The sequence below is a fragment of the Pagrus major genome, chromosome 11 (assembly GCF_040436345.1).
Source record: "Pagrus major chromosome 11, Pma_NU_1.0".
Lineage (NCBI taxonomy): Eukaryota > Metazoa > Chordata > Actinopteri > Spariformes > Sparidae > Pagrus > Pagrus major.
The window spans coordinates 18,344,032-18,632,389 of record NC_133225.1 but is presented as its reverse complement, the minus strand read 5'-3'; the positions used below and the strand labels follow the sequence as shown (position 1 = coordinate 18,632,389).

The following is a 288,358-nucleotide window of genomic DNA, read 5'->3' as shown; positions in this document are numbered from 1 at the left end:
CCGGTGAAGTCGGGCTTCGTGGATGTTGCCCAAGTTTCCGACTTTGAAAAGGTCATTAGGTCATTTTAGTAGCATAAGGTCACACATACTAGATATCAACAGTGGGGGATATTTGCATCCCATTTACTTCTATTCTAGGCAAAGGGACAAATATTTGTATCTGCTGGCAAAGCAAATTCTAATCTTAGTGAAATTTGACCTGTGAAGTTACAACCACAACCAATAGCAAAGACGTGTGATGGTCTGCAGACTGATGAACAGAGCTCCATGTGCCTCATATCATGCACTGCCCACGTTCAGCGACGGCGGCCGATTTTCGTTCATCTGCATTCATGACATGAGACATGAGACTTACTAAAATCTCTACAATAACATCACTAGACTAATCGCAGCGCTGCCTCACTTTCATGATCATTCTTTGCTTCTAAATTTAGAGAAAGGCAAATGATTAAACAGTCCTGATCCAGCACATTTCTTTCTTATTATCACAGAGGGACACTTCTGCGCACCGAAAAACAAGAATACAATTTAAAGCAGCACGCATTTGGAGTGCCACAGCAGCAAGTTTTCATCTGACAAATTTCAAAGTGCCTTTTAAAACCGTATCCCACTCATGGGCTGAGTTACTTTAAATATCGATTTGTGTCCTTATGTCTAGAGCCTTTGAACACACACACGCAATTTCCCAGTGAGTTTTATGCCTATAAATCATATTAACACACCAATATGCCACAATATGTCATGACACAGGAGTGCTTTCCCCATAGAAAATATACATCCACAGTCTGTTGAGCTTAACAGCGATGAATAATGGAACGATAAAGCTGTTAATGGGCCCACTTGAATTTATCAGATGCAGACAGCGCCCTTACTCAGCAATAAAATGACTACACGGTGTGCAGAGCCCAAACACTGAGCCAGGTGAAATAAAACCTTGAAATTAGTCACAGCTGTCATCTACAAGGTAATGGGAAGGGCTTCTACTTTTTATTTATTGGGAGTATTTTTAAAGAGCTCTTCAGGCACATTCAGACTTAAAAACTGAGACACAGTTTAGTACTGTGTGCTATTGGACATGAAATCTTGAAAGTTGGTTGGTCGAGAACTAAGTAGGCTCTGATACGTGTCGAACAAGATTGGACTTGCTACAGCTTCATTCTTATTTTTAGCAGAAAAATAAAGGCCAAGGAACGAGAAAAACATCACTAATTGGAACGTAACTGAATATTAGAGGAGCATAATTATGTTATTACTTGAAAGTTTATTTAGTGAAAGAAAGAAAGTAAAAAGTATGTTGCTTCACTTTATCTAATGTAACTTGTTTTAGCAGTAAATTACTAAAATTTTAGATTTCCTGACTAATTAAGGCATAACAGACATATTCATGATAATTTCATGAAAGCATGAATATGCATGAATTCAATGACTAAGTAATTTGTGAGTAACTTTAGAAACAAGATTATTTATCGAAATTTTCCAAATCTATGATTTAAAATCAACATGCACAGAACCTGCAGTGTGCAAAGGTTATAAGTGATATTTTGCAAAACTTTGGAAACTTGCTGGGCTCTGTCTGATGTGAAGAACTGTAGACCTAAAGTTAGGTCAATTTTCAATACATCATCCTTGGAGTGATTGAATAGTTTGTATATCTTATCCCTCATAAAAGTACAAATGATCTTTTGCTGTGTTTTGGGGAAATGACAATGCGATCATTTAAAGGAGACCTATTCCTTCAGTATTTTATATATGTTCTTGTGCATGTAAAAGATCTTGAAAGTTAAAAAGGTCAAAGTCCACACCAACAGAAGCTCCTCTCTCCCACAGAAAACTGCTCCTGAAACTCCTCGTCAGTAGTCCTGCCTTTTAATTCTGAGAATTTTTGACATCACACTACAGAAAATCACCATGTTACACATTTGCATGATTTACTGCGTGCCTCAGGGCTAGTTTGTCATGTAAGAATTGATTGAGCCCAGCTGCTCTGTTGTTGTTAGCCGCACTGGTTCAGGCATGTGTGGGTTAAGTTTAAAAATAAGTAGGTTAAATCTACTGATATGATACTTAACATGTCATTTTAAAAAAAAAATACATAAAGCATTATAAATGTTTCGTGTCTTGTGTGTAATATGTAACATAAATGAAATGCAGTATGTATTGGTATATATGATTTGCACTACAAAACAGAGATAACCAGAAGCCTCAGTCTCATGCATCACACCTCTGAACAATATCTACGTATGTAATAATTAATCTATTCAGTGTTTAGCACTACATTGTTCCATTTATTGGTCCAAAGTAAACACATTGCACAAGGTCAACAAACAATAGAAGCCTACACATGCTGTGGAATAGCAGCGGCAGCATCTGACAACATCCACAGGGTTTGAAATGAATTCACATCATTCTCAGTTTAATGTCTTTTTTTCAATCATTTTATTATGTCAGACAATTTCAATCCATAAAACAAGACTCAGCAGGATGTAAAATAATGTTTAAAACTGCACACTGAGCATACAAAATGTATGTAATGTCTTTTCTTTAAGAATGCTTCTGATTCCTCTTTAGTTTTGAAGATGTGTTACACATAAAAGAAACAAAATAAAAGCTCATCATAATCATTCTTCTTTTTAATTCTTTATTTTGATTGCCTCTGTTTACAGTTCACCGTGGAGTCTGACAATAAAACCCCCATTCCTTTTTCAAAATATACTGCCTGGCTCAGCCTAACCAGAGTTCATTCAGGAGGCGCGACAATCACAAATCACTGTGCTGTCAACTTGCATCAGTCATTAATTTATTAGTACGATGTATAAATATTTAATAAGAAAACATGCGTCAGCAGCCACAAAAGCCCAACACGAATTTAAAAAATAGGTTCATATCCTTTAATAGAATCACAACATAACACCAATACATACGCCAACAACACTGCGACAAAATGAATCAAAAGTGCATTGCATGTTGAACTGATGGAAGTCAAATAGAGGACAAAGACATAAAGTACCAAAAGGACACTTTGATGGGTAGGTAGATATTTTTCTTTTCACCCTATCTCACTTCATTTTTTCAAAAGCCTATCTATGACAGATATTTCAACAGGAAAAAATACAAAAGGTTGCAACACTTACACCATTCCTCAGCTGAGCACACAGTGAAAGGAGTAAGAGCACTGACAAAGAAACAGTAGCTGTGTGAAAGATAGCCCTCATTTGAGAGTCGTGTCTCAGAGCTGCACAGAGTTGTTGTTTAACATTCAGAAGCGGAGGCATAATGTGAAAAAAGATAAGAAGACGGACATCTGATAGACATCCAGTATCTATTTACATTCTTTTTTACATTCTTTTCTTCATTTCGGCAAACCTGCTCCCATGCACCGTATGCACATGTGACACCGACATGTGCTCTTTGAACATACTTCAGAGACACCTGGTGTACCTGCCAGGTTGATTATACTTGATGTTTGATTTATTTTGCCTTCAATGGATTTAATTTTTAAAAATGCGTATGATGACAGTTCACATCACTGACGCTTGACAAGGAAACGTTTCTTGGCAGCTATGACTGGCAGCACAAGATCAGCATGTATCTTATCAGTGAGCTGCTCACATGTTAACTAGCTGGGCCGGTCTGTGATTTCACCAAACATCTTCTCCAGTTCTTTCTAGAAGGCACACCTGCTCACTGACAAAACTGTTGACTTTCTCTACTCCTTTCATTTTTTACCCCAGCAAACGAGATTATTTTTTCAGTTGTGTTTGTTTGTTTGTGAGCAGGATGATGGAAAAAGGTTGTAGCGTGGGGCCACGGAAGAACCCATTAAATGTTGGAGAGGTTCCGAATCCCGGGGCGGATACACACATTAGTTTTCACTTTCATTTACATTGCAAGATAAAGCATTTGGCCTTAATACACAATCATGGGCTCCAGTAATCCTCTGGTAGCCTACGTATGTTGTTCAAACTACAGAAAACAGTTATTACGGAGCACTTGTGGACAGCGGTTTCATGGGGCTCATTTGATTACTTCAGCTAGACACAAACATATTTTGATATGTCTAATAATCTTGGAAATATATCCAGACATATATAATGGTTGAGCTTAGAGATTTGCATATCATAGAATAGTGAACTGTTGGCCTTGGCAGAGGTCTGCACTGTCAGAGTGTCCTTCTGGCTCTATGAGTGACCTTATCCAACACCAGAAGTTTACAGCAATGCTTTTCTGTTTTTCTGCCTCCAAGATAGCAAAATTGTACCAGACACGTTCATCCAGTCCACATACCGCATCGAATGATGGCACCTGGGCGGCCCACTCCTGTTTGCCAGGTCTGCCCAAGTCTGGGTCAGATCCAGCCCACCAGAATATAAATGAACTGTGGCTCAGATTTGTGGCCCATTGTGGTTTACTTGGTTCACTCTTTGCTGACATCTGGCCATCTGTGTCATCATTCCACGCGGTATGTGGGCCGGAAAAATGTGTATGGTGTGGGCCAGATCTGGGCCACAACAATTTTGCTATCTGGGCTTGGTTTAGGTTGATATTGGGCCATTTTGGTGATAAAGATGTTATAAAGACAAAAATGCCTATTCTGGTGCTCGAAGGGGTCATAAAATAATCAACTGAAAGCACTGGACTGTAAGATTTCTAAGGACAGCACTGTGGAAGAAAAACTTAAAAATGCTAAATATCAAAATGATCAAACATTGCACTGAAACAATCTTTCTTGTCTTGAGATCTCAAGACATCAAGTGACTCCTCAGCTCACGAGGCAATCAGTAAATCACTTCCATACATTAGTGACTTGAGTGAGAAAGATGGAGCCAGCTGGCATAACCGGATTCTCCGGACCTCATAAAGCCTGTTTCAAATCATTATGTAATTGTACACTCCCTCCGTCGCTGGAGCAGTGCTCTCATTTGTTAGTGCCTGCTGAAATAGATGACTCCTTAGACAGATGGACATCATTCAAAGACTTGAGCAAACCCAACAATTGAAGCTTGAGTGTCATTTCTAAAAGAGGCTAATAAGTAATTTTGAAATGAACTTGGAATGTTTGCACCAGAAAAGCCAATTAGACTCTGACACACCTCTTAATAAAGCCAAACAAACTACTAAACAAACTATCATTGTCATTACACCATGTGAAGTATTTTCATAGCTCCCCTGGTTGTAATGAACATTCATAATTCATGAGGGTATACTGCGATTCACAGCAAGCACTTCCTGTAAACACTATGTAGGCTTTATGGGTCCATGAAGGACAGTTGAAATGTCTGGTGTTGTCGGTTTACAGAGAATTAATTATTATTCTGCTGTTTCCTTTTCCACTGTGGGGGTTGGGGGGATGTAGGACCTTGGAAAATCCACAACCAGGAATAGCACCAAGGGCATATTCTGATGTCTAATTATTTTGTTCTCCAAAGAACAGGTTGCTTCAGAGTCTCCTGGACAGGGAACTGAGATAATTACCTGACGCAGAATCAAGTGGAAGCTGAATTGAATCAATCGTAAATCCCACTGCAACATGAGAATAAATGTAATCATTGCTGTAAATGCACAGATTTAAACCCCAGATGTTACTTTTTAAGTGTATATTAACTCTTGCACAAGGTGAACATATGCTCGGAATGAAAGCTCATAATGCAGAGCCACAAGCTCAATTACCCTCATGTCAGCGTGATAGCTCTTGACGAAAATGATTACTTGTTGAGGAATATATTAGTGTTTTCACAAGCAAGGTACAGTATGGAAACCTCACTGTACGATGAGCTCCAGAATAATCACGTTTAATTATGTTCGTTTCCTTCTAAGGCAGACTGGCTTCACAGTCATGTTGCATGGAAACAGAAAATAATCATCTGTCACATGGGTTCCTATCACTGAGCTCCTCACATTTGAAAGGCAAAGGCATGACCAGGCAAAGCAGAGTGAATCTAATCTTGTTGGCTGATGTGCTGAGAAGGCAGAGTTGTGATGTCGAGGTGAGAAATTGTCCCACAAATTGAAGGTTACCATGACAGCAAACGTGTCCGTCTTCGAGATATGACTTTGACAGGCCTCCTCAAATACATTTACAGCATGTAAACAGTGAGATGGTGCAACACGTGACAACGTACGCAACACCAAACCACCTCAATCACCTGAGACCTCTGAGAAATTGCACCATACATTTACATTTACTTCTGTTTAGAGGTAGCATGAGCGCTTCAAGGATACGTTTTGGACAATAAAAACAAAAATGATGGAGGGACATGTTCAACATGGCCAAGGCAGTCACCACAAAAATGAATGCATGGATTCATGTGGCTAAAAAACATGTTCAAAACACCCTGTAGACATTTTTAAGGCCAGCTAACAACGTTGAAAGCGTGTGAAGTCACAGCACACAAGCAGCTCTAAATGTGGAAATAAAACTTTTTAATATTTTGGATTTTATCTTGGATTTCTTTGTGTTTTGTTTCATATCTGTAAGTCCAAACTCTTTGAAATTCATCTGTGAAGATGTATGAGACTGTGGGGATGGTTATTAATAGGACTGTCACAATATACCAATATAGATAATAATTGTGATATTTTAAAATTAAATATCAATTTTCATTGTGCTAATAATACATATGATAAAATCGTGTAAATAATATATTACCTCTACATTGCGGTATTGCACTTTAACTCTGGTTGCCACCTGCCATGAAACAAAATATTTTTGATGAAGTGCAGTCGTTTGTTTTGTAATTTTCTGAATGCTGTTTGTGTTATTATAATTTCTTTTTCTATTCCTGTGTTTTACTTAAATACTGTTTTTATTTGTAAATTCCTGTGTTTTATGTTGTCTTCTTGTAAAGCACTTTGGTCAGCGTTAGTTGCTTTTAAATGTGCTCTAAAATTAAACTTGACTTGACTTATTTGCAATAAACAATATTAAAAATGAATTTGACTGAGCTTTTTATCGCTTATTAGATATGGTGATAATATCGTTATCGTGAATTCTTTAGCCCTGGGTATTACTAACTAATGCAATGTATGAATCGCAATGCGTAAATAAAAGGTTAAAAAAAAGTATTTTCTGGTGTCTGTTTTGGACAGTTTGGACATGACTTTCTTCACTCCATTATATTTCTGCTCATCAGCCTCGTATCCAAAGAGCACCCCTCTCTATTTACGTTCATGGAATTTCCTTTTCTTTTTCTCTCCAAAAAGACTTGGCTGGTGAATCACAGTACACCTGTCTTTACACATTGTGCACTTACAGAACAATAATAGCTTTAATCCAGTGAAACAGGCAGGCATTTCTCAATGATGACTACAGCCCTGTAACTACAGTATCTGACCACCTTGTCATTCGTTATCGCTGTTGAATGCCACAAATCTATTCCTTTTCCAAAGTTATTCTGCAAAGAAAATTGCTGAGAAAATAATTACGCATGTAAGTTTACCAGTGCATTCATATTCAGGAGGAAAGGCGTCAGCAAAGTAACTTCACATTTCTTAGTCCTGGCTGCTGGCCGAGGAACACGACATACAGTATTTTATAAAATTTACATAAACTGATACACTAATAAATAATCTTGCAATCAACAATTGGCTCCAGTTAAGGATTTGCATTTCACTTCTGAATGACAATCAATCCTTAAACAAATATTTTAAATTTCTAGTAAGATATGGAAAAGCTATTCACAATTATTTATAAGCTGTTTACAGTTTCTTTTTTAATTTCCAAACATTCACAGAAACGATTTGTCCTTTAGTTGGATTATGGCTTCAAGTTGTTGAAAGCAATGACTCAGTTCGGCATGAGATGCGGCACTTCCATATGAGTCAGTTGAGAGTCACCCATATTCAACTCTTGGGCCTGGGAGATGTTATTAAAAGTGAAAACAAGCAATGAGAGAGTTCCTGGCAGCCAAATACAAGAGAGTGTGACCAGGTCATGCATCCACATGCTGGTTATGTGACTTTCAATGTGGTCTCAGCAAAACAATCGCACCCAGAGCAGACTTGGCTGGTTCTTATTATCAGTGCAACTGAGGCTACTCTTGTCTCCTACTGCAGAATTTCCTTTTGTGGACAACATGGATACAACTCTCCTTGTTTTTCCACAATAAATCCAAGACAATAGTGTATCCATTCAATCAGTCCTGGCTTCAAAGTCACAAGACAGAATTCCCTATCAAAGCCTAGTCACTTTGTGGTTTATGGATGTTGTTGTCATCATGGTTCTGCTTGTTAAGAGCATCCAGCGCAGTTTGGGTCTCCTTCCGATCATCTATGGAGCAGTTGGACACTGCGTTAGCCACGATGCAGAACTTGCGCAGGAGGATCTCCCTGAAGAGCAGGTACACCCACGGGTCCAGGATCTGGTTGAGGGAGGCCAAGCGGATTGCCGTCAGGAAAAAGTTACAGTCAAAATGGCCATCTCGGCCTGTGGTCGGACTGGAGATGACTCTTGTTGAATTGCAATCATGGGAGGAAACCTGGGTGGAGATCATCATCACCATCAGAACCTGAGGAGGGGGGAAGGCACAGGCTGTTTGTACCAACAGAGGCATGTCAAGGGTCTGTGCCGTATTATGAAACAAGGCCTATAGAATATTAACCCTTTCATGCATGGCCTCCAATAAAGTGGACAGATATGCGGAAGCCATTTTTTATCAATTTAAGTACCATCCCAGCTAGCCACCAATGTAGTTTGACATTGATATTTGGTTGAATGTTGGTTGTGAAGTGGGGTAACGTCTAATGCCAATGTCAAGTTGATGTAGAATACTGAAGTTGATGTTGATATTTTGTTGGTTTTATGTTATGGTGTAAAGTAATCAAAATTCTGTCTTCCAGACGTCTCATGTCAACGTAATGTTAACATGGAATAGTGACATTCTGTCCAACATCTTTCTGATGTTACATTGACATCTGGTGCCAGCTGGAATGACCCAACCACCAAGTGGTGAACTCTCAATTTTCTGAAGTGACTAAAAAAATATCTGTCCACTTCAGTAAACGTTATGCGCCAATTTTCTAGGATCAACTTTAAATAGTCTTCAGGTTTGATCTGGATACAGGCCAATTTCATCTAGAAATAGGCCCAATAGGCAGAATATACCCTTTGCATATAACATCCACTGTAGTGGACAGGTGCATTTTCAGTAGAGCATTACTGATACTCGACTTTTGAGGTATATCACTAATATATTTGCAATTTGCAATGATCCCTCAAATGTGGTTATCAAACACAAAGATATCTAGCAGAGGCAGAATATTTTACAGTTTAACAAAAACTTTAGCGTCTGAAATGACACCACTGACCTGAAACAATAAACTTACCTGTGAGTTAAATAATTATGAATTATCCCAAGCAGCTGATATATCGGTCAGGTTCTAATATTTAATCACAGAAAATAAGTCTTTTCTAACATCTCGTTTAGCTGAAAAATATAGTTTTTACCTGTGTTTTTCAGAAAATAGAAGGATTTAATAGTTATTCCTGAATCACTTTTCATACCATTGATGCATGATGCATCAACTACAGTGGACAGTATGTTACTTTAGAATACAAAAAAAAGTTATTGGCATGAACTATTTGATAAAATAATTCAGGCATGAAATGGTTAAATATTACATTAATTAAAACAACTTCAGGGTTCTATGTTATATTAAATGTGCACGTCTTGGCTGAAAGAGAATAGAGTTGGATTTTGTGGGTAGTCTCCTTTACATTTAATATTTTATGAGACTGACAGACAATCCTGAGCAGCTACAGCATCAAACCACTGGGAGAAAAACATCATGTTCACACTCTAGTATACTCACTCTCTGGCCTCAGTGCTGTGGCTTCTATTAATATCCCTGGTGGGACTATTAAATATGTGACTGACAACGCATGACCTCATAGCACACTGAGCAGACCCCCGAACAGGACCTGGCTAAGTAGATTGCTCCTTAATGGAAAATGGCAGCAGCATTTCAAAGAAATCATACAGGACAGCATTTATGTGCCTTGCAAATATATATGTGTGTGTGTGTGTGTGTGTGTGTGTGTGTGTGAGAGAGAGAAAGAGAGAGAGAGAGAGAGAGAGAGAGAGAGAGAGGGAGACTGATTGAATGAGTGATTGGGAAAACCAAGTGCCTGCTCTTGCTTCCATTTGCTGTCCTGCCAACAGGAGATGAAGCAGAGATACACAGACGTGTTTGTGACAGGCATCTGACAGTAAAACCATTGTGTACTATGACTCTGGACACGTTATCATATCAGTATAAGGGCTTTTACTGTACGACACTCTGACAGAAAATGATTTTGCATCATATCCTCACTTTCATCCAGGGAATATTGGCTGTATACTGATAGAAATAAAGGCTGCAGTCGCGTGTAAAAAAAAACCCAACATACCAGCAGAGGAGACCAGCATATAAGCAGGACGCACATAATCCCTAACAGCTGAATGACGGTCTCCGTGGTGAGACGTTCCCACTGTTTTGAAGACTGAGACGTGCCAGACTTTGTTTTACAGCGGATAATTAAGCCCCGGATCGTCACTACATTGCAGGAAAGTGTTACAAGCAGAGAGAAAATCCCAAGTCCAGCGAAAGTGATGGCGAAGAACATATTGCCTGGGACTTTTGGTTTTCTTTCCCCTGTGCTGATGAAGCACCAGGTCCCGGGCCACTGCTGTGTGTATTTCCCGACCCCCGCGATGGGCAGCAGCGCAAAGAGCAACACAAGACACCATATGACAGCCAGAGTCTGCTTTGTCACACTTGTCTTCATGTGATTGGAGTACCAGTGCGGGTTTGTTATCGCCATAGCCCTTTCGATTGCCATGGCACTGGCGAAGAAGAGGGCGCACAAGCCAAAAGTTGTCATGCACACCCCGAAGAAAGCGCACAGATTGCCAGATGAGTCGATACGATCCCACGTCTTATCAGCTAGGTAGACTGATATCACTATTGGACTCGTCAAAAGCTGTCCAAACAGGTCAGTTAGCGCCAGCGATCCAATGCAAAGCAAAAATGACTTTTTCCTTTTATTTTCCTTCTTTCTGTACGAGATATACACCAGAATAAGAGCCAATGTGTTGCCCACCATGCCAGTGATCATCATGGTTATGGGAAAACCAACTGATACAGATCCACAACTGGAATTACTGGTCACATTGCATTCGCGCAATGACTTGGAGTGGTTGGCGTCCGGCATCTCTCCAGAAGTTTTTTGCGATAGTAGATGGTCACAAGCGTCCATAGTCATCCTTTCGGAAAGGTAAAGTCAACATGCAGTAGAAAACCCATGTGTGCGTGTCCTGCCTGCACTCGCGCTCCAATTTGCTCCAAATGAAAGCAGTGCGTAAAAGCGCGTCGGGTCTTTTACGCGCTGGAGGCGGGACTACCCGGAGGAAGCAAACAGCTGAGGCTGCATATAGTTTTACATACACTCACTAAATCATAAACCTGCTTTTGAAACCTTGTCTTTTATGTGGTGATCTTATTTCATTAACTTTAAATGTACAAGTACAGGGTACTGTACTAGATTGCAGGCGCACCTGCTTCTGACCCACAGGAGTCGAGATGCTTAAGATTATCCTCACATCTTGATGAATCGAGCACGAAGCTGGACTCATGAGATGAGATAGGGGAATAAATAAACCTGCTCGGCGTCTCTTGGAGGGAGAAACACTCAATCATTGTCCTTGAGCTCGTGTTAGCAGAGATAAGAGTATATTTTACTGATAGGATTAAAATTAGGATGTATTATGTTGCCTCCGATTGGTGATCATTATGGGAAAATGCACATTTAAGGGATTTAAGTCAGTTAATAAGAGACGTGATGATCTTCTATAAAGTCATTTTGTGCCAGTGCATTCAGTAAAATCTAGCAATTAGGCTCATTTAATAAAAGTTAGCCATATCAGATACATATTATTTAACATACAGCACGTTTCCTTCCTGCAGTTTCACCATCAGCATGCTGCCTTTAATCTCTACATAACCTTGAAGTAAAACCATTAATCTGACTCAGTTTGAATGCAGTCCCAGATATCATGTATGAGAACCTGGACGTAACATGTGTTAGTGGCAACACTATACTTTTTGGCCTTAATTTGACTCTATAGTAAGGATATCCATGTATGCAGCCTCCCTTGCCTTACTCTCAGCATACACTGCGCAGCAACAAGTGCCACCTGTTGACCAGAATGAGAACAACAGCACAAACGTACAGAACATGGGCCCACTGTTGAATATTCATTTACTTCTTTATATTTAGCTAAGTGTTCTTGAATTAGCTCGAAATTAGCTAGACTAGACTACATCCTAGTGTCCGCCAGAAAGCTAAGCTAACAGCGGTAATAGTAGTTTCTCTGGTGTTGCAAACTAGTGTCTACGTGAGAAATAAAGAAAATAACTCTTAATATGAGGCAAAATCAACATAAAACATATACCTACTCTTCAGGAAAGACGATGAAACATCTCATTGAATTGGAAAGTAGTTAAAACCAACATTTACCGAAGTTAGCAGCTAACTGGCCCCGTCACTGGAAACCTACACTAGTAACGTGTCACGTTGCCTAGTAACGACGTCAGGTAAGCTACAACGTTAGCGCTGTTAGCTGTGAAAAAATGGTAGTTCAAAACAGCACAATTATAACAACTGTACTGTGTATCAAACGTAAAAATATATATATTACTATATATTATATTGGTCATTTAGCCGTTAGCTAAATCGTTAATATTGACAATATCACCCAACTTACTTGCTAGCTTGAATTTAAACTTTCAACGGATTGCTGTGAAAATGCTCTCTGCTTACCATGCTCACTTTGAATCACTACATTTGAGATGTCCTGACCATTAGTCCTAAAACTTGGATTAATCACCTGTCTGTCTCATTTAGCAAACATTAAAACTGCTCAACTTCCCAGCCTTACCTTGGTCAAATCACACTGGTGATGGAATGTAACCAAGTTCATTTACACAAGTACTGTCCTCTAATTTCGAGGTGCTTGTAATTTAATGGAGTATTTACATTTTCTGATACTTTATACTTCCACTCTACTAGATTTTGGAAGCAAACAAAGCCTAATGCCTTTGATCCATGAGTTATCTGCTAACTTTAGTTAGGCTACTAGTTACTTTGCAGATTGCATGATGCATGAGAGCTGACGCATCACAATAAATTAATTTATCAGCATTCAGATTACACACACACACAGAAGAGAAAAAAAACAGCTGATAATCAGAAAAATCCTGAATATTGGACCCAATAATTCTCCTGGCCAATAATTGGCCAACCCATAGTATAGTGTATACATCCATGAAAATACATGTATTATTTACTTTTACTTGTACTTTTGATACTTAAGTACATTTAATATCACATGCATAGTTTTACTCTAGTGCTGTCTGTATAGGCAACTTCCCAAAATATTTCACCACAGTATCCTACTCAAGTATGACTCTTGGGTACTTTTCATAAATCAAACACACAACAAAGCACCAAAAAGCAATGTCGACAGGATTTTATTTACACGTGTACATTTGAAATCTTTTACCAATAGAAAGACTGTATTGCGACATTTTACCATAAATCAGGACATACTGTATGATGTTTAATCTTGGTGCACTAATCTGGAGCATTGCTTGAATTCATTAGTTGCCCAGGTGACAAATGAAGTGGAATAACTTTTCAGTGTAAAGAAAAGAAAACACTTGAACCTAAACCAAAGAATGCTGAACTTACTCCCATTTACTTAAAACAAGCAATATCAAAAAGTAAAATACTTACCTTGGAAACCCAAAGAAAAAAATATTTATCAAGAAAATAAGACAAACGGGCCAAAATTCATTGCTACATCTCTGGTATCTTAAATTCACATATTGTTTCAAAAATGCATTATGTATCTATTTAGAAACGAATAAAACAAACAAACAAAAATCTCAGATGTTTCCTAGGGCCATAAAAAAAAAGTAATCAAAAATGTTTACTTAAATTTCTCCACAGATGAGTAGAATAAAATGTTACTGCCACGATGATATTCAGCAGATTGGGTTTAAAATGGGATACAGCTTCTTCACAGTATATCTGATTTTCTAACAGGACCAAACATTTATGTTTATTGTTGGTTTTAAAAAGGGAGCATGTGATGAGAACGGCAGAGAGAAGTCATGTTGTCACTGTCTTTTCTGAGGGAAATAAGACTTTTCTATGAAAATGAACAGCATACTGAAAGGATGTGGTTGTTTTCCTTGCAACACAACATGCACTTTGTACTAAGGTTCTTTTTCTTGTTTTAAAGGCTGTAATAAAGTTATTTCTTTTTTGAACTGGAGCCAGAATGGGAGGATCCAGAGGACTGGCCGCGGCACCTGAAATCACACAAACACCACGGGAAGAGGAACAAGGTCAGCCGGCACAGCTATTAACATTCAGTTAAGCATTTTTAGAAAAATTACAAGGGCACAACATACCGTTTATATATTTATAAAAACACAATATAACAAGGCAAACTGTGAACATATTTCTGTAAAACTGAATTCCCAAAAGCGAGGCGACAGATGGCTAATAATAAGCAGTGCCATTGTGGTATTCCACAGAAACCCAAACCTTTCGGACGAACGTGATCTAGAACGCCTCCTCTTTCTCCCTCCAGATGAGGACCTGGAGCGACTGCGCTTCTGTGTCCTCTCAGGTGAGGAGGAGGGTGAGCGGGACCTCTTCCGGGGAGAGGAGCCCTTTCCAGACCTGGAGCTGGATCTTTTGGAGGGATAAACCAAGCACTGAGGTCAGTAAGGTCAAGACAGAGTCTCAGCAGGGTGGGTATTTATCAAGCTTCTCTGATTAAGACCAGTTAACTATTGATCAATGGGTTACCCAAAACTCTGTGAGGCTTACTGAATAAAGTGTCCTTGAAATGGTTTAAGAGCTAGGAAATGTTTAGCTTCTTTTGAACATTTGGAAAATAACCGAGTGGGCAAAGCCAGCACCACTCCTTAGAAACGCTTGATGAACACCCTAGATGTTTATTCAGACTTTTGAGGCTTGGTCACACTAAAACTCAATTCGGGCACTCAAACTGTGTACTTCTTATACTCTTGTGATTAAAACTTGAAATGACACTACAATCAAGCGACCTTCATAGTTTACGAGTGTGGACTGGGGACTTTGTGAAAACTTAAGCTAGAGAGTAGGACTGTTCTGGAGCTTTCAGCCCCACACATACACTCTCTAAGGGAGAGAGTGCATGTCACCTCATTCACCTGGAATGGGACCTCGAGCGAGATCCAGATCTGGAACTGGATGAGCTTCTAGAGCGGGACCTGAAAGACAAAAAAACAGAACCTTTCCAATATTTTCTGAATGGGTAAAAATAGCTATATGGATCAAATAGAAAGACATCTAAATCTCAAGAAAACTATCTTTTTCTTGTTGCACAGCACAAGTGATAAGCAAATATTCAGACTAACCAAATAAGTGTATCGGGGTTTGGAGAAATAACCTCCCAAAATAGAAAGACAACTTAAATTAACCCGTATTATAAAGCTCCCATCTGAATGGAGCAGATAACAAGTGCAAAAGAAGAGCAGGAGTGCATTTCAAGTCTACAATATCAACAATGCATTGCTTCCATTGGAAGTCACAGGCATTTCAAAACAAAAACATGAAATATATCATAAATTAAGATCATTCAGTCTGCACATGGAGTTTCTAACACCACAGAAGGGGGGGGAGTTGAGAAAAGAGAAAACAACAAATCAGCATTACAGGATATGTAATTGATCAGTAAATCAGAAGGAAGATTGAGCTGATACTGACATTTTGCCCGGAGTTACCCTTGACCTGTACCCTTTTACCTGGACCTCGACCGAGAACTGGAGCTGGAGGAGCGTGAGGACGAGCGGGAACGGGAAGAGCCTGAGCGGCTGCCCTTTTTCTTAGCTGGCTTGTCGTCATCATCATCATCACTGGCGTCCAGGTCGTACTTTGACAGGTCTCCGTCTTCATCGTCGTCATCATCATCCTGGAGAGAAATGTTTTTATAAAAATATATATATGGTATATACTGTTTTTGCTAGTATTATAGTACGATTTGTTCTTTTGAATTTTCAGCTACAGCCACAAATCTTACATCCAACTTGTATTTGGAAAGGTCACCCTCTTCATCTTCCTCATCCTCCTCGTCATCTTCAGCTTCAGCTTTTGCTACTTCTTTCTTACTTTCGCCATCTTTTGAGGAAGATGTGCTGTTGGTCTTCCCACGGTACTTTTTCTTTTTCCTTCCAAACTGTGACAATAAACAGAGAACATATTTGTTAACCTCTCACACTGCAAAAGGACACAGGAACATTCTTCCTTGTGTGAGTACATGGATGTGAAATGTATGTCAGCTAAAATGTTTCAATTATAAAACATTACACCCACTTCATCATATTCGCCATCAGATTCCTCCCGTTCAATGTATTCCACATTCTCCCTTTCATTGAAACCTCCACCATAACCTGAAATGCACAAAGAGAAAAAAAAAAACATTTGTTATAACTGGTTTTCAAAACCAAAAAAAAAAGCCTCGCAAACTTCATATTTGTTGGAATACCTGTTCTCTCTTCAAGCTTGGCATATTTCGGTGTGTTACACATGTTGCACTCTGATCTCCTAGCCCAATTCACATTGCCACATCTGTATGAAAAGAAAAAGGGAAAACACAAATATGTAAAGAGAAAGAAGAGGGGGACGAAAATGTTTCTGTCTCTTTGCTCCAGTATCAGATTAATCAGATATTTTGATAGTGACTTATAATTTAGAATAAACACAAACGTTTTGCATTGCCAATCGTTTGCACTAAAGAGGCCTCTACTCTTCTCAGCCAGAGTTTTCCCGATCTCTGTTCCTCCCGCTTTCATCATCTTTGCCTCTGTGGTTTTCTCTGTGGAAACAAAACAATCACTTTTAGTATGGCAGCTTTTTGAAATAATGTCTTAAGCTTTGTATGTGCACTCATTTAGAAAAAGACGGACTCACCCCTGCCACATCTGTTACAACTAGTTCTTCTAGCAAAGTTCACGTTTCCACACCTGCAAAAGCATAAGAAACATTTATTATAGATACAGATAATGCTTGAAGGCATTACTTATTCATTCAAGCAAAAGCTAAGAGTACTACGAGCAAGGGGAGTAATGTAGGTTTATTTATTTTTCATGTGCCACTCCATTAGCTTGTAGTCTTTCGCTGGCAAGGGCCTGTGCACTGACAACTGCAGCTGGCTCGTCCGTCACTTCAGACGTTTTTAACGCAGTTCAGTTGCAACACGATCCTGCTCGCTACCCAAGTTAGACTCTACACACATGACAACTTGGCTACTACAACATTGTAAACACCACCCATAATAGTAAGTGCGGACTCTCACCCCAACTCACTGAAGCTAGCTAGAGCTAGCTTGCTATTTTATGCCTTAGCTCACGGTGACGACTGGCACGTAATTCATAAATGCATCTCAACACTTAAATGCGTAATTGATGTGATGTGTTGATTCTGCTTACAGTACAGGCAACGGGGTGGAAATCAGGTAAAAGTTTGCTAGTTTACTCAGCTAGTCAACGTTAGCGGTAACCACATCCTAGAAGGCCTAGCTAACTGTTAGCACGATTAGCATATTCAGCAAACATCTGGTGCAACATTAACGCCAATAAGCGTGGTTAGAGAAACAAATGGGAATCTTTTCAAAGTGTGAGGAGCACTTACTTTTTATCCGGACAAATCCAGTCCCCGTCGCTGACTCGAAAACTCTTCCCCGACATTTTTCTGTCTGTTAACACTGACTAGCTCCCTGGCAGGGTGTGCTCAGTGTGTTCATGCAGCTAGCTCGGCGCCTCCTCCTCCTCCCTCCAGTGCTGCCTTCAGGTGCTTTCTTGCCAGCTCTCTCAACTCAGCGTTCCCTGCTTGTGCTTTGGAAACACTCAATTTGACACATGTAAACAGTGAAAACGATGAGTTTTCGGACACTAAAACTTCTTTGTGTAGCAGTATAAGAATATCTGTAGAATATTAATATTCCCATACGTTATTTACCAAACTACTGACACTATAATGTGCCTTTTGACACAGGAAGCTTGATATTTCATAAAACACGTGAATGCAACAATGACAAAGGACAAACCAGTTCATCTTCAGAGACTTTGTAACATTAAAATAAAGTATTATAATCTGAAATAACAGTGGCATATAAATGTAATGCGGGAGATTTACAGTGCTTTGATGGTTTTCAACTTAGTCAATAGAAAATAACATTAATACGACACATGTGATGCAAATATCACAGTAAACATGCATATTCTCAGGAATACTAGGATAATTTACAGTACAATATGGCTATAACACTGCTACTGAATACTGTGCACACTTTACAGTTCTTTAGGGTATAGTTTATCGTATTTTACAATCTTCATCACATACTGGAAAAGCAGATTTCTTTTCTTTTTTTAGTAAAAAGAGGAAATGAGGCTTCAAAGGCAGACATGGCTATTATTGGGTTTGAAAACTGAAAGTCAGCATTCACTTTAAATGCCTGTTCCTTTAAAAGAAATGATAGAAAAGAAAAGACTGAGGCAGTAGAGGTTCAGGTGACTAATTTGGCTGATTCCACATCATCACTTCATTAAAAGTTCAGAATCCAAATCCAGGAGTTTGAAATCCTGTTATGGTCAGCTCTGTTTTCTTGCAAAGCCTTTACTACCCACTAGATGGCAGTTAATGCCAACATTTACCGCTGCACATGTTCACAGACCCCTCTGCTATGTTTGCGTCTAAGCGGTCTGCTCACATGTTGCCAAAGACTGTGCTTGTTCGTCTCATCTGTTCATCAGCGCTGTGTAAGGTTCTGGTGTAGAGGGCAAGAGTGTCTGTGTTTACTCATACTTATCTCAATTCCACGTATAATTATACACCATAGTAGTCTTTTGAATAATATGATTGCATTTGGATTGTAATTATACAGAAAATGCTCATTATATGATCATTACTGTGTAGTAATATTTATTGATTAATCAATTGTACTGGAGATACACCATGGAGCTTTTAGAAATATTGTTCCATAGGTGATTTATGTCGTTGCCTTGTAAGTGAACCATTGTGGCTGGTTGTTGCATAAGCCAAACTTGCCCATAAAAATGGCCAAACTGTTTTAGAATAAAGATGTTTCTTTCTTACCATCTTTGATATTAAGTGGCAGGTGACAGAAAAATGATATGCTCTGTGATACTTAATTATAATAATCTTTATAGACATCAAAGCCCTGTGACACTTGATTCAATTGACATTGTTATGCCTAAATTAAGTGTTGGCGAAGTATCATCTCTTTGGAAGTGAGTGTCAGTGGCATTTATATTAGTAGAGGAAGCACTGAGCTCTAACAGAATTTCATAAAATGTGGAACATGGAGAAGGTCCTCTTTTGGTTATTCAGTGGTCAGGGCTGAAATAAAATGAGCAGACTTCAGTTTATGCAGAGTTGGAAATAAATCTGTCTGCTCTTCTGGTTGAGAATCCAGCTGAGGACTTTATATTCACGGTTTTGAGTTTGACACATGAACCACTGACAGTTGTACTCTGCACTCCAAAACCCATATAAGCATATTTCATTTACAAACCAGTACACATTAAAAACTGTTCATCTGAACTTTATAACCCTGACCTCTTTAGTCACAAATAACAAAATTATTAGATAACTTTGTTTGCAATAGAACTGTCAGTCAAATTTGACCTAACACACCAGGGTCACTCCACTGAGTCTGACACAAAATGTCTCAAAATTGCCTGTAATAGGAATAAGAGAACATTTCACAGCTCTAAACATGAGGATAGTTAAGACGCAGGAAGTAGCTCGCCATGTGTTGTTTACATATAAATACTATAAAAGAGGAGGAAGCTTTAAGTTGCAGTTATTTCTAATGTGATAACAACTGCTACAATTTAAGCACACAGTAGAGCTCAGGCTTCTCTACAATCGTCCTTGTCCACCCAATCTGCTGTCGGTCAAAGTCAAAGACCCCTGGAGGTCGCTGTCGCAGCTGGTCCATGACCCCGTGGCCACACCAGTAGCCATTTCAGTGTTTCAACTGGAGTCTATTACTGTCTTTTCTTTGCCCTCTGTTCTTTTTTGCCTATTTTTGACACGGGTGAAATGACATTGTTGAGGCATGTACCTTATGTCGCAAACGAGATGGGCTTATATAATTGAGTACACTTGAGATTAACTGAACAAGATTTTTTAATCAAACAATGTTTTAATCATCATGTATCTGTTAAGGAGACATCTACTTGATTTATGAGCCCCACACAAGGTTTATTATATAGGGGCCCAGCAAAAATAAGGTGTCAGAGGCGAGAGCAGCTTATTTTATGATCCATCCTCTTTCTGTTAAAGGAAATGACTGTTGGACCTTCTTCAGTATAATTCATAATATCGTACGCAGGGGCCAGAGTTTTGATATTGCATGAAAACAACACTGTCTACCCACACAGACTGTTATTTGTTCTCTGTTCTGTTCTGAGTATTCTTTACTTCATCGAAGTCATTTTTCATAAAGGAAGCCTCTTTTCTTCCCGCTGATAGCGCAGGAGCCATCTCTGCTCACAGACGTACTTTCTGCTAGCTTTCAGCGTCGCTCGTAAAAGAATGAGGCGAGATATGAAGCAAATGAAGCCATGAATAACTAATAAGCAGACGCTGCCAATGCTGCGGTGTGTTTGTTTGTGGCACAGACTTGCATGAAAGATTCAGAGAGAAGTCAGGCAATTAAACAGCAGTAAGGTAAACACTGTCCAATTACATTAATGTGGCTTTATTGACGGTAATGCTTTCTAAACTTTGCCATGTCCTCTTCAGGCTAATGTACAGTCGTCTGATTATGTCCTGAGTCAATAACACTACTAAGAGAGATTTTTCATGGGTGTCAATGAGGCTTTGGCTAGGCTGACACCGTTTTATAGCCCACTGGCTGGTTACGGCTCAAGGTTCATGCACAGCAGAGTCTCTGACAGGGAAAGGCAGCCATGTATGTAGGTTTGGAAAACCTGCTGCAAGCCACCAGGGCTTTCCAATACTGACAGATGGCGGGGAGCTGTTCCCGAGAAAAGGGTGAGGGCGAAGAGTTGGAGGCTGGTGAATGTTGGCGCTCTCCATCCACCCCTCTTATGTCAATATCATGATTCAGCATTAATCAGGGAGGTGACATGCATTTCCCACGTGCCAAACAGAAGTCAACTGTGGGGCTGATTGTTAACTGGATGTAATTTGACACTCTGCCCTTATGAGACACGACTGTATGTGTATTTGTTTCTGCACATTTGTCAGAGGACAGTCTAACACGGCCAAAGAGGTGGCCCTGTGTTCACACTTTAACTGTGGTACGTGAACTGAAAGGGGCCAACGAACCCCAACAGAATTATATAACGCAGACTACTGCACAGTGAAAAAGCTCGTGCTGGGAGATGTGCCGCTGCATTGTGCCGTATCTCCTGTCCTCTCATCCGGTCCTTATCACTAAAGCACATTCATTTTGGGAGCCAGAGAGCATGCACTGCAGTCTCTTCTTGTAAAAGCAATCTACAAAGCATGATATGATGTGTAAAATTTGAAGGTAATAAATCTACTGTTTAGCAGTAATAAAATGCAAGATGGAGCGAGTTCCACTGGATCATCAGTTTTGATTGTGTTGCACTTTATGTCAAGCATTTATCGACTGGTGCTGATAGTTTGAAGCCATTTAGATTGATATACTTTTTAGAAACTAATTCCATCTTCATCTAATCTAACTATAAAGCAAGAATTTTCCGTCTGTATATTAGTTGCATATTTCAAGAATCATTGATCTGATCTGCTTCACAGTTGGCAGGTTTGTTGCTGAGGACCCAGGGAAGTGCAGTGTCAAATTTAGTACAATTTGGACATGCAACATGTTTTGAATAAACAGTGAACACTGCTCTGTGCAGCAGCGGTGGCATGGCTTCAGCCTCATGGCTCTATGGACTGAAGCCTGGCTCGCATGTGATCTCTCCCATGTGATCTCATGGGTAAGCAGACATAAACAAAATGAAGATTAGCATGCTGCAAAAACTTGCTGTAGTTGCCGTGAGAAAAAAAACAAAGGAGAAGGTTAAACGAGTCTGGACGAGCGGAGAGATGCAGTAAACATGAGTTTTCTATTCTTCAGAGAGAACTGGAGGTGAGATTTTAAGTTTCTGTCAACAGTGGTATGCTAGCTAACATTAGCCTAAAGGGCTAAAATGTTCACTGTTGGCAGCACCCTCAGATCGAAAAATACGGATGTAATCATCCAGATTTTAAATCATAAATGTCAAACATGTTTGATATTATAGAGGTGGCTCCGATGAGTCTGTGAGCAGTTCAGGAGGTTTAAAACTGGATCTGCAAACCCCTCACATTACCAGATAATATGTATAGTAAACAGGGACTGCACTAGTTTTTATAATCTTTTCAGTTGAGAGAGTTGAGGGAGCTATTCAAAATTCATGTTCCTTTGACAGGAACATGAACAGCATGTTTTGGAACAGAGACAACCATAACACTTTGAGCTTGCAGGTGATCCCGAACATTCCTCACTGACAATATCAATGTGTCAAGTTGAGCAGGTCTTGACAGGCCGGAGAATTGGAGGAGTGATGTTGGCACAAACTTGAAGACCAGACATTGTACTTCAAATGGAATCAGAGAATCCAAGAGATAAAGTGTTTACAGGGCGGGAGGTGATCTAAGTTGATGATTCCCGTGTGTCTGCACAAAATACAATATATAAAACCTCAGCTTCCATTAAGGCAAGGCCAGCGGGACGTTCTCCAACGCCATTCCTCAAATGCTTTTGTCAGGTTTGTTGTGCAGACTCTTGTTTAATTGCTGCACATCACTTTTGGGCACCTTGTGAAGAGAGAAGAAATCAATGTCTCTCCTGCTCCAACCTCAGGATGAAGTCAGTATCTATCACTCTGCACCCCTTTGTGTCTTTGTGTGACTAAAACATGAATTGGGAAATCTAAAAAATATTTCAACAGCTGGTTCAAACGTGAAATATTTTTTAATCCTTTTATTAAAGCTTAATTGAGTGTAATTAGAGATATTCTAACATGTATTTGTGCCAGAGCTGTTTATATTCATTTGATAATAACGCTTCTGACTGAAGCTTTTAATCAATCATGGAAACCAAACCATGAGACCGTCTTCACAATTTTATATTTGACGTTTTTTGGTCCACAAACTGTGCCCTGTTCTGTTGGATGTTGTGTATTCTTGCGGCGGAGGAGAGAAAATGAAATGAGATAGGTAGAGTGAGGGGAAATTGACAGATGGACAGAGAAAAGGGAAGAGGAGATGGGTTCACAGTAAACAATACTCAGACTGTAATTAAGTGACCTGACTTCAATTAGAAGCATTATGTGTGGAAAATTGTTTTTGTGGTTTGACTCACTCAACCGTTGCATTTGATCCCGCAATTCTTCTCCCGTTATCTTTAACCCCCCCTCAATTCATTGCTCTTTATTCACTTCAAGTTTCCCCGTCACAACCTCACTGCTGGGCTGACAGTTACTGAGGAGGTAATCTGATTGCCACATAACAATGGCTAATGCGGGAAAATGGGAAGCAGCTTCGACGCAGCCTTGGCCTATGCGTCATCTGGCTCTGCTGTTGGCAGTGACATAGTCCTGGCAGTGGGGTGATTAATGTGATAGGTGGAATTTGTCTCGTTATGTTGACACCGGCTAATAAATGCCTTGTAAACAGCCAGTCACAGCTGTTAATGCATCATCATAATCCAGGATTAGGAGGTGCCAGGCATGGCCAATAAATGCAATTAGGCACTGACAAAATTAATTCGCCCATACTCTGACTTTCCTGCACCCTGTCCATTCTGAGGGAAACTGGAGTGTGTCGTGTGATTCTTCGCAGGGTCGCAGGGGGATAAGCGCGCAGAAAATCTCCTCCATTAAATAAAGAATATCTAACTCAATTTGTGTGCACGACAATGCATAATTTGTGGAATATCAACTCCAAGTTAGATTGAAATGAAAACAAATATCCCTGCTTTGCTCCTCTAATCTATTTGGAATTATGGAATTACCAACGAGGGAGTTGGCTTGGAAGGGAACAATCAAAGGGATAAAAGCGAGTGAATGTAAGTGTGAAAATGTTATCAAGATGAAACTCATCATGCAAATGTTGCGTTTTATTCTTTACACCCTGATATGTGCCAAAGGAAAGACAAGACAGGTGACTTTTAAATGTGAATGGTCGTTAGAGAGGTCACAAAGACCGCCATTAACTTCCTGTCACTCATCTCCGTCACGCCTCATTGATGAAAGTTGTGATGCATTTCTTCCTGTTTTTACTCACCTTGCTTATTTATGCCCCTGGGACTTTCTTTGGTCTGATGTTTATCTAAATATTTAAAAAGACCTCCCCCCTTCTCCACATCCCACCCGCCCTCCTGCACCCAGTCAGCCCGTCCTATTACCAGAGTGATGGTCAATTGAGATGATCAATTTGCATAATGGAGCATTAAATTGGGCCCATCACACCCACCTCTCAGCAGCCTGCTCCCATGGAGGGCTCACGGTGAGAGTGGCAATTGCTCTTGAAGGGGTGACATGTATCCTCCATGCTGGAGTATCTTTTCACCGTGCAGGCTGACGCATTTGGCTGGTGAATATAGCACCAGTCAATGAATTATGTAGGCTGATATTCATGAGTAATCTGTTGCCGGATTGAAAAGTTCATGCTATAGAAATACCTGTGTAAAAGGATGAGGAAAAGTAGAATCAAAGATTGAGTTTTTTAGCCCACTTTTACCTTCTTGTCATACCTGCTTTGCTAGAAAAGGAGAAAAAACAAAACACAAGAGATCTCATGAATTATTCCCCTCAGAGCAAAACAACTAAACACTTCTCTTTTTAAAGAAAGAAGCAATTTCTCCAATGTGTCAAAAATCCCTCCATCCTCTGCATGTGCTCATCCATTCCCATTAGCCTAACGATGTGCTTAATTGCAATGTCCATCCTCGTAGTGTCCACTGGTCATTTCCTGGACGCAGAGCAGATCATTTTGATTAACACCCACCAAAGAAATCTAAGACTGTTATCTTAGGCAGATTAGTTGAGCATTTTAGAAGCATGTCAACGCCTAAGGACCTGTGACAAATCGCATCCAAGGAGCTGCTTGGATCTGAGGCCGGCGGACTGTGATGGATGTGTGTGTGTGAGTGACAGGGAGGGATGAGATAGAGCCGTCATGGCCTTCTTCTCCACCATGTTGCCTTTGTTTGAGGGGGTTCCTCTGGGGATGGTGCTGTCCAGTGAACAATATGGCAGAAGCTCCTTGGTGTGCAGGTTTTTGTTAACTGGCCATTTGTTGGTGCCCATTTGGCATGGTGAGATCTGGTAGCTGGCAGCGAAAGCAGATTTCATGAAATTGAGTCCACTACTAAGATGTTTATACTGCTTCATGCACATTTCAGAACAGTTGTACATCAATTTCATGTTAAAAAAAAGTCTTAAAAATACATTTTTACTACAATAACATAAGAGGACACTTTGCGTACAGTGAATGGTAGCTGGAAAACTTTAATTCCCATGAGTGAGGGCTACCTTTTCCTGCCACAGGCAGCCCGCTGGGTTGCTGGCAGCCGATCAGCTGCGGCCTGACAGGTGATTGACATTAAAGAACTAAGGGATCCAAAGGTTTTTGTGAGGCAGTAGTTTGATACGTTCTTATGAAGGTTTTGTCAGATATTTTTGTGACATTCCGAGTAAGAAAGTCTGTTGGGTCTGTCTTGTCTCTGTGAGTCTATGTTGATCCTCACACAGCCTGGTTGCGGGGGGGGGGGGGGGGGGGGGGGGGGGGGGGGGGGGATTAATTGCTAAGGCTCTGCATGCATGAATGCGATCTAATTTACCTCCATCAGTTGATACACAATTGTAAAGGTCCCTAAGCAGGCGGTAGTGAAATACATCTGAAGGTCTCGTTCCTGTTCAGTGTCTGGTCTGGTTAGAACAAGTGCGACCTGGCGCCTCAACTCAAGACTGTCACTGAGGCCAGAGCAAAAACATCCTGCTATCTGACTGGAATCCAGCTCTTTCTTCATTCCATTTTAAATGTCACGCTCGAAAGACAACATGGCTGAGTATTTGCTCGTCTACGCTCCAGATCCATACCATTAGCATAAATGGAGAATCAATTATTTCAGCCCCGATGGAGCTGATTATGCAGAGACAATAAAAGGCAGAAGGAAGGAGTCATAATTACAAGATGACCTATGTCTCTTTTCCACCATCACCAGTGTACCAGCACCATGTTGGTATTTCAAGGGTGAGCTGGTAATTACCTGATAAGAACTGCTGGAAAGTGGGAAAGCAGATCGGTCCCCTTTTTGCACGTCTCTTTGAACACAGCACACTTGCATTGCAACAAACTCTGTCAGTGCAGCCGTGCCCCTGCTACCTGCTCACACACCCATCTCTCCACACACAAACATTATACACATCCACAGGAAAAAATGTTGACTCTTCAATTTACATTAGACGTCAGATTTAAGCGGTGTGTCAGACTCTTAGTGCTGCTGCCCATTTGATGATAATATCCAGTGTAGTGCTCTGCAGGGCTGAGGAATACAACTCAAATGGATCTATCTCCTGAAGCAGAGGTGCTGTGATGTGCCAGCCACTCAGAAGCTCAGCCCACAACCTGCTAGTGCACAGAAGTGGGGCTTTCCACTGCCATGTCATGCCTGTCAGAATGAGAGAGGGGGGTAACAGAGAGGCAGATAGAGCGAGCAAGGGTGTTTGAAAGAGAAGAGGGGGGAGGTTTGTGAGGACCAGCTACAAGAATTATCTCTGGTGTAGCTGCCGAATAAAAAAAAAAATAAAAAAAACCCAGCTCATAAAAATCATCTCTGCTGGATGCCGGGGGAAATGTCACAGAGGTAATATTTAAGAGCCACAAATGACTATATGAGAATTGTGCCCACATCTTTTATACCGATTAGGACCAGAAGCACCCTCTGAGCCATTAACCCTTCTACCAAAATCATCCCATCCCCCTTGCTTTCTAACATACCACCAAGCATTTTAAAGAATCATAGTTTTTGCTTCGTCTTTAAGAGCACCACAGCCTGCTGGAGTCATGGTGGGAAAAACACGGGGTAGCCCACAGAATTACAGCCGAGTGATATTAGCAGATGCGTTTTGCAAGATGTTATGAATTATTTACATCGCTGGATATTCAGCATCCTCTTCTGAGGACGACTTTAAAGGCTCTCCTCTTCCCACCCTCGTAATAATGTTGACTATATTAGCTCGAGCAAGCAGCGTGCATGTACGTATCAATCAGAGCAGGAGCCAGTGTGAGATCAGACACCACTTCGTCATCTCTACTCCGCCGTCCCACAGCTTGCTTTGAAGGGCCTGGCTGCAAAGAATAATGAGGATGCAAGGTCATTTGGGATGACTTGGGTACCAGCCCACACACACACACACACACACACACACACACACACACACAGAAACACCTCTGATATCACCACAGAGGAGCTTGAGAAATAGTTAGAGGAAAAGTCTGAAGAAGTCAAATGGACAAGTGTAAAATAAGATAGAAAGTTTGATATTATATATAGAGATAGAGTCAAATACACTGTGTTGTGTTATTATTGGTATTTGACAGTCACAATTGCAGGCCAAATGCTTGATATTTATAATAACATGGAATTGTGACTGCTTAGCAACTGCCTATCATTTTTACTGAAAGGGTGGATCCAAAATCATGAATAGGGTTGCTGAGGATTCCTGTGGGCATTTTGATGTTTACAGCCGAATAAGAGACATACTGTAAGTCGGTGATACAGTATTCTGTTCTTTTATAATTCAACTGGCTCAAAACGAAGATGGCATGCTTGTTTTTTGACGGACATGACACTAAATGTGACCTAATGGTGTACCATCCAGTTTTTGTGAAACTGCATTTTCTTCTCACATATCTCCAACCCCCCAAATTCCTTTCAAATCATGCCACATTGCTGCCACCTTTCGAGACAGCTGGGCACAATTGTGTCTGGCAGATGTCAAGGCATCCTGGCAAGGCAACACAAATCTGGGACAGTTGGACTCAGGCAACAAACAGACGTGACAATCTCCTAAATCCATGCCACCACAAGAGGACACTGTTGATGTATCAGCCCAGAGGCTTGTTTATTAATATTGATGTCCCCACCTTTTTTTTTTTTTTTATAATTTCAAACTACTTGAGTTTAGCATAACACGTTTTAGATGAAAAGGTAAGTGGGAATATGTTTTCATCATCATCGGTAAATTGGGTTATTAAATAGTTGAGAGGCCTCTTATTTCATACTCTATCTGAGAGCGGGTGTGTGCGCTGAATATAGTGAGGGGCTATATGGCTAGCTATTTCACTCTCTAATAACCTCTGTTGAAATGAGAGTTTTGGGGATTGAGATAACAGCCGATTATCACTCTGTGTTATTGTGATAAGCATGCACGGAAAACTACACAGAGACACAGGGCATAGCCAATTATGAATATGAAAACCTATTCATTGAGTCAAGCCCTATTCTTTTCAGACTGTAACGGCCTGACACAATAGACATCCTCTGCTGATTCCCAAATGACTTCCTGTCATGTTGATACAGATACAGGTTTAGTTGAGGTCCATGGGTGTGGTGAATCATAAATATTGATGCCTAATCACTGAGAAAACACCATTAGGCTACAGTGCATTATTCTCTCATTCCTATAAACATCCCAGTCATATTCATACTCATTCATGCTGCATGAGCATCCACAAGGGTTTATAATTATCAATGAGGACACCTAGTCAATGGGAAGAAAAAGATAGACAGACATTTCTCAGGTAAAGCTCCCTTATACACACTGACACCTTGTCTCCCTGTATTCCAGTCAAGCAGATACAGATGTCAGGTATCATGTATTTCATAGGTGTCTTTATAAGCATGTGATGACTTAAAATAACGAGTAATGGCTGCTGTATTTCCATAAATATCCTATCAAAATGAGGTTTGGTAGTTGATAGTGTGAGTAATCAGTGCAGACACTTAAAATAAAGTGTCATCTCCCTGCAGTCCAATTAATTAACAGTTATGTTAATGCAGACTCAGGTTTATTGGATATTGGTGGGCACTTGAATTATTAGTATGGACAATTAAAATCAATACTCATATTGATACAGAAACAGCATTGTGTGGGTGTTTTTGAGTCTGAGGTATAATTATAAATCATATATCCCACCTACATACATTATATACTATATGTATGTCTATATACAGCCTAGAGCATGTACTGTTCTGATAATTAACAGGGTAACACTTTATAATAAGGTACACAAAAATGTGAGTAGTTACTAAGGAGCGAGTAAGGAATGACTATACAGTGGATTATGATGAGTTACTGGAGAACAGACTGGGAGTTAATATATTAATAAATCATTAGGAAACGATCAGTTTATAAATATCTGTGAATCAACATATTGACCAGTTGTTCATGAGTTGTTCCTGATTAACTATGAACCAGCCACTGAGTGGCACAAACTACTGATGACTAATTAATTACTAATTTACTAATCGTAAGTTACTGTTTTTGTGAACATTTAAGTAATGTGAAACATAATACTGACTAGTTACCAAATAGACTCGTTAAATGCTAATTATTTAATCATTAGTTACTCTTGTTGTGCACCCTCAAATAAAGTATAACATAATTCTGAGTAGTTACCAAGAAGACGCATTAATTGCTAATAACTCAATCATTAGTTACTCTTTTTATGCATCTTTAATAAAGTGAAACATAATACTGGGTAGTTATCTAATAGACTAATTAAATGCTACTTACTGAATCAATAGTTGCTCTTTTTGGGTACCTTCAATATTGTGAAACATGATACTATGTAGTTACCTAATAGACTGATCAAATACTTATTACTTAGTCATTAGTTACTCTTTCTGTGCACCATCAAGTAAAATGAAACAATACGGAGTAGTTACCTAATAGACTGATTAAATACTACTTACTGAATCAATAATTACTCTCTGTGTGCCTTCAAGTGAAGTGGTACATAATACTGAGTAATTACCAAGTAGACTGATTAACTGCTAATTACTTTATCATTAAATGCTCTTTTTTGTGTACCTTCAAGTAAAGTGAAACATCATATGGAGGCACTAACTTTAGGTGCCAAGCGAATCAGCTATCCTGGGGCTCCTGCTGTCTAACTTCATTCTGCGAGCTTTCCACCTACAGTATACATGGAGTCAGTCAGTTTGCATAAAATCAAGCTGTCTTAGCCTGTACACTGGACCGGACCAGGAAAACAGGAAACCGGCCCAGCCCTTGTATGTAGAATTGGGACTAAGCTATCAATAACTGTAACAATGGGTTCTTGAAATTGGTTTTCATTTGTAGTAGAACATTAAACTGACAAACCAGAAACTATTTACATTCCCATCAACATTAAAACTGACATCCAGTAACTCTGATTGTCTCACTAACCTGAGATAAAATAACAAAGCAAATTAATCACTAAGTCATTCACTTTGTTAAAAACTATATTCATCTCAAAGCATACACAGTGTAGCAAAAGGAGTCAAAGGAGTCTGATGGCCTTGAAGAGAGCATAGCTGGATATAACTGCTTCAGTTCCCTTTTGGAAAGGGCTGTCTGAGGGCAAGATAAACTGGTAAAGATGTGCTAAATACAGCATACACTTAAACTGATAAAGACTTTTTTAGATAGATTTTTTGTAGGTGGCTAAAATGCGTTTTGCTGCCCCAGTCCATAGCAGTACATTTCTTAACATCCGTGCCGGTACACCTGTCTGCTTCTCCAAACTGGGAGTGTCCCATCTACTTGGTCTACGTCTGCTTTCCCAGTATGCTGACCACTCAAAGCATTTTTACAACACATGCCGCATTCACATATTCACACACAGATTCATACACTGATGACTCAGCATCAGCAGCAATTTGGGGTTCAGTATCTTGCCCAAGGACACTTTGACGTGCAGACTGGAGGAGCCAGGGATCGAACCACCGACCTTTAAATTGGTGGACGACCAGCTCTACCTCCTGAAACTCAGGACCAGATGTAGGAGAATTTACTCCACTCAAAAAGAATAGTTAATCCTTTAGTTTACCAGAAGAAATGTAAAATCATTACATTTGGAGGCAGAGGGGTTTGATTGGATATGTGGGGTATGAAAAATTGTAATTTAGCTAGTTACTAAAGCTGTCAGTCAAATGTAGTGGAGTTATAAAATACAATATTTGTCCCTGAGACATGGTGGAGTAGAGGTGTTAAGTGCATAAGATAACAGTAATAATAAAGCACCTTACGTTTGTACTTCAGCACTGGGATTCACCAGATCCTCCTTTGAGGTAAAATAGTGGAATGTGTTACACTTTTGCTCTTTAACCTTTGTATAATACTCTGTATGCCTCCAATCCAGTTTCTACTAGCGCTTCAGGCTCCTTTTCTCTTCATCACAGAGCAGTTTCCCATGAATGCATGCTGACCCCGCAAACCTCCTCAGTATGCAGGAGGTGTCTGTGTGTGTGTGTGTGTGTGTGTGTGTGTGTGTGTAGGAGTATTTGTGTGTGCAGAGCAGTCAGGGTGGCACAGAATGTGTTACATATCTATTTGGGTGTTGGTGTGTTAAAGACTTTGTGAAGGCTGATTCATGATAGTGAGAGTTTTCAGCTGAAGCTGCTGATTATTTTTTGCTCGTGTTGTGAACATCTGAATTAGCTGTTTCACTGTTTATTTTCCTTTATTAGTCCATTTGCAAGAAAAATTGAAATTAACACAGTGTCACTTGGAGTGGTAGCAAACAGAATGAAGCACTGATGTTCTTTGTTCTGTGTCAAGTACAACTCATGTCCCTGGTTAGGCTTTCCCTCGAGACTATAACAATTAAAGATAAAAATTTGTCAGTGCTTCCTCCAGACTTCTATTCCCAGAGGCAGCGTTGACACTAGGACAGAAGAGCTTTGTGCCAAATTAGCCTCTTGTTCACTCATTCACTGTGCCACTGGTTCCCAATCTTTGGGTTGGGAGTCCTTTAAGGGGTCAAGATAAATCTGAGGGGTCACAAGATACTAAAGCAATGTAAGGGGGGAATCAAAGAATACTGAATACTTTAACCTCTTAAGGCCGCTAAAAGCCTTTCAAATGGAACAGTGTGAAGAGGATATTTACTTTTTGGCTGAACTTCTTACAACTTATATCCACACTAATGAGATCGCCTGTGATGTGGTGTCAGATTGGGTGCCCCAGCATAAAAGGCTGGGAACCACTGCCCTAACAAGCACTCTCAAAACAAATGTTGGCAATGTAGGGTATGTTGAAACTTAACATTTCTTTTGGTTCAATTTTGTGTTTTATGTTGTGACAACACTGCTAACGATCTAATCAGGTTTAGGCAAAAAACCACTTGGTTAGGGTTGGGAAAAATTTATGTTTTGCCTTAAAATAACTGTTTTGGTTGCCACAAACACAGCTGAAGGTGTCCTGATGTTTTGTTAAAAATATCCAGTGGTTTCATGCTTACAAAAGTTGAACATCTTCTCGAACAGTAGTCTCTGGCTTGGCAGCCTTCTTAGAGAAATATCCGTTTTTGTCGCCACAAACATGTTTGGAAATTGTTCCAAGGTCGCTTTAAAAATATACAGTGGTGTCACGCATGCAAATATTAAAACTAGCGATGCACGATATTTATCAGGCTGATAGATTATCGACCCGATAATGGGAATTTTATTTTATTTGTTATTAATCGGATAATGAAATTATAGCCGATAAATAGTCTGATAAAAACAGTGCACGGTTGTAACGCTCATGAAGCCATACTGCTGCGACTGTGTAGAGCCGCTAAGTGTTTAGAGCTCATGGCATCGCCGGTGTGGAGGTTTTTCAGCGTTTTTAGAGTCCCTGATTCCCAGGACTGGGAGCCCGATGGTGTACTGGAGAAGCAACAAATCCCATTTCCCGACCCTGGCCCAACTTGCACGTAAATACCTGTCAGCCCCTTGCACTAGTGTCAACAGTGAACGTTTGTTTTCTGCTTCTGCTCATGTGGTTGATGAGTAAAGAAACACAATCAGATGCGAGAAGGCAGAGATGCTTTTTTTTATCAAGGAAACTCTCTCCCTAATGTCCTTAAAGTAGCATAGTTTGTTAAGTTTCTGAGCTGAGATAGGAAATGTATTTGGTTTGTTGATTTGTGAAAATGTGAATGCAAATTGCCTTTTGTCAATGTTGTATCTGCAGACTAAGCAGCCAGGTTTGCCTTTCAGTTCTATAACAGCCTTTATTTTGTATTGAGGGATGTACTTTATTTTTGTTTCAATTACTTGTGTTTAATATCAACATGTCTGATTTGAGATATTGTCAGTGCATTTAATTTATTTTGAATTTGAATGCAGAACATTTGATAAGCTTTGTTATATGAAAGCCAAAGTGCAGAAAAACCTTCCTCACTCAAAATAAATGAAGATTTGAAGTCAGAACCTTTGAGTAAGAACTGTTCTTTGTTTCTGTTGTGTTATCAATAGTGACGTCAGAACTATGACATATTAAATCATTCATCTTTGCTCACTACATCTTAGCCTTTTTACCCTCAGGGGTGCATCAACTACAGGTTATGAACTTATCTTTAAAATACAAAAATGTGAAATTATTATCAGTTATCAGTTATTATTGGTTATCGGCCACGCCTGAAAAAAATCCATATCATGCATCCCTAATTGAAACGCTGTGGTTGCTCATCAAACATATCCATTGGTCACACGTCACAGTCTTGAACTGCAGTCATCGGTAGGCCAGCTTCTACGCCTGTAACTCCACCACCATCCCCTCCACCTTCATATATGACAATTGGATCATAAATATGTAATGGGAACGTGATGTGACGCGTTTTGTAGAAATGGCAATATGGTAAATAAATAAACATACAAATGTGAACATATAAGTGGTTTGCAGAAACATTAACAATGATTTATCCTGGTGACTGGGCTGTATATTCAACAGCTTCATCTACAAAGAGCTAAATAGATATCTGAACACTGTAAATCCCCATTTTTTTTATAATATTTTCTTTTCATTCAGATTTTCTCTGGTCCCATGTGAGCACACTTATTTCTGCCAAAGTTCAAACTGTTTTGATATTATCAGGTGAGAGATTTTTGTGTTTGCGTTTGTGGTCCTCTTACTGGTTTGAAGTGAGCAGCTTCTACTGGCAAAAGGTACTGTCATGCACCAATTTATATTTAGCAGTTAACAGTTATTTGGCTGTTTTAATATTGCCACTGTCTATCAAATCTGATGAAACCACACCCACTCAGAGTTTTTAAAGTAAATACTGGCCGACATATGAACTTCTTTTGTCATACTTTTTTTGAGTTTTTACAGGTTTCATTGTAGGTTTTGCAGACTACAATGACTGAAGCTGATGAGTAAACTTAATAACATCCTCACCACAATCAGCTACTTCCTGATTTTTATTCAGGCCAGTAAGTTCTCTTTATAATGTTTAGGTTGTATATAATCCTGCATTGTATATCCTGTGTGTGAAATGTCCTCATACATAAACAACTGAATAGGTCAATTGCCAACCAAAACATCAAAGATCTGAAAACGACATGTATGACTGTTGGAGAGTACCAGCAACAGGGTACTGGACCATTGTCATACCGGCAACAAAACTCCTTGGTTTGGTTTTTGGAAAGACCATGGTTTGGGTTAAAATAAGTTTGTCCTGGGTGGAGGTTTGGCTGTGTCTTACCAAAGCCCCCAGGAGGAGCGCCAGGCTTTGAAGACAGTTTTCGTAGTGGTCAAACTGTGTAATTACAACATCATTTGACGCACTGGGGCCCAGAAAGACTTTTTCCCATAAGCTAACATGAAAGAAGGGTCTACATTTTTTTGAGTGTCACAACCCCAGTGAAATGACTCGTTTTCGGCCATTTTGTCCAATAACATTTCGAATGTCACCATTTATACTCCATCACCTGACTTCTTCCTTTGCTCCCATCATAATTACTGTGGCCACTAGAGGTCGCCACTAAACAATAAACGTAAACATGGGTCTCAATAAGCTGCCTGCACAAACAACCAGTGCTTGCCTGTGTGTGTGCATGTGCATGTGACTGTGTGAGATATGAGTGTTAGTATAGAGTGTGTGTGTTTCTCCCTGGCTTATCATTTTGTGTGTGTGAGTACTTATACTTATTTGCATGTTCGTGTGTATGTGTGTGCAGCGCAGAGCTACTGACTTGGCTGTCAGCTTGGCCCAGACCCAGGAAGCCACATCCAAACATTCACAGCTGTTGCAACCGTCCTTTGTGGCAATCCTGACACACTTTTATTCTGAAATACACACTCACAGTTAATTCAGATTTAATTTTGGGCTAACTCAATATCATGTCGGCTATAAGAGGGAAGAGCAGGAAACGCTGAACGTCAGAGAGCGTTGGTTCCTCACATTAGTTCATTTCCACACGTCTCGTTACGATGCCTTTGATGAGTTCATCACGTCGGGGTTGGCTAATGAGTTTGAAAGGCGAGTGTCTGCTTTGCTCAGGGCTTGCTGACAGCAATAAGAGCCTGTGAGCCCTCTGTGGTGATGCCTTAGATGTGGAGTGGCCTTGTCAGGGGTTGACAGCTCTGCACGATAGAAAAGCCAAGCTGAATACACTCTTTGTTATGAGCTAATCAATGTGAGACTGATCAATAATTTAGTTTCAATCATTTTCAGCTGGTCTGATGGTCTGTTTTTCTTCTCGTTTTTCCAGTGACTTTGTCTGGGCACAACATCTATATTTATGTAACTGTTTCTTTATGTCTGCCACCTGCTCTTTGTATCTGTATTCTTTTCTTGCTTTTGTTTCTCTTCTCATCATATTTTTCTGCTTATCGTTGTTTCCATGACGGGACGCTCCTACATGCAAAATGCCCTACACATAATCAAATATTATCAATAAAACTTGTCATGTATCATAATAACCATTCTGACTACAGTCTGGAGATGGCTGATCCTCATTGCTAATCATTGCTAAAGTGTTAAGGGCATCAGTCTTGAAAGGGAGGTCGGTCTTAGTCTAGAGAAGGGGGATGTTACTTTGACACATTTCAATCTGGGGCACTTGATTGCAGTAAACCAAGCAATCCCCATGGAAATAATCTCGGATTATCCTTTTGCAATGCTTATCTCCCACATCTCTGAAATGGATTTCCCCAAGACATCAACAAGCACATGGGCTGCATAGACTGCAGTGCCTGTCATCTGTGATGCCATTTTTGTCCATATGTGAGAGTGAGATCTCAGAGGATTGATTAATGCCAATACGGCCCCTGATGGCTTCCCCTGTCTTTCATGACCAGAGGCAATGGGCAGTGGCCCAGCGCCAGTCTCCATGGCATATCATTATGTCCATGTTGGAGACCTCCAAGGGTTGTCTGCCAAAGGGCACACACTGTGGGTAGTGGTGTATCTTAATCACAAAACCTTAACACAAGTCTAACTTCTGCCAGCTTCCCTCAGACGACGGACCGTGCCAGACATTGCCAGACTGTCCCTCTGTTGCTAGGCAGGACTCAAGGAGTGCAACACTTCACTCTTATGTTTTGTTGACATGGGCCTGATGTCCTCATTGTTTGGGGTCACACAGACCACACTGCTGTAAAAATCAACCAGATTATTTCCTTAGTTTTTTCTTTTTCATCTGATCTCATTAAAACCCAGCAGGTTTTAAGTATGTAAATCAACCATTCAATTTGCCACAACAAATATGGGCTATGCATGACTATTGTTCGCAAAAAAGTAATTCACAAACAAATACTGTCCTTTATAGTGACATTATTTATGTTTGGGTCCCCAGAGAGGTCTAACTCTTAAACCTCTCTCATAGGAGAACTGTGTAACCTTCAGTAACAAATAATCTAAATAACAATCCAATTGCCAGAATAGATGTGAGCAATGTACGTTTCTGCAAACCTTAACATGTTGAACCTTAACATTTCTTTATATTGCAACTTTACATTTCTTTGTGTTCACCCTTTAATGTTATGTTGTGACAACACTGTGCTTGTGGTCTGATTAGGTTAAGGCTGGAAATGTCCTGACATCTTGTTAAAAATGCCCAGTGGTTTCACTCTTACAAATATTGAAATGCCATCTTGAACAGCAGGCTCTGGCTTGGCAGGCTTCCTCGGAAAATCACATTTTGGTTTGAACTCCCTGGTTTTGTCACCACAAATGTGGCTGGAAATGTCCCAAACATCTTTTTTTAAGCTATCCAGTGTTTTCATGCTTAAAAGTGATGAAATGTCATATATAACAATGGTCTCTGGCTCGGCAGCGTTCTTAGGAGACAATCATATTTTGGCTTGAAATTCCTGGTTTTAATCACCACAAACATGGCTGGAAATGTCCCGAATGTCTTTTGAAAAATATCCAGTGGCTTACAAATGTTGAACATCGTCTTCAACAGTGAGCTCACTTAAAATTCCTGCTTTTGTTGCCACAAACCCATATATACCCATATAACCCACATATGTGTACTTTTTTGATGCCTCTTCATTCGGATGTTTTCTTTTTTTATTGCTATTTAACTTGTATGGCCTGCGCTCTTCCAGGTCACCATGGTGGAGAGGAGGTCATGTGGCTTGGGCACCACTTGGCGATGCTTCGGCCTACTCAGTCATCCTCCTGGATCCACACACTTATATTATAATTTGTATTCTGTCAATGCAATTTGTAAATTGTGATTTTGTTGTTCTGTTCTGTACATGCGACATCTATTGCATGTCTGTCCGTCCTGGGAGAGGGATCCCTCTTCTGTGGCTCTCCCTGAGGTTTCTTCCATCTTTTTTTTCCCCTGTTAAAAAGTTTTTTTTTCTCAATATGGCAAGTTTTTCCTCACTTGAATCGAGGGTTTAAGGACAGAGGATGTTGTTCACTGTACAGCCACCACCATCCCCTCCTGACATGCTCATATGCATATAATGTGAACATGATATGAAACGTATTGTAAAAATGTTATGTTAAATATGATACATAAAATATGCACAAATGTGAACGTATCCATGGATTGCAAAAGGTAGGTATGACAGATACGAAGAATATAAAAATCCATTATATTTAACCAGCAGCAGCCACTGAAAGCCCAGACAAAAGAAATTCACACTTTCTTGTAGTGGACTACTGAAACATGTCATCTATTGAAGGAGGGGCAGAGTCTCCAGAACCCCAAACAGAACATCAAAGGTAATGGACTGAAACTTGTAATTGTACCTGCATAATACAGCATGTTTCTGTCTACATTAACAGTCTGTATCAGTGGAGAATTACAGTGGACAATAACACAGAATTAAGGTTGAGAAGAGAGTGATGAATGCACATAAAGAGTGTGCAAATTTGCTAGAGCATAGTGCAGTGGGGTGTTAAGTGTGAAGCTGCCACCGCTTGAGGGATCCTGTACCTCACACAGATGATGATTTACATGATAAAAAAAAAAAACGCTATCACTCTGAACTGTGTGAAAATCACATTCAATATAGACTGGTTACACTCCAGAGGGAATCGAAGAGTTTAAAAAAGCCCTGGAAATGTTAACAATTTTCTACTTGCCAGCTCTTAAGAGAGGGGAACAAAACCATTGCTTGCCAACCAAAATGATGGGAGAATCAGGCAGAGCTATCGAGCTATCAATAAAGGAAATTGTCTCTTTAAATATCAAACAGGAAGTCTCAACCTTTCTAGGTGGCAGACGGTATGACCGCGCCGCCCCTTGAATGACAAGTCACAGTCGAGTCACCAGTGGGACCAGATGGATCCGGTCCAGAGGGGGCCCTGATGAACTCTGGCAGTGTCTCCATCCCTTACAGTGTTACATCGTCCTGGCAGTCGCATGGGGTTTGTCCAACATGCGTCATTGGTTCTGTGTGGAGTAAAGGCGTGTCAAAATGGATTCAAGCCCACCTGAATTCTCTACTGTACTAAATGTCTGACCTGGATTGGATCTGTCAGAGTGATTGGTGTTGTCTGCTACCTCTCACAAACCTGTTTTGCGATGGGCCTTTTACAATCACGCTGAGATTATCAGGCCTCTCTGCCCGACACAGACGAGTTCTGGAGCCCAGCCCAGGTAGTGGATGATGTAGGCTAGCCACAGGCCATCGATGAGCAGCTCTTGCTTCCAGCTCCCTCCTTCCATGCTTTCCATTTTTTCCCTCCCTCCCTCTCTCCTGCGCACTCCTCCCTTCAAGTCTCCTAGGCATGCTGCACCTGTCCCTGCACCAAAAATACCCGGGGATGCCAGCAACCCTGCAATCTGTCACCTCCAGGGCCTCACTGACATTTTTAATCAGAAAGTGATAGGATCACTGTTATAGACGATATTTACCCCCTTAGCAAACACACTCCCCATACTCAAGGCTTACCTGGGAGTGTGATTTGTGGGGATCATTGTTGTGAGAGTGGTACACACTGGTTCTGGAGAGAGCTAACACAAACAGGAGCTGTGTTTCAAACTGAAGGCTTTTTGTCTCTGCATGGTCGGCGGGTTAGACGTAGCTTTGTGGTTAGCCAGACAGAATCACATCAAAGGGTACATGTGATGGAGTCCAATTATTGGAGTGTCAGGATTAAAAGCCAATATGTAAAACACACTTTGCACTTTCCCACCCTTTCATGCTTTCTTAGTCTCACACCAAGAGGGATAATGATTTCTCCACAGCAAAGAGAGGCTGTTGAGGGATAATGCTGTGAAAGCAATGCAACAAACAGAATATTAGTTCATTTAATAAAGATAGCAGATTTCATGCTTAATCAGGCTCCAACATTGTTCATGCGAGTACCACAGAGTGGTTATGAAGTCTGATGAGAAATCATTTGTTCACATCTAACATACCAGATCTACCTGTGCCAAAAAGTTTGTTACATCCCACTGGCAGTTTTTAAAACTGTGTGCTGAAGGCAAATTTCTCTGGCCCTCAGTATAAAACATCCAACATAAAACATCTCAGAACAACATAAAACATCTCATCATGGGAGGCTGCAGCCTCGGGAAAAATAACAAAGAATCTCAGGAGCAAGGTATTCTAAATAAATCCCAAATGGAAAATGCATTTTTTAATACCTCCGTTATGGTAATGGATAATTAATGCAGGAATGAACAGAAGAAAATGTCCTATATAGCCATTGTCAAGACCCTGCTGAGGAGAAGACTTACACACAGGCAGATGTTACCCTCAGGCGACTTATCCACAATAGGATTTCTCTCTCCTCCCTCATCGTGCCATGGACAATGGGAGGCAAAATTATAAAATCATCTCTGGATCTGTGAGAAGAACAGTGTGCACATTCATTAGTGCAGCTGTGGGCTGTTGAGGCAGACAGGTGAACAGGGCAAGTAATCAAATAAGAAGTTCAAAAATCCAGCAACCCCACCAGAGAGATAAGCTGCGCTCCTCAGTCGAACTTAGCTGCTGTATAATTAAGGGTTATGGAGTGTCTCTCATCTCACTATTTTCTATTGCTCTTTGTCAGAGGCAGCCTACATATTCTGCTGTGGCTGTGTCCCATTTCCTAGATAAAAAATGCCTGGCTAAGGGAATGGCTGCCATCCCCTCTATGGTTGAATAATGGTGTGATGCCCTTGCTGCGCAGCCCCTTGGGGATTATGTTTCAACAGTAACCTGCCAGAGTAAAGGTTGTGGCAGTAATTAAAACCAAATATTTAAGAGTTGGCCAGCAGTCGGACGCTGAATTTTCAGATCAATGTGGGCCAAGCCCGAGGACCCTGTTGCCTGCCCCGGGCTCCATGTGCCCCACAGAGAAAGTCAAACAGACAGTCCGCTCAACTGCTGGCTAACTCACTCAGCTGTAAGGCCGAATGCCTGCTGAGACCCCTTGTTACAGAGCTATATTCTTTCTCTCAATGTTTACAAAGGAGAAGAATGAGATGCATTGCTGACAGCTTTGAGTACTGGGCATGTTCACCACACTGACTTAAAAACATTATTAAGAGAGCATTCTGCTTCAAACGGGTTCTTCTCAACGGCAGGAGAATTTCCTTGAGTATTTGTTGATACACTGGCTAACAGTACTTTTCATGTTGCACCAAGCCTGAGGCTAAACACACACCAGAACTTTTAGCACTGACCCCCATCAAACTCAGACATTGGAAAACATTTCACACACCAATTTGTGATATGGATGCATGTTTGATGCAGCAGTATGTGTGTTCTACCCACACTCCTGACTCATTCACCCCCCGACAAAACTCAGTGGGATCCAAGTCTAAATCTGTAGTTCCATACATTGCTGTGTTTACACATGTTTACCTTAAGCACATGGCAAACAGTGGAGAGGAAGACATTTATTAGATATGTTTATTTGTTCACATTTTTGGGAACTCAGTGTTGCAACCTACACATCCTGCTGTGAAGGTGTAAGATACACTTAAGCATAGATATGCCTTCTCAGTCTTGTAATATTGTTAACCAAAACAGACTGATAGATCAAAGTACCCATCAAGCTAACATGAAAAAACACCTAATTGTCTTGTTGACCCAATCACCACAATAAATGTTGCCAATGTATGTTTCTCAAAACGATGGTTATGTTGCAACTTTAGGTTAGAAATGTCCAATCATGTTAAAGATATCCAGTGGTTTCATGCTTACAAATGATGAAATGCCATCTAGAACAGTGGTCTCTGGCTCTGCAGGGTTCTTTGGAAAACATCACGTTTTGGCTTGAAATTCCTGATTTTAATCACCACAAACATGATTGGAATTGGATTGGTGGTTGTGTATTGGCTCAAAATCCCTGGTAATGTCCCAACATCTTGTTAAAAATTTCCAGGGATTTCACGCTTGCAAATGTTCAAATGCCATCTTGAACAGCGGTTTCTGGCTCGGCAGCCTTCTTTGAAAAATATCATGTTTTGGTAGAAGATTTCTGGTTTTGTTGCCACAAACAAGGCTGGAAATGTCCAGTGACATCTTGTGAATAACATCTAGTGGTTTCACAAATGTTTAAACGCTGTTCTGAACAGTGGCCACTAGCCTAGCTGCTCTTTCACCTTGCTGTAATGCCACCACCACCACATGTTCACCTCCCAATGTGAATGTGATATGACATGTATTGTAGAAATGTAAATATGGTACATATGACACGTACAAATTTAAACATATGTGTGTTTTGCAGAAATGTAATATTATTCTGATGACTCAGCTGGTCTTGTGTAGTGATTCATTTTTAGGAGTCTCTCCCCCTTGGTTTATGTCGCCTCCCGCCCCTTCACTGTTGACTGTGTAATAAAAGCAAAAACGGAAAAATTTATTTTTAAAAACATCATCCCATGAAACTTCAGTAGCTTTAGGGACACGCTAATCCAAGTCTTGCAGTCCCTTTTGAATTGAACTGGCCTTTTGATTCACTCACCTTATAGTCAAAAATAATTCAGAATACCAAAATCACAGGACGGCTGCCAACTCAACTCCCTGGCAGTCTTCTCCTGGAGGCAGTTAGTGGGCTGGCAGATAACATCCTTTGAGGATCATCACATCCTCTCTACTGTTTCTTCACGACACTTCCCTTAGGCCAAAAGACTTAAGACTGCAACAATTGAAAAAATATTTTTCTATGTTCTTCAGTCATGTGTACCTTCTGCATTCACATATCTCAACATAGAAAAGGGAAGAATAGTGTAATTTACAGCAAACCAGCGTTAACACACACATTTTCAGTATGTTTGCCATGCTAACTTTCTCTTATTTGTTAACTGGCTATAAGCTGTGGTTGTCAGTGTCAGTGAAAGAAATGCTGACAATGTCTTGACAAGATTCAAGACAAAAAAAAACTGTATTCCCATCTTTACATGCATGTCTGCAGTTTGAATGTGGAGTCAACATGGCATGTGCTGTTAGAAGACCAACACTGTTGGTCAGAATATCATAAAAACTGTCATTTTAAAGCTGATCAGAAAGTTTGGCATAGGGGTGGACTTATGGGAAAAAATGTAATGAATTACAACTCCTTTGTTGTGGATAGGCGTTTGAGCCCTGTGTTCAAAGTCTTTCCACCAAGGGAAATCCACACACACAAGCACACAGGCAGAAGTTCAAACACAATGGCCGATGCATACAATCAGTTTATAATTAATGTAAACGGCTGTAGCTACAAGTATAGCTTTATGATTTTTCAAAGCCAGTGTTTTGGGTTCAATGCTTGTTAACAGGCTAGTTACAATAACTGTTCAGTAATTCTTTTGAGCATAATTACAGTGACTCTTCAGTGAAACATAGATGCGTATTACTGTAATTGTTGACAGTTTTGTCATGATTAGAGCTCGGAGCCTGGATGCTTTTCCTTTGGACAAAGACAGTTTTTGCTTGAATATTGCATTTGCAGCTGTCTTAGTGAGTCTACCAGAGATGCATCTGCTCCATCTTCATTCATCTACTTAGCAGGAGAGAGCCTGGCTAAGAGAATTGGGTTCTTTAAAATGTATTTGTAAATCCAGTCAAGGTCAGCTGTTTCCCACCTCCACTGTGCTCAGTCTGGGCAAAGCACTGCTTTCCCCTGAGTCATCTTAGTGTTTGCCAAAACTGTTTTGAGGGCAACTAAAGGGCTCTCTCTTTGGCTTCCTCCCACACCACAGCTTTTGCTCCTCTGACCATAGAAGCTGCAGCTCTTAGGACAGTGTGACACTCATCCCATTTATAAACTTACCTAACCCTTTTTTATAAATGCATACAAGGACAGGCAAGCTGCAGCCAAACAGGGTTCATTAAATCCTTAGCCAGAGAAGCCCATTCAGCTAATGTTGAATGGGACACACTGGACATTTCTTTTAAAGCCATTTCTATAGTCAACCAGCACTGAGGACCATAAGTGGACAAAAGGCCTAAAGCATTGACTGTAAAAAAAATGGACCAGCTTCCAAGGCCAATGTGACTCCACTGGTTTCAAAAGAAGTCCCATTTTATGAAAACTTATGAGAAAGTGACCCTTCTTCTCACTGGATTTATTACCTCAGTAAACGGTTTCCTAGTTAGTTTATTGTCTCATTCGCTAATGTCAGATCTTCTGCAACACAGCATGATGTTCGACACCTCTAGTGGCTGTACTAAACATTGTTTAGTTACTTCACGTAAGTTCACTTACGTAACGTAGTAACGTGCGTAATTAAAATTAGGTAAGTAATAAAGTTATTTTGAGCCAAATCACAATGTTTTCCTACACCTAACCAAGTAGTTTTCTTGCCTAAACCTAACAAAACCGTGAGCAGATTGTACATTGAAGGCTGGTGCACCTGTCACTGAGAGTCATGTTGTTTAGGAAACAGTTGATATATGTCGTTTTGGGAGTCACTGGCAATTGACCTACTCAGTCGTCTAGGTATGAAGATGTATTGAATAACATTTAGAAAGGTTTTCATTTCAGAAATGCATAGTAAATGCAAATCAATGTAAAGTATGTGCCTGTCCAGAAAACCATTCTGCTTGTTTATTCATCCATCCATTATCTGAAACCACTTATCCCATTCAGGGTCACGGGGGGGCTGGAGCCGATCCCAGCTGACATTGGGCGATGGCTGGGTACACCCTGGATAAGTCGCCAGTTCATCACAGGGCTGATTGTTTATTCAACAAATGGACATTTCCTGTTTGAGCTTCTTTTGTTTTACTATACTGTTTTTTGTCTTTGCCATTACACAGTACCACGCTCCCATGAGTCACAACTGCACACAGAGGCACTGAGGAGTGTTTGGTTGCTCTGTGCAGTGTACATGTCCGTTAGCAGTGATCAACTGTTTACATGCTGAAACAGATGCATCATTGCGTGGAGCCAGACTGACCTGATTTAATTTGATCAAATGGGAACAGTGGTGTACATCGATTCTTCGATGGGGCACTGCCTAAAACAAAAACGGGGCATCTTTCCACAGGTCTCAGGATAGGGCTAATTTATTTTTGCCCTAAGGTCATTTAACAGCAGCAATAAAGTTAGCACAGAAATCAGCACGGCGCCTGGACTGACCAGAGGCGAACTGTTCACAGAGACATTTAAATTGACTGAGGGCAAAAATAAGGCAGACAATTGTCCCATTAAGGCAAACACACATATCAATATGTATAATACATGCTTTTATTATAAAACAGCATTACCTGCAGCAGCTTTAACGTCAGGACCCAAGCATGTTTTCAAGGAATTGTGTACTGTATGGGCCTAATTTTGTTGTATGACATTATTAAGATAACATCTGGGTCATAAATATGGGCCAATTAATAGGTTTGATTTGAGATCTCTAAAAGCAGACCCAGATCTGAAATAACAGGATGTATGGCTATTCCACAGGGGCTACACCGAGTAGAAATAAAATAACCACTGTGGTTTGAGATGCATCAGGCTGCACTTGAGTCTTGGAAGAGCATCTTAAATGACAGAATAAGTACTCATTCATACAGCATTGACAGCTTGATAAATAAGTAACAGGAGGTCCAATATTATTTTCCAGTCACTGGAAAAATTGGCGCTCCTGTTTGTAAGGGGTACAACTCAAAAACAACTCATAATAGTATAATTGTACAATGAATGAAGCTGATGATGCTGTTTATCAAAAAGTAAACATGATTGAATTCATAATCAAAATGTCTTTTATCATTCAGTGTTTGCACCTGCGAAAGAATTTATCATATAAAAACTGCACAAATGTGCCAATCATAGGACTTCAACAACCTGTGAAATCAGCAACAATCACTTGTGCAGGTCCCAACACCTGATGTGTAAAAGCCCGTCCATGTTAGAATGAGGCATAATATAATTAGTGAGCCGACAAGAAACAAAATCTCTGCCTAAGTTAATTTTTTTGAAGGATAAAGTCGTTAGCACCTCTGTGTCTTATTAGCTACCACTGCTGCTGTTTACTTCTTTGACGGTGCTGAAACTTCAGAAGAATGCTTTGGGCAACATCCAATTTCACACTAGTACTGCTACACATCCTGCCTATTGCATGCAATTTAAAGCCTGGAATTAGTGCTAAAGCTTTTGATTACAATATTGATTGGCCATTGGCCAGTAGCATGTCAATATTTCTGCTGGATGTGATTCGAAGTAGTGTCGTACTGTTGTTTGATCACCTGCTCTCGAAGGGGGTTTGTGGCTTAATTTTACTTTATTGTATCATTTTAATTTATGTAATTTCACTGTGAGTTACCACTTGTTTGTTTTGATACATTACCACAAATTACATATTTTTTGACAGCTTAGGGTTGCTGATACTTCATTGCATACATTAATATTTATATTTTAGGGATTAACTCTATGTGCTCATCTTTACAGGACAATAATAGAAAATATTTACTTCTTTTATTACAAATGTAGCCAATGTGATAGCATAGTAACAGTACCCAGCTAGTCTATGAGATATATTTGTATTCATGTCATATTTGTATATCATATATAACAAGAACATTAATTATCTGTATCATATTCTTTCGGCTCTGTGTATTTATGTTGCAAAAGTGAATCCAGTTTCCCAGCAGAATATATGCTGCAACATTACTGCATGTAAATTAAGTGCAAGTTTTATTTGCTAATTGCTAACTGTGTTTATGCTGATTATTTCCTCTCTCACTGAACTGATAACAGCTATCTTCTATTAGAAAAATAATAAGGGTTGTGAGTTATGGGGTGGGAGGGGGCAAAGAAAAGGGAGATAGACTACCAACTGTCTTGTGAATGCAAAGCCTGCTACAAACGACACATAGATATAAGTCTGGGGAGAGTTTATTGGCAGCTTATGTCACGCATGGACGGTAATATAATAACGGCATAATTTGAAAAATGTCCAGAACAGGCACACAGAGTGAACACAGCAGGATAATAGCTTACATTTAAACGAGAAAGGCCTGAAATTGCAACCTTTCAGACTTAAAAGCTTTATATAACATCGCATGATAATTACAACACTAATGTACCACATGATGTTTTTCATTTTCCATAAAGTGAGAGACAATCTGTGACTTGATTTGAATGTATTTATTTTTATTTAGTTTGCTAAAAGTGATAGTTTCCCCTCAATCTATTATATCAACTGCCCATCGTCTGCATCCTCTCTCAGTTGTTAAGTGTTTGTAGTTTCCTTCTTCAAAGAGCACAGCAGACTTCGGTCATCTCCATTTCAAGATGTATTCTAATGGTGACAGTTGTGCATGGTGAAAAACTATGGAACTTCATGGTGGTCTAAATTATCAATGTTTTCAATTTGATTCCCGCTGGGGACATTTGTTGCATGTCACACTCCCTCTCTCTCTCTCTCTCTCTCTCTCTCTCTCTCTCTCTCTCTCTCTCTTACTTACTGTTTCCTGTCTGCTCTGACCTATCTCTTAAAGTAAAATGTCATAGAATAGTCTGAAAATAGTAACTATAATGTAATCACTGCAGAAACTCCTCATATGACTCATGCGGTGCAGTCCAATTCACTGCTGTTCATACATATTCTCACTTTCAAAATGCTTCGAATAAATATGTCTAAATACAGTAAAACTTGTCAAATAGGTTGTTTCCCTTTTCCATCAGTCTGCACATAAATACATTACATATGACTAAGGGCAGGTGCCAAGTCTTGCTGGAGAAGGAAATCAGCATCTCCATACTGTATGGAGATAGTAATTTCCTTTTCCAGCAAGACTTGGCATCTGCCCACTGTGCCAAAACTATTAGCAACTGGTTTGCTGACCATAGTACCATATATACAGGTCGATATTTCTGTATTATAAATTCTTTTTTTGATTGGTCTTGTTTATTCTAACAATTTGAGATACTGTATTTTTGATTTTCATGAGCTGTAAGCCATAATCATCAAAATGAAAACAAAAATTGGCTTGAAATATTTCACTGTATGTGTAATGAATCTAGATTATATGAAGTTTCACTTTTTGAATTAAGTTATGGGAAAAAAAACTTTTCCATGATATTCTAATTTTTTGATATGCACCTGTATTGTGGGTTTTGGAGGACTGATCCCCTGAACTGAATCCAGGTTATCATTTCACAAAAATAAAAAAAATGTTTGTATACATTTTGTGTTGCCGGTGTTGGCAAAACACATCCAATGTCTTCATTTATTCAGAAGAATACCAAAACATTTCTCAAGGTAACTTTGTAAATACATATCTGATTCATATCAGAACCGATTAATCTGAAATAGATCAACTCTAAAACATTAATTCGCCAGTTTTTGGGTCCACCTAACTCAAACTACTAGTCTTGCAATCAATCTTAAATAAATCTGTCTTGGAGAGATTCAAATGTATTGTCATTTGGACCTTGTATAGATTGTGCTTTGTGCTTTTACTGTTTTACATTTTCTGACGTGCTTCTATTTAGTCTACCCCATTTATTTCAGTAAGGGGAGTCTAACTATCCCAACAGCACAACAATACAGTTCAACATCGCAAAAAGCAGCCTCCAAAAGGATTGTAAAGTTCAAGTACAGCTGCTGTGTGTTGCACAACAAAACTTTACAAACATAAACTGTGCAACATTTCCTCTTTTTTAGAAAAGCAGTTTATTTTTGAGAGACATTAACTTTGGACTGGCTTTCAGACCATCCAGCTCAAGGAGTATCTTTTGAAAGACTTCAAAAGTGTTTTTCAGGTCTTTTGGGTAGCTGAGGTTGAGAGCGTAGATAGGCCCCATTAGCAAGGCACATGCTCTGGGCACATTCAGGTCTTCCAGGATCCTTGCTCTGGCTCGATCAGATTTTGTGGCACCACTGGTAACGACAATCTTCATCACTTCATTGGTAGTATCTCCACCACCATCCTGGCATAAGGAGGTCAGAAAGAATGGCAGAATTTTAAATCATCATACATAAAAATGGCATGTATATATGTATATATGTATATATATATATATATATATATATATATATATATATATATATATATATATATATATATATATATATATATATAGTTTACGCTGCATATATTTAAAAATATTTTTGGTGCTTTACATTGCAGTCTTGTCTGCAGTGTAAGACAGAGCATGGCTGTCACAGCTGCACTTGTGCCTAGGAGTACAGTCATTGTGTGGTTGAGAGAATGTATTGCCAAAGTAAATGGGCTGTCTGACGGAAATGTAAAGCACCAAATATAGTATACACTTAAATAGATATATTTATTTTAGGTGGGCCTCCTTTTAGGTGGCTAAAACATGTCTTGCTGCCGGTACCATTTACAGCATTACAGTGCTCTGTTTCCCTGTCGTTGCTACTCACTGCTTCTACATGCAGGGAGAGCTGACGATCATCTACTGCAGGAAATACACTGACTAGGGATAAGGACCTCATACAACCCCACATCAAAAAGTTAAAAGTTTCCGTTTTACTTACCAACTGATCTTTGAAGAGATCCTCCTCTTTTTCACCATCAAGCCACAGATAGTCACCTCTCTCCTTCAATCCACAGTATCATCCTGTAAATAACAAGCAAAATCAACTGAACCTCCATGAAGATGTGCATTTAGTAATAACATCTCTAGAAAAAAAGAGTGATGGATGAGGATTTTTATGATACCTGGCTTGTACCAATTACTGATCTCAGGTCAAATTGTGTAGTCCAAAAAACATTTCTCGAGCTTCATAACAAAACAGTTTCAGCTTTCTGGGAGATGGGGACTTGTTTTAGAAAATAAAAAAAAAACAATTGAAAAAACACATAAAAATGGCTCCACACAGTTTGTGTGGCATATTCCAAGTCTCTGGAAGCCCCAAGGTCCCACATTTATTTGAAAAGATGTTATTCAAACCCATTATTAAGCCGAAATCTTCACTGTAGCTGCGAGCTAAAAGTGTTTGTGTGCACCCGTCTGAAGTGGGTGCACAAGATAAAGGGTTTAAATAACGTCTTTTAAAAATTAATTTGGGATCTCCGGGCTTCAAGAGACTTGGATTACACTGGACAAACTGTATGTAGCCAATGTTTTAAAATAAGTCCCCATTTGAGAATGAATGCGATGCTCCAGAAATGTTTTGTGCACTACAAAACTTCTTGAACCTGTCACCTGACTCTCCATCAGCATGAGGCTCAGAAGACAGTGACTGAATTTTCACTTTCTGGTGAACTTTAACTCCATGTAGACATCATCACCACAACAATCTGTATTGCTGGGGGTACTGTGACAGAGTTTTCTCTGCAGCCTGTTGTTAACGTACATTACAAAACACTGCTGTACACAGTGCTATCACTGCATAAAGGTGAAGGTTAGATTACATGTGGTTTCAGTGGACCATTGTGAGGGCTGAGAGTTCAGGACTCTGACCAGGTGAGTGGAAAACAGTCAGGAAGGTCTGTACATTGACACAAACTCTGTGGAAGTTCAGACAATCTAGCAGAATGCGTCAAAGTGCATTGACTTTGTGCCCACATGAACTTTGCAGCAGTATTTCTAGAACAAAATCCATTAAAACCAATACATTTTGTGTGTAAATGATACAGAATGAAAAGTCTTTGAGTGCTGCGGTCTTGATTTTCTCTTCCCCACACAATAGGTGTGTGAGGTGAATGGTCAGACAGAGGCAAGTTCATGTTAACACACCAATAAAAACCTATTTGTTGCAAACTGTCTCGAGGCTGTAGTCGACCAGTTTCAAGTACCCCGGCCCTCTTGTAATCATCTTACCCGCAGAAATAAACAGAAATCAAAATGCTTCTCTATACAGCACATTTGATTGTCTTGGCAAGACTCGCAATTACTGTCACCTCGGGGGAGCACTATAGATGCTCTCACACTGTTTTCTGCAGCCTGGTCACTACATGCCCAGTCTGGAGGAGTCAGGGAACAAGGGCAAATCAGCACCTCAACTGATGACTTAACAGGAGGGGGGTATCATGGCCTGATGAGAGCCGCTCTCTGGAAGAACCATTCATTGACTGGGCCATCATGGAGACATTGTGTCCGCCAATACTTCCGCCACATCATTCCATGCTAGCAGGAAAACATTCTGAATCCTTTTCTTGTTATTTTCCCTTTTTGTCGTGCACTTTTGTGTGTTTCTGTTCTGCAACAAATTTGACGGCTGGTAGATTGCAGACTTAAAAAGGAAGGGGCAGAACTGTGAGGCCTCACAGATTTTGAATAGAAAGCACGCCAGGAGTGTGCTGTGATTCATCCTTGGCTTTGTGCTAGAGCTCAGCAGATTGGTGTTCGATTGATCTTTTTGGTCTCGTAATATGCATGGCTACTGGGACAAGAGGTGGACCACGGGAACAATCTGCTGAAAGGCCTTGCTTTATGTGTGTAGAGGTCTTTAGGAACAGTATGAGGGCATGGTTCTCATGGTTACGCTTTACTCCAGCCATGATAAGATCCCCATATCTTCCCAGTTTTATCTCCATACATGCACCATTTCCTGTTGGGTTAAATGAGTCGGGCAAGGCAGAAAGAGGTTACTGCTAGGGTGAGAATTATGATTTCCCTGGAGCTACCAAAATTGCACCTTTTTTATGCCACTGGGTGTTTTTTGGTACCATAATGGGCATCTGGTCACTGGGTGTTTTTGTCCAAGTAAAATATATTTTTGGCTTCTACTGGAGGAACTAGAAATACTAGAATGAAGCATTAGTAACATGATGGTTGAGACACATGTGCAGTGATGGAGTCAACTTCATAGTTTTCCAACAGCTGCCCGGCTCATTAGCATTAGCCGTGTACATAACTCCTCAGTTGAAATGGGTACATTAGATTCTTGTGATTCGATTCATACAAACAATTTCAAGACACAACCACATCAGGCAGGTACAAACAACAAACAAACATATAGGCGAACAAGCAAGCATTTACAAAGTGTTGGCAACTCATTGATGAAGGGTCTGGGTGTTTCAGTCGTGTATCAAACTCCAACAAAAACTGTCTTCTCTTAGTCCAAAACACAGTATTCCATTGTGATGAAAATAGCTACATACTTCAATCCAGAATGCTTTTATATGATTTTATCTGTCAAAATCTCCTCTCATTTCAATCAAAATGATGCCCTCCCTGGAGCCTGCAAAAGCCAACGAGTGATGTGAAGACAGCGTTCCTGCTCTCTGTTCTCTCCCCTATCTCCTGAGCTACTTACACGCCAGCCAATGGATGATTGACACACGTAGCGAATGAGGTTTCAAATCAGACATAATATAGTCTGTACTGGTTAGGCCTAAACTTAAAAAATATGCAAGTTTATGCAGTTTTATGCCTTTTGCTCTCCATTTGGCTGTTTTTCCACCCAAGCACTTGTTTTGCCTATTTTATATGCACAAAGTAAGTATAAATAAGAAAATAAAGAACTATAATGAGTTTATGCTTCTGTTCCTCTCAGGCTGGAGTATTTTGAGGTCACAAAATGGCATTTTGCCCAGCACCTGGTTATTTCCTCAGAAACACCTGTGTGTTCATTTTCAGTGATGTTGTTATCAGATTTGAACTTTGACCATCTTAAGGCTTTATGATGTGGACCCATTGTGTTTTCTAGCTAATGGGGCAGCGGGGACATCACAGCAAGCAATAAAGACAACACTGTCGTATCCACTTCATAAAGTTGATATGGGATGTATGAACAAGCGGTTGCCTAGTTACACTACCAGCAATTATGGAGCAACATTTTCATTCATTTGGAGTTAAGTGTTTGGCTCCTTGATGGATATATCTCCAATATTCACTCTCGGCTTAGCTCTGATTTGTCTTCACCAACTCTTGGAGGAAATATCTGACTCTTTGGCTGCTAAATCCTCATCAGCTAATCACTAACTCTGAATGTCTGTTGTTTGGTGCTAAGCAGGTAGTGTACAGTGGGGCTGAGAGCTGCGACAATGAAAAAAACAGTGAAGTTGCGGGCTGTAAAACCAAAACAATACTAAACAGTTCAGAGATCTACAGAGTTGGATGATATTTCTTTGTGGGTTCATCTCTACAAGTGACCACTTTCACATTATACGCAGCAATTTTCATTTGTTCTAAATATAAAATATTGATTTGAGCAGATTTGAGTAAAAGTGCATTCAAAAACTGGCAATAGACAACGTTTGTGCTTTAACTTATCATTCTGAAGTAAATACTGCTTGCACAGTGCAATGGCTGTAGAGAAATGACACGACCGGTGTATAGACTGGTTCCCTATAAACCTCACTTTCACTGCACTAGGCAAAGAAGGAGAAGAGGGAGAGGTAAAACAAGAGTGAACAGCCAGGAATTCACTCAGTGGAGAGCACAGGTGTTGCGTCTATTCCCTCGTTGATATGTGGTCATTCTCTGTACTAGATCAGTAAGTAACAAAATCTGCTTTTTATTTATTAATACTACCAGGTGTTTTGCTGTGCCTTTTCATAGCACTGAGATCACGGTTTCAAGGCCAAATTGGAATTTTTACTGTTGTTTTTTTTGCTTTGGACTGTAGCCATGAGGCTGTGTTTGTGACAATGGCACCAACAGTAACACCACAGGGAAATATAAAAGTTGACTATTTCCGCTTAAAGCAGAAGAATTATGAGCAAAATGTTCTGAAATGTTGCCAAAAGTAAAAGTTCTCACTATGCAGCATAGCTCCTCTCAACATTGTTATATCATTAAATATACTCTATTATTGAATTGTAATCATTGATTAATTAATGAGCAGCATTTTAATCTGGTAGCACGTTGAGGTAAAGTTTATTTTGACTATGTTTTATACTTTTGAGTATAAAATCTTATTTTACATATGAATAATTTATTTTGTATGTCAAATCTGAATCAGCAAAGTACCTATCAAAAGACAAATACTCAAGTACAAATAACAAGGGCTGAGCAGTTACACAACTACCTGTATCTGTACTGCATGTATCTGTTCAACCAAATAAATGATCTGTGTCCGTATTTGACAAGGGCTCTTGATCACAAGAGTAAGAGAACCATTTAAGTTTCCTTCATCGCAAGTAGGGATATTGACACATTTTATTCAAAAGATTCTGGTACTCGTAAAAAGGTCATCATCAGAGTACTTGCTTAACCCTACAAATTATTAAAAATGGTTTCAGTTTTTAGTTTCATGAGGAGAAAAAACAGGTCACCAAGCAGTAAGGCATCAGGCATATAAAGATAAAAAAGGACAAAATAAAAATGTGAATGAGATAAATAGAATCTATCTATCTAGATATATTAAATAAAATAAAATGAAAATGATTTGCGTGTTAAAGGTACAGTGACAAGTGTAGACAGAAGTGTTGCACATTGGGTATGTATCAATCCAGGTACAATAGCCGCAGTCATGCATTAGTCACTGTACTTAATTTAAGTAGATCACTTGAGTAAAAATAAGTTACTTTCTATCACTACTTAATACAGTAAATGATATCTTATATGTCAGTAAATTTAGGATTCCTGAATCAGACCACTGACATTACATAAAGTAATCTCCATGGAGTTGGACCAAAGCTGAATCTGACCATTATGTGTGACAGTGACAGGAGACAATAGGGGTCCTATGCTCTCGCCCTCGCTGCCTCCCTGCCACCGACTCTGCAGATAGAAGGGGGGCGAGTGAGTCCTGTTGCTAGGATACGGAGCATGGATCTTAAATGGGAGCGAGAAGAAAACAGTGAGGCGAACGATTCTCCCCACAAACAAAACCTGGCTTTTCAGGCATTGCAAATATTTCACTGATCAATGACACCATCCACTTTTAAAAATGTGTGTCGCTTGTGGCGAACCGTGGCATTATCGGGTTCATCTTAGCCAAGAGGAGCAAATGACCCATAGAAATTGAGGAATTAATTTATAATTCAAAAGGCATCAGTGATATTGACACATAAGACCCATCAGAAGCACAATCATTAATTCTCCATTTTGTATTCTTTCATTGAATGCATTAAAAAAGCATTAAAGCTTTGTCTCGGTGCATCAGGCAACACCCATTGTGCTGCAACCAGGTGGTTGAAGTTCACGGCACTTTGTTAAAGTGACTTTTTCTTCCCATCAATCAACAGCACTACTGACCCTAAAACCCCACGCCGTAATTGCCTTCAGGATTAAAATGGATTGGAGCCTCTGCTGAAATCCTGCATGCATTTTCCATTAGGAAGTTTGCAGATGCAGGCTGAAAGCAGGGACGCAAGGAAAATCTTTTTTGCTCTTTTTTTTTTTTTATCTTTATGAATATTCAAAATACTTGTCAGGGAGTATAAATAAAGCAGTACATGCTCCTATAAACCGTTTTCCATGCAGAGTATATCGTTCTTAGGTAAAAATATAAATGGATGTCAAAACCCTCTGCGATTTTTCACATGTGTTTAATACTATAATTGGCCTCTTTTAAGAGATATGATCGTTGCAGGCTTTGTGTTGTCTAGAGCGAGCAATGCTGTAGATGTAATTATATCAAACATTAGATTACATAACATTAGATTACAGCTTGGTCCCTATTATGAATACAGAGAAGGTCAAATGACTCACTAGACTGCCTGTAATATGATTACAGTCGAGTCAATGGAGGATAAGAATCCATGAAAGAAAAATTATGTTATCAAATCCATGTCACAGAAGCAGTGAGTTGTTGTTACGTGTGCTGGGAAAGCCAATTTAAGAGATGCACTGTAAAAACAAGCAGAATCAAAACACAGCACATTTGCATATTTATGATACAAAGAACCCGGAGAATATTGTTCACTCTGTAATTGGGCCTGAGATTTCTCGGCCATAAATAGAACACGCAAATTACATGCAGCAGCTAAACATGTTCCACCCTTACATTAATGAATGTTTACTCCCCTCCCACCACCAAGTGCGTTGTTTATTTGTTTCCCCTCTCTCTCACACTGAGCGTGAAGCAAGTCCTCGCCGGGCGCTGGGGAGGCAGTACAACCTGCTCCCATTTGGAGACAATGATGTGCTGAGCTGTGTTCTCCTCCGCTGAACACTGCTGTTAACCTTGTGTGTGTGTGTTCATTACAGACAGGCTTTAGCATATGCCCTAAATCTATAGTTTATATGGACTAAGCATCTGTCCTGTCCATCTATTACTCCCCTCTGTCCTTTCATTCTGACTATTACCATCTCTTTGACTCGTCCTTTAGGTCTGCCCCCTCTTTTCTTGACATCTCCATCAGCAATGCAGGATCGATGGATGTATGGGACCTCGAAGGCAACGCGTTCCTACGGAGACAACAGCAAAGTGCATTCAAAAACTGCTTGTTAGTCAAATGTTCCACTCTGCTGCCCTTTCTAGCTGATTCAGTCTTGTTTTCGTGTCTCCCTCTCTGTCTTTCTCCTCTGTATTGCATTAATTTCAGCATGCCGAATCAATGTTTCTTTATCTCGGAGAGAGAGAGAGGGGAAAAAAATCCCTCTAATACATCAGATAACTGTGTGGCAGAAAGCCTCCACAAAGGGCTATCTTGATTTCAATGCTCTCAGTGGAGATGCAACTGATATTGACTCATATTTGTTATTGAAATCAAATGATCACTTACCATGGCATGAGGCTTTCAAATACGCTGCCCTTCATGGGAAAGCATTTCTCTTTCTCTCGCAGAGAAGAGCAGATGTTTTGATGTGGGTGTTGTGTCCAGCCAATCCTTACTGGGCCGTAGAAGTCATATCTGTAAAAGCTGCTTGATGAATAACGCTTATGTAAAGTCTGCCAGGCTTTAAAAACAGCCTGATTTAGTGACCTGAGCATGCATCAGTCTCCCTGCTCCCTGTATTATTCCCCAGTTTGACAGGAAACACAGAAAACATTTTCTGCATGTAATCACATACCTTGGTCTGATAGCACTGGAGTGTTATGGTGTGATTTTGCTGTTGTTTGTGCATAGTGGATGGTTGCGGTAAGGTGAAAGGAACAAGCTGAAAGAAGCAATTTGATCCCACTGTCAGTTAGCTTCATGCATATTGCTCCTGTGGGAAAAAAATGAAACAATTTGTTTTTGTGTTATTGAGCGGCGGCTGTAATGCCTTCATTTCTCTGCTGGTTTGACACTGAAATTTGTGTGTGGCAGCTCAACAGTGGATTGCTGATCCAAGTTGTTTTCATCCATAAAGCAGCGTGGATGACATTTTGAACCCAAAAGGGTTTCTTAATCAGCATTGTTTTGTACCTATGTTGACCCTAACCCAGAGGGGTCATGACCCCACATAAGGTTGATTGATATGCAGGTAGGGCCCTGGGAGATTTTTTAGAATGATAATTGGTATTTGATTGATGTGTTTTTAGCTCTCGGGATGGAAGCGTAGACATTCATGGTCCCCAGAGAATGACATTTAATAATTTTGGATTTTGACCAGATACTGAATGAATGACATTAACTACATCAGAATCAGCTCCATCTTGTGATAAGTGCTCATTAGTGTCATGATACAGGTGATAAATGATTTGTTTTAGATCTGGGGGGTTTACTTACCAGCTACAACATATCTGAAAGCCTTGGATTTTCACACAAGGAAGGTTTCAATCTGCAACTTCACTGCTTGATGCCACAAAGTGGAAGGTTTTAGACTTGCCAAGTCAATCTCCAGACTTAAACCCTATTGAGCATGCATTTTACCTGCTAAAGGGGAGACTGAAGGGAGAAACCCCCCTGACACAAACATCAGCTGAAAGAGGCTGCAGTGAAAGCCTGGAAAAGCATCACAAAAGAAGAATGCAAATGCAAACTAAATATTATTCACTCTAATCTATTTTAAGTCTACCTGTTCCTATACTTTTGCACACCTAAAAATGTGGTGTTCCGCTACAAATGATGCTATCTTCTAAGTTTGGTAACAGATCTAGATGAAAATACCTGGAAATGAAAGCTGAAATGCTGATATCTTGTCTCATATTCATCTTTTGATATCAAACCCAAATGTTTTCAGTCAAAATAAAGGGAGGGGACTGTAGATGCAGAGAAACTATTTATTGAGACAATGATGGAGAGTGTATAAAGAACTGCTTCCTAGAAGTATTTTTGTTTCTGTCTGCTTCTGTTTGCTAACCTAAATGAACTGATGCCAGCATCGAGATCCACTCTGTTGACACAAGAGGACTGAGTCAGGTATATCCAATCAGTCAGTGTGCAACCTGCGTGGAATTAGTGGACTGACGTCAGGGAGATAGTCAAGCTCACCTGGGTTTCATGTAAGGCCTACAGCCAAGTAAGCACCCCTCACCTAAACGTCCCCTTTCAAGCTTGCAGGAGAAACATGGCGGTGCAACATGGCAGACTCTGTTGAAGAGGATTCTTGTATTCAGGTGATGAAAACAATCATGAACAATCTTCTTTATTTAATTAATTTAATTTAATTTAATTTAATTTAACAATCTTCTGCAAAAACAGCGTATATTACGTAAGACCCGCCTTCTTTCCAATTAATGAATGGCAACTTGTGACTGGGGCATTAGCAAATGTAAGCATCCTAACACACTAAACTAAGATGGTGAACATGGTAAATATACGCCTGCTAAACATTGGCATGTTAGCATTGTAATTATGAGCATGTTAGCATGCTAAAATGAGCATTTACGGCCTCAGTTAAGTATTTCTTTATTGATTTAAAGATATGATATGTAAGACTTCTGCATTTGACATTTAGACATCTGTCTAAAAATGAATAGATCTCTGTTATATATCTTATTAAATTATGTACTTACATTATCCCAAATGTTTCTAACAATGCTCAAACGCAGAGAAACCCACATTTTAACTCACGTCAGATATATTTCAATCAGCATTTGTGGTTGTTTAATTGCATGTTATCTACCAGGGAAGCGAGTCTGATCATTTGTGTTTATTCAGCCCAAACAGCCAGATTACTTTACTTTACAGTCGTAAAATAGAAAGCGATGACACGCACCGAGGATGTGAGTGTCTGTGTGACTGAAATCGAGGTCAATCACTAAACTCTCCCGAGACTCTGGTTCTCTCTCTACTTTCCCCCTCTCCTCTCTGTAATGTTACGTTGGCAAAGTAAAGTGCATTTCCCCTCCAGCTCCAGTCAGCAGTCAACATTACAGTCGCCTGACAATGGTGATCGCTGCTGCAGTCAGGTTGATAAACAGGAGTGAAGATAAATCCACATTATAACCCTGAAAGTTTAAAAGTACCCTCACAGCACTCCTCCCACGGTAAACAGCTCCAATCAGGGCAGAACCAGATGTGACTCCGAATGTTTATTCCTCCAGAAGGTCTTCCTCCGCACCAGACTCTCTCCTCCAGCTGGCCGGCTCGGAGCAGCTGCAGAAACTATGCCCAGAAACTCTGCAAACATCTTCTTTTGTTATGACAGAGAGACTCCCAGCCAGAGAAATGACATATTGTGCTTTTAAATAGTAGTTATTTTATTAAAGCATATGTGGTGCTCATGTATTTTTAGATTCCCTCACAAATCAAAACATATCGTAGGAAAATAGAAAGAGTAAGAGAAACACAAACAAAAATCTTGAGACTGAAAGTTCACTGTTGACCTTAGTTGCCCGTTGTGTAGGAAATGTAATTGTTAATTTTTTTTCTGAACAATTCAAGGACTTTCCATCCATGTTGGATTAAGGGCTTACAAAAGTTCATTCTTGACCTTGGAAACAGAGGTGGGCAAAACAATCTCACCAGGGGTCTACAATTTCATGACAACTGGGCAAACTCCAAAAGAAGCTGGAGAACAGCTTTTAAATGTTGTGAGATTGTTTTGTCAGGAACAAATGTCTTGTTTTGCTGTCAACACTGTACCACCACTTAGCGAGTGTGGAATAAGGTTTTGAAAATAGTATATGTCAGAGTTCTTAGTATACAGCTCTTCATGGTTGGGAGTGAATGTGTCCCTATCAAGCGCCTGTAAATGCCAAAGAATGTCCCCGCAGTGACTCAAAGTAATGGGCTTCCCTCTCACATTCTGTGCAAAAGGAAATGAAAACAATGGCTGTGCTCTCACCAGTCAATATATCACACAATGACACGTAGGCCTACTGTATAGGACAGTGCACCTATTAGCGTGTTCCTAATGCGTCTAATCTATCACGGTGGACATTCCTCTACAGCTGAAGACAAAACATCACCTCAGTTAGCCATATTTCTCTTTGTCTTCCAGATTCTCTTCTAGTCATATTTGATGACAGTGTAGGTAATGTGGCAGGTGCCAATTCCTGCTTTCCTCGAAAACAGAGAGGGAAGCAGCGAGGCAGGCCACAGTGATTTAATTGGAATAATGTATGAAATGAGTCAGAGTCGCAGGCAGGGAGTGTTAACTCTCAGCTGTGCCAGCTTTGACAGAGATCAATGCACCTAACCTCAATTCAAGAAAACATTCTTTAATGGATCCCCCCGGGATCTGCGCAGAGCCTCTTCCCTTCTCCTCACTTATTTATTTATTTTAATCTTTTTTTTTTCTCCCCCCTTTTCGACTGTGGCACACACTTTTTAATTATCCGCCTGAGGATTACCAGGCCAGTGGGAGAGGATGATTCTTTATCCTGTCACACCAAACAATACTGTTTCTACCACGTTTCTCTCATTCAGGATGCACACTCTCCTGTCTTTTTTTTCTATATAAGGGGTTGTACACTCATGAGTGTTTTACCTGACAGCATGTTAAGGATACACTTTGATCCTCTGCTGCCTTTACCTTGATGTTAGTGATATAATAGCCTTTTATGGTTGGATTCTGAAGCAGTTCAGTATGTTCTTGTTTGCATAGCATGTCTGCGTTTAGAGCATGGTGATGCCTAATCATTACTATCAATTTCTTCTTTTACTGTCCATTTTCCTTGCTAAAAATCACCCACTAGTGCGAAACTGAATCAAACACAGAAAAAATGGACACGCAGGCCATTATACACCATGTTATTGAGTTATCACTCCTGCCTTTTGCTTCCTACAACCGCAGCAGCTCTCCTTGGAGAAAGAAAATGCTATTATATCAGGTCTGCTGCTGGTTTTGTGCTTTTCTCACACGCTGGACTTGCAGCTTTTCCTCCTCCACATTGTTGGGTGCAAGGGAAGGCATGTAGAAAAAGGAACATCAGAAAACCACATGAGTTGACTGACAAAATATTTGCAGATGTGACACAATCTGATCGCTCAGAGAGAAACAAATATGATATAGGGACTGTCTTATAGTTTACATCTCTACTTTTTTTCCTCTTGGGAGTTATTAATTATTCATCGGAGTGATTTACTTCCAGTCAGGGAAAGGATCCCAAACAATGCTTGGATTTGACTCCACCACACAGTCACATTGTGTCACTGCTTGTTTTTTCTTCTCTCAGGTGTCTTTGACCATCAACACATTTTAATTGAAAAGCCACAAGCAACCGTCCATTTGAGGAGCCGGTGTGTCTCTTTTATGCCTTCTTTCATTACCAGATACATCACAATGCTTTAAGGAGAGGAAAACAATTATAACAGTTTTGACATTTAGAACAATTAGATGACTGTGGCTGTCAGAGACCGAATGAAACTGTAAGACAGTCTCATATATTATGTTGTTGAGTTTGATCCACACAATTTGAAACATTAGATTGGAGTATTTTTCATAATTTTGTTTATTTCAGTTGTGGGATGTGTTTCCTTCCTCATAAAAAAAAACATTCCAACCAAATGTTTTGGAATATTTTAAAACGTGTGTCGTTCACATCCAAGTTCGCTCCCTACTGCCTTCTTTTCTGCCTTTTGCAGTGTCATAGCTACATTTCATCAGGCACTCAGAGAAGTTCACTTTGTGTCATACTCTGCAAGTAGACCTAGATCTAATAAAGGCTTTATCACAATGTCTGTCAGAGTGTTCTGAGGCATGTCATATGGCGCAATGAACGCCTGGTGATTCGTAGTGCTGCGGTGTAAATAGAAAGAAAAACAGATGCAAGCAAGCAGTTACATGCCATTTTTGATGACAGTGCTGGCATTTATGAGTGTGATGCTGGCCTCAGCCAGGGCGAAAAGGGCAACATAAAATGCTGATTGTCTAAAGTGAGTTTGCAAGTGTTTTCTGAGTCATTTCATGTCAAATTGTGATTGGTTGTTTTGTAAACATGGGTCGTAGGCTGACGCGAGAATGGTTTCTTTCCACAGGCCATTGCTATAATGAAGAGACAAGAAAAGGAGAGAATATATGTGAGAGAAGAGCTCTCCCAAATCTCTTTCTCAATCCTAATGTCTTCTCTAACTCAACTGTCAGAATAAATGTTGCCAAATGTGTTCCTGCAAAACCACAGATACGTTCAACGTTTCTTTATTTTGCAACTTGATGTTTGTTTAGGTTCAAAATTTCTCTTTTGTTACAACACTGTGCTTATGTGCTGGTTAAGTTTAGGCACAAAACCACCTGGTTAGGGTTAGAAAAACATCATGGTTTAGCTTAAAAACACCTGTTTTGGTCGTCACAGAAACAACTGGAAAAGTCCTGAGGTCTCCTTAAAAAACACCCCATTTTGGACATGGTCTGACTTCCTGTGAAAATCGCTGGCGTCATTCATCACAGAAACATCTGAAAATCTCCCCACAGACTCATGTTGCGGTAACCTGTTTGGCAGCCTTGTGGCTTGTAATAACTAATTAGCATATAAATGTATCTGCGTTTGCAGAAACAATAACTGCTAACATTCAATCCTGTTGACTGGGCTGTTCGTCTGCGATCTTTAAAAACTGTGGGTAAGTGGAAAAAAATCGGGGCTACAATCCTGTAGTGAGATTTCTGCATTAGAGGCAGTTGGCTTGTCCTGTCAGACGACTCAGTGGTTGCTTGCTGAAGTGACAGTGTGTCCAGTCTCTCCTGAAGTACATGTGTTTGTGACAGTGAAGGTGTTGCTTTCACACATGTTTGTGGAGCAGCATGTCCAGGCAGGAAGGCAAAGATCGGACAGACTGCAGCCGAACGCTGTGCATGATTGCATCAAACGAGACATTAAATGAACGAGTTCCATCATGTTTCACACCTTATGTGTAAATTATCTGCTTGGTAACTGTAAAATCCCTGTCTTTTATTGTGGTAAACAGCATCACATTTGTTTTATTGTTGCCATGTGTTAAATGAATAAATGTATAAATAAATGTGACGTGATGGTTTCAATGTATTCATGCTCCACTGTACAGCTAGTGTACATCCTGACAGGAGGGCTGTGAGTACCAGATGTAACAAAGCCTTTCCTCGCTGCTCCTGTATGCATGGATCTCTTCCTGTCACTCCAGCAGCACATCATCCAATGGCCACAACATGCCACACTGAGATGTGCTGATCAAAAGCCCAAGCTGTCACCATAACCTGACAATGTCGTCCCTGTTTCCTCCTCCCCACAGTGCCTGGTAAAAAAGAAACAAACCTCCCCAATCACTCCTTCCTGCTGCTTTCCTCCAATAATAATAGTGATAATAATAATAACTCAAAATGTCATCTTTTCTACTCTTATAGTCTGACTCAACCCTAATGCATATAACTGAGAGGAGAAGGGACGCCACCACAGCAGTCTCCTTACATTATCTCAGCTCAGCATAACTTAATTTGAACTACAATACCCATAATTCTATTCAGGTAACGTCTCATTGCTTGAGTCAGATTCACCCTCGGTGGAACAAAGCAAAAATGACTGCTTTGTCCTCGAAAATTGAGGAGCTGAACTTCTCTCACATCTGCTGCTACACGTGGCTGATTCTATTGTTGCTCAATTGTGATTTTCTGAATACCTTGATTACACCAATCTTGCCAGCAGAGGTATCTCCCCTCTGCGTATCCATATGGGACTTTTATTATAGTGCGGCTGCACTTTCAGCTCAGCGTCTCTTTCTTCTTTAAACATTTTAAATCATACAGTAGGGATGGTAAGAGAAGAATGGAGGTGACACAATCCAGTGCAGAAAGTGTACAATTATTTGAACAATTTGAATCATTAGAGGAGAAATGATATTAAATCTCTACAAAATGTGTTTTTCATTGTAGCACTGCCAAGTATCATCATGAATTATGTCTGATGCCAATGTTCAGTGCCAACATAAGAAGTAGTGTGTCCTTCCTGTTGGGGACTAGAGTTTACATCCTGCCACAGACCTGCAATCATAAAGCTTGCTTCAACCTGTACCTTGAAATGTTTTCGTTTCCTTTCTTTAACAAAAGCATAGCTGCCATGCACAGATATTGTGAAACATTTTTTAAATACATTGACCGTTAACATTGCAGCTGAATGTAATTTTACCTAATTGTCCAATATTATAATACTTGTCTGGTAGCAAGACCAAACGTATTGAAATAAACATCCACTCCAGACATGTTTTATAATTTAAACACATAAAATGTCTGATATAGTGTTTTTTTCCACAAAAAAGTTCAATAACCTTGTTAAAAAGCTTATTGCATCCATTTTGAATGGAGAATACTTTGCTCTTTTCCTGCGAAGCTCCAGAAATGTCTTGTGGACCACGAAACTTCGAGTTCGAGTTGAGTAGATAATAACTGAATTTCTTTTTTGGTGAACTTTTAAATCCTTTAAACAAAGGGCCAGTAATGCTGTAAGATTACACAAATCTATAGTGAAAGAAGTCCATTTAGATAAGTGCTTTATACTGCAGCTTGTGCTCATTTATAGGGCAGGTACAATGGACTGACAGACATGTAAAGCTCAAACCCTGTAATAGATTTGAGTTATGCTGTTGCTAATGGTAAAGCATGACAGCCATCTGTTCCGGTCTTTGCCGTGTGCTCCATTAACAACCTTGCATACTATATAATGTCTCCAACGCCACACGCACCTCACTCTAAGACATAACCAGGTTTCCATGCATTCAGAGGGACTAACTGGGTACATTGTTAGTAATAAAGCAGATGCAGTGTCTTTGTTTTGAGAAGACACACTGTGAACAAACTCTGTGCTCCATGTATCATTTCAGTCATTTCAATGCTTGACACATACACGACAAATGCACCGTAATATATTCATGCAAAGAGTAGAAAGATGGACAGAAGTGTGTGAGCACTGATACATTTCTATTTCTGTCAGACATCTATTGTAGTGTTGCCTCATTCATTAGGCTGCATTGTTTGGGCTTTCCACTTTTATATCAGCATCCACAGCGTAAAACCATTATGTATAACTCATTCTGATTATTTACTGTCTCAAAACCACACACTGAACAAAGAGGCAGAGGCTTAAGAGGCACCGTGGGCCAAGCAGATCTTTTGTTGCTGTTCCTTCTCCTCTAATTGAAAAGCAATGAGAAGCATGAGTAATATATACTCAGGACACCTTGGTACCTCCTGGAATAAATTCACTATACACGTTTAGATGTAGTTTGTATTCTGTATGTGAAGACAGTGAGGGGTTGTGAATATTTTGATAGCGGCACAGAAGCTAAGTAAGAAGGACGATGCTCCTACAAGAGTCAAGCTAAATTAAGATTGAGCACAGTGCTCGCTCTGTTTATTGTAGTGTGAGCAAGGTGAACTCATGTGGGAGGTCTTATCCCATGATGTGCCAAACAAGAGCTTGGGTATAAAAGCGTAAAAATAAAACAAACACGGAGATCTGTGTGACCGTGCAGCTCTTTGAAACTCTGCCAGTCAGTGTGACGTATTCGGCTTGTTAGCAGCGGCACGAAAACATCTGGGGAACTTGTCCAGACAGTTGTGCAGGATGATGGGGGCAAAATGCCAGCCCGTCTCATCCATCTGTATGTGCACACTGTTATTGTTTTCAATCACACCTACAAACATTATCCATTGTCCTCTTTACACTGACCGGAGCTGAACCAATTATTATGAGCAACTATGAATTATGCTGTCAGTCAGCAGCTTTCTGCCAGGTTGTGCAGGTCAGCCCATGCTCGGGTTAAAATACAGTAGAGTAGAGCGAATGAAAGAGTGGTGAAGTGCGATTAACTGCTTATTATGTCAAGGCGCATCGGAGGAGCCGAGGTGGGGCCAAGAGGTCGTCATTTATTTTACACATCCGCCCTGAAATCATTAACAAGGCCCCTGACTCCACAGGCTGCGAAATAACAAACAAGAAAAAAAAATAACCAAAGCATAAAATGTGGAGAGCAACAACAAGCTCAGTGGAAACTGTCCGTTTAATTATTCAGCTATCAGAGGATTCATTATGACTCTATAAAACTGTGTTTCTGCTCTGGTTCTGGTTCCACGTGTAAATTTTCCATTTACAGGGAAACTTGTTATTCTCTTAGAAGTTTCCTATAAATGTTCCTATCAGAGTGAAATGGCCTGTAAACAGGTAGTGTAAGTGGTCGTCATGATACAAGCTGATCCAAGAGCTGATAAAGAGAGGGTTATTATTTCTTCCTTGACTTTAGCACAACACAGCGCCTTCCTTTATGACACTATGGAAGATTTGCTGCCCCACAATTCTTTGCTTTATTCGTCAATTGGGATATTTTTTAAAACCAGGAAATGTGGATGTGCCAGATTTTTTTAATAGCCTATTTAAAGTCCCCTTTTCACTATAAATTTTCTATTTCAAGGTGGACAGAGACATCAGCAAAACTTAGATTTTTTTTCTTTTTATTCTGCTGATTTTTCAAAAAAGTCTATTTAATTTAATACAGGCAAGTAAAAATCAATTTGTTTTAAAGAGCACCTTTAAAAACTGATTTACAAAGTGCTGTGCATACATACTTCATATCAATCAATGAAAGAGTCACAAGGAAAAGTATTACAGTGGCAGTTACAAATAAATATAGATGTGAAACAATAGAAAGTATAAAACAGGGAGACAAAAACAAATAAAACCTGAATAAAACTGATCTCTTTCTCAGGCAGGACTTCATCATCCAAAGTTTGGAGGCTCTAACAGCGAAAGCATGATCACCTTTAGTTTTCGACCGTGACAAAGGGACAGAAAGCAGAGTTTTGTCTCATAATCTCAGGCAGCACATTTGGACATAAATATTTTTCAAAACGAAATATTTGTTCAGATGTGTAAGTATAAGTAAATATGTCACCGGGTCTGAGTGAATTAAGTTGGCAGAAAGCATAAATGAAAGATTTTATTTCCCCCTATAAAAATTACAATTTCAGAATGAGGCTTAACGGGTAAATTCAGGATATCATTTTTTTATTTATAAAAAAAAGTTTTAACGTCTTTTGGATGCACTCCGATGACGTATATGTCGACTTATTTCTACATCACATCTACAAGGATATGTGTCTGAGACAAAATGGACATACACTGAAAATAAATATTTTGTCATACATCAGATCCTGCGTGTTGAGCCACTCACTCACCCACAGCTTGTGGGTCTGATGTGGCTTCCCATTGAGCTGTTAGATCCTGTAATCATCAGTTATACAGTCAGTTATCTTTAAACCAGTGGTAATGACATACTAATTCATTATTAACCACTGTGTAGTTAACAATAAACTATTTATCATCTAACTATTTCTAAAGAGTTGTAAATTATCAAGGTTATGCTATATTGTAATTTTTTCATATTTTGTATTTATAATATACTCAGAGATACAGCACAGTTCAGGCAACACAAGGGCTTTTTATTAAAAGCATTTTGCTCACGACCATCAGCGCTCGAAGCTTAAAATAGAGATTCTCATCTGAGGGACATAGATCTTCTCAAAGAAGACTTGAGGTTGTAGGTGAATAGTTTCCACTTGACACTCTTGTTCAGCGTGTTTAAGAATTGTTAGAATTGACAGGCAAGGACTTTCCATACAAATGCACGAGTCAATGAGGGCTTGGAATGAAAGGAATATCAACTGTTGCATGCTGGCCTTACTGCTGCCAAAACACCTCACAATTTCACTGTAACACCGGATAATAAGAGACCTATTTTCATGACATTGCACTGTTTAAACTGTGTACTGCTCGATGAAGCTAAATTCTCCAATTTAGAGATTCGGTCCTGTGTACTGGTGCAAATAAGGGACGAGCTTTGTGGGTCATGAAAATAGGAACAGTAGTCCAAAGGAGATCTCAGGGGACGGCTGGTGCAGGTGGTTGAAGATGGAGGCTACCAGCCAGGGGAGTTTTGGTGCAGGTGGGGAGAGGATACATAAAAATAAAACTTTTGTTTTATTGGTTCACATTTGTAGGTTTTTCTTATATTTATTTATTTATAAGAAAACATTTTTAAAAATTAATATACTCAGAAACATAAATACACAACTATATGCAGTCAGTGATTTGTTAAATTTAATTCAAGTTAGCCTTTATTGATCATTCTCTGCATTTAATCCATCCTAAGTATGTATGAGGATCATTGGGAAGCAGCTATGCTGCGCCCGGGGATCAAAACCACTTCTCAGCCAGGAGAATTAACCTAACATGCATGTTTTTGATTGCGGGGAATGGCCCAATGGGAGCACCAGCCCCAGCCCCCACACTATCAACTACACTTACATACATGTACTCCTCCCAAAGGATGCATTCATCATACTACAGGCAGCAGTGTGTCTCTGCGATCCTCTCACTCTTACTACACATTGCAACATAGAGAGTACACAGGCTTTAATACAGGATAGAATTGAGAATTTCCTGTATGGTGTGTACTGTAGTTTAGAGAATATCTAAGACCTAAGGTCTGCTTCTTCCAGACAACGTTGGAGGTCAGAATTTCCTAGTTGACACCTCTAACTTCCAATTTCAAAGCTTTCCAGGTGAACAAAAGTCTTGTCTGAGCGTTACAAAATGTCTCAGTTGAACCTTCAGCAGTGCAGCCTTCTTGATATTAAATGAAACTAAGGAGGGAAACAACACATGAGGATACAGACGCCTTTATACATTTTATTATACAGCACTTTTATACTTGGAAACATGTCTAAAACATTTCAGTCAATAGCCTTTTACCAATACTGTAATCTACAAAGTGACCCTGTCCCCTTCCCATGAGTGCTGCCATTGTTGTGCGGCGTTATTTTCTTGTAGGCGGTTGGAAATTTTCTAGTTTCAAGTTGTCTGTTATGCAGCAAAAGGCTGCTGATATTTCAGATCCATAGTCGGGGCTGTAGATTCAACCTCGCACAAACTTTAAGGAGTCAAGTAAAAGATCATTGAGTCAAGGACACTAGACCAGCATTTCTCAAACTTTTAACACTGCACCACCTCAGAAAATACTGGCTACTCAGTACAAAACACAGACCTGTAGGCCGACTTCATTCAGCCGCTAACACTCAGGGTTGCTCAAAATATTCTCCTCTTGCTCTTCACTTCTTTTCCTGATAGTTGCCGTCTGGAGTCATGTTTTTAGTGTTCTTGAACCTTTCATTTTATCTCCACATAATATCTTGCCAACACAGTTTGAGTTTAGCTTGTGCCTAATGCTGGCGTGACGTGCATAAATGTGATGACAGTAGACTACAGTAAAAACCTGAGACCACTAGTAAAAATACTTTTTTCATAACAAATGATAGTATCAGCTTAACAGTTTGAGATTGAATTTTAGAATATCTTAGTGTTTGCTTTGGCCCCCATTCGCTTTAAAGACTGCATGCGCTCGAGTTGGCATGAACTCACAAGTTTGTGCAAAACCTGATGTCTGTTGTTCCCTCAGCATGATTTGACAAACATCCATGCTGTCATACAAGCAAAAGGGGGAAATACCAAACCCTAAGATATTCTGAAATTCATGTCAGAAATCCAAAGCTCAATCAGTTTGTTTTTTTTAAAGATTCAACTTGATACTCAAATCTTTCAGCTGATTATTTGTAATAAAAGAAAAACAAATGCAAAATAGAAGAATGTGGACTTGTGGTCGCAGACTTTTTGACCCCACAGAAGATATTACAGGAAAGACAAAACTTATTTTAAATTTAAATCTTATCTTATTTTGAAATTCTGCAGTATTTTGATAATATTATATATTTTTAAATTAACGTATTACATTTTCAAAAACGGGATTCTGGGATTCTCCACATACCACCAGGGGTACATGTACTACAGTTTGAGAATAGTGGCTCTGGACGTATTTAGACATAATGTATTTAACAAAACAACCCCTCTGCACCTGCACTGTCTGCTATTAGAGGATGGAGATAAGGGTTTATAGTTTGTAAATAATGAATAGTACAATCATTACTGTTTGTAATTAAAGTAGAGAAAAGTCCCTCCTCCTTCTCTGAGCATTGAGAATACAGCATATACAGTAACCAAACTCAACCCAACCTTTATTATCTTTATAAGTGTTTACATGTGATCCTCTGTTTATATAATGAGAAGCTCGCTCTGAATGAGAAGCTCGCTCTGATCGGTTTGCTCCAGCTGGCAGGACGTAACGCAGATACAAGCTGTTTCCTTGCAACAGAATCCAATGAGCCCTTTCTCGTAATTATAAGGTATTAATTATGTTTTTATTTACATTACACTTTACAAGCCAAATGGGCAACATCGTATTCATCACCTGACAAAGTAGTGTCTTCATAGTCTTCCTAAATTATACTGTAACCTTAATTTCCCACTGTCCTTGCCCCATGTGTGCACCTAGTCAAGACTGACAAAGTCGTTTTAATTTGATCACCCGAAGCAGAACCGCTTTCACTCCCAGACTTTGGCATTTTGCACTTTTCCCACGTGTGTCTCCTCGGGGAGCATTTGTCAAGACAGCCAATTTATCAGATAATAAAATAATGATAATGGTAATTAGATTAATTCTCCTGATCGTGACCCGTGCACTTTGAATGCCGATTACCATGTAAACACAATCTCTGTGTGTGATTTTCTGGGCTGATAGCGGAGCGCTCCACACACGTGTATCCCAAGGTCTAATGAAATAGTAACTTTGGCTGCTCATGCATAGTCGAGTTTTACTTCTCCTTTTCATGCTACTGCACCACTAACAACAACTCTCCTGCCTGCTACGAAACATTAGCCATCAATTATGTTGTAATTAAGAAATATCTCAGCTCTGGCACCTACGACCACATTACAAATTCTCCACAGCCGACTGATTTCAGAGTATTGAAAAGCAAATGCAAATAGGTTTTTCAATTTGGAAAAAGGGATGTGGGCTAATTGAGTTGACCTTAAAATTTATTTAAAAATTAACACCGGAATGTGAAGCGGTGACTGTTTTTGTAAAGAGTAACATTTGCTAAACACACAGCTATACTTCACCACAGCACTGACTTCTGCACAAACAATTCATGGCAAATGCAGCACTCGAGTAGAGTACAACTGACATAATATTTGTTGCTCTGTCAGTTTTTGTTTATGTCTTACAGCGCTGCCCTAATATTGGAAAATATCAACCTGAACAATTTCGGTATGCAAATGCACATTTGTACAACACAGATCTCAAGTGGTGCACGTGTTATAAAAGTTGACAGCAGGTTCACGAATTCACGGCCAGCTCGAGGAGTTGGTTTATCACTGCAGGCCGCAGCGGCGTCACACCCTCTCGATGCCAGAGAGAGCTCTTCATCTTCACACACACACACACACACACACACACACACACACACACACACACACACACACACACACACACACACGGCCTCACACTGAGTCGTACACCGGTCTAACCGCATTAGCTCAGCTGTTTATGCATTTAACGCCAGCTACGGCTATACGTGCAGCAAGCCATGAATCACCGAAAGGACATTTGGGTGGTATAAATCATTTATATTGTTAAGCTTTCAAGAGGACACAGTCATTTATCCTCAGTTCAAGGAGACACAGGCAGCTTAAGACACTTGCCAATGACGTGTTTGGAGAGAGCTCATAACAGGCTGTCAGGAAGAGATGAGATGTACAACATGTACCAAGACTGTGCTAAAACCAACATCCTTTTGCTTATCTGTGCCGTACACACAGATGTAATGGATGGAGATTGTGCCAGCACTGTGCCCCGCAGCTGCCATTGTAAATTATCACCTGTCATATCTGTGACATTTCAGCATAGACACTTGATGTGGCGATGCTGGAGATAAGAACTTTAGAGGGGGAGGGGAGCATGCTAGCATCTTCCATTTGAGGCATTTCTTGCTGTTATCGGTCCATCTTAAGAAGATAGATCAAAAGCATGCAAACAGTGGCAGAGATCAGCGTTAGATAGATAGGTTGATCTGTAATTCGCCATGCCTAATCTGCAGCGGGCGAGATGCATCGGTTGAAAACAGCTTGCGGTGTTGTGAGTGCTGTTAACAGTACACACGGCGGTGCAGCTACCCATATGTCCAGCTGGAAAGTTAAAGCAGGCGTACATCCATGCAGGCCTCACATGAGAATTACACAAAGTAATTTAATGATGCTTTATCTTTAAACATATGCCAGTGTCAAGAGAAAATAGCCTCAATTCAGACTGCCAGTAATGAGAAACACCTGTAATTACTTGGAAATGTCAAGTTCTGTGACAAAGAGAATGGAGAATTACAGCTGGTACAAAAGCTCATGACTGGAGGTAAACTGCACAGTGAGTCATTTCCTGTTGCTGGTTGCTTTACTCTAATCGCCTTGTTTTTCTGTTGAAGTTCCTCCTGAGGGAGAGCCAGCCGAGTTCTGAGATGGAAGCGACAGAGGGGGGAGGACACAGTATCCCCTCGTGGGATTGTTCTTCGTCTGTAAGGGTAGTCGGAAACCTTTCAGCCCACCAGCTCGACGCGTTTCCATCGGATCAAATGCTGCCCACAAAATGTCAGTTAGCATTCTGAGGAAAGCTTTCTGTTTCAACAAAGAGGAACACAACAGGGATCATGTGGGGGTCTGTGTGTTTGAAGAACACTGAGCTTCATAATGAAAGGGGATTTTAAGGCAAGGCGCATTTGACAACTGTCCATGTTGTCCTCAAACTTTAGGTCCTTATTTGCCTGTGCAACAAGATCTCAGACTAAAAGGAAAAATTAGAATGCTTGTCGGTGGCTTTGAAAAATGATTGCTCTGCCACCTTTAATGCAGAGGTCTGATTAAGATTGGGGAACCAATTTTTCCACTGTTGGTACAAGTGAGTTGTTAACTGGGAACTGTGTGGACAGTAAATATAAGGCTAAAGCCAGCAGCCAGTTAGCTTGGCTTGGCAAAAAGACTGGAAATTAGAGGAAACAACTTGCCAAGCTCTGTCAAAACTCTGCACCTGTGCACTGAAAAGTTCACCCAAAAGTGAAAATGCAATTATTATTTCCTCACCCTCATGCTGAAGTCAACAAAACATTTTTGGATCTTCACAGCAAATATGTGTTTGCAGGATTCACCTTAATAACTGAGGTAGATGGGGGACCCAAACTCCCAAACTGATTTGAAAAGATGTTATTAACACCCTCCACTCACAGTTGAGCTTGTGCATCCCCTTCAGACACTTTTAGCTTAGAGGCTACAGTGAAGATTTCAGCTTAAAAAAGGGTGTAAATAGCATCTTTTCAAATCAATTTGGGACCTCGGGGCTTCAGGAGACCTGGATTATGTCTGAAAAGCTTTGTGGAGCCATTTTATGTTTGTTTTTCTCAGTCCCCATCTACTTCAGTTGTTTAGGAGAATGCTGCAAAGGTTTTCCTGTTGAGCTCCAGGAACGTTTTGCGGACGATGAAACTTCACCTGTCTTTCCATCGACATCGAGGTGAGTAGACAATGACTGCAATTTCATTTTTGGGTGAACTTCTCCACTAGGACAAAATGATTATCTCCTTATTCGACACTATCACGATACTGGGTTTTTGTTTGCTTTTTGGACAAGAGCCAATGGGAAAAAGTTGAGTCATTCACTCCTAAAGACTTTATATCATGAAACATATTCTGAAAAACAATGTACACCATGTTATTCAGCTGTGGCGGGCTCAGTATTTTGAGGGGCATGGGCCATGTTTAGCCATGTGCTGGGTAACAGCAGTAACTACTTTCCACCTCGTTTAATGATCAGAGACTAAAATTAAGCAATTGAATCAATTCCAATCAATTAAAAATTCCTAAAAAAAAAAAAAAGGATCATATCAGATCCAAGAGAATCACCTTTTTCCTCACCCTGAATCAACACTTGTTTCATGCTTGTTAAATCTGCTCAAAAACTGTTGTGTAAAAACAAAAACCTAACTATTACGAGCTGTTATGTGCCAGACTACATCTTGGCAGGGAGCAGTTACTTCCTGGAGTCTCAGCTGGCTGCCTGGCAATCTCATCTCATGAGATCTAACATGTTAATAAATGAGTTAATTGGTGAGCTTTAGAGGTGCTGGTGGACGTATTTATGTTAAACTCTGTTAATCAGCAGCTGGTTGAAGCTTCATATTTTCTGAACAGACGTGGGAGCAGCATCTATTACTTCATTTAACTCTCTGCAAGAAAGCAAATAAGTGCATTTACCAGAAAGTCTGAAAATAAACTCTGAATAAAACTTGCTTCAGTTTGGGAAAAGCCTTGCTGCTCTTGTTAAAAGAAACCAGTGTTGACTGTCGCTACCAGACGGTGCATTGACTTTGATAGTTGCATACTGTGTTGAGCCAACCATCCACCCCGACATCCTTAGGATGTTCTGCAGCAATTTAACAACATCAAGCTGCCTCCACCTTTTCTGCCTCGAGCCGACCAAATCTCATCGTCAGGAAAGTGTTAACATAGGTCTATTTTAAGAGTCTTACTAAATTAGCTATGCTGTGGCTCTAATTTGCTTTAAAACTGCATTTTAAACTGCATAATGATGTAATTTACGTTTATTTGACATGCCGAGTTGGAGTTATATTTTTAAGAAAACTAGATCCTGGTTTCCAATCAGTCAGATCAAATAACATGTGGCCCACTTCAGAAATCCTTTTGTAACTTTTGTCAGACAGATTTGCTGAATGTTTTCTGTTCACATCACAAGGATAGCTTTTATGTTGAGGGAGCCATTTGGGCTGTATCTGATAAAAGCAGGTAATGGATTTTCTCAGAAAGTGCTTGTCCTTCTGCTGCGTCACCAAATGAGCACTAAGGTTTGAAGGGCAGTCTGCCCACAGATTGTCTACTTTATAATACCATTAAGAAAACTATTATTAATAATAATAATACAAATAAAAAAATGTTTATATTGCTTTGTTGTAAGAAATCGTTTATTTTTCTATGTAAGGCAGCACACGAACCACTCATACTTCCCAGCATCGACACTCAGGAAGAGAGCATTCACTCCCCAGCTCATTACATTCAGTTCTATGACTGAGCCTTGACCCTTCTTTTGTCTGTTTGAAGAGCGTTCATTCGATGTGTGTGAAATGACAACTGTGTGTTGCAAGGATAGATCACTAAAAGTACCATACGAATGAAATCCCAAGTCAGTTGTTCATCAGAATGTTTCTGAAGCAGCATAATGTGTGTCTTAAATAAACAACCCAATGGCCAGAATAAATGTTAGCAATGTATGTTTCTGCAAAACCTGAGATAGTTCACTAAAAAAGGATCCAAATACAAGATACCAGGCAGGTTGAAAAACAAAAGGCAGTGAACAGGCAACAACAGGAATCCAAGAGTGCAAAAATAAATAAATAAATAAACAAACCAGTACAGAACAACGGATGAACAGATGTGAAATGCAGACGAACCATCCCAGAATGAGGGAAAACACTGACTTAAATACACACAGACTGAACTAAACAAGCAAACCATGACAAAACCACAGATAAGTTCTTTCCACTTGGTTAGGGTATTGTAATGGCATAGTTTGACTTAAAATACCTGTGTTGGTCTCCACAAACACAGTTGTAAATGTCCCAGGGTCTTCTTAAAAACATCTGCCCTTTGTCTCCACAAACAGGACTGGAAATGTCCCGAGGTGTCCTTAAAAACATCTGCTTTTGTCACTGATTTGGCAGCCTCGTTGCCTGTAACTCCACCACCACCTCCTCCACCTCCTGATATGAAAATCAGGTCACAAACAACGTAATAGGAACATGATTTGAGACGCTCGTATGTATGTGACTGTACTCACCCTGCTAACATTTGATCCTGTAGAATGAGCTGCAAATAAACCAGCTTCTGTAAAACTGAGCACTGAATACTCACTGTGTGCCTTTATATGTCTCCAGGATTTTTTCCCTTTCTTTGTTTTGCTGTTTTGAGCTATTATTCCTCCTTTAATAGCATGCCATTCATTTGGGTGCAGTTTTCTTCTTTAGAGAGGTGACTAGTTAACAAAGAGAGGAAAAAAGCCATTAAAACGGATGGCTTTCTAATCATCAGGAAGCCACAGAGGCACAAGTTGTTCTCTGAAACCATCTTAATCATCCAGCAAACACAATTATCGCCATCATTTCCCTGCGAACCGAGCTCGGTCCGCGTTGTTTGACATCTGAAGTCACGTTTTTTGGGGTGGGGGGGAGGGGGTTTTCACCAACTTTCATGAATCTATTTAAAGTAGGACACGGAGAGAGATAAATCTAAACAAAAATATTTCACGATGTGGAGCAGCTTAGTTTGATCAATGATAGGCTTGTCTCGTGTGTTTACTTGCATTTGTCTGTCTGAAATACAGTCCTGTGGCTGTTTTGTTTTTGCCACTTTGCTGTTATGAAAGCAGAAGAAAAAAAAAAATCATGTCAGAGAGACTTGTGTTATCTCAGCAGGACATCGTGCAGCAAGCTCCCTCTCTGTCGTATTTGTTCCCAGACCAATATGCTCAGTAGATTCCACTTAGTTCGTCAAATCTGGAAGATGCAGTGTGTCTCTGAACCAAGAGTGAGAGTGCTGCTTTATTATTCTTAATTTTTCGGTGTTTCAGAGACATTATACATCAATGTCAAACCAGAAATCTGCAGCAGCATAAAGCTGGAAGCTGCTGCTAAATTAATGCCTCCGTTTTCTTAACATACTCTATAAATGTTGGTGCCATGAAGATGCGCAACACTTAACATCAGTATATATTCAACACTTTGGAGATTATGAAGCTCTAGCAGCGCCTCTACAGTTTACATCGTATTATATGTGTGCATGCAGTGACAGGATTCATCCAATTACTTCCTCTCATGGGCTGCCAGTTCATGGAGATGTGTGGCAGCGTCGACAGTTCTGAAGCTATTCAGCGAAGTCCAACCGCTGCATGTTGAAGACCAAAACAAGACTTGATTAGTGATGCCTCTGCGGGGATGCTGCTCCGTACAGCTGTACAGTTGTACTGACAGCGAGGTATCAGCGAGATTCAAGCTGTCGAGAAAAAACAAGAAACTTAAGAGAGGGACAAGCGAAGCGGCTCAGCTGCACTCTGATGCAGGCAGCGGTCCTGCAGCTCCCCTGACAGCTATATTAGTGCCAATGACAGGCTGTGTGACTCTGTGGCACAGGTGCACCCGGGCTGCAGGACAGAATAACTGCTGGACCAGCGAGAAGTGGTGATTATTCAACAATGGAGCCCTTTCACAGGTGAATTATAATGAGAAAATACATCTGATTCAGATTAAGACTTGACTCCACTTAAACATTAAGGTTTGATCTCCATCATATAATAGGTTTATCACTATAGGGAATCTTTTTGACGCAACATGTGTTTATCCTGTGCATGCACACAAGGAATCACTGTGATGTCGCGATAACAACAACAGTCACTTCAGGCTGATAACTGACTGATTTATGAAACTGTTTATTTCTGTTGACATTTCAGTCGTAACTGTAAGAGATATTTAAACACCGTGGTCAGACCTCTCTGACGTTTCTGCTTTGCTGATTTTATGTACTGTGTTGCTTTGCTAGCGTCTTTGATATCTACGTGACAGCACATCTCACACTAACTGCTAGTTTGGGCTAAACTCAAGCTGTTAGTTTCTTTAGTCTGTGATCCAACAGGTAAATTAGGACTCCTACTGAGATATGACAGCATCAAACATGAGTTGGATGTAAACACATCATAAAAAGAACAATTCTATTTTATGTATGCTAATACAGTATGTAATGCAGGGGTTTTCTAAAATAAAATGTAAATGTAAAAAATAATGTAATCGTTTGACTCTTCTAGATGTTCCAAATTTTACTGGACCGAATGGCTCAACTTATGATAGTCAAACAAGTCATTTTGCGGGGTTGTTGGGCTGCAGTGCATCACGTGATGATGTAATGACAAGGTTTGGCCACTGTGAAAACTGGCTTCAAAGCCTGGTGCTCTTCCTGGGGGCTTGGTGCTGGAGCCGGTGCCCCTGTAACTGAACAACAGTACGTAGCAAATATAACAAACTCTTCTCCATCTCGTACATTTTGCTTTTTACTTCCATCCTCCATCTTAATTTCAGGCGTCAGCAGAATCACGTGACTGCAAACAACCCATTCCACTGAAGGACTGGAGTATTAAACAGCACTTACTGTTACCATGATAACCAAGGGGGTTGCAAAATCACACAAGAGTTAGATTTTAATAAATATTATTATCACATTTGAAACATGGCAGATTGAAGAGGACTGAAAACTCAATGATTGTAATTTCAGGGGATTATACACTTATGAAAACTGTAACAATTATTCATCATATTTATGATTATCGTCCTCAATTTCTGCCAAGTTGTCCCGCTTAAATCCTGCACACTGCAGCTTTAATCAACCTTGTGGTGGATTATTTGGTTTCCAGTGTTTGAGCTCAACCCTCAATAAAGAATCAGAAACTTCCCACTCCTCTATCAAATGTTCATTTAAGGTTATGATGAACATTTGAAAGTGACATTAACGCTTTTGCCATCTAGATATCACCTGTAAATGTGTTTAATTAAGCTCTAAATGTCACCAACCAAGGAAACGGTATAAAAAGCCAGGATCAAACACAGAGTGTGCCTGGAAACTGAACCATATATTTAACTGAGAGAGGAATCATGTTGATATGATATGTGCAATCTGCATGCATGATTTATGTTTATGATTCATTGTAAGAAATGTCACTGTTGATTTTTTTATAGAAATAAAATGGTGTCAGATCATGTTGGATGTAGAGGAGCACAGGAGAGCACAAAAGGAACAATTTTGTCTCAAAGTCAGTGGAAATGCTGAGAAGTCTCACAAGTTATATTGCACTGTCGGTTTGTAATTACTGTAGGAATTTACATTGCTTTTTATTAATTTATACCTACCGCCATGCTGCTCAGGCACAACTGACAAGAGACAAGGAAAAAAATGAAAACATTTCTATGAATAACACAATTTATTCCATAAATGATAGGCTGTGAAATACGGTGCATACCACTTCAGGACCATCAAAAGGAAGCTTCAGGGAGAAACTGCATGAGGAGGCATTATCAGACTTGTCAGCAAGGCCTGTCTAAAATAAATACCATTTGCATCTTTCTTCTGTTTATCATCTGTTGCATTATGCCTGCTGTCCTCTCTCGTTGCTGATTAAATTTCCATTAGCCATGCTTACTAGTTGTGCAGGGAGCTCCTGAAAAATGCTCTTTGAATGTGATTGCTCTGAGAGAGTCGAGGTTGGGTAATGACATGGTGGCATGATTATTTTTTTTTAGGGGGGGTATATGCACCATGTGACAGCGTGTCTTTTTCCAGTGCGTTTCTGGCTTCTGTTTCGGAGGCTGGCAGGAGGAGAATGGAAATGCAAAAGGAGACGGAGCGAGATTGAAGGGGTGGAATAGAAGGAAGATGGACATTTCAATCGAGAGGAAAAACATCTTTCTGCTTACGCTATTCTTATATTAAGATGAGAACCACTGCTTGAGGGTGTTTGGGAAAAAATAATCTCTGGGGAAGTGTGTAAGAGGTAACACCAATCCCTGCATCTGCATTTAAACATGAACATTTAATGTACCCCAAAAAATCCCAGTCTGACATGTTTTAATTAAAAATCCACAAGGTTTTTCTATAAATACTTTTAACACTGATTCAATTCAGCTGAATTTGTCTATTTATTTATATATTTTAAAACATTTAATCAGCAGGATATTTACAAAGCCTCAGATGTGCAGTATAAAAACATAAAAGTAACCATCTTCAACAAAGGTTTGTGGACGGATGAACTTCCTCTAACTAGCTGCAGCTCTCCTCGGTTCCCTTAATGGTTAGCTGGATTGATTAGTGTGGGGAAGATGGGCGGCCGTGCGGCCTGCTGCCTCATTACTCTCAGTTTGCAGGTGTTCTCGATGCTTCGGTGCCCCTGCTGCCTTGGCACAGAGAAGACAGAGGACAGAGACCAGACCCACCTCGTTCATCTTGCGCGCTGTGATGGAGGTCATGCAGGAAAGCACTCTTGCTCAGAATAAGTCGCCGGGAGTGACAGATGGAGTTACAGGACGGGAGGGGAATCAGCTCAGCCTCAAAGTGTTTCATTTGTTTTTCATCTCAGGGAGGCGGCTGCAGGCACACTTTTGATGACAGCACCCGCCAGACTTTGCTTTATGGTTATGTAAGGCTCCCTGACGCTGTGTGTTTGGATTTTACTACATCTTGATGAAACTGTGAATGTGTGCGCTGATTGCGTGTTTATTTGTGGAGTTAGAGCAGCAGCAATGTGTCCATGGCATGTTTACGCTGCGAGAGCATGGCGACAGGAAGGCTGTGATAGCCACATAATGAACATAAAAATAACGCACTCTCGTCATTTTATCAAGATGTATTGAAATGTGGACGAATGCCAAATATTACCGTGTACACTCATGTGCTGGAGTCTAGAAATAGACGTCTAGGAGGTGACAAAGAGCAGGTGGATGGAGACTGAATGGCTATTTGTGCCAGCCCTCTTTCCAAGAAATTATGTTCATATACTACTAATTTGTTTTGGCAATTATGCTATGATGGGAAATGTAATTGCTGCCTCAATTATGTTCACCGGGAAAGTTTTATAAAAAGCACTACATGTATGAACTGCACACAGAGTGCAGGACTCTGACACTGCCAACAGGCTGAGACAACAGCACTCCTGAAAACTATGTTGTGAACTAAGATAGCGGCGTTTCCCCCGGCAGCATATGTAGATCTTAAGATATTCATACAAATTGTATGTACATATACACAGCCATGTTGGTGTTGTTTCTGGAACATCATAGTTAATGTTGTTGAAACTGACCTGTTGTTTTTGTAATGTCATAGTTTAGAAAAAAACAGAAATATACCCAAAGGGTATATTTTAACACAAACTATGTTTTCCCAAAGCTTGCCAAACTGGACAGAAAACTGAAAAGAAACAGACATTTTTAAGGGATCGTAGTGAAAAAACAACAAGTGAACTGTATAATATGTTCTAAACATGATTCAAACCCCTCAGTCTCCTGACTGAATTAAGTACCTAACCCACTCATCCACGACAGCTCGCTCCAGATGTCCATCTATTACAGAAAAGGTCAGTTTTCGATCGTAAGCTTGCCGTCATGTTTCTCTTTATATACAGCATCCTTGTTTGGGTCTTTCTTTCCATTGTTTTGTTGTTCAGAGTATTCAATTTCTTCACATTTGAAGCAACTTCATGTAACTTTTTTTCCCCTTACAATAACAGCTTCAGAATCATGTTGATGGTACAGCGTGTTGTAACAGGGTGAATAGTATCTCTGTCTCAGCCACTCCGCCCCCATCACTTGTTTCTGCACTATGTAACTTCAGTGAGAGGGTAGGGTCACAGCCAAATCTCACAAAATGCTAATTTCTACATAAAATCGCTTTAATAATAAAGTTGTGAGCCGGTAATCTTTGTTACCACAAGGAACATTACATGGTGCACCCCCTAGTATATGTTTAAAACGGTTTCTTTCTCAGCATGTATGGCGATGCATGTATGTCTTGCTTTTTTGGAGCCTGAGTATTTGGAGGAGAGGGAGGAGTTGGGGAGGATATCCTGAGGACACACCATGGTGGTGACTTGTCAATCAAAAGGTAGCCAAACCCCAAAAAAGATAGGGTTGTCCAGTAATCGGAAGGTCGCTGGTTTGATTCCATGGCCGCCCCGGCAAGTCCATTTAAACCCTCAGCATACCCTGCTTTATCTTCTATTTCGCTTTACAATAACAATAATTTACAACATTATGTCGTGCTGTGTCGAAGAAGACTTGAAACTAGTGATTGAGACCATAAACGCGTTAGGAAACTGCTTAGTGAAGTACTGAGTCAAGTGAGAATTATGTCATTTTCTCATAAGCTTACATACAACTGAAACCAGTGGATTCGCCCCATGCTGGCCAGTACGCAGCATGCAGGCACGTTTAAGGCACTTTTGCCTCGGCTACAGTCAGTGATGATTTCATTGTACCACAAGACAGAGGTGGGGTGAGGTTGGTAGCTTATCGTAGAGAAGAGTTTGTATTGAGGTTATTAACGTTTTGGGACTTTGTGGATACGTTCATTAGAAATGTTTCTTCATTATTTGATAAAAAACTAATCCAGGAAAATGTATTAGCGTTGTAAATTAGCAGTATATACATGTAATTTCTAGGGAACAGGGTTGTTAAATGACGTATTTGTATTAAATAGAGAGACATTTTAAATACATTCAATGAATTCAAAGCAACAGATTAACAACAGAGATAACGTCAGCCGAGTGGCCATCCGGCTCGTCACAGTCGTCCTAATTGCCGCGTTAGAGCGGGGACACGCCTGAGACACAGGTCTCATTATTCTGACTTTTCATTTCACAAATACTCGGCAAGTTCTTTCTTCCCGACTTCAACTGCCGTCACTTATTGTTCTGTTTCTGAGCAGGGTAGTTCTGGATCATAAACTCCATCTCCTCACATTTGCATATTCTCTTCAGAGCCACAACGTCTGCACTCTCCTCAGTTGTCTCCTCAGGTGAGAGAGTAGGCCATCACATAAAAAAAGAAATGTTTCAGGCTGTGCCGACTGCGAGGACGCTACAATTAGGCGACGTGACCGCACCTGTTGTTTAAGTCTCTTGAATTTATGCGGCTCATTGTTGTGAGGTGCATTATCTCGACATCTCTGTGGGCTTTAATTATTGAAACACTTAAAAGAGTGTTGTAGAGTTCATCAGTGCTCTGTAGCACTCGACACAGGGCTGCCAAGAAAGAAACGAGGAAGTGGGCGGGGGGCAATTAGAGAGTGGAGCAGCTTCCACTCAACTCTCGTCCCAGAGGAATTCTGTCCTCACATTGTGGTTCCAGTCAATAATTCAGCCTCTGGATTTAACCATTTGTCACCGTATCAAACTTCCCGTTGCTGCTGTGACTGACTCGAGGAGAAGCTAGAAAAAAGGGCTGTCAGGGTGAAACGGTGCATCCAGGTCGGCTCATGACTGAAGAAACCACAGAATGTCAGAGGTGGAATCAGTTAGTCAAGGTGATACAACACGTTTCCTGATCTAAAGCCTCTGTACGCACATTATTTATCAGTACCTCCCATGACCCTCGCATATGACTGTTACATCAATGATTCATATCATCATCATATGTAACCCGTAGGTTCTGATCTGAAAATGCTGTGTTTAAAGACCTAATTCACTCGTTGGCCGTCGCAACTAGCTGTAATTAGTCCCCAGATGACTAATTTGCTGTAACAAGTAACGCGTCGTGTTACATTTGCAATTCAAGTAATCTGTTATTTAGTTGCATTTTCAAAGAAGTAATCCGTTACAGTAAGAAATTCGTCCCTTTTGTAGAAAATCCATGATGCATTCGCACAATTTCGGTTTCCCTCCGACTTCTTGGCAGGCAGTACGCAGCCACCTTCAGATGTATTGTGTCGGTGTGCAGGTGATGGCAGCTTCTGGTTCATCAGTCGCATGCTGAAACATGATTGTTTTCGCAGAGGCAGGTGCTAAAACTGTGTCTCGGTTCAGTTCGCTACCTGTCACATACCCTCGGTTTCTGTTTACTATCTTCAAAATAATGCAACCTTTTTCATTGCAGTTGAATTGCAAAAAAAACAAATAAATAAGAAAATGACACGTTGTATGAAAGTGTTAGGCCGTGTGCGCTCCTGCTCCTACTCAGTCTTGTGTTTTGTAGTCAAACAGAAGATTAGTAAAGAGCTTTGAAGAGGATATTGCGCCTGTCATCCCTGTTATTATCATCCTGCACAGTCACAGATTACTGGCCATAGAATATCTTATTCACTGTCGGTCACTGAGTCAGCACATTTAAAGGAAGACAAACAACATCTGGACAAAATATTCAGCAACATGCATGAAAGAATCGCAGAGTTTTCACTTGTGGTAACGGAGAAGTACCCTCACAAGTTCTCAGGAGATAACATATCATCATGAGTTACTTTTTAAAGGGAGTATTCTTGTAATGTAACTTTAAAAAGTAACGCCAGCCAACACTGCTGATGATGTCATAATTCACACAGTAAATGTGAAGTTTTTATCAGGTTGTTTTGGACACAAGGACAGTCTCTTTCTCTGTTTCTTTGTTTGTTTTTCGTCTCTGTAAGTTTATTCTTCCTTTTCCTCTTTGTTAAAATGTCTTGTATATCTGTTTCAGGCTTTGTCTCTACTTTCCTCATATCGCTGTCCTGCTGCAGAGGAAAGAAGTCCATACATGTTTTTTGATCGCTATCAACCTTCAGAGACTTCAAGATACGACTCTGCGTGAAAAGAATTTCCATTAAATGCAAATTTAAAAACCAATAAATCAAAGTGTTTTCATACATCAGGAGCTGTTTTGCTGCTGCACATGGGCCACACAAAGGAAATCACAAAGTATCTGCTCATTAAACAGACAACTTGGATATTTTTAGTCTGTAACATGAATAAATTATCCTATTCCAGAGCGGCTGGAGAGTGAGTACGTTCAGTCAAACCGCTTCCTCTTGAACACATATGAAAGCGTGACAGTGTTGTTGAGAGCGGTTGTAAAGGTCACATCAGTTCAACACAAACACAGTCTACAATTCCATCATCGACTGCCATTTATTAGTATCAAACCACTGCTACAAAATTACATCAAACATGATGAAAATGGGACTTGCATACGTGCTATACACAATGTAAGCTTTAAAGTAATTAAAGTACATGAATTTTCTTATTCCTGGACAAATATCAATATATATTTATATATATTATATATAGATATATCAATGCCACTTAAAGCCATATATATCATTCCAGTGATCTAGAGCCTATAAATGTACAACTATATCCCTGGTGGCTGACGGAGTAAACATTTCCCTTCCAGACTTCTCATCACATTATTTTTCAGCATGATGATTTGAAACAAAGAAAGAAAGAAACAAAAAAAAAAAACATAGCGAAAAATAAAAATTAGGATGTTCCCGTCAACCTTAAAATGTCCGCTCCCATTTTTTTGTAGAAAGAACAAAAATGGCATATTCAGATTACAGAAACAGAAGAAATGCTGCACCTCATACCTTGAACTCTACTGGAGGCCACTCCATTTAAACAAACACAACACTGAAGACACATTATGATGAACTGCTGCTACAAGGAACTGATTTATTGTGTCATTCAGTGTGCATAAAACAACGTGTAATCTGCCTTTTGAGGCGTGGAGACAAATACAATAGGATTACATTTACTGTCAGTCAAATGATGACATTTTCTCTCTGGCAAACCTCCGCTCACTCCTTCACGAAAAACTGACAACTGCCCCGGAGCTTCACGTGAAAACACTTTGCGGGGTGTGATTCAGTCATTCGGCGTCATGGAGAGACCTGGCTTAGATAGCTCGCTTTAAAACCCGGGCATTATCTCAGGCTCTGCATCATTGCCTGGCAACTTATTTTCCAGTTCAGTGGAAATAATGAGGGACAGGTTGACAAATTCTTGATGCAACCTCTTTTTAAAATAGCACGTCCCTGCCTACATTGGCAGCTGCCATACTATCAGAGGGATTTCAAAGAAAACGGAGAGAGTCAGAAATTACTCACTGTTTTGTACCAATTGAAATGTTTGTGAAAAAAAGTAAGAGGCCTATTTCAAAAACTTGATGTTTTTTTTTTCTTTTTCCATTTACAACTGAATGAAACTTGCCCAGAGATTGGTTATAGAGAAAGATTTTTTTTTCTCCTTCTGCCTGCTTTTGACAGGACGGGTTGCTTTTTTTCCTGCTGTGCAACAAACATATCTACCATACTGAATGCTAGCACTCAAGAAACAGAGGCTTTTTTCGATACTGGCAAATCAGTATGCTGCTCAGGAAAGTGGGATGGCGACTGCAGGAGCTAGGCAGCGGCGCCAGTGTGTAGCATGACACAATCTCCCAGTTAAAACTGACAAAGGCACAGGAAGGGTTTCATTAACCACAGGGTCAGGAGGAATCCCTGTCTCACAACTCCTCCACTCTCCTCTCCTGTTCGTGACGGCCACAGACGCCTTTGTGAAGAGCCGAACAAACAATGTGACACCGCAAATCCATAACCTAAAGTATACGCTGCCATATGGTACTGAGTGGTCAAATCACAATAATCTGTGAAGCATTATGTGTTGAAAACATACGCTGACAGGTTGAATAGTCTTAGTTATTAGTTTGTCTTTTAAGACTTTAAATGCCACTACAATATGTTGCCTCACCTCCCAACATCAGCTTTTGTTGGCAACACATTATCAGGATGTTTCCTTCAGTGACATCCATCCACATCATCTGCAAAATATTCCTTGTTTGTTTGTTTGTTTGTCTTTTTAACTGCAGCAGGAACATTTTTAGACAAGGTCAGGTACAGTTTGTCAATCACAGACAAGATTAATAAACAGGCCTGTCAAACACGTCCCTGCCAATACTAAAGAAGTGAAAACAAACAAGTGAGGCTAATTCAGCCAGAATTAAATGTTGGCATTTTTTACATCTCTGCAAACGACGGACACCTTCAAATTTTTCAATTTTATGTATCATATCAACATTTCTACAATGTCACGTTCATATTAGTTGTATATGAGCTGACATGGCGACATGACTGCTCGGTGAGACGGCTGCGCAGCAAGAAACCACTGTTTGAGGAGCCGCTTCAACATTTCGTACAAGCTGGAAATTTGTACTGGACATTTTTAACGAGACATCAGGACATTCTCCAGCCGCGTTTGTGGATACTGAATGGCAATATACAGAAATGTAAAGTTTCAACATATCCATGGTTTGCAGAAACGTACATTACAAACATTTATCATGGCAGTCAGGTTGGGATTATTCATCCATCCAGTTTGACTTGATAAAGATCATTTGAACCCTGCTTCCGTTTCCTTGGATGATAAATACACACTATTACATTGAACTTTCACTACGCATTGATCAGTGTTGTTATAATAATGATGACATTTAACTATGGTTTTATCTGCTATTCTACTTGGGGGTTATATTGTCAGAATAATTTAATGATGTGTCATGACACCACTTGTCTTCAATTAGATATTTATATGATATCTGCGACCTATGTGGAGCGCTTCAGTTTCCTATGTTGAGATATCGATTGGTTGGTTGATGCTATAAATAGCCAATGAAGAGAATATTATAGAGTGAGCAATAATTTCATACATTTTTATGTTTTTAACAGCTAAATTACTTCAGCTTGTTGTGGCAATAATGCTCTAAATGAGGGTTATGATTGATAAAATACTTTAAAGGCACATGTAGTACAATACTTGTCCCCCTCTGAGAGTTTAAACAGCTGTTGTTTCATGATGCAACAAATCCAATCTTTGTAATAAACGTCTTCAAACAGGACAGTATGATTCTGATACGTGAAGGGGTGAGAAGAGGAGGACGAGGATGCTTTGGAATGGGGAACTTAAAAATTCTGGGTGGGGATTGTGGGACCGTAATGATACGCGCCGGCATGAATATTTAAAATCCTCTTATCTTAAATTTAAAAGTGGAGGGATTTTTTTCCCTGCGCTGTCAGCTGGGAGCGCGAGGTGAGGCAGTGATCTCTGCAGGTGGGTGGCGTGGCCTCTTTTCAGCCTGCACATCGACACGACTTTTTCAACTGAACTTTTAAGAGGTGGGTCACACGACAACTGTGGATGTTTTAGCCGAGAGTGTATATTCAGGTCATAGTATACTCAAAAGCCTTGTGCTGACGGGGAAAAGAGAGAAGTAATATTGATAGACCCCAGATGCATTATGGGACAGGCTGAGCGAGCGTGAGTGATTAATGTTTGTAAATATCTCCAGATCATATACACTGAGCGACACACTCCAGTCAATAATGATGATGCAGTGCAAACTGTGGGCAATCCTATGTACTGTGGCATCTGGCCATCTGGGCTCAGGAGGATTTATACTGAGTTTGAGGGCAGAGGGGAGGGGATCAAATATGCATGATACTGCAAAATTAAGATGACTCAATAAATCAAGCTACACTGAACAAAAAGAGAATACTCACAGAATTGTCTGAGCCAGGGTTGTAGAGTACAGGGTTCAAAAGGGCCTGTTGTCACTTATAGGGGGCAATACACAAAACTGTAAAAGCCTTACACCGTGTAAATGCTCAAGCATAATGTTAAGATTATGTGAGAATTGATATAAGAGATAATCTCAGACGTATAGCTTTGTTTCCTTTGAACAAAACAGGGTGATCATGTTCACTCCTTTATTTCCCTTTGTTATCACTTCTACAGAGAGCAAATGTCAGTAGAGTGGCTGAGGACAGCTACTTCATGACTGCAGGTACCAGAAAAACAGGCACTCTTTGGATCCAAGGACATGTCATGAGAACAAAAAAGAAGAGAGAGGTTAGACCTGTACTTTCCTTTTTGATCAATGAGTCATAACCAGAAAATACCGAGGCACACTGCTGTGCAAAAATTAAAACACCTTTGAATGCTTGGTACTTTCTGGTTGAACCTCTCTCTCTTCTTTTTGGGCCACCTAAAATCCCTTTTCATGATGCTAATCACAACATAGAAGTGGATGTGTATTTATTGGTGACCACCCAGTCTACTTCTGATAACAGTGACAAAGATCTGGTAAGTCACGTATTAAAAGCTGAAGATACCAGATATCATCTAAACTGATCCAGTTGTGAAGTTAGCTAACGTTAGCTATTGAAACGTGAGTTTTAGCTAACGTAACTTCACCGACTCAGTGATATTTTCACTCATTTTCAAAGATCCCGATTTAGGTCAAAATATCAAATCAAAATATTAATGTGTGATGTACTGACGATTATTCATTATATGCTGGTTTTAGCTGTCGGTCAGCACTTGACTGCTGTCTCTAACGTACCATCATTTAGCTGAGCAGACAGGCATGTTTATTTTTGTAGTTTAGTTAACAAGACGACAGAATAAATGCTAATTTGCCGTTGTCATGATGGCGCTTTCAAACTGTCCCGGTGCTACTGACAACCCCTTTGAGTGCCCATTAACTCAGATATGGGTTTATATTGAACATGAAGACTTTTATTGCAAATAATAGTGATTTGATAAAAGGGACTTGTTAATACCATTATTCAAGAATAATGAACATCCAGTACATTTCATATGGAATACTAGCATGGTCTTAACTGCTTAGACAAGCAACCAACAGAACTCCAGACTGTCACCAATGTGCCACAAAAATCATCATGACTCTGAAAAGCAGTTGTTTTAGTTTATCAGCAAAGTTGATTCAAATAAATCACAAACAAACATAGCCTGGTGGTCTGTAGGAGGTATGTATTTTTAGACCAGATTTAAGAACCAAACGTTTGGAATAAAAGAAACTGGTTCCATTCATAAAAAGTGTGAATATCTGTAAAATGGCCACCTCAAAAACACAGGTTAACTTTGACATGCAGCACAACCATACTCTCTGCACATCGTCAAACACGCGAGTGTGTGAAAACTATGACTACACACTGGCTCTAAAGATCAAAAGGTATCCTATTTTCTCCAAATATACACACATTGATTCTGTTCTATAATACTGTTATATTGGTTCACACCCTCTCTTTTTCAAAAAGTAGGTAATTTGATTGCAAACGTTCATTTTAATGTACTCGTCTGACAAAAAATCAACAACAGTTATGGCATCTAAATGAACCCGACAACATTATAAACTATGCCATACTGTGCCTCATTCAAATAAATGTCACATATCCAGTTTTACATGTTTCAAATCTATTTTTTTTTATACATTGTTTTCATAAAGGAAGAGAATAAATATACTTCTGACCCATTTTCATTATACCTTAACATTTAAACAAGATCATATGGTGCAGTATTTTCATAATTTGTAAAACAAGCTGATAACAATTTCAGTACAAACAATAAAAGAAAAATAAATGTTCAGCAGACCTTAAAACAAATCATCACAAAACGTAAAAGTAATAACAGTGTTTGTGCTTTAAGTCTTTTAACTGCGATGGCTATTTCTCTATAGGTTTGCAGTTACAAGTTCATGTGAAAATACTGTGTGAATTCGGGTACTGTCAGTCCCTCGATGGCGGGACAAAATATAACATCCATCCAAATCCAAAAAAGAGTTTCAAACATGATAACCTGTACGACAAATACTGCATTTTTATCCGATGCAACTGGCTTACTTGAAAATACCTGTGAGAGCCGTACAGTAGGTTGATAATTGTTTGTTTTTATACTGAATATAATGCCTAATTTGAAAGATAAGTCAGCTATATGTTCATGAACATTCAATAATCAGTAATGTCTAACAAATGAGCTATTTCTTATTGTCTGGAAGTGTCTTTTTAAAGGAGGTTCATTTAATGTTTATGGTACTATTAAGGCATTACAGTACAGTATCTCTGTTTACACCATGGGTTGGTGAAAATGCCAAACATGTAAAAAATTAAACCTTTACAATAACGTTGTTTTTGAGCCTTGATATTGTTGATTTCAGAGAACGAAAAAGCCACATTGTTTTATTAAACAACCTCTTGATTTAATTTATTCTCAACTCTGCTGGACGTTCACAATAAAATGGACTCATCTTGGAGGAGCTGCTAGCACCTTAGGCCATGTTTGTAGTGATGAGCCTGTTCATAAGTTTTAATTTGTGTTCTGTTGTTCATAATTAACATGAGAAGGTCTCAGATCGGAGCCAAAGCAGGTTTCATTGCTGTTCTTTTCTCACAAAATCTTAAGTTACATGGCATTTGGCTCTCTTTGACTTCCTTTATCTGTTAACTGGCACAATGAAGTAGATATATTTACTGTTAAAAGACTGTAATATACTTAAGTATTGAATTGTCTGTAAGGGAAAACAGGCCAAAACAATGCAGAATGCTGCTTTCCCAGAATCCATTATCCAAGAATCATGCCAACAGTTGAAGCCAAAAACTTCAAGCCATCTACAGTGTGCAGCTGTGGGTTTTCTTATGATCAGTACTGTAGGTACACAACACAATCAAAGACAAACCCTTTGCTCAGACGCCCACTGGAAGTGGCATGTTTTTAAGAACTGCATCTTTAAGAGAAAAGCTTAAAACAGTTGATCTTGGGCTCTGCTTTTTCTTCTCAACTGCAACGGTTCGTTGCAACATTCACGTATGTGGACTCACTGAAAGAAAAGCATGGAGTATATACTGTAGTATTTATATTTTCAAGAAAAATGTAAACAAAGGGCAGCGATGTTCCTCCCTCAATACTGTACAAAGTCATGGACTGTGTTAATGTTCTTGGTCGAATGAGAAAAGCTGGTCCCACTTGAAACAAAAGCCTACACTATATTAAAATATAAAGATACGATACAGTATACTTTGCTACTTTGACGGCTGCCTGATCAAATCTGTGAGGCAGGCATAGTAACTGAAGGACCCATTTCAGAATACAACAAAGCACACCTTCAACACTGTTCATCCATCTATTGAGTAATCATGACAATACAGGTCCTGAAAAAGCCCTGCCTTTTATGTTCTTTTGTTTTTTTTTCTGTTTTTTCTGTATTTTTTAAGCACACTCCATAATCTGAATTTGTATTATTAGGAATCTAAATGTCTTTCCTTTGTTCAACAACCCATAATACATTCATTACAACATTGGTATGGTAATTCTGTGTACTGAGAGACTTGGCACAATTGCGTCTTTTTAGCCATGTACAAAAACTGATGAAAATGTCAATTTTGCGCCATCGCCTCCCAGAGAAAGAGGCATGAAAGTATAACTCATTTGGGAAGTTTGGGAGCTTTTTGATATGAGTGGAGGTGGAGTGGGGGGGGGGGGGGGGGGGGGGGGGGGGCTGAGCACTGATTCACAAGGTCAATCAATGAGAAAAGAAGATAGGAAATAATAATAATTAAAAAAAACATCATAGTATTTACATGACATAAAATTTCACCAAAAAGCAAAGAGAAAAAAAAAAAAAGTTCCCCACACAAAGTAACGCTGATTATTTCCCCCTAACGGCTTTTCAACAAACTGTACCAGATGTGATTCCAGCCATCAGCAATGTCAAAAAGGATTCATAAATGCTCTCCACAGTCATTGTGTCTGGGCTGGCCTCTGCTAGTACACGCTGATGAAGGAGGAGAGAGCCAGGACCAGGTATCGGCAGGCCAGCGGGACGTACGCGCTTCCTGTGCTCCCATAGGGTGCAGTGTTGGGCGCTGTGGGCAAGGAAACAAGAGAAGCTCTGATTAGTTGTGATTGCACTTTCACTCAGCAACACCCAGCATTTGAAAACCCACAGTCAGCTTAGTATGGTGCTTCCAAATGAGACCCCAAAAACTGCAATTACTGTAGCACAGCCACTATTTTAGGTTGTCTTCTCTATTTGTAAGAGAATCTCATACTTCACGACCCTGCTGCTGCTCCGTATTCTGAACAGTGTGGAAGAAGTTCACTGATCCTGTACTGTGGAAGAACCAACACCACAATGTAAAAGTACTTTTTATCAGAAAAATATACTTTAAGTATCAAAATTAAAACACATATTATTATATATTACATTATTATAATGTTAATACTAATTGGTACTACACTCGTCGCTGGTTGACGTGGATATAGTTTCAACTCTTATGTACAGTCAAGTGATTTACTCCACTGGTTCCCAACCTGGGTATCAGCACAGGATAATAGGAGAGGTCATTAGATGATTAATCAGGTCAAATCATTATTTATGACCTGACTCAGGAAGTGGAGGGGATGGTGGTGGAGTAAAGATAGGCAATATGGCTGCTGAGCCAGTGATCACAGGTCAAAAGATTGCATTTCAACATTTGTAAGCGTGACACCACAGGATAATTTAAGGCAAACTTTGGGACAATATCCAGCTGTGTTCGTGACGACAAAATCAGGTGCTTTTACTGAGCCCCTGGGACATCTCCTGCCATGTTTGTAGCAACCAAAACAGGAATTTTAAGCTAAACCTGATTTTTTCCGAACCCTAACCAAGTGGTTTTTGTGCCTTAACCTAACAAGAGCATAAGCGCAGCGTTGTCACAACATAAAATTGAAAATTGGAAGGAAAGTAAAGTTTCAACACATCAGTGGCTTGCAGAAAGTATACTTCATATCATATAAACAATCATATAAACACAAAAGTTTGTAGTGAGGTAAGAGAAGAGGGGAATAAACTAAAATCTAAAATGCTACTCATATTTGTATTCATTTATTGGAATATTCTCTAACTTTTAGTTTGTTTTGTGAAATATATGACAGTTTTACCTTTTGGCTCATCAAACAGTTATTTGATAAAAACCCTCAGGGAAGTTTAGACGGAAAGTCACTCTTTAGTTGAATTTTCTACTTTTATCTTCACATTTTGTGCAACTTTACTTTTTAAAAAAGATGTCTAGGAAATTGTTAAAAAGCTGTGAAGTTCTCAGCTGCTCCAACAGCCGAGGCATGCGTAAACTTCGGGAAAAAAACTGGTTGCGAAATAGTCAACTGCCCCTGTCAGAGACCATACACTTTACATACATTTCGGTGTGATGCAGAGGACCAAGATGATCAAGAATATTATAATTATTGTTGATGAATGATTTTATTGGAATTTTGACCCCCTATGAGTGACCAGTAGTCAGCATTTTGTTGCTCATTGCCAGGCGATTAATGAAATCATCTTGAGCACCTAAAAATAATTTTTTTTTACTAATGTAACTGGTCTGTAATGATTAAATGCAGATCTAGACTGATGATGCAAGCTAGCTGGTACGGTAATGTTAGTATACTACACAGTACTTTATCACTTGAAATGTGTTGGATGGTCAAATTCATTCACTATTACTCGATTATCTGTCAAGTACCAAAGTACCTTCATCAGTAACTGGGGGCCACTGGCTCACATCTTCAGTCCAACTAGCCACACTGCTATTGCTGCCAGCAGCAGACACTGAGTCACTACGACTTGCCACCGCAGTAACGGCGCCGCCACTAGATGGCGCAACACACAAATGAGTCGCAAGATTACTATAAAATACACTGGAATAGAAATACTAAACTAGAGTCTCATCCAAACTGTAGTGCTTGATTAAATGTACTCCATTACTCGCCACCACCATTCTAAAATATTCTAAAATAGTTTTCATTTTCTTGCTGTGTGACAAAACATTTATTCTCTCTTTCCCATATTTCATATTAGTGTTTAAAAAAAGCCATCAGTGGAGAAGAAGAGAGTAGATGAGGTCTTTTCTTCACTTTCCTATCGAAGGCGCCTTTGTTTTGTGCTGTTTGTGTTCCTCTGACCAGCGGACAGCCACAGTAATATGAACAGGTCTCTCTGGAGAGCTGCGTCAGGCAGGCAGAGAGGGAGAGGGCAGCCTTTCATTTGGAGGGGCTACTGTGCCTCAATGCAGACACACTCTTTTAGCTTGTAGCTCAATAAAGCACACCTCACAGGCTGCAAAACATGCTCTCCCTCAGCACCCACACATACACACATATAGACTGTATGTACAGGTCACATGCACCTGCACACATGCACACAATCACACGCACAGACGCACACGCACAGACGCACACACACACACACACACACACACACACACACACAGAACACAGCGAGGCAGTGCAAACAGCCTCTGCTCTACCAGGGGAAATCATGTGGTGCACAGCCCATATCAGCAGGGTGCCTCTATTTACACGGCCATGTAATTAGTTCACAATGTAACTCCTATGATGTGGACCTCACGTTGCACAAACACATCGAGCAAAGTACATAACCACACACACACACGCAATCGTGAACAAGTAAAGACCATTTCTTCACGTGTTTCTGAGGTTAGGAACGTCTCAAAAAGGATCGTTAAAGAGGAGGATTGTTATCCCACCGTGCTGTTTTTATTGTGGGATGTGTAATTATTCAATAATACCCGTGCTGGTTGTCATTAGAGTGGCATATGGCTGTTGGTGTGTGTTCAAATAAATACAATGGCGCAGAGATTGATCTTTTTTACCAACATAATAGCTCGTTGGTGACAATTTTAACAGGAGATGCCAGGGAGAGTAAAAAAAAAAAAAAAAACCCATCCCATCATCACCTGACACAGTGCTTTTTTCACCTGATATTTTCAAGCATTATTTGTCGGCACTGAAGTTGTTTACCTATTAGAGTGAAAACTATAGCTCCGCTGACGGACGAAAAAAGGGGAAAAAAAGGAAATAGAGGAGCACAAATGGCTGCAAATTTGGATGATGTGTGTGTTAGATGCATGGCTGGCCTGTGTGAACTGTAGCCCTCTTCTTCTTTCTCCTCGTCTCTGCCTTTCTATCTTTGTCTCCCCCTTTTCTCCCTCATTCTCTCTCTTTGTATCCCTCCCTCCTCTCTCTCTTCTCCTATCCAAAGTACAGGATAATGACACAGTTTTCCTGGGCTGTGAGAGCGAGCCGAGAAATGGTAACCATAGCAACAACAGCTCCTGTCCTGCTCAGCCGGCCCACTGTTGCCGGAGCCTGAGTGCGCTGCATTGTGCTAGCCACGCTAGCAAAATCATGTATGTGTGTGTGTACGTGTGTGTGTGTGTGGCTGTGGGTGGGGAATAGGCAGATGTCACTATTTCCAGTCTTTAGATTCTCATCTGATCAGTGTCAGCGTAGTTTGTGGCTCAGAATGCTGCAGTAATCACATTAATATCTTGTACACAACTGCTTTTCATGCAGCAGTTCAGGGAGCTCACAAGGTAATTACTAGATCTGTGCTATGACTAATGTTGACTGGGCTGGAGAGCGTAACAATAAAGCCCTCAGTGCTTCAGGAAGGGGAGTGTTAAGTGAGGTTGGGGGATAGTCAGTATTACTGGGTTCCTGCCTCCTCAGAGTATTTGATTTTGGGCTTGTTTAATGTCTCCCTGTGTCACTGCGAAAAGCAGGGGCCTCTATTGTTTTGACTGTGTGGGTTGTAACTTGCCATTTTAATTAACTCCCCAACCAGGAACTGCCTGCAACACCATTACTCTGCTTATTAACATGAAGGAGAAAAAGACAGACAGACAGAAAGCGAGCGCAAAAGAAAGACAGATACGGGGGAGAAGAAGGGGGAATCAAAGGAAGAGCTGGGGAAAAAAGACAGTGATTGAAAGGGGTGCGAGAGCGAGGCTGCAGCAGCAGTGGACAGGAGGGAGAGGAAGAGGAAGAGGAGGGGGGGCTCTGACTGAGCTATACCTCTTTGGGGTTTGAATTTAATTGCCATGTACATCAGCGCCGAGCTACAATGAAGTACCAGAATCCCAGACAATATATCATAGAGAAACCAACAGTGTCAAGATGCGCAAACGCTGGGAAGACAAGCAGCGCTCTAAAGGGAGAGGAGCAGAGGAGATAAGTGGAGATGAAAGCGATATGCTTCAATTACTGTTTTGCAACCGAATTGAAATGGAAAACTAGAGCCTCCCCAGCTCAAGCCAGAGTCATATGAAAATAACAATCCCTGGTTCTCTCTGATTCTGGACTGGAGCCATCAGCTTTAAATAGTGTGCTGGGAGTGCGAGCCGCTCTCTCTCTCTCGTCCTTCGTTCCCTCCCCCATCCCTCTCAAATCTCCATCGACAGCAGTTTTGTCACCCACATATCATATGCACAACAAATGCTAAGGCCCTGAACCTCAGTCACTGTTGACACAGATAATGAATCATACTGAAATATGCAACAGTGACACTCGATGCTGGGTTTGTGTTGAGTACTATCTTGAGTGTTATGTGCTGCACTGTAATTCACTGGGACATCATCATTCATTAAGTAATAGCGTGAGCTCCTTTCCCTTCCTCTTCTCAGCCTTTTAAGTGTCGCATGCTGGGCTTTTTTTGTCAGGTTTGTACGAAGTCATTCAGAAATCCTCATCCGTGTCTGCTCGCCTTACGTTTCACACATGTTCCGTGACGCACATGTGAAAATGCAGGACGGCAAGAAGAATAGAAGAAAATCTCCTGTGTTTTTGTGTTGAATTGAGTCTCCGATTCATTCGTTTGTCGTTTAGCGGAAGAAAAATCCCTTGAGTTGGTCGTATTCTCCAAGCTGGCTGTCATGAGCGGCGCGCAGACGGCAGCCAGCCAGGCAGCATCCCAATCCCCCTGAGGACATGGCTTCAGAGATGGGCTCCTCTGAGCAGGGGGTTGGGGGAGGGGTTCAGTGTCCTTGACCATCAATCAGTGGCCTCTGGTCCTCCCTCCGCCGCTCCCCTGAGAGAGCCCACATGAGACACTCTTGAGCCAGAACTGATCCTGTACACACCGCACTGGAAATCAGGCTAAATCCCTCTACATGCAAGGTTCACAGCAACCACCAAGGGTGTCTTTAACTTAGTACAGCCCGCACTAAAAGCTGTTTTTTTCCAGGGGCACTGCGCTGGTGTTCGGTAAAGACTGAATGGAATATCATGCAACGCTCATGAAATCTGATGAGGGGATGCCGCGCCTTCAAAGAATGTGCTGCGCTTCATTCGTCTTTTAAGTGACTTACACACCGAGGGTGTGCAAACACTTGATAGAAGGCGATGAAGACATCCCCATGCTTTACCTCACTTCAATCCACTGACAGTGAAATACGCTCGGCCCCTCCATCATTCATCTTGTATCCTCTTGCCTGTAGCAGCCTGCCATATTGAGTCGGCGCACAATTGACTCTCCGACCCATCAGCTCATTCATCCATTTCTCTCTCCATTCCTCCTGGTCTTGTACAAGCAAAACGCTCATCATGACCACATATGATGTTCAAAACTCATCACCTTCGTCTCCCGCTATGATCATCACACACTTCTGCTCCATGGAGCCCTCGTTCACATGGACCTTCGAGCTCATTAGCCCCACCAATCGTTTGCATTAGTGCTAGTAATGAAAAGCCTCCATTAATAAGATGGCCTTCGGAGATCATTTACCCTCCTCCGCCTCCCAGTGCTGCCATATCCTCACCCCACCCCTCCCTCCTGCCCTCACACGCTCCACATCCTGGTACCTGCCGGTTATCAACACCCAGCAGAATGCTTTTTGGGGCCGGAGCCCAGGCTCTAATAGCTCTTCTCAGCATCAGTATCTAACTGGAGAGTGAATGAGAGCGAGAGACGGGTCACCTGATAGCTTACTGAGTGAGCTGGGGGCTCTCGATTGCAGGCAGGCTTTGGCCTTCAGCTTGACTTAATCAACGCCTCTGCGGGGTATCTGGACACATAAGAGAGCCCTCAGCACAGTGTGAGGTGGAGGAAGGAATCCCAACAGAGAAGACATTTCTGGCATTCTCCACACAGATACTGTTCCTTTTCATTATTGATCGACGTCTCACTTTCTCTCTCCTCCTCCTCCTTCTTAAACAGAGAGCGTTTGTGTGTTTCTTTTATTTGAATTGAATAGAGAAGTTATGAGTCTGGCATTCGAGAGAATCCAAAATTCAGAGTGACCTGCACGTATGTTTATTGGACCTATCAATTCAAGGACATGCTTTATGCAGGAAATCAATGGGCTTGCAAATGATGTACTTTATATGCACGCCTCATGGATAAATCTCCATTTTTAAAATGATTTATGAATTTTGCCTTCTAGGTTTTTTCCCCCAGTTTTCTAAATTTAGAGGTTAAATCCACATCAGCACGTTCTGGGAATAAACAACAACAAAAAAAAATGCAGTACAGTGTGGATTGATACTTTAAGCAAGGGTTTTTAATCACAGCATTTCCAAAAGCATAATTACTCCATGACTTTGGCTGCTCCAGCTAAATCTGTTTAATGTTCGAGGCTTAATAAAATGCACAGGGATGCAAACAAATGTGTCAGCATGTAGCAAGTTCATGCAGCCCCACTTCTCCCCCCTTCCTCTCTCTGTCTCTATAATAATCTCCCTCTCATATTTGGGTCTCTCACTCTGTCTCTAATAATTCCCAGTGCCCCCCCTTCTGTCTCTCGCTCACTTTTTAATGCTTATCAGGGTTTTATTTCTGCTGCAGGCCCAAGGATTTCGCTGAGTCAGCTGCTGCTCGGCTACTGCGCCCCTTTGATGACAGCGACAATCTGGCCAGTTATGAGGAATGTTGACGACAAACCGACGCTACTTGCATCTCCATGAGCAGCTCCATCAATACAGCCCAGATAACATCTGATCTCCAACCAGGAGGCAACCCTCTCTTCCTACCCTCTCCGCTCTGCCCATCCCTTTTCGCCTGTAGCCTCCTGAAATAGCAATTCCCTGCTGTTATGTATGTAGGATTATGATAAGACAGCTCTCTTTTATCAGTTTCCATTATGGTGCTGATAACACAGCAGGCCTGAATGTGGAGGGTTAAGTGCATTTTCTTCTTGATGGATATAAGATAACTTTATCACTGCAGACTGCCTGGTTATCACAGTTCACCTGGGGCTAGTCGAACCTGACTGGAATTTGCTCGCGCTGAGCATCTCTGCGCAAGCACATGAGCTGCAGCCAGAATTCTGCTCAGATGGTCATACAGTATGCAGAGTGATCCATATTTTTTCTTCATATTTACCCACCCTGAGCTGTTAATTGATTTCTCTCAGATCAATGAGGTGGTTTACAGAAATTGTTGGACCAAAAAGGGCCAAATCAATTGCCAAGTGATTAGCATGTGCAGTGGATTATTTCTAGCTCAGGCGCTGCATAAGACTTGAGGCTGCGCGGAGGACAGGCGAAACTCGATGGAGGCACACGCCATATGTTTACGTTAATTATTGCTAGTTCAAAGTCTGCTTTAGATAGTGTACGCCCATAGGCTGTGGGAGCGTCACACATGAAATATTCCTTTATTACGCCATGACAGAACCTGAGGCAGTGAATGCACTCCAGTCTCTACTCCCCACCTTGTAGCTGACTGCCTGCGGGAGGTTCAGATAAAAGCTATAGTGTCCTGAAGTGAGCCCCATTGATTCAGAGGGGTATTTTATACAGCAGTTTGAGACAGTACAGGCATTGCCTCTCATACACACACAATACCAAACTCAGTCTGCTCTCTTTGTGTGAATACCTTCCTTTCTAATTCACACACTGAGGGATCTGTTAAGTAGTTAACAGCTGAAGGTCTCAGAAGTGGATACAAACATTTGCACACTTCCAGCATCTCCTGCCACAATGTGCGCCGCAACAATAAAATTATGAAACAAAACAAAACACAAAATGACGGGATAGTGCTTCATAAATGACCCTCTTGACACACATAGCTGTGGGAGAGAGCAGTCTGGAATGAGAATGAATCCCTTTTTATACTGAAACTCGAAAACTAATTGTGCTGCCGTTAATTAATTCTTAATAGGCTCCGTCTGCTGTCCTGGAGATGTGCTGCACCAAAGAGGCTAAAAACTAAGTCACTGATGTCAGATGCAGTTAATCATGAAAGTGTATTTAAGGCAGAATTAAGAGTGAATTTAATGTGCACCACATAGATGCTCTTTGTATGACATTATTGTGGGAAGGATGCAGCTTACTGAAGTTCTGATTTACATCATAACACAGCAAACAACACAGACAATGGTGAAAGATTAAGCTTTTTTCTATGAAATATTTAGATCCTTTATCAAAGCCACAACATAAAAAGTCTAGGGCTGCACCTAACGCTTTTTATTAATCCATTAATCTATCTATTATTTTTTCAATTAATCTAACTATTATTTTTGCTACGCATACTTAGCTAATATTTCTAAAGCTCTGAAAGTGAAGCCGGTGCGTCAGTTATTATGATACTTTGTTATTTACACTACTCCTGCCAAGCACCCTAAGTATCACCAATAATCATTTCCCCAGTGACCTTCACAGGAAACTCAAAGATATATAATTGCATCAGTATCAGTGTTTCATTAACGTGTAAGCAGTATTTATTGTTGTAAATTGTCAAGGCGGAACTGATTTTAACTATTAAATCTATAGAACTTTATTTTATCCTATAACATTCAGGGGTGGGATAAAATATCGATAAGGCAATGTATCATGTTGTTTTCTCTTGCAATATGATTACCAATTCAGTGGTGCCAAATATCAATATTTTTACCAGAACATGTCGGTGCTCTAAACACATTCCAATGATAATTCGTCTCACCACAGTCACTATGTCATAACTCCTAACTTGATTCACACAGATTGTAAAGAATTCAGTGAGCTGTAGTTGCAACCTACTTTTGAACATTTCAACTCCATAACTGTTCTGCTTTCTGGCAGATCAGCCTTTTGGCACTTGTGTGTGTTAGAGAGGCACTGAGCTAAGACTCTGCGCACTTTGTCATATATTGTTTCATTTCTGTTCATGTCAAATTCTGTGAAACCGACATCACAATGCAGTGAATAAATACATAATTCCTGCACTTTGCATTTTTACGGGTCTTTTGTAATCTTCAGTAGACAAGTATCATGATGTATTGTTAGATGATGATTGTCTTCTAATGTATCCATAATTGCAGAATTACTGTAATATGATACTATCTGTATCGTGAATCATATCGTAACGTGAGTTACTCTGTGACTCCCACCCCTAATAACAATGTGTTCTGTTTTATGAGATGATTGTTTGTTTATACTGTATCTAAGTTTATCTCTATAAGTTAAGTTCAAGTACCTCATAATTGTACTTTATTAACTTACTTCCACCACATAGACAGCACTCTTCTAAGTGTGACTGGCCTTAGCTGCGTAGGTCTGGCTGCTTTTTTGGAAGCGTCAAAAATCAACACAGTTTAAGCGTATACAAGTCAAGGTGATTTGATGCACTACAAAATGCTGCCAAGTTAAAACAATGGGTGCATTTGAAAGTTAAGTGTGACGCACGTCCAATTTGAGTGCCTTCCAGGCTTTAGACTAGTATTTGGAAGTGCTGAGTTGTGCGCACTCTGTTCAATGACAATAACTTTTGTGGTTGTATGAATAAAAGGCAGACAATATCACCTCACACTGAAATGTGTCAGATTGTAAAAAAAAAAGCCCTTAACACTTATCTGCTCCTCCACATACCCCCTCCCCCCTACTCCACATCCACTTCAGCCTTTCCTCTATAGGCTTATCCTTTGTGCTTCACTGACACTATCGATATGCAACTTCCATTGCAGCATAAATACCAGAACTGATGATGGTGACAACATGCTCTTTCCTTTTTGATGTGGTACTGTACGTGGTGACTGCAACTCCAAAGTATGTGAGCACCACTCTCTCTGCCTTTGTGTTCCCTTTTTCACATGAGGTCAAACATTATTGACTGGAATCACTGAGGGGAATAAGTCTGCGTTTACCGACAAATTGGACTGGTGGATTGACCCCTGGTTCAACTCAGCTGGGTACCAAGAACAGCAAATATCAATACATGTGGTAAAACACACATACACACACACACGACTCTCTTTGAAGCTGAAAAGAGAGCAGATGGATTCACATTTACATACAGTATTCATCATCAAGTCGACTCGCTGCTCTTGTGACAGTGAATGTGAGCACAGGAAATGTCAGTTCAATTATATTGCATTCGTACCATTAAAGGCAATTATGGAAGAATGTAAAGGGTCACAAAGTAGCCATATAAAAGGGGCTAATGCCATCTGTCTAGAAAATAATGATCAAAGTTCCACCAGCAATTTCAAAAAATGCTGTTTTATTGGTTAATAAGACTCAGAATCCTATTACTGAGCTCCTCTATCAATGTTAATGTGTCCTATATTATGTGTGAGGACAAAAAGTGAACCAAGATCAATTGAAACTACACTTTCTCATCAACACTACTTGTTAAAACAGTTTCTCCAAGTAAGGACGACATCCCATTCCAGCAACGTACACAGCATACTAAAATGAAACATTTCTAAATGAACTAAAAATATGAACTCAAGACGATCACAGTCTTTGAAAAACTTTTCTAGACTCAAACTGCAGAAGTACCAAACCCACAGTGAGAGTTCGAAAGGTAAGGTAACAAGTAACAATTTCAACATGCCCTCCTTGTGTGACTCATGACAACTGTCTTATTTCAGACACTGTTTGTCACTAATTTTCACGTTGAAAGCACAATTAGTTAATCAAGAGCCTACAACGCATACTGTGCCCAAATGTATTCAGATGTCAATCCTCCATAGTATAAAATATCCAGAAAAAAACATGAAGGCTAGCAATATTCTACATACTGAATCAAAGTGCCGTTGAGCTAACAACAAAGGTCACCTCCTGGTAGGCATCTGGTGGTTGATTTGTTTCTGTTGTTATTTTCAGCCGTAACTGTAAGATTTAAACATATATAGTTAATCACGGTGGCCCGACCTATCTGACATTTCTGGTGAGCTTATTTTTAATACTGTGTTACTTTACTAGCATCTTTGATAAACCAAATTTACTTCTTTTCTCTTCATAGAGACCAGATACTGCAGATAAGACTGAAGTTTCTTGGGTAGGGAAAAAGTAACTTGACTTGGGACTTTACTTGGCTTAATTAAGGACTCAAAAAAATGACTTACTTTAGACTTGGACTAATTGACTTTTGTCAAATGTCTGATTAAAACAGAGAATATAATGAGCTTATTGTTTAAACAGAAACTTAACACCTCTTACAAGTTTTATTCATCAAAAATGTAATTCTTTCTTTTCTAGGGGGACTTAGATGATTAAATATTTTATTGGGTTGTTTATTAATCCTCTTTTGACTATATCAAGGTTTGGACTGATTTGGAACAAAGAAGGGGGTTGCTAGTCATCTCAAAACACATATTGATCACTCAAATATCAACAGACAACGCAAATTCGACTCTATTAAAATGTAATTTAGTGGCAGACACACAAAGGCAATGGAAATTAATAATAATGGAAGAAGGGAATATCCCTCCGATTCTGATCTCTGCTAGGATAGCTAACTGTTCTGGTGAAAGGCACAGAAGCCCCTTTCCAGTAATTATTTTTGCTGTTTCATGTTGGGGTACAGATCCGTGGCTGGCAGTCCACCGGGAGCCACCCACCATCACTAAGATCTCCCTGTGCAAGACGGCATTAGGAATAACAAATGTAAAGCAAAATGGTCTAATCCGCTCGTCTCTTTTAAAATGTGCTCAGACAAAAGCGCCTGGGATTCTTCGGTGCTAATTAACAATGTCAATGGTGACAGGACTCTGGCTGGCGAGTAGCTCAGCCCATTGATTGTTTCAAACACATTACAGTAATTCAGCAGGAAGGGGGGACTTAGATAAAAAAAGAAAGGAAGGAGGGCGTTTATCACTTCAGAGGACGATACAGCCTTGGTGTATTGAATCCCGAGATTATTTTGCCAAAGGCATCTCTGAGCGTGTTCACTGACCTTTCTTCATCATTTGTGAATGTAAAGAGGGTGGATCCTTGTCAAAAGCCTTAAATAACTCATCAGCTGCAAGGCCAAGGGAATACTAAAGGGTTAATGGTTTCTGTTTGGGGCCTTCCAGGCTTTAACCTGGAGCACTTGCATTTCAATTGCATGCGAAGAAGGGAGCGGGGAACTGAGATAGCATAAAAGTATGCACGAGCATGTGCATTTAGAAGTGTATCATTAATTGTCTGCAGCCCCCCCAGCCATCCACCACTAATGCACACATCCATGCACACACACCACCATTACCACCAAATGGGAACTTTCTCAGCAGCGGTTGTATAGTATGTGTGTGCTGCACTTTTTATTAGCCTCTTGGGGAGTGTATCACACACGGTGACACACCACACCTTGCACCCAGAGCCTTCAGTATTAACTGAAGGCCGGCAGTGCTGAAGACGCCAAACAGCTCGGAAATCGAGCCGATAGAACTAACCTTATTTAACGGCCAGACATCTAAGCCATTTCCCCAAAGAGAATGCCATTTCTGAATGTCATGACCTTTTCTAACCGCGTTTAAAAACCTCCAAGGTCTTCAAGGTGTGGTTTGTCAATAAAAAAAGATTTTGAAGAATTGTGAGGAGCAGTAAACAGGAAGGAAGGCGTTGCATATGCTCAGCTTTTAATGGCTGGTTTTTTGTAGATACTGTCATCTGTTGTTGGGCTGATTGAGAGGTTTTTCCTGCGGCTTGTGACAGTGATTGAAGCGGTGTGTGTGTGTGTGTGTGTGTTAGAGTGTGTGAGCTAGATGAACTTTAGTGCTCACAGTTTTAATAGAATAAATACAAGGGAAATGAAAAGATAGAAAATGCTTTAGGGGTGTCAGTGTGCTTTACTCTGTGTGTTTGTGCATAGGAAAGAGTGTGTAACATTTAGTGGGTGATGGGCAGCATGGACAGATTTAACGGTAGGGGGAACTTGTCGTGAAGAGCAGCTCTCTCTGTTCAGGCATCTCAGAGATAATTGTCTGCCAGAGTAAAACAACACTGTGCAGCAGCACTGCTGCACCGAGCACGGAGTTCATCCTAAGAGGGCGGAGGGGGCGACACTGAAGACATCAAACTCGACAAAAGAAGTAAGGAAGGAATTAAAGAAAAGACGAGGGGGGAGGCGTCTGGGGTGTGATTTGAGAAGACAGTGGACCAAAATCTTTTGCTGTGTCATAAGTACAGCGAGAATGGATCCAAATGATCGATATCACAATGTTTTTGAAGGTGAAACAAGTGCAGGAAGTCAACAGGATTCATTTAGAAATCCCTCTCTGCGGACTCAGATAGGAAAGTGTAGAAAACCCTACTTAAGAATAGCACAAGTGAGCTCTCGTATCACATTTCCTCCAGCATGTTCGCGCATACAAAGTGGAAAGCCAATGCAGTTCTAGTTGTGCTGTTTGTGTCCGGGCTGTTGTGATTAAGAGGAGATCGAATTCTGTTTCAGGCAAAGCTGGCTTAAATGCAAATAGGTAGCCAATACAGTCACATCTCCGATGACTGACAGGCATTTTCATGCAAGTGTTGTAAGTGGGAGTTAAAGTTCAATTGATGGAGCGAGCCGACAACACAGCAACTGAACTCCAAACAAACCTGTAAACGCCCACAGGTACATCTCTTAGTTTTCTGCTTTTTATAGGGAAACCTGCTGCGAGCCAGTGCATGTCATCAAGCTGACTGAACTCTGTTTGACACATTCTCTCATCGGATGTGTTTATATGCACATAGTAACCGATCCCAATTGCATTTGGGATGGCTAACACGTCATGGCTGCAATCCACTTCACTTGAAACTCATTGGACACAGAAAACTGCAATGGAACATTTAAACCGGAAACCCAAGTCGGAAACTCAGGCAAACTCCATCCATCCATCACCTGATGTCCCATCAACATGGCAGCGCACACAGAGAACAACTTTATGCTGCTGGCTCTGGTTCATGCTTTTGAGCATGCTCAGCACTCATTTACACAATTTTGAGGTGATGTACTTTATTTGATTGAACAGAGACGAGTAAGACGGTAAACTTAATTTATATTTATTAATTTATACTGTTTCTCTTTGCCAATGGTGCCATGGGAATTGATACATGTTTTCCTGAGCAGATTCACTGAGACCAATTTGAATGGAAGTCAGCACCAACTGAGAGCTATTTTTTGAAATTATTTTCTGTATGTTAATTATGTGTTTTCTATAACTGTGATATCTTAACATTATTTGGAGGAAGGCTTCCATTAAGCCCACCTGGTTTTCTGCCTCTTCTTGCACTGTATATTATTTATTATCCTTCTTATCTTGAGTGTGTTGGTTTTTTTTATCCAAATAGTGCAAAAAATAAATATTAAAAGTAAAACTACCGTCTTCCGACTTGCAATTGTTTGCAAGCATTGCAGCAAAGTATGCAAACACCTTGCCTTTCATTATGTTTGTACACCGGCCTCCACTTACAGATACAGTGATAAACACTTCTATCTGCTTACAACTACATTATAGAGTGTTATAAACAATTTAAAAATGTTTATATTCTGCTTAAAAATGCTTAATAGCGTGTCTTAAAGTAAACTATTTTCATTGTGTGGTTTGATGGAGAGAAATATTCATCACACATCAATATGGATAAAAAATGCATTACAAAGTAGATTTATATTGTATTATTTATTGTGATTAATTTTATCATGATATAAAAAAAACAGATGTGAATGTTGGATTTTGGATAATCTATTGATTTAAATACTTAGAAAATATAGCTACCTCATCATATTGATGCAAAATCTTTTTTCCAGTATTTCCAGTATCACCAAAATTGCACACAAAAGTCAAATACAACTACAGATATGAAGACGAATATGAAGTATGAATGGTGTGGCAGAATGAAGGTTATCATATCACTGTCCTTTGAAACAGCTCATTCAGCTAACAGTCATGGATCAAAGATTAGGTTGTTGCTGTTTGTGCTTTTACCTTCTGTATAAACATAAATTGGTGAAATATAGTTCATTTACTGTATGTTTTTATATCCTGTGAATTCATAGTACAACTGAAGTGTCACTAATCTGGTTGTGGGTTTAAAGAGGGAAGAAAATGAGCACCAGACTTTAACAATAACACAGCAGCTTAAAAATACATCTCCATATCATTATGTCTGTATGTTTGGATTCATACAAGTAAAACAAATCCCAGAATAATAATTTCTGTGCAATTTTGGGCAGCAAGGGTTTAGCAGAGTTTGCTTTTGGAGGCAGTGGGCACAGTATTTTTACCCCTCAGGCGTCTTCCATCAACAGTGTCAGTCAAGGTTTGTTTAGAACTGGGAAACTAATAACTGTGTAATTCCCAGCACTTATCATGGAGTGACATATAGGCACCCCGTCCCTCTAGGATTCATATACATGGGAAGAAGACATGTCAATGCTGGGCAGAATTTCTGTGGTTCAAGCATTATCAGGATAGTTGGCGACAAAGACTGAACCCCTCTGGCACAATCACATGAAAGACCAGTAATCTGCTGGCAGCCAGCTGTCATATATGAATATATACGAGACCCCACAACAAGCTGCCCAGACCTGACACTCCAAGTAACAAGTAAAGCTTGCAGGAAATGGCTGACACAGAATATTCACTGACAGCATTTTGTAATAAAAATAAACTATAGTAATGGAAACAATGACCTGAGACTTTTCAATTCTTGTCAAAAAATACAAAATAAACTTTAATCTGCAAAATGGACAAATGAACAAATAAACTAACTTCTTGAAAAGAAAAAATAACAGAATTATCGACTAAATTCAGAAATGATTCCATTGAAAAATTACACAATATAGTGGAAAAAACAAAGGTGATAAACCACCAATGCAGACCAGCAAGTTAATGGGGTCAACCATCATAATCGAGATATTTGCTGAGGGAATGTCATTGCAGTAATGTTATTCAAAGTTTTCTTTGCTCATTGTAGGCTAAATAAATATATAGTGTAGTGCATGCAGTGGAGCACTCAGGTAACAGCACTAACTAGCACCTTTCACACAGTCTGTTCAAGGCTGGAATGTAGTGCCGTTATTTCGCCTCGCTGTTCTGTTTAAAAGCTACGAAGACATAATAGGGGGTCATTTTTTTCCACCTCTTAGCCGGCAGCGGAGGTAGGAACAGCGCTGAATCAACAACAAAGAAGCGATCAACAGCGATGCCCGAACAACTAAGCAAGGTCCGAAGAATGCATTTACTGTATTTCCATGTCCAATGGCAACCAATCTCCTCGGAAGAGAGGACGAGGTCAAGCGCCATCTAACAGGGATGGTAAAGGACTGTTATTGCCATGTTATGCTATTGTTTAGAAAGTGCTCTCTGACACATACTGTACATAAAACATTATGTTGTGTACTGTGTCCATTTCAAGTAATCAGAACACACATGTAACCATGGTAACTGTACCAAAAAACACAGCGACAGCTTCTTAAAAGACACAAAAATTAAAATGCACAATTTAAATGAACCTGAAATTTAACTGACAGAAACTAAAACAATTGTTAGGTTTCAGGTTAAACTGACGCTAAAACTAACAAAAATCTGTTTGTTTTTTTTAGAAACTGAATTAGAATCCAGAAATGAACGCTGTTGTGAGGCTTTGTTAAATATGGCAGGACTAAGCACCTTGATCCCGCAGGTCTGCAGTGAATATGCAGCGTCCAGCTGATGTCTTAATGAAAGCTTCTGCCTCAGCTCCTCATCCCCTCATGAGCTGAATACAAAACCTGCGAGCGATGCAGAGAAAAGCCTCCTAACAACTGAGCGGGGCCGGAAAAGTGCATTTACTGTATTTCCAAGGGCACTGACAACATGTCCAAAGCCTTCCCTCCATTACTGCTAAAAGTGTTCTCTCGTTTACCTCAAAATTATACCCATTTAACTCTGCCGAAGAGTGCTCTCACCAGAGATGAGAGAGAGGGAAGACCTAAAGCACTGCACAGTGTGAACCCACTGCAATCTACAAGTTGGCCAAAAAGCCATCTTTTCTGATTTACCGCGGCCTCTACTGTAAGTGTGTGGCTTTCTTCAATCATCCTCCTTAATGCACTAACCATTAGAGTCTGTCCAGAAAGAGAATATACCCTGGTGTCTCAATTATAGTCCAAGCCTGAATCTCTACAACAGTCTTTTTGTGGCCATAAAAGGAAATGACTATCCATTTTCTGCTCCAGCTCTCACACAGCAACTGCAGAGTCCTGTCTGTTGTTGGGAGCACCAAAACTCATCTTTCCAGCTCAATCGTCTTATTAATCACCCTGACGGCTGTGGCGAGAGGCCCAATTAAAGCTGGAAAAAGATTTGAATTGACAAAAAACCCTTTCCTTGTCCCTTTAACAGTGACTTCCCTTTTGCAGTCTTTTCTTCAAACTTTCAATTCAAAAGCAAGAATGCAGGTTGTGAGAAACAGTTGTAAATACAACATCAAAAATGGGGAAGGATGTCGCAGACCTGAAAGAGCTACAATGCATAAAGTGCTTTGATCTTCTGGGTACAGTGGAAGATGTGTGAGATTCGGTGATCTGCAAACTCTGAAAAGTTGAGCCGGAAAAAAAAAATATAAGTGACAGCGACAGGGATAAAAGCACCGCCTGCAACAAGAGCTCAAATGAGAGGTGGGAATAAACACATAAAAGAGAGAAGATTTTCTGGCACAATTTAAAAACTGAAAAGGCTCCGACTTGTCTTAGTTTTAATACCAACCACCAATATTGTTCTCACAAATACTGAGAAATATCCATGGAAGATGAACCGAGTAAAATAGTGAAGTCTGTGAAATAGTTTTCTTGTTCTTCTGAAGACAGTTATTACGGTTTCGGTGTGCTGTATTTCTTCTGTGTGTGCGTGGGACTGACAGCACGACCAGGTTTGCATTTAATGGCCGACACTCCTGAGGAGATGCGAAGTGGGAGAGATAATAAGAGGTAGAGAGGAGAGCGGTACATGTGGGAGCGAGGGAATGATAGAGCTGGAAACAGAGAGGCGGAGAGACTTGGTGAGAGAGATGTGGGGTAAGTAGAATAATCTGCTGATGGAGGGGGGGAGGGGGCAGCACGGCCATTTACATCAGAGGCTGACAAAAACAGGTGAAAACAGCCCTGAAAATGAGCCTTCGCAGGGGGCAGAGAGGAACAGTGAAGGCTAAGGCTGATGAAATATAGATAATAATCTCTTTATATAGTTAGGCTTGGAGGGAAGAGTGGTAAGTGGACCTTTGCGGGAGTCCAAAATGTGTTCTGAATGCTCTATGAGAATCAGAGTAATGTCCAAAGAGACTGTATGAGTACTTAAGGAAAAGTCCTCGGCAGAGCATCATCCCAATACTTACAAGTGTTTAACATTGGCACATATGACATGATTAAAGTACTTGACCTCAGGCTGTAATATACAAAGCTATTACCTGAAAGGAATATTGGACAGAACTGCAAATTGCCAAAATACATTAAATTGCAACAGTTTTATCGTCCAGTGTCAACATTCTTTAAATCCTTACTATCCCCAGCTTCCAAATTGATTAAAAAAAGACAATATTTACACCCTCAATGGGTGGTAAAGCTTATGCAACAACTTCACCCAGCTACAGTGAAGACTTAGCTTGAAAAAGGATGTAAATAATGTCTTTTCAATCAATTTATTTGACTTAATGACTACGTGGATTTGTGGTTGTAATCCATAGTGTTGACTTAAGTACTAAAAATACCTGCCTCATATCACCAACTTATTTTTATCTAACTAAAAGTAAATTACTTAATGGTGAAACCTTCTGAGTTGATTTGATTGTATGTTTTTTCTTATTCTATCAATCTGTTAAATCTAGATTAATTATGATTAATTATGAGAGGCAAATCATTCTGGTCGCAACTGTTAACACATTTACAGATCTTGTCTTTGTTTTCAATTTTACTCCATATTCATTAAAACATGGACTTGGGGCACTACTTCCTAAATTTATGAGCGGAGTCTGATTGTAAATTTTTCTAACCCTCAGAGACGATAGTATGCTGCGTATGCCAACTACGATCCTTTGCATGAAAGTCCGAAATGCTGCTGGACTCCACCACCCTCCATTCCCTCATGATCAGCATAGCTAAGGGACACTACTTCCTTCATTGGCACTGAATATTGCTATTAGATATAAATTGTGAGGTGTAATTCTAACAGATGCTGGTCTATCCATCCATCTATCATCCTTTGTTTTGTGTATAGCAACAATTGCACAATTAATATTAATTTCTGTTTCCTTGCCTTTTAAAAAAGTTCCCTTCTTTGAAGCATATCTTAAGTGTTTCATAATTAATTAACTGAAGCAAATAAGTAGAAAGAGACATCACTTTAGTTGAGAGCACTGTTCCCAGCACAGTAAAACAAAATCAATTTCAGTATCTCCCACTTTGAACTAATCAGTATTAGCACTCAGAACATGTTTTATGGCACTATAATAAAAAGCCAAGGCAACCACAGCAAAACAGACCTAACCCATAATGACTAATATCACACAATCAACAGAGTACCAATCAGCCAAAAAACAAAAGTATCATTTCCCTTTATTTATACTCATTAAAAGGAATTACAGGGAGAAAACAGAAGATCATAAGGCAATCATTCTGCGTGCTTTTATAATATCAGAGGTAATGGCTTCTACTTTGAGAAAACATATGATGTTACAGTATAATTCAAATGGTATCATAAGGCATGGGAACAAAAATTAGATAATTGTTGGCATTTCAAGTGCTCGATGTATCCTATAATGTAATGCATTAAGAGGAGTTTTGTACATGTAGTCACTGGAGGGATTGTTACTTTCCATGAGATATACAATATGTATTTGAGCAAAGGTGGAAATTACATTTTCTTCCTGAAACAACAGGTTTTCGACTGGGGGAGCTCACATGCCTCCAGTTCCATAAGACAAAACCCCATCGTCTATTTACGTTGTCCAGGGGATCTAGGGGTCAAGTATGATAGATGACATGCCATCTGCTTATCAGGCCCTTGCAGAGATGATTGGGGAAGTTTGAGCTTGGTAAAAATGAAGGTCAGCATATCACCTCAAGACAAACTGTACTAGACAGGAGTCGCGGTGGCGATGTGGTGGCGAGAGGAGGGTGTAGAGGGGGCTTGCACGGCTCTTGATCTTGCCACCACATAACTGATAAGGCTGGTAGAAAATGCACTACCATAAAGGATTATCTGTGGGTAGCTCAGTGTGTCACCAGGCATGCTGGGTAAAGAGAGGCAGGGCTGTTTACTGTCGAGGTTCCTCGAGCAGCCCAGTCCTCGAGGATATACAGTAGCAGACGTAAGCTTATCAGTGGGAGATGTTCTGTCCTCTTGAATATTTCATAAGTGCAGTGTATTTATATTGCCATTAGCTGGGGGTGACTCACTAACCTGTAGTTGGTAGTGACAAATTGTGACTTTATTGTAATTGCCCCTTGACGCAAGTCAACTTCAGCACTTCTGGCTCGTGCTTCTGACGACAGAGTGTGAAGGAACAGAACAAGTTGTCATTGTTAACACTGAGGTCTTTTTTTTAGCTGTTAGAAGCTTCTAACAGTTTACTGTGCTCCGTCATCCTGGATGTTTCACCTAAAGATGAAGACTTTATCCATAATGGGAGAGCTGCAGCAAAAACACACGAACGCCTTTGTACAGTATGTTTTAAATTTACGGCCGTGGTTGATTTATAGATTTTTGAGGGCTGCAGGAAGAAAAAGGTGGTGGAGTCTGAGCTGTGTGTGAAGTTAGAGCCAAAAGATGGAAGAAAAAACCCTTCTGGTAACCTGCTTTTATTTGACTTTCCGAGACTGTCAGACTGCTTATCTGCTGAGCTGGAATTGTCTGAAAGACAAGGAATGGGATGTGAACCAAGAATGGTTTGAAAAAGACTGAGGAACAGATTGTGTTATGTAATTGTTCATGTATACTGATTTGTGTTATTGATTGTCCCCGGGGTGAAACAGAGGACAGCCAGGTCTATTCAGCTCACTCAATGACATCCAAGGAATCCAATATCAATCTCTAAGTATCAGCGTTCTCTTGCACAATGTCAGAAATAATCCTGATGGAAATTAAGGACATGCTGTGGCAGCAAAAACGCATTACTGTGTCTCAAAGCCAAAGATACTTTTAATATTCTATCAGTTTTTCCTTCCATGACTTTTGTGAATATTTTACTCTTTCCTGGACACACTAATTAATTCAGGATGAGACAGTATTTAGGGTATCAATAATAATCAGTATTCCAGTAGTCCACATGGACCTGTAGCATATGTTGGAGCATATGTTTCAATGCAACAACTTAGTATGCACTGCTGTAAGGCCCCGGAGCAGAAAAACTCTGCCTGTTAATAATTAGTATTTTCAGTAAAAAATAGAATTACTGCTGTGTGGTTGTATGCCTCCATGCACCAGTCATGTTGCAGTTTACATCCATGTCTTTCCAGACTCGTTTAATAATTTAATACATCCTATGTAGTGAAGACTTTAAACGAATTCAATCAAAGTAAGTAAGTGCTGGAAGTGGAAAATGGAAATGGAAGCTATCTTAATATTGACATGCATGGTTCCAATTAATAATTTCCAGTGAGAAACATGCTGCCTTCACTGAGAGATTATTTTTTACAGATGATCTCAGAACAGAATCATGTTGATGGTACAGTGTCTTGTAATAGGGCGAATGGTGTCTCTGTCTCAGCTACTCCGCCCCCCTATCACTTGTTTCTGCACTATGTAGCTTCAGTGAGAGGGTAGGATCACAGCGTTACATACATGTTTACTTCAAGATACAAGTTTTCAAGACATTACATTGTTATGATGTAATGAGTTCTGTTTGTAGTTAGCACCTACATTACATCTGACAAATTGTTACAGACCTGGGATTCATATTTACTACAGTGGCGTTGCACTCAGAAACTGTGGGGGGCGCCAAATCGCACAAAATGCCAATGAGAATTCCAAATTCCTTGTATGTGTTAGCTATGAAGCTACAATGTTCAACCCAGCAGCACAGCGGATCTAAACAATCAGCACAGCTTCGTGGTGGGCAAGATTATTGTCACCAATTCAGTATCCGACAAAATGTCAAATATGGTCACAATCTCCCCTTCTGTTCCTGAGTTTTTATGGAGAACAATATGATGTCATAGTGAAGTTCACCTTTGACCTTTAGGATATAAAATGCAATTACATCATTATGTGGTGAGGACACAGCTGCTGTACATTGAGTGGACATTCTACCAACTGAGCTACTGGGCCACTCATTTGCCAAATGTGAAGAAATCCCCTCAAGGTGTTCCTGAGACATAATATTCATAAGAATTTAATGTACGGACATATGTCTGTACGGACTACCCCCCAAAAATAATGCCACGGAGGCCTAAAAACTGTGATATATACATGCTTTTCTGTTTTTAGAACAATGAGCTCTGGGATCAACATGTAAAATAATTTGCAGTGAATTAGTGAATATGGGTTGCAGTTTCTCAGTTTCACAGGCTGTGATGTTGTGGCTTTCATGTTGAAATACGACTGGAAATAGAACTTCTGTTTGATGTGACACCATATTGACAGACAAAGTAAAGATGCCGTTTCAAACAAAAAAGAAATACAGTGAATCTCAAAGTCACTTTGCCTTCATTACAAGCCAACAGCTGATAGCAACCGATATTCAGGCTCAGCAGAGAGGTTGTTCCTCATCTACAATGGAGTGCCTCAGTTAAAGTCGTCAAACATCTGAAAACTTTTAATTCAGAATGTTACTTCAAACTGTTACTCTTTTATCACAACTAATTCCCGCTGAGGCCAAACATGAAAAAATAAAACTATGATAAAAAGTCCAAAAGTTATTAAATTTTAATGGATGCAGCTAAAGATGCATTATGTATTAGGGCTAAAGTTAGAATGTGTTGCAACTGTGTTTTGAAAATCAGTCAGCTGCAGATTTAATCACCAAAGTAACGCATTACATGGTTTCAAAGACAGACTAAATGTGCTTATGAGCTTTTTCTAGTAATAGTTAGTCTAATATTTACAAAGTGATGGCCAAGAGAGAATATTAATTGAGAACTTAAGAGAAAAAATGAAAAGTTGTTTATTTATTGAGAAGGCCTCGCGCTGTGTAATATCAACAAAATGTGCCTCAGGGTCCAACTTGTACCAACATCAGATGAAGTGAAGAATTGAAAGAGGAAAAGCAGACACTAACCTTGTTTAAAGTCATCTTCCAAAGAAGACATTACCCCAATTTCAGGCATAAATTAGCCAGCTATCCTTTGATTAAAGAAGCTTTACATGCCCACTAAAATAATTTGATTAACACAGCTCCCTGGGCCTTGGGGAGCTGAGTGAGTGACTTTTGAATTTTGGAGGACATCGAAAGAATACTTAATAAGGTAGATTATCTCTTTGATGTTGTTCTCTGGACCCTGCATAAAGGAAGATATACGACCCAACGTGGCTCTAAATCAATCAGAAAAACGTCTTCATTAAGCAGTGAAGACTTCCATTCCAAAACATCTTTATACAGAAACTGATTAGGCTATTTTCTTTACTAAAAATGCATGCAAGAAAAATGCAAGGCATCATTCTGGAGTAAAAGTTAACAATTCTTAAAGGTTGCTCCATCATGGATCTTCTTATGACCTACTCAATGGTATTAACAAGAGACATAAACCTTCATGGACTCATTAATCTCTTTTCCCTATCTGCTGGCCCTTCATGCTGAGTCAAATAAATGCTTCACATACCAGGCCTCCAAAATGACAGCATCACTGCTACCTCCTCCGTAATTAGCTCTGATTATACCAGATATAGGGGGGAAATATAAAAAAAAAATAAAAATGATGCTCTATGAAAAATGAGGGCTAAGAGCAGGATTAATAGATGAGTGATCATCTTCACTGAGCTACACTCAGGCTGCCTGAATTTTTGTTTATTTGCGAGTTAACATGACACATGGGAATCGGGGAGTCACACACATTATGTATAATGCATTAAATGCTCCTTGAACCAGGAGAACTGAACACAGTGCCTTGAAAAAAGACAACAAATGGGGCTCAGAACAGTGTTAAGAACATTGTTTTTCTACTGTCAAGTGATTTGCGCGAATAAACAGAAGTAAAAGCCTGTGGGAGCATATGCTATTATCACAGATCTACATTTCATTGGGATGACAGGGTGGCACCGAGCCAGCTGCTTTGGCATAACGGAGCAGAGCTTTATGTTTAGGTAAATACATACAAATCCATATGCTGAAGAGAAAATGAGCTTAAGACCTTCATTGTCAACAAAATGCGGTATATAACTTGGTGCTGAAGATAAAAAAAAATCTGTCAAGTGGCAATGACAGATGTTTCTATTTCTGTCTGTGAATGCCTGACATGTATGAACATATCGACATAACACATATGAGATAAGATGAGCGGTATTATTATTGGCCCGCCTGATGAAAAGACAACTGGATCGTTTCTGTTTACTTCAGAGTCGCAAATAACAGCAACACAGGACAAAACATGAGTTAACCTTCCTCTTCCTGGGTGACCACGTACCCAGTGGTGAAGCAAGGTTTATAGGGAACCAATGTAAACTCCTATGGTTTCATTATTCTATATCCATTCATAATGACACGTTGGAGCAGACAACTTGTCTATTGCCAGTTTAAGGACAAGATAAGATTTTACTGACCACCTGGGGAGAAACTCAAGTGTCAGAGGTCAAAAAAACGACTCTAGGCATGAAAAAAACTATATGTTTGCATGTAATCCCCATGCTTGCGTGAGTCGACTGCAGGTGCTCCAGTTTCCCCCACCATCAAAAACATCTACATATATTTAATTCTCCTGCTGGAGTTGGTCCCTGGGTACCACACAGTGGCTGCCCACTACTCCTCAGGAGGCAGAAAACAAGTTTCGCTGATGTGTATCATTTGTTACAGTAAAGAATCTTCTCTTTCTAAATCAAAATTTGTGAACTATACTTTTCAGTATCCTACACCAGTTGAATGTTTGATGGTAATGATGCAAAAACAAGTGCCTCACGAGCTGTGTGAGAGTGACTTAGTGCTGAAACTGTAACATCTTTATGATGTATAACAGATATAGGCTTAATCTACTAGGCAGAAAAATAAAATATATTAGAACATTATATTACATTATAAAGTATAAAAAGTGTAGAAAAATGAATAAAATATATATAACCGTAAAGAATAAATGTATTAATTCCTGTTTTAAAGAAACACCTCAGCATTTTTGGATGTATGCATCTTCCCTTTCTTGCTCACAGTTAGATGAGAAGATCGATGCTATTCTCATGACTGCACAGTTAATATGAAGCTACAGCCAGGAGATGGCTAGCTTAACTTAGCATTAACCAGGAGTGAAGTCTGGCTGTGCCTAAAGTAATAAAATCCACCTACCAGAACCATAATCTGTAAATTTTACACTTTTCTTTTTAAAAAAAGGATTTAAAAATGTTGACATGTGGGTAGATGGATTTCTTTTACTTTCGGAAAGAGCCAGGTTAGCCATTTCCCACTGTATTGAGTCTTTCTGCTAAACTAAGCTAATTAGCTGTAGTTTCATATCAACCAGTCCTCATCAGGAAAACCATATAGGTCCACTGTAAAAGCTTCTTATCACAACCCATATTGACATTTGTTATCAGGCGGTGACCTCTGGTGGTCGTAGTTTATTTTTATGGCAACAAAGGAGGAAGTGAGGTGAAGTAGCATAAAGAGCAAAAAAGTCCACACAGAGAGGAGGTCTGGGTGCACGCTTCGGATAAACAAGCACAGAACTTTCATCCAGGTGACCGGACATTTGTGTCCAGTGGGAAACCACATGTCATGTGGTGATGTATTTTAACTTCCTCATGTAATGTAGTAATTTTAGCCTCAACCGCCGTATTTTCCTAAACCTAAGCAAGTTGTTTTCTTGCCTTAACCTAACCAAACTATAAGCAAATGACGAAGGTCTGCAGAGGTCATGTTGTTTTTGGAACAGTGAGTGGCAGTCAGAGGCATTCGACCTATTCAGTTGTTTAGATGTGATGATGTGTTGTTTCATATTTAAATAAGAGAATGACAGTGGTATGGATCTTCTCATCTAACGCATTTCCTAAAATGTCAAACTATTCCTTGAATACCTTTAGTCCTAACAATAATAAAGATATGAAACTAACAGGTAGAGCAATGGAAGGACCATTGTTCAGCAAAGGTAGAAAAAGTCAATTTTTAACAGTCTGGATGTTGGAACAGTTAGAGATGAGAGCAGTGAGTGTGACAGGTCTGGCTGAGTGGGAATAAGTTGGATGTGGGGGTGTGGGGGTCACAGCTGGCTTAGGCTGTGGTCACAGTTGCTGTTGTACCGTCTGATGGCTGTGGGCACAAGTGAACGCCTGAAGCGTACCGTCTCGCTCTTTGGTGGGACGAGCTGGTGGCTGAACGTGCTGTCCATCTGCCACAGTTCATCATCGAGCGGGAGGGAGGGGTAATTCAGGACAGTATTCATCCTGTTCATCATCCTCCTCTCTGCCATTGCCTCCAGACTGTGCAGTTCCTGCCTCACCACAGAGCTGGACTTCCTCACCAAATCTATTGGCATTGCCAGTCTTGATGCCGCCTCCCCAACACATCACAGCCAAGAACAGTGCACCGGCCACTGCTGACTCTCTGCAGCCTGTTGCACACTGAAGGATCTCAGTTTCCTCACAGGAACTGTCTGCTTATGTCTGACCAGTCCAGGGTTTTGATGATTTGGAGTCCACCATCTCTGCTTCTTCTTCTCCTTGGATGATAACAGCTGGCTTACTGATTCTATGGGTGACAACTATAGAGCTTCAAGTGGTTATCGACAGCTCAAGATAAACCTCTTACTGCACTGTCAGTACTGCAGAGCAGTCGAGTTGAAACTGGGTGTTCTATGAGTAAGATTTGTGAGGGTTGACTCTGTTATGTAGCTATGACAGTGGCAGTTTTGTGACCTTTTTGCAATGCGGCTTTCACATACAACATTAATGTTTTGATTATCCAAGAAATTCATTATGTATTCATAGATATAGATTGTTGTGTTCTACTTTCAGTTCTAGTACAGCTTAATAGTTAACAACCTTTCTGATAAATTAGATTTATCTTTTATAATCAGAACATTAGATTAGAATATTATAACTTGCAAATCAACTTCCAAATATGTGCACTTTCTACCGCTGCTGTTTTACACATTTTTTAAATTAAGTTTGCCTTTTTAACCTTTCAAGCAGCCACTGGTTTCAGTATTTGAGTATGTTACTTGCTGTGTCTTTACCTGCATAAATATGTAATCTATCAAGCTTTTATTATTAGTAATAAAGATGGAAGTTTGGACCTTGTGAAAACTATCCTTGAGACCCAGCGATGTCCACAGTTAACAAAGGCTGAGTTCAAACAATTTAATACCTGGCATTCAAACAGGATCTTTTGAACCTACACATTAACATTTTGGCCCATCTGAAGCGATTCTTATTAGAGTTACACAGGCACAGCAAGGTTGGATGTAAAAGCACAATGACTGATGTTGCCTATTAACGTTGTTTTCTCTGCTAATTTGAATTTTTTTTGTTATTTGCCCTTGATGAATGAGCTGAAACACGCACTGCAGAGTGCTGAGGGGCTGAAAGATTTTTCCACTTCATATCTCCTGATTTGCGTACCTTCCAGACTTCTTGTTTTGGGAGTGCATCTTCCCAAACTCATTCACAGGGGAAATAAAAGCAGATAATAACCTGTTAAAATTAATTACTGAACTTAACTAAACATGGGTTGGGACAAAGAGAAATTGCAGGGATCTAAAATAATTCCCTTTGCCAAGCCACTTAGCGAGGGCACCATCAAAAAATTAACTTCAAATACAACTTCGAACAAAACAAGAACAGTGGGTCGCTGAGTGAGTTTATCTCCACGATTGAAACCACTGGTGTTCCTTTGGACCATGAAATTGTGATTTGTTCTGCAAGCGTTACATCAAATGAGAGTTCAGGGCCATGCCAGGACCGCTCGTTGCTGCTGAGCTTATTTTAACTTGTTATCTGACAGAATCTCCATGGATAATTATATCTGGCTCAGATAGACAGGTAGAGCACGTACTAATCCAGGGGTGTGTCTCCATGAAGAGGAAAACGATGGGGTCTATCCACAGAGCTGGATGAAAAGTTCCAAAAACACTTAGCAGATTCAGCATGCAATATGAATCCCTATGTGTGATTACATGTGTGATGTGAGTGCAGGTGCATTTGAGCATCTTTGAATATTTCAGTGTGTTTTCATTTCAGCTCCTATTGTGCTATAGTGTGTCCTATAGTGTCCGTGCCAGTGAAAGGTTTTTAGTGTGAGTGCATTTCTGCATGTTTTCTGTGCGCGTGAACAGTATTAAGCAAAAATAATGTAACCAGCATGAGAGATTACATTCTGTGACTTGCTTAAAACCATTAGAGAGGGAGAAAAGACGACCAGGCAGAGGGGATTATTCTGGGCTGGAATGTGGAAGCGGGAGAATACAGTGAAGAGGGGGGTAGGGGGAACAAGGGCAACATTGACAGTGTAGCACCAACAACAGCTCTAGCAGCAGATCAGGTTAAAGAGGGTGGCAGAGCGCCAGCTGATTGTTCTAGAAAGGGGGAAAACAGAGAGAGAAAGCAGAGAGAGGGATAGAGGAAGATTAAGACACAGAAAAAGAGAGGGAGACGGAGAGGAAGTGATAAAAGTACAAAGACAGCAGAGATTCCATCTTGCAAACAACAAACCACGGGCCTTTGCCACCAACAGCTTCCTGCCTTTGATGTGTGCTGCATTTAGGTAGCACTAAGGAGCAAGAGAGAGGTGGTGTTTGTGGTGAAAAAGCCAGAAAGAAGAGGAAGAAGAAGCCATCAGCATTATGAAAAGCATCAGACCCAGAGGCCTATGGAAGAGCCACTTTGATGACACTACTGTTTGCTCCACATGGGGGTGGTGGTGGCAGGGTTGTAATGAAAGGAAGAGAGGGCAGGCGTAATGACACAGGCTGCAGGAACTATATGTAGCCAGGCTGTAGAAGCCAACCCAAAATAATCCAAGAATAAAAAAAATAAGGAATGCAAATTAAAAAAATAAAGGACATACAATGAAGCTGTACACCCAGCAGGCATTCCAGCCAGCCAATTGAAATAAATCAAGATGGAGGAGAGGATTTCGGCTCAGGTTAGTATGAGGCAGCGGACCTCTTTGCTGGTTTGGTGTACAGCATGGTGACATATACTGACCTGGGCTTGAGACAGCACTAGTGGTGGTGGGTTCAATAATTGCTACAGGGGAGGAGAGGGGGGGAGAGGGAGGGGGAGGGAAAGAGGACATTCATGTATTATTAACAGAATGGAGACGTAAAATAAAAAAGAAAAAATGCATGCAAGGAAAAAAGGACAGGGAATGGAGACAAATCCTCTCCATGCATTAAAGGCTGGTGTCTCTGTGGCAAGATGCAACCTCCACATGCTTCATAAACAACACGCTTCATCCCCCCCAGGTGCCTCGGATTTGCACGGGTTACTGCTAAGACCAAAGAATGGGGGAACCTGGGAGCTGGGGCTGCTCCAAAGAGGGGGCTTTTGTGATTGGGTGACAAACTCTCATCACACTCTGGTTTGCTAAACAACTGGCTGTTTCTCCATTACGTGTCCTCCTTTAAGGCCGTATGAACTGATCGAAGAATGAGCAAAAAAAAAGGGAGCTTTTAGTCTGCCTTTGATCCCTCTGAGGAGGGAACTCCGAGTCCCAATCTGATTACCTTATGAACTCATTTCAGGCTGAGCCACTGGTGACATTTGGGAGATGGAATAATGTGACATCCAGAAATGTTCAGTCCAGCGTGTCAAACTACTCGAGCTGAGTGAGCCCACAGATGGACGGCAGCAAACACATCCTCTTTTACTTTGAAAGTGTGTGTTTAAAATGTCACATCAACAAGATCTTTAGTCACATGTTTCCGCAGATTTTGTTATAGATGGAACTGAACAGACTGATGAGACATGCACTGATTTTTCGAACACATATTATAGCCAAAACATAACACATTTACAGTGGGTGTTGATAAGGTTATTGATACCAGGGACTCAATGATCACTTTGCCAATTTCTTCTATTTCTGACTTCCAAAGCGAACAGCTAAACCCACACTCTGCTATGCAGCGTGAATTATCAAATGCTACTTTGGTATAAAGATATCTCTGTAATGTAAACATTACTACCCATTTGATCTCAAGTTGGCGACAAATAAATAATAAATAAATAAATAACATGACTTCCATTGGTAAACAAGCACTTAATTCGAGATAAGCTGTGACCAGCTTTGTGCAGTGACTCACTCGGGGAGAAGAATCTGGGGTGTGTGTGGCAGAGCAGAGCTGTTCTCAAAGTGATGCAGTGTTTGGACTCGTAGGGTGTTTCCACCGGTGCATTTTTGGCACACGAACTTACACTTGCAACTAAAAAAAACACACAAAACTATTTATACCCCTCACAAAGGTATAAACCACCTTCTTCCACAAGGCTTCACGGCGGAGGAGGAGCTTATCTGTCACAAGGGAAACCATGGCAGCCATGATTATACCTCACACACACTCACAAAAAACCAAAAAAAAATCCTTTATGCTGTTGCAGCGAGCTGCTGAATCTAGGCCATACTACAGTGGAGACGCTCACTTATGCTCAAACTCAAAATGCCCATTTCAATCAAGGGGCCAAAGGGTGCACTGACAACTCTCTCAATCTGTGGTCTCTGTGTTGCTTCAAATGCTACTGTCATGTCAACAACAATAAAACCCTTTCATTTGATTTCATCATTCTTTTTGATAGGGAAATGGCATCGGAATCAGTATTCATACATGGAGCGATACGCTTTTCCCCTCGGTATATTGGTTGGGAAATGGTCGAATTCATCTTTTCTTCCACAAATGTTTTCACTTTAAGTGCTCCTGAGGGAGCCGATATGTGAAGACAGTTTCTTTTTAGTTCTTTCTTCAAACAGGCGGGTGCTATCTGATTAATACTTGAGCTTGAATTCACCAGTGAATCATTTCATGAGCTCTCAGACACTCGTCCATTACTGTGGAACATATCTTTTGACATGCAATCTTTCCCCCATAGCTCCACACTGACTCAGGCTCTTTCCCCTCATTCAGCAGAGCAGCACGTCATTTCACGCACTGTATATGGCAGTCAACCTCTTGCACAGCCTGCTCACTTGCAAGATAAAACACATTAGTTTTCACAGCCATTTCATTTCATGGATTGCTATTCTCTTTGTTCTCTGTGGATGGGATAATGCAGGAGATTTATAGGACATGATTTGTAGGTGCCAGTGTTCATGTGGGGCCACGCTCAGAGTTTAGCTCATCACAAGCATAATGAGGAGTTAATATTACAGCTGCACCCAATATTAGTACTCTGGACTCAGAGAGCTCCGATATGTAGACCTGTTGGAGCCATTCTTAAAGATCCAATATTGTGCAAAATCTGAAGCAGGTCTGTAAGTTATAAAACAGACCCTTCAGACAGGAAGTGAATAGAGGTGCTGCAGCAATGGACAGTATAAGAAAAAAAGATGTGTTTTTTTAATATTAAAGATGTTAATATTCTAATAGACACCTAAAATAAGTATGATCCTGAAAATAGGCATTATAAGGGACCTTGAACATGAGGTCTGTTTGGAGTTACATGCAGAGACGAGGCAGTGAGCTAATAAAACCAAAAGATCAAAAATGCAGCGAAGAGGCAAAATGTATTCAAAATGTGTTCTATTTGTGCCAAAACCCACGTTTTCAAATCGACTTTTCAAAGATAAAAAAAGCTCAGCATGTTGTGAATTACATTGAAACAATCTTAGCAAAGCACCCACAGATAGAATATGGACATTTCTGTGCTATAGTGCAGTAGAAATCTTACTTAAAGAATGGAGGTACAACTGTCATGTGTCCAATTTATCTTCACTGCTCCATTTGAGTGCATTATCAAGTTATTGTTCATGCAGGTGTCCATTCTTTCTGTGAACTATTTAGCTATTCTTAAACATTTTCCTCACTGATCCCTCCAGGATCGCAGAATAGTCAGTGATAAAAAGTTCATCTGTGAGCCAGCTAATTAGTTATTCATCATATGTCATTTTTAATGCTGCCCAGAGAGTGTGTCATCCTGTGGGCATCCGCTGGGCTCAGTCATCCAGGGATGAACATTCCTAGCAGTGCATCTGGCCTCCTACAGGAGTCGGCGAGGGTGGGTGGGGTGTGGGTGGGAAGACAGTCCATTGCCCGCTGGGCTGCAGGATGAACACTGCCACAGCACCAAACATTTCCTCATCGCAGTGCGACTGGAAAATGTTAATGGGTTTTCTGATTGCCTAAATATGGAAATGCAGGCATTCAAATGATAGGTAAATGGCGCAACACTGTAAGGGTGCTTTTGGGAAGAAATAAAGGACACTACAACCTCAACTGTTCAATTTATTCAGCATATAGTGATATGTGAGTATTTGAAAACTGAAAACAGCTGAATATTGCCAGGATCCACCTGGTTTTACAACCAGTATAGAAAAATAAGGGGTGGTAATTTGAAAATGATGAAAACAACTTGCTAAAACCTGACGCATAGCCTTCCAGTGCCCACATGGCTTCAATGTTATTTCCCTGCATTTCAAGCTGTTACCACACACCCACATTTCAGGTTTCACCTTTAGCTCCCATTTTCCTGCATCTCTGCTCTATGACTCAGGTACAATCACACGGCGTGGGAACAAACAATACCATCAACAACAATGGCAGATGAGGAGACATGTCGAAATGACACCTACACATGCAGTGATTGATAAGCGTGACAAACGAACACGACGTTCATTAACCAACTAGCCAGCAGTGTCTCTCTCGCCTGAGGGAGGCTGAGCAGTGACGGAGAGAGAGAGTGAGAGTGAGAGAGAGCGAAAGTAACTCTTTTTCTCCCCCATCAGTCTCTTCCGATTACTGCTCAGGGAGGGGGGGAGGAGGGGAGAGGAGAACGGAGGAAATGAAGGCAGAGGTATAGGCGGAGAAAATCTCCTCCAGGGCTAAGCCGAGGTGGGCTGGGGGATAAGAGCTTGACCAATTAAGCTGGAGGACTCCTCAGAAAATTGGAGTGAACAGCCTCAGTCTTTTCATCGAAGTTCACTTCCATCTAGCACATGAAATGGGAAGTTGAAATAGGGATTGCCAGTTTGGTGATTGTTATACCTCAGCTAAAATCATAAGGTGTGGGTGAGTGTGTGTGTGGTGTACAAACAGTATGTTCGTAGTACGTGTACGTGCAAGGAGAGTCAGAAACACAACCAAAAAAATGGCAATTGGCAATGTTTTGTTCTTTTTCTGTATTCTGTTGTTCTGCAGATTAAAGCTGAACTGTTAGTGTACAGTATCTCTTTGGTCTGACAGCAGACTACAGGAACATACAGTATGACTTGCTGATGGCTCAGCAGTAGCCCCAGTTTGTGCCTCATGTGTCACCATTACATTCAAGTCACAGAGGTGAGCATTCAGTTTAATCAAAAACAAATGGCCAGTAATCTTTGAAAAACCCCAAAGGCTACCCTCCAAAGGATAAGCAGGTTCATGTTCATGGATGGATGGTGTTCATGGATGGATGGTGCTACAAATTCAGCAAGGAGGTATTCCTTTTCTGACTATCATCTTTGTTGGGATTTACAAAAAATATGGTAAAAATTCTGTGCAGTTGTTGGAATATGTTTTCATCCGGATGGTTTGAAGCTACTTTTGAGATACCCCCAGAACAGTGGTAACCGCTTTAAACATCCTTGAGAGGATCCAATTGGACTCAGCTGAACACTACTACTTTTTGAATGATAAGAGTTTTTTAAAAATCATTAACCATTCATTAGACGAACAATTAACAGAGAATGTAACAGACGTATTTCTGATTCTCTGTGATTGTGTCGTCTTCTGTCTTTAAAAGATTATCAAGCATTATCACTACATTTTTTTCACAGTGTGTTAAATCTAAGCCTTTTACAACACCCATCTGTCTTTCGCCCTCTCCGTTTCTTTAATTCAAACTTCCACTTCCTCTACTATTATTTTGCACCAGACTCCATATAAAAATGATCATGTTTTTCAGGATAACTTTGTTGTGTCAGTTAAGAGAAGGTTTCATCTGTTGCTGGTTTGCACAGATGCTCATGTTTAACCGTAGTCAGTGTAGTCACTTTAATAAGCAAATCCAACTGAAATGCAGCTACTGTTGAGCCTGCTGGAGTCTTTCCCACATAAGCATTTGCAAAGCCAGCACTAATGGTACATAAACTTGTGGACATATGCCATATGCACATCACTGTATTGTACACAATGACACACACGCTGACTGTAACATCTGGCCACAAATATTTAACTACTGGACTGAATTTATAGCAACGATTGGAATATGTACTGTGAATCAACAAAGCAATCAGCATCTTTCAAAGTATAAGAATAAATGCATCGATCCAGCTTCACACTCACTGCGCGTTTTGACCCAGTCTTACCGCTTTGATTTCATCATTTATCTATTGTTACAAACCGACAAAAATAAACTATTATGCTATAATTTTCCCTGAAAGCTGATGCCTCATTAATTGCAATTACCTTTCTGCCGTTACAGTGACGCTATTGAGAGAAAACCTGTCCTGTGTTTAAATCTAACTGACTGAAAATAAATCACAGCACAAACTGTGTACACCTGCGCAAGCTCTGGTTCAGTTGTAATGAATTATAAACAAATATATTCCTCCGACAAACATGTATAGAAGCACAGAAAGCCTCCAAAGTTATTGTGAGTGTTTCTATGCCATCATTCAAACCTATTATCCAATTCAATTCATTACACCTTTGTTACTTAACAATCGTTTAGAAGTACAGACAGTTGTGACAAGTGGTTTTTCACTTTATTATTTGTTCGTTCGCTGATGACACTGTATAGTGTTACTCAAAAAACAATGAGGTATAAAAAGCTTTGTGCATACACAAACACACACACGCATGCATACACAGAGACACAGGGTGCTCCAACAAGTAGTGACAAAGAGGTTGTATATGCTTTCTTTGTGCTCCAAAGAATCCAAATTCTGCTTTAAACACACAGCTTAAAGTGGTACTTAGCTGAACGAGATCACAATCCCTGACTAATGGTTTAACAGCACAAAAAACCCACAACTGAATCCAAACCACCACAGCAGCATACATACAGTGAGGACACGGCCATCCAACTAATTTCATGAAAGCGGAAATTAGTCTGAACCTACCATATCGACATGAGCACAAAGCCAGCATGCAAATTTCAGTTTTTTATCCTTGATTTATTGAAACACGAACCAAACTATAGTTGTGTTCCAGCGGCTCGTTTGGATGGAAGGCAAATGTGTTTATTTTCTCTAAGAGAAAGCTTTCCAGAGTCACAGTTCACCTCATCAAAGATAATGGTGAGCTTTTCCTGGGCTGATTCAAACTGACTCTGTTAGGTTAAGAAACAAAAAGATACAACAAAAAGCACAAAAAGGGTTTACACTGCTGAAGGATAAGGACCTTTCAACTTCAGAATCTTCACACTAATAAAAACAGGGCTCTGAATTCTCACTACTACAGTTTATATTTCATCTTTTTCCCCCTGTGGCTGTATTTTAAGAAGGCTCTTTGAACTAGGATGACCCTTACTTGACCTTATAAATTCACGTGCTGCTACTAAACCTCTTAGTTGATGGAAACAACCAAAGAACTAGTGTACATACATTTCTTCACAACAAACCACCCACATGGTGTTGCCACTTAAAATTCATCTCATTGTACAATGCTCTATCAAATATGCATGCCCCTTTCCCCTCTTCCCATCTTGCTCATCAATAGCTATCGACTGGTTCTAAAATAGCAATCCAAAGTCACCCATGGTGAAATCTAACCTCTGGGTTTTGTTATTTGCGTCAACGTACCGGTGAGAGTGCGCTGTGGCGATTGCTTGCCATTTCTCATTAAGAGCGACAGCAGAATTGGCCTCTCTTCCATTAGCGGAGATCATGAGAGAGAAAGGGAGGGGGGAAGAGATGTATGTGTGAGAGAAAGAGAGTGATTGAGAGGAGGGATGAGAGACAAGGGGGGTGGGAGTGGGGGGGGGGGCAAAAGAGTGAGAGAGTAAGAGAGTCAGATAAGAGAATCAGAGAGACAAAGCCACGATAGAAAGACAGACAATGAGATATAGCGCGGGAATGGAAGAGAGAGGAGTTGGGGGGTGGCAGCACAGGAAGCTGCCTCCTCTGACTATTCTGAGGGTTTCTTTGCCAGTCTGCCTTTGAGGCCTCGCTAGTGTCACATTAAGATCATCCATTTGAGGATCTGAGACGAGCCTTTGATGTTCTTTGTGCATACACAAACAGGAGAGTGGAGTGCTCCTTTGACAATTCCCAACTCTACAGAAACATCTTTTTGTATTCTGAGTCTCTGGCCTGCTAGGGACAATGTTATCATCAGAGGGTGCAGCGCAAACTGGTGAATAATTTAATTCACCTGTTCATATTTCATCACGGAATACATTAAATGGAATTTTTTCCACCCATACTTGCTCTAAAAACATTGAGGGAAATATGTTTCCTCGTTGTCATTGCTTTTTTTTGCAGCTCAGCAGGTACAGCAGGTGGACAAAATAACTGAAAAGCCTAACAGTGTAGGAATATCAAACACCTACCATTTACTGGAGTATAGAGCTTGAGAAAGTCGAGTGCTCTTGAACAAGTTTGTGAGTATATATGGATGGATATTGTAACATTCTCCAAGAAGGAAAGGTGTCTTGTTCTTTCAGGAATGAACGTAGTGGAAAGCAACTTCCTATAGACATTCAAAGACATGGGGCTGCTGTGGACTACAGACTCATAAAAACACTTGAGGATTTGTTTAAAATGAGTAAGGAGGATTTATTTTCTTGACATATACAAACATTATGATATAAGCCTGTTCGTGCACTACAATCCAAAAAGACTAGAAGTATTTGTTGTCTGTTAATGGCTAGTTGGCTGTTGAGCACTACAATGGGAAAAAGCCTCAAGGCACTTTCATCTGTTTTTTTTTTTTTAATTTCTGTGTTTTGAGCATCCCTGACATAACAGGCCAACAATACTTTAATGATAAATATAAAAACTTAGCCATTTAAAATACTAATTATCCCTATAATAGACGGATGACTTGCCCTGGATACTGTATACCCTGCCTCTTATGCCATTTTTCCACTAGCACTTTTGGCTGCGCCCCGTTTTTACTGCGCTGAGTTGAGCTGCGCCGCGCCGCGCCCGTGATGGACCTGCTCCAGAGTACGGCCAAGCCGTGGCCGCAGTGATGCGCATTATTGGTTTTAGACACACTTTCAAGCAGGTAGCCCAGCCCAGCTGCCGCGCCGAGTCAAACTGAGTAGAGCCAGGCCAGCAGATGTAATGGAAAAACGGCATTACTGGGCTAGGCTCCAGTCAGTGGACTTCATAACAATAAGATGGCTGCCCATCTAACTCTAGCTCCTTTAGCAGTGGGAACATTTGGCTTTTTAAACTCAAACCCATATGATCATCATTAAAAGATGATTTAATTAGACCACACAACATTTCCCAGTGCTCATAGGTCAATGTTCTGAGCTCCTCGTTCAAATGCATATGCCTTTGTCTGATGGCTTTCTTACCAAGCACATCCCATTATTACTCTCTTTGTAAAGCTCATAATGTACCAGTTGTACTTGAGCTTTGTCACACAGGTGTCAATCCAGTTTTACATTTTTCTACCCATTTTTCTCCACAATGGCCAATTCCCATTGTTCTGCTGTCGTTATGACTGCTTACGCTACTGGTAAAGAGTAGGCAGCCATATGCCTTCTTAAACACAAATGGAGTCCACCGGCTCTCATCAGGAGACTATAATGTGGCCAGAGGTCCACACCATTAGGGCTTTTCCGTACACATGTACTGATCAGCTTGACTTGGTTTGACTCGGCACATCAACCCAGCATGGCAGGGATTTGCATTTCCGTTACAAGAGGGCTACTAACTGATGTAGAATCTGTATATCTTGAATAGTGGTCAAAGGAGCGGCTGTAAATACTCTTCCTCCCTGCAGCATTATTGAAGAATTGCAGCTAACAAAGCTCTGCTAGTTTGTTGATAAGAACGTTTCATTTGCTATAAATTCTTTACAAAAAAAGTTCCCTGTTCTTGAATTATTGCAAAGCTTTTATAATGAAGCTGTAAAATCAGGAAATGTTTTTTCACCAGCAGTAACTTGATGAATGCTTAAACAGCTGCAAGCTAACACCATGAAACAGTTAAGTACAGCAGATATCAGAGAGTACAAGCAGGGACGCAGGCGAGAAACTAAAAAGAATCAGATAAAAGCAACAAAATCACTGAGAGCTGAACACACAAAGACTCCTAAAAACGTTTTTCTCTCTGGTCTCCTGCACAAAAATGAGTTGAGTCTTGCAGCACGCACTTGTTTGAGGGGCTTGACCACGGTCACGAGAAGTCACCGTGGCGCACTTTGAGGAGGGGCCCGCGTGCTTTGGCCTAACTAAGCATGCTTAAACTGGTGATGGAAACCCAAATCAGTACGCCATGCTTTCACTTGGCGTGGCCAGAAGTGCCAATGGAAGAGCCCCATATGCCTCCAAGATCGCACCCCTTCTGTGCAAACACCCTGAACAACATGAAGTTGCTAGCGCAGAGACAAGGGAATGATCCCTCACTGGCTTTGCAAGGACACTTGTGTTTGTTGGAACAGGAGGTCCTGCTACCCAGTGATTGAACCTGGGTTACTCTGCCTCTGCCTGTTGTATGGAAACATTTTCTGTCTTAGTTTTGTTGTTTTTAGCAAATATTCAAATGTGTTGTTCAGTACCTTAATTTATGCTGAATGCTTCACGAACCATATCAAATAATTCTGCTGTCTCTCACTGACGCACCAGCAGTTTGGCCTCTGATTATTCGGCCTGTTTGGATCTCTGTTAGATGCCTCATGGCGCTTTGAACACCATGAAAAAGGCTGACTCTCAGACCTCTTTAAAAATCTGAGTCACAGCGCTACTTGGCATTCAACTTAGCACGACTGACCTGTGTAGCTGCCTTTGTAATTGTGATGCTGTTACCACCTCCAAGCTAAATTTCTTTTTCAGGTGGTGTTTTTTGTCCAGTGCGCATGCATATGTAGACTTCACACACCCACACACACACAGACTTTGCAACCATAATAGACAATCGACATTCACAAAACTGATGACTAGGAAATAAGAAACCACCTCTACTGGCAATATGTGGGCACCCAGTTGCAGCACCGGGCTTAACTTTAGCTTTTGTTCTCCAAGAAAAACACTTCTGAGGGCACAAACCCCCAATGACATCCACAACACTCAGCCCTCTGACTCTTCACCACTCCAGTTAGCCACAAGCAGGTAGAATGACAACTTACGAATGAGAGGCACACTGGCATTAGCCGTCCCTAGCTTGTTGGAGGCGACACATGTGTAGTTCCCGTAACGATCCTCTGTCATGTTGGTCACTGTGAGGACTGATCTGGAGCTGAGGCTCTTGATGTCGACGCCTTGACCCTTGATAATCCTGAAATCAGAACACAATCACAACAAATTAAGCTTTTATTTCTCAACCAAACACACACACAAAGAGTCGGGGGTTGGAGTAGCATGAGTCAAGGATGGTACAAATGTTTGTCATACTTTAGTGGATCTTCAGATTGCACAGTACTTCATCACCCTCTTGAACAGATCTATTTATCCCTTGGTCTGTCGTGGCTGCCTTGGAGAGACACTTTGAAGGACTGAGAGGGGAGAGAAATGACCCAGAGGTGAACCAGCTGGGTGCCACTTGACATGTTGTTCATCGTTTTGTTGCAGGTGCAGGGGGATTACAATAAATCCTATTCCAGTTGTGCCTGGCATCTGTGCAGTGAAATTGACAAATGTGTAATTGTTTACTTTGGTGGTCGTGATGATCTTTAACAGCCTGTAGAGATTAAAATTCCCTCTGTTACGGCATATGCTGTGCATCCTGATGGTAAGATTATCGTAGATATTACAGCTGAGTTTGTTTTCATCAGTGTGGCTTCGTATTTGGCATTATAAACCATATGAACCTCCAGAGAGGAAACATGTTTCTTTTTTGGCCTTGCTGCGCCCCCCCATGCTCTCTAGTAGCTTGGCTCAAGTTGCTCTGAGAGGCACTCTGAGTTGAAACACTATGTGTGACCTTATGTCCAGCAAATATCTGCAAATCTGTTGTTCCATCTCCCACGGAGACATTCTCAAATGTTAGCTGAACATTCACTGATAATCTCAGCGGGTGCCTCGCCTCTTCACTAGTTCAACATCAAACTAGTCAATGCTCCCCTCTGTCTGAGCGAAAGAACCCCCTCCATCCCTGCATGGACACACATAAACACTCACACACTTCCATTCAAGAATAAAAGCAGTGACACATCAAGAGAATGATTTGCTTGTCAAAACTGTCACACTACTTCTGATAGAGACAAACTGGCAGCGGCACTACACTGATGGTATGGCTGCATCAACACTGAGCCAAAATAAGAAGTGGCCTTCATTTCCCCAAATACCGTTAATGGCCAATGGAGTAGTCACAACCAGTGTTAATGTCATACAGATGCTACACATGTTCTGTTTGTAAGTCTGTAATGTCCTTTTCATAATGAAGAGTAAATGGAGAAATCACCATTTAGCCATGTAAGAAGTCAGAGAAAGAACAAGTCCTTGAATTAAGTAAAGACTAGAATCATGCCAACTTGCCTCCTTAGCAATTTGAATAAATTGAATCCACCCCATAATTACAATTAGCACAGTGTGAGCTGATGATTGAAATTGTGCTCACCAGGAGTGGGTAATGGGGGTAATTTGGTTTTTAAATTCAAGAACTGACACTTGAATCTAGACTGATTGATGTATGTGCTGCTGATGATTTAAGCCAGTTGCCAGCAAACATTTTATTAGGATGCAAGGTGAGGACGGAGAGGCACAAGTGACTCTTGCTGGAGCGTTTATGTGGGATCTTTCCACATGCTGGACGAATAGGAGAACAAATGACTTATATTCTCTCTGGGAAAAAGCAAGCAAACAAAAACCACACCCTTCCTATCACACATTGAAGCTTACTTGTCCACAAACAAGTAACACCTAGTAATTGTCTAGTATAAGCATGGAAGACTTTAGTAAAGAGTCAAACCTTAAACAGACTATATATTACACTATCCAGCAAACCTCAGTACAAACATAAATTATAAACAATAATTAGCATTTTTTCAAGCCTCCAGCACAGGTTTGGTGGATCGTTAGCATCAGGACTATTTAGATTCTGCAGTAAAATGTTTCAACTTCTTGACACTTATTAGTCCGAAGTAAAATAGTTGGCGCAAACAACAAAGGGTCATCCAGTCGTGGGGCCATTTCCATCAAAACTATAGTTAATCCACTGGGACTTAACTTCCTCAGGTGGTGGGAGTTGATGTTTGCATTGGTTCTCGAAGACAACTACAGAGAAATTGGGGTGCTTTGTTTGTACCTTCCACACATCTGTGTTAATGAAGTCGACGTGAGCGAGGAAAACAGTAATTACTTGATGTAACTAGTGTTAGTTTTGAAAGCTATTTTAGATTATGTCTTAGTCTTCAGTCTTTCATTTTTATCCTTCACAGTTTCTTAGTTGAAGAAAACTCAAAATGTTTTGGTCAAATTTTAGTCAACAAAAAGTCACAATGTTATCTTTTTATATTTTGACAACAATTGTGTGTGGGGGAGGGAAATTATTTCTGTAATGTCAGATAGTCCACCACAATTATTGTAGTCGTGTCTTATCTCATAAATGAAAAAAAAAAAATTTCGTCATAGTTTTTATTATCAAAGATCTTTTTTTAGCTTGTCATTGTCTCCTCTTCATCATGAAAAAAGGTAGATGAGAAACATTTTTCTTCAAGGTTTTCATTAACAATATTAACACTGAATGTAACTCCAGTTATATGTGTACATGTTTAGCCCTCTAAATGCATGTTATCACACCAACGGTACAGCACATTATTTTTAATATGCTTTAACAGTTATCACAGTAATGACTGTATTTCAAAATCCATGAATGGATTTATGAATGGATTATGTAGCACCCCTAGCTCAGGATACAGCCAGAACAAGCTTCTCATCTATTTTATATGGTTACCAGTTTAATGAGTGATGAGTCTCGCCCCATCTAATATATTGGTCTGGAATAAGTGCCGCACAAAAAAGTCATAGCGCTTCAACTTTTTTTCTCGGGGGTTAGGGTTATCTCAAGCACTTCATTTCACCTATACATCCAACTGCATCCATTCAATTTCATGTTGGTGGGGTAACCGCTAATTATCTACTGGATGTAGTTGCTGGAGATGTTATGGTTTTATTTTGCTAATAAACAGTACACAGTTATCAAGAAACAAAGGCACACAATACAGGTAAGACTGTATGTTTGTAAAGCAGTTAAAGCTATAGTTGGTAATGTTGGAGAGCTAGCAAGATTTGAAAGTGGCACCTCCTCTAAGCTCCACCCCCTCCTCCCCCTCCCGTCAGTGCTCCGTAACGCTGGAAGTGCTACTTTTGGCTGCATTTTCTCTGCCATTGTTCTCTCCTGCTAACTCGGTATGGAGTGTGCTGAATATTTCCGGCAACGGTGACACGTGATGAGTGCACGCAGGGAGGAGGGAGGGACAGAGGGGGGCTGGGCAGGACGAGACATGAAGGCATCTGATTGGTTCTTTCCACTCGGCCCGAGAGGCAGGGATTGGTCAGAGTTTTTACAGGCCTGCAGCTGCCACAGAGGTCTGATTTTTTTCGTTCCTTTTTCTGAACACATTATGTATTGACTACTCTCAGGATGGAAGGACCATTTCACCCAGTATAACAAAAAGTGTTTCTGAACAGGATTACCAACTATAGCTTTAAAGGGGAATTGCCGTTTTTTACAACCTGGACCTTATTTCTAGCATAAAATACGATCATTTACTCACCCAGATAACTTTGGTGTCATTTGGAGTCGTTCGGACGAAATTAGATCCAGTGGAGCGCCGCGTATATCCATATAATGCGAGTGATCGGGGCACCAAAGCGCAGCCTCTATATAACGCATTATCTGCCGTGAAACTAGTTCATTTCACCAATATTTTGTTATGATACGCTAGTGCTATTCCCCTCTGAGTCCGGGGTTGTCTGTTATCAACATCCGGGGTCTGTAGGTTGACCTACTTACCTCTGACCTGGATGATGTCATCTCTGAAAGCCGCGTGCACCCGCGACAGCCGGCTTGTTTACCTGTAGTTTGCTACTGCTAGTTTTTTGCAACATGGCTGAATATTTTTCTGATTCTGAGGTGGTGGACGATGACTTTGTTTATGATGGACGTCCTTACCGTTTTGAGCCAGAGTACACGGATGAGGAGCTCGTTGAAAGGAGGATGCGGAGGCAGAGAGGAACAGCTGGCCAAAGAACAACAAACAGCTACGGCTAGGCTAAACGGCTAGGTCAACCTACAGACCCCGGATGTTGATAACAGGCAACCCCGGACTTAAAGGGGAATAGCACTAGCGTATCATAACAAAATATTGGTGAAATGAACTAGTTGCACGGCAGATAATGCGTTATATAGAGGCTGCGCTTCGGTGCCCCAATCACTCGCATTATATGGATATACGCGGCGCTCCACTGGATCTAATTTCATCCAAACGACTCCAAATGACACCAAAGTTATCTGGGTGAGTAAATGATCGTATTTTATGCTAGAAATAAGGTCCAGGTTGTAAAAAACGGCAATTCCCCTTTAAGATAAGTTGCGTGCAGCCACACGACTATCTGTTAAATTAATGATTTGCAAACATGTTTTCAGTATGTGGTTAAAAAAACAACAAATGTCAGTAAGCAACTATGTAAGTAAGAGTAACAGTATGAGACAATATATGAGCCATGACGTTATTGTGCAACTGAATACGCAGCACAGCTGCATGCAGCTGACAGCTTGGTAATGCTGCCAATACGCTTTATGAGAGACAGCGTAAACAATCGAACTGGGCTCACCTTTTCTCGCCCTTGAACCACTCGAATGTCGGAGAAGGTACAGCAGCTGCCTCGCACCTTAGCAGAGCTGTGCGTCCTGGAACGACTCCGTGGCTTTTCATCTCGTGGATACTTGGAGCAACTGGAGAAAACAAGGAGATGAGAAATGTTGGCACCTCACACACAACAGTCTAAAGAAACATCTGTGTTATCACCAGCTCAAGGACTAAAGTAAATCACTTAAGTGATAATAAAACACGGAGCACTGGTGAGGGAGGGTTGTTGAACTAAATCACAACCTCCGACATCCTGGTCATCGCACACATTACATAGTGTAAACTCAACACTCAGAGCCTGCAGAGGCGGAGCTGGGGAGGGGAGAGGGCATCCATCCCCAATGTTAGGAAAATGAAATGAATTGCACTGCATGGTGATAAATGGCTTAATGGAAGTTCAAAGACTCAGTGGCACAGGCAGGTTCTGTGAATGCAAAATGAGGCTCCTTTCATGTGCTGAAATGTGGTGTAAATCTCTTTGCTAGTGTCATGAAGGCAGCCTTGCATATGGACTGTTTCTAAAGCAGCCCAGTCCTTTTGTACTTCAAATATTTACTGTGCTTATAAGGGAACTGAAATTAATGAATTGAAGTTATAAAGACTTCCGACAATGGCATTTTGTTGAATACAGTATGTCTTTGGACAAAACAGGCACTGAAAAACGTTTCACTTGTTATATTCATAATTATTGGCCATTATCAGAGTAATGCTGAATACATAAACTCTGGAGGGTAAACAAATAAAATGACCCGCTTTAAGAGACTGGGAAGAAGTAGCACGGTTCCTCACAGAACTGGATCCAGACAGAGGTTCATAGCCACTGATATTACGATGACTGATTTTCTGCTTCTCCATTAATCAACTGTGGCAAGGAAACAGGAGAAGCAATCATAATAAGGCGCAGGGCTCAATCTGACATCGTGTATTGTGTAAACTTGGCTTGACTCCCCCAAAGCCTGACAAATAATAAAACTGTTCTAAACACACAATCAGATGCACAGCCATCTGACATACCATACAAGCAAAATTACTTTGTGCCAATCACACAGATTCTGATTAAAAGTATATGATACATGGAAGAAGCCCACACTCTGAGGGTCAGTCCTGCAGCTAGCAGTAAATTGCCCAGCCATGTCTGAGAGTGAAATGTGGACTATTTATATCCCTGACAATGAGCCTTTAAGAGCGAGCTGTCAGTCAAAGCTGCAGCCTGTATCCAGTGAGAGGGCTTGGCCAAGCGCCTCCAAACCTTTACCTCCAATTGCATTTGGAGATGTTCCTAACAAATGACCTCAGTGTGGACTGACGCAGCTTTGGACAACATAACCCTGAGGTGCTAACTTGGACCAGACTCCCCAAAGTGCAAACAGTAACAAGTTAATCAAATGAACACATCTATTCCTACGAAATAAGAAAGTTGTGTAGCAACATGCTTCATTACAGCACATATATGCATGTTTGTGAGACAGAAATATTTCCTTTGTCTGGGCTTTAATTTAATGAAGAGAATGCAGACGTTCTCTCTGCCAACCCGTGAGAGGCCGCATAGATAGATGAGGTGGGATGCAACCTGCACAAGGTGAAAAAGATACATGTGAGCATTTGTACGTGTGGTGTATGATCATGTAGGCGAGGCGCACTGAGGTGACACTGCGCTCTGTGATGATGGATGCCCATCCACCAACCTTCTTCTGCATCCTAATGAGCACAGTCCTATGACTGGTGTACGTAGATTTTCCGTCGTTGCATATGTATGCCAATTATACTGTTATTTTCTGTCTTCCGTATCTGAGCTGAATAATCCGAAGGACTTGAGACAGTGAATCAAGCGATGCGTTATGCTAGGGTTTTACCTGTTCATATATCACTGTGTGAAATGTTGGATGCCATGCTGGGAGGTATTAGTAGACCTTGACTGGTTGTGTATTTGTGTGCATGTTTTGAGTTTTTGTGTACACTAACTCAGAATATCAAAACTTTTCTGACTCAACCTTGCTTCAGAAACTTCACAAATCTGCACGAACTTCAAAGATTGCTTCAGATCTTTATCTATTTTAATCATAACCAGAATTAATGCTAACCAAACCATAAAGACAGCCTGTAAAATAGTTACAGGCTGTATCAGCATCTTTGCAGACAGGCAACAGCAACCTGCAGCAAAGTACAAGAGGGTGACTAAAGGTTGTGATATAGTAACATGGGAGTGTTTTGCATTTGACGTTGAGCACAAGAGAAGAGCTCCACAATACTTAAAGAAAGGGAACAAGGAGAAAAAAAACTGTAAGAGTGCTCCACAGCACAGAAATATAAGCCAATAACAAGTATGACAAAATCAATGCAGTATGCCGACTGACAGAGGCTTAGTGAATCCTCGTAATCCTCCATTGGTGTCATTGTGTGGGGCCATTGATTATCTGAAGCCTCTGAATGTGCCGGGGTGACCTGGCTGTCGTGCTACAGAGATGCTAGGACAGTGGACATGGTGGTCCAGGCAGATGTGTCAATACTTGAAACCTCACACATAGAGCCACTGTCTTTCATGGCAACACACAGAACACAAAACCACTGCCAAATAGCCTGTCTAAATGTGCTGCTTTCATGTAGCTGTTGTGTTTTCTTCTTGGAAGAGGGAGCATTTTGATGTGTTCCCTTTTATTTATTACCAAGTGAATCAGCTATTTGCCAAAAAGAACAGTGCACTTTCTTCATCAGACTAAAAGGATTTCCTATTTATGGTTAATTTGGATTACTGCTCTCTCTATTAGAAGTCGGTTAAAAATCCTGGCAAGCAAAATTAAAACAACATAGGAATCAAGAAAGAATTCTTTATATACATATATACATATATATATATATATAGTTTGTCATCTTGCTGATCAACATACAGTATAAGCACTACAGGCCATCCCTCCCAGTGGGGTAACTATGAATATAAATCCAGATTTCTCCTCAAATGAGCCGGCGTAGGATGGATCATCTATCATGATGGATCATCTCTTATAAAAATAAAAGAGACTATAGTCTGGTTATCAGACGAGCAGAATTCAAAAGTATTTTGGGCCCAAGTAATTGTCTCTCTCACCACTCAAATTGCTCAACCGCTGCAAAATTTTGTAAAAGAGAAAAATATCCCCCATAATTTCGTAGGTGGTCCAAAATGCCCTGATTTTATATGCATATCGATAATATCAAGTCTTTCCAATTTAGATCCTGGCACTGAGATCTGTTAAGACAGATCACACCCATAAAATCCGGTCCAATCCAATAATTCCAATTTCAACTTGCTGGCATGTCCTATATCATCATATACTGTGCAATACACCATCAGGATTTGGAGAGTAATGCAAAGTAGTGCACTAAAAATCATGAAGGCCCAATAATCCAGGTAATTTAGTGTCTAGAGAATGCTGTGGAGGTGTTGTAAATCATGCCTGGAGTCACGGTGACTCCACCAGATGGGGGTGAGGGGTTGGGTCCAGGAATAGCACAGGCACGGCAGAAAAATGGGCACTGTAAGGCCCTGCCAGGTGACAAATGGCCAGTCGTGGGTTGATCACAAACCGCCTTCCATTACAGTACATCTGCATTATGAAGAGCTTGTCATCAAAACAAAGATGACGTCTCCAATGGTACATCTGTGCAAAGTGCATGAATACAAGCATGTTAATGATGAATTAAATGTTTGACCTCCTCTCCATCTAATATTAATGGACATGGTTTGTTTAGAAATCATTGCACCTTAATGTACAGGGCTTCACTGAGTCGCGTTCCTTGAGCGATCCTCATGTGACTATTAATGATTAATTGGTGTGCTTCAAGACTGAATATGATTTATTTAGCTGCAAACTATTGTTTGCCAAGAGAACCCATAGAACGCAGGCTTTTTAATTAAAAGATCAATTAATAACCCTACCTCTTCAGCCAGATTTGAAAATGAGTTTTCATTGCAATTAAGAAATGGACTCATCAGTGCATGACTTATCAGCTTACACACAGAGACACTGTTCCCCACTGCCATCTGTGGGCTTCATTGTTCCGTTTTTTGTCGGTCAGGAATGGTTCTGCTGCCAAGATTTATTAATTAATTAAGATTTCTATTCAGAACAGCTAGGGAACATTGTGTTCCTTCTTTTAATACAATGCAAGGCATATAAATAACCAGCTTAGTGTGCAGGAGTGTGTGGCTCGACAGCAGCAGGGATTCAATCCATTGTCTGAGTTTTACACTAAATGGTTTAAGGTGCACGAATCCGGATCTATCTTAAACTAAATTCACGTATGAGATCCTGGTTAGGCTCTGGTGAAGACCACACCATAACCATGACACAGGGAAGTATCAAGTGAGCAGAAACAAGGTCCACGCAAGTACGCGAACACAGGCGCTTCAAGCTACGCAAGAGTGATTTCATACGTCGCTGCATTCCAGAGTGTGTCACCTAAAAATAGTAACACAATGCAAACACAAGCTGCAGTCTAAGCGTTGCAGCCTGTAGATTCTATAGCATGAAACAAGAAGAGAGCAGTACATGGTCCTCCACACGCCATGTTTGTTTACTACTGTGGCCCTGGGAACGCTCCTTAGCTCTTTATTGTCCCATTGAAGACAGAATTTTTGCTGTTGTCACGATACTGGGATTTCTCACTTTGATACAATACCTTGAAAAAAATCAATATGTGATACCATGTTTGATACCATGGGGGTAAAATTGACACAACATTAAGGGCATTACATTTTAGCTTTTATTAAAAGATAAATATAACAAGGCGTGTGTACTGTGTTTTAAGACATCTAAGTTGATTTACTTCTGGAGGAGGTGGGACTAGGTGGACACAGCAGTGCAGTGTTAGTACTGAAACAGTGTTAGAAACTGAACCAAATGTTCATAATGGATATGTATAGATATTTCAATACAACTTTGGATTCCTCCACCTGTTTGTAAGAGCGCTGAGCTGATGATTACTGGGGATGTATGTTTGTGCCAGCTGGGCCAGGCGATGTCATATGCATCCGTGTAATTACATGGTTGATGTTTCTGCCTTAAGTTGCCATTAGCTGTATAAACAAACAAAAAATCCACTTTTAACAGTTGGAGAGTTTGATGTAAGCCTGCGATGTTCAAGACATTTGTCAACATTATATGTTATTTTGGCCAGTCACAAAAAAAATCTATACCAAGCTAAAGGATGAAGTCTCTGTGTGTCTCAGTCTGTTTCGAAGTGGTACCAGCCAGAACGTTTATTCTGCAGAAGTTCAAGATTCTGCTCACTTATTCATGCCCCACATGCAGCAAGGAATCCAAATAGCAATCAAGACGAGAGCTTTGGAGAGATGTAGAGAGATGGATTTACATCCAAACAGCTCGAGGGTACTGGCTTTAACTCTACTTAGGATTGGATCAGAATCCAATTCTAGGAAGCCTTCTCTTTTGAATTGTAAGTCACAGTATTTCAATGGATACTGCAAACTGTCGACAAATGCTCAACTGAGACTCTGTGCCTAATGTTAAAATACTCCCAATAATAGATTTCATTGAAGTGTGGAATGAACATCCATTGTGCCTTTGATCCACAAGAGCACTGAGGCAGATCTGGACACACACACACACATACACACACGCACATGCAGACACAGTATGTGAAACATGAATTTTATCAAATGTAAATGTTGTGCACAGCTATGCAAATGTTGTAGAGTATAATGATTCTTTTTAAAAATGCTAACACAGTACAAACATCCTCCCACTCAACTAATAGTTGTTTACTTTCTTGTCGCTACTTGACATTGCAATGTTGGATGGTCATGAAGGTGTGTCTCCTGACCACAAATGAACAAGTTCTGCCTCTTATTTATTAGAGATGGTCATGACTCCCACAAACAATTCTGTTAGGGCAGTGAGAGGAGCATGTTGTGGGTGTATCGAGCAAGGCAGGGCTTGAATCCCAAACAGGCCCAGATGACGGCAGCTTTAGAGGGAGAGGCAGAGTCAGAGCAACAAAAAGACAACGTAAAGAATTGGAAGTATTCACAGTGTGCCCCTGCATTTCAATTATGCCCAGAAATCTGTCAATAGCATGGCTGTAATTGCTTACAGCAGTTCTAATATGCATGCTCATAATTAATTAAAAATGATCACAGTTTTGTTGGCCAATTACTGTAAGCAGGAGAGAAAGTGAGGTGCTCTTCTTTTTATAAACACGGCCATGGTAAATATGTGAGCAGAATTCACAGCTGCAGGGTACTGGAGGAGGAAGGAGGCGTATAAATGGCTGGCAAACTTGGAAGCACACAGGGCACAGCTTTACTCTGCAAAGCAAGAGAAACCTCGCCATGAAGGAAAATAAGTGATGTTGAAGAGGAAGAGATGCCTGTATTAGTTTAAACCTGAGCCCTACATCAAAATAGGAAGGAACAAGATCATGCAGACCCTTCAAGCAAACAGCATGGATAAAAAAAAAAAATGAAACCGAAGTTGGATCTAGTGTGTCAATGCTACCAAATTAAACTTCCAAATGTGTACCAAAGACTATGCTATTGTAATGCTTTAAAGAGAGATGCTAGGAGCAGAAGATTCTGCTGTAACTTCCACAGAAATGGCTGTTACATAACCAGTGGCTTCATATAAAAAAGAGAGAAGAGGACAGATATCTCAAAAAAGCAAGGGTCTTCCTTCTCCACATCAAAAATTCACACATCTGTGGTGCTACCATGGCATCAACTGATCCGTCGTCTTTACACATTTCATGCAAATTGACATGTGGCAGTTTTGTGATTACAACATGGATGGAGGAAGATGATCAGAACATCTGGCGTGGCTACAAACGGCTCTAGTCGAGGCGTCTGAAACAGTGACAAGCAGATAAAATGTAGCACAAGACAGTCGCTTGTCTGTGTACTTTCCTCGTTTGATAAAGTTTGTGCAAACTGTCAAATCCCATCTTGCAACATGATGGTGCTCAAACTCTGAAGTGTCACTCATTCAATAAGGTGTGAGAGGAGACAGCTTTCTCTGGAGGGGAAGAGCTTTCTACACTACAGAGGAAGGTCAGAAACCTTTGATTCCTCCGCTTGAAAAGGTACTGGTTTTTATTATTGTTTTATCTGTACGTCGTTACTAATTGTTCTACAACACGGTGGCTTCATTAATTAATCAAACGCTGGCTTTTTATCTCAGGCGGAGGTTTTCCACGGTTGTTTCCTTCTCATTCATCCCTCCGACTCAGCCAGCTCAATGTGATATTTATGCCTTTGAGTCACACTGTGCAGCGAGAATTTCAGCCAATAACAGCGCCCACCTGCAGTGAAGATGAATATGTAAATTTGAAAAGTGGGTCAGAGATCAAATTTCATCAGGTAAAAATCACTGAGGAAATATCCTTTTGCCGAGTGGGGCTTTTCAGCCAATCTGATTCCAACATGACCTTCCGGATGACTGCCATCATTCTGTTTTTTAACTCATAAGAGTCCTCGATTGTTCATCACCGGAAGTATTAAGACAGGAGACACAGGCAGGCCAGTGATCTAAATTAATACTATCTGATCAAGATGTTTTTTTGAGCCTGAGAGAAATGCAAACAGAAATACAAGAAATAGCAGCAAAACGACAGCTCCTCAACCCTTCTGCCTCTAACTCATCATATCATAGAAAGCCAAATGGCAGGCTTAGTGTTACGGAAGACCTGGTGTTATTATGCTAGAGCTTAATTTTGTTTTCATTACTTTGCTTTGCTTATTTTAATTAGTGGCCTTAATCTGCAATTAGCCCTGGGGTCAACTATACTCTTAGCTTTAAAAAAAAAAAAAAAAGAATTGTTTTGAAAGCAGAGAGAAATTGTTTGGACATGTATTTAATTAGACTTTTAACCCATGAAATGTCAGTGTCACTCGCTCCCTTGCTGTCTTATTAAAATGATAAAAAAGAAACAGTGCAGTCATGACTGATGTTTATGCCTTTATTTAATTTAACCGCAACTAACGAGAAGGATACTCTGAGAGGATCACTGCTTGACACTGATGGGGTCAATGCACACCTGCATACACTGCATACACTGAATATTTGTATGAAGAAAGAGAAAAGTCCTTTTTTCTGTCATCATACAGCACTGTGTGGTAAAATCGTTTCAGTGGCACATCTCACGTTGTTGACTGACAGAATAAAAGTGACACCTGCAGAATCTCCCAGGAGAACATTTACAAAGTTGAGTGACTGGTTTTGTCAGCCAAGTAAAACAGCTGTACAAACGTGCACATACAGTGTGCTACTTTAAAAAAAAGTTCATTTCTTGCTTCTTGCTATGTAATTATCCTCTCTTGTTTGAGCTTCAGTGTCAGCTAACGACTTTATCTCGATTCAGAATTTGGCAGACTGAGCGCTCGTCAATACCTTGTGCTCCTGGGCGCTTGATGTGTGACAATGGAGCATGAATGATGCAGCACACTGGGATATGGTCTAAATGTTTCTCCCTTTCCTTCACAGAGGGAGAATTGCACCAGGAGGTGGACAGGAGGCAGTGAAGAGTGGCCATGCCTGCTGTGGCCATATCAGCCGCTCCAAAGGACAACTCTAATGCATTTCTTCTGCCCCCTTATCTTTGTTAATAAGCACATCTAACACAAGTCTCCATGTAGGGAGAAGAGACAACTGTCGTGAAAAATACATGCATAAAAAACATTTACAAAATATCTGAAGAGCTGAAAACACTGACTATTTAAAGCTACATGACACAGGGTACTGAAGCTGAGTTCTTTTAAACAGCTACCTCTTGCTGCCATTTAAAGATGTCGACAACTAAAGTGGCTTTGTGCCGCTTTAATGTCAGCGACATGTTTTGTTTATGCAGGTCTCATAGTTGCGCAGCACTTCGAATGCTAACCAGCGGCAATAAAACACAGGACCTTTCATGTATGAGGTGCTTGTGAGGCCAGAAAAGTCTGACTCTGTGGAGCTACATGTTGGCCATACTTCAAACAGGGTGTCAGACATTATGAAATATTTATGAATTAGGTGGGAGGGAGCTCTGAGATTTACACTTTGTGGGGACAGAGGCTGCCCCATCAGCCCGGCTCAACTAATTACTGCAGACAAATTTTGAATGAAGACTTCTTAAAGAGACATGGCAAAAGTGCCACAGAACTGCTTTAAGAGACATTTCATGTCCACTGGAGCCTGCTTTCAACACTGTCTGATAAAGCAAGTGCAGCATCTTTAATCATAATGATCTCAGACAGATGCCACTTTATGGGTTGTGATTTTTCTCCTACCCCTCAGATTCATGAAGTCTTTGAAAACTTATTGTCATGGTTAGGGCTGTCACGATATCAGAATTTCACTACACAACTATCACGGGCAAAGAAATCCAGGATAATGATACGGCTGCGATGTATGTAGATATCTGGAAGAAAAATCAAATCTGCCTTTAACTTTGTTTACTTTGTGTTTTGTCTCTTTCATTGGCAAATAATTCACGCTCAAAGGGGGGAGGTGGAGAGCAGAGAAGAACAGAAACAGAAAAAGAACAGTTGCACTCAATTACTTGTGAAAGTGAAACCAGATGAACACATAAACAAAAGATCCACAAGGCTCAACATCTTCGCTGGATTATTATTATTATTTGTATTATTAACATGATATCAATATTTCATTTTTTAATATGACAGTTATTGTGAATATCCCAAATATCACAACACTGCCAGTCATGGTCCTAGGTTTTAGTTTAGTCAATTAGCCTTTTTGTGCACACCTGTGTTTTATTAGCCCCTCTGTAAACATTATTATTATTAAAAGTGTTAAGTGTTTTTCCTTTACTCTTTGTTGTTTAATCTGTTTTCATCCTTCGTCTCACTGTTTCTGTGTCTGTTCCCTGGTCCTCCTGTGTTCTAGATTTGTTCCCCATGGCTTTATGGTTTGTCCTTTATAGTTTTTGTATTACTGTTTAGTTTCCTGGGTTTTCCTTGTTGCATTATAAAAGCTTGCTTTTTGTTGCTCACCTCTCCTGCTCCTGTGTCTGCGTTTGGGCCTTTTTTGATTTACTGTGACACTTTGGATTATCTTAAAATATATTGTCAGTAGGGATGGGTGATCTGGCAAAAGAATGTCACAATCACGATCCACAAACTAAATTGCGATCTATTTTTGAGATTCTAAAATGTCAGTCTCAAAATAGCATATTAATGTTTCCACCTGCACCATAAAACACAATACTGCATTAAAGATAGTTCTTTTTTGGCACAAGCTCCTCATCAGCTATGCTACCAGCTATCACTCAAGTTCAGTTATTTATAATACAAAGAGTCACGTGAAGTAACTCATCCAATCAGCATAGCCATCTAGTTGGCTACATCACTCTATTGGTTTGTTCAAGTGGTGCAGATCTGTCAGTGAAAGAGGTTTTGTGAGGCTTGGAAACAGAAGAGGACATTAGATGCTGCAATCACTATGATTTGCCTGAAAAATATCAAAGATCGATCTAAAAAGATTTTCAATGGACATCAACTCTTATAGTCTCATGTCAGTGTATTCACTCAGGATCCTGCTGCTGCTTCTGATAAAAGTATCCAACAGCTGTCTACAGTTCATATACATTAATCCATTGTATTTGATGTGTTGCAATTAGGCCGGGTGCGATACAGATCCTCAATTTTTCAGTCCAAACTGCAGAAGTAATGTGTAAGAATTTATAGCCTATAGAGTAACCTCCATTGTATAAGAGAGACATTTCTGTGCAAAGCAATTTCATCTGTACCTAAAGGATTATGCAAATGTATACAATTAAACAGAAATCACATATAGTTTCCACAAACCAATTTATAAAGCATTTAATTTTATTAAAGGAATGTACAAAAGATATCTGGACAATTCTCCTCTGTGCTACAGGTCAATAAGAACGAATGACTAACTGGTCAATGACGGGAACAGCTCTGTAGCTCTGTCAGCTTCAGATAACTCTGAAAAGCAAAAACTGCTTTAACACTTGACGAACTACAGCACACTCCCACCCAGAGTGTCGCTCCGCTGCTCGAGCTGTGGTGACTTTGTCCGAGCAAAGCAAAGTCCTCCTAATCAGTTCACTCTGTTTGGACACTAAACCCTTATACCCCTGCTGTGTCGCTTTAAAATTCACCGTCTGACTATGACATGCCTTATCAATCATTGTGAATATCTCCTTTGTTCTGTAACATAAAGACAGTGCCGGTTGTCAAAGCACTTTTCAGTCTTGAAGCCATGTCTCAGTAGAGTTATAAATAACTGGCCTCCAAAACTCTACTCAGACCCAGCTCATTAGAGCCAGGCATTACACAGAAATAATGGCCATAAGACTTTGTTTTATAACGAGGCCAGAATGAAAGCTGTCTTAACACAGGGAGGAAATAAAGTACAAGCCTTATTGGATTCAAAGTTTTGTAAGGGGAAAAAAGGAATAAATAAAGAAATGGTCATATCTGCGTTTGAAACAAAATAACTCTATTTCCTAAAACTTCAATTAGAAAACTTGCCTGATTAGCTTTCAGGATATGACTCAGTAAATGGGCCATGAGGAGCCTTTCTTCCTGCGCTCTTCCTCCTCCCTCCCCCGCCCCCTGTCTCTGTGGCCGACTGCCTGATAAGCTTTGCCAAAAGTGAGATTTAGCACAGGGCATCTACGCGAAACCTCCATGAATAACACTGAAGTAAAGGAGCACTTTTAAAAAGAGAGGGAATGGCAATAATTGTCAAGCACCCATTCCTGCTCTTGCCTACGAGTGGTGATTTCCATGTGACCATGACAGCCAAAGCCCAGTATCATTCATTAATGCCCTGACTCCTCATTACTGTCTCCTCACACTTTTGAAAGACTCATTACCTGCATAATGGAATAGTGCTTAGAACAGTCAGACCTTTCCTTAGTGTGAATTAATCACCTACATGCACAGACAAAAAGGGAATTCTCACATTAAATATTAAACTTCAAGCTCTAGCTTTCTACTTTCTCAAACTTCAGGAAGGTGTACTTTCTTGAGGTGCACCGTCAGGGACATGACACTTGCATCATTGAAGTCTGCCCCCGTGTCTTTCATGTGTCTGCGAGGCCAGTGTGGGAAAAAAAAGGAAAGTGAAGGAAGCAGAAAGAGATATACTTACAGTTGACTGTGACTTTTACGGTTTTGGTGTCAGGAGAGGCGATGTCATTTAAAGCGCTGCATTCGTAGTCTCCAGCCTGGTCCCTTGTGATGCCGGTGATGTTAAGATATTCGCCACTGTCATACTTCCTGGCTGGAAATAGAAAAAAATGGAGGCCAAGTACTTACACAGTGTCTACAAAGAATACAAACACAGCACACAAAAACACACACACACACACACCTTCTGTATATACAGCTCGAGACTTTCCATAGCCTATGGTTAGCATGTGGAAAAACCCTCATTTGTACCAAATAGCTTTCAGGTTTACGTCTGAGTAGAAGATACTATGCGATTAGGTTTTTCTACTGAACCCCTGATTACCTTCTGTGAATCCTAAAATAGCAGTGGATTAGCAGCGTATTGATCCATTTGTATTGATATGGTGGCAGGAAATGAAATAATGGTGTATTCCCAGTCACCCACTCATCATTTACTCAACTCCACACTATGCAGTTAGAGATACTTCCTGGAAGACAGACAAATTCGATGGCTCAATGCACATGTCAGTGCTTTATAGTTAACTAAGGGAGCCAAAGGCAGTAGCAGCAAAGAACCGTGACTGACATATTAGCAGGCCTAAAAAGCCAGAGGGAGCACAAATCCACACAAACATGTCCACTCCAATCAACATAAGAAACATTAAAATACTGTATATTAACATTGTTAGAGGTGATACATGATAGGCTCTTTGTAAATGTGTTGCTAGTAAGAGCTGAAAGTGTGATAACCGGGATGAAGCAATAATGAGATACAGTATGGTGTCAAGTATAATTTAGTGAGAATAATCAGGACGAAACACGCAATCTTATCCAGAACAGAAGAACAAATCTAGTTTGTGCCAGCGGTCTCAGCATAGATGTGTCACTCATTATATTATCTAACAACAGACCTGCAATGAACAGTCGATGAATTAAATTGTTTTTATCGTATTAATCAATTAATTGGTGTAGTCATTTCTCCAGTAAAAACATAGACATTGCTCACAGCTTATGCATTGTCAGGATTTTCAGCCATTTTTGGTCATCTGAGACAGTAAACTGAACATCTTTGTATTTTAGGAGTTTGATTGTATGAAATTATTATTCCCATTCCCATTATGATAGTAGGGCTGCACAATACGACATTTTGACAGATATTAGGATTGCGACTGATCATTATAGCATCACAATTTTCCTTTTCAGTGACAAAACTATTAAAATCATGATGATGTGACATTTGTTGGGGTCTGTACCAAACGAGCATGTTTTCTTAAATAAAATAAGGAATTGTCTTGATGTTATTTGCTGCTTGAATGAAGTCTTTTTTCTTTTATGTGAAATTGTATGTTTTTTGTTTTAAGGTTCCACTTTGTAAGAAAGGTCATTTTTTTCTGAGCTTGTCAAATACTGACGCTATGTCGGGTTGGTCGCCATCCCCTTTCTTTCAAAGTAGATCTTTAAGTGTGTTTGTTCTTGTGTGATTTTTTTCATGCAGCTGTATTGGCCAGATATGTTGAACCTTAATGGGAATAGGTTAACTAAATGAAAAACAGACTTATAGACCAGGGCAACACAGCAGCCCTGATTTTTCATACATTTTACCTTTATGAAACAATTGCTACTTCTACAAACTTCTACTTTGGATATTGCAATTTTGATAATATTTTGATTATATGTGCAGCTTATTATACTGATATGAATACATCACTTTAGGGACTTTGGAAAATTATAACAAGCTTTTTTCTTTTTTACTATTTTACTGACATTTTATAGGCAAAGCCATTCATCAATAATTGCTATTGAAAGTAATTGTTTGTTGCAGCTCTATTTCACATATTACACTACAAAATAAAATGATTCAGCCACGAGTGTCATTTGATCATCTGTTTGGTTAAAGTCCAAGTCTAGTTAATGACAGTCAATAAGCCAGCTGCAGATGATCACAAATATTAGGCATCTGTATTCATCATTGACATGCTATCAAACCTAATGTATTTCTTCTTAGTTGAGACAGATAGATAGATGGATAGATATGAAATTGGGAATACTAACAATGAAACCAATTTGACTGGGAGTGCTTGTGTAATAAAAGGTTATGGGATCCCAGCAGGCAATACTGTATGTGTATTAGAGAGACTGTAGCAGATTTTCCCCTGACCAGAATTAATTTCCAGCCCAGTTGTGCTCAGTGTGAAATCTATTTATATACATCTTTTCAGGGTGGTAACGGTGGTTTGGGATAGAAGAAGTGTGGATGTGTTTGGAAGGAATGGGTATCAAACAGAGTGCACAATCGAGCAAAACTGAGCTCAAGAAGACCACAGAGACCTGACACTGACTCAGCATTATCTCATGAAAGAGGGGAAAGAATCAAGACAATTCATGCTTTAGGAGAGCTGCCATTCAGTGCTGCCACTCTTCCCTGCCAAGTGAGCTGAATACTTATATAATAATGTCACTTTCTTATTCTGCAACCCTGGTGGCTTTTTAGCTGCTAAAACTTGAAACTGAAGGCATTGTCGATAATGAGCTTTCCCATTTCTTGTCACACTGTTGTGGTGGCAACAATGGAGTCTTGGCAAAGATATCGGTGGCTACACAAACAACAGCAAAGGGAAGAAAAATGTTTGAAAAACTGATCCATAAACAAGCACCGGATGTGTCTGAAAAACAGAACCGTTAATATGCCAAGAGAGCACAGGGACGGAGACATAACACAAAGAGCTCTATTTTTGTGGTGGTGCACGGCTCATGGCTGGGCTTTGCACCAGTGAAGAGGCATTTCTTCTTTTGTTGGGTGCACACAGTTTTTTAATCCCACTGATGTGGAAGGGGATGTGCAGAGTGTGTCAGTATGGCGATCAAATGGTGCAGTGCAAGTTTGATGTCAAAAGAAAGAGACCTGTGCAGACAAGGTTAATGTTCTCGCATTCTCTATTAACATTAGTGAAGTGGACATACACAGAAATACAGAAGCTTCGTGTAAACAACATGCTGGGAAATTTGACTCTGGTCAGAGCACTGGTGAGATACAAGCAGGCTACTCTCGAAATCAACAACAGAGTTGGGGATCTCCACAAGGGAACAGGCATCAGCTATCAAGTACAAGTAGGGGAAAGTTTTTCAGTATTAAATTTAATGCATGATGAATGATTACATGAAATCTAACTTAAACAGACTGGCTGATGTGTGCATATTCTTGCCATAGCTTCAGTGCAAGTCATTTCCTGTTCAGTAGCCCTGCTGAGACCTACAGCCTGAGTAATACACCCAGAATTAAAGTTACAACAGATGCAGAAGAACTGGATTTTATATGTTTCACTGAATGAGTAGGTCTTCCAATATGCTAGTATACAGCCACAGCCGGCACTGCTATTCCTGATTGAAGACAGAACACAAAGACAAAAACTGCCCAAAAAACCCCCCAAAAACATTCAAACGAGATTTTTAAAGATGAATGAACAGAGAAATGTGTGTTTATCATAGTGGCCAGCTGTCTTTTCTTGCAACAATACTGCTGAGAATAACAACGCTATCAGAAAATAATGTAATCTCACTGTCATCTGCGTTTGTGAGAAGGAAATCTCTTTTGGTTAAGTAATACTGTGGAAACGTGTGTTTAAAATAAGGAGAGTTTTATTTACAATGTGTTATTTAACTTTTGATTAGACTGTATGTCAACACCAAGCTCTCACCACATTATAACCTCTTATATAAGGCTTTCAGAATAGCACAGAGCGAGATACAGCTTTGGTCTACTCCCCATATGGTATGCAGAATTAATGGAATTCATACTGCCATTTAAATTGGCCTCACATTTACATCTCTACAGGAGACATCTGAAAATTTCTTGAACTTTATGGTAAAAGAAAGTGGGCATTTGGGTCATGACTGATGCCAGCCATGTTGCACATACTGAACACTCAAAGTTATGGTCATGTGTATCTGACTGATGTGTCACATCTTTACATGGACATGTCTCGACCACAACATCCCAGGATCAAGTTGTTGCACTTGATGCAAGCAGACTCCACAGGATTAGGAGAGGTGGATTCTGTGTTTGCATCAATGACGCTTGGAGCTTACATATAGTCAAAGTGAACGGACTGTTTTCCAGATGACAAACTTTTAATGTGAAGAGCCGATCCTATTATCATCGCCATATTGTTGCTGCTTACATTTACAAATTCAAACTAGAATTACCACATCGCAGTTGTATGCCTCTGCGCACCAGTCAAGTTGCTGTCACTGAGCTATGGCGTTGAATAAAGGCCAGAACATTTTTTGCAGAATAATACAATGTCACAATGAAGTTTACCTTTGACCTTTTGCAAAAAAAATGTCATCACTTCATTATTTTATCCTTTTGGACATTTATGTTGAATGTTGCCATAATTATCATGAATTGTTGAAACCTGACCTTTGACCACCAGAATCTAATCAGTTCAACCGTGAATCCAAGTGAATATGTGTGCTGCATTTTAAGAAAGTCCCCGAGGCGTTTCTGAGATATGCTCATCAAGACAATGGGATGCCACAAGGTAAGAGTGGCCTTGACCTTTGACCTTTGACTGCCAAAATCTAAACTGTTCATCCTGGAGTCCAAGTAGAAATGTGTGCCAAGTTTGAAGAAATGCCCTCAAGGTGTTCTTGAGATATTGCATCCACAAGAATGGGACGGACCACCGGAAAACAGAAGGCCTCCATTGTGTCTAGCTCGTTTACTGCATACAACGATCAATGCTACAGATCAAAGAACCTACGCAAAAGCACTATGTCTGTTGCTTTTGTCTTTTATGCCGAAGAACTTTGTGACATCTGCTCTAAAAAGGTGTTATATTAATTAACTATATTTACCTACTTATGGATGATAAAAGAACTACAGACTTTCACAGGACTTTATGTCTCAGTGCCCTGTGTAGATCTCTCCCCCAACACACTAAGTAACATGGTTGACCGAGACACTGCCCTTAATGCACAGCTCCATTGTATTTCACTGTAATGGAGAATTACAATACGCAGGATGTGGAAATCCACTGTGTGCACTTGTGTCTTTTAGTGGGGCAATGAAATCAAAAGCACTGACCCATGAGGCCAAGTATGCCTGATGCTTGGAATACCATTTACCAAATGGCTGAATTCAACGCAGTGGTTTCCACTTAAAAAGCAAAGAAACTTTTTTGCCACATCCTGGGGGATGTGCCTAGGGTATGTTGAAGCAATCAATGTCCAAAGACGATAAATGTAAATAAAAATGAAACTTATATATGAAATACAGAGTCATGTTCTGTGAGCCGCTGCTCTGGCATCGTATGATCCGCAGGATGAGAGCAGATACAGGCTTTCTCTCCTTCTGCCTAACAGTGTAGCACAAATATTTCTATGGGCAACAGGAGCTTGGATGCCACTGACTACGATTTTGAGAGGCACCAATATTATTTGTAAGCCTTTTCTCTTTTGCTCTATTTTTGTGCTGTGAAAAAAGAAAACTCAGCTGTGTTTCCACCCGCTAAGGCAATTTTCCCTTCGATGTGCGCACACAAACTCCTCTCATTTTGAGACCAGTTTATTTTAAGTTGAGTTTTGCATTTGACTGATATAAATATAAATTATAAAATAAATATAAAAATAAATTTTTCATATCGTACATTACAGTTTTAAAGCAGTTAAGACAGTCTGTGCTAGGTTAAAAAACTGTTACTCTTTTCAATGAAATGATGCATATTGTCATTTCCTTTCAGTTAAATGAAACAATCAGACGTTTTTTTTATATTTTAATTATATTTTCAGTTCAGTCTTTTGAGCACTGAGATCGATTCAAAAGTCTAAACTTTTATTTTAAATGACCAAAGATCCAAACCAGAAATGTTTTTTTGCCAGCAGAACGCAACTTCACTCTACTGGACATATCTGTTTCACCTAATACTACCTGATTCAATTTGGTCTCAAGTTATTTTCTTGAAGGCAGCAGGTCTGGTGCCACCCCGTCTGACATCCAGTTGTATGGCACCATAGACCAGACAATGTTTTGCTCTTGTGGCCATCAATAAGCCTTTTAGTCGAGAGAATCCTGCCATCTAATTACTAAAATTGCTAATTGAAATCAATTTTAAGACTAGACGAAGGATATGTATACTACTGGCACTGTAAAGTGAGACAGCATTAAAATGACAACTGAGGCTCAAGAATCATTGGAGGAAAATTAAATGGTGAATGGGTGTAAAATGGGTCACCTATGCTTGGTTGACTGAATGATATGACACAGCATCTCTAGCGGACATTTTAGTGCCTCCAGCTAACTGGTTTGAAACAGAAGACCCTGCATTTGATTCAACTGACATAAGTTCAATATCGCTGAAGATTGAGGATACACTGAAGATTTGGGCAATGACATCATTCACAGCAGTAAAGAGACATAAATTCAGTGTACTGTAAATGAACCATCTGTGCCTTAATTATGGGAACTGACAACAAATATTAAAACCATAGGAAATGTTAAGAGACACCTTCCTGAAGCCTGATTTATGGTTGGACACTCAACACTTTTGACGAGTGCCACCTGATAGAAACTTAAGAGCCACGCTACATTTTCAATTTATGCTTTGCTGAAAGGTTTCAGTTGTCTCCATGGTAACCACATGCTATCTCTCTGACTACCCAATCGCATTTCCCGACTAAACATTACAGTGTGCAAGACACATCAAATTCTCTAGCTGTGCGACATGAAAGTGTTGAGCAACAATTTTAATCATTTTAAAAAACTTAGTTTTTGTCAAGTGAAACCATCAAAAGTGTTTACTGCTCTAGGCCTAACACTGAAAACATATTCTCATAGGGTAGGTGTGTCACAATGATTATGTTATCTACTTCTCGTACATATGTCATCTTCGAGTCATCCGTATGTATGTACATGACGTCAATTTTGTAGACCTTGATATTGCCCGTTGTGTTTACATGCGGGTTTGGTTACTTAAGAATGTCACCTACACTTTAGTCAACATGATGCCAGAATAACTAGCACGGTTTCCCCTAGCATTATAATACTTGGGCAAAGCATCTGTGTGTTTTTCCCAATTTTAATTATTGTTTTGGGTGTGTGGTTTTATGTTGTTAATTACTTTATTAACTACTTAACTTAACTATTTATTTAGGATATTTAACCCTAACCATACGGTGGCACATGAAGATGCATCATCATTATAGAGAAAAGCAGGTGCTTTGGGTTACGAGCAGTGGACCTTGAGACCATCTCACCCCACGGCATCTTTCAACTATGCGATCTGACTGGCTGGACCGTCCCAGGGGGAAGAGAGTCAGAATAAGAGCCATGCTTATCCAGCTTGGTTTAAGGCTGCTCCTGGCTAATGTCTGGTCGCAGGAAAAGGAAATGGAAAAAAGAGACTGTTGTGCCCACAGAGACCTGTCTCCACCACTAATATCTAATATCAAGCTGTTGCACTCTACGGGCGGACTGTGTTCTGAGTCAACAGAACATAGGACTACAGCAGGACGAGGAGAGGTCGAACTTTTGATATGAAGATGCCGACCACATTATCATCACTATCATGTGTATTTACATATACCCTGACATAGATAAAAAGATGTACTATGTGTTCATGTATATTTGTATATAAATAACCATATCTTTGTTCTATTTGTGTAGCATCAAGGAGTTTACAAACTTCTTTTCGTTATGCAACCCTTTGTTGTAATGACGAATAAGTTACCTTGTACCTTACACCTTGCAAGCATTCCAGTTTTTCACCTTTCAATTTCAAGTCTGAGTATTCTTAAGAATTGAAAGTTCATTGAAAGGGTGGCCTTGCATTTTTTTTGCAATTACATTTTATATCAGTGGCATAAAATGGTCTTAAAATGTCATGTTAAAATGATTTCTAGGACAATATATCGCCGGACAAAAACAAGTATTAAGTATAGTAGTAGTATGAAGTATTATGACAGGCATAATACACAAATTGAGTAATGCACATGGACTCCTGAAAAGACATTTTAACTTGTTGTAGCTGGTGAAGCACAGGTCTAATTTATGAAAAGAATGATGGCTCTGCTCCTTTGTGGTGTCCCAGTAAGGCTTGCCAGTAAGTCTGCATGCACAATACCAGTGCCTTAGAGCTGTATTTCTAAATAGATTGCAGCCTTATTAAGTTTATCAGTCCTTCCTTTGGTTTTCATGCAAGAACATGTCAAAATGTCTGCTGTAAAAAAATGCATGTGCAGTTCCATGCAACTGGAACAATCATGAGAAACAGGTGTGAGTAATAACGACTCCCACATTCAACAATACCCTTTAGTGATATCCACAGGTGGCAGGCAGGGTTCCAATTAAACTGAGGGAGCCGAATATTACAATGTGAAGAGAATTGTGGAGTTTTGTGATGTGAAAGTAGCTTATAATGACATCTTTGATATGGTCAAACATTAGTCAAGCCTCCGAGATTAAACTGAATGAAGCAGGGTGGGAGACATAACATCATCACAATGATTATATCAATTTTGCCGCACCCACAAAATGTCACTGAGCATTATCAGACTTTTATTGTGCTCTCACATGGCACATCCCTGTTCTTCTGACACTGTTTTACTCTGCTGTTTCTGAACTGTGCAGATGTTCCTCCCCCTGAATGTTTCTGCATGCTTGAACAAGAAAAAGAAAAAAAAGCTTGAAACAAATTTAATCCTCACCACTAAATCAACACATTTTTGTGTGTTACATGTCTGAATCACAGAATAAGCCCTCCAGAAGTGCAAACAATGATAATTAAACAGCATAAATCACACTGAAGATTTCTTCTAATGATTATTCATACAACCTATATTCCCACTGGTGAGTGCAGCGAGGTTTAAATGATTTACCATTACAATGTGACAATGTGCAAAAGTGCATGTAAGTAGCAACTCAGAAAATAACTTTCACTACTCGCACCAATTTCTAGCATAACTAAATCATGAGTAAATCAAACAGAGTACATTGCAGCGAGGTACAGTGAGGACTTGTCTTCCCGGTTTGCTGAAGCAATTTTGATTATGATTGGAGAGAAAATAGAGATACGGCTTACTCCCCGTTTCTGTCTTTGCTGCCAAATTAATTTTCACACCACAGACAAATTCTATTACAGCTAGGCTGTAATAAAGACATGCAAAAGATGGTCGACATTGCACAAAGTTATGATTGGATAAATTTAGTAGGATAAGAAGCAAGTAAAAGTTTTGACAAAACTCAGAATGGGGGCCAAATAAACTGAGAATATTGCAATATTTAGGATTAGGAAACTGAGGGAAAACAAGTCAATTTCAGATATAGGACTAAATATGAGTTTTGATTTGGAACAATGCTGGTATGAGGAGGATTGTTGTATTGAGCCCAGGATATGTATTTATAAATACGTATTTTGTGGACTGAGTTCTGTGCAAGTAGGTATATGCTGCCTGCCATAGACATGTATTGCAAGAAGATAAATATTTATTGTGGCTAGAGACTATTACAGTACTGAAATTCAACTACTGTCTTGCAGTATAGTGATAATATGTGAACACTGAACAGATTTTAGTTGTGAGTTTATTTTTAACGTATTTGATTTATGAACACTTCGATAACTTCTGGCATTGTAAAATGCTGCAAAACCAAAGAACATTTTGTGCTCATATCAGCCACATCCAAACTGAACAATGAAAAGGTGGCTTAATTATGACAAATATTGTAAGACGGATCGGTTTGAAAGTTTTATACTATAAAACATATGTCTATTTTTTTCCTAAGCAGATGTGGCCTTACATTTGAACAATATACAATTCCAGATACTGCTGAAATAAATGGATACATTTCCATTTAGATTTGAAAAAATCTAATTAGGATGCAGTCTTTCTTGATAAATGAAAGCGAATATATTTCTTTCATGGAAGATCTCGTTGCATCCTCCTGCCCTCGCTGCAAATGGTATTCCTATCGATTACAGCAGTAAGGGGGCTTTGCAAAGGTCATAGCAGCCATTAAACAAGAGTCACATCCTTGATATATACTTTGAAGAACATCATATGTTAAATGCTCAACCTTGACATTACAGTAAACAAAACAAGCATAGGACTATGTAGCCTGTATATGAAAAATAAGAGATGGAAGAAAATAACATCTTATGTTGATGTTAGTGATGTAAAACCACCAAGAGACCTAACATGACTGATGTGCGAGTGCATGCTGAGAGATATTTGAGAGAGTGACAAAGGCCCCTCTCACCTGAGGGAGATGTCACTCCAAGCAAATTAAAGAAATCATAGCAAGGTTAATTTCACATTCAGTGCCAATGCTGGCTAAGTCCCGTTGCAGTAAGCAATTTCCCACATTGTGTAGGGGAGATGTGAGTACGCTTCCTTCAGGGCTGCAATACACAGATAGGGCAGGCATCGCTGAAGAATCCATTATAGCATAGAGCAGCATTTTCTACATCAATTTATCCTTTTAACTCCTGAAAATGGAGAACAACCCACGCTGCTACATTGTGTGCTGCTGCCTTCTGGCCCCAACTCAAGGTGTGGGCCAGAACTAGGGGTAGAATCACAACATGTGCAGGGGCTGCCTGAAAAACAGGCTGTTAGTCTGCCCTGATACAGAAGCCCCTACCCTTCGCACCGGCTGTCAATCTGAGCTTGCAGAAATCCAGACAGTGGAACTGGGCCAAAGGAGCCTTGAGTCATGTCTGATTGCATGTGCTGCCACCTGAGTGACCTGTAGAATTACCTCACTTTTTATGTGCAGACATATTTAGCCTAATGCACTGTCGGCAGGAAACATAATTTCAGGTTCTGGACCTGATAGAGTAGAGAGAGTGGCATAGTTCACACTTTATGGCAAATCAACATACTGAGTCACAAGTTCAAGAAAAAAACAAATTAATTAGAGTGAACAAGGAAGATATCTGATCAACGCTTTTAATCTGTTTTGTCATTTAGAATTGATGCATAAAACAATTTACTGATTCCAGTCAAAATAAGATTTTTTTGTTTACTCAAAAACTGTAAAAATATGTTGTGGCTGAGGAAAAAAGTAGTGAAAAAGAACTAGATAACATAAATACTGGTAGATGAATCCCTATATCCTGGAGGAGTTTTGAGTTAAAAATATGAAATACTTTTGTACACTACCATTAAATTATGTAGTATGTAACAAATGAATACAAAGTTGACTCTATGCCAAGGCTCAACTGTTCTTCTTCTGAATCAATCTGTCGAGCTTGGCTAATGCATGAATTCATAACACACTGCAATAAGTGTGTGAATTTAAGAACAGAAAACAAAGATTATATTTAACCATCTTTCACTTATGTATTCAGAACGAGTGGCAACAAAAGGAGCCAAAACAAATGTAGACATACAGTATGTCTCTACAGATATCTAAAAGAGAGTATAGTTATATAGTGATCCACAAATTTTAAAGAAAGTGCCAAAATTCTCTAGTTTTGTGACAACCCTCTCTTATCTCTTGTCCCGCAATTCAAGAACATTTGAAAACGAAATTTCATACACAAAGGACTAAAAGATTAACCAAGTAAATATTAAAAGACTCAGCGACTACAGCCGGGGTCCATAATTAGCACCTGCCACATGCCAAATGCAAATAAAAATCTACATTGGCGAATAAAATAAATGAGGCCATTCATTATTTGTGGGTTGCTGAGATAAGCCAACTTTACAACAAACTCTGGTCATTACAATTGACAAGATTAGTCAATTGACCAGAGTTTGTTGTTTATTTTACATCATCAGTAACACTGATAACCTCAAATGTGTGGCGGCACATGGCCAGAGTAGATCATCCTAAAAGAAAATGTATTTATTGTTTTTCGATGTTAATGTGTTTTAGTGTGTCTTGTTTGGACTGTCATGTGTTTTTTGAAAATTACCTTTTTGAAGACAAATTTCTGCCTTAAGCACACAAAAGGTAGACAATAAAGTATTGTCTTTTCAATTTTATTCTAAAATGAAAAGTCAGAAAATTTACAAAGAAGTGTCGCTTAACAAATAAAGGGGTAAGCAGTCTTTCAAATGACATTGTATCTTATGCAGTTCTATTGCTGGTTGAAAAATATTTTGGCCGGTAAATATTCTCCAATCAGTTTACCAACCATTAGCAGATGGGTCAAAAAGTAAATTTTGACTGTGCATAAAGCTAAATTGCTCTTTCCTTCACCTATTCACACACATCCTCACACACCAACGGTAGTGAGCTACTGTGCAATGTCCTGGCCTGACCCTTTAGCAAGTTAGGATTCATTGTCCTGCCCAAGTGGATAGGAAAGACAGGCAAGCTGGACAACTCTCTGTACCTGCTTGAACACGGCCATTCATATCCATTAATACTGAAAGTAGTCTCAAGACCTAAAAACTGTGATGTTCAAATTCACCACAAAGATCAAAAGTATAGATTTGAATTTAATGGAACCTCCTTCAAAAGTTGGGTGGGTGTTAAAGAGTTCAAAAAAGTGGCTGTCGGGAAAGAAATTGTCTATGGCTGCCAACTGCCATTTAATGTGTGTAGTGTGGCAGTAACTCAATACCACATTTGAGTTAAAAAGGTCTACTATTCATCACGTTACAGACACTCATATAAAGCATGTGCCCACTGAGCACCTCTTTAGTTCGCAATACTCAGCTCAACAGCTGAATGGGGAAATGTTAGACACGGCTCCCGCTGTTGATATCTGAAATTCGAAATGCAGTGCATAACTCTTTATCTTTCACCTCCCATCATGTTTAAAGCGTGCTCAAGTGTCAGCCCTTAAACTGCGCACTGGCTCATTGCAAACTATGAGAAAAGGAACCTGGTGGTGAATGAGAGATCCCTGGTGAACAGACCGCCAAAAACTTGCATTGCATTTCTTAAAGAGCTGCCGAATTACAGCGACAACTCAAGGTATGTAGCAGTGATATAAAGTAAAGTCTGAATAATTCATCGCACTGTTCACATGAAAATGACTGAGCTACTGTACTTATGCACTTGCTGTTGCCACTTAGTTCAGGACTAAGCAAGTTAAGGTAACAGTACACATACTGTAGTGAGTTGTCAGTGTGGAAGATGCCGCTGCCTGTTCCCCGGGGACAGAGGGGGGTGTTTTGGGGAAGATATGCCTCATGCACTTAAATGAAAAGGCAAATCATACAGTATGCAGTTGATATCTGTACAGTAGCTGCTTGGAAAGAGAGAGAAAAATGTGTCCCAGCTGAGTCCTATCACAGGAAACAATCAAATATGTATTCTAGTCAGCCTTTTCAAAGGTCACACTTCTATCCCATGGATTCAAATCTCAATGGAAAAAGCTTATCAAAGCAATTTTGCCCAGCCATCCAGCCATCCACCCAACCAAACCCGAATGAAACAGACTATGTTAAAAGCTATTTTACCCCCCTCCCTATGACCTATGAGGGAGTGGTGAGGAACCACAGCACAGTACTCCATGCAGTAATACCCTGAAAGGCTGACACGTCACCTGAGCTATTGTGAGCTTTCGGAGTAAAGTAAGTAGCCATGTCAAGAGCTAAACTGATAATGACAAAGTGGCTTCTGGTAGTATTGTTAATATAGTTCTTCAAATGGCATTTCTTGCTTAAATTCACCTTTTCATTTAACCCAACTAGTTGATTGAGAATATGTTTTAATGACATTAAATGCCCAGAGCAGGAGCTGCAGGGTCGGAAATTATCTCACTAATACATACAAACTAGGCAGTTTCCCATTAATGCTTTTAAACTCGTGACTGCGCTGCATCACTGAAATAGTCATGGGTAAAATCCTTGCTCATGGGTAGGGAGAGCATCAAACACCCACTTTGCACATCCAGATTTTACCAGATGATAAGAGGACTTGAGCGGGCTTTCCAGTCCTATGCCAACTTAACATGCACCAATTAACCCAAATTCCTGAGGACTTCACTGTCAAGCTAATTTTTACATGGGTAATTAAACTGTTACACAAAAAAGGCGATGTTTTTTTAAGCACATTAGGCTCCCGACATATGCTGGCACCATTTCTTCTCTGAGTAACATGTCAACAAAGATGATCTGTGTGTTACAAGTACTTGCTTCAGTTTGCATCTCTCTAATTGAGGAATATGCATCAACTATATGTGCACACATACTGAGCCAAATGAATGTCTCAATAAACAGTTTATGGCCACACTTCACTGGATGCACAAAGTTTATTATTAGCTGGCAGTTTGCTGGTTGGCAGGACGGGGAGAGAGGGAAAAATGCAAACACAAAACAGTCGGAGTGGGAATAGGAACTTGACAGTCAGTCAGGGCAATTTATCATTCTGTCAAACTTCACTGACTGCTGCAGCAGAACTATCTACAGTGCGAAAAATCTCCACCCCCACCCCAAAATGGCTGAGTGTTGAAGAGAGTAAGGCCAGCAAATATAACTTGCCTTGTATACTTGTTTGTCACTTTTACAGCAATTTCACCATCTTGGCCTCATGTCAATGACAGGTGTTACTACTACCAAATACAAGTAGCTGAAATGTTGTGCTGGAGGTGTAATGATACAATCAGGTATAACTGGTATTAGTATGATTGATTATACTTAACACACATTCAATAAGTGTGACTAAAAAATAAACTATGAAAGTTGAAAATGTGTTATTATACTCTGAATACTATATTTTTTCTTGGAGATTGATGCCAAGTAGATCCTTCCACGTATCGCCAACACAGCTCATTACATGATATGCAAATAGACATGCAAATAAAAAAACAACACTTTGACAACACATGAGCAGCATTTAAAATAAGTTAAAACACATGCAAATCAAGAGACCAATTTGCCAGTTTGACAGCTCTCATCAACACAAACATTAAAAAGTGGTAAGTTTTAGATTTAGAATTTGTTCTGTCTATTCGCAGTGAATGTGTTGTTGAATTGCAGAAATTAGCACAGTTTCAGTTTATGTCAATCTCCATAAACCCTTACTAAAAACAAACAAACAAAAAATATATTAAATTGTTTGAACCTTATCTTTAGACTTTAGTTGTCCACAAAAATACCAATTTCAAAAGCAAATGTGGTAAATGACAGAACATTGTTACTGTTTATCATTTTTTAACTTTCTTAAAAAGGGTATGGTTTTATTAAGTTTGTAAATTTGTAAAGCTAATTGATTTCTGAGTCTCATTCCCAACTCAACAAATACTGATGCTTCTGGTCTGTGACCGGCCAGACCTACCAACCATGAGTGTCAGCAGCTGACAACCTGAGGAAACAAAAGGTGTCAAGCCAAAAGTTACATATATCTTTAAAGCCTTAAAAATGTGCATTTTTATTCATTTTACTGTGTGTGTTTATGGTAGTTCAAGTAGTTCAGCTGTTGGTTGCAGGTCTCCTTTCATTCATAACTGAGATATTCCATATAGGTGTGACTGCACGCTCAGGTCGCCCGTGCATTGGTGGGAGCAGACTGTTCTGCATATCCAACAGATTTAATGGAATTCCATCGATAGGTAATTAGCCTATTACAACCTTTCAGTTGTACCAAGTCCTTTGGTCAAATCGCCCTTTCTACAATAACCGACTCAAAGATCCCATGGCAAATGGCTTCTTTTCTGATGTGCTGGGAGACACTGTGTGATTACATTTAGTCCCGGGCCCTTTCATTTGACCAGCATATCATTTCTTCCCTGGCATACTTCAAAGTGTGGACACTTCAAAGTAGAATGAGTGACTGCCACTCGGACTCTGAGGATGGCTCTTTTGATCATCTTCTGAAAACTCCCCTAACGCAATCAGGGCAAGCACCAGAGAGGATTTGACAGCCATAAGATAAATGCAGTCATCCTCACAGCTATCAGATAAGCACAGCAGGCTCTAATCCATTAATATGAAAATGAGGGAGGACAAGAAGTGGCTGGGTGGGGGCTCTGCAGCAACAGTTAAATGCTTTTGAATGAGTTTTCAAAGGGAAGATTCAGTATTCAAAGCACTTAATGATGTATATGTGCTCTGTCTAGTCGCCACCTAAATAAATCATAATGATAATATTAAACATATTCTTTCTTGATGCACCTTAAAGTGAAACTCTCGCCAAAATGCAACCTAGGATTTTTTTGTGAAGGAACCCGAGTCAAACCTTCAAACATTACGGTAGCATCAAAATCGAAGAGAAGACTCGACACAACATGAAACTTTGCTCGTAGTATCACCAGGGTCTCTACACATGAACACGAGCATTGAGAACATTGTTTGTGTACAGAGAGTTTACTAAAAAGAAGGTTTTTGAACAACTCACGCTAGCAGTAGCTTGCTCAGCTCGTCGAGAAGAGTCGATCCCCGAGTGCGACAAAACATAGAGGAGAGTAAAGGTGGAAAGCTCCTAAAGCGTCGCACTCGGGGATCGACTCTTCTCGACTGGCAGGACGGCGATGAGCGGAGCAAGCTACTGCTAGCATGAGTTGTTCAAAAACCTTCTTTTGTTGTTGTTTGTTGTGTCGAGTCTTCTTAGTGTTTTAAAAATAGCGATTTTGATGCTACCGTAATGTTGCCCCTACTACACAATTGAAAATGATTTTGACCCGAAAACGAAAGTGAGGTAAATCTTAAAAGTGGCTTTTTCGTCGTAATTATGCTTTTACACGAAGGTTTGACTCGGGTTCCTTCACAAAAAAAGCCTAGGTTGCATTTTGGCGAGAGTTTCACTTTAAATGATAGTTTAGAACCTGCCAAAGAAATCGGAGGTCTCCCTGCAGTGATGAGAAATCCCCAATTCTCATCAACATGTTTGTGGCAGGATATGTTTTGCTAACACAATAACCACTGCCTTTAGTAAGTAGCAAAATCCATGGCTTAAGAGTATCTTACGTTAGCCCACGTTAGAGTCTTATGTTAGAGGGAAGTGTAGAAGTGGCAACATTTGAGGAGATATTCTTATTTTTTAATTTTAATACTTATAACCTACAGCGTATGAGTCATTTTTCCAGGATTAGCTCGGTCGTCCATAAGATAGGATTGGGCGAGGTTCACCCACGATTGTATATGACATTACAATATTGGCTCAGGAACATTTTGTTAAACTGTTCGCTTGCAAATGACTGCATCCAGTTTTTATTTATGTTAACCACAGCGTCCCAAATTTCAGAATCGAGGTTGCACTGCACACAAGTTGGTCTATTTCATATTCATTAAAGTGCCACTAGGCAGTCTTTTTTTTGTCTTTTCGTATATGGTCAGCCTGCAGCAGATTGTGGTTGCTTGAGCTAGGCAGGCCTTATTATGAGGGGTGGGCCACTCTATGGATGAATCTGAACTCAGGTTAAAATATTTCAGTGTGGTCGAGAGGTGTCAACACAATACTTTTGAATACTTTTGCATGGCACACTTTTCAGTTTTTGATTTGTAAAAAAAATTGAAAACCATGTATCATTTTCCTTCCACTCCACAATTATACGCCACTTTGTGTTGGTCTATCACATAAAATCCATTTACGTTTGTGGTTGTAACGTGACAAAATGAGGAAAAGTTCAAGGGGTATGAATACTTTTGCAAGCCACTGTCTGTGTGAATTAGTTGGGATTTTTAAAAAAAAATTATTTACAGTATCTACAAAGCTTGATCTAGACAATCCCAAAGATAAACTGAGCTGGAGGTTTCTGATTGTTTGTGGTTTAGACAAAGCATAAAACTGAATACACGTATAAGCAACAAAAAATGTAATGAAGAGGTGCAAAAAACTCTCAGAGAGGCTTGATCTGGGCACTCACCAGATCAAAGGCTACTGTAGGCTATTAAAAAAAGAAAACGCCATTTATATGCATGTAAATAAGTATTTCCCTTCCCTCTTACCATTCTATCTCTGCAGGTGATCAGAGCTAAGGTGAGACAATGGCTAACAATAAATTAACCATTGCTTCTGCCCTTTAAAACACAACGCTAGATGGCAACGCATTGCAGGAGCTCAATATCTACTCAGGTCTCCCTCTCTCCAGGACACTGTATGTTCACTTGAATATATTACAACATCTATCCATCCCCCCTCCCTCCTTCTGTCATGAAACCATCCAACCTCATCTATCTCCTGCTCCATCCCTTCCCCCTTCCATCTCCTCATCTGCAACATAACTACCAGTCCTCCCTTGTCCTCAGTCTATCACCTATTGATCCTGTCCATGCTTCCTCATTTCCTCTCTCTATTCATCCATCGCTCTGTCCACTTATACATCCACCCATTCATTAGCATAGGCATGTGAGAGGTGAAGTGAACTCACCTAATGGGGTTATGTGTCTCCAGTAAATGGTCGGCTCGGGTTTCCCACTGGCTGAGCAGATGAGCGACACGTTGCTGCCCTCGTTCACCGTGATGTCAGAGGAAATGTCGTATATCTTTGGAGGAACTAAGGAAAAAAGAAGTAAAGAAATACACAAACAAGATTAGAATTTCAAATCTGCAACCTCTGGTTCATCCACTATCATCTATATGTGATATTAGATTAGATGCCTGTGTTTCTGTTTCGAGCAAAGAGATACAGAACATGCTGTACTTAAATGGCCGTCCACTTTAGGTAAAATTGTATTAGGTAGCTTATATTCAGACTCCATTATCCAGTCTGACATTGCCATCTCGTTAAATGTTCTCTGTAGGGGGGAGGATGTGATTTTCCCCTTTCAAATCTCTAGTTTCCAGCTGCTCTGATGACATTTTCAGTCAACACTTACTCTGCCACAAAGCACAGGTAGGGTAAGTTCAGAAAGGTTACAGAGAAAAACGTTTTTTGGTTAAAAATCATGGAAAATGTTTGTTTCTTTTCTATAAGGCATAGCTTTATGGGATAGATACTAAAAAACTAAAGAAAGGTGTGTTATTAAACCCAAAACAAATAACTGTTACCTTTATAACAGACAGATGGTCACATGCTGGTTAGGCTATCAAGATAACTAGCTAAATTAACAAACAAAAAAAACAGCCATACAGTCCTGAAACCTGAATCGAATTTTTCCCCACATTACTATACTGTCGTTTTCTCATACAAAACACACATTTGACTTGGGATTTGTCATGACAATACAAGGGCAAAAAGAATTTGTTGTGATTATAAAAGGATATACAGAATGATGTGAGAAGCCAGACCTTATTGTTTGCCAACATGTTAGCTAATGTAGCTAGCAAGTAAAGTAAGGTAAGTCTTCAGTCGTCTGTGTCTGCTAACAGTGCATGAGATTTGTCATGATAATATGAGGGAGGGAAAAAAATAGTTGTCATGATAATATGAGGAAAAACAGACTGATTTGGACGGAGGCACGACCCTATTAGTAGCTAAGTTAGCAAAGGTAAGTTGCTAGCAAGTAAAGCCTGGCATGTGTTCAGCCGTCTGTGCCCATTTGCAGTGCAAGGTAAACACATCCCTATTTTAAAACATCGTCAGCATGATTCATTTGTGTTTATGTTATATTTAGACTGTTACATTTATCATGAGCAGTGATTAAGCTGTTGACTCTGACTATGTTTAATAATTCCTGACAGAGCTTGGCACAGTAGGCTGGTCCCACCCTTTAAAGCTCAATTGTGTCTCAAACAGCTATTCACAAGAACAAAACCAAACCTTTTTGAATCACTGCACTAAAATGGAGATGTGGGCAGTGATTCATAGGATTTGAATCAGGCTACACTTTAGGCGGTTTGGAAGCTGTATTTCATAAATCCAAGTTTCAAAGTTATTTTCTATTGAGGGCAACTCATCAACAGTCCCTGCTGGACATCACTTACCATCATAATTTACAACTTTCTGGGCACTTAAATCCTCTTCGAGCTTTGATGTTAAAAGCTTCGGTATTTAGGCTGCTCAAAACACACACGGACCCACATGCAGCCACCCACAAAGGCATTTAAACACATTCGACTCAGCACACGTGCAGGCACACACATACATACAGGCTTACTATTTTAATCAGCAAGATTTGAATCTCTGAGGGAGCTTTTCTGCAGTGGACTGTGCCATACAGTAATGACTTCACGGTCGTCTCGGGCTTCAAACTATTCCACCCTCTGATCCCTCCTGATGTCTGCTAAAAAACTAACAAAAGAAAAGTTGATTCAACAGTTTCCCGAGTTTCACTTCAGACCCGGTAACACTTTTTTTGGAGGCACGTGGGCTCTTTCTGCTCGGCTTAGCTGCAGCCACCCTCACTTGCTTCTCTTCACTCTGTTATGAGCAACAATACAGAGGATGCTGCTGAGAACACACAGTATGAATAATGTCAATACCCACCATAAGTTGAATTAGTTTTGGATTTTATCAGATTTGCCTTTCTTCTCTTGTCATATGTCTTCAAATATTGCACAAGTAAAAAAAAAAAATAAAGCATAAAAAATGAGTGGACTGGAAATATACAGTAATGCATTGTAGTCTGGAAAACATAAAAAATGCAACACTTGACCATCTATCATCAACAGTAAGCTCAAAAACACTAAACCATAACCTTGTGCACTAATTGTTTGATAAGAGCAGCCTACAGTCAAATAAAGGATGGTGCACCGCTAGAAGCATCAATACTCATATAACTGGAACCTCTTTGGCTTAAGGAAAGAACAACAATAAATGGCACACACCTCGGCCTGTATTGACCTAGCCTCACACAGGCACATCCCGCAGTGATATGAAGGACTCCCCCAAGAAAGCATTCTCCTCACCGGCATTTTCTGTTGTGTGGGGCGATAGGCGCCATTTTTGATCAACAGATCTGGATCTAAATGAGATTAAAGTGGCGGACCTTCAATGGGAGAGGACCGGAGGCGATGTTGAATCTAGGTTATTGCTTGTCAGACTCCTGTGTTTACTTGCTGTAGGACCCCAGTGTTGACACATCTCCTCAGTGTCTGATAGCACAAAATTGAAAATGTTGGGGTTGTCTACTGATCCTATCTCTCTCTGGCAGGGACTGAGAGGTTTTCAAAGGTTCAGATGAAGAGCCCTCAGTTTTTCAGCTCAGAGTCACTATGGCTGAGCCGCTCTACTGTATAACGCTGTTTTCTCCAGCAGTGAATAACAACCAAGTCCAGGAAACAGAATAAAAGATCAATAGAGAACAGTCAAACTTTAAACTATAAGATGTGGCAAACTTTTCTCATCCATAGAATGAAGATGTCTCTGAAGAACTGAACAGTAATTTATTCACCAGGCAATAACCCATACTTCTGTTCCATGTCTTTAAAGACTATTGTGGTTAGACACCATCAAACAATTAAGACATGCGGCATGTCTGTGAAATAACCAGAACTGATTTAGCTAGGAAGTACGACAATGGTTGTTTCCAGATATTCATTTGAGTTGCCATAAATATATTTTGTAGTTTAACTGATGTCCAGTTTAAGAAGTTCATGCTACAAAACATTGAGTGTTAAAATTATAAGCATTTGCAGCCCAGCTACAGTACAGAAGTCAGAAATCCCTTTGCCTCAGTGGGCTTTACTACAACTGTCAGTTATGTTGCAAAATGATGACAATACTAAATCTCAATTTTCTGCTGGGAAGATTTTTTTTTCCTCATAAATCTGGGCTGTAGAAAGATGCAAACAGTTTTGAAATTGGTGCTACAAGACCAGAGAAAACAGAGAAAAGGGGCCATGGTATTAATTTTGTTTAAAAGGTACAGAAAACCCTACAACCAAAATCAACCGCACCAGACAGATAAACACTCCTGCTGATTGGTTATGTACTACAGGTTGGGCGTTGGGTGTTTGGTTTTGGCTCATCCAGTTTCCAGAAGTAAAAAATGGTGCCCTATTCAGAAACGTTCTCATATTACTCTTTGTGTCCATGGATGATGGCATAAAATAAAAATGCGGAACTAAAACTGAAACAACATCCCTAGAGCGAAACTAGGCTGGGAGGTATGGCCTTAAAATAATATCACAATATTTTGTGGCTGTATCGCAATACATAATTTATATATCTCGATACTTTGAAATGTCCTCAAATGCACTTCATTAATGCTAGGACTAAGTGACAAAATCAAATATCACGATAGTTTAACATTGTTCATCTGCATATACTACTCACATTGTAATGATACAAAGCTGGTTGAAAATCAGCAAAGTTTCTCTTTGAGTAAGAAGTCTTTCTTATCATCCAGGGAATAATGAATGCATGGCACAGGGACTTTGGAAAACAGCCAATGCATAAACAAAATATAGTTCTGCAATTTGTTGTTCCTTAGTGATAAAAAACAACAACAATACTACTTCTATAAGTAGGGGTCTCGTTGCTAGGTTACAGTGCTGAGACAGTGCAAGAATTACTGCTGAGGGGCTACAGGATGGACACTTGATATTGAGGGCTGAGGGCGGTTTCTGTTTGTCAAATAGAAACATAAATCTATTTGATATTCCACACCAGCTAATGAGAAAATCAAGTTACCAAGTGGCAGCGGAAGTTTAAGTGTTCAGTTTGTGTCGACTGCTCAGTGTTGGCTCTTAATGGTGATTACTGGGTAATTTCAGGCTGAATTATAATTGTTGATGTCAGACATTAATTATTAATGTGAATGTGTGTGGGGTGGTCGTGTGAATATCATTGTTCAGTGTATATACTAGGATAAATGTCAATGTTAAAAAATCAACATAGCAAAAAGGACACCATTGTAACCTTGTAGGGAGGATGATGACAGTGAATAGGGTTTAAGGTAGGTATCATCTTACTTGACCGTGTTAAATCTGTTTCACACCAGTCTGACGCAGACACTCAGAGCAAATATGTGAAAAATTTGCATGAGGAATTACAGCATTCAACCTTTACACACCGGCTCTGGTAATTTTCAGCATTTTTGTGCTGCATTTCACACAGAAAAGAAAAAAAATTGCACCTGGATTGGATGAAAGGAACAGAATGTACAGGCAGAATCAGCGACGACAATGTTCCTCTTTGAGCTAAAATGACATAGAAGTATATCTGAATGTCAGAGGTAGTTTAAGGCTGGTGTGGAAATGTTGACAGAGTAAATACCAGTGTGCCTAAGGTGCGTATTTTCATCTATTTTTTTATTTAAATTATTTGCAGATTTTAGCATAACACAGTTGAAGTAGGTTGAGTACAAAAGGCTCAGTTTGTTTCTTCTTATTGCTTAAAGAGACTGTTTTTTTTCACAACGTACACCAATCTTTGCAATAAAAATACTGCAATGCTGTTACACTGAAACCTGGTTAAGCAATCTGATAAGGACTCAAAGTTAGAGATGAGTATCAATTGGCTCAAAAACTTAATTAATTCTTCTCAGCTTCCATTTTCATTATGCTATTGATTTTGATACCAAAAACTTTCTTTGAGGGAAAGTCACACATATAGGGAAATAGCTAGAGCTAGTAGCCATTTAGCTTTATCTACAAAAACCCAAGCTTGGCTGGTTAAATACTGGACTATTTCTTGGCTCTGAGCAGTTGCTAGACAACCAGCGAAGACTCGACTAATGTATTGCCTCCAGCAAAGACACAAAGAAACAAATCCCCCATAAAACTACAAATTGCTGTTATTACACTTCTGTTTTTTTCAGTTTTTTTTTTCTGATTAAACAAAAGAAATATGATATGCTATTTAATGAATTTCAGAGGTCGTAGGGGGATTTGTTTCTGTTGGACAGAGCCAGGCGAGCTGTTTCCAGTCTTTGTGCTAAGCTATATGAGTCAAACTTTATCTTTTAAATTGTCCTCCTTTCAGAAATTCCTTTAAATCAGGCTGAGCGTTTGCCGGCCACTAATCTGTTACTTTTTCCAATTTTAGGCAACTACTTGGTTGATGTAAGGGTGAGACTGTGGTCAGAGTGAATACATTAAAGTTAAGATAAAATTAACTTTGATGGACTAAAAGCGACGACGTGGTTAGAGGAGGTTAGAGAAAGACTGTGGTCACATCAAAAGGGGGAATAATTCACACGGATGTACGCCCCTGCTGTGAAAAGCCTTTAAGACATTGCTTTGTGAATCTCTTGCAAATTTCTTGGTTTACACATTAGCTTAAAAGCCTGCAAAGTCCATTACTTTCATTTCTTTCTTGGCTGCTCCTCTCTCAGTGCCCTATATTATCCCTATTACACCTCATCCACCTCTTGAAAAAAACATCAGAGACAGTCGTGACTGTGCTGCCCCTACAACAACAGATCATTATAACCCATCTCTCAATACCTACACACAGAGCTTGTTGTTTTCTTTACGTGCTAATTCAGTAACGATGCCATGATTGTCATGTTTGCCCATTCCTCTCTAATTTCCCCTTCTCCAGCCCGGCAGGAGGTGCTGAGAGCGAGCTGCCACAGCTGATCTGGGCGGCGTCATCTCCCTCCTGGCAGACGCCTCGGGTGAATAAATAAGCCTCTAATGATGCCACCTTGAATTACGGAAATGCTTACAGCTGCACTATTAAAATGCAGGGGTTTTCTTCTGGAACTGCATAGTGGGATGCACACAACTGGGCTCTTCTACGAATTCTGACAGGCCCACTCCAGGATGACTTCTGCCACCAAATTGCAGAACCCCATTACTGGCTAAACCTACTGCCATCCAGCTTCCCAATTAGAGCACAGAGGGGAAGCCCGGCCACTTGTTGTAATGGACGGCAGTATGGGCGGAGGTAGAGAAGTCAAGGAGAGCTGAGAGGTAGGGAGAGAGCAAAAGAGAGAAAATTCTGGCTTCATTTTCTGTAATTCATCTCCTTCATTTGTCCACCACCATCCTACACACACCGCAGAAATCGACAGAGGTGCTGTAACTGCCTTAGAGCACATTTCCTGTCCACACACAATACAATGTAATGGTCTTATTAAAACGCAGATGCTTACTGATCTGAGGACAGATCATCCTTAATCTACGAGATGCAGCACTTTGAAATTGGATTAGGGGCAGATTTGAGTTTTACTTTTCAGATGTGCTTGCTATAGTGAAGAAATCCTGCGTAGATCTTTGAATAGCTCCTTGCAATTCTACAATTACCGACTGCAAAGCTTTCCCAAACCGCAGGTTGTTAGAGATGACATTGATACAGACAGATTGTAATATACCTGTAAAATATACCTGTGTTTGTAGGGCGTAATATACACCTCAGTAATGAGACAGTTCCCACACAGCTATTCCTAAAGGTTTTCAATTCCCTTTTCTCACTGCAGGCAGCAAAACGAACCAACTTCCAAGTCCGTTAATTAGGTGTCAGACACGGAAACTAAACATAAACAGTGACAGATTGTATTACTCAAAGGGATTACCTCCATTTGCAGTGTCATAAAGCAGGCACAGACAATTTGTAGTACTTAACTTTGGGAAAAGTTCATTCAAGTAGAAAGAGAAATCTGTCATTATTGGCAGGGATTTTCAACATTTTTTTCACTGCTCCTGACAAAAAATCACATCACCTTAGTACCACAAAAGTCCTTGGCCCCTCCAATTTGACAATTTGTATTTTTTACTGTGGAGATGGCTGACCTTGTCTGTCACAACATCACTTCATGGCCCTCAGGCACTTAGACTCAGGCTTCTTGTCCAAAAGTCTTCCAAAATTTGAGTAATAATGCAGGAGAAAGGTTGACTTTTGGGATATAAAAAGTGTTCCAGTGACACTGACAGCATGGTGTGTGTTTGTGTCTATGTATGCCCCTTCAATGTGTGCTTTCAAAGAATTAACATACAGTACTTGACTCCCAGCCAACTTTGGAAATCATTCCAGCTTTACCTCCAATATCACCTGCTGCTCTCTCATAGCGTTATTAAACATATCAGTCTCAATCATTCTCAACAGAAAAACACACACAGCCATACGCCAATAATAAAAAGCAATAAAAATGTTCAGAGAAAAACGGGATGTTTTCTTTTTCTTTCCATTTATTTGAGCCCAGCAGCAATAGAGGAGGTAGACTAAGTGCTGGGATGGCAGGGCCAAGACATAAAACCTCATCAGCCCTTATTGCCCGTCTGTTTTTGGCATCTCTTCATAGTCTAAGATCTCCTTGTGGCTAAGATGTTGGGTGGGTTAATAAAGCATTGAGATGTGAGGAGTTGTAACAGACAGCAAATGGCTGCAGACACAAATAGATTTCCCAGCAAGTGCACATTAGCTGATGAACATTATTCCATAATGGTATCATTACGTATGATGAATCCAGTGATTTACCCTATTAATGTACTGCGGGAATTCGCCTCAGGTTCCAATGATAGTGTCGGATAGTGTGGGAGCAGTACAGTATGATGATATACTGTATGTCAGCAGCTGTACAAGCTTCAGCTTCTGATCTGAGAGCAGTGTGCCTGATATTAAATATACATATCTAATATGGGTCAAACTGTCTCTTACATGGGATTCCTCCATAGTAGCTAATTTTGTGTAGGTGTGACCTAGATGTTATTTTCATTTATGTTTCTAAATAAGCACCAACACCTCACTGTATCACTGTAAATGCAGCTGGCATACATTCTTACAGTATAATCTATGCACATTACTTTAGTTGTAACCCTGAAGATATATTCTTCTCTAAATTTATTTCAATGGCCTACTTTTTAGCTACAAATAAGCATTCCTGCCTCTGACTATAACCAAAATGACCCCAATACTGTAGGAACAATAATGTATTGGTGGGGCTGATGTTAGCCTTGGAGAAAAGGAAAACACTTGATTCTGTCCCCAGCCTCAAAAAAGTCCCTGCAATATACAAAGGTATGTAGTAAAACAGTTTTTCACCATGTTAAAGGAGACATATAATGCTCATTTTCAAATTAATACTTTTATTTTGGGTTACTACTAGAATACGTTAACATGCTTTAATGCTCAGAAAACACATCTGTTTTCTCATACTGTTCAGTGCTGCAGCACTGTATTCCCCCTCCGTCTGAAACGCTCTGTTTTAGCTCCATTTAAAATTCTTGGTTATTTGGTAAAACAGTCAAACAACAGCATCAAAATCTAAAGTGTGTTTTTCACTGTTGTATATTGGTCTTACTCATTATTTGTAAATAATTACGTTGGCAGATATTGCGTTGATCAGGCTGATATGACAAAAACTCAGTATTGAAGATGCTGGAAGCAAGTTTTGCTCCTTGCAGAAATCTGTGGAAACTGTGAACATCACTTTTGTTCAACTTGTAATTAACCATTAGTTTATGATAATATTCCTGTCATGACCTAATGGTGCAAAAATAACATGCTTCCGCAAAATGTCACAACCAATACATATGATGAGTAATTGCCAATGAGCTTAACGATGCAGAAAGCATGATTATGGAGAGCTTGTTACCAATTTCATGCACTTCTAGGGAATTCATGAATTAAAGGAAATCAATTGATGAAAATGAACTTTTCGAAATACCTTGTGAGAGGCAATTAATCTTCAATGGGAGAGCTGCACTGGGCATGTAATTCAAAGATAAGCTATCAACCACTTATTGAAATAGTTTCTAATTTATTCATGCTAATCAGTGTCTTTCAGCCTTGGCATCTTGCTTATGATAAACAAAATTCCTCTGCATGGGCCACTCTGCCTCCACTCTCCAGGATGATCACTGGTTTTTCAATTAGCTGTGTGGCTACAAAGTGTCTTTGATAGGCATGTCCAGGCATGAAGCCTATTTCAAATAGTTTACAGTCAAAATCAGACACTGCGGCTGTCAGAGGGCACACTGCTTTCCTACAACGAAATATCAGCCGGTGACCAAACGACCGCTGCTGAATGAACCTCTGTGCATCTCAGCTCTAAGCTAAAGCATGAGGAAAGTGTGTCTGTGTATGTGTGAAATGGATGATCTGACGCAAGCACACAAAGCTCTGTCTCCATCTGTCACTGGGCCTTGATGCAGCGCTAAAGGTCAAAGTTCAAATTTTAGAACCTGGGTCGTGATTAATGTGGAGAGAGCAGTTGGCAGCTAGCAGACACACGCTACCCCAGTCGTGGGGAAGGAGCTCGGCTCAGCGGGCAGTCGGATCTGCTCCTTACCGGCTCAAAGTGATGAGCAAAGAGCTCATCAGCTGATCAGCTTGTCATTCCCTGTATACTGAGTCAAGACCGATGTGAGGCTTCTGTTGCTGCTGTTATTATAGTCAGGCTCACCTGCTATCTTTGTCTATTAAAATTCATGGTCAAAATCAAAGATCCGAGAAAAAGCTGTCTATTTAATTATCATCCATATGGACCGTTTTATATATAGCCTAATAAATCTCAATCATTTGATGCATAATATATATATAATTTTTTTTATATCTATGTCTGCGTTTTCTGGCATGCCAGTTCATTGAAGCTCCCCATTTGCTGCTGGGAAATAGATTCTCAGAGATGTGGAGAGCCTTTTTGAGCACCGAAACTGTCAACTGTCATATTTCTCAAAGTGCCCTTGATAGTTATGACGAGTGTCTTTTAAAAATATCCTAGCTGGACTTCTCGAGGACCCATCATCAGCAGAGCTATGTGCAATGCCCCATCTTTTTTTCATTCATTTCTAATCACATTAAGCTATTATCTTGAAATATTAATATCTATCTCTGATTGGATCATCGGGTAGAAGAGAAGCCTTTTCAAAAAGAGCAGCGAAATGTCGTGAATGAAGAAGTTTTGTGGAATGAGGGGTCTAACCACATTCATGCATTGTTTGTCTCTCTCCTGAGCTTCTTCTCACTCTCTCTGTCCTGATTTATTTCTCTCATTGGTGAGTCACATAAGTCTACGATAAATAGCACTGGCTGCCTAACAATTCAAGGTTCAAGTGCTGAAGAGGATAAGTGACTATTCTCAGAGCCTGTGTGTGGTTTGTGCATGCGAGCACACCTACAAACACAGAGGATGTGTGCATACAGCATGGGTGTTGTTTGCGTGTGTCAGCTGCCACATCCTCTAATGGTACCCAGTATCGACTGCTTCTTCTACACGATCTGCCCCGCAGGCTGGTAGCAGAAGATTTGGACCAAACAACACGTAGGTAACACAGGGCAATTTGTATCCACTGAGGGCTTTGGAAAGGCCAAAGTCATGACTATTCAATAAGTTGCTCATCATTAAAAACCCTGAGCTTGTACTTTGCAGAATACAGATGTCAGTTCTTGCTTTTTGTTTACAATGTTACTCTGGAGCGCTGATTGTTATAATAATGGTGTTCATACAGAACATCAGTGAGTCTAATCATTTTAAATAAGAACATATCCCTTCTTTGATTTGCCTGTTTTTTGAGTCTTTGATAGTACATCCTCTGCATGTAAGAGATGTGATGTGATATGCAGCTCAATGAGGAATCTCTTAATGCTCATTCATTCACAATTCTCTCTCTCTCTTACCCTCTCTCTTTCCCCAGCTTAATCAGCTGACTATGAGTGTCTTTAGCCATGTTTTAATCAACCATTCATGTCATTGCTGCCAAACTTTAAATCTGTTCTTTTCTCTGCTGTTGTCAGCTGTTGTTTCTGTGCAAAAAAATTGTTGCGACCCTCCTGCATCCCATTCACCTCCAGTTCATCATATCCAGACCGGCATTCATCTTCATCCCATGAACACAACCAGTGTCTAGACTCCATTGGTTTCCTATACCACTCAAGGCTACACATTCCCTCTTAAAATATAATGGAAGTCACGATGACGCATTATCGCCAAAGACTCATATTTCTTATCTTATGTGCACATGCATGGCTCGAGGGTGTGACTATTTTTGCTGCACATGCACCCAGAAATCTGTCAAGTGCAAATAAACATTTTCATTGGTCACTACAGAGAGCCTGAAATGTAGTTGTTTATTCTTTTAAACAATTGCGGTTATCCCAATTTCTTGCTGCGGGGATTTAATAGAAGAAAAACGTGTATTTCCAAATGTATTCCTGTTTATAATAATTGTTGGAATATGTTAAGAAAGTAAATTAAAATGTATTATTGGGTGCACCTAAATAAAAAAGTTAGGCGCACCAGTGCACCCAAAGAAAATTAGTCTAGAGCTCTGATATGGCAGTGCAAATATTAGTCATTCCCTCAGAACAAAGTCTCTCTGACTGAAATAAAGATGAGTGCTGGATTCTCTAACAAACCAGGAGGGCTTCTGCAACTGGACTTCAATACAGCCACGAGTCGGGGGGCAGACTGATGGAAGAAACCTCTCTTTGCTCTTTAATTGCACTTTAGGCACCAGATGAGTTTCAGCAATGAGACAGGCACCCCACTGTTGGTGGTCAGTCTGCATTCAGGGTGATGTATGCAACAGTGCTGTAGGGCCAGAGAGCGCAGCCCGTGATATTTATCTGCCCAATTAAGGCCAGTGTATCTCTGAGGCACCTGCCAATGCTTCAACCCCAGCAAATCTGTTTCACAGCTATCCCACTGTTGATGAAGGATGTATTGTAAGATAAACACTGCCTAGAGGAGAAGTGAGAGAAGCCATGCCTCTGTTGTGATTTACACCTCTGAGAACCAACTGTTTAGCACCACAAAAGCCATGGCCTAACACCACCAGTAGAGGAAAAGTCTGAATTTAGATCTAACACTCACTTTGACTGTCTCATCTATTAAAGTGTTTCTGGAGTTGCCTTCATGAACATAATTCAACAAAAATTATCTTAGAAAAGAAATGGAGTTGATTTAATTTACTCTACATGACCCAGAGCTGTTGCCAAAAGACGAAGGGCCACAGAAAGCTTTTGTCAGCTTTTGACATGTCCACTTGCCTTCTGCAGCATTTATGAAGTATTTTGAGGCGTTCCAGTTGACTGACTGACCTGAGCATTATCAAAACTAACACCCACACGAACTTCATTCATATGCTTTTAAAAATAGGCGGGGACAAGAAAGATTTAAACTTCTGAGTAGGCGCTTAAGACTTTCAGACGTTGTAATATAGGATACATTTTTAAAACCCTCCTAACACCGAAACAGATTATTTTTGTCAATGATTAATCGAACGATTATTTCCTTGAATGATTGATTAATTAATCAGAATCAGAAATACTTATAATAATTAGACACAATTAAAAAAAGAAAGGAGAGAAAAATGTCAAGTTTTGTCCAGCCAACAGACCAAAGATATTTACTTTATTGTAAAGGAATGAGAAAACTAACTTTTGGTATTTTCTTTGGTGCTTTCCTGACAATGTTGATGAGCCACACTGTTGGCCAAGTATTGTTTGATGAATAACTTAATTATGTGCTCAAAGTTAAGCAGTGAAGTAAATGTACATTTCAGGTTACATTCTGACCATGAATAAACTCTGTAGCTCCTCAATACCCAAGGAGAACTATCGCTACACCTACTAATATTCACGCTATGGCGCATCTATGCCAATATTTATGTTCTTGCTAATCCATGCTAGTGATGTTGATCTTGCTAGAAGTCTGGTTGCCATGGAAATGGCTTAAGTAGGACTGTAACCACATCCCCGTTGTCTGTTTGAGAAAGAACGTTGACCGTTGAGGGGGGCTTTGAAGCAACAAAATTCAACCTTCTGGAGGAAGACAGCTGATTGTTGAGTCCCAGGTCGTCAAATACTGACACCCAAAGCTTCTGTCATTGATAACCTGGGAATGAGACTCGACAATCAACTGCATTTTACATATTATTGCTTTAAATGATTGATTGACAGAATTGGAATTATTTGTATTGACTAATTGATTAATTGATTCATCAGTTCAGCTCTTTATCATATACCTTCACATTGTCAATCATCAAGTAGTCAGAAGAATTTCTCATGCACCTCCTAAATCTCCATGATCTGCATTCTCAACTTGGATAGAGCTCATCTTCTTCCACTGGGCATGTATGTCTATTTGGAAAGGCTGTCCACCCTGTTACAGTGCAAATAGATACACAGTAGAAAGCAGAGAAGGGCAAGAAGACTGCAAAGAGACGGCTGGATGGTGGCCACTTTGGACAGTGTGAAGAACCAGCATTATTCAAGCATGAACTCAACTAAAGATGACTGTGTTGAGAGGAAGATTTGTGCATGTCACTGGTTTGGCGTTTCTTGTGGTCTAAACAATGTGGATTGTTCAAACATCGGTCAGCATTTGACGTGAAATATCTGCAGGAAGGATTTCGTTTTACCAATGTGGATAAAAAGAGAGGCTATAAGTGCTTTGAATTAATTAGTGATTGAGTTTTCTGTTGAAAAATAGAGCAAGCATGCAGGGTAGTGGCATTAGCCTGGTTCCAGACCTCTGAATTGCTGCCCACATCTCTCATTATTTGAGTGATTCAAAGAGGTATGGAGTTGTGCTCATTGACTGCTGTTTCCTCTGTTGAGACACAACCAGGCCAATCAGAGGTTTGCAGGTGGGAATAAGAATGTGCTGGAGGAAGAAAACCAAAAAGCCTGGATGAGTTTTTGACACAGCAACCTACAGACACAATAACTCTGAAATTAGACAATTCAGTGAAGTTTTCAGGTAACTGCAGTAAGATTACGCTGTTGTAATGATGGGAATAGTAGTGTGGAAATGCACGTTATGCTGAATTTACCATGATGACAGTTGGTAGACAGACTTACTTGAGCAAGAAAGCCACTAGTTGAGTTACAATAATCAATGATTCTTGAATTCTTGTTTTAAATGAATTTACTAATGATTGATTTACACTTCATTCCACTGGTATTTCATTTATTCTCTACAGTGTAATTAGACATCTGTGCATGCCTTCCTGTGCACCATGACAACTGTTGCTGGGTTCCACTAAATATTTCTTACTATCAGCAACAGTGAGCGGCAGTAGAGATAAGTTTGTCCTGCCAATTAATCTGATATCATCCTCGAGGACAGACATGTAGAGAATACGTCAGGAAAGGAAGGATAATTGAAGTGGGACAGCATCCAAGAAAATTCTTCGGGAGTTGAGTCTACATTGTCTGCTTTGGATCTACCCCATTACTATAATCTGAAGCTCATTTTGATGTACAATTGTACACATAAGTTTCAAAGTACAAAGAGTACAAAAACATCCCTCTGCCTGTCACTGTGAGTAAAAAAAGGTCCAGAATTGTGATGCAGTGAGAATCAAGCTGTCCATAATGGATCACTCTGAATCTGAGATTAAGAAAACTGTGACATTTTGAGCCGCGCTGGTTAAAATAAATGAGGTAGACTGAATGAGCAGCAATGACAGAGTGCAGTCTACCTTTGCTGTTTTACCTGCAAAGACCATTCCAAGTGCCAAATAAAAATGCCTGAGTTGCTCTCCTCTCGTGTTGTATCTATTCCCTCTCTAGAGAAGAGAGACGTGAGAGCTAAGTGGCTGACCTTTGTCCTTACTCATTTTAATTAACCATGGCTAATATCAGCTATTTCCATGATGAGGACCCACATCATTGCACAAACACACACGTGCATGAGGACGCACACATACAATGCTGCATGCACATGCAAACACATCAGAGAGGAGAGAATTTTACAAGGGGCTAAGATAGGGATTCACACACACACACCTATATACACACACAAATGACAATGATTAGTGGCTAACTAAATGTCAGGGGCCATAATGGCAAATCTGTTCCTTTAGACACACTCATATTCTCTCTACACTTCCCCTGCAATATCAATGGCAAGGAAGGATGTTTCAATGCATTATTATTCCACTGAGACTCTTGATACACAGTTATTCCAGCTGGGGACTGTAACACAGATTCACCCTCCTCTCACAGCACTCCGAAAATCTTATCACACATACAGTTATGAGGGAGTATTGCATTAGGATCGTTGCAGTATCTGTATACAAACTCAAGATACATTACACAAAAATTAAGTATATGTTTATTTTATCCAAAACCAGAGAAAGAGCTATAACCTCGACATCATTATCTCAATTTACTAATATTCATAAATACATTGAAAACTAAGTAAACAAGATTTTTATTGAATTACCTGAATATAAGTACCACATACAACCATATATAACATATCCTGGTTGTACCTGATGAAAGGATGAAGATATTTCACCCCTTGATATACAATTGGTTTTAAATATTGATGGAGGCCACATCTTTAATACAGTCCTTCAGAACAGTATCAAAGGACTTTACAATTTATGCCATCCTCTTAACACTGCTTTACATATTTCACTACAAGACCACATAATACTGTACAAGTAAGCCATTTGCGTGAGGGTTATCAGCCAGGGGGGTCATTTGTTAACTACACTCAGCAGTCATTAACACTTCAAATGCACTGGGTTAATTTCCAGTTGAGGGTATCAAGCCCGAGTGAACTAAAATAACCACTTTTATCTGTGTTATGAAATAAAGTCTGCACACCTGTGGGAGGAGCCTTATGTTACTAAAATGGCCACTCAGGCAGGAGAATGACTTCCTCAGTTCTTTTTTTAAGACAATTATTGGCTATTATAGTAAATTGCCAGTCTAATAGCAGCATTCAAGCAGAGACTATTGACAAAATGTCCGGCTATGTTTCAGTTTCAATGAAATGCTGAGAACTTAACATTTAACTGTTAAAAGCTACTCGACATCAAGTTTAAATGGGAAATTGTTTAACCAATATGTTCAGAGCAATCTATGTTTAATTAAATAAAGAGCAAGGTAGGGCCAGGTTGCAATTATGCTTAAACTTTAAAGTATTGATATAGCTAATACTCAAAAGGAATCCACGCCAGCAATGCCATGGAGAAGGTGTTCATTCTCTGGATTAATGCAGAGTGTTGCGTTAAAGCATAGTTGACAAGAATGTCTTTTCGGACTCATCTATTTCCAATGTGACCGGCAATTAACGAGAGTGACAGACTCATAGCATAGTAAGAATAAACTGCAGTGTTGCTGGGCCTTTTTATGCCATACTCTGTGATAATACTCTATCTCAGTGCTGACATCAAAGAGAGGAGCGTCGACCTGGAGATTTAACCCTCCATTTCGCTACTTGCTGAGAAACACTCTCCCCAGACTGACTCACTCGGCGGGCGTGGGCAATGAGTTTTCACTTGTAGATCCGCTCTGATCCATATTAATGTCCAAAGCATTTTCATCACATACAGGATTATGCCTCCCATATTTGAAATTTCTAACCCTATGAAGTATTAGATCTCACCGAGTCTTATATAAAATCCTTTACAGATATACTGCATCTCATCTACTGTATTGAGTTTGGTTTCTACACTGCATGATCCTGTGATAGTTTGGTGTTAGATGCACGCTAAGAACAGGCACTTTGTATTTATCAAAACTGGTTCACATAACAGTATGTCAGCAAGATTCATCTGAATGATTTTTTAAGCTCAACACCTCTGCCTGCAGTTTTCTGTTTTCTCTGATGAAAGCCAGAATTACCAGAGCCCATGTCGGCAGTTACTGGTGAAGGGAAGTGTGCCTCTTCCCCCTCCTCGCTGTGACAAGATATTCTTAGATGAGAGGTGCTGTGCATATTTAATACATTATCACATCTACAATCTTAATTAACAGAGAGGGAGGAAAAAGAATGGCGGCTGAGGAGGAGTCACGTGATGTGTAGAGGGGCGGGTTGGGCCTGATACCGATCTCTCATTCCTCTGTATCCTACATCAGATAATGGTCAGGATAGACTGTAAATAGGTCAGCGCATGCATGGTGGAGATGAGGATAAGCAGATGAAGACCGGGGCTACAGTAGGGTAGTATAAGAGCCTGGCTAATGTGGTCCAGGAGTCCATAATGGTTCATAGGGTTGTCAGTGATGTCACTGATATCACAGTTTAGCTCAATAATCAGTGCACAGCCACAAGGCAGAACCCATTCACTTTAATCTTGTTAACTCAAGTCTTTAAAGGACGGGTTTAACTGATCCGCAGTTACCTGTGCCAAATGTACCTGGCAGAAAACATGGGCTCTTTATGTAATTCAGCAGACCCTGATGGCCCTGATGATTAAGAGCCTTTAGCTGAGATTATGTTAGAGACCCATTTAGGCACAGGTAGATCTGGAGTTGTGCATCGTGATAGAATATTAGTCAAATTCCATTTTTGCACGACTGCACAGCACATTAAAAGGCAAACTTTGCCAATTTTAACCAGCTCTCTATCATTACAATGTGGGTAATATGGTAAATGAACAATGTTAAAGGTGACATTTTATGCTAAATTCTAGGTTCATCATTTTATTTTAGGCTACTACCAGAAAAGGTTTACATGCTACAAGTTTTCTCATCCTGTCCATTGCTGCAGCACTGTATTTCCCCCTTTGTCTGAAACGCTCTGTTTTAGCACCCATCTCTTTAAATATGGACTGGAATACCCAGTCTGCTCTGATTGGTCAACTTACACATGCCTGACCCAGCACGGCTAACAACAACAGAGCATATAATCGGTCTTCTCTAAACCTTATTTTGCCTGCACCCAGAACTTCCTGCTCATTTGCCGACATAGGTCCGCCTATTGATGCAAAATGTGTCATCCAGTGGACTTTAGCCAGCACTAGGCCTGAACTACAGATGGTTCTTTGGCATTTTTTGTATGCCTGCCTCAACAGAAAAAAAGAGTACAGAGTTTGGGCTGAGAAAGATCTAGTGTTGACCGAATGCATTCTTGTCTTAGATGGCCGAAGGTTATTCATAGGTTATCCAGCAGGTTATTGTTATTTATTCGAAACATTATTCACAGCAAGTATCCTACAGCCCTTTCTAATCAGATTGGTTATAATGCTGATGTTCATCACTACAGTACCAGAGCTTCAACTCAAGGTCTACTTGCATTACCACGACCAAGAACTAATTCAATGAAAAGCATTGTTGTATATAGAGCCATTTCGTTATGGAACACTATTCCTTTAAATATTAGGACTATTCCAAGAAAAAAAGCATTTAAGAAACATGTAAAGTCACTTTTCAGACTTGAGAGTTACTAGGCTTTAATGTTACCATTTTGGGAACTGTTTTTCTCTTTTCTTCTGTTCCTTTCTCTTTTATTGTAACTAGATCTGTGTATGTTTTGTAACTGGATCTGTGAATTGTTGTTTCATATTGAACTTTTTGAAAAGGACCCCAGGAAGACTAGCCTGGCGTTTGTGTGTCGGCTAATGGGGATCCTTAATAAACAATAAACAATAAAGGGAGCCGCTCCTATCTTTCTCTCTCTCTCTCGGGTGTCACCAAACTCAGATCTGTCAAAACTAGGCAGTGCTCTTTAAATATGAATCCAGATTTTGTTCCTGCATTTTCTAAAACATTTTCAGAAACATTCTTGGTGTACTGTTTAGCTGTAATACCAGAAGAATGTTGTTGTATGTTTTCTACATTTTATACTTTCAGAGCAACTGCAGTCTTCTCTGTCCATGTAGCACCAATTCCATAAAACAGTTTGTTTTAACTGCATAGACAACCTTGTTTCCAGCAGCTCTCACCTACTGTATTGCATTGACTTATTTTTAACCATCAGCATGTGGAGCTTCAGAGTCCTTTCATTTGCAAAAAGGCAAGGCTTCAGGCAGCGGCCTTTACTTCACATGACTCTGAACTCAGAGCTGTAATGCCTGTGCAATAGTGTGTTTTCAATTCCTCAATTCTCTCATTTCTCATGTGTGCTGTTTAATGTTAATGGCAATGGAGCTATGAGGGGAGAGGCACAGATGCAAACGACTAATTTGTTGAGGTGACACAAGATCTCAGAGGGGGATAAATGTCACGCAGAGATTAAATGAATCTGCGAAGATGAGCGAGGAGTCACAGCCATAACTAACCTCCTGCCCCTAATGCAGCGACATGTGACGTATGTGTTAAGAAGTGTGTCCTTAACTAAAGATTCCTGTTGCTGGAAAACTGTAGTAACGTTCAAATAAGGTGAAATTCCCGTGGGCAGTGATTAAAAAGAAAAAAAAAATCTGCATTTTTGGCTCCAATGGCAAAATTAATGGCTATTTCTCATTAATAGTTTACAGGGACAAAGTTAAGGACATGACACATGGAATGACACTTCAGAAATGATGTAGTTTATAAAAAAGCTAGACATGTTCCACAGTGTTAAGCACTTTCAGTGGGTTCCCGGATCATCAAGTCATTACTGATAAGGAATTTATGAATTTAGGGATTTATGAAGCAAAGTGCTGAATATATTTCCATCTTCATCATCAGTAGAAGTAATGATGGCTTTCCATAAAAAATCCTCACAAAAAATCCTCACACCAGCAACAGTTCCAAAGTGGTATTCTACTATTCATCTATTCTGTCCATGGTAAAAATATTGAAATATATATGTGTTGACAAAACTGGAATAACATGACAAAATACAAGAAAGCCACCGTTCTCTGCTGACACAGATATGCATTTCAGATAAGCATAATTGCTTGGGGGATCAGCTGGTCAAGGACCCTACCATGCACCTGAAATGACTTGAGACCACTGAATATTTCCATACGTACACAGTAATCCCTTCTTGCTCCCATTTTCTGTGCTACTCCTCATGGAGCACAGTCGAGCAAAGCAAAAGTGCCAAAAAATCCAACGCCATGAAATCCTTTTACTTCAACTGTAACATTCGTGTTGCAGCATTAATAAATGTTGTATGCTTGGACTGAAAAGCCCAGATTAAAGTGTCTATACTTTTTTTTTCTTAGCAAGTCTTCTCCTCCCTTTCAGAAGATGAAAAAACAGCATGCTCCCAGAAGCCTCGGCATCATGACAGAGCTGCTCCCCTGCTGCATCTCATCTGTAACGAAATCCCTCTGTTCTCCATGAGTGGGCCTACGCATGTGTACACAAGTATCGCATGGTGACAGGTAATGATTCACAACACACAGAGTTTTGACAAAGCAAATAAACAAAGGTACAATATGATGTGAAGTAAGAGAGGAGCTATAACACCACACATATGTTACAGCTGTACATAAAGAAATGGCAGAGTGGCTGGCAATTTAATGAAGCAAATTTTTAACTACCTTGAGCACCCCATCAGAGACATGACTGCAGGCATTTATCAGCTGGAGTGAGTCATCTGTACTTCGACATACTTCCTGCCTGCAGCTCACACTCAGACACACAACTCTGTCTCAACGGCTGGCGACCCATTTGCCTGATGACTAAACAGTATCAGATTTACATAACACGATCATAACACCATCAAGCTTTACTAATAGCTGATAAAAGTTCAAATAACAAACTTATATATTCCACTTTCTTTTCATGCTCTACACTGTCCATCATCATCTCAAATAACAATATACTGACCACGTCTCTTTCTGTTGCTGTCACTTTATAATATTTTTGTTTTGTTGTGTTGTCTTATTGTTCCTCTTACTTCTTGACTCTTAATTGTAAATGTCCCGTGGAGCTGTTAGGACAGGGGTTTCAAAACAGAGTGTTATTTCTGAGCTTTTTTCAGTCATATTAAGCTGTTTCTGTTGAATAAAAACACCTGTCACTAAGTATAAGTGATAGACCTCTCTGGCTGAAATCATCAACATGTTACATTTGTGAACTGCAGAACAACAATTAGTATTTGTATGTCAAAAGCTGCCAAATCTGAGCCGCTAGGTCACATCCATCAGGAATTCCGGTCATTGCAAAACATATTATACAGCTGACAGCTGGCACATTAGCTTTGGTTTGATTGTGGCCATATGGCCAGTGGTGAGGAGCTGCCATGACCCGAAACACCCCTGGTAAGATTCCCATTACAGAATGTTCTTCAGAAAGCCAACATCTACAAAAACATGATGGTCCTGTAGTGACCATTACTGCCTGCCAAGCTGCTGACTTCGGTTTATCACATGTATATTTACAGGCACGGTGTACCTGTAAAATGTCGCTGAAGCACAGGCAAAGTGACTGCTTGAGCCAAAGCAGCGCTGCTTGCTGTCAGTGTGAATGTCATTAATTGTAACTCACTTATAGGCATGGGTATCGTTAAGGTTTTAATGGCACTTCTACTCTTACCGATACTGCTTATCGATACTCTTATCAGTTCTTTTTTTTAACTTTTTAAGAGAAAAAAACTAACGATTTAAGAATAGAATGAACGATTGCTTTATTTTCTCGTACTCTATATAAACATTCTTGAATTCTGAGCCGGCACTACTTTGAACAAATAACTATCTTAACAGCCACGTTGAGCAATTCACTATTAGTGACTCTAAAATGTTGTGATTAAAGAAATGTAAAACAAATTAAATTATTACTCACAACAACAACATAAAAAAACACAATGGTAACACGGGTAACATGTATGAGCATACTGCAGATTGCAGCATGACTACAGTTTATACATACATACATGGGATAATAACCGTTACTATTAATCAGCTAAATATTTAGCTATGCATTCATGAATTCTGTCTGAAATGGTGAAAGAATCCTCCAAACTGTCATTCAGAAAATAGCTAAATTAGTAGCCTAATTGCTGGATGTAATTATACTTGAGTCTGAGCGTATCTGAAGGACAGTTTGAATGATACTTTCACCATGTCAGACATAATTCATGACCGCATAGCTAAACAACAACAGCTAACGAATAGTTACTCACAGCTATCAACCCATGTTTGTATAACTATAACTCTGTGTGGGCTCCTGCTAACATAACATACCCGAGGTAGATGGGAAAACAGGAGAGGAACTACAAGCTATTCTGTCGAAAACCCCATTGCTCTGCCTGTATGTGATGTACTTTTGCTAGATGTTTTTGAAAGATTGCTCGTGTTCCCACCCTTACATGCAAAAGAAGAGCATTGTCTGCATCAATTCTCGTTAAGTATAACCACACTTTTGAACTTTTAGCTCTCTCCGCCGTTGCCACTCGGAGCAGGGTGTCTGTGTCTCTGTCTATGTCACAGACCCCTGCAGAGGACAGGCTCTGACACAGAGTTCTCTGTTCAGGATTGGGAATAGTGAATATCCATCATAGATGAATGCCTTAATTTTTCCAATACCATTAGCAGAACCAATAACATCGGAGCTTATTGACACTACAGTCTTTCTAAGTTTAGCCCGGGGCCCCTTTTAATACTCACCACACTCTACAGTTCACTCACTCTCAGGACAGTACATCAGGAACAATGAGGTGAGTCTGACAGCTAGAGCACAATAAGTTAGAGGAAACAAACAAGTAGACATGGATAGGGCTTTATATAGCCTATAATGTTGAATAATCCATCCCAGGAGTTTGTTTTCATAATCACTGGACTTGCAGTTAGACCTTATTTTAACCACCTCAGGGCATTTCATGATTGCTGGCCCTAACTTCTGGGACTACACTGATATAACTTTTTTTCTCTCCTGATCTCAAAACTCTGGTTATCTTTTGTTTCCAAGTGCGATTATGATGCCATTGCTCTGTTTTTCCCACACATTCTCCTTTATTGATCTGTCTTAAAGGTCCCATATTATGCTATTTCTAAGGTTCATGCTGTTTTTTTGCTTTAATGTTCAAAAGACACATTATATTCTCATACTGTTCATTGCTGCAGCGCCTCTATTCATCCTCTGTCTGAATGCTCCGTTTTAGTGTCTGTCTCTTAAGGCCCCCCTCCTGAAAAACCCAGTCTGCTCTGATTGATCAGCTCTCACAGGCCTGAGCAGCCCACCTTGTTTCCCCTTTAGCTTTGCTCATGTTTTTGCAACTACGGCCATATTTAGCTAAATATAGACTATCAACAAAGGCAAACTACAAATAGTTGTTATTATTTCACAAAAAATGCATACTGATGGCAATGGGGTTTCCAATAAATTCATTTATTTGTGCCCACAATATCAACTAATATTCATCGATTGATGATTACATTATTTTACTGTCAGAGCTGCTCTCTCTCTCTCCCTCTCTCTCTCTCTCTCTCTCTCATTTACACATGGCATGTGTGTTTCCCACACATAGACTTTACTTGGTCAGGCCGCCCTAGTATATTAACAGCCGCTGAAGTATATTAAATGACCCATTTTAGCCTTACTTTTTTTTCTTTTTTCAAGTTTGAGAGAACAACACCGTCCATGATTGATTTACTGGTGGACAATCTCCCATCGCTCTATTTCTCCAATACCTGCACCTGCTCTGCAGACACACAGACAAAGTGAGAGACATTCTCCGGTATCAGCCCAGGTATTACATCCCTCCTATAAATGCATTGTGATGCATCTTCTTCTGTTTACTGTATTAATGCCACTGTTTTGTAAAAGCTTGTAAGTGCAGTTGGTCGGCACCACATTGGTTTGGATCATTTTGATGGTGTGCGTCATGAACAACAAGCTTTCTCAACACACTGCTCAACTGCTGTTGTGAAAATGAAATCAATGGAGGAAAAATTCCAAATTGAAAGGTGTGGGTTTTTTTGGACAACTATAAAATGTAAAACATTGCTGACGACACATGGCCTACAGGGGCACATACAGGGAGAGAGAGATGTGAGCCGCTGGTGTGTGTGCAATAAAGAGATCAGTGGTGAAAAAAGCTGAGGGGAAAAGCAAGGTGAGCAGATCACAGTAGTTAGTGAGCAAACACTAAAATAAGGTGGAAAATTAGGAGAGAGAAAACTACTTAAAATGCTGAATTGAGGAATAACATAATATAGCCTATTCTATGAAAAGGTTGAAATAGACAAATCCCCTCGACCCCTGGAACAAAGCTTTGAATATTCGCTCTGAGTACTACCAAAGCTAAGGAGCCCAAAAACTGGTTTTCAAGACAGCCCTAGATTCTGACTGAATGGATCCATTTAAGTTGGGACAGTTGGTTCTGAGAGAGTGACAATTCACAAGAAGGAAACAAGGACAAAAGAAGAACAAAGTTACAAAAGGAATGATTGCTTACTTGAAGGGTCTTTAACAAGACATAAGGCTGTTGATGGACACTTTGGCAGTGGTAGAGTTGCCCCTGTGACCTTACAGCTCTGGAACAGTCACTGTAATCGCAACTCACTGTGGGGCTCTGACAAGTTGACAAGTGCTGATAGTGCACTGCATTTACATTGAAGGTACTGAGCTAATGACTATAAACAAACAATTAGTGAGCCAGTAGATGTTCAGTGTCTCTATCAAGTATACTTACAAATTAGAGAGGGGTTTGATCCTGTGACCCTCTGATAATGGGACAGGTTTGTAACCAATTTTGTGAGGCAAGTGAGGTGAGCTGCACTCTTATCTGCTGCGTGAGTTTAATCGACAACTTCATAAACATCCACAATCATTCAAAAGGCACTCAGGGCATGTTTAAACCAACCCCGGCACCGCCCTGCACCTAGCAATCAGTTTTATAAGTACAGTGAAAGAAGATGGATACTGACATGTGATAGCCAGCAGCCCAGAACATCTAGAAAAACAAAATGAGAAGAGGGCAAATTGCTTTCTGGGATATTGCTCATGGCGTGCTATTTATTGGTGTTTTCATAACAGGTATGAACACCTGTACAGATAAATGCTGATTTGTTTTGACTGTTCCCATCATTCCCTTGACAAGCTCCAGTGTCTCGGTACGAGGGCAGTGTGGATAAAGATGAAACAGATATTTCCATTTACGGTTTAAAGCAAATTAAACACATAACAGGAATGATCACACCTTTAAAATAATTTTCCGAACCTCACTCCATATGTCATAAAGGCACTGCCAGCTGGAGAGCTGTTTCCACTTTCACATTTCACATATCACAGCTCACACTTCTACAAAAAGTGTGTCTGACCCTTAACTCTTCTATTAATACTACGCTGCCTGTGTGGAAGTATGGATATTTCAGCAGTATGTTCCTTTGAAATGAATCCTAACCACAAAACAGAGAAATTTGGAACGCACTTGTAATACATCTTATCCCTGCTCAGGGAAACAATGAGGATGTTAAAAGTGGGCAATGAATGCAGGCCATCACAGTATGTTGTGGAAAAATACTGAAATTAAAAACAGAAGGTAAAGAAGTGTGTTTTCATTTGGCAGGTTGTCTAATAACATCACATCCTCATTAATATTCCAACTTAAACATATGCAGAGCCCAGTGAACCATGCAAGAATTTTTGCATCAACCTATTAAAGAAATAGAACATGGCATGTGGAAGATAGATTTTCAGTAGGGGTTGTTTTCTTGCTGCTAATCCTCAGTCTGATCTTTTAGCATAAACACTCAGCCACCACCGTATTACTTCAACAAGTAACAATTAGGACACTGTCGTTAATTAGCTCTCTGTACCCAAAACAGCCTACTTAATGCCCCATGAAACAAACTACACCTATTGAACCTGTTAGACATAGAGATCCTTAAGATGGAGCCCCGTTTTCGACAGTTTTATTGTGTTAAAGGCAAATTCACAGCATCAGCACCTCTTAACCAATCCCATGACACACAGAGAATCAACTAACAAGACAAATTTCTTTAAGAGTCTTGAGAATCTTGTCTTATTTTGTTACCTGCTGTGACAAAACCCACGGAGGCTTGATTAAAGCAACCTACATAGTGAGCCTCCAGTCATTTAAACCAACAAGCTTCTACTTTGTGTGGCATAGCCTACAGGCACAAAATGTACCCCTACACTGTCAGTTTGTCTCTAAAGAAGAAATTTCTCTGCTGAAGATTTTTGTTTTACTGCTTCAAACAAAGCCGAAGAGCTCAAGCTCTACTCTGAAATAAGACACTGACAGACATTTTTGAAACAAAGATGGTGCCAGATACACTGGAGACCATTTCACATCATTTTAGACCGTTAGTGTTACCATATATTTGTACAAAAATGTGTAAAGTTAGAGCAGATAATACATGATTAACACCCCAAGAACTTAAAGGGTAACTCCACCAATTTTACACATTAAAGTGTGTTTACAGGTCTTGGGGAGAACTACTGCAGATGTGAATAAAGTAGTCGGCTTTGTCGGCTCCAGGTTTGAAAAAACAGTCTACTGGTCTACATTTGCACTCCTGTAACACTGTTGGACTTCAAAATCAATACAGCAGAACCAGAGAGATCACTGTTTTTTCTTCCACACTTTGTTCTTCCTTTTACAATACCTGAAGCCTACATTACCCACAATGCAACTCAGCCATTGAGTGACATCACTGAGATTACATGCAGCTTCCTCTAGAGCCATAAACTGCAACCATTACGTCTTGGAACAGTTATTCATGTACTGTTTTGTAGTTGAAAACAGCTCGGGAAAGCCCTGCTGTCATGTACATGGACAACACAAGTTTATTGACAGACATGCTATTGAAATCACACATGGACAAGTGCCTGCACAGAACAACAAGGATGAGTTATACGCACCTTTAACAATAAGGTTGAGGAGCTTTGGCCGTGGGTTGCGCTCACTCTGAATGGAGCATGTGTACTGCCCGTCATCAGTTACATCCACTTTCTGTATCTGAAGGCTGTACTCATGTTTGTCTCCGACGCTGGACACAATGGACACACGTGGGTCAACAGACCACTTGTCGTTCCCTGCGAAAATGATGCTTGAGCGGTTCAGCCAGGCTCCTTTCGAGATCCCATCCAACAGGTAGCACCTACAGCAACAAGAGACACTTTGGTTAGAGCGTCAGAAATACTAGTTGGCTGAAGTTTTTCAAGCCATCTTGTTTGGTGACTGAATACTATTTGATTCAGTAGATACATTGCCTTTATCTCTCTTGCTAATGAATGATCTCTCCCCTTCTGGCAGGCAATTTTACTCTTGGTGCAGGATTGTGTGTGTTTTTAAATTCTTCCAAAAACACAAGTAATGAGATTGTATGTATATGAACAGACATCCTGAAAATGTCCACCTGATATTGATTTTTTATAAGAGACCAGAGAGCATATGGTTCTTTTAGTTACAGGCAGTGAGTCATAAAAGATGGAAATCTCAACACCTGTGTGACTCAACATGACATAGCTGCTATAAGACTCGAACCGAATACAGACAGAAATAGCCAGAGCCATGAGTAATAGTTTTGCACGAGAATGGCTGCTCTGTTGTTGTTGGACCTCCAAAACGGGCAAAACCATGCTGAAGAAATGTCTTTGTTATTCCTTCATAGACAAGTCAGAGTTCTGTTGTAGCATACAGATTCATGAATTCATATTCAAGCAGTTGATTCAACATGTCTACTAACATTCCTGTCTTCTCTTGAGATTTGACAGATTGACATTAAAAAATGTTTTAATCTTAAACATAAACAGAGTTTCTTCCATCCCGTCAATGCAATTGTAAGAAATAACTTTGAAATTATTGGCTTCACTTTGTCTAGTTCCATGTAATTTTAATAGAGATGTTCACCTTTCAGTGCCCCTAGAAGCTCAAGTTTTAAGTATTAACTAGTATGAAGACCTTTGATCTGCCACTTGCAATATACAAGTCTGTTCACAGGCATGTATGCACAGTGAGTATAATAGCCACTCAGAAATACTTGTGTGTACAGTGTTTAGGGTTATCAGAAAAATGTCCCTAAAGTCAGAATACAGCAGACAAAGCTAAAGAATTGAAGAGTTTTTTTATTCAAGGTTAAGACTGCTAGCTGTATCTTCTAGGGATGCACAATAAATATTGTAGTGACAAATTATCAGCTAGATATCGTGAAATGTATAATATTGGCTAATTATCAGTATTGCTTAAATTCAAGCCAATAAACAGAGCCAATAATACAACAATTGTTTTCATTGAGTTAACAAGCACAGCATCTACACACTCAGATACAGTAGGTGGTGGTAGTCACCTTTAAAACATAGTGAAGAAGAAGAAGAAGAAGAGGAAGAAGGGGGAGGGGAGGAAGAAGATAAGAAGAAGAAGAAGAAGAAGACAAAGATGAAGACGAAGACGAAGACAAAGAAGACAAAGAAGAAGAAAAATCAAACTTTCATAGTTGGTGTGGACGTTTTTCACAGTGTCAGAGGAAGACAACACAACTGTAATTTACAATACATGTTTCACAAGGGTTCAGAAAAGAGGGAAACATTCGATAAGTTTTAACACAACAAGTCTTACGAGAGTTACGGAATATTAAATCATCCATCTTTGCTATCTATATTTTAGCCTCGGTGAGCATAAACTACAAGTTAGGAACTTCTTTTTAAAATACAAAAATGTGAAGTAAAATGTGATCATAAATAGAACACCAAACATCTTCAGTCCAGCCACAAATAATCAATCATCCCTGGCTCGGAATAAGCTGTATTCTAGGACCGTACTCTGATAATCACGGCCAACGCAACTGTCAACGCAATACTTGTGAAAGCTAATTGTTCTGACACAAAGGGTCACTAAATTGTACGACATGATGAGGCTGGGGTCACCACTGTCAGAGAGAAGTTTATTTACTCATCATTCCAGCGCTCATTGGAGTTATGAAATCGAATCATATTCTGTGACAAACACTGTAATAATGAGTGGCAAAAGAGGCATTCAAGTTTGGCTCTTTAGCTGTTGTCAACACGCTATGCAGACTGCCAGCACCAGTAGTAAAGCCACCGAGGAAATCAGTTTGGCACTAACCACAAAGCTCTTTACCCTCCATGCCAAGAAAGTGTCTGTCAGGAAAGCCGGTAGAGGACAATGGTCTAGTCGAGGCTGGTCTCCCCTTAGAGGAGGCACCGCCCTGGAGGTAAAGTGACAAATAAGTGGCAAACAATGGAGAATGGATAGTAATAAAAACAACACACAAGAGAACTCCAGGTCCTTTGGAAAGTCCTCATGGACCTGTCGGTTAGTTAGCCCATTGACCACCTGAGCCGTAGTGCTCCTGGCCCTAAGGCAAGATTTACTGAAGGAGCCTCAAGGCAAGTTTCACTCATTTTCTGCTTTTTTGTCAACAAACCAGGAATACACTTGATCTTTGTTCTGGAGTTTATTAAGGATTATTTATATATTATTTTCAGATAATGGTAGATCTATGGGCTTCAAGTGCATATTTAGCTCCCAGGATTTTAAAAATTCATGCCATGACCTATGTAAAAATGTATTACAATGATATAAATAAAGCTCATTTTAAATGCATTTTCTGCCTTAGAGAGAAACTGCTTTTAAGTGTAGCATGGCTTGCTGCCTACCTCAATGATCACAGGCCTTCAGTGACTAATAATTTCACACACTTTAGTTGGACTGCTGAGTGTGCCGGTTTAAGGCTTGAACATTAAAGCACAATGCACCTGTTTCCAGCCCACAACCACTGATGTGAACAACTTGTCAACAACTTGCTGTGCTTTCATCATTATATCCTTGTAAAACAGGGTAACTATAAACAATGTTTTTCTCCAGTGTAGTTGCTATTGATTTTTCTCTCTTCTCACCCCAAATTGTCCTTTCAGAATCAAATATTCATCCAAGCAGGTGGCTGTTAAAAAAAGTGTACTCCATCAAAAGAGATCAGAAGCCACGGTCAGCTTGAATGCATGTCAGTCACGATATACTTCAATGATGACTGGGTTTTAAAGCTAAACACATTTATCAAAAGGTCTCAAACTCACTCCTGTTGCATAACCTGCCTCTCTGCTGTCCATTCATATGATTGGTTTGTTCAAAACACTCACAGTTTGGCTATAATTTACTGCAGTTATATAAAGTGCTGACCACAGCTGCTACTCTCTGTAAAGCAAGAAATAACAAACTTTTAACGGCCTCCATCCAAGGATAGATTTGGGACAAAGGAGCACTCATACAAAGCGTAGTGCCAGGAGCCTGGCTGGAGGACACTTCTATCAGCCGGGATCTCTACCAGGAGTCTTGACATTTTTTTTCCATCTTGATGAAACAGTCCTTGATGTTCTTCCACTGTTTTTGCAGTTTGCTTATCACTGTTACCCCAGAAATTATTATTGTTATCTCACCGCCTTTGTAATCTCACACCAAGGAGTCATACAGATGCCTGCATCTCTACACCTCCTCGCAAAGCTGTGTCTCAAAATAAGCCATTTTCACATTAGCACTTTGGCTCAGGTGTCATTGCTTGCTTTGGCTGCTTCCGTCCTGAACTGCTGCCGGTTTGAATTGGAACTACGTGGGAACACATCACAAGTCTGGCATGAGTTTGTCAGTGTATCTAGGATGCTGTTAGGCCGAGCATTTTGGCAGTCTGTGATATCAACCAATTTGATGGACTGTAGACTCAAGGCAAAACATTGATAGAAAAAAACAATGAATACATACACTACTTCGTCAGTGGCCTAAATCTGCCTGAAACATCAACAAACTCGCTAAAAATCAGTTGTCTGCACAGAAGACAGAATAAATCAATACTGGTTTACTTGAGTACGTTCCCTGACAATCATTACAACGTAACATGAATCTCACTTTATATAATATCTTATCCAGCTTGTTTTTACTCAATGCAGAGATGGTGAATCACCAGCACAAAGCTGGACTATTTGATTGCTTGTCATCTTTACAGATAAACATAAGCCAGAGTAGATCCTTCTTAATACCAGTAAAAGCAAGGATTTTAGTGATTACAATAATTTGTTAAGGTATCTTAAGAAGTTGGCTTTTGTAAGTTTGCCTTGTCTGGTTTGTTACCTGCACCAAAGTGGTGATGTTTTCACCCGTGTCCATTTGTTGGGGCTTTGATGGTTAGTCAGCAGGAATTCACAGATTTCCATGAAACTTGCATGGAGGATGGGTCTAATCAAATCAAATCAATTTTATTTGTATAGCCCAAAATCACAATCACATTGCCTCAATTGGCTTTACAATCTGTACAGCGAATGACTCTTGACCCAGAGTAGACCCGGATAATGGGATGGGTCCAGAATCTTTTTCAAGATAAGGCATTTTTCTATATATTTTTGTAAATATAGTAGAGTACAATCTGATGCAGATCCTAGATCTGGCAAGCTTAAATTATGGTTAAGCAGTTATGGGTGGTTTAAAATTTGGAGTGATACAGGGATATCGAGTTTGATATTGGATTAGGTTTGAAAGGGGACTGTTGGGCCTTGGTGGAGGAATGCACTCTACTGAGCCATTTTAGTTTCGATTTTTCTGAGAACTTTGGAATATACCATGAAAAACACTTAGAAAACACACGTACGCTACATCATGTACCGAAATCTATCGCCTGGAAACTGCAGCAAAGTCATGATAATAGCTTGGACTTTCCAATGCCCCATGTGCATCCCCTCGATCAGGCATAGCTGCACAAAACTAATAACACCTAAGGTGGGCTTTGCTTTCATCAAGCCCCATTTCTGTAGGAGCCCACTGGGATGCAGACTTCCTATGGTTTATACAAAGCTCAGGTAATTATTCCACAGACCTCAGAGCATCCGCTCTGAAGCAGCTTTGACACCTGAAACATGCACTAATTGATACTTTTATTTATCCTTGCTTCTGACGAGCGACTGCAGAGGAACCAGGCTCATTACAAGCCTTTTTTTCTGTATTTTGGCTCACAAATAACAGAGTTCAATTCAAACCCCAGTGATTATGCACAATGCGGAAAAAAGGAAACTGATAAGCTGGTGTTTTTTGAGCACCTCAGATGAATGGAGAATGACGACAAACCATTAATTACAGTATGGCAGCTGGTAAGAGAAGCAGATTGTAATCCGTTTAGCCAAACTCATTCAAGCACTTTGATCGGATGCCATAATTAGCGCTGGGGCATCATTCTGACCCAGATTCTTATTTGCTTTATTTAATTGTTTTCTAGGTTCCTCAGCTGCAAATATTCTCCCTGGCACCGATTCCACAGATCTCGTCTTGCAAACATATTCAAATGTTTCACAGTCTAGTAGTTCACCTTCAGCAGTTTTTTTCTCTACATTTGGCAGAAGCAATGGATATACTCATGGGTGATTCCCCCTGTAGTCTGAGATTTGTTGTTATGTAACCGTTATATAATAAACACATAGGACATTTAAACTTTAAGCCATGCAGACCCCATGCGAGCTCGCTATTCTGAATGTTTTTCCTGGCTCAATTTAAAGAGAAACAGCACAACACTGACCTGGCACCTTTACCTTTTTTCTCCAACAACAGTAGATGAAATGTAGTCTGAGTTTGTATTTCTATTCTTTTTTTTGTGAAATGTGAAGGCTAGCAAGCAGTTGTCTACTTTCACATCCAGCAGACATGGAGCTGTCTAAAAGTAAAGGGTTTATAGAGTAGTGACACTGAACCAGGCTATAAAACGCAAAACAATGAGCTGAAAGGTGCAACACTGCTTCATAGACCTGAGAGGAACTAGTATTTTCTGAGTTTGTCACTACAAGCGACCATTTTAATACCAAAGACACTCATCCAATGTTTATACAAAAATATTGATGAAAGCAGCTTTAACTTCAGTACAAAGTACAGAACAAAGTTTAAAATGTCACTTAACATATAATATATAATGGGTTTTAGTCATGGTACAGAAAGAAATTGAAATTGAGGAGGGAAATATTTTAATTTCAATAAAGGAAAGAAACAAGATGCCTGATACGAAATTTATATTATATAAAGACCCAATAATTCAAGCCAAATTTCTTTCTTAGTAGGTGGCGGTAGGCATCTAAATGAACACAAAGAAGAAGAAATGATTAAAGGTGTCCATGAGTAGCAGGTAATGATCGGTTAACGGTATCGGCTGAAGAAAAAGCCATATTTTAAATGGCAAACTATAACAAAGGAAAAATTCCACCTCCAACCACAGCTTGTCTTACACATACGGTCACTGGGGGTAGGACAAAATATAGATACGGCAATATATCATTGTCCTTCCTTATATGATATGAGTATCGATACGCTGCTTTTAAAAAAATAAGGCGCTCTAAACAGATTTCCCTGCCAATTTGACAAATTGACCAAGAAATGTCTGGTAAAAGTAAAGTATACAGCAACACCATGAACATCCGAAGCCACATACAACGCCACCACCCTGGTCTCCTCGTTGAGAAAGCGGCTAATGCTGACGTTGTAAGTCAACCTGCAGCGGTGAATGCAATGTGACAATCACTGCCCATTTTATCGATAACGAGTGGGAAACGCATTTCTACGTGCTGCAAACAGGGGGGATGCACGAGACTCATACCAGTGCTAATCACCGTCAAGAGAAGTGCACATACCTCGGAGCATGCTGTCAGCTGATCAGTTGCTGTTCCTGAAGAAGAACATGCGTATTTGAGGATGAATTGAAATGTGCTCAGGTTTACATAATACAAGTTACTTTAAAGCACTGAAATGTTCTCAGGTTTATGTAAAGCAAGCTGGTAAACTCTGAAATGTTCCAGGTTTATATAAAACAAGTCGATAAGCAGTTAAATGTGTCCAGATATACACAATAACAAGTTTGTCAGGCTTTAAGAAGCTGAAGCACTAAAATGTGTCAAGGTTTACATAAAGTCAAGTTTGTTAAGCTTCTAAAAAGTATAAACATAAAATGTATAAAGGTTTACATACACTTTTGTATATTTACTTTTGTAAATTTAATATACAGACTGAAAAACTTGTTCCACTGCTTAACTGTGCTGTTTTCTAACAGTTTGTCTTTTGCCAGTTTATGTGATGGCACATGTGGACAATGACAAGTTACAGTCGGTGTGTTTGTGAAAGAGGCACTATGCTAAGACTTTATGCACTTTTTGTTTAGTGTTTCATCTCAGTTTGTGTCAAATTCTGTGAAACTGACACGAAATTGCAGTGAATAAATACAGAAATCCTGCACTTCACCTTTTTACAGGCACTTTGTATTCTTCAGTTAGACAGTTATATGATTGTCCTGCAATCTATCAATTATCGCAGAATCGCTATATCGTGATATTATCAGTATCGTGGGCCATGTATCATGTATCATGTATCACGTATCGCATCGTATCGTATCGTATCATGAGAAACCCTGTGATTCCCATCCTGTTCACACCTGTGATCATTCAACACAAGCAACACTCAAATCTATCAAAACAGTCAGTCCCTTGTCATTTCTGTCCCGCGGCATGTTGAATGACACTTGATCACAAGTGTAGATCAAGCTTCAGCCACTGAGAAGACCACCTGAAACAATTCACTTTCCAGTCTGTGTTAAACTGGAATAAGAATTTGTAATGCACAATATCATATGAGTTGAACATCTGCTTTAAGACAATGCATTTGTGTTTCTGTTAATAGCAGCACCCACTTAACTGGCTTGGATGAAATAAGTGTTTTCAAGAGTATAATGAGAGAGAGAGTGATACAGCCATAAAAATGCATGAGGAGAACCCTTTTAATCGTGAAGTCAGGGGCAAATGTTTCATTCCATTTTAGCCGTTTCACACATAAATAGAGAGATGCTGCAATGACTGTACCTGCACTGTACGCTCTACAACCTGTACAATGACTCATTGCCCTCAGCAGAGCTCAACTGTCCAATGAATCCTCTAATGAGAAAATGTATTTCACACTGACTGACTGGATGTTGAAGCACTAGTGAAAGGAGGCTAGGTGTGATCGTTGTGTGAAAATCCGAGGTCTTTCCTGCTGGGAAGTCTTTTTTTTTCTTGTTGCTGAGGTTCTTTTGCTTCTTTAGACACATTAAAGAAGTGAGGGTGTTACATGCTCCAAAGGTTATCTATAGGGAAGCAATGAACACATTGTTCTTCAACAATTAGTCTGCCTTTTATTTTTTGTGATGACGTGATCAAACATTAAGTCAATAGCATGTTAGAGACTGGTGAAAAACGGCCATCACAATTTCCCAAAGCCCAAGCAGACATATTAAAGTTATTGTTTTGACCAACAGTCCATCAGTTTTGTCATGGAAGAAATGTTTTTCTTTCACATTTTTCCTTAAAAGCTTACATATGCTGTTAATTGATAAATTGACAGAAATTCATCTGCAACAATTTTTAGACCAAGCAACAATAACAAAAACATAAAACAAACTACTAATGTACATTTAGGAACTGATAATGTCACTGTTTGGCAAAAAGGACATTTTTCGATTACTGTGTTACAAATTATTGTCATATTTTCATGGCGGTGTAACAACCAGTATAAGCAGCACTCAGTTATTTCCTGGCCTTGAAATTTGTTTGCTCATCGGTGAGGTATTCTGGCGCGGAGTGCTGAGCATAGAGCATGTGTTCCACAGGTGCAAAGAGCAAAAAGCAAGTTGTTGGTATTTTGTGGAAAATGTTAGATGTATGAATGAGAATTACGGAAGCCCTAAAGGGCCATGCATTCATACATTTTATTTCCTCCGTTTTCACGTGATAACGAGTTAATTTCATTTGTTTTCTCAAGATCTCGAGTTATTATCTCGAAAAAATAACTGCCATTTTCCCGAGAAAACTGGATAATTTTCTCGAGATCCCGAGATAACGAAACTTTGTTTTCCCGAGATAACGATATAATTAATTCGAGATCTCGAGATAATGACTGTGATATGATAGGCCTGAGATTATGGAGACGCCCGGGACCTCGTAGCTGGTCAGCTATGTAGTTAACGACGACATCAGGCTCACTTAGATTGCGCCGCCTATATAGCTGAAGCCTTGCTAACCGTCTTTTTAGATTACGCACACTAACGTGTATATTATCTGTAATAGCAAGGCATAATGCTATTTCAGCCTGTGTCAGGCCTTGATTGAAAAGATATGTGACGCGGTGATCGATATGCAATTGCTACACTGAATGATGTTTCCTGCAATTGTTTAATATATTACACTATCGTTTTGTTTTCTCAAGATCTCAAATTAATTATATCATTATCTCGGGAAAACAAAGTTTCGTTATCTCGAGAAAATTATCCTGTTATCTCGGGTAAACGGCAGTTGTTATTTCGAGATAATAACTTGAGATCTCAAGAAAACAAATGAAATTAACTCATTATCACGGAAAAACGGAGGAAATAAAATGTATGAATGCATGGCCCTTTAGGGCTTCTGTAGAGAATAGATGTCTCAGAAAAACATCTGTTTCTGGCATAACATCATTCTACTGACACTTCTTTTGATGATTTTATTAACAAGAGAAAATAATAGTAATACTTGCAACAAACTTGCAGTTATAACAGAATGATGGCTAAATCAAAAACACTGTCAATAAACCTTTATTACATTTGATCAAATTACATTTTAAGATATGGTGTAACCCTCTGCAATGTTTAATACAGTGGAATTATGACTCAAATAACATTAGATCAATGGGATCACATAAACTGCATCACCTAACTATTATTTATTTCTATCATCATTGCACTAAATAAGTGTTAATAAAACACACACCATCTGCGTCCGGCTGCAGATTTGTGGTGCTCTGTGTACATTCTGTGGCGCCACAACATCCAGACAACAGTATGATTTCCTGGGAAACCTATTCCTAATTTGTGGTGGTGCTGTCATCATGCGTTACTGTCATTGGCTCAGCTGTCTCAGAGCAATGACAGTGAGGTGACTAGCTCTAAGCATCTAAGCATATATATTAATCACTACTCCCTCTACACCTTAACGATATTCACCTTAACTCAGCCCTTTTGCACTTTGCCAGCTGCACCTTCGGTACATGAACCAAAATAGCAACTGTGCTCGGAGGTGCCCACACTATCAGTGCGCCCACGGCTTTAGACCCACTGCTTTATTTTTTGTTGTTTGTTTGTCGTTATAATTTTGCACAAAGGGAAAGTAAAAATCTTTCTTACTGTTTCTGTGTGTCATCATTATATGGATAGATCACAAATGTTCATGTTACTCAATTAACGGAGTAACAAATTATTTTTGGAAGAATGACAAACTGACAGGCCTGATTTCCTTTGAAACACCTTTTTGAGCTTTTAAGTTGATTAACAGAAAATTAATCACTTAACAAATACCAAACATTGCTCAATTTCAGTTCCTTAATTGTGAGGATTTGCAGCTTTTGTTTTCGGCAGCAAACTGAATATTTGGGGGTTTTGAACTGTTGATATTTAAATTAAGTAAGTAAAAATTCCACTATTTTTTAACAATTGACTGTAGAAAATAATTGGAAGATGAGCCAATAAATAACACAAACTTTAGTTGAAGCACTATTACTATGCACAATATAAAAATTACTACTAATGTTCATAAATATTTTTTTTTTTTTTTTCATGAATGCCCAATTCTTTCATTATATTTTAATTCTCCATTGTGGTGGTACCCTCTTGTATCTTGAGCATAGGTGTAGGTCTGTGTGGTGTTGCTGGAGGTTTTGATATTTTAGGGGTGGTGTGTTGAGTTGATGCAGTGAATAAGGGAGAATGAGGACAGACTGTAGTGCTGTGCAACCAAGGTACAGAGCACCAGGCTCTTAATCCCTAAAATAATCCTGTCGACTGTGGCCAGTGGGACACATCTGAAGCCTTCTAGCTATAATCCACACAGACGCAATGCTGAAACCAACACCTAACATCACAGACAGAGAACAGAGTAAAAACTGTCCCATAGCTATTAGAAACTCCAAAATCTCACTTCAACAGCGGAGACTTTGAAGTTGATCTGTTCTGAGTTCTTGTTTTTTCAATTCAGTAACATTTTCCACAGATGCTGAGATGGAGCCTCTAACTGAGGGAACAGCAAGAAATTGTCAGACCCCTGACTACTATAAAATCAATGGCTCCACTCTGTTGTTACCACAGCAGTTATTACAACAAACCCTGTATAGCATCACCTTGTCCCCTCCAGCTTTGGGTCCCCTTAAGGTGAACCTGCCCTCCTCTCTGCCAGTGCATACACATAAAGCTTGAAGACTGTTGTTGAGTTTTTTCTTGTGTGGAAGCAGCTGAAACAAAGCCATCCACAGTACGCAAGTGTTCATCTCTCATGTGTGAACAGTAATGAAAGGCTATGTTTGTACTGTACTCCTCTTTTCCCTCATTTACACCCCTCAAATGTGTGAGATTTCACAAGCTGTTTATTTCAAATTGAGCACAAGTCAACACCTGTCCTTCCACTAGAACTAATTCATGTACAGAAAATCGTTCAAAGCTCTACATGAGTAATCTCTGGATTAATCCACATTATTGATTCTTTTTTTTTTTCAAGAACTGACACTGAGTGAATGAATTCGACTTTGAGTGAATCAAAATGAATGGCCCTTAGAAAATGAGTGGTTGAATAAAAGTTGAGAGCTGGAATTCTGAGAGGATAAAGAGGAGCCTTTGCAGAGGCATAATGGGTGAGTTTTCCCCCCAAAGACAATCCCTCCTTATAAATGCGTGAATGCTCTGCGTAATACATTTTCATCAGAAAGGAGTCCACTGTACATGCACATACAGTGAAATGTCACATTCAAAACCCAGCTAGACAAAAGATGATCAAACAGTTAGGCAGTCTACTGCGTCATTATCTGTTAAACAAACAGCATATTGTCTGGGAATCTATTACCTAAGGCAAACTCTAGACTTCTTCAATCACTGTCAGATAGCACTTCTGTTAACAGTCAGTACTACTCAATCACAACCACTACTGCTAAAGATGACCATATAGCAGCTAGGATTACCACACAGTATATTCTAGCACCTATGCTCAAACAGCATTTATTTTTCTAACATGCAGCCATTTTAAAAAGGATCCACGTAAAGGCCAGGAGCGCACCGCCTGAACAGATTTACTGGTAAACAGTTCTCATTTGAACTTCCAGTAGCAATGACTCACAGTGATAAGCACTTAAAAGATGAATGAGTCTGTATTTCTTTCATGAAACTGAAGCAGGCTGCAGGCTTAAGACGCATTTCAAATCACTTCACTTATTTCAGTTTCGCTCCGGGGCTCCTGCACTGCAAAGAACGCACAACTTGCCTTCTTGGGCAACACAATATACTTGATTTAACCGAGCATTTTTAATTTCAGAAACTGAAAACTTACAAACTGAAAAAGAAATCTGACAGTATCAACATATCTCTGCTCCCAAGTGCGAGTGAGCTTACTGATGTGATCCACCATGCACTCAATGTCCAAGTTAAGGTAGGAGGGAGTATCAATGGTGTTCACGAGTGTCTTTTCAGATCTTCCTTCTTTCAGTAAGACCCAACTTTAAACTTGACAGAGGCTAACACCAAAGATTAAAGGGGAATTCCAGTATTTTTAAACCTGGGCCCTAGGTGTAGATATTTTTGGTGTGTAAATGATTCATACTACATACTCTGCGGATGCAAATCTAACATTTCCTACTACTGCAGATTCACATTGAAAGCATTTAACTGGCAAAACATGAGTTGACTCTTAGTAAGAAGTAGGCAAGCCATAGTCCTAGTCACAGTACTTACCACTGTCATTCATCAAAAATGCATCTATAGAGTAAAACAACGTAATTTTTGACAGTGGGTCAATTTGAATTATGTCAGGGAGTAGTTTTATACAGTCTGTGGGAGTAATGGAACATGAAGGAGCAGTCTTAGTTAGCTGTTCAGGCGACAGGCTGCCCACCTCCAACTTCTCAGTGATGCAACCAATTCTTTTTCCCTCATTAACGTTATCAGGTTCTTGATTAGCATTGGGATTAAACACCAAATAGCCGCTTTTGCTTTGCAGAGTTTTTTAATTGTAACATCCGTCTTGTGATTAAGTTTTTAGCAAAAAAGCAAAACGACGGTGGAGACAATGGGCAAGTAATGTAATGGGTATTATGCTCAACTACCATGTAACACTAGTAACACCGACTACCGCAGCAAGCCTAGATTCCAGTGAAGTTTTCCTGCAACAACTTGCATTTTGCAAGATTTCAGAGCAATACTTGAGTATCTGGTTACAAAAGGGTTCTTACTCTTTAACAAGGAGGTCTATCTTGTTTCCCTAATGATGTCAGACACTTATAATAACAACCTCAGCCTGTTAGCGGCAAAAACAAGTAAGGGTGCTCTGATTGATCAGACACCGATCGTTTTCAGCCGATATACATAGTTAAAAGTTTGATCAATGGTCTCTATAACGCCCGTTCAGAAGAGTCCATCAGATAAACACACAACAGAGTTTCTCTATGTGCTGCTAAAATGCCAGACACCCACAGCACAGAATTCTGCTGCTCGCCTGCTGCTAACAGCTCACAAGCGCTCCTCCTGTCGATATATATATGGATTTTAAGCGCCCATTGGTTTAACCAGTACAACATATTTGTGAGGTCCTGCCAGCCAGCTGTTTGTGACCGAGGAGATAGATGGACCAGTATCGCGGAACAATTCTCATATCGTTAGGTCTTGCACCGAGTTGCCAGCCAGTGTTTGTAACTAGCACTGACACAGAGCTGTTGAGAGAAGGGTAACTATGGTAATAGCGTGAGAAGACACACTCCGTCGTAGTCAGATGTAGTCAGTTGAATTTATCATTCAGGATTGCCTATTCGCAATAAGTACATTTTCTGTCATCCGCAAGTGGGAGGACAATGCAACTCGGTTTGTTTCGAGTCCTACAGCATGAGCGCTAACAGCTGACAGAGCTAATAGCTTAGAGTGGAGCAATACACACAGCAGGACTGAGAGTTTCTGTTCATATGAACATGAAGTGTTAAACAGTGAACTGCAGCTTAACACTGCAGTTCACTGTTTAACTGCAGACAACACAACAAGTTACTTTAGCTGAGTAAAGTTTGGAGTTACAAAAATCCTGATCCGAGCACCCTTAAAAAAAAGCACTTCTAGTGGAAATACTACTGGACCAAATCCAAATCTTTTGGTATGAATCATTTACATATCAAAATATGTAAACATGAGGCCAAGGTTTCAAAGCAGTAGAGAGCTGTTTACTGAAGATGAATTTAACAGGCCTTTACCCCTGTGATTAACAGGACTTTAACCTTGTGTTTTACATTTAACACAGCCTTAATGACTCCAGGTGGAGAGCTCTGTGGGTATAGCTTATATCACTAATGCGTGAGAGGGCTACAGGATAGCTAACTACAGCGCACCGATTTGTCCATATGTATCTCCCAAATCAAATTACTCTGTCCTTCAAAACTGATGGGTCGGCACTGCACACGCCAACCCCCTGTGGCTCCAGCATGATGAGGGACTGAAAATTTTGCAAATACTTTTCCGAGAAAGTTAAAAGAAAAATGTTGCATGAAGAAGAACATTTGGGTCATTGAATGAACTCAACTACTGTCCACCAAAAAACAGTGAGGGGCATTCACAGCTGCAAGTTTTCGCAATTTCTTATTAATGCACCAATTGTGAGCTTGTAAGGACTGACTGGCATTTGACATTCACTATGAATACATGTCTGTGTAAATCCCCTATGGAAAGGAGGGAGGGGAGATAATATGGAATGGAAGGAGAGGAGAATACAAATAAGGCAGATAACTGCATTTCTGCTGTGTATAAAAGACGCGGAGATCAAACTGAGGCAAGCCGTGGGTGGTTGACAAACCCCAGACAGCACACATGGATTTCAGGGTGCTATGATATTGTTCAGGCCTAGGGAGTCTTTTAATTATGCTTCATTTGATTTCACACATGATATAATGTGTGGACAGAAAATAGCACATCACATTACTTATCATGTGGTTTCTCTATGATTGGAGCCATTCATCAAGACAACACTTACTTTGGTGATCAACTAATCCGACTAATCTGTTTATTATTTGCTCAATAGATCAACTGATGTTTGGTCTATAAAATGAAACAAACAAACACATATTTTCTAAAGCCAAGTTCCTAAAGCTGAAGGAGCATCATCTTTATCATGTTACCTGCTAATTTACTGTCCAAATGAGTTAAGTACCCATAATTGGCACCATTATATGTAATCATATGACATGTTTCTCACACCTATGGATTAACACATATCTTCTCTTTCCAACCAAGAAGAATTTTATCTAGGTTTTCACTCTAAATCTCAAATGAAAACTGAATTACAATACATCTGAAAATACGAGAAAGTGGCATGTATCCACTGGTCACTTCCCTGATAACAAATTTGAGACAGAACTGTGATTTAGAATATCACAATATCATCCTATCAAAGGACATGATTTCACTGACACATGACAATGTTGTTATTGACATGACAACAGTTATTTGTTGTCCAAACAAGGTCTATTCAGAACAGAAGCCTACACAAGGCAATATAAGTATCACTGAGTGTAGTAACAAACAACAACATCAAAAGAGAAAAATAATCACAACAACCAGTGATATATGGTCAGAAGGAGTAAACTATAAGACCACTAAGAGTTACCCCAACAATCAAAAGTGAGCATAAGCTTGTCAGATTATGAAGGCTCTGACGCCTGATTGGGCTGACTGAACGTGACCGATTGGTGATTATAAAAGAGAGCTGATATAGACCAGCGGGCCACATGTACTTCTTCAGTGCTCTGCCACAACTAATGAAATGTTTCATTATTGTGCCATTTTATTTTTTATTTAATACAACCATTTTTGTGTTTTTCAGTTTATAAACACACATCATTTGGTAAACACTATACACTTAATTTATTGGCTATTGATAATGGCAAAACATTCATAGTGTTGTGCTGCTGAATTCATTTCTAAAGACAAGCGTCATTGTGAGTGTTGGGTTTATTAATGAAATCCAAAAGACAAACACAAAAGTTAAAGTTGACTGCATTCAACATATTTTTTTCAGCGTTTTTTCCAGAACTTTCACACAATTCTTGAGAGGGTTGCTGTTTTCCCGCGCTGTCGTGGTTCTACTGACATTTCCGAGCATGGAACGCATTTTTTAGCATCTGCTTTCCCAAATCTAGCCACCCGTTCTGAGGTAGCCTATTTGCTCTGCGTACTTCTGTTACCGTTTCTGAGCTGGCAGGGACTGTCTGAACAGCTCAGCAGGGACATCTGCCTCCCACAGCCATCTGTGCCCAGGTCCTCCTAATCCCCCTCTCTCTGTCAACCTTTCTCCCTCTGCTTCCTCAGCTAGCTTGTACATTAACTACTTTAAACACATACGTACATGCACATACGTATAGTATATACACATAGCACACACACAGTAACACACACACACACACGCACACACACACACAGACTCGCTGTGGTCCTCAATCTATGATGACAACTTAAGAGTTTCACATCAGTTATCAATAACAGCTGTACAGCAAAAAGTGGGTCAACATGCTGCAGCATTTTATTGAAGTAAGAAGATGTGTACACGTTAATTGTATAAAATATACCAATAAAGAAACAAAATGAGCAAGAAAATAAATAAAAAATGTCCCTGATTAATCTCACTTTAAAATATGTGTTTTTCTAAATGGACTCATCCTTATTCCGGTCCGCTCTGTTACCTCATTTGTTGTGCTTTGAAGTGTATGTGAGGTGATTCCTTTCATCAGTATGTGCCTGGTCGGGTATTCTGCTGCTGAACAGTTTACCCACCACTCACCGCCCAAGTGACAGGTCAGGCTTGGCAGTGCGCCAGGGAGAGCGAGGGAAGTGGAGTCAGAGGGATAGGTCAAGGCTGGATGTGGGGTAGAGTCACTCACCGCCTGTTTGCCTGGGACTGCTCAGGGTTTACAGATGAGTTTACAGTGCTCAATAACAGAGCTTCAACCCCAAATTAAATCAGACAAACTCCAAACAAACGTGTTTGTGTACAGTCTAGACTGTGAGGACTCTTGAGATGACAAGGAGGGCTAAGATTGCTGTGTTTTTAAATGTCACTGCAAATGACTGCAATAAAGGGGTGGGGGTGGGGGGTCTTGTTAGCAGTCAATTATTTTACCTAGAAACTTTAATGACCTTCGATGTCGTGGGCAACTTCACTGCAAACCTACTAGGCATACACTAGGTAGATGACTGTAGAGTAAGTGGTTGTGTAGCACTGACTCATTTTTGTATCTCTTTGTTTCCAAAGTGATGGGCCAGTGCACAAATATCTGAAAATGGGCAGACCTTTCATTGCTCCACACATTCTTCTCTGCACATTTCTGACATTCCTGCCTTCCCCTTAGTCTGCTGAAATGCACCAATCGCAATGGAAAAAAACATGCAATTGAGAAAAGACATTGGAGGAATGTGAGTGAAACAGGGAACATGTTTTGAAGAGGACAGAGCAGATATGTGTCAATTGTGCCTACATTTTTCACTTTACCTCTTACTTAATACTACGCAGACACCAGTTGATGAGGCCATCTGTTACCTGCATGACATACTGTAGTATCTGTAATATGTTCACTGATCCCTTGTACCAACAACTCCTTCAAGTGTATTATTCCTTGGTCACTAAGACATCTGTTTTACTCATCCCGTGTTTTCTGCCTCGTTCTTTCTATCTTCAACAAAGCACAACCAAAATCCAAGAAGTTCTGAAGTGATTTTGACTTGCTGACTAGAAATCTGTACACCCTTGACTATGATCAAAGTAACACAAATAAACACTCAACAATAGTATGCTAAATTGAATTAGAATGATAATTCTTTCATGTATTCATGTATTATTAATGTATCTAAGGTTTTATCTCGACAAATGAATTCACTGCCATAAATCCAAAGATTTCAGAAAACACTTTGGATGACATTAACTTCAAATTTAGTCAGGAAACACTTACGTTGCAACATTCCTCCTAACTTTGAAGACAAGGGGCAAAGCCAGTTAGTTAAGTTATTAAGTTATATCCTATTCATTTAATAGTGTACTCGATAGTGAGCAGTCAATTTAGACTTCAGAGAGAGAGTTGCACTGTGGTAACAGATTAAACATGGAATGGACACTACTTTTTTCATACCATTGAGGGTATTATTTTGTGGATAAATCTAAACAGAATTTGGACATTCTAAAAATGAAAAATGGTAAATGTGGCAATGTGCACTTTATAGTAAATAAGGATGTCAGACACAGCCACTATCATAGTGAAGTTGACATAAATACTGATGCGTCCATTTGGCAGTGTTTACATCATGGTGGATCACAGTGAGTGAGCAGTTTTCTAGAAGGCTAATCAGCAATACTACATACAGACGGCGGTGTAGCCAATAAGCCAGCACTGGCATATTAACAGGCAATAACAGCTGAGGTGAAACAGTGTCTAAGTCTTTTTAACACACATGCAAACATCAACATTTGCAATAATTTGAATGGCAAACAGCCAACCACTGGCAAAGGGCTCAACTGATTTCAGAGTTTAGATATCCACAGGAGAGGGAGGAAATACATTTTTGCAGTAATGCAAAAGAAAGTATGGCAATGCAGTAAGGGTAACATATTGATCGGGTTGACAAGGTAACGCACTCGATTTTAAGGGTCTCATGAGGTTATGATGATGGCAGTAAAATGTATGTATATATTAAGATATTAGTGAAAGTTCCCCATTATGGGCATAAAGTCAAACAACTTCCAGCATTTTTGGGTGCCATCTCTGGTTACCTGTTGTGTCCAATATAAACAATATAATCAAGACTTCTGAATAGATTCAGACCAAGCCCGCAGGAAAGCACTAGGCTTAAAGCTAACTTTCGTAGTGGCCAAACTGTGTAACGTCATGTGATGCCCTGGGGCCCAAAAATACTTTTTCCCATAAGCTAACATTGTGAAAGAAGCAGCTGTAAAACAGTGGATATTTTTGAGCATCACAACCCCCACAAAATTACTTGTTTCACTATAGTTAGCCTGGGTCTAAACCGCAAGTTAGCCAGCTTGTTCAACGGAAGTCTCTAGAGTCCTTGCTCTATGGATCAAGGTAATTTTATACCCCGGAAGCTTGAGCTTTTATTGCTTCATGCACCTCCGCCTTCACAGCTGTATCCAGATTTCCATTAGATCCATGGTTCAGACTTGTAGCAACGCAAGTCTATGCAAAGAACATCAATCCATAAACATACTATGTGTCATCGTTTAGTGAAGGCTTTTTGTTGCAAAACAGCGGTGTTCATATTGACATCAATTCTTCACTAAAAATGCTTGTTGACATGGCTCAAATTAACTGAGCATTGATAGATAAATAAACAATATTTGTGTGCCTATCGGGACAAATGTCAGGAGATGTCAGGTCTTCGATGTATGCACATCACATGGAAAATGGCACGCTTTAAAATTCCTCTGTCATAAACAATGACAGTAACAAGGGAGTGTTTGTTATTGCTTTCCTGCAGGGCTTTATCCACCCTTTTTGATGTGCTCTGTCCATGGCACAAATGGACAATCCTTCATTGTCAGAGGACATTGGAACCCCTGCACAGTGCGATAGGTGCGACCACATTCATCATCCTGACAAAGGGAAATAAGCAATTGCCACAGCACTTAACTGCTTTCAGTCATCTGCAAATATTGGAATAAATACATTGAGCAGAGGAGAGGCCCCTCCGGCATTCCGGTAGTCATATTTTACATGCCCTATTTGTGCTTACTTGCTTGCTTTAGCGACAGTCCTTTCTCTATCTGTCTCGTGGTGTTACACGCATACATGCAGTACACGCACAGTTCCTCTCCGAGTTCAGAGTGTGGGTGAAAGAACTGGGTTGTGCAACATGAACGGCTTCAGCATCCTGCTTTTCAACATGGAGCATTAGGAAACAATTCATCCAAAACCCCTACTGCTATCAGAGCTATGGGGCAAAGACGCAAAGTGTTTGAGGAAATGCCCGAAGCCTTTAGCACAAGTCTGTACATTAATTATCATGACAGAATACAGCAGATGTCTTAAGACCAGCATTGTAGCATTGTGTCAAATGTCCCTTTATTATTAAATATTTTTTATCAAAAGCAGTGTTAGAAATGCTTATACATTTTCAGCGTTCATATTTTTCTTTGTGTACATATATATATATGCATGCATGTTAGTCTGTTTGTATGGGAGGAGGCGGCAGAAGGTTGGATGAATACAGAAATTCAATGAATGCGCGCTCCTCTGCTTAAAATGCAGAGCCTGTGTGTTGGCAGGGACCAAAAAGTCCTTAGTTAAGCTAATCGCCAGTCCATTTGGCAAGGATTATGCTCAGCTTAGGGTTCGTCCCACGAACAGGGTCTCTGATTCATAACAGTGATTCGAGTAAGTAATTTTATTGATAGAGCAAATACTCCATTCTGAGATTGCTTTAATCACTGTAAGGTCTTCATAGGAACACATGAGTATGAGTAAAATACTATTACAGCAATTAAAGATATCAATATGCCACTGGAGTGTGTGTGGGTTCTAGCGGGGTTGATTTGAGGACACGGTGAAAGGAATAAGTGAGAAAGGAGTCAGCAAACCAAGAGTCTAAACATTACTTCCTGATGATAGCCAACAGGGGGCATAACATGGGTTGGAGAGGCACTTATTTACCTCCCTCCACCTAGGCACAGAGCCTGTTGCACTTAACTCACTGAAGTGGTGGTCAGCAGGGTGAAAAACAATCCAATTCCTCCAGGAGTGTCAACACCAGTATACAGTTTTAAAGAGGTAGTCAAACAATCCCAAGCTCTGGCCGGTGCGTGCGAGGTAAGCTGAACCAAACAATTTGAGTTAAATGACTAACAGAGGATAGTTTTGAAGTTCCCTGCTTCCTTTTCAAGTTTTTCTTTTTGTTTACTTGCCAACTAAAGTAACTATCAAAGGGGCAGTGGTGGGCAACCATGTGCCATGGAGACCAAGACTCTGCTGCAGGTTCCTGTGAGAGGCTGGCAATGTTTTCTGGTTAGCTCCATGACTTGTTCAGTGAAATCACTGAGGCTTCTCAACAAAAGATTAGAGGGTTACCAAGCTGAACATTTTCCTTCCTGCATGTTCTGTTTGGTTTATCCTCATCATTTATAAATGTGACCCAATTGCACGTTATTTATCATGTTTTGCATTGAAGTGGTCATTTACAAATTGATAATATTAAAATGTATGTTTACTAGGATATCAAGAAACTGTGCCAAGGATGCTGCCCAATTCAAGATGTAGCTAGTAACTACTACCTACCTACCTACCTATACTGTAGATATATATTCTATGCTGTCAGTTGTGTCTACTATTGTGTTAAAATGTATACGATACGTATCATAAAACGCCTGTTTTAGGGGAGAATTTTGTTGATACTTAGTGCAAGATTTTTAGTGGGGAACTCAAGTAGACAGGACCATCTAAATACTACATTAAGTCTGGCTTTACTCACTCAGAAAGGTGATTCACTTTCATCTGGGTTACGTAGCCTAATGTAACTTAATGCATTCATGGTGGGAAAAAATCTGTTTCTAAGGAACTCGCAAAGCACTGAAGAAAGCTCCCATTCAAAAACTGTTTTTTCTGTTTTCTATAAACCTGTCCTCAAAACATTGTACTCTTTCTAAGTGGATTAAAGAAGAACTGTCTTTGAAAGGGAGCATTCTGCAGTGTTGTGAGCTCTTAAGAAACAGTATCTATTATTTAAACAGAAAAGACTGATTGCTAGGAAAAAAGATGTCCATAGAAACTTGTTAAACCACTCCTGCAGCACAATACACCAGAATGATTACATTTAACCAAATATGTCTGTCTCTGTCTGACAACTAAGACATAAACACACTGAACTTGCTGTTGGGTACTTGCATGTTTGCTTGTTAGTGCTCTGCCATTGGTTCCACTGTCACTGGCTCTTTCTCTATCCAAACTCACTCATGAGCTCTCTGGCTGATAAAGTCGGATGTGATTCAACAGGCACACATAAAGAAATAGAGAAGTTAACAAAAGTTTAATTAAGCAGTAAAAGCTAGGAGCTCTGAGTCTGCTGTTTGTCTTTAGAGGAGGTAAGCGGTGCTAAGCAGCAATTAAAACTTCCCTGAGACATATTGGTAATGTTGACAACTGAGTGACGGACATAAAATTTTTTTAAAAAAAGCGTAGTTATACAATTTCATTCCAAATCACATTATTGTGTTTTGCATGGGCATGGGCTTTCCCAAAATCTCCATTGTCATTTTTGTGACTTGTCAGTTGACCTTGTTAAGCAGAATTAGTTGGAGCTTATTGTCTCAAACTGTTCTCCAGACAAGCTCCAGTGTCTGGATTGAGAAATAAACTAGTTATTGGCAGCGAGTAGCGTACCAAATTAAAGTTGAAGTTTTGCATTTGCGACAAAAATCTTCAAACTTATTAAAACACAAAAACGTCCAAGTGCAGCACACACACATCACAATTTAGTTTAATTCAATAACCTACCAGAGTCCTGATCAATTGTTATTCCTCCCCTTAATCTCCATGATGACAAAACCAATCAAAAATCCTTGAGAAAATTGCGTAGCACATCCAATCAATTGCATTAAACCATTGAAACATGTGCAGAGGCAACAGCAGCACCAGACAGCACAAAAACATATTAACTGTCATGATGCTGTTATCTAAAGCCTCTTAAATGATGGATTTGGGCCTGATTCTTCTTCACCCATGAGCCAGTAGTGAATGGGAATATCAGGAGAATGCATGTTGAAGCGAACAGGTTCATTAGGCTCATGTAAACTGCTGCAGCAAGCGGGACTTCAGCATCTTGGCAACCAGGATAATAATGGTAAAATAGAAACACCCAGCAGAGAATCCATCTCATCCCTTCCTTGGGCATTATTATGCTTCACCAGCTCTGGCAGCTCATTACTGACATCGCACACATTCAGATGAGCCAATGGCAAATGAGCATGCATAAACACACAATACTGTACTCTGCGGGGTTTGAGGGGAAGGGCTGATGATTCTGCACAAGGAACAACAAACCCGCCTCATCATACACTGACAAGAAACACAATTCTAAAATGATTCTGTGATTCAAACTCATTCCTTTTCATCATGCAAATGACTGGGACCACAGCACTGGAGTGTCTTGTATACACCAAATCTATCCCTGCCAAATTCAGTTTATAGAGTATGTAATTTCAGCTGAAGGTAAAATGACTGATAAGAAGTAAAGTCAGCTAAGCTCCTAAATTGGATGGTTACAGGAGTGCATGAATCTAAATAAGATGTATGGGCTGCAGCCTGTAACCTGTGTGATTTTTCCTTATCAGTTTATGAAACATGCAATTAGTTGAAGATGGCCGCAAGGTTTACTGAATAACCCCATTAAGGAGAACGCTGTTAAATAGGAAAACGCCTTAAGGCAAACGTAATGGGTTTTTCCATTGACATGCTTTCTATTTGATAGGAGAGAATGCTTTCCCTGCTCTTAATACTAGCCTTGGACACCTTGAGATGGATGGGAGGCATTTATTCCATAACTTATGAATATGATACAACATAAACACTAAAACACAATCCAACTACTGTGCAATATTCATTTAACTAAAAAAAATCAGCAACTATGTTTTTACAGCCTGGAGTCAACATTGGTGGTGTCTTTTAGGGTATCATTGCAGGGAGTTATTGCAAGCATTCGGCCTATACATTGGGAAGCTAATCATATCAACACTGTGAAAATCAAGCCTTAATGGAATCTATTTTTATACACAGCTTAGCCTAGCACGGCTGAACAGAGCTCTGGTTGCTTTTTGCTTTCATCATTCAGGGGTTTGGTTACCTTGTGAACGAGCCAAGTCCTTCACAGCACAGATGTCTTTCCAGGGACTGTTTTCAGAGATGCACTGACCGTTGACACTGTTGATTCAGTGCAGAACATATATGATAACAATTTTTGTATGATGTCTAGCCTCTGCAAAGTATTTTACTCCACTACTTCCCAGTTTAACAAGGCGATGCATCTCACCCCTACATGTATTCCAAAAATAGCTTGCTCATCTGCAAAGATACACTCATTGATTGCATTAGAGCTCTAAAGGAACCCCTGATTTCTGCTCCAGCTCGCTCTCTACAACAGCAATACACTAGTTGAAAAGGTTACCACACTACTGCAGTACCACAGCTCATAATACACACTTACTGAAGTGGTTGAGCTCATTACCGCTTTTTCCTCTCATCTCAAGCAAGTGCCCAACATTTTCTAGAACAATCAGGCAACATTAAAGGTAGCAAACTCAGCTTTTTATCTGTTCCATTTGAAGGTAAGTTGTTTCTGCAAACATTATATTTCCTGCCACAACAGTTTCCACTGACTTATTGTGATCTGTTTTTTTCTTCTGTTAGCAGATAAGTTTAACAGATGGTAGAGATACAGAAAGGAGTGGAAAAACAAACAGGGATGCAAACTGTTGTAAACTACTGGGGTGCACTCACGGATGTGTTAAGCGAGCTGGATATGGCACAGCCAGTCAGCCTTGCTTCTAATTTGGCTTGCCACAGTAGCCGGTCAATGGCAGATACATCACTTGCGAACACCAACGTTGCTTTGCTTTTTTGATCAATACTTCAGACAACGACCAGTACAATTACAAACTGAAAGTGTCTGCTCTGTACAACAGCAGCAGAGAGTAGCAGGAGTAATATTTCACTTGTCACGTGACAAGAGAAAGGAGAGTTGACCAACAAGATGATGGTGGAGGATTTGTTGTCCAAGCAAAATGCAAAAGCACCTATTTGGCAAAACTACAGAAAAGGGAGTTGGTTACCTTACTGAGAAACTGGACGTGTGCAGCCTGTCGCCTGCAGCTCTCCATCTAACAATTTGTTGTTCCATTACCACCTCAGACTGTGTACAACTACTCCCTGCAATATTTCTGAACTGATCTGCTGTTAACAAATGTCCAAAATGACCATTGTTTATTTTTGTAGGCGCATATTTGTTGAACAACAGTAATAAGTGCTTAATTCACTGACAAACACACACTGCATCTCCTGTGACTTTTTCTTAATAAAAGTCAACTCATGAAAAACCATGGCATCCCTACAGCCAATCTTCCCCAGTGGCCAACAATGGTATTGTATCAAAAGGTCCACTGTGCCACAAATTGCAATTAAATAATAGAAACCATTCAAAAAAACACATCTGTAAAACCTCTGACAGGAATCCTCAAACTGCAAATAACGTCATTATTAAACTTGAAACTTGAAGGTTTTACATTGTAAAACATTATAAGAACTTAGAAATATTTTTTTTTGCTTATGTGACTTCCTCCCAATGTGTGTGTTTAGCTGGACTGAGCATGTGGAGCCAGGGAGGCAAGCACTACTGCACATGTGCAGTGGGCCGAACCATGCAGGCGTAAACCAAGAAGCAAGGAAACTATTAGGCCAAAGTATTCAATTCAAAAATAATGTACATCCATGGGTGAACTATCCTACCACCATGGTGAGCTTTAATACTGCCACATCCTTAATTCCTGATGTACACATAAGATAATTTCAAATCACAGTGTTATTAGATGCTTGATACAATGAAGTCTGGTCTGTTGTAAAACAGTTATATGAAAGGCTAGCTAGAGATTTGTTCTTTATCTTTCTTTTGTTTTTCTGACAACTCAACACAAAGCAAGAAATAAAACAATGCACCTGAGTTAGATTGTTGTGGGCCCACCTGCTCTGACATAGCAGGGGCCATCACTTGTAGGACAGCCTGAAAGTTAAAACAATAAAAACTGCTGAATTATGGACAGTCATCTTACTGGCCCATGAGATTCGAAGTAGCTATAGCAGCTCCTCCGGAAGGCAATCAACCAAAATTGCAATCAGCAGGTTAGCTGAGAAAAATCTAACTTTGCAGAATTGTGTGCGGAAAAAAACATGAGCTTGGTCCGTGAGAACGAGCCCACAGAGCTTTTAAAAAGCAAAGTAAGGAGAAAATACTTCCATTTTATTTTTAATGCACTTTTTACAAGTCTAAACCATTTTACTAACAGCCAACAGTAGTATTTGTTTTTGTGTCACTACAAATATATCACAGACGCATTTGTCCAATAAAATCTGACAGAAAAGAGAATAATTTTATATTTATCAGGGTTCAAGTAAATGCAGGGCGATGTCTTGATGCTGCTTTTGATCTCACAACTGAGTGATTACCCTGCTCACAATGTGGCAACAGAATAAGTGGATTTTGCAGTCACAGCTATGGTATATGCTCATTTCTGGTAAGGCTATTTTAGTATTAAAGCCTGCAATCTGTTATCAACTCCCTGTGGGCTAATGGGAGAGGCTAATTCCCAGGCTCAACATTAGTCCCAATCAAGCTGCCGTTTGACTGGCACACACACACACACAACGCCTGTCGTTTGGACTCACACAGCACACACAAGGCTGCATTATTTCTGAATAAATGAACAATTCTATTCATCATCATACATTCAGCTAATGTCGGCCACAAATACTCCCATAGTTTAATAATTGAATCGTGGCTTCCTCATCCTCTGTTCTAACACAGCATCCTCTCTGAATCTGACATTTGATGTGATGGATGCGTCGATGGAATATAGGGTGTGTTTCAGCGAGCTCACTGGGTTGCCACTCTGTTATAAGCCTAGTAACCATTGACCTTGACAGCAAGATAGGACAGCCCCCATCCTAAAGGCGAGATTCTGATAACCATGTCATCCATCATAGTGGCAGTGAACCAAACACACAGGTCAGAAACCTCAAGTTGGTAGTGAATCCTCACCTACATGTAATGCATAGTGGACACACACACACACACACACACGCCCAGAGGCAGAATGGTCTTTTAGACCACGAAGGATGCAGAAGAATGTTCATTTTTGTCAGCAATTAATGATGTATGGGGCTCTATAGTGTTGTGGGAGAAAGGACTGTCAGTCAACCACTCCCACTGTCTCTCTCACGTACACAAACACAGACAAACTGCACATCTGTGTACGCACAAACACAGGAAAACAAGCACACATGTGCACAGACACACATGATACTGTTTGGGCCTCTTCTTTCAGAGCCCTCTCTCTCTTTATCTTGCTCTCGTATTTTTTTCCTTGGGCTTTGCTGAGATAGTGTGCAGCTTCAACGTATCACCTCCTGACAGAAAAGACCTCAATTCCCCACCAGCACACACTAACAAGCGAGCGAGAATCCTCCTTACAGCATGTAGGTCAGCCCTGCCTTTCATGACTGTCGGTTAAAAGAAGAGGTTATTACCAGTAGATCCGTGCTCTGCTCTCCCATAGACGCTTTTGGTCTAAAACAGCATGCTTCTCCCACCTGAGTATGATGGTTTATGAAGAGCGCATGCTGCTATCAAGTCTCTCAACACAGCCAAAGAAGCCAAACTCTGACCCTCAAGGACGTTAAAAAAAGAAACCCAAAACTGGCTAGCCTCTGTGATATCAGTGTCATATCATTTGCTTTTCCCTAATCAAGAGAAATCTCCATTGGTGCAATTACATTTTATACCCCTGCCAGTAAGAGTGGTACAGTCATCACCAAATGCCATATGGACATTAACATCAAGATAATGTTGTTGAGGATAATTTGTGAGTGATGAAATATTGCTGTAATGGAGGGACAAAAACTTAATTACACATTTGGGCTAATGCTGATGACTGTTTTATGAAGGGTGGATGTCAGACGGCTGGACAGTCAGCCACAGGCCATATCATGTTTGCAAACCTGGTCCTGTTATTACAGTCCGAAATGACCAATTTGAGCTTGCAGATATTGTGAAAGGTTGAATTAAGCCATAACTGGAAATGCACTATCATCTTGCCAACTTCTCTCTATCACAGCCCTTGTCTCACCGCTCCATGTGAGGGTAGCTCCTGTTATATCCTGTATTATATTACTGTACACCTCCCCAAGGGGAGATTATCTTAAAGCATTTTCCACATGGACGTTTTCTGCTATAGAGCCGAGGGCATAAAATGAACAAAAGGACTCACGCCAGGAAATATAACCATAATTTTAATTTGAAAGCGTCTGGCTTTTAGAAGTTTCCTACATGATAAAATACCTCAAAGATAATATTCAGAGAAGATTTTTTAAGCTTTCATTAGCTGGCGCTGACACTGTCAAGACTGTGACAAAGCTGTGAGAAGACTCACTAAATGAGAGGCATTTTATATGATGATGAACTGTCATTATCATTAGACCCTCCATACAGAGCTAAGTACCCATTTTTGGAAACATTACAAATCTCTGAGCCGGTGTCAGACAATGTGTCAGTGTTAAAGCCAAGGAGGAGCAGTCGGTATGTACATGGCTGACACGAGAGGGAAGGGAGGCAGAGTAAACATTTGACAGGTTGAATGTACAATATTTGTCAGAGGTCATGATGCATGATGCTGCATACTTGTAGTGTTTGGTGATGGCAATCGATGACCACACATACACACACACAATCCAAAATTAGTTATGCTTCATGGTCTGACATATATCATTCCTTTTCAAACGCAGTTAGGCAGCTCTGGTCATCCTAAAAATCAGATTACTTATATGTTGAACCTTTCATTTTTAAAAATAGATTAATTTCCTGACCTTCTTTTTGTCTATGTATGTGTATGTAGAACTCATAGGATGCAGCAGGCACAAATTTGATATATTTTTGTTCCGTTAAAAGATCAAAACCAATAATGTGTTGGTCTGTCTCTTAACAATTTCCAGCTTCCTCGGTCTGTTTGTGGATCTTCGCCCCAAGCCTCTTAATTCCCACTAAAGAATAAATCTTTAAAAATGGGTCACCAAGATGTACTTTCATAAACTAAACTAATATGGACTGCATTCATATACCGCATTTGTAAAAAAACTCTTTGCAATTTGACTCTCATTCACCTACTGACTTACACTTTAATGACAGCAACCTACCATGCAAGTCATGCCATAACCATGACAGTTATGTGGCGTTCAGTGTCTTGATAAACAACACTTCAACGTGGATAGCAGGAGCCAGGGATCAAACTGCCAACCATGCCTCTAGTGAACAATGGCAGGCCATAGAGCTTGACCGCAAGTTTGTTTTTTGGGGGGGGGTTTTTACAGCACGTTATTCAGAAGAGATCATTTGGGGAGGTTATAATTATTAGATTCAAAGTGAAGTTGACTGCTGTCTGTGCTCCAAATTCATGATGTTTGAAGTGTCAAATATCCTGTCTACATTATGCTAGTATCTTTTGTCAAGTATTTGATAAACACATTTACACATTTACATTTACATTTACTTCCCAAAAATCCAGTATCTTTTCGGACACCAATGTGTAGGATTTAGAAAGATCTATTGGTAAAAATGGAATACCATGTTCAGAACTATGTTTTCAGTAGTGTATAATCAGCTGAAACTAAGAATCGTTGTGTTTTCGTTTTGTTGATCCTTTTATATCTAAAGAGGGAGTGGATCCTCTTCCAAGAAGTCTGCCATGTTTCCACAGTAGCCCTGAACGGACAAACCAAACACTGACTGTAGAGAGGGCCTTTTTTGTTTCTGCATTTTTACTGGCCGCCATTGGTTCTCCTACACTCATTACCCTTCCAAGGGGAGGGGTAATGTGTTGGTTGTAATCTGACCACTAAATGCCACTAAACCCTACACACTAGTTCTTTAAACAGAAGTCAAAAGTGCATGTGTTGGGGTATATTTTCAGCAACAGATCTGGTGAGAAAGTGAGTTTTTACAACAGTAAACGGTGTGACGGCGTATTCATCGAACATATCACCCGGTGCATTGATGTGACTCACTGATATGTTTCTCAATGGAGGTTTATGGCACAGATGAAAAAGCTATATCAAGCCTTGACTATACAGGCAATATGTGCTTTTAATGAGATTAGCTGAGAATGAGAGAAATACAGACTATCAACAAACTTATTCTTTAAAAAAATGCATACAAATAGAAAACAGATCAAAAGAAATAATTGCCCTATATTGATGCCCTGAGCTAGGCTTTACTGCAGTCAGTTCCAGTGCAGACTCTTGTCCTTCCTGGAATTGGCTGGCCACTGTCATTCTCTCCTCTCTTTCTTTCTCCTTCTGCCAGATAGGGAAAAGGGTTGGAACAAGCCTGGAGCTGGAGTGATGATTGATGACACGCCTCCTCTGGTGCACACTTCCCTGCTGACGCACTGCTACACTTTTCAGCACTAATTGGGCAAACCTGCAAACTCCCCTCCCAGTGTATGTGAGGTCTGGGTCTTAGCAAACCACCCACTCATGGAAGTGTGTGAGCTATACTGTTCTGTTTAAGCACTGCCCACAAGCCCCCTAACATGTCAGCAACACACAGTAGTCCTGTTTACTTTGTAGTGCACATTTGCCAGACACTAAGGTGGGCACCACGAGCCATACATATTGACCGAAGATGAGGACCTATGAGTATTTCTTTGGAACAGTGGAAGTACTTATATCTACCTGTAAAAAAGGGGGCTTCTAAGCACGTAGAGAATACATAATGACAGGGACTCCAAACAATGACAAAGCAATGCAATCCAGACAACAGCCACTTGATATTCCCCTGGACTGCGTCGCGGGCCAAGGTGCTATCTGGGGCTTGCATTGTTTGTTTCTCCTGACTTCATCGAGGGTGACTTACATAACCTATGATATGTGTATAATGCATTTATGAAGATGGATATTAACTGACACAATTTAGATTAAGTGCCTCGCTCAAGGACACATCAGCAGTATCCCCTGCGCCTGCGTATGCACTGACAACTTCAGGATCATTAATCCATTTAGGGCTCGGAGGGTTACAGCAGAGTAAACAGAAGGCCAGTGTCCTTTAGAACGGTTTGCTAAACAGCAGAGCATGTTCAGATCATGAATTCATCCACAATGTCCTGTAATGCAAGCGCAGGCAATTACTAAGCTTGCAAACCATATGGCTGAGAAGACATCTAATAACAGTCTGCTGTATGTTCTCTGGGTTTCAATGAAGGACAAAGGTTCAGCTTATGGGTTGAGAAATTGTTGGTGTGCACTGAGGCATGACTGATCTGTGCAATTGGTGAGCACAAAGAGCATTATGTAAAAAAACCTTCCTGAATAAATATACATGATGTGCCTCTAAATCTGATTACGATGTCGAAACAAGTCGAGAGACCCATTACTGTCATTTCGCTCGCCACAAACTCAATCTCTTGTCTGCTTTATCAGTAAACCCTACAAAATGTTTCTTTTTAAAATCCCTTTTCTGTTTCATTTTCTCTCTTGTCTTTTTTTCCCCCCCTTTTCGTTAGTCTCCTCCTTTTATCTGCTGCTTTTATCCCTACGTAATTGTTCGTGCTTAAGTGTCTCTGGGCCCCCAGACTGTATAATTAGGACCTGCCACTTCTTCAGTGGCAGAGTAAACCAGGAGAGGCTTCAGTGTGTCAAGTCCAGGAGACAATCATAGGAATTTATATTGTGTGGGGGGGGTTGAGATGATATGGATGGAAGCCTTTGAATTTACTATGAAGCTGGCTTCTAAGTAGGTACTTCTGATGACGAACTCGGAACCTTAGGTAGCTGCCTTGCCTTAGACAGCCTTGCTAGTTGATTAGCTGTTTCTAAAACCATTTATGTAAGCTTACAGCGTGAATTATTCTTATTCTGTTTTTAATCTCTACAAAGGAATGCCTGCATGAATTATTCATGCAGCTGTGTACAGTATCCCCCCTATTATTAACTGTGAGATAAAAAATATATCTATCTTTGGAATAATTAAGCTGGCAAAGCAGCCTCTGAGTTGACACACAAGAAGAGCACATCGCGGGAAACTAAAATTCAATTCAGAGGCACTGGCAAGTGTCCACATGAAGTGCTCTGAACATTCACTGGCAGTGAAGGTTTCCTTGCTTTCAGATGTGGCACGATGATATGTCTACTTCACCTATAACACTACTGTGAAAAGTACTACAACTATACTGTATGAACGAAAAAAACACCAGTATATTGTGATATATAAGCAAGACAGTTACAGTTTTCAGGGCTATCATAGACTATTTGTCAGTCAAAGCTGTTGAAAAATGCTCTCCAATTTTTTTTATATTTTCGTAGAAGCTTTAATTATCATGGCAGCCGGAAAACCAAATCTGACATGGCATAGAAATAAATCGTTCCTGCAGCCAACAAACATCCTGTCAACTCGAATTTTTCTTCAAGTGTCAAGGTTTAGGGCAAAATTAAACCTTATGGATTGCAAGAGGCTCGTATCAGTTATTGTGCTGCACCAACCCCCCCCCCCCCCCCCCCCGGTAAGTAAGAAAACTTAATTTATATAGATCTTTTTAAAATGTCTGTTGCACTACATTGATTGCTATTTAAATAAAGCAATCCTTTTCGAATGAGATCTAAATCAGAGCATATTGGACTCCTACAAAAAAAATAAGGCTTCTCGTTGATATGTATTACCTGGGTAAGGTCTTAGCACTTCCCTTGAGTAGGGGAAATTGCTTCCTGACTGAGTGTAATATCATGAGCACTTATGTAACTGACATCTAACTCTCAACACATTGTCCTTTCTGATTTCAGACTATTTCACAATCAAATTCTTAGACATGTAAGACTAACCCGTTTGCAGGACTACACAAGTTCTGTGCTTAAATGGTCTTTTTGGCAAACGTAGGTGTATTTTAAATGTCAACACAATATTTCTCTGTGGAAGGCTGTCTTATTTTGAGTTCAGTGGTTATTGTTGCCCAATTTTACACTTCCCACTCTACATTAGAAACATCAGGATGTTATAATGAGCACAAAAAATGCATATAGTGTTTCCCACACATAGATGTTACTTGGGCTTGGCCAGTTAATATTCAACAACCCATTTTAGCTTTTTGTACTTTTCTTTTCTTTTTTTTAATCCATCCGAGAGAACGACACTATCCGCGATCAATTAACTAGTAAATAATCTGCCCTCGCTCCCCCTCCCTTCTACTGTCAATCGCACAGAGAGGGAGATGCTCTCTGGTATTACATCCCTCTTGTAAATGCACTGACTACTACCTCACCTAGTTTGGTGCAAACTTGTAAGTGCACCTGGTTGTTGTGAAGTTGTTTGGTGCACGTTGGCTTCGACTGGCTACATAATTAACAAGCTTCCTCCACACGCGGCACATCTGCTGTTATGACAACGGAATCATGGGTGAAAAAATTCTAAACACAAGGTGTGTTTATTTGGATGACTTTATAAAACTTATTGAGGACTATGGTAAGTACTCAGCACATAACTGATTGCATTGAGGAGAGTTTGAGGACAACTCCTTTCTCTTGCACAGAAACGTCATCCTGAGGTTGAACCAAGAAAATAAACTGCCCTGAAGTCATGCTGATATTTTAAGGCAATCATATGGTCCTCCACTGATCAGTCGATGCTCTTTTCAGTTCAAGATCCCTTAGACGCTTCTTTATGTGGCTTATGAAACTACAACTCATTATGATACACTGTCTATCCCTGACTCTTGTACAGATTCTCTGCAGGTTGTATTTTTTGTCATCATTAAATTAATACCCATCCTTGAACTTAATGTGTTCATTACAGATTCAGTTTTCAGGATACCTGTAATTTATTATTTCCATGCAAAAACTTGGCTCACTTGTATATTCTGTTGTAACAGTGATGCAAACTTGCTAAAATATGAACAACTCGTGTGTCGTAAGACTTGATATCACCTTGTCTCAGACTTTCTTCAGTCACTATACCTGTCATATACTGAGACGAGGTCGGAAGCCTTGGTTTTGATTCGTCATCAACACTTCTGATTCTTGAGCTTCTTTCTTACAATGATCCGTACTACACTACCTGAAAATATATTTTCTCATAACAGGAATGCATAAAATCCTCTTCGCCCTCAGTCCTTACAGTCAAATCAAACACTGCTTCTCCCTCAAGGTGAATCATTTCATTCCAAAGAAAGAAATACCCAGCCAATACTGTGGAGTGGATTTCAGGAAGAATCATCGGCCTCCACAGCGACTGCAAACTTAATCATCTCTGAATGGCCACACCAGCCTGTCAGGGAGAATATGGCTGTTTATCAGGTAGTTGTTTTACATGTCAACACATCTGATGGAAAAATTGGAAAACAAGCCAAAATTCGTTTTGAAAGCTGTAATTTCCAGGAAGCTCAAATGTTTCAAGAACCACCTCCCACCCCTGCATTTTTGTGGTACACTGGCATCAGCATTAACACAACATAATAAAGCATCTGGCTCAGATATTCCCTTAAGTAAGCCAGCGCATGCCACCGAAGTCATTCAGCACAACACCTGTTTCCACATGCAGCTCTACCTGTGATGGCAGATATGGAGCACACCAGTGAGAACTAACCTCACGAACACTGCACTGCAGATTTTTTTTTTTTTCTTTTGAACTTGTTAAATGGCCCTGAGGTGGCCACGAAAACAAAGATGACAGGATTATCCTCGCCAGGCTTTGAAAAGACTACCCATTAGCAACTGCTCTGGCAAAAACGAGGGTGAATATTCGAAAACGAAAGTGACACTCGCACGGTGCAGAGAGGAAGCCAGCGGGGGCGCCTGGATTGAGGTTTTTTCGGAAGAAAGACATGGCCCACACACTTCCACTGAAGACAACTGGCTGGTTTAGAGATTGCAAAATGTAATGTAGAACTGGAAACTGATTGCGTGCCTGAGGGAAGTTCTATTGTGGCACCTGACTGTGCCTCTCAAAATACAGTAAGATGAAACAGTGTTGGTTAAATCCTGCAACTGGCATGCACATTTGAAAATGACAGAGGTATGGTAGCTACATACACTGTATTATCTACAAATAAATTTCATTTGTAGCTCTTAGGACTGAATGCTAATTAGCTCAGAGCAGTAATCCCCCTTTTCATAAGGCTTGCTGCATATAATAAAGAGGAAAAAAGAGACCTTGACTGCACTACAGAGAACCTAGCTGAGGTTAATTCCATGTTGTTCTACAAAGCCTGCTTGTAAGTTTGATAGAGTTAAAGAGGATAGTTAGAACATCTCCTGAGAAAAATACAGTCTTTTTTCCTGATCCAAAAGCTTCTGAATTAGTAGCATAGCTGTTAATGCTGCCAAGCACATACTCTGTGGGTTTGACACACCATTATTAGAGCAATGTAGTTCATTCTGCTGCTAAGAAACTGGGCTACAGCCTCGAATTGCTGATTGGGTGTCTGTGCACAGTTATTTTTAGGGCTGAATTTAACAATTACTTACATAGCGATTTTCATGATCAATTATTTTGCTAATTATTTCCTCGAAGAATTGTTTAACGTACAAAATGTAAAAAAAAAAAGTGTGAAAAATGCAAATAACAATTTCTGAAGATGGCAAGCATTTCAATCCCCAAAGATACTCATTTAATGGAGAAAAGCAGCAAATGATCACAATGGAAGAGTGGAAGCAAGTGAATGATTGGCAATTTTCCTTGAAGAATGACGAAAAGGATTAATAGATTATCAGAATAGTTGCAGATTAATTCATTTAATCAATTAATTACATTTCTGTTGATCCATTAATGGATTAATCCACTAATCATTTCAGTGCTTGACATTTTAGCTCACAAAATCATGTGTCTTACAAAATGTTCATCAAACAAAATCCGACCATAAATGAGGATGTAGGCCACAACAACTCCTTCAGAACACATAACTCGGCACAGTAAAAAAAAAATCAACTTTTTTCAATGTAAAATAAACCCCATCATTAATACTAAATTGACCAGAGTAACTAGAGTAAAAAGTTTTTATCAGCTGCATTTTGCCTCAAGGCTATGAATCTTGGACTGTAAATGATAGAAAACAACCGACAGTACTGTACAGTAAAAACCTTTCTCTAATTCGCAAAAAAGTTGCAAATCAGAGTCAATGCACAAAATGTTTGATTTAACGAATAAACTCTGACGTAGCAAACATTTATCTTACATGACTGCAGTGTTTCCCACACATTAATTTATTTGTGGCGGTCCGCCACAATATCAACATTGGCCGCCACATATTGATTTTCTGTTTTTGAAGCTGTGCGTCCCGTTCTCACTTACTCAAGACAGCGCACCCATCAGTGAGCATTATGTTATATACTCCGATACAGTGGATGGCGGTGTGGTTTTTAGTCCGCCGGTAAAACCAACGAAGAAGAGAAGGGGGACTATTTAAAGCAGTTGGCTTGACCGTAACTTCCTCTGCAAAGAAGACGGCTGGCCTCATCGTCGAGATCAAGCCCCCACATAGAGCGCCAGGCCTTGAAACCAGTTTTTGTCGTGGCCAAGCCATGTAATTACATCATCATGTGACGCACTGGGGACTTTTTCCCAAAAGCTTACATTGTGAAAGACGCATCTGTAAAACGGTAATAAAAGCCTCACAACCCCCACAAAATAACTCGTTTTACTGTCTGAATTTGGGAAATTCGGTCCAATAAAATTTGGAGTCAAATATCTTGTCATTGTCAGAAGAATCAATATAATATCATATGACGACACTGGTGACAATATTATTCATTTGTTACATTAATAAATACGCTATATAACAATGGAGTTCGGGGGCCTTCTCAGTACCAACCTTTGTGACTGATGAAAGTGTTCTGTGTTCTTATAATAAGTCAAGCACTGAGGGGACTATTTTAAATTACACTTGAGCAACACCAGATTTTGTTCTGTTTTAATTGGATCACTCTACAGTAACAAACCGGTTGTGCCATCTGTGCAAAGAGTTAATACACTGTCATGAATTTGCAATTAGGCAGCAAGTATCCAGTAGGAGCATTTGTCATGGCTGCCTTTCATCAACCACAAAATTAAATGAAAGCTTTTCAGTAAAATATGCTTCAGCGTTTCATAGGTACTGCAGCATTATATAGATTATTAGGCGTACACTTCCTGTGCATTAAGTAATATTAATGCATCAGTCTCACAAATTAGACTTTTATTAATCTCTGTGCTGGATGGTACTTCTGTTACCTTAACTCCTGACCCCACTGCAAACAAAAGGTAGCATTATTCTGAGTGATATTGATTTGCTCCACTGCTTCTTTCTCCATTTACTAATAATTACCAATGCAGACTCTCCAATTACTTGGCTCCAACAAACATTTACAGCAGTCTGAAATCCACACACTCATTATGCAGATGACAGAAAAAGAGAGAGAGAAAAACAAAACCCAAAACCTGCTCAGAGCAACTCCAATTAAAATTCTTTCGCCATGCCAACATAGAGCCGAATGAATTATGACAATACGTATCTCCTTTAGCTGCTGGAGTTTCTAATCAATTCTGAGAGACCAGACATCATGAACATATGAGTGAGCTAACTGAAGTGCTAAAATAGAGATTACAGTCAATATCTCTTTCTTCATTTGGAGAATTTCATTGAATGATGGCTGAACACACTGACAAGATTATTATGAACATTCCTCTGAAAAATCGGAGTAGTGAAAAATGTATGATATACATGTTTATAGTGTAAGGTACAAGGCTAATGTTGAATGTCAATAAAAGTTCAATACAACATTCACTGCCATTAGATGTGGCACTAGAGCATCAGAATAGAACAAATGGGCCCGTGGGCCACACCTCCCCTAACCAGAAACAAGATTATCATAAAACAAACTTCAGTTCAAATAATAAATAAACATCCCCTTTGGGGATTCAACAATAAACAACAAAAGATAGAAATTCAGCTTATTACAAAGTTCAGTTTCTCAAATCTTCCCCAAGTAAACCCTCTTCCCAAACAAATCAATTAAGGATCTGTGGCAATGCTATCAGTTCTGTTGAGTTCTGTTCTTCCCCCACGAGTAACCCTCTTCTTAAACAAATCAAAGGATCTCTGAAAAAAAGAATAAACCCAACATCTCCAATGCTTCAGGAGTCTCCAGTACCAGTATCAGTTCCAGTATCAGTTGATCATCTTGTAAACACAGGATAAGTGTCTGGAAGTGCAGCCACAGGATACCAATAAGCTAGCTGTGGGGTCTTTCAAGTGTTTTTTCTGTCCTTCAGACACATGCAAGCCAGCGCAGGTATCAACGATACTGCCTTTGAATTCAGTGAAGGAAAATGAAAGCTAATTTTATCTATTTCTGATTTAGAATCAAAATCGTGAAACCCCTACTTTCATTCGATGTGAATGTTATCAGCTGTTCACTATGAACTCCTTGCCATTATGCTTTCACAGTGCTGTGTGGGGGTGGGGGTGGGGGGGGGATTCACAGTTTCACTGACGTGCACTAACATGTACACGCACCCAGGCCATCTACCAAAACAAAGAACAGAGCAACTCGGATTACACCACACACAGAGGGAGTGTGACATTCTCTGCTCAGGACACCATTATTCCACTACATATTAATGATCAAAATCTCATATTCTTTTAAAGACAAGAAAATATGTTCTACAAGAGCTGAAATCCCTCTTGATTGCTTTAGTTCACTGAAGGGCATCACTAAGATAACTGTGTAACCACTTCTGATTTATTATTCCCACAGGATCAAAGGAATGTTTACCTGTAGTCCCTCCAGCCTCAAACCATGCTCACACATACAGATCTTGCATTGAAGATAATGACATCAACCACTCCATCCTAAGGGAGTATCTCCCATGATGATGATTCAGTCTCACTTATGCAACTGACTCTCATTGGGCTTAAAACATTCAGCAACAGATATTGGCTAGTCAAACATGTCATTGCATAGGAAGTTCACCTTAAAAGGATTTTGCCAGATGGTGATCAAATCATACATTGATAACTGAAGGGATGATTGACCATTGGTATTTTTCTATGCCAACATTAAGGCAATTTTAACTCAATAATACATGCTATACAATAATGTATATAATGTTTAGCAAAATTAAACTCCTTTATTACAAATAGGGTTGGGCCAAAACTTTTCGAACCGGTTTGATATCGAGCCAAATACCGGACCAAACCAGTGATACCAAATTTTACCACGACGTGTCGCATGTGACTCAACCGCTCTAGAGTGGAACATAATATGAGCCCATGAATGAGAGAGTAGTGGCACAACAGTCCATCAGGACAACTGTGACACATTTTTTTTACTCTTAAAATTAAACATTAAATAATAATTGGCCTAATGCAATTTCAGAAAAGATATGAAAGCTACATTTCAAGTGAATATGGGATCATTGCAAGTCACTGAGTTGTCCACAACACGTTCCAGCAAATGTTTCACAATAAAAGCCTTGTTTAGAAATGAAGAGTAAGGATTTCTGTCTACTGAAACGCAAGAGGGCTTACAATTTTAAATGGACACAAGAAGTGTTTTCTTTAATAAGATAGATATAGATATGGATGGATATGGTTTTGATTTTGACATTAAGATATATATATATATATATATATATATATATATATATATATATATATATATATATATATATAAATAGAAAACGATGCTGATATTGTCACACGTAGCACAGACACACATACTTTATATCCCCTTATACAAGATGTGATGCTTTTCTTTGACAAGTCTTTCATGCTGGCATTTCACTGGTGTTCAGTGATGTAACTCCCCCGACCACAGGGGCGAATAACCACAATTGGACGATATCAAAATAGAAACGATCACCCAACCCTGCTTCTAACTTGGACTGAAGAGAGCTGAATTCAAGGATATATGATTATGCCTCCTGCAGAGATTTCTTAGCTGGAAAATTCTCGTTTCCCAGAAGCTTACTAAAGGTTGAGGTGTTTTCCATGCTCAGCATACCAAGCAAAGAGTACCAATCCTCCGCCTGCACTCTTTGTTTCAAAGCTTCACCATCAGTCAAGCTTCAAACTCTTAGTGTCAGCAAGTTTTGTCTATAACCTGCTGACATGAGAGGCATAAACAGACTTGCTGGTACATAACTAGGCTCAACTGAGGAGGCTCAGATGAGATTACGCAATGTTGTCAGAGTAGCACAACTAATTATCATGAAACACAAGGAGATGCTAACTGATTGATTAAGGATTTTAATTGAAGGGGCTCTGAGGAATCGTTTCAGCTCTCTGTGATGAAAGACTGGAAGTGTCTGCATATTATTTGGAGCAGAAAAGACTGTACACTGTTCAACAAAAGAGCTGGTGAAAAGAAATTTACTCTGGAACAGCTTAATCTTCTACAAAAAGACTATACTGTACATGACCATAAGAACATGCACAGAAACGTTGTTGTTTTTGATACAGCTGATTGAAAATCAGCGCATGTGTCGACTATCACTTTAAGCAGACTGTAAAAACTCCCAACATTTGATTAAAAGCATTCACACTCACATAATGAATACACTTGCAAATAGCAAGTGAACAAATCACAGTCCCGTGCTAAGTTGAAACTGTAGAATCTCTCCCGTAGAAAGTTTTATTTAAAAAAAAAGGAAAAAAAAAAAAAAATTATACAAGTCTCCCAACATGGTGGACATATTCCTCTAAAAAATTCAGTTTCACTTTAAAATTGTCCAACAGTAAACCTGTTATTGCCTCTCTAGTCACTCTCTGTCAAGTTTAATTTTGAGGCTTATAGCTTTCTCACAACAGAAAAACCCTCCTCTGAGATTTTTCTTGTAGAATTATGGCAATTATGTGGATGCTCACAGCTGGCAACGGGTAAAAGCTCCATTTTCCACCCAAAATCATTTTCCCTATCCCCTGTAATTGTAGTGATTATAAGAATATTAGAAAGATGCTTTAAAACCTAACATAGCATCTATTTCCCTCGAAAGATTTACCTTGAGAAAGCATTTCCATTTGGGCTTTAATTCACCAGGGCACTCAATCACTTTAGTGCTAATTGAAATATATTAGAAATAGAAACGCTTAATTTCTAGACAGCACAATGGATTGACTTGCCTGACAAATGACGACTATAAATGTAACCCATTTGGAAATGGTTTACAGTGTGCAAATTTACCTTTTAATGTATGTATGTAAGCCCCACTACAGAGTTATAACATGAGGCTATCAATCATGGCGTGTAACTATACTCTGGCAGCATCCTAGAGGATCTGCTTCTGTCAGTGGGCCATCACGATAAGAGTAGCCATAATATTTTGTTAATTCCACTACAGAAGACTGGCAGTTCTCTGCAAATGGGTGGAAAAAAATATCAGCATGTCATGCATCCTTAATCATTTTCTTACCTTACAACACTAGGTTGGATTTTCTGTACATCTTTTTTAAAAGTGATGGGCGCACTTCATTAGAATGCAATATATGCATCTAAATAGCTAACCTAGGCTACAATTTAAATCCATAAAGAGCATCTGATTAGTGTCCTTCTACACTGATTGAATATAAATATCTTGACATAAAAAGGTCTCAGAAGTACATTGAGATCATTTCTCGTCACTGGGTGATAATTAGGTAACACTTTCAGATGACGGTTTACTGTAAAAAGCCTTGACATTACAATTTGATACAGGGTTGTTTTGGATAATATTCGTATTTTCACAGATAGGATTGCAACTTTATGAAATCTCATCTAAAAGAGATTAGGCTGCTTTCAGCAACAGGCTAAATGACTATTTAAAGCACGTCATGACAGGCTTTAAGTTTCAAGTGGATGCTGTGAGGAGGTTAACTGGAGGTCTTAAAGGAGACACCTGCATTGAAAGCCTTCTTAGACACCTTGTTGTACTTAAGTAGAACTATTACAAATGGATGCCAGAGTAAAGAATCTGATGAATGCTTTGGTATAGCCAGCATCTCTTGGGCAACAGGAGACAGACCCCAACACTCACAATATGCTGCTTTCTAATGTCTCCTCCCAAACAAAAGCCCCTCCCCCACGCCCATTGTTTCACATCATGATAGCGTCTAGTCGCTCCTCAAAAAATGAGGTCATATGACTTTCCTAACACTTGATCCCTGAGATGTGGAGACCATGGTGAGCATAAGGAGAGCAACATCGTGCTGACAGCAACACTGATCGCATTAAACGTGTGGTGCAGCAAACAGGCGAGAGGATTTTGCCGTTTAATTAACAGTGACAGACTCAGGTGTGCCCACAGATGTGTCATAAGAGGTAAAACAGGTTTTCCCCCCAAATGAGTGCATGAAACTGCAGACATGTGGCAGCTGACTGATGCATTCGGGTCTCACTGTATCTGCTAAGTCTCCAACCAAGCTGCTGAGATGATGCTTATGCTTTTTAACAGAACTTACTGTGGCCTAATTAAAAAAGTGATGAAATGCAGAAAATGGAGAGAGTGCTTCTCAGCCATGATAAGGGTCTGCATTAAGGAAACAGTCAACAATCCCTCCTTTAAATTGTGTCCTGTGGAGTTTGAACAGTCACTTAATATTCCTCTGTCCTATCTCACCAGCGTGTCCACTGGTGTGGGGACATCGAGCAATTTAAACTAGATGTTGTCTCTGGCATGAGTGCTTATAGTAAATGTCAAGACCTTTCAGAGCCATAATAATGACACAGTTGAGGAAAATGATACATCGTCTTTTTGGCATGGATGAGGCGAGAAAACACAGCTCCAGTGTCAACCGTGTACGCACAGAAAAGATTTTCATCAAAGGGTGTGTTGACACGAGGCAATGATTTTAGATTTATAGGAATACCAGACTTTCAAACTGGTGACAGGTCAATTTTGCACCATTATAGAGACTAAGGCCTGTGGTGCAGGCCCTATTTTGTGGCTGAGGGCCAGCTGTCAAACTAAATAACAAAAAAATAAGCGAGGTTCATTGTCTTATTGTTGGTGTGTACAGCCTCAGTCTGATTTATTTGTTTGGCTCCTTTTTTGTGCCTTTGTAAAATGTACAATGTAGCTTTTAAAGCATGATCATTGTACCTTTTGTCTCGCTCTTGCAAAATCATATATATTTTACTGGTAAAATTGAAATACAGCTGTTGGATAAAGCATGGAGCAGCACAGCAGAGAGATAGAAATACTTTGAGAATAGTACTGCGAATTGTCACTGTATGGTAGCAGCCTGTGCTTAAGATTTCAGTCTGCTTGGACTAAATTTACAGACAGTCGCTATTTTGCTGTTGATTACAGCTGCTTATCCGTGTGGAAGAGGCTGCCACTGATACTGTGTGTTTCCTGACAGCATGGGAACTGTCTTTTCATCTGGCTGTCCCCCTCAAATTCATAGCCAGATGAGTCATTTGCTGGGAAGAGTCAAGGTTTATTCAACTGAATCCAAATGACATGAAACCTGAAAAAGGATGGGGAAGAAAGGGATGGGTGGCTTCTCTAAACAATATGCTCCCCATGGAAGATCATAGACAGCCAGTATGTGAAAAAATGCAGCATATGTGCATAACTTGAATGCATTCATGTAAGACACTGTAGCAGCAGCAGCTCTCCTCAAACATAGGGGCCTTTGTTAGAAGCTGAAAATGGCTGCGCTTTTAGGTAATCAGAAAAGATTAAAAGGGTGATGATACACATGTGGACCATTCCTCATCTTCAAGAGGCTCAAATCATTTAATTGATGTGGGCCCACTGTCCAACGTGAATCAGGGCAGCGTTAATGCAGCGCTAAAAATTGAAGAGGTGGGGGAAATGAACATGTGACAGCGGACCCACCTCTCGGGAGCTACTCCATAATCCAGAGGCAGTGACTAATTGCATGCTTCTGGGTTTGTCAGTATTTGAGAATGCTCACATTTTTTAGTCCAGCAATCAGCTTTAGGGCATGGGAAAATTGCCCTCTAATAGTCTTGGGGTCTTCACGATAGAGAGACTCAACAAACAGGCTTTGTTTTCGGCACCAAGTTCTTAAAAAGAAATAGTTCATGCTTTGATGCCTTGCTCTCAAGACAAGTGAAAAGAAAGAAAAGAGGAAAAAAGACAGAGCCATGGCAAATGACAGAGCAGGCCTTCATCATCACTTCTGGGTGACAAACAAAATTTTGCAATGAGATGCAATCCAGAGAGGCGAGTAGAGTGGTATAAGAGGTTTACAATCTCTATTAGGTCAACAGGTGTGAGCACAGCAGAGATAACTTCACAGTGGTGGCATTTACATGAGTGAAAAAAAAAGCCTGATGAATGGTTTCAGCAAGTGTTGAATAGTCCAATAATTAGCTGTAAGAACCTGGCAGTGAAAGCATCTTGAAAATGTTTTCCCTATCCATTTCCTAGATTTCTAGATGGCATTTACTGAGGCGATGACCCGCTTGTGGAGAGTGTCGCCTTATTCTGGGGGTGGCAGGCGACTTGTTTATTGAGCTGATTCATAGCACGGGGATAATCTCTGGTCCAATAAACAATCAGGATTCAGGCAAAGCTGCTGCCACTGATCACAGCCAACCCAGATTGACACCAGGGAATTAGACGCCCTCTCTGAAGAGACAGTCGAGGGTGTAAGTCTCTTTGACGGGACGGCCCTTGGGCATGGAGGGAACATAGTAAAAATAGTAAGTGCCCCTTAGCTGTTGCCAAGGTAATGCTCATCCTCATAGAAAGACACTCATCTCCATATGAGAAACAGCTCAGCTCTCCAGCAATCGAGGATGAGACAACGACGACTAAAAGCCAACCTGAGTGGGAACTTTAGACTGTCAGCTGCTCTGTATGCAGGTCCACACTTAGCATCTCTCAGAGTCAACATCCAGAGAATTCATATTGAAATGGAGCAGGCCTGCCCCCTCAGCCCCCTTTCCTCAGAGCCATCAAAGCGGATATTTGATATTGGTAGAACAAGATGTTATCACAGCCCTCCAAAAAGATTTGGCTTTTTTTTTCCTTTTTATGTCTTTTGTGTAAACCAAAGAGTTTGCGTGAAGAAATGAAATAGACTACACAGAGATTTTAATTACAGCCTTGGGAAAAGTGCAAGAGCTGAGCTGGATATTGAAACTTGTGCATTAAAATGATCTCCTGAAAGCACTATTATTTGACTTGTTTTTATTTTTATTTTTTATGAGTGTATGCTTAAATTAAGAACTTCAAACCACACCCATGCCAGTTCATTTAGTCCTTAATGGGCAGCTACCTGTGCATCGTAGCGTACGTGATGGAGGGAGGATGGAGGGAGATGGCGCGTCATTGCTCATAACTCGATTCTGAATAACAGCGACCACAACTACACACTTCAGCCTCATTTTGAAACTGCGACATCACACTGTACCGCTACATCTGCCTAAACTGGCAAACCAGCAGTGAAAATAACACGTTCACAGCGCTGTTTTGCTCCTGTTCCGACGCCCCTTATTACTTGAAAGCACGGTGCGATCAAGTCACATAAGCGACAGGCAACGACGGGCTAATTTGGTTAACGCGGGCGATATCGTCCCACCGAGGAGCAGGTATGCACTCAAACACAGCACAAAACGAGACATCATCTCGGTTAGCTCGGTGTCCACAAAAGGGAAAAGTATCTTGGAAACTTTGCTTGTCGCTTGTACACTTGTCGCAAGAGAAGCAGCCCCCTGCGTAGCGGCTCCGGCCGCCCCCCTGTCAGGCGAAAACAAGGACGGGATGGAGGGAAAATGGCCTATTGTGTATTTATCGCAGGCGCTGCGTGATAACCCCGTTTGTTAAAGTAGTTCACAAACATGTTTAAAACGATGAAGTGGTGTGGAAAGAGTGTGTGCGGCGGGGAGAGGAGAACTCCGACAGAGAGTGAGGGAGAAAGTGAAGTTGTGTTAGCTTGTTGTGTTGTTTCTTTTACCTCAGTATAGCCGTGTCGCCCTGTCTGCTGACCACACTTTCAACCGAGGAATAGTCCACAGTTTGTCCAGCGGGCAAACAGGACGGCAGAAAGCAGCACAGGCTGAGAATTATCGCAGTAAGCCACTGACCAGAGACACAAGCATCCTGCACCGCAATCATTATGTCCATCACAGCTGTATGTTGTTGCCGCTTTTCCCAAGTCTTCTTGTTGCCAAAAAAAGCAGCGTGGCTTACAAAAAAAAGAAAGCCTTTTGACGCGAACGACGCTTTATCTCCACACTTTTCCTCCTCGGAGCCCCGTACAGAAATGGTCCGTCGTATAGTTTCCCAGGTTTGTTTTGCTGGATGTAGAGTGCGGGGACGTGTACTCTCCAGTGGCTTGCACACCATCTAGTGAGGAAATGCGATGTAAAATGGGAGCAGACCTAGAAGCAGACAACCCCCAGGCTCTGATCCTGTTGCCATGCGGCCGTTTCCCGGGCAACCCGTTCCCAGTGGCTCGTGATGGAGCAGTAAAACCGGTAGGTATTGATTAGATATTGGTACAACCCAGGATCAATTAAGGATATCGACTGGAGAACCACCCCCCTTTTATTGCCCACAAGGAACAGTCTGAGCGTTTGGAAATGGAGCATACTGATAGTGACGCAGGTGTATCCGCCAGGAAAACTCTGGAAAAGATTTTATAGTGATACTATAACAATCATATTTAAAGTGGCGTACATTTAATCATTTATGATGATGATTATAAATGTGTAATTTCACATACAATTTTTTTTTTTTAAATCCACAAAATATAGTTAAAGCAACATTATGTAACTGTTTAACCTTAAAGGACCTATTTGTAAAAAAAAGTTGATTTTTGGGTCTCATTCCCAACTCATTAAATAATGATGCTGTGGGTTTCCCAAAACATCAGTGAGTGAGACTCAAAAAGACTTTTTTGTGTGTGTGTGTTTACAAATAGAACCTTTAAAAAAACAGCTTAAAAAACACTTTGATCGTGTAGAGAGCCAAAGTCACGCCTGTCCGATGGACCCCATGGGACCTTATTTCAGAAAAACTTTATATGGTAGTGAATGGAGAGACAAATTGTTTTTCTAAACCGCTCAGTGAACTACATCAACCAGAAGGGGCATGAATTGTAGCCAACTCTCTTTCGTGAGAAGTGCAAAAATTTGGTAAACATTTTGGTAAAAAATTGTTGAATTCATACTCCAAACAAATTAGGGGCGGCATATCACCAGAGTAACCGCTAACTACTGCTAACTGCAGCTATCGTTAGATAGTTAGCTCAGTTAGCCACGCAGTTACTGGTCCGGACCAAGCCCCCAGGAAGAGCGCCAGGCTTTTAAGCCCACTTTCATGGTGGTCAAACCATGTTATTTCAACACCACGTGATGTAATGGAGCCGAAAAATACATCACAACCCTCGCGAAATGGTTCGTTTGACTATCATAACTTCAGCCACTTGGTCCAGTAAAATTAGAAAAGTCTAGAAGAGCTGCAAGATTACATAATTTACGGGTCTCCGCCTCCAACACTGTGTCCAGATTTTAATATAACATCCTTGGTCCCGACGTGGATCTGAGAGTGGCATTATGTGACAAGACAGTCTGGAGCTAGCTGGTTAGCATGCTAACATAAGTGTATAACCCAGTAACATAGTACATAGATGTCTTTGACATAGTGTCAAAACTAAATTCATACATATTGCACCTTTAAGCTGCTCCACCTTAACTCTGTGATTATGGACTTTCTCGATGGACACATAGTTTTCCTTGTTGCTTTAGTAACTGCTGCTAGCTAGCTGCCGTTAGCTAGTTAGCTCAGTTAGCCACACAGCTAGTAGACTCCGCTGGGACCAGACTGGGAGATCGTAGCACTCATGGCTCTAACAAGGGATATCTGGAAACAGCGTCAGAGACAGTAGCTAACTTACAGTTTAGCCCTCCGCTAACTTGAATAAGGATACAGTTAGTTAATAATGCAGCTCTACTAGCCTGTAGATTTTGTAATGAAACTATTGAAACTGTACTATTCTGCTAATGAAACAAGTCATGTCGGTGGGGTTGTCACGCTCAAAAAATTGTATTTAGCATTTTACAGTGGCTTCTGTCACGATGTTAGCTTATTTGGGACAGTGTGCATCAGACAACATAGGAAGCTTAAAAGAGGAAAAGAGAGAATTAGCCTACATCTGAGACTGGCTTTTAGTTGCTGCTGAGACCGTTGTAAAATAAGGCTTTAATGAGGCTCTGTGGAATTTCTGTGTTGTGGTAGAAGCCGTTCATTAGTTGTGTTAACAGACTCCATTTCTAAACTAACATGAGCTACTGTTGCTCTCTGTTAGCCAAGCGGAGAGAGGCCCTGAGTGGAGGCACTCAAGAACGTGAATAAAGCCACATACTTTGGACTGTTGAGGAAAATCCAACCAGAGTCCTTCACAAAGAAATCCACAGTCCAGCACCATTAAACAACTTTAACAAATGGTCCACAGAATTGAATAGGCAACTGAGAGTGACAGGTGACAGGTGACAGGTCTTATTTTTCGCGTCACATTACAATCCATTCACATGTGGCCGATAAAAAAGTGATTCATACATGTAAATTACCGCAAACTGTTACATAGAGCCCCTTTAAATGCCCCTTTGTGTCAATAGATCCACCTAAATCCCCCTAAATCTTACACACTGGACCTTTAAGAGAGACCCTGAGCTAATGCTAACCAATATTAGCTGGCTTGCTAAGTTATGTCTTGTGCACTTGGTTGATGCTTGGCTGTGTTAGCAAAGTTGTCGACTCTCTAGTTTTTGATCATAAGTAATGTAATCATAGAATATATATGTACAGTTTACCATATTGGTCAATAAGTGAATTGCTCAAAGACAGTAGGGGGATGAAAAATGACACAAATTCTCACGTAATGTTGCTTTAAAATTACGTTATAAGTCCCTTTTGGGAAATCTTTGGAATATTACAGTGATATTTCATTAAGCTAGGACACAAGCATGTGACAGCTCATACACACACACACACACACGGGGGGGGGGGCTTACAGAGTTTGTTTTAGGGCAGTAGCCCTCCTCATTGTGCTACTGTAAGCCTTTTGACTTAGCCTACATAAAACTTAACAGACTGTACAGCTGTAACCATGGAAATGACATACATTACTCTGAGGTGACATGTTGGCACGGTGCCCCTGGATTGTTGCAGATGACACATGATGTATCATGAACATAACAGTAGCAAAATTTCATAGAAGAGCCACAGAAGGCACTAAATCAACCTTGTGACAGTATTTGAGAGAGCCAGTGCTTAAAATGGCCTCACTTTAAGATTTTACTGTGGGGATATTCTACTTTGCAACTAGTCTGGAGGTGAAGCATCCACGTTAGAGCTGTATTGTAAGATATGCCTATTGCTATTTTTCATTTTCATGGTGTTGTTTCATTGTTTTTAAGTGGTGTTTTATTGCTGATTTTATTTTTCAGTTTTCAACCTGTATCCTATTCTTTTCCTCTGAATTCTATATAAAGCGTTCCTTCCCTATACCTTTTTTTATGATTAATTTCCCCAGGAGGATCAATATGGTTTCATGATATCTTATCTTAAAATCTTATCTCACCTGCCACATAGCCAAGATTGCAGTCTGTGATGTTATCAAGATGCACTGTCTGGAGCTGCTCTATTGAAACTAAACGGTGCAAGTGGCTGTGAACTCCTGAACGGTGTGCTTCAGTTTTTACACCCATACAAGATTTAGACTATTGCCTCGCCTTTGGTTTAAAACCAAAAAAGGAGCCTTGATCCTCCATAAATTCATTCCGGGTGCTGTGGGAGTTGCCTTTCCATCTTTGGTTATTCTTTATCTGTGGAGATAAATTGTTTATTGCTATGCTATGAGAGAGTAGGAGTTGGGACACATTTCTATTTGCAGGTCTGGCTGCGACAGAGAGCCAGGAAGCTTCTTTCCAGAGGTTACAATGGACATTCTAGTGCGTTGGAAATGAGTCAACAACCATTGTACCATGACAAGAAGCATTAGAAGAGGGGGAGGGAAAAGTTCATCTTGTCACATACACCAGTCCAATTTGCATAACTCAAGCTCCCTCTACTGTTAATAGCTGTCATAATAACATTAATACCAATACTTATACTCTGGTTCTGTGACAGAGGTGTTTTGGCCAGAAACAGTAAGATGTTTTCCATCCTTCTCATGTCATTCACAACCTTGTTTTTTTTTTTTCTTTTTTCTCTGAGCCCTTCAAGATACCTCAGAAAATGAACCTTCCCATGCATGAAAGCTATAATTACAGTGACTCCATTTAGTGTTAGTGCACTGTGCAGAGGGGGGAGAAGAGTGGCAGCCTCTAATATTCGGCTCATAATAACCTCAGGAATTACGAACAAGATGAAAGAGATCAGGCACTGGACTATCACAACGTTGGAGCTGGGCTTTTTTTTGAGTAATGGATACCTTCAACATTTCTTCAGAGTTTTCATAACCAGTCGTTCTTTTCTTAAGCCAGAATGAATCAATGCATGCAATTTGCTTTTAATAAGGGGTGAATGAAGTGACGCATAAAAAAAATTGACCATTTTTCTTAGGACGACATGTGTCCCTGGAAGGTTTAAATATTTACTACTTCACAGTGTTGTCAGCACCTTTAAAAGTGACGTATAAACCCAAGAAAAATGGCTTTGTTTATGTGTGTGGTTTAGTGGTTATAGAGACTATCTGCAGCATTAAAACTGCCATTGTTGTCTTAATAGTATGCTAACGACATGGCGGAAACCACTAAAGCATATGCTGCCTTATTTTGACTGTTCTGAATGAATGATGAACCTTTATTTCTTTTCTTCGCTGTCTTATTGCATGTCGTCACAGTGTTTTTTGTTCAGGCTTTACACACAATACCAACCTCAGTTTATTGGATTAATCCAACATGAGTAATGCAGCATATTGAAAGCTATTGTTTGCTGAAGTGGGTAAGTACATGGTCATTTTTCTATAATAGTGATTTGCTTGGCCATTATGATAATGGATGACATCCTGCAGGGAAGTGTGCCAATCGATCACAAGGCACACCAAAATCCGAATGCTGAGGAGGTGTATTAAATGAATCCCCGCAGCCTGGATTTACGGGACATAAGAAAGATCCATGAGGAAGAATGTTAGGATAATTGATCTCCCATTCAAAGGATCCATGTTTTAATGTAAATATACAAACACTGTATTTTAATCAATAAAATAATTATGAAAACTGATGTAGAACAGCCTCTCCGTCTCTAGTTTTGAAATTAAAATCATCTTATTTATTTTTACACAGTAGTCTAAGTATATTCACAAACCACATGCATTATTCATTCAGATTTTCTTTGACATCCTCTGGTTTAAGACAGCAAATCAGCTTTTTTAGGCGTACAACTTTTCCCAGACTTCAAACAAATATATATACCGATTTATATCAACATTTCTTCACAGAAGTGAAACAGAGGGCATCGAAACTCTTCCACAACTTCTTATCAGCAACTGCCCCTGATCATGAGGTTCCAGCTGTGATTCCCTTCCTGCACCGATGCCTCAGAAAATAAAGACGATAAGACTCCAGCGGGGCCACATTCATTTAAAAGAAAAATTAAAACCACTATACAATGTCATGCACAGAAGAGGAATTAATTATGTTTTGCTGACATTTCTATTAAAGAGAATAAATTATGTCAAAGTGTAAGAATTTACCTGGATCAAGATGGTGGTTTGACAAACCTTTGACATGGTTTGTGATGAATTTTAAACTTTCTGAAAGCTGTTGCACCTGTTAACAGTCTTATTTAGGGTTGGGTGCCATTGACATTTGCAGTACATAAACCGGGACCTGGAATTCAGTATCGGTACGAATATATCAGCATGTTATTGGACCATATGTAAAAATATACTCAACTGCCAAAAGGAACATTAGTATAACAGTAGATTGATTTACCTCAAAATTACCAAGTAGACTATTAAATTTAAGTTGTATGAGCTAAAAGGTCATTTTGAAGTAATCAGTAAATGTCAGATTTTACAGAATACTATGCAATTCATGTACAGTTGGTTTCATACTAAGGTTTCAGACGTGGTAAAAAAAATCTCACATACTATCTTAGCTTACTAAACATCTTGTTGGTAAGGAATTTTGGACACAGTCAGTAACTTCTTTTTGGCTAACGCAAGTGCGAAGATATCTCCAACAGTATACAACTAGCTAATTAATTACCTGAAGATGTCTATGAAGTTGTTGATGCCTCACTGTTGCCCTGACTCACTGTGACTTACTGCAGGGGTGATGCCTCACTCTTTCTCTTCCTCTCTATACTCTATAGATGCACTATGAGTCACCAGAATTTTGCACTGCTTGATTTATTGTGAATTAGTATCGGTAGTTCCAACGTAATTCGGTTGGTACCCCTAAAAAACATGGTTTTAGGTACTCAACCCAAATGTGATTGCAAAGAATACAGCAAAAAGTAAACTATGTCCCAACCCTCAAATTCTACACCATCAACATTCAGCTTTGAAAAAAGGTTGATCTGACTTTCTAGGAAGTACAAAACCCCAATGCCTTTGCTTTTGCCCTGAGTTCTTCACATAAGAAATTCCATTATGGTCTAATTCAACAACTGCCACTTGTTTGAGCAGAGAGTAATGTATTGCATTCCTCAAACTGTACCTCACTGTCAAAGTCCAAATGCACAACATAGATAGAGTGGACAAAACACATTTTGAATGAACTATAGAGTTTGATATATGTAGCCCTGCAGCAGTGATTTATTTTGAGCCTTTCCTTTCCCTTTGCTTTCCCTGCACTGCCCATGTGGGACAAAACCTATAACACTCATGAGTCATAACTGATTTGTTCTTTCAGACAGCACCTACCACATTTCATACATGGTGGACGGTTAAAAAAGCTCTCCTGAGTCATTAACTATAACAAGAAACCGATCTTTTGGCCCCAAGATTGGCATTTACTACGAACTCTCTCCAGAATGTGCAGCACAGCCAGACAAGTAAAATTAAAAGAGGGAGGCAGTGAAAAGTTCATCTTGTCACAAAATATGTGGAGAATAGGCAGCGGCGAGACATTACTGACATCTTTATAGGACATGGTGTAGTTTCTTGTTAATTCTCATCGCTTAAATGTGGAGCAGCTGTCTGAAACAGTTGAGTGCCCAGTTGGCTGGATGGAGAGTGGTCCGTGGAGTATCAAATATGCTTTAGGCTACATAATAATGAGACTCTGGGAACCAACAGTGGATGAAGCCACATATGAAACCATCACAACACTAAACTGATCATTTTCTGATCATAAGCAGCCAAGTGTTTTATTTCTAAGAATACAGTGCGACAACTTGTGTTTACACTTGTATTTCCACTTATCCTAAATGAATAAGAATTTCTTTATGATATAAAACTGTAAGGCAGACAAATATGGAGCACCCGACCAGATGAATAGTCATTAAAATAAATGTGTCAAAACATGCCCCCATGTGTGAAACTTTGCCAAAGGGCTCTGACGTTTATTAATTTCAAGATGACACTTGCTTGTCAAGTATCCTTGAGGGGGCAGGGTCAACCATGATGATTGATTGTTCTAGAGATTTAGACCAAAGCCATCAAGTCAGATAGACAGAATGTGAAATCATCACTTGCTATTGGGTTAGTCAGAAGCTTTGTTTGTTTCAAGCTGCAAGCATTTTATTTTTTATTTTAATGTGGCCACTTGCAGGGGGCAGTCAAAAAACCTGAAGACACCACATTTATCGGTTACATATTTGACAAATGCAAACACTTGCCTATTTACACACCCAGTGAACATGGAGCGAAAATACAGTAGCACTGATTTGAAGTCTTTGGGCCACCTGCTAAATATAAATTAACAATATCTCCAAAGAAGTCCGATATTAACTGTCTTTTTGAGCCCAGTCGCCAGAATAAAATGTAGGCAGTTAAAGCGGCTGTAAGCATTGTTTTCTTATTAAAATGAGTGTAAAATAGCTCTATATTCCAGTGTTTGGTCAGTAACCCATGTCTCTCCTCCCCCTGCTCATGCAGTAAAAGAGAAACTACATTTTCTGGTATCCCTGCCCACTTTATCCAATCAGGACAGGGAACTCGATAAAGAGGCAGTCCTGTCTGCTCTGGGAACAGGCAGAGAGCAGGATCCTTCTGTTCTGGTACCTACACCGGCAATGGCAGAACAGAGTAAGGAACTTATTCCAGCCCTCCCAGTGACGGCTTATACTACCAAACAGGCCAAGTGATGAAAAAACACTTGAAGAAAAGACAGAGGCAAATAGAGCTGCCTTGTCAAAAGAAAGGAGTCATGCAAGTGTGGTGATGTAGAGAGGAGGGAGGGGATTGCTAACTGCAAAACATAACTATTATTATGACTTCATACCATAGTGACATTTCTATAAAATCGTATCACATTTACATTACTTGTTTTTGACCAGACTTTCATTAATGGAGGTGGAGGAGAAGGTGGTGGAGCAGCAGATGAGAAGACCAGCAAGCCAGTGACTGTGGTTCAAGACTGCGTTTCAATTTTTGGAAGTGTGACACCACAGAATATTGTGAAGGAGACCTCGGGACTTTTCCAGCCATGTTTGTGATGACAAAAACATGTGTTTGAAGCAAAACATAATCTTTTCCTAACTCTAACCAAGTGGTTTTTTGTGCCTAAACCTAACTAGACCATCACCACAGCGTTGTCAGAAGATACAAATGAAAACAGAACACAAAGAAATGTAAGCGTTTCACCATAGCCATGGTTTGCAGATATGCACATTGCCAACATTTATTCTGGTGATTGGGATGCTATTTTTAGCTCTGTTTTTGGTCTCCTCCACCTTTATGTTCACCGGCTTGTCTCTAACTCTGTCAACCTGCCTTGTGGTGCTGAGCAGGTAGTGTGTGGTGGGTTTGTCAGAGCTTTTCGGGTGGAAAAAAACGCCAGTTACAGCTGTAAACAAGGTTGTTGAGAGTGGATTCAGATCCAAAATAGACTGAAAGCCTTCATAGAGCTTAGGTGCGCTGCAAAATTGGATGGTAATTTTGTGAAGGTTGGTCACTGCTAGCAACCCCTTTCACATTGCACATACTGTGGTAAATTTATCCATTGTTGATTAGTGCAGCTTTAAAATTGGGCATACAACTCTGACAGGTAGAGACCTTCCTAAATCATTATTTTTAACAACAAAAAAAACATTATTTTTCTGTTTTATTCATTCTGTCTTACTGTATTTATTGTGATGAGCAACGTCTTTGTTTGCATAGCAGTGTAAACCATCTAAGCATTTGACTGTGTGGGTAAGAAGTGAAACACTGCCTTCCTGCTCCCTGGGTTTTCTTTTTTTGTGCTCTGCTCAAACACCAGCCACAGGCAAAGCAGCAGCTCCTGTTTGTTTTCTTTGATTGTGTGAGCTAGCATAGCAAAGCCCCCCTCTGTACATAACAAAAAGTTTTTGTTACACCTAGTAAATGTTTAGTGTTTGCCAAGATTAGAAGCTTTGATTCACTATTTCGTGGTAGAAACCTTCACAAGAGCAAGTCATAATAAAATCTGTTCCAATATTTCCCGTGTTGAGTACAAGGTGCTCAGTGCAAGGTTGGTACAAGGTCGGTTCAAAATCACAACTTACTTAAAGTGATGCTGAAGGGACTACAATGTAGAAAACCTGTTCTGATTTATTTTCCTCCTCGAAAAATACGACTATTAGTCATTTATCAAGCTGCTCTGCGCAGAGTGAGGAGACAGAAAAGGCTCTCAGACACAAGGAAGTTTGAGCTGAGCAGTCACCTCGAACGTACTCTTCAGTTAGCTGCTGTTCTGCAGTATCTCTGAATGGATGTTGAACTTAGGAGAGTTCCTCTCAGACAAAACACGTGTTAATGACTGTTATATAAAAGGTATAATAACTTCAAGAATATCCGTTACTGTTATTATGTTGGCAGTGCACAGTAGGGTACACATCCCTCCCTTGTAGCCTTTTGTGCTACCATCTTAGTCATAATCACAGGAAAGAAGGTATTTTTCAGGGACTATCACTATATTAAGCATCAGGCTCGAAGCATGGTTCATCCTATGAATAATCAGGGGATTTTCTTATATAATCTTTAAGTGTATTATTCAAATAAGAAGCAGGGAATAAACTAGGCAAGCTTTTCGCAAAAAGTTGTTTTGTTGATGGCGAGCTAGATCAACTAGGTCAACCAAACACTTAACAATGATGACCATAACATTCTCTTAGCTACAATGTTAGCTACTGTTGCTCTGAGAGGAGGCACTCGCGAAACGTCCTTTTTGACTGTGGTGGATAATCTGACCTGAGTCCTTCACAAAGAAATCCACAGTCCGGCATTAAACAACTTAAACAATCTTCCAAAGGCTTGTATAGGCAAGAGAGAGACGGGGAAGGTCTCATTTTCCAAATCCAACCACTGATAAGTTAAAAATGGACGTTCCTTTATGTTGCAACTTTCTGTTTGTTTAGGTCGAATTTTCTAATTCTGTCTTTTCACAGCACTGTGCTTATGCTCTGTTTAGGTGAGGGCACAAAAAACACTCAGTCAGGGTTGGGAAAACATCATGGTTTTGCTTGAAAAAGCTGTTTTGGTCGCCATGCTCACTGATGGAGATGATCTGACAAAAACTGCTGCAAATGTCACCAGCACTCCTTAAAAAACACGCTGTTTTGATGCTGCTAAGACAGCTGGAAATGTCCGCAGGTCTCCTCCTAAAACACCTGGTTTTGATGCCAAAAAATCTGATGGAAATTTCTCCAAGTGTCCTTAAAAATATCCAGTGGTGTGACTTAAACTCCAGTTGCCTGTGTGGCAGCCTTGTTTGCTTGTAATAACACCACCACCTTCCCCTCCACATTGTGCTGTGACAGGTAGCTAATAAGCATATAATGTGAACTTGATATGCCACGTTTGGTACACACACCGACCTTGGACGTTACTGTGGTTTGCAGAAACTTTAACTACTAACATAATACCCCGGCGACTGGGCTGCATTTTCCACGTCACGTTCCAATGCACTCACATATGGCCATAACAAAAATTAGAATATGTCATAATAAAATGAAAACATAAATTGCTAGAAATTTTTACATGAGACCCTTTAAGAAACTGGAGCTGATTGGATCGTCACTCACCAGGTCTTCATCTTCATTCTTCATTATCATCTCTATTTCTAACACATCCCTTCACTTGTCTGTGAGCATAACAGAACATCACAATCATCTTCATTGATACTCGCAGCTCCGGCAGAGGTTTCTTTGACTCGGGCCTGTTGAGCCTCGAGGCGGTGTTAATATTGCATGTAGCAAAAAACTTGAAAAAGTTTCTATCAAAGCAGTTTTCCTGCCTTCATTGCTACCTTGATAGTTCTGCTTTATTTGTTTGACTTCGCTGAGAGTTCTTGGTGCAGTGATGAAGAATATGAACCTTAAAGATCCAGTGTTTAGGATTTAAGGGCAGACATGGAATGTTTGTAGTTAACATTTTCATTATCACCTGAAACTAAGAATTGTTGCGTTATCGTTACCATAGAAAGGATCTTTTATATCTTCAGATGGAGCAGGTCCTCTTCCATGGAGTCGTTGCACTGCCATGTTTCCACAGTAGCCAGAAGAAAACCAAACACTGGCTCTAGAGAGGGCCATTTACGTTTTCCTCGTCTTTAGCAAGCACCTAGGGGAGGGTAAGACGAGGGGTTTTCAGTTGGTTGCGATCTGCAGACACATCACTATATGCAATGAAATCCTACACACTGGACCTTTAAGTCAAATGAGAATGAGATGCTTAATACGCCACAAACCTTTAGCTGAGGCTGATATTGTTGTCTTGTTGTCACAAGATGAAAAATGTCTTTCAAAGTAAACTTATTTTGAAGTGTGCAATATTAAATTGGCTTATTGTATTTTTTCAGTGACAAGGCTGCTTCTGAAGGAAAAAATGTTTTAAATGTCTTTCAGAATAAATGTAGGCATCGTTCAAATAACAATAGAAATTTACTGTGAAGAAACATATATGCAAATCATAGCAATGGTGTAAATCAGTCAATATAGACATTTTCCAGTATGCACCCCTAACCTGTCATGAATTAAAAATCATGCAGTTTTGCTATTTTATTTAAACATTCCAAAAACATGTCTTTAGTTTATGTGTTGTAAATAACATCCTGTTCAATCAAATGGCTTAAATGTCATCAACGAATTTAATTTGTCAGGAATTAATCGTTCTAAGACCTGGATAGATGTGACCTTTTAAGGTATTCCAAATAACAGCCAAGGTCATTAAAGATAATCACTTAATATTGAGCCCTTTTTTAAAGGTTGTATTAAGTTTAAGGTGACCAGCTAAGGTCGAATCAGTTGTCTAAAGCTTTTGAATATCATTATATAGATAATTTTATTACTTAAAATGGGACCGAGCTATACTTTCAAAACCATCAGATAAGAATGATAATACATAATAGTAGTAATAATCTCAATGGGACTATTTCTATGTGATTACTCAAATTTAAACAGTGATAAGAGAGACTGAGTTTAAATACAGCATGTGTGAGTGAGTGAAAAGAGGGCAAGAAAATATTATCACCAAAGTGAGTTTTTTTCTCATTCAAAACACGACAGCAAAAGATATCTCTTTCATAACGGGGGGTGAATCTGGTGATTTAGAATGCATGTTTTTTTTTTAAAGAGATGTCATTTTATGTTAATATTTAAAACACTATACTTTGCTTTAGTTTGAACTCGATCCAGTCCCTGATGATTGTGACATGCAAATAAATGTGCACCTCATGAAAAGAAGTGACTGGTTTCACAATTCACTCAGCCTTCTGGTGTCAGTCTTTGAGTATGGACAAAAAAAAAAAAAAAAAAAGCATCTGTTACAATGAGGGAGCGTCGAGCGGCTGTTCTATTTGGTACAAAAGCATGACCTTCACACCAGAAGACGGGAAGTTAATTTTACATCTCATTGAGAGTTGAGTTTTAGAGCTGTGCAGCTTTCCTGCAGACAGCTGTCATAGAAAACTGGGATCTTCATAGCAGGCTTTAATCTGTCTGACCTTCTGGCACAGAGAAATAGATTACCTACCACACCTCCAGAGCCTCTGCTCTAACTACCTGTGTCGCCTTATGCATACCAAAAGGACATCAGACCGGCTGCTCATTAGTAGCTTTGTGTGCATCGTTAGAAGTATTTTGTATTTTAAACAATAAGGTCCATCTGTTTTCTTCAAAAACAAGCCCATTTGATTATTGGATGAGCTGGTTTGCATCTAAACAATTGCTAATCATATCAAAACTAGTGCAGCGCCCGTTTAAAATCGGCTGTTTGGCACAGATTATGTGGCAATGTGAGGGGTTTACAGATCCATTCTTAAGTCTTCTGAACTGCTCGGACTCATCGTGCCCACCAAACATATTTGATATTTACAATTTAAAATCTGGATGATAACATTGGTACTTTCAGAGCCGGACCACAACAACCAATGAGAGAGGCATCCTGGAGCAGCTGATGGTGCTGCCAAGCAAAGATAAACATTATAGTTCTTGAGGCTAATGTTAGCTAGCATGCTACTGTTGACATAACTGTAAAATTCCACCTTTAGTTCTCTCTGATCAATAGAAAACCTGCGTTGACCACATAACCTCACTCATCCAGACTTGGTAACCCTCTGCTTTTGTTTTTTGTTTTTCTCACTGCAACACATTAATGCAGCAAGTTGTCGCAGCGCGCTAATCTCCATTTTGTATTGTAGGCTAGCTTTCGAGGCTTACTTTAGCTAGTGTAGTGGTTTAATACAGAATACAGAATTTCACCAAATACCCCTCTCTCTGTTACAGGTTTGATTTTTGGTCTTAATCTCCTGCCTCCTGCCCTAACATGGCTGGAGGTAAGTTACTGATGAGCCGTGCTCTGGCGATAAATGTTCGTTGAAGATAGTATTAGTGATTTGAATGTGATGAAACTGCGGTGGTCTGCTCTCTGTAATGTATGATCCGTGAGTCCTGCAGAGATTTGAGTTCACTAATTTGAGTTTTTAATGAGTCTCATTTTTAAGTTAACAAGCTAGCACTAGCATGCTAACTTAGCCCTCTCAAAAACTGTTTGTGGTCCCTAGTAAACAGGGTCCATTCTGCTCTTTTCATCAGGAGAGTCACAGCCTGACAGACACACACAACTCATGCTGCGTTATTGTATTTCTGTTTCACCACAACAGCTGCTGAATAAATGACAACCAGAGACCCAATACGGCCTCCTGTGTCTTCCTTCCGTGCCACAACTGAACCCAACGCAGACATAACTTCCACACGGGTTATACTAGCATGTTGACAGAAATGTACGACATTTTACAAGAACATTTTACAAGGATGAAGTCTCCTCACTCATCCAGACCCGTTTAACCTTCTGCCTTTGTTTTTTCCTCTGCTTTTGTTTTTTTTTTTTCAAGCAAGTTGTTTCATCACGCTAATCTCCACTTTGTTTATATCTGCTTCCCCATGAGATTGAGTGAGAGGGATCACATGTGAACTTAGCTTCAGTCTGCAGAGCCATGCAGCCCAAGCGCTCAAGCCATAACCTCACTGCTGCACAGAGGGAATGTTTGCTGTTTATCCAAATTATTACTATTGAAAAATCGCCCAAATTGCACCAATTCAGTGCTGCACTTCCTTGGGTCCACAGCAGCACGCATGCTAAGCATGAGGTCGATCGGATGAATGGTTCTCCAGATATGCGAATAACATCCAGACAGACAAACAGAGATTTCTTGCTTCATAGTTTAATGAACAGAGGACCTCCTCGATGTGCTCTTAATGACTCCACATTGCACAAAGTTGTTAACTGAGTGGGTTATCTCCTGCTGATTTCATCAACAGAAAAGAAAGCTTTCCTCTCAAAAATTCATTGGACATATATCAAAAAAAATCTCCAGGTAGTTTCTCTACAGGCACCAAATAATATTTCAGAGGATTACTGTGTAACAAACGGCTTCTTAAAACAGATGTGAATAAACAACCGAATATGCCGTCTAATGTGATAAAAAAAGACTATAATTGAATGAAAAAGCTATCACCTTGTGCACCCAGAATGACAAAGGACTATGAGCTTCCTGCTCATTAACAGATGAATGAATGTTGAGAGGAATACGAAGAGAACAAATGATGTGAATAAATAGCTCAGGAAACGGCACCTAATGTTTCGACTGTTTTTTCCTCCTGCCCAGTGTACCTCGCAAATTCAACCTCAGGAGAACAACGGATGTGTCTTATTGTACCTCGAATTGGCTAGATTGGAAGATTCAGCAAGAAATAATGAGAAGTGATATGCCAAAGCCTTGCCTGAGATGAAAAGCCTGAGGGTATCATGAATGCTCTAAAAAGCGCCGACTAGTCTCCAGATTGGATGAGGCTTATATTCATGGCAAGCAAATAAAATCCAATTTATTTGACTGCTACCAGCCCCCACGTGTGCCTTATTGGGAGACTGACCCAGACTTGACCAAAGACAAACAAAGCTACAGTGCATTGTTCACCCCTTGCATCTAAATACGAAGGGGAATGAAACAAGTCATTACAGTTTTATGGCTCCTATACAGCAAAACGTCTTTTTATACCCCGTGTTTACCCTTTACGTGAGGGTGCTGCAAGTCCTCAGGCTATTTTGGAGCAAAACAGAGAGAGATAGACAGGGACGATGAAATACAACAACATGAATAACTTTCCCAACTGGAGAGATCCAAGCGATTTTGTTACCAGCTTTGCTCTGTGGTCGCAAATGTAGTTTTCACGTTGTTTTGACTCTGGCTTGAGCTTGAGTTCCTTTTTCATTTCCCCACGGATGACAACCCCAGCAACCCTCAGCGGGATGGTGAGGATAGAGGTGAACGTGTCAGTGTGAAATGAAATGCTCTCTATCTCCTGAGGGAGGTCCGTGCTCTATGTGGCCCGCCACTCAAGGAGAAACAACATTGTGGTGTACAAGGATTTGTGAGGCAACCTGTGTGAAAACACAGACATTTGACTGTGAAGTGAAATCTGTGCTGCTGGGAAAAGATTGCGGAAAACCTGTTCAAGTGTAGTCAACTAATCGTCCCCATCTGTCTTTGTGTGTGATTGAACAGCAGATTAGATTGGCTAATCCCTGATCACAGATAGTAGATGAGGCCTAATCCATGAAGAATTTGATTGAGGCATCCTGTGTGAACATATTTGCTGGATACAATGCTTGACAGGCTCCTAAAATGAATGTCAAGCTCCATGAGAGGAGACGACGAGATTTAATGTGGTTGTCAGATGATTGAAATCATCACTCCTGGTGAAAAAAACTTAAACGGGTTTCTTTTTCATCAGATACTGACGCTTTTATTGATACTTGGAATATTTAAGTTCACAGCTTCAAAACATGTTTATTCACCGAGTCAAAGATGCTTCGACCTGTAAAAATCGACCTGTAGCTCAGTGTGTGTAACACCTTCACGGCAGCCCATCCTCATCGGAAAAACAACCGTAAGGCTGACCGTGAAAGCAGCTTATTACGACACATTTTTTAGGTGGCAACCTCTAGTGGACATAGTGATTGTTATGCCAGCTAACAAGTAGATCAGCTGACATGTTAAAAACAGTGACAAAGTCTGCTTAAGGAAGAAGCTGGGCTCGATGGATGGGTCAGACAAATGGACTGCTGTTTGTGTCCTGTGTCACACCAAGAGCCAACGGTGAGTTCTTCTATCTCGGGAGCATTGTTAGCTAATGTCATGTACATGTTACTTAAGTTACATTAGTAACATACGCAAAGTTACATAAGTAAAGTACTTATTTTAACCGCGATCTTTTCCTAAACCTAACCAAGTAGTTTTAGTGCCTAAACCAAACCAAACCAAACTGTGCAACACATCTTCATACCTAAACCACTGAATAGGTCGATCATCAGTGTTTCCCAGGGCAGGGGAGGGCCAGGGCCAAAATTTAGGCAGGACAGCAAGGTCAGTTCACATATTATGACATATCGTACACCTTTAAAATAAAACCCATTGACAGCACTTCAGCATGTTGTGAAATCAAAAAGTGGACTGCAGAGGTTTTTTTTTTTTTTTTTTTTTTGCTTTGAAATATAATTTTGCTTTCTCTTGTTTGGGATAAAAACATCAACCAAATAACCAAAGTCTGAGTCATTTCCTAATTTGTAATCATAAAAAGACCTCCCAAGTGGTGATGATTATGATATTTTGTGAATGCCATACTAATTATTTAATCACACTCAGTTTAGAGGCCATCAGTATTCACATGCACAGCTTTCACAGCGGAGACACACATTTAGCCATTTCATACACATTTCCAAAGTCGTGCATTTATGTTTTTTCAGTCATTACCTGAAATTAACCTTTTAGTGAAGCTGAAATACAACACCTCCATTAGTACAAATTTTTCTAACTTAGTTAGTAATTACCTTCAATTAAAAATGCTTTCAAGTGGTGCTATCAATAATCCGTAAGAGTAGATACCACTTTTACACACTAACTCTTCATTTGGCATGTTGTCGTTTCAACACTGAAGATATACTCTTTATTCTGAGAAGTCAAGAGCCTCAGTTTTCATTCTCAACTGGACACTTACAGTTTTGCAGTCTGACCACACACATTACTGCTGAAATGATGAGCCTCCTTATCTGTGGGCTCACACTGCTTCTTTGTACCATTATTTCAAGTCTTTCTCTCCTTCCTGTTCGCCTTTTTTGCTGCCTATAAGGCAATTATATCTTTAATTGGACATGTTCAGTGTTTAATTGAACGCCTCTTCCTCATCACATAACATTATTCGCAATTTAATAAATATTTTCCAACTCTTTCAGGCACATAAAGACACCCTCAAAATCACCCGAACACCTGGCTAAAAATGCGGCCGGAGCGTAATCATCACTGTTCTGATCGGTTTCAAACATAATGAAAAATAGTTGTATGGAAGCACCTGTTGTTGCTACTTTTACTGAGGACAAATTCTACAGTTGTGCTATTTCTTTTCCATCAATTGGTGCAAGTTCTTTCTGCTAAAGAAGCACTTATTTCAAGTTTTAAAGAGCTTGGCTAAAATCTAGAAATCTGTTCGACAACTTTACAACAGACTGCTCCGTTCAGAAACGAGAAGTATCATATCAGAGGCAACAGATTATTCTTTATCTATACAAAAATGTTCCATTTTTTTTTTTCATTTATTAGTCTTCAAAAAACTAGCTGGTAGGGATTTGACTCTTTAACATGGAGCTTTTGACTCTCACCACAGCACCCTGCTGCCCCGGTAAAATTACGAGTTCTAAATCCCACTTTGACCTTCAAGTATCAACTCTCTTTATCTTCTCTCTCTGTTTATTTCTTTCATGAACTATCTAAAGAGGACATCAAAATGATCTTTCATTTCACAAAAACAAAAAAAAACATATCCACAGCTTTATGACTGGATTCATGTGCTAGCTGTTATTGCAATAACAGAAAAAAAATGTCATAGTTCAAGCCAGAAATGTTTGGGAGCCTACAAGTAAATCATTTTCTTTTCATTAGCTACAGCAATGTAACTGCATTAGTTTTTAAGTTAATTTACATTTATGATCAAAGCTGAACAGGGCAGCTTTCTTTCAAGCAAAAGAAACACCTTAATGTGATTGTCAGTAAAAATCAATGAGCATTAAATTACAGAGATTTAATAAAACTGAAACAAACAAACATAATAACTGAAAAAAATAGATTGCCAAAGGCAGTGATGATTGTACACTGCAGCAGCAAGAATAACTCACAGTATATACATGTCAACTTCTCCTTTTGGTCAACCTATAACACGTTGTATTCATGTTACAAACTGGAAATCTATACACTGTATAAAAACTAGATATAAATCCGCTCTATACGAGCCAAACATGATTGCCCATAATGAATTATTCAAAGAATTCTTCCTCAAGATCAAGTTATGCTTCAGTGTAATTGCTTTGAAAGGAAAAGCTTTCACTGAGCCATGCTCGAGCCTTGACAGTTTATGAATTTGAAATAGTCTGTCATCATATTTCCACATCTCTATTCCGATTTGGCAGTTCACAAGGTTAAGTTTTTAATGGGTGTCACAGCAATAAATACTTCAAATCCATACAGTGAACACTGACAGACAGACTGACTCTTACATTGAAATATATCCTGCAAAACTCCAAAAGCAACCCCAAAATCTATTCACATCCAGTCACCTTCAAACCACAAGTGTTAGGCAGCTTATCTTGTGTGACAGAGGAAATTTCAAAGTGTATGCTGAGATTTTAGATTCTAAGAAAGTGAGCGTCGAAGGTATTTGCAGAAAAGGAGGTGTGACGTGGTGACCTCATGACGCTCAAATCAATTGTAACGGTATTAAAGGAGACATTATGCTCATTACCCGGTTCATTTTCTTATTTTGGGTTACTGGAATAGGTTTACATGCCTTAATGCTCAACGACATATGTTTTCTCATGCTGTCCAGTGCAGCAGCTCTGTCTGAAACGCTCTGTTTTAGCTCCTGTCTCTTAAGGCCCTCCTGCTGAACATCCAGTTTGCTCTGATTGGTCAGTTCACACACGCCTGACCCAGCACAGCTAACAACAACAGAGCAGCTGTGCTAAATCAATTTTTGGGAGCCAAAGTAGCCGCTATGCTACGACTACTGATGAGGCGTTTCAGGAGCAGTATTTTCTGTGGGAGACAGGAGCTTCTCTTGGTGCAGACTTTTACCTTTTTAACTTTCAAGACCTTTTATTGTACATGCACCAGAACCTAAAAAGCTGAAGGAAAGGCAAAAAACACAATAGGTCCCCTTTAAAAATGTGTAAGATAGCTTCAAAAATATTGGCACCTGATCTTGATATATTCATATAATCCAGGAGACAGCTCTGACACATAATGTACTCATTCAGGGTAGCTTACCTCAGAACACTTGATTTAAATATATTGTAAATAAACCCTGAGGTCCAAAAAGGCTCAAAACATCAAAGAGGATCAGAGCTACTTATTGTTTATTCTCTGCAAAAAGCAATTTGAACCAAGTACACATCTAATAAATAATTGTGTAGTGGCCTGTGCTGGGGCCATGTCCCAATAATATGAAGGCAATTTGTAGTAGAGGGATTCAAGACAACTTGAGGCCAGAAGAAATCAATAAAAAGGCAGAACATAATGATGGAGCTCCTAAAAACTCTTACATTACACTGCCGTCTCTCCTGACCTTGCGAGACCAGACCCTGACACATGAAATCAAAGGCTCCATTTGTATTCTGCCCGGCGATGCTGCGATACAGTGAAGAAGATGGTTTGTCCTCTCACCTTTTCCAAATAAGTGCACACTCATGATTAATGTCACATCCGGTCACAACATGCTTATTTTAGTTCTACCTCCCAAAAAATGACAAATTGCAGGTTTTTCTGTTTTGGTGTATGTGCATGAGTGTGTGTGTGTGTGCGTGTATGCATGGTTTCATCTGGGTTATGTATCCAGGGCAGCTCTGACCGATGTTCTCTTGTAAACCAGGAGTAGGTACAATTTATCCCCTCTGTATGATCCTCACAACTGCTACTTTTTCACTCTGCGGTGCAGCAGGGGGAACTTGCTGTGTTAACACAGATAAACACACATACAGCGCATATCCACTTATATGTAAATACTTACTGTGATTTGACGAGTGATGGAATATAACAAAGTAAATTAATTCAAGTGCTGTACTTGAGCACAATTTTGAGGTTCTTGCACTTTAATCAGAGGTGGCAAAAGTACACACAAGTAGAAGTACAGATACTAAAAAAAGTACTGATTCAACCTCTTTACTCAAATAAAAGTAATTGAGTACAGGCTCTGAATTGTACATTGATATTTCTACTGGCCATTTCTGTGTAAAGCTAACTGAACTTCATGTCATATTAATATAATTCAAAGAGTATTAAACTTAAAGGCAGAATCAGTAGGATTTGTCAGAGCTGTTCATAATTGCACCAGGAAGATAGTGGATTGTCGAGTCTCAGGACGTCAAATACCATCATTTTTGGGTTAGTAAAGCATCATGAATAATAGTAGAAAGTACAGATATTTGTGTTAAAACGTTGGGAGTAAAACATGCAGTACCTGAAAAATCTATTTAACTACAGAAATGAAATATTTGTACCGCGTTGCTTCCCACCTCTGACTTTACTTGAGTACTCACATTTTCTGTTACTTTATTCTTCTCCTCCACTACTTTTTTGGAAACAAACATTGTACTGTACTACACTACATTTTTTTGATAACTTTAGTTACCAGTTAGTTGACAGATTGCATGCTGCATCAGAGCCAAAGTAGTCATTTTTTAAATATCATTCCAAATATTGGATGTGATAATTGACTATATAGAGTACATACATATTAATATGTGTATAAACTTAAACTTAAATAAACATATTCATTTTTACTTGTACTTTTCATACCCAAGTACATTTAATGCAACATTATGGAGAAATTGACTGCAACACCACGGTCTGTAACAATTTGTCAGATGTAGTGTAGGTGCTAACTACAAACAGAACTCATTACGTCATAACAATGTAATGTCGTGTAAACTTGTATCTTGAAGTAACCATGTATGTAACACTGTGATCCTACCCTCTCACTGAAGCTACATAGTGCAGAAACTAGTGATAGGGGGGCAGAGTGGCTGAGACAGAGACACCATTCACCCTATTACAACACACTGTACCATCAACATGATTCAGAAGCTGTTATTTTAAGATCAAAAAGTTGCATAGTGTTGCTTTGATATCAGATATTGTAAGACTTTGACTCAAGTAATATTTATATTGGATACTTAACTTTTACCAAAGTGATATTTTCACAAAATGTCTTTACTTTACTCAAGTATGACTTTGGGGTACTTTTTAAAACACTCGATTTGACCAATATGAGCTTAATGTTTTTGGTGAAAGTAGTTCTATAAATGTGACCAAGAGAAAAACCTTTCGAGGCTACATCATACTGTGCCTTTTAATTAAAGGACTGAATTAATTGGATGAAATCAATACATATAATATGCAACGGAAATAAAATGAAGCAAATTATAATTTAGTTAAACAAATGCATTAATCAAGTTACAATAATGAAACATGCAAAGGAAATAAAACCTAATCACAGGTTTTAGATGTCACAAGAAGCCATTTTTATTTATAGAGCGTAAAATCCCAATTTCACCTCAAAGAGCAACAGAGAAACTCTTCAAAGATGCACAGACATGCAATATAGGACAGCTGTCTATAGAATAGACAGAAATGAAAAATAATAAAATGACAATATTAAGTAGATAGGTTACTATATCAGAGGTGGGGGACATTTGCCAGCAGTTATAAGCTTATAGCTAATAATAAAAATTGCATTTTCACATTGCTCCCTCATTTTCCCCCACATCTGTGAATCTCTCTTGGTAACCCATATGCGCTGTGTGTCACCTGATGAAGTGTGCTCATATGACAGCTTGCACCCGCCACACACACATGCACACGCCTCCCCACCCCCGGAGCAACGTTATCCACGCACGCAGCGAGCAAAGCGGAGGGGAGCGCCGGGCCAGGGGAGGAGAAGATGGAGTACGGCTCCTCCCTTTCTGTCTCAGGGTGACAAGGCTTCTCCCCCACACCTTCACATTCGTCTAATGAGGTGATAAAGTGAATGAATGAGCCATGAAAGGAGACATGCTGCTGAGGCCAGTGTGTTCCCAAGATGCCGCTCCCCACCCCGCAACCTTTTGCTTCTCTTTATTATTGCGGTTGAGGACAGTAGGAGAAAAAGCTCACAGGAGGATGAGGCAATTTCTGCAATGTGTCTGCAACATATTTATCAGTCCTGGGTGGCATGCATGCAGGCTGCGTATGATATATGCTTGTTACAGTTGTGCCATAGAACAGGAGTGAGGATCGTTGGGGAGTGAAGATTTATAATATCTTTGCCTTCATTCGATACGTGCCTCATTGTGGAAGTTAAGGCAGTTTGAGTTGCTGCTTGTGCTTTACAGTCTTCTCCCTAAAAGAAGCATTGTTCATCCAACTTAACTCTTCTTACAATGAACTTGGCGAATAATGCCAGGAAACAAAAGAGTCCCCTTTCACTTTAACTATTCAGCCATGTAAATGTCTCCGATTTGGCCAATTCTTTGTCATGCAAAGGAACACACTCAAAGCCTTTTTCTCGAGGAGCATGTGCAATCACTCTGAGAGATACCGGTGGAGTATGCCAAGCAGATTTATTAGGTGAAATTCAATTCAGACGAGTTATTTAAGGAAACACGCTGAGCCAAAATGACTTCTTATGAAAGAAAAACAGAAGAAACACTGCATATTTTCAAACTCGGGATATTTTCTCTGATTTGCTGTTCAACACCGTGGGTCATTGTTGAGACAGCTTATCTTGCCGAGACTGAGGAAAATACAAAGGGAATGAATTCATTATGTTTTCACATCCAAGATAAAAAAAGACTATATTTTTTAATTACTGTTGGATTTGAATAAACTCAAAGTATTTTGGTATTAAAGTATTTATCATTTTCAGCCTGATGATCAGTTGTATAAAGCTTAAAAAAATCAAACACATGGCTCACCAGCTCTCCAATTAAAAGCCAGGAGGTACTAATGACTAATAGAGCTACCTGCGTCATGCTCTCCCACATGTGATTCAGATACTGATGTCATTTCAATCACATGCGTTCGTTCCATTCATAATGGGAATTCTGCAACAGTATCTTGTAGCTGGAGGGGAAGCAAAGGTCTCGGTTTCGGACAGCCACCGCAGATTAGTGTGCTTTCTGGAAGTAATGACTTTCTGCTAACAATCTAATCTGTCAGTCCAAACACTGCGAGAAGCCCTGTGTTTCACATCCCAGTGAACAGATTGGCGGATTGTCTGCTGCCAGGACAGACAGTAGATCATATCCTCGCGTTGCCACTGGGGAGCTACAGTGGAGCTCAAGCGTATTAACCGAACCCTCATATTTAACGTAAACTAATAGGGAATCGTCAGCCTCAAACACGAGAATAGGGTTTAGAGTTTGCTCCCCTCAGAGTTGCAAATATAGGACAAAATAACCTACAGTGTATGCAAGGTGTCTGTTTAAATGGTGAATAAATAACACCCACTGAAGCTGGACTTGTAGATAACGCTCTACCGGGGGAGCAGAAGAGCTAGCGCTTAGCCCAAGAGGGAGGCCTGGGAGCGGGATGGCAGGAGAGCTCAATTGGTATTCCTGCTTGAGTTGCATCCCAGAAGGCCAGCCCTCATAAATAATATGATAATACTGTATTTCCAGTGCTGCTGAGGTTAGCTGTATGGCAGAGGAGGAACAAAGCACAGGGCTGTGAGAGTGACCCGAGGTGAGTGGCAGGGATCGGCAGCCGGCGGTGCATCCTGGGGTGATTGCATGCAGCACCAGTCAGAAGCTGAGGAGAAGGGAAGTGTTGACAAGTTTAATCAAACTGTGTCAAGCTTGACAAGTACAAGATTGGGACTGTAAAAATGGCTGACAGGGGCTCCATGTTTATGCAGAGAGCACCACGCCGCCGGTACAGATCATTTACCCAGGGTTTTGGATCTGTCTGAAGGACGCCCCGGCCCCTTGTTTAAGCAGAGGGGATCTTAAGCCGCTCCCGTCTTGACCCAATCTTTCAAAACAAACTGTGCTCCTGCCAGACAGGGTGTAAGAGTGGAAACATCGAATTTAACACTGCCACGGGGTGCATAGATGGGAAAATACAGGTTCAGTTACTTCTTGCAGCTGCAGCATAAAGAGGTGACTGCTCCCTGAAATCAACACACACACGGCGGATTTTGAGGAGAGTGCAAGCGCTCAACCCGACTGTTTTCTACTGGGAAACGGCTACAGCAGCACATTTTGACATCCGTATATTTATGCAGAACACATTTCTACTGTAATGGCATTTTATCTCTTTGGGTTCACTGTACGGATGATATGGATGTTTACAGGGTATGTACAGTTATTATGCCATAGACATTATTTTATCTCCCTGTCTGTCCCTCTCTCTTTCTCCCTCCCTCGTATCTCTTCATATGTCACAGAGTGTTTTGTGATATTTTTAGCTCAAGTGTTTGCATTTGCTGTCAGTATAGAGCATTTTTTTTGGTCCAACATATCACCCCAGCAGCACAGTGCAGTACAGTGGAAGCACTTAAACGTAAGCAATATTTGCCAACGCAGATAGAATATGTAAAATGTAGTTCGGCACAGAGCAGGGCGTTCCTTGGTGTAATACTTTCGGCGAATATACTCTATGTGGAGACATCTTCGTACTCATATTGGGCTGAAAAATACTTCCCATTATTGAGCTCTGATATGGACGCCGTGGTGCACTCCGACGCGCATATTTTTCCCCAAACAACAAGCCCAACACACTTTTACGATAGCTGAGACAGCATGATCTGTATCACCCCATGATCACTCAAAGTATTTTCAGGTCTTCAGAGGCTTATTTTCAACAACATTTTCAAAGCCGTGAAGGTACATCCTCACATTAACATTTCAATATCCCAAATTTTCAAGGATATTGATGCTGTTTATGTTTGCTGTCCCAAAAGAGCCTTTTACAAAATCCTTCCACAAAACAAGTAGCCTCATGAGATAGCTCACCACATTTCCACAGCTATATATTCAACGGTGAGCCACATATTAGTATGTGACTAGCTTATGGGACAGTTTGTGCATTTTAACATAATTCTTACATCACACAAAAGCACAGTTGCTATTTTCTGCGTTCTACAACATTGGTTGACCTCACAAAGCCTGCCTAAACTTTGAAACTCACTCCACAAAAAAAAAACAATTTATACGAAGCTGAACATGTACCTGACCGTCCAGCGCCTGAATCTCAATGTCATAATTTTCCTCCACTCTGTATTTAAATGACAAACTGTGGCCTGTTTCTAATCATGTCTCCTACAGGTAATCCTTTCATGGTGGGGAAATTTATTCCTCTCACTTACATGCACAGAGCATGTATTTGCATTTTAAGACAAAGTGCTCTCAGCCTCATAATCCAGTTAGTCATCCATCTACCCTGCTGCAGCCACACAGTCGTATATTTTGTTGTTATATCATTTAGAAATTGGGGATTAGGGCTGCAGCAATTGATGATTTTAGTTTAGTTTTAATTTTAGTATTCTGCTGATTATTCAAATAGTTGGAGAAGAAATACTTCCGCTTCACTGGAGAGGAATAGTAAATATACAAAAGAGAAAATAAGACAGGTCTTTTCAACTGTTCAACATCGATCACAGAGAGAAGGGTTAGCAGGTGTAGGTCAATCCTTCAAAATAGTAAATAAATGTTAAGTTAAGACTGGCTAATGCACATTTATTTACCTGCTGACACTTCTCACTGCAGTCAAACTAAATCTGCTGTTGGATCGCTGCATTTTAGGCTCCAACTGCTACTTACACAACCTGGTAATTTGCTGGGTATGCATCACTGTGAGAGGAGCAGATCGTATCGTAATAATAACAGGAGTGGAACTCCTTGACTGCAGCGACTTGTAATTTTTTTTTTTCTTGTGGAAAACCTAAGCTAACTAATGGACATCATATCTTACCATCTAGCCAACTATTCAATGATTTAGCCATTACATATAGCCATAATTAACGTACTTTCTTCACTAGGCTTCATTTTCGACCAGTTTAAATGATTGCATTGATTTACCGGTATGATAAATGTTAACATTAGCCTGTGTCACGTCTGCTCCGTTTGGACTGGATGTGCAGACTTCTTTCTGCTGAGATCATGTACCATGATATTGTGCTCTTGTGACAGATCAGTTTAGTTTACAATTGACGCACTGTACAGATTTTTTCATTTTGTGTCAGCATCAAAAGAAAAAAACTCCTGCACACTTTCCACTTCACTTGCAATTAGGACATTTTCGCTACAAAGACCGAAACACAACCTAACCTTCATATAACCTGATTGAAACATTGTTATTACATTTTTCTTGATTGCAAGGGAAGCCGACAGTGTGGACAGTTTTTTTCTCCTCTCCTTTTTGCCCTCAGTATTTTCTCTCCCTTCCTCAATTCGTTGTCATCTTCACATCACATGTTCACAGTGTGAGCGTGTTTTGCACCAGCAAAAATCATCTGAGCAAAACTCAGTGTGCTGTATATATCTACAGATAGTAATATGTTAAAATATGTTGTTATCTGAATTAAACAGAGATTTTTAGAAATCATGTGCCTGGCAGAATCGTTTGTATGTATGTATCAGTTGTGTACCAATTGAAGCTGTCAGCCCCTTACAACTAAAGTCGGCAGTGCTGTCCTCACTGCAGCTGCTGAGCTGAAATATTTGGTTTAACACTAACAATCAAACTGCTGGCCTCGCCCTGAAAGCTCCACGATCAGATTTATTGAGGTAATAAGTGAAAAATCTTGTTATGTGTTTGGATAATTGTTTAATTGAGAGATTTCTACCTCTGCTAACCCAGCTTCAGTAACATCTCAGTTTTCATGCAGTGCACTAAAGTAGCAAACTGCTTTGAGGGCTACAGATTAACATACCACATAACTGTTAAAATGTACCAAAAAAAAAAGTTTCATCTTGCCTGATGTCCAGCTCAAAGAATGAATGTCAAATGGCTACAGCTCAATAAAAAATGCTGGTGTACTTTGCAGGCGAGCAGTTTTATTAAGTTTTTATTTAAACAAACCGAAGGAAATAACTCTAATTAATATCATGTTAAAGGAAGCTTAATTCTACAATTAAGTGTGTTTGTCACTTTGACATTTTCTTTCAATTAATCCTTCTATCTCTGACAGCTGTGCAGCCCTGTAGTTGTAACACTACATTTTGTGCCACTGTAGTTAAACTGTTGCCTTGTTGCTACAGACCAACCTGCTGTGTCTTTTTCTGTAATATGATGGCCCAGTGATCCAAAAGCTTTTGCCTTCTGCCACAAACATTGGTGGGGAGCAGAGCAGTGTCAGTGTCAGAGTTGATTTCTGCCTGCAGTGAGGGAAACACTCAAACCGCTCGATGGACAAAGTCTGCCTGGAGGCTCCATTTTAAGACTTTCCCCAAAAGAGGAGGACTTTATCTCACAGTGAGGACATGATGGAGAATTTTACCTTTGCAGTGGGTAAAACACCATGAAATTCACGTCTGAGTTAATATTGATCGGCTACAAAAGTCATCTTTTCTCACCCTTGGAGAAACAAAGAAATCTGTTTCCTCCAACCCACATAGGCTCATATATATATATATATATATATATATATATATATATATATATATATATATATATATATATATGTATATATGTATATATATATATAGACACACATATACACACATATATACACACACACACACACACACACACACACATATATATATATATATATATGTATATATTTATTTTTCTGTTCCAGACGCATGTTGATGATTCTGCAATTTCTTGGCACAGAGAGAATCAAGTTGGCCCTTTCTCCTAGAACTTATGATTATGTAGATATTTTGCAACAACAATTATGTTTTGCAACAATTGTAATGGCACCTGGATTCCAGTTTTTACCAAAATAATGATTTTATATAATTTGAACATATTTTTGAACAAAAAATGTTCCTAATGATTGTTTCAGCATCAGCTTGGCTGTTGCTTTTGCAACCACTGTTTAGTTGTGACATCACAACCCTCGGAAAGTCCTGATGGCCCTGATGCTTGTAATAACAAAAGAAGAAGAAAGAAATGGAAATCTCACTTTCTAAAATAAGGGACCTTCAGCGTTGTCATGGTTTTGTTGTGGTAAAGCACAGATTTTCGTCTTGGTTAACCATTAAAAAAGTCGGTGTTACTTTTTCAGTTTTTGACCAATAACAACATATTTACTTACTCTAACCTGTGTTTTTTTTTAGCTGAAACTTAACCACACATGCAAGGCTCTCTGACTCCAGTGTCTCTGCCGGTCCTGCTTTAACTGTCTGATCTTGTAATCCCATCTTGAAGACCTTCTTAAAATCTAGTTTTTAAACACCCGATTAATTTTGTCTGTCAGATTTGTTGCTTATTTGTAATGATCAAATCAACACTCAGCAATCCTGGACCTATCTTATTTTCCAGCACTCATTGCACATAGTCAATGAGGTGGTTGCTTTTTGCCACAGGCCCCCTACGTGAATCCAATCATGCACATGTGGGACAATAATTTCAACAAACAATTTTCAACAAAACACATTAGGCAAACATTAAAGGTAGCATATAGGAGACAGGGTTGGTCAAGTCACAGGTTACATAATGTCCCTTCAACTGTTGTACTATAAAATGTAATCACTGACAAAGTAGTGATTGGGTTCCTTTGAGGATTTCATGTAGCTGTAGAGCATGACGAGGCCATGATGTGCTGCATTGTGACAGCATTGGTCACATTGCCAGGTGCTCTTCTCTCAATTCAGGTCAGTGCCAATGTGGGGCTATGTGGAAGCATTGGTGCGAGAACACTTGAATGTCCATCAATATGCTTCACTCACTTGAGAGACGCGTTGGAAAAACCCCTGTAGGACCAGAGAAAAAGGGAGAATGAAGTGTGTTATCGCGGAGAAAAAAACAGCCCTCTGTGTGAATGACAAGCCTCAGAGAGGCAGGAGGACACTGCACTGCCACGCTGACATTCACTCTCTGGTAGGGAGCTTACTGCCAAAGATATGGCAAACCCTGCGGTGCTTTCACAGGGAGCAGCCAACACACACACACACACACACACACACACACACACACACACACACACTGGTAGGCTTCAAAGCTCTTGTCAAGCCACTTTAACCTCACCCGAACCGCACGTAACCCTTGACTGTCACCTTTGTTTTGCTCCTAGAGTTTCCACGCATCCAGTGCCAAGCCAGGTATTTCTAATTTGCCCCTGTGCCCCATGGGCTGGAGGAGCTGCAGTGTGCTGGCTGTGAACCGTAGGTGTGACATGGCAGATGGAAGGAGCGGTGGGAGACTAGGTGAATCTTTCAGTCCTACGGCGAGTCCCCTGGGCTGCAAGTGGAAAGTGACCGCGGTAATTAATCCATTTTCACCACTTTTTTTAACCTCTGAATATTGAGCCTCACGGGGAGAGTGTTCACTGAAGGACACAAGTACAGCAAATTTCATTTTAGTCTTTTTTTTTTACTCTATTGAAGCGATGAGGAGGGAGGAGGAGGGAGTGAGACTGGAAGGTGATGTGTGGTGAATAGGGCCATGTTAAATGGAGGTCATGGCAGTAACGCTCCAGTGGAATAAACTAAGAGAAATCCAAACATTTTAATGCATGGCTTGACTTTATGTAGATGTTCTTCATGTATCAATCAAGTAAAACTGTAATGCATAAAGGATTCCAAGAGACTGGAAAGGATAATCTTCTTAGAGAAAGTATTTGAATATTGAATGTATTTGATGGATGTAGCCCTAGTCTTCAACTAGGCTTCAGCTTTTTGTTGCATTAACTGTCATGCAGTTGAAATGTGCAAATCAAGTTTGCAGCCCACAGTTACAGCTCAACATCCTCATTCTTAGTACCCACGAGCTGTTCTACATACCATCACAGAGAGACCCAGAAATTGGTCGAAATAATCACATTTTTCTCCCCCTCCTGGCGATTCCCCTTATGAAATCTGTTCAGATCTCAGAGGTTGCAGAGAAATTTCCATGTTGCATCATAATGAAAACATCAGATCAAAGGAAGGAACTCTTTAAAATCTGTCTCTATAGATTAGCATTATAAGAGCAAGTATTAATTCACAGAGAACAAAGGGGGGGTGATGTGCTTTACAAGCATCTACAAGACACAGAATTAAGCTTGTGGAAGGCCAGGTGCATACACAGGGAAAATAAAATGTAATTATTTCAATTTTCAGCAGCAGTCAAGTAAGGAGCAAATGCGATTCAGCACTTGGCCTTGATCAGTGTTATCATCCCTGGAAGGGAAGTGACCTCTGGTCAACAGGGGCCAACAGAGCAAAGGTTAAGACAGTAAACAAGAGATGCCCAGGGGGTCGACTGTGAATATTTTACTAAAATAGATGGATTTTCTCTTTTAACTCAAGGTTTATCTTTTTATTGCCTTATGAATAAGTTGACCCGAATGTGAAAACGAACTGAAGTGTCTTTTTATCAAGAATGCGCCTTATCATAGCCCCTTGAGATTAGAGGTTAGCGCGAGTGGAAAACACATTTTGTGAGGGTATTTTTAAAACGTTTCTTTAGACAGATGAATATTTATATAGCGAGAACGCTAAAACAAATCAAGGATAACCAACTGCAAATACTACCAGTAGCTTATTATTACATTATTACCAGTTTCTGGTTTCTGACATATAAATGTATGCAGAATGAATTTAAGATAAGGTAAGATAAGATAAGATACAACTTTAATAATCCCAAAGGAAATTCTTGTGCCAGATTGCTCCAATAAAAATTACAATGACAACCAGTGGATTCTCGGGTCAAGGTCACACAGTGGTTTTTTAATGAGAATAAAGACAATAGAGTATTAAATGTTAGTGAAATATAGAAAATAATCAAAATATTAAGTGTTTAAGGAGTGAATGCAAAAAACAGTGCCTAGAATAGAACAGCATTAAAAGTAAGATAAGTCCAGTACAAGAGTAAACTAAAAGTAAAAAAAAAGTACAATCAGCAATGACATTAAAAGGTAATAAAAAAGAAGTAATATTGCACCTGATAACCACATGATATTAAACGTTGTATTGTATTATGCACGTGATATCGAGAACTAGTAGTGGTAGATTCTTTTTTGTTAAAGGGGAACTGCGTAGTTTTAGATAAAGGAAATTCAAACTCAGAATTTTAATATTTACAATATAAATGAGGTAATAATACTCAAAGAAATATTGATCTTTTCTATAACTGAATGAACAAGCTGTTCTCAGAGGAAAACAAGGTCCCCAGAACACTGTTTGAAGCTAGAAAGGTGGCAGGGTCCGCCACATATAAACAAAATAAAACAGTATGAAATTGTGTTGTCCTTAAATGTCAGTTTGTTTATTCATTTAATTCACTCATGAAAATGAAACGAGTTTATTTAGTTTGTTTGGGCATAAAAAAAAAAATCAGTCGATAAAGATCTTTCTCTTCTGATTTAAACGTCTTCCCCAAAACTATGTAGTGCACCTTTAATTAAATCATTTTGGATCCAGGTATTTATGATAAACTTATTTTGAGCATGTCTATGTATACCTTCATATATACATATATATGAAAGTATACATATATGTATATATATATATATATATATATATATATATATATATATATATATATATATATATATATATATATATATATACATACACATATATTTCATTAATCAATAGATGAATTGATTGTTTTTTATACACAATTCCAACATTCCTTGTAAGAACTGAAACTTTTTTTATCCAGGTCAGCCCTTTAGAGATAACAAATCTCTTTGTACAGGAGGCTCTTCAAAGAAAGCAACATCAAAACAAGACGCAGCTTTTACAGAATGATAAAATGACAAAATGTCCGCGGGTTACCATGCAGCTCAGTAGCAGCATAATTAAATAATGTATGAAATCAAAATCATTTTTTAAAAAAAGCTTCTTATCCTCGACTTTGAAGTCAAAATCCACTCGATCAAAAAAAAACAACAAAAAACCCCAAAATATCACAAACCAACTTTACAGCATTTTTCAGCCTTTTTACACTTCAGGCTTCTGATAACCTTTTCAATGCTAAATTTGTAGTAATTAACAGTAATTGCCACAATGTTACAGACACAATAATGCCATGATGAACTCAGATCACTTGTGGGCTGTCAAGACTCTCCACAAGGTGTTGTTCTTGAAAGTGTTATGTTTTGTAGCTGGCGGACCCAGGAGCAGAGACACGAAGATTGGAGTTGAGTTAAAAGGTTTATTGTCACGAAAGGACTTGACGAGGACGAGGGCAGGCAGGTGAACAGGTTGAGCCAGGAGCCAGAGTGGAGTGATCTCACTTGGTTTCCAGGGTGAAGCAGGAGTCGCCGGTGAGCAGGTGAAGGCAGTTGAGCTGATTGCTGAGCAGAGAGACGGCTGAGGTATCTGCACGTGAGCCAAGCAAAAACAGTGTGTTACAAAAACAAGGAGAAATCCACTAGAGGTCAAGAAGCACGAGATACTATACTTGGAGAGTCACCGGATGAGACGGAACAATCTGGCACAGAAGAGAGTCGAAGACCAGGGTTACGGTATGTAGAGGCAGTTGATGAGAGCCTACCTGAGAAACAGGTAGGGAAAGAAAACAAGAAAAAAACAAAACTGTCCCGGTAGACACCCTGACGGAAAGTTTTAATAGAGAGATGATAGATAGATAGCTAGGGGCAGTTTAAAAATAAATAAATAATTCAGCTATCATTGAATTATTTATTTTCTATCGATCAATGCTTACAGAGCCTCTGACTGTTTTGGAGAAGAAAAAAAAACATCTTTCAAAAGAGCCCCAAACCATGCCTGTACTCCAAATGGTTCAACAACAGCTTCGAATCTACTTTGAGCTCGACTGGGATCAGTGTTTTGGGATAATTTTACATTTCCAGGAATGGTAACAGGTCAGAAGCACGGACGACAAAGGAAAAACACAAAACACTAAGAAAAGTAATTAAAGTGAGCTCAACATGAAGCTTTAAAGGTAAACCAATCCCTGGTTAAAAGTCTGGAACACATAGTTCAAACTTCAAATCAAAGGTTACGTTTACTCCCTGAAAACAAGTCGTGCAACTTACGGACCATTAAAAGCTGCTTAGATTCTTCTAAAAGCATTTTCGTCTTTAGCAAGACCACAAAACCTGCATCATACCTTCATCATAACTTATGTGTCAAAGATTAACATTTGACACATTTTGACATAGATAAACAATATAAATTGTTCAAAGAAGAGATGCAAGCACCGAGCCTGAGAGCTGCTTTGATGACAGATAGAAATCTATGAAGCAAAAACATCACACTGAGTCTGTCATCATTTACAAACCACAGCTCAGGCTGGGGACTCGGTGCCAAGTAATCTCTGTCAGAGAGAAATGTGATCAACGGTATAAAAAGCCCTGAAAAGATCTATAAATAGGCAGAAATAATTATCTGAGTGAATTCAGTGAATGTCAGTCTACCTGCCTCCTGACACGCTGCCTTTGTCGTACGCTGTACTCGCAGCTGTGACATTAGGTGCTGTGTTAAATTATCCCAACATACAGAGGCAATAAATCAGTTGAACTTTCACATGCGCGGGTCCTATCTAAATTGGATTGTTCGTTTTCCAATGCATGTGGAAGCGGATCCTTGCAGTCTAATGTGTAGTATAACACATGATATTTAACATCAGGTTGAATTATTCTCACAGGGAATGAAGAATGAGCCGTATATTGCCTGAAAAGAAAAACTGCTTGATATTCCGAGTGCTGGGGCTACTTTCTTGTTTCCGAATATGTATACTTTTGACTGATTGCTGGTAAGTCATATGTACTTTATATATCTAGTAGCTAATCCCAGGAATTATGCATATTTTGCTGAACATTCACAATCACACGGTTCCCATTCCTCGGCATCTGCAGGGATATAAAGGTCGTTTGATTTTACCTATTGATTCAGATCAACAGAATTTGCTTTACTGATTACAGCAATGAACTAATGCAAAATGGAATGTGATTGCTTCATTAAAGGATCGTGAAGGGTATGGCTTGCTTTTGTGTCTTTTTTATTTGATGGTTGTTGAGATATTTTGCTCAAAAACCACAAGTATGAGGAAGGAAAAGTCAGGAGATTGACAAAATCAGGATTCATCCACTATGAACCATGAATGCTTTACATCATTTGGTTACAGCCCTCCAAGTCGTTGTTTGGCTATTTCACAGGACAAGAGAAAACTGTGACTTGGCTGTGGCACTAGAAGAAAAGCAGCATTATGCAAGAATTGGTATTTGACAGCTTTGCCAACACAGCCAAACATCGCCCAAGTACAACAACACAAACGAGCTGAGACTTAGACTAAAAATCAGTCCAAGATTAATTTTGTCCGGTCTCTTGCTCAGTAAGTCTCTCCTTTTCTCATCTCAGCTTCTCCCGTCAACTTCCTCTTTGATCTCTTCACCTCTGCCGTCCATTGGCTGCTGAGCTGGGTTTTGTTGCCCATTTCAGCGCCACTCTAGGCCTGAAAACCTCCTCCTCCAAATGGTCCTCAGCTTCTGTGCTACTGATGAAAACGCCAACACTCCCCTGGTGCTCCAAGCTCCCGGGCAGAGTCAGCTAGCCGAATGGTTAACTGAAATAACTAGCTGAGCTTCAGTTGTTTAGGAGAAGGCTGCAACACTGTTTTGCTGTGAATCTCCAGAAAAGTTTTGTGGACTATGAAACTTCACCTGACTTTAAATCTGCATGAGGGTGAGCAGAATATGACTGGATTTTTATATCTGGGTGAACTTATCCTTTAAGATTCATCCACTGGGGACCATGACTGTCTTTACAACATTTTATGGCAGTCCCTCTAATAGTCAATGACATATTTCAATCTGGACCAATGTTGTGAACTAATTAGCCAACTGACTGACATTGCCATCCCTCGACTCATACAGCATGGCTTTTAACTACTGAACCAACGTGTCTCTTGAAGCAGAAACTAAAGCAAAGTGATTGACACAGTGATGATTTCCACTCATCTGACATTACTGTACGCACATTTTCTTCATCCTTTCATGGAAAAATGTACTGAAGATTGTGCAAACACAACAGATCCGTCTACATGCCGCCTCGAGAGCATTTGCCTTACATTACAATGACAGCAACACTGTGCTAAAAGCTTGAAACCAAACCCACAATAGATGTATTTCATGAAATGTTTGGATTAGTTTAGTGGATTAGAAGGTAAACATTCAATTATTCACTTAGGGCTTGCATACACACATTCCTTGTAAGATCTTACAGGATTCAGAGCATGCATATTTTTTGCCTTAAGGCGTTATGAATCAAGACAAGCGGAGAGGGTGCTTCTCCACCAAGTCTATTAGCAACAAGCCCATTAATCCTGAACATGAATACACAGCATAATTATAGCCATTTATTGACTTTTATGTCTACACTTTGCTTGTGTACTGTTTATGTTAATGATACATGAAATACTGTGGGTTTCAACTGTGGTACCTGGTGGTTCAAGACCAGTCAGGTGAGACTTCAGCTCTTTTACTGAGGTTTGGTTTGTTCAGTGTGTCTCTCTGCCAACAAATTAATCCACAGTAATCCAACCAAAGGTCACTGTTTGTATCTTTACCTGTTTAGCAAAGTGTTTTTTTGACAACACAACCTGAAATGTTGCATTTCTTATGACATTGCTGTAGACAACTGTGAGTTTGCGGTCATGCCAGTGGCTCTATGAGGCTGTACTTCATGCTAATGTCAGAACGCTAACATGCTGATGTTCGCCGCCTCAAGTACATTTACACACAGAAGCAACACACATGCACATACCAGTGAGGATTCTGTCGCAACACAGCTAATGCTAGCAGTACAAACACAAGAAAGCAACATGAACAGAACAGTTAGGCTCACGGGCATCAAACCCACTACTTGTTATTTAGATGGCTGAAAATGGGGCTCTACGATTACAGTTTTTATTGACTTTCTCTCAATATTACATTAGTCCAAGATCACTTCAGACTGGGAGTAGCTGCATTAGCTGAGCAACACGCTCACATCCGTTTCAACAAGCTGGCAGTACTGGGATGTCCCTCTCATTGGTTGTTGTGCTCTGGCTCAGAAAGTACCCATGTAATCATCCAGATTTTGAATCGTAAATATCAAGCATGTTTGATGAGTCTTTGAGCAGTTCAGGAGGCTTAAGATCTGTAAACCCCTCACATTGCCAGATAATCTGTGATGAACAGCATGTTTTGAACATGCACTGCACTAGTTATTCTGATGTGCAACCACTTTACAGTACGTAAGACGGAGGTCAAAATCTGAATGGCTTGCTCAATCCCATGTTTGTTGATCTAGGTAGCCCACAAAAAACTGACAGGGATGTCTTATTTACCAGTTTGTGGGTTGGTAGGCACTCCAGAAAACCAAATATGTGCACAGCAATGAAAAATGGGTATTTAGTAATATGTCTCCTTCAATGCAGCAGTGCACATATAAAAATTATTCTCCACAGGTGTTGCTGATAGATGATACGTGCTCTTTGAATCCATGACAGTCATGTAAAACAGGTGTTCAACACATGGATGCAGCCTGCTCTACTTTGTCACTCCAGGAATGGAGAGCCTTGGTGTAATATGTCTAAGGTGAGAAAAGCAGCCTGTCAGCAGGAACCAATAAACAAGCGCTCGCTGCTCCACGCTAAATTGTCTCTGGCACCTGATATTGGCACATTTTACGTGTTTCATTGTAAAGTTTGTCAAGGTAACCGCAGCAGATTATGGTAGTTATATCTGTGACAGAGTGCTGTATGTGCGTCTTGTTTTTTCCGACAGATACCCTGGTGTTTGCTTTTCAGATTAAAACCTATTTATGTCGGAGGCAGAGCAGCCACAGTCAACTTGTCAAGTTGTTAAGTGTTACTTTGCTGCTACTTTAATCATTCTGCTTCACTGAGAGCAGGCATGGCAGTAGACCTGCAGTTAAAACGCCAAGCACAGTGGAGATTAGGCTCATCTTTCAGGGTGTCTAAAAATGTTTGCTACTTGCAAAATTGAAATTCGCTCATTTATTTTACAGGGTGACACAATAATTTATTATGCTACTTCTCATCAACCGTGTGTCAAATGAAGATGACTGGTGGAGCCCATTTGTAGCTTCATCGTATCACTATATTGTGTCCAACTTGTCACTCTATGTAAAAAGTGGCCAACATATTGTATTATGCCTGCTCTATCAATTTGCATGTGAAATATTTTTCACAGTATTCATGTGATACAACCTGTAGCCAGTCGACATGAGTCCCCGATTGAGGAATAGTGCATGCGTGCAGAAAGGGGTGTTACCCATTAGTGGCTCTTATTTCTGACCAAGAATATAACAGCTCATATTAGCAAAGAGACAGCAACAAAACAAGTTTTAAGCATTTTTTAGCTCCTCTAATGGACCGTAAAAACACTGTAATTTTTGGCCATTATCTCAAATTGAACATGCCATACTATGGATGTGGCAAGATCAAAAGCAAGAGTGCAGTCCTTCAACAAAGACCCCTTTAGCTCAGTTTCCTATTACGGGTAATTGATGCAAGACGAAGTAACAAGAAAGGAAAAATGCCATTTGGTCTGAAAACCTTTTAGGAAAGAAGGTAACTACTTCACACAGGTTTCAAAATACATTTCCAAGTGTGTTTTCTGAGCTAAAATTCCACTGCATTACTGAGCTGAGCTGCTCAATTACTTCAGGATGAACTCAGGTGTAACACAGACAGAGTGTACCTCTTATGGCTTTTGTGCTTTTTTGTGATTATTTGCTTTTTTTAGACATGACGATATTATGAACTGCAGTTACATTAGTTCTAGTCGAGGTTATCTTCCCCCAACAGTTTGTGAGATGCATGAACTGGGTACATGTGAATTCGAAACATGTGTGTGTGTGTGTGTGTGTGTGTGTGTGTGTGTGTGTGTGTGTGTGTGTGTGTGTGTGTGTGTGTGTGTGTGTGTGTGACAGGGAAAGAGAGTGGGATAGAGATCAGGAGAAATAACTTGAATGGAAAGTAAGGTCTGGTGGGAATCAGTGCTAAGTAGGGTAGCATATACTTTATAAAAATGAGCTGGTTAGCCTCGCTAACTTCATCTTAAATGGCTACATAATTAATATGTGTGCTTCTTGAGCAAAGAAAATACTGTAAATAACATGAATGAAAAGTTAAGTCTGGTGAAAATCTGTGCAAAGATTAGCTAAGTACAGTAGCCGTCATCAAGCTTAGCTTAGCATAAAGACTGGAAGCAGGGGGAGCTCTTTTTGACTCTTTTCGAACCTCTGAGGCTCACTAATTAACACTAATAAAGAATAAAAAAAAACAGAACAATGTGTTAATGAGCATTAGAGGTGTTGGAGGAAGTGTTTTATTTTTATTTTGAAAGGAGCAAAGGTGGTTCCAACTGCTTTCAGCCTCCATGCTAAAAAAAACTAATCGCATCCTGGCTCCAACTCCATACCTAACACACAGACATTAGAGTGGTGTCATCTTCCCATCTTACTCTCTGCGAGGAGTAAGTAGGTGAAGAAGCATATTAATACTATAAGCCTAATTGCACTGCAGCTTAGCCTCTTACTCTATTTACGTGATCTTAAATATCTTTTCCTCGTCATCTTATCGCTACTTGCAATAGATGATTTGAGGGGAGATGAGGGGGCTGCCTTTCCACTTGTTAGCAAAATGAACAGGATCAGGAATATGCAGAAAGCAGTCCAGACACAGACACCATCCTATCTGGACCCAGACCCATAACTGAGATTTATCACATTTCCCCTCTGTTCAAAATTTAACAAATTCTTGGACATCAATCTACGAAAGGTACCAAAAAGTGGATTGGAAATATATTGCCTGTTAAGGACTGAATAACTATAGCCCTGTGCCAAGTACAGTTTTTGAGTCCAAGAGTCCATTTTATTAATCATTTTTGCTGTGCAGTTTTATTCATGTTTTATTTATTTATTTAGAATATTTGAACATTTCTTTACATTCCAATTCCAATGTCTGAATGTCCTTGAGAATTAAAAGTGTATTGCTCTATACTTGAGTTATCACACTATTATATTATCATATCAGTGGCATGAAATGGTTGTAAAATTTAGATAACATTTTAAATAATGTAATATCATTTATCTGAATTATTTCTGAGATGACATATAGTACAAGAAAAGTAGTTATCTTGAAAGACCCAAGTGCAACCTTCCCATATGATTGTGATATTTTGTGGGAACATTCACAATTCTGAGCCCAGACAGCCGATCAAGTCATATCAAACTGTGAGACTTCTTGGCTTCATCTCTAGCTTTCTGCACAGAAAGCGTTTAGTTCTGTTGGGTTAACCATTCCTGCTGTATGAAACTCTTCATTACATCTTGTTATGGTTTGGTTGACTGAGCCACAGCATCTCTGTATTACACAGAGTAAATTCTGGTGTTCGAAAGGGATCAAACCTGCGAGCCTCCAGTCATGCAGCTAATCTCTAATCACCCTGTCGCCCTACCATATGCTCACTTCAGTATTTATATGTTTACTAACCACAATATAAGCTCCATGCTGGAATTATTCATACCGCTCGAGCTCATGGACACGTTTTCACTTGACATCTAATACTTAGAGATCAAAACAACTCGACTCATCACACCTCGTAATGTGCTTACGTGTTTTTCTATCAATGCTTCTGTGTACGTGTGCTTGCATGTTATTGTAAATCACGTGTGTGTGTATGTGTGCGTGTGTGAGACATGAGCACACCCTCCCTCTCTTCACTGCCCTTGATAAACTGTGAGGTTGCCATGGCGACCACTCCTCACAGGCGGGAGGATCAGTGGCCTTCTTTCTGGGATACATACAGAGCCCATAAGACCGCACATGAAGGATGGCTGTGTTGTCAGCTGCTGAATGTTTAAAGCTGCTTCACCGCTGCTCTTTCACAGCGCCATTTCTGTCGCTCAGTTATCAAGGATCTCTTGGCAGGGTCACAGCAGAGAAAAGAGGGATTGCGTTAGCTGCTCTGGCAGTTTTCACATTGCTGTCTTTATCCTTTGTATAAAGTTCATGAAACAAATCTTCAGTCAGAGATAAAGTGTTTGCTCTCCCTTCCTCTCTGACAGGCTTCTTTGTCTGATTCTTATACAAAAAGACAGATGTATGTATGTGAGGGAAGCTTCTAGATTTGCATCCACATGCTGTGCACTTTAAAGTATGATATAACATCCACGTTATTCCGTAACATGACACCCGTTTTGTTGTGTGTATCTGAATTTCTGGGTCAAACGGGTGGAACAGGAGAATAGCACTGATCTGTACAGGAAGACATAAAATTTTCACATGAAGTAAAAATAGAATGGAAGGCTCCACAAGTAAAAGGCTCCTTACGTCACTGGTAAGATCAACAGTGCCCCCTCCTGGCTGTTTGATCACATGTGTGAAAAACAACTGCATCTAAAGGTTAGGTTGTGTACGTGAGCAAAAATAGTGATTACGTCTGATCAGACAATCCTGACTCCCGCCAAAGTAATGGACATTTAGAGCTATGTGTTTTCCTGCTGATGCTCTCACACACAATTACAGTGCTGGAGGATCAAAAGATTATGTATTGCCCTTCGAGTTAATGTTCATCCAATCAGCCTCGAATTTCACTCCCGTGAAAGCATGTTTCACAGCATGCCACCATTAAAAAAGCAGCCAACCTCTTCATCAGTCATTAATTACTCAAATGAACATTTGGAAGACAATAGAATAGTCACCTGATGTGTGTGTAAACGTTACATGTACTCAATACTTTTCATCCTCCATTTCCCCCCACATTTCTTGTCTGTGTCTCAGCCCTGTCTATGCAATACAGGCAAAAAAATGTAACACCTCAGGGATACTGTAGTCAGTGATTTTAACATTTCCTTTATTCTTTTTTTGCTACGCCAGAGACTTCCTGAGTCTGCAGTCAGTGCAGGATCTGAAGCCTGAGGCTCTTCTGAGAGACTGAAAAGAAGAAGAATATCAAAACTCTTGACAGGTCAAGAGTTTTGATATCGTTTTGTTTAGCTGAATAGAGTTATTGATGATGGCTATCTTATTTTAGTCTTTTTGGAAAAAAAAGTCACTATGCATCAATTATACATGCATAACTAACTGAGTTTGGCAGCAGTGGGAACAAGCAGTGACATATAACACTTAAAAAATGATATAGTGAACTTGTTGGTTAAAATAAGCCTATTTTCACTTTTAAAAGACACCAAAAATTACAAGCATTCATTTGGCGTCATGTTCTTTCAACTTAAAGTGAGTTCAGTGTTTACTCTCCTTTCAGCTCTGAATTGGTCTGTAAAAACTCTGGACAAAACAAAAAATCTAGGTTTTTAGCTGCTTAATGTTCCACCAGCTTGACGCATACTCTCTGTTTGCTGAGTTTTTAGAGCTTTTGTTTTTAATCGGAAACAGCTGCCTGTTGGAACTGGAAACAAGGTTGATGAGATCGATGTGTGTGTGAGTGAACCATACCAGTGTAGCTGCAGGCTGGAAATTAAAACACTGAGCTGAAAGATTAAAGTTGCAGAGATGAGGGGAAATGGAGAGTCAGGTGATAATTCTCTGTGTTCTCTACATGTGACCACTTTAACATACAGGTAGTTAGCAATAGGTATTTAGTAGATAGTTAACATTGGCAATTTATGCTGCAGCAAACCACGGATATGTTGCAACTTAACATTCTTTAGGTTCAATTTTCTATTCCATGTTGTGACAACGCTGTGCTTAGGTTTAGACACAGAAACCACTTGGTTTGGGTTAGGAAAAGATCATGTTTTGCCTTAAAATGCCTGTTATGGTCACCATAAATGCAGCTTGAGATGTCCCACAGCTGCATCAAAATCATCAGATTTCTGTCGCCACAAACACGGCTCTAAATCGTCCCGAGGTCTTGAAAATATCCAGTGGTTTTACACTTACAGATGTTAAAACACAGTCTTCAACTGTGGTCGCTGGCTTGGCAGCCTAGTTGACTCCCGATATTAAAAATCAGGACATAAACCTGTAATGTGACCATGATATGACAGATATGGTAAAAATGTCAATATGCTACCTATAATGGGTACAAATGTGAATGTTTTGCATTTTATCCTGGCAGCTAGGCTGCAACAATATGAGTTGCTTTTGTGTGCATGTCTGTGTAAGTGTATGTGAGCCAGGCTTCCAGCAATTTCAGTCGGTCAGTTGTTTTGATGCATCGAGCTGCCCACCTCACCCACGCTCCCTCAGGGGGAGCATACCCTTTATAGATCATTATTGTAAGGGTTTGGCTTTGGGTCAGCTTATTCTGATTGGTCGCAGGGCGCCTCAGTGCAACCAGGGGCCACTGGCAGGGTTTTTATGGATTAGTGATCTACTTTCTGGTTAGCTGAGAATAATCCTAGAAATATTAGAGACGCAAAAGCTGCCTCAGTAAGACCGCCTCGGTATTTGGTGCGTCTGGATGGGATTCAGAAGACATTCACACAGTAATACACACAGATGATTCAATTTTACAGCACAGGTTAAAACACAAACAGTCATAGAAACACTCTTACAGGGCAGAGGTGGCAAAAGTCCACATATTCTTTACCCAAGTAGTACAGACACTTCTGTAATAACAGACTCAACTTCTTTAGTCAAGTAAAAGTAATAGAGTACAGGCTCTGAAATTTACTCTGAACCTAATTTACTGAACCTAATGACGCAAAATAGAAATAATCGATAATTCCTTTTGAAAATGTAAGCAGCAGAAAGTACAGATATTTGTATGAAAATGTAGGGAGTAAAAGCAAAATACCTGAAAAATCAACCTAACAAAGTTTTTGTAACCCACCTCTGCTACAGAACGTATCTGATGATGTCTGTAGAGATTTTGATTTGGATGATTGTTCACTGACTCTAACAGCTCACCTCTGCTTGAACTTCTAACGGACATGATCTGACATGATCACAGACGTTGACGTTGGACAGAATCTGACAAGGAAGTCCAGTTTTCTCCATCTCTGATTGGCATTAACACTCATCACTTTATCAGCCGACTGTACGTGCTGTAAATACGAGAGGTTATTGCAGCATATGAGGAGTTTAATAATCCCTGCACACTACAAATAGCCTCAAATGCTATATTTTTCACTATGAAGAATTCAGTTCACTAGAATTGAGTTGCCCAATACTTATCACTTCCTTCGCCCACTGACAAACATCATCTTCCCTGGAAAGCTGCTCTGTTGTGGTCTATTTAACTCACTACTCAAAACAACAGACCTCTTGTCAATGCACCTTCTGTTGCCTCTCATTGGCAGAATGAGGACTATGAAAATGACAGCTCTCCTCAGAATCGACTGTATCTTCACAGCTCCAAACCCCAGCCCCCTCTAACTAATTAAATTTCTGAGACTCCATTATAACAGCAAAATAAACAAACAAAAAAAACAGTAAAAGAAAAAACAAAAATAAGATTCACAGCCCACACAAAAAAACAGATCCTGTGAAATTCGGCATGCATCAGACATTTCTAATTACTTTTGGGATAACCAAACATAGCGTATTATCTGATGGATCCACCAGCACATGATTTGAAATGCAACAATCTCACCACCATCCATCAGCATGTCAATATAAAAACCACTAATCCACTAATCTGTGCACTTTCTGTACCGCTTGTCCTGTTAAGGGTCGCACAGGGCTGGAGTGTATTCCAGCATGCAATTAAAAAAAACACTTCAAAAACACCGCAGCTGTTGCATCTCTGACAGCTTGTGGCAAACCACAAAGAAAAATCACTGATTTCACACAGGCTCTGTGGAACACTCCTAATTTTTTACTTAAGAGTAAACCGCTGAGCTTAATTAACAGGAAACAAAGAGACCCAAACAGAACAACTCTGTTCAAAAGTTGTTACAAAACTGCACAGTGTGCTCTCATTTCTCATACATGTTGTCAAAATAAAGATAAATAAAAACTCATCCAGGTTTCTGCACTACCGAGGAACAATTAGAGTTAGTGCATTTTAATTTCCAGTAAGTAATTTAGTGGTTTAGTACGTGCCAAGTAAAATATATGAATAAGCCTTTAATTTCTGTAGACATACTTTTTGCAAAATGGAAGCAAAAACAAAAACATTCCCATTAAATAATCACTGCTGGCTAACAAACAATCTTGAATTGAGCATGAGCATTATGGCTGAATATTCATTCAGGCTGCTAACATAGACTAGGAGCTCTTACAGCCTGTGGCATCATGAAAAATCTCACTTCAGCCATCTGACCTCAGTTGGCGCTTCTGTTTATACAAAAAGCCCCAAAGAGGCTGTCACCACCGCCGCTGCTGTGTGAAATAATAGCAATAACACAGCATGGTAATGACATATTTTCAGAATATTGACACAACAGCCAAAAATGTGTAATTATCAGGATGATAGACATCTTCTTAAGATGACAGTAGTGTTTCAAATAAAGGGTTGTGAGGGAATAAGGTCTCAAAACAATTTTTTTTTTACGATTTTTAATAACAATTGGCGAACATGGCAACAAGCTCATTTGGAGAGAGTGAAGGTGAAATTATTGGCTGGGTTGATGTGAGCCCAGTGGTGGTTTATAACAGCAGGCGTGATGTTAGATTCTGAGCCCTCTGGAGGTGTCGTGACGTGTCCGTGACAAGGTGTGTCCTCTTGTTAATGTCAGCGATAACGTCAGTCGCTCCCTCTCCATTTTCACCCTTCTTTCTGTGAGAGTTAAATTAGAAGGAGGGGGCAGTTTGTATCAGATCATGTGCGCTGGTGGAAAAGCAATCCAGTTTATGGCTCTTCCAAATTACCCGATTGATCATTCGCTAATGCTCTTCTTCACCTGACACCTTACCAGCTCCCCTTGATAACACGCAACCGGAATTAGCTAAGTTTTGACAGATATGACAGTGTCCCAGCTACAGCAAGTGCTTAAGTTAGATCGAAGATTCGCAAATCTTCTAAACCATAATTATCTTCATGGAAACATGAAGTAGGGTAGCTGAGGGGGCTGCAGCAAGAAAGAAAGAAAGAAAGAAAGAAAGAAAGAACTAACTTTATGTATAACATTTGCAGAATTTACAAGAAGGCCAAATAATTAAGAATTTTTCAGAGATTAGAAAGTTTCTCCTAACTCAACAACTGAGAGATTTTTAGAGGGAGTCTGGGGAATTCATCTCCCTTTTCATCGCCCTGCTGTCGTTGACTGCAGTTCACTGTGGCTGCTTTGGCCGATATAGTATGTTAGTGTTCATGTTTGCTGTCTACTATGATGCAAGACATTTCCAAATTGTTGAACATTCTAGTTAATAATTATTAGATATAATCATACATATAATTCCAGTGTCCCTGATGATCTTTTAAGCAATCCTTTAGATACTGCTGTTTCCTTAATAAGTGTGCAAACAGTCTTAACCTCTGATCACCAAGCCTAATGTTCCTTGACAATTCTCTGGTTTATAAATCAAGTGTATGACCTACATTGTGACAACAGTGACAAAAAGGCAGATCCATGATGCTCCTCTTCTCCATTAAACATTGGTATCAGACACAATGTTTTACACAAGGAAAAGAGACAACTTCATGTGTAACATTTGCCGAATTTACAAGAAGGGCCGAATCATAAAGAATTTCTCAGAAACAATGTTTCACAAAGTTTATAAAGTTCCTCCTAACTCAACAACTTACAAAACTGAAGGATTTCATAAGGGGGTCTGGGGAATTTCTCTCTCCCTCTGGCTGTTTTTAGTATGTTTCCTTTTCAGGTTTGTGGTCTGTTGTGATGCAGATTGTTTTGAAGTTATCCTGGCCATCCTGGAATGCCCTCTTGACCCACTGCAGGTGGTGGGAGAGAGCAGGATGATGGACAAGCTGTCATCGCTGCTGGTGAAGGAGTCCCACCCCCTGCAGGTCACTATCACAGCACTGGTCAGCTCCTTCAGCGACAGGATGATACACCCCAAGTGTGTGAAGGAGAGGTATCGCAGGTCCTTCCTTCCTGCTGCTGTTAGACTGTACAACCAGCACTGCTCCCAGTAGACCTCACATGTGCACTGTGCAATACAAAACTCTACACATATCCACACACTTTCTGGTTTGCACTAATTGGACAATTTTTAATACCCATACTTATTATTTATTGTTTGTAAATAACAATACCAAACTGTTTATACTTACACCGTTCATATTATAAATACTATGTCATATTGTATATACCAAGTTCAGTTCATATTGTAAATACTATGTATATACGAGTTAAATTCTATTTCTTATCTCTTATTATATTGTTTATTTTTTACTTTTTATTATTGTTTAAGTGTGATACTGTCCTTTGGCTGCTGTGACTAAGAAATTTCCCCATTTGCGGGACAAATAAAGGAATTCTGATTCTGAAACAAATTCAAAAACAGGAATGTTGCACAAAATTTCCTACAATGTCATTATATGGACTGACCTCTCAGCGTCCCCAACTGTGACTGACTTCCAACATCCCTGATTATCTTTTTACTGCATGAAAAAGCATCCTTTAGACACTGCTGTTGCCCTAATAAGCATGCAAAGAGTATCAATAGTGGTTTTAATTTCTAATTTTTATATTAGAATAAAATGTGTCCTCTCTTTGCAAGCCAAAGAGCTGTGGGAGCATTTGACCGTGCCAAGACATATGTTTGCCTATCCTCAAAATGTCAACATCCACTGCATAGCCCTCGCTGTGAACTGAACAAATACTGGCTTTAAGCACTGTGCCAGGCATATTTTAATGTCGGGTAAACACTGTCCTCTAGTGCTCACACACTCCAACACACACACATGCGTACCACAGGATTATGCTCCCTGATGTCAGTGCCAAAAATGTGGACTTTTCAAGGATAGTAGTTAGATTTTACAGCTTATTGTTTCATCATTTAAAAACACGCCAGACTTCAGGGAGATTTCCAGAAGTCATTTTTTCATAATAAAGGATGTTAATTCTTCTTAACATATGTTTTTTGTTCAAAATCCGCCCCCAATCATTTTCTATAATGAAGTGTCACTTGTTGAAGTGGTGAAACTCATCAGCAGCATTGACTCTTTGTGCCTCCAGCGATGCTCTATGCCCAAATCATGGAGTAATAGCTACGATTGGACCAAAATGTCTGTAGCCATGGTTTTATTATCAGCTACCCTCAGATGGCTGGTATAGTCTGCCTAATGAGGCAAGTCACCATCAGAGAGAGAGCAGCAATAAAAAGGAAGGGATGGCCAATCCCTCCTCCTCCAAATGACCTGATCAATCATTGACTAATGCTTCTCACCAGCTGATTTCACCTATCAACACAAGGTCAGAGTGTCCTGATCTCCTGGATGGCAGTGGGTGATGTGCATCTTGACGTAAGCACAACAGATTCGCAATCAGCCTGTCAACTGGCACTTGAAAGCCCGCAGGATATTAGAGATGTAAATGGAACATAATGGTGCCATTATAATTGTGCTCATCGTGTTCAGCCTTTGATGGCGATGCCTTTTCTTTGCAATTCAACACCATCTGGCTAAATCAGCGTAGGCAGGAGAAGCAGAGCCAGGAGTATTTAAGACAAGCGGTCTTTGGTTAGGACGCAATCATCTTCTTTGGCTGGTGACTCATCCCATTTGTTAGGACTAAAAGTTGAGATTTAGTTCAGGAAGCAACTACTGTTTGTTAAATCTTTCATCCATTCACAAAGGGGCACTAGGGACAGACAGAGCATTGGCCTGGCTGATTATGGGGGGCAATGTTCAGCATTTTTCAGATTATCTGTATTTTTGTGGGTTTTTTTGTGTCGATTGCCAA

At 39.9% G+C, this 288,358-nt stretch overlaps 3 protein-coding genes across 4 annotated transcripts; all 3 read right to left on the bottom strand.

The window, feature by feature from the left end:
- Window positions 1-8,177: 8,177 nt before the first annotated feature.
- Window positions 8,178-11,239, bottom strand: ptger3 (prostaglandin E receptor 3 (subtype EP3)). The gene is made up of 2 exons (XM_073477208.1): window positions 10,385-11,239; window positions 8,178-8,504 (listed from the first exon to the last, which is right to left on the bottom strand). The coding sequence occupies exons 1-2, from the start codon at window positions 11,237-11,239 to the stop codon at window positions 8,178-8,180; spliced, it is 1,182 nt and encodes a 393-aa protein (XP_073333309.1).
- Window positions 11,240-13,490: 2,251 nt separating this feature from the next.
- zranb2 (zinc finger, RAN-binding domain containing 2) lies at window positions 13,491-17,852 on the bottom strand. Of its 2 annotated transcripts, XM_073476773.1 has the most exons (10): window positions 17,723-17,852; window positions 17,003-17,055; window positions 16,799-16,907; window positions 16,578-16,660; window positions 16,406-16,482; window positions 16,113-16,268; window positions 15,838-16,004; window positions 15,244-15,303; window positions 14,591-14,740; window positions 13,491-14,352 (listed from the first exon to the last, which is right to left on the bottom strand). In XM_073476773.1, exons 1-10 carry the CDS (start codon window positions 17,776-17,778, stop codon window positions 14,295-14,297), a joined length of 969 nt encoding a protein of 322 aa, XP_073332874.1. In that variant the 5' UTR covers window positions 17,779-17,852; the 3' UTR covers window positions 13,491-14,294. The 2 variants fall into 2 exon arrangements, with proteins under 2 accessions (XP_073332874.1, XP_073332873.1); XM_073476772.1 differs by lacking the exon at window positions 13,491-14,352 and having other exon boundaries at window positions 14,366-14,740; window positions 17,723-17,843.
- Window positions 17,853-92,223: 74,371 nt separating this feature from the next.
- Window positions 92,224-239,916, bottom strand: negr1 (neuronal growth regulator 1). The gene is made up of 8 exons (XM_073476796.1): window positions 239,747-239,916; window positions 193,880-194,118; window positions 167,033-167,158; window positions 148,750-148,881; window positions 136,599-136,719; window positions 131,951-132,099; window positions 121,722-121,763; window positions 92,224-92,324 (listed from the first exon to the last, which is right to left on the bottom strand). The coding sequence occupies exons 1-8, from the start codon at window positions 239,914-239,916 to the stop codon at window positions 92,224-92,226; spliced, it is 1,080 nt and encodes a 359-aa protein (XP_073332897.1).
- Window positions 239,917-288,358: the final 48,442 nt, after the last annotated feature.

Excerpts from the sequence above, each read along its gene's own strand:
- zranb2 (XM_073476772.1), bottom strand. The coding sequence starts at position 17,778 with ATGTCGGGGAAGAGTTTTCGAGTCAGCGACGGGGACTGGATTTGTCCG. Across the intron at positions 16,661-16,798 it reads AACGATTGGCAATGCAAAAC|ATGTGGCAATGTGAATTGGG; the intron begins GTTTGTGTTTAT and ends CTTTTCATACAG. Across the intron at positions 16,483-16,577 it reads CAAGCTTGAAGAGAGAACAG|GTTATGGTGGAGGTTTCAAT; the intron begins GTATTCCAACAA and ends TGTGCATTTCAG.
- negr1 (XM_073476796.1), bottom strand. The coding sequence starts at position 239,916 with ATGGACATAATGATTGCGGTGCAGGATGCTTGTGTCTCTGGTCAGTGG. Across the intron at positions 148,882-167,032 it reads GAGACACATAACCCCATTAG|CCAGGAAGTATGACAGTGGC; the intron begins GTGAGTTCACTT and ends TTCTATTTCCAG. Across the intron at positions 121,764-131,950 it reads TGCCAGTGTGCCTCTCATTC|CAATTATTGAACCCACCACC; the intron begins GTAAGTTGTCAT and ends CCTCCCCTGTAG.
- ptger3 (XM_073477208.1), bottom strand. The coding sequence starts at position 11,239 with ATGACTATGGACGCTTGTGACCATCTACTATCGCAAAAAACTTCTGGA. Across the intron at positions 8,505-10,384 it reads TATGCTGGTCTCCTCTGCTG|GTTCTGATGGTGATGATGAT; the intron begins GTATGTTGGGTT and ends CCCCCTCCTCAG.